This window comes from Mauremys mutica, chromosome 2 (genome assembly GCF_020497125.1).
Source record: "Mauremys mutica isolate MM-2020 ecotype Southern chromosome 2, ASM2049712v1, whole genome shotgun sequence".
Lineage (NCBI taxonomy): Eukaryota > Metazoa > Chordata > Testudines > Geoemydidae > Mauremys > Mauremys mutica.
In genome coordinates, this window is record NC_059073.1 from 51,015,245 (window position 1) to 51,303,602 (window position 288,358).

At 43.1% G+C, this 288,358-nt stretch overlaps 7 protein-coding genes and 12 non-coding genes across 26 annotated transcripts; 11 read left to right on the forward strand and 8 right to left on the reverse strand.

Annotated features, from left to right (window-relative positions):
• Positions 1–3,263: 3,263 nt before the first annotated feature.
• Positions 3,264–32,376, reverse strand: LOC123364512 (carbonic anhydrase 3-like). The gene is made up of 7 exons (XM_045006716.1): positions 32,149–32,376; positions 31,389–31,586; positions 15,628–15,746; positions 13,403–13,495; positions 11,680–11,745; positions 9,491–9,646; positions 3,264–4,396 (listed from the first exon to the last, which is right to left on the reverse strand). The coding sequence occupies exons 1-7, from the start codon at positions 32,189–32,191 to the stop codon at positions 4,277–4,279; spliced, it is 795 nt and encodes a 264-aa protein (XP_044862651.1). The 5' UTR covers positions 32,192–32,376; the 3' UTR covers positions 3,264–4,276.
• A 49,308-nt stretch (positions 32,377–81,684) lies between these two features.
• Positions 81,685–95,957, forward strand: LOC123364738 (carbonic anhydrase 1-like). Of its 3 annotated transcripts, none has more exons than XM_045007094.1 (8): positions 81,685–81,845; positions 82,099–82,296; positions 83,427–83,545; positions 85,547–85,642; positions 87,042–87,104; positions 87,975–88,130; positions 89,055–89,138; positions 94,013–95,957. In XM_045007094.1, the coding sequence occupies exons 1-7, from the start codon at positions 81,809–81,811 to the stop codon at positions 89,130–89,132; spliced, it is 747 nt and encodes a 248-aa protein (XP_044863029.1). In that variant the 5' UTR covers positions 81,685–81,808; the 3' UTR covers positions 89,133–89,138; positions 94,013–95,957. The 3 variants fall into 3 exon arrangements, with proteins under 3 accessions (XP_044863029.1, XP_044863027.1, XP_044863028.1); XM_045007092.1 differs by having other exon boundaries at positions 94,016–95,956; XM_045007093.1 differs by lacking the exon at positions 94,013–95,957 and adding an exon at positions 93,045–93,412.
• A 14,608-nt stretch (positions 95,958–110,565) lies between these two features.
• LOC123365321 (carbonic anhydrase 13-like) lies at positions 110,566–148,467 on the reverse strand. 2 transcript variants are annotated; one of them, XM_045008064.1, is made up of 8 exons: positions 148,368–148,467; positions 136,089–136,286; positions 124,483–124,601; positions 120,442–120,537; positions 119,626–119,688; positions 118,333–118,488; positions 113,737–113,938; positions 110,566–111,656 (listed from the first exon to the last, which is right to left on the reverse strand). In XM_045008064.1, exons 1-7 carry the CDS (start codon positions 148,396–148,398, stop codon positions 113,825–113,827), a joined length of 777 nt encoding a protein of 258 aa, XP_044863999.1. In that variant the 5' UTR covers positions 148,399–148,467; the 3' UTR covers positions 110,566–111,656; positions 113,737–113,824. The 2 variants fall into 2 exon arrangements, with proteins under 2 accessions (XP_044863999.1, XP_044863998.1); XM_045008063.1 differs by having other exon boundaries at positions 148,326–148,432.
• A 4,180-nt stretch (positions 148,468–152,647) lies between these two features.
• On the forward strand, positions 152,648–157,647 carry RBIS (ribosomal biogenesis factor). Its single transcript, XM_045005871.1, has 4 exons — positions 152,648–152,796; positions 153,362–153,478; positions 156,430–156,546; positions 157,535–157,647. The coding sequence occupies exons 2-4, from the start codon at positions 153,365–153,367 to the stop codon at positions 157,601–157,603; spliced, it is 300 nt and encodes a 99-aa protein (XP_044861806.1). The 5' UTR covers positions 152,648–152,796; positions 153,362–153,364; the 3' UTR covers positions 157,604–157,647.
• Positions 157,648–157,677: 30 nt separating this feature from the next.
• On the reverse strand, positions 157,678–184,806 carry E2F5 (E2F transcription factor 5). 2 transcript variants are annotated; one of them, XM_045005869.1, is made up of 9 exons: positions 184,553–184,806; positions 170,192–170,301; positions 168,768–168,929; positions 165,376–165,419; positions 162,462–162,526; positions 160,674–160,941; positions 159,797–159,997; positions 159,317–159,361; positions 157,678–158,436 (listed from the first exon to the last, which is right to left on the reverse strand). In XM_045005869.1, exons 1-9 carry the CDS (start codon positions 184,721–184,723, stop codon positions 158,327–158,329), a joined length of 1,176 nt encoding a protein of 391 aa, XP_044861804.1. In that variant the 5' UTR covers positions 184,724–184,806; the 3' UTR covers positions 157,678–158,326. The 2 variants fall into 2 exon arrangements, with proteins under 2 accessions (XP_044861804.1, XP_044861805.1); XM_045005870.1 differs by lacking the exon at positions 184,553–184,806 and adding an exon at positions 172,712–172,777.
• Positions 184,807–195,828: 11,022 nt separating this feature from the next.
• LRRCC1 (leucine rich repeat and coiled-coil centrosomal protein 1) lies at positions 195,829–241,338 on the reverse strand. 4 transcript variants are annotated; one of them, XM_045006135.1, is made up of 19 exons: positions 241,126–241,331; positions 239,189–239,394; positions 238,687–238,752; positions 234,847–235,014; positions 228,350–228,519; positions 228,042–228,251; positions 226,338–226,540; positions 221,672–221,867; positions 220,932–221,080; positions 219,881–220,085; positions 215,640–215,779; positions 208,952–209,153; positions 208,395–208,580; positions 206,892–207,066; positions 204,568–204,731; positions 203,309–203,517; positions 202,930–203,067; positions 200,186–200,321; positions 195,829–196,457 (listed from the first exon to the last, which is right to left on the reverse strand). In XM_045006135.1, exons 1-19 carry the CDS (start codon positions 241,185–241,187, stop codon positions 196,335–196,337), a joined length of 3,108 nt encoding a protein of 1,035 aa, XP_044862070.1. In that variant the 5' UTR covers positions 241,188–241,331; the 3' UTR covers positions 195,829–196,334. The 4 variants fall into 4 exon arrangements, 2 of the variants coding, with proteins under 2 accessions (XP_044862070.1, XP_044862072.1); XM_045006137.1 differs by lacking the exon at positions 208,395–208,580 and having other exon boundaries at positions 241,126–241,332; XR_006577036.1 differs by lacking the exon at positions 195,829–196,457 and having other exon boundaries at positions 200,185–200,321; positions 202,864–203,067; positions 241,126–241,335.
• A 4,706-nt stretch (positions 241,339–246,044) lies between these two features.
• TRNAL-CAA lies at positions 246,045–246,127 on the forward strand. Its single transcript has one exon. It is a non-coding gene; the product is annotated as a tRNA-Leu (tRNA).
• Positions 246,128–254,304: 8,177 nt separating this feature from the next.
• On the reverse strand, positions 254,305–254,377 carry TRNAT-UGU. The gene has a single exon. It is a non-coding gene; the product is annotated as a tRNA-Thr (tRNA).
• A 139-nt stretch (positions 254,378–254,516) lies between these two features.
• TRNAL-UAA lies at positions 254,517–254,599 on the forward strand. Its single transcript has one exon. It is a non-coding gene; the product is annotated as a tRNA-Leu (tRNA).
• A 1,966-nt stretch (positions 254,600–256,565) lies between these two features.
• On the forward strand, positions 256,566–256,648 carry TRNAL-CAA. Its single transcript has one exon. It is a non-coding gene; the product is annotated as a tRNA-Leu (tRNA).
• Positions 256,649–258,008: 1,360 nt separating this feature from the next.
• TRNAT-UGU lies at positions 258,009–258,081 on the reverse strand. Its single transcript has one exon. It is a non-coding gene; the product is annotated as a tRNA-Thr (tRNA).
• A 139-nt stretch (positions 258,082–258,220) lies between these two features.
• Positions 258,221–258,303, forward strand: TRNAL-UAA. The gene has a single exon. It is a non-coding gene; the product is annotated as a tRNA-Leu (tRNA).
• A 1,964-nt stretch (positions 258,304–260,267) lies between these two features.
• On the forward strand, positions 260,268–260,350 carry TRNAL-CAA. The gene has a single exon. It is a non-coding gene; the product is annotated as a tRNA-Leu (tRNA).
• Positions 260,351–261,710: 1,360 nt separating this feature from the next.
• Positions 261,711–261,783, reverse strand: TRNAT-UGU. Its single transcript has one exon. It is a non-coding gene; the product is annotated as a tRNA-Thr (tRNA).
• A 139-nt stretch (positions 261,784–261,922) lies between these two features.
• TRNAL-UAA lies at positions 261,923–262,005 on the forward strand. Its single transcript has one exon. It is a non-coding gene; the product is annotated as a tRNA-Leu (tRNA).
• Positions 262,006–263,968: 1,963 nt separating this feature from the next.
• On the forward strand, positions 263,969–264,051 carry TRNAL-CAA. Its single transcript has one exon. It is a non-coding gene; the product is annotated as a tRNA-Leu (tRNA).
• A 1,360-nt stretch (positions 264,052–265,411) lies between these two features.
• Positions 265,412–265,484, reverse strand: TRNAT-UGU. The gene has a single exon. It is a non-coding gene; the product is annotated as a tRNA-Thr (tRNA).
• Positions 265,485–265,623: 139 nt separating this feature from the next.
• On the forward strand, positions 265,624–265,706 carry TRNAL-UAA. The gene has a single exon. It is a non-coding gene; the product is annotated as a tRNA-Leu (tRNA).
• A 4,230-nt stretch (positions 265,707–269,936) lies between these two features.
• Positions 269,937–275,518, forward strand: SLC7A13 (solute carrier family 7 member 13). Its single transcript, XM_045003210.1, has 4 exons — positions 269,937–270,749; positions 272,857–272,988; positions 274,227–274,591; positions 274,886–275,518. The coding sequence occupies exons 1-4, from the start codon at positions 270,023–270,025 to the stop codon at positions 275,129–275,131; spliced, it is 1,470 nt and encodes a 489-aa protein (XP_044859145.1). The 5' UTR covers positions 269,937–270,022; the 3' UTR covers positions 275,132–275,518.
• Positions 275,519–288,358: the final 12,840 nt, after the last annotated feature.

Genomic DNA, 288,358 nt, shown 5'->3' on the forward strand with positions numbered 1-288,358 from the left:
GGATGAGTGCACAGCCAGTTGTTCCGTTTTTAATTTCTGCATTTGATTTTCCTGCCTAAGCATGGTACCTTGCACTTGTCTTTATTGAATTTCATCTTACTGAATTCAGACCAATTCTGTTTTATCAATTTTATCATGTTTTCAGATTAAGTTACCAATTTATCACCGTCATTTTGAATTCTAATTCTGCCCTTGAAATCCCTCCCAGCTTGGTGTCATCCACACATTTTACAAGTGTACTCTCTACTCCATCATCCAAGCCATTAATAAAAATACTGAGTAGCATCAGATCCAGAGTACACCCTGGCAGGACCCCATAAGTTACATCCTCCCAGTTTGACGGCAAACCATTGATAACTACTCTTTGAATATAATTTTTAATGTCCATGAACTTCAAAATTCAATAAGATCAGACATTGCTAATATCAAAACTAGTGATCAACTCTGCTATGTTCCCTGAATGCTGAAAAACACAGGCACTGAGGGTGAAATTCAACCAAATGGCACATAAAAGTGGCTTCCCACAGTTCATTTCTTTATAGGGCCAACTGTATGTTAGTTGTATTTAATCCCAGTGCTGAGGCTCTGAGGGTTTGGAGTGCAGATGAAGAGGGTGCATGGGAGGGATCTAAACTAGAGTTGAGCTAATAATTTATTTTTTTGGTTTGGTGGCTGAACTGAACACTCTGAAAAAAAATTGCTTCATTTGAACTGAAACTGAATATCCTCAGTCTTTTCTTACCAAAATGCAAGTGAACTTGACAAGGGTACAGCTGTTCCTCTACATTTGAGTGTCAAAATACAAGAGAATGCACTGTGTACCACAGATCCATCTTTTAATGGAAGATCAGCATAGCTGGCTATACGCCGTCCTTGTATAGACCACTGAAAACGTATGTTTATTTGGCATTTCTGCCTTTGCAACAGAAAACATAGTGGCCTTATACAGTGATGGGTTAAGACTTTTTATTGATAGGGGTTAAGAGTTTCAGTTTTGATCCCCTTCCCCACGAGGCCACTGCATGTAAAGGCAGGAAGTACAATCTTACTAAGTCATGGGTGTTACTTTCAGCAAATGAATAAACATTAAGTGTATTCAGAGATCCATTGAACACTGTGTACAAGTTATGTGACAGCATTCATAAAGCCACAGAGAAATGCATGACTGAGCCAAATTCAGTTGAATCAAAATGTTAGAATTGTCAAAGTGGTCGAGTGCTCAGATACAAGAAAGGAAGGAGGGTCACACGGCTCATTTGAGATATTATATGGTCATGAATTATAAGATGAATGTTGCTCATAATATAGCAATACATGCCCACTGCAGAGCTGAAATGGAAGCCAAAGCCATCATACTTGAGGAAGCTTCTCCCAGGAATGACATACTCTACTTATATAAACATTCACGCAACCTCACTGCCGATGAGAAAGGTCATTCACTTAGGCCTGGTCTACACTAAGAAGGGGGGTTGAACTAGGGTACGCAAATTCAGCTACATGAATAGCGTAGCTGAATTCAAAGTACCCTAGTTCGACCTACTCACCCATCCAGACGCGGCGGGGTCGAACTCTGCGGCTCCCCCGTCGACTCCGCCACCGCCGTTTGCAGTGGTGGAGTACCGGAGTCGACCGCAGCGCTTCCGGAGTTTGAACTATCGCGTCTAGATCAGACGCGATAGTTCGAACTCCGAGAAGTTGAACTCACCGCGTCGACCCAGAAGGTAAGTGTAAACCTACCCTTAGAATGGTCTACTCCAGTTCTGGTCAGATAATCAATACAGAAGCAAAGTGCATGGTGCACTGGAGTGAACATTTCAGCCAACTGCTAATGGTACCCCAACTTTCTTTGGACCCTGACATTAAGGTCACTGCCAAATTGACCTATTCTGCCCCAAATGATCCTTTCTTCACAATATCACTAATTAAATAAAGACAGATTCATGTTCTTCCGATGAGACTTTCTTGGCTCATGCTGGCTTGTTCCACCCTAACCTTGTTGAATGTTTGCTTGTTATATTGAATTGCACAACTACACAGATGTATAATAGTGCATCTAAATAGATGTTAACAATGTGAAACTATATCCTGCATTATTCTATTACCCCTGCAGGTATGGGGTATGAGGACAGAAAAAAGTATTTTGCATTAGCACTAACGATGGAAGTTCTGGACCTATTGGTTCCAAGAGACTTAATTAGCACAAAACAACCAGCTTTTCTTCAGGCTCATTGGAATCTATTACCTGACTTGACTTTCACCTCACAGGACTACTGAACATCATTCTATGTCCTCAGGGCAATGAAGCTGCTAATTCCATTCTTAAACTTTCAGGTTTGTGTGTTGCAAAGTACAGAGGCGAAGTAATGGTTAAGAGGAAATTTCAAAGTGACCCAACTGTGTTTCCTTGCAGGAAGCTAGAGTTCATGTACAATGGCATTATTAGAAATGATCCAGATCAGTTCAGAAAAGTTCAAGCAGAATACTTCTGAATGTATGGTTAGGTAGGATCAAGTATAGTACATGTTCAAACGAGAAGTAAATGTTATTAGGAATGAGGATATTCTTGGAAGCAGAGGCCCCCAAATGATAACAGTGAAGGGCAAGTGCCAATTGGTGATGCCCTGATGAAGTATCACATCTTTGAGATGCTATCAGGAGTCACAAAAAACCATGACTGTATCTTCCAGGTCAAGCAAATAGCTAAGTGGGTTGGGTATTACATTCTTCATCCATTTCTAAGGGCTTTTGCTACCTTCTGCTGGAGGCCCTGCCCAAAGGAGAAAGTATCCTTTTGGGGAAAATAATGGCAGAGAAGTTAGACCTCCAGGAACTGCTTAGGGAGGCCTTACAGCATCAGCCATGGAGGGAACCAATGAGAACTGATCTTCCATCAGCTGGAAGGACTGGAAGAGGACAAAAGCCAATCAGGCCTGATGGCACTGTAAAGTGGCCTGGCTATTTCATCCAATTCTGTCTGAAGCTGGAGGAAATATCTTTCCTATCTTAACTCCAAAAGCCAGCTTGTTCAGCCAAAGGCTGTTTTTGTTTACTTTGTGGAATGTAAAGCCCAAGTGGCCACCTTGAATTGAATATCAGTTTGACTGCTGTAAAATTACAAGGAGTTTGTTTGTGAGATGCTCCACTGGCTCAGGTGAACCCATAACCTGGATGTATTATGGAAGACATTGACAAGTATTCCTGTTACATTTGTGTCTGTTATTTCCCTGTCACCCAACATTAGAAATAAAACCAAAACCAGCATCTCTTATTTAAGAGTATTTATTAGTGTTGGTTGTCCTAAGACAGAAGTGGTGCTGTTACTTCAAGTGCAGTCATGCAGTCCTGTTTCATTGCTTTTGCTACCATAAGATAAGTCCAACAGCAAAGTAAAAGAACATAGCAGTCAATTGCTTTTAGATATTGAATTAAATTCTGGTCTTGGATACTTGCACACAAATGTCAGTGACCTCAGGATCAAATACATATGTGCATGAGGGCAAAATTTGGCCTTGAGACATGTAAGGAAAATGTTATTAAAAATGGAAGTGAAATAACTCTTAGGATGCTAAAGGGATTTCTACAGAATCTATCCACCTTCATCCATCAAGAAGGCCTATAATTCTATACTCTTAGTTTGATCTAACATCTTGATTTCAATTTTCAAAATAAAACTGTACAATATTAACCTTTCAGTTTGTTAAAATCTTAACTTGCTTTAATTATCTATGGGAATTTAGTGAGTCTCTGTACTCTCCACAGTTCTATATGAATACAAAGGCCAAAACTCTGCCCTCAGTTACACACAGGAGTTCCCACTGGATTACATTAGTACAATCGAAAATAGAATTTGACCCATATTGCCTATTTTAAATTCAGATGACATTGTTTCTGTTAGTTGGAAACCTCTATGGTCTTGAAAAAGGTGAGCACTGAAGAACATAAGGATAGTGGGAAAATGCCTTTTCTAGCCATTAGTAATTATACATTTTTTCTTCCTTAGAAATATCCATAAAAATAGTACTGCTAAAGCTAACAGAGTTGTTATTGAGATCCAGACACAGATTCCACATTTTCATGTTAAGGTTAGAGTTTGCCTCAAGTCATTTTTGACCTCTCAACATTAGATTAATTGATCCACGACATTTCATTACTCAGCATTTCAGAATCAGAAACACAGATCTGCCTCCAAAGGAAGAGCAGTAGAGAGCACAAAGCTAACTAGGCTTTGGGATGTAGGAATTTCCTCACTTGAAGACACCCAATTTTAGTACAGATTTTATTGGAAAGAGGCTTTCACCACCCTTCCCTTCAGAGGCTGAGGAGGGCGCCAGTTATCCACCATGGGGCGAGCAGGTTCTGTCTCAGCATTGATGGAAAGGCTACGGAGCTTTGCCATCTGCAAGGAAGCAAAATTAAAATGTCAATATGGAATTCACTTAGGGGCAAATCCAGGACATAATGCCTAGACCAACTAGCTGGGCCAACCACTGGGTGTTGGGGGGGAAATCTCCCTACAAAGTAACAGGAGCAACTGCATGGAGACTACTGCAGCCTAATGGCTGGAATAGCCTCTGGGGATCCTTACACAGTAAATCTCTATGGCAGTGGATCCTCTGAACATGCCTGGCTTCTTCATGACCCATCGCCTCACATCCTTTCCTTGAGGAGCTCTATGATGCGCAAGGGATAGGCAGCCCATGTGTGCCCCTTGTGCTGTGGAACTGCAATGGAAATTACCCTTCATGATCAGAGAGGCAGGGTCAGAGTATAAGGGATGACAGAAATCATGGTGACAGCTTGCCTGCAGAGTACTTAGTTAATATTTTCAAAAGGCAGTGAAAAGTTCATCAGCTGGATTTTTAATCTGAAACATAAATCCATCATGGACCTCATGGCTCACTGTATCCTATGTTCAGAATGTACGGCTTTCTTATTAGGTTGGTGAAAAAGCAAGAGTGGTTTACCACGGTTTTGTTCCAATGAAGGAATGTAATTCTATTTTAGAGAACAGAGGCATGTGTTTTCCATTCCATGAGAAATCTGCCTGCTACAGTATAAAAGGGAAATACACAGTGAGTAGCTGTACCAAAATGAAAAGCTCAGTTTGAAATTGCGCTGGTGAATTCTGACCTTTGATGACAGTGCTTTAGCCAGAATGTCGCTGGAGTGACTGGGTTATGCACTGAGGCTCTCACTAGGGCTGGGGGAGAAGAAATGTTTCCCCTAAACCCACAGAGCCACAGTGGCTGCAGTAACCCTCGTGGCCAGTGTGCTACCATCTATGGGATAAAATGGCCTGGGGATCCATTGCCTAGATAACACAGCAACACTCTATAAATATCGACAGGAGATAGATGGACAGACAGACAGATACAGTGGATAGATCCAGTTCCACGCCTGTATTCTCCAGCTCAGTCTCGCCCCCAGGCTCAATGTGATGGGGTGCAGGGAGCACTGATTTGCAGAGTTCTGTGACATGCAAGGGGTGTGGACCACTTATGCAGGGGCCCCAAATCCTGTCCCCTCCCTTTTAGCACAAGAACTGCACCATTTGGTCCCAGCAATTGAGTCCTCAGAGGTTGCAGGGGAGGTGCCAGGATTTGGTCCTTTGTGAGAAGCCCTTAGGGCTGGATTTTCCAACAAATCCTTTGCTTCAGTAGCAAGCTGAGGCACAGACTATATCCTGCTGTGGTATAGTAGGAAGACCCAGTACTAGTGACAGCAATATTATTAAGTAGGATGCTGCCTCCTGCAATGCTTTGGATGGGTTAGAAGCAGGATCTTCAGTTTGTTTCTTTTTTGCTGAAAAAATTAAAAATCCAGGGTTAACCTCTCTTTTTGTGATGCCACAAGCAGCATTTTCCAAGTACTCTTCAGGACTTGATAACGTTCTCTGGCTCTGCACCCAAAGAGCCCTACTTTCAAAGGAACCCTCTCCTGCTGCATCCCCCGCACACTGGAGTGCACCAATGGGTGTTTGTATATGCATTTGCTGTAAAGTTGCATGCACACCAAGGATGTTGTAGAAATAAGACACTAACAAAGAGTGGATTGGGTAATGGCTCAGAGCCTAATGCATATGGGGTGAGCACATCTTTCCAGGTGCACCAGTTGCACACTGGACAATTCAGCCCTCAGTGTTCCAGCCATACAGAAGGAGAACAATCTTGGCCTCTTTGGCAAAGGAATTAGCACTTACAACAATTACTGTCAGCAAGTCTGAATGTTAGCAGGTTTCTAGGATTAGAGATCTTTACGGGTCTGATCCTGTGAACTTCTCTCAGGTGATGGTCACTTACACTGTCAGCCCTTTGGGGCAGGGACTGTCATTTTGTTCAGTGTTCATGCTGCTCCCAGCACAGTGGGGCCTTGATCCATGACTGGGGCTCCTTGGCACTACTACAAATATCACTACTAATAATTCTGTCTGTAAAGCAGCATAACCCCAAATAAACAACAAAGCACCAGCTACAAGTACTGATTATCCACTTTTTGAAATGGTCAGGCTCTCCAGAGGCGCTCCCTTGCAGGTTACACACAGGCCCTGCTGGCTACTGGGAGAACAATTAATGCCTTGTCTAAAACCTGCTACTGGCAGCATTTAGAAGGAAGAGCATTGTCTGAATATAGCAGTGATCAGAAACCCATCAGATGGAGTTGGATCAATGATTCAGCATGTAGCTGTTACATTCTAAATGAATTTCACACTAAGCTCAACCCTTAAAGTGGGGGAAGAAGAGGAAGTTGATATTTTTATTGCTGATGCAATACAGAGCTGTTCACTAATAGCTATGCCTTCATCGGAGTTCCAAATAAACCCGAACATGATCCCCTGTAATGTAATAGCAGAGTTAGTAATGAGGCTCTAACTAGACTTGCGTTGTTGAGCCAGGAAAGCTGACCAGAGCCAATTTGCATTTTGCATGCAAGGAGAAGCTTTCAAATATCTAATAACTTTATATTTTGGTATAAATAGGGAAAAATAGGGAAGTGACCTCCAGACCAACTCTGTATTTGAATGAGCTATGTAAATATAGTCATGCAGGAGCTTGTGTTAGCTTTAACCTTTGAGAGTAAGGTTCAAGTCAGCCCTCAGTACTAGTGATCTCACTGTACTCCGCTTAGTCCATTTTTCATATAATAAGCAGCCACAAAAATATCAGGTCAGAATTTAGAAATTAAATTGTTGTGTGATATACTAATGCCAACCAGAATCTATATGTAGTGTCAAAGATGCCTGCTCTGGCTTATTTGTACCATATAACAAAAGCACCTTGAGATTCTAGGATGAGAAGTTTTACATATGTAAATACATATGTATAATCTAATACATACCTGTGTAATATGTCACTCACTGACTCCTAATTTTCATTTTCCTATTGAGCTAGAGTCTTGAAATTTGGGACACTCATAAATTGTGGACTGCTGAATATAGGAACAATCCTAGATTAGAAAACTGATCTTTACACATGAGATCACCAAAAGGATCATGGTAATTTTTATAAGATTTCTACCATTTAAGTGGGGGTGGAAATGTACAAATATATTTATTTCTCCTCAAAGACCATCATTGTGGGTATGAAGCCTTCAGCTCAGAGAAATGAAGGTCACCTGAAGTTACCACTTCTGTCTACTAGAATTTAGCCAAGAAAATTTCCAGAAATGTACCTTTTACATAGAAATTAATGCAAGTTTTTGAAATTTGGTTTAGTTTGGAAATGAAAACCAAACATTTAAAAATTCTCTGAGAAAGGAAATGGAGCACGGGCTTGGGGCAGTCTCTTTGGGATGCTGCCCCGGGGCCACAGATCTTGAGGTGATATATTTGTTGGGCTGTCCTGGAGCAGGGGACCATGGGCTTTTGAGGAACTGTGAGCCTGCAAGCCAGGTCTCCCATTATCCCAGGATCTCAGTTCCCAGTCAGCCCTCTAGGCAGGCTTCTGAGGAACTGGGTCTCCAGCACGTGACCAGGCAGGTTGCCAAGAAGCCAGGCAGGCAATCTGGCTGAAAACCAAGCAGGGTTTGAAACCTGTGAGACAGGCAGGATTCCATTGGAACCCTGCCTGGGTTCTGTCAAAACTGCATCAAAATTAAACCGTCTCTGCCATTTGTTTAGATTTCAACAAAATGGCAAATTCCAATAAAAAGTTTCATTGCATTTTTTCCAACCAGCTTTAACTGAAGAACCCTTTAGAATTTAAATGGTGTAAACATACGTAACTATAACTTTTGTTACATGCATCAAAATGTTCTACTGATTTATCACACTGCAGAAGTATCTAGATTAGTTGCTTAAATTTTGATAAGCTTGTTGTATGAGCAGTGCAGGCTTTAGGTTTTGCAATTTCCTATGTGAAATAACATGTGTGTAGGGTGACCAGATGTCCCGATTTTATAGGGACAGTCCTGATATTTGGGGCTTTTTCTTATATAGGCTCCTATTACCCCCCTCCCCATCCCGATTTTTCACACTTGCTGTCTAGTCACCCTATGTGTGTGAGTCACATCCAGCTCCATCTACTACAATCAGGGATTAAAGTAAGGAAAGAGCAGACAGAGAGGAAAGGGAGAACTACCACTCCTCCTTGGCCGATGTGGTGAGAACTCCCTTTTCTCTTTCAATCCACTGTACCCTGCCTACAATCAGTCCCCTCCATATAGCCCAAAACTCTCACATTCAGTTCCTAGTCACCCCCTCCTCCTCCGTGAGCACTCCCAGGCCCCAGCCTGTTACAACTTCACTGATTTATGAAACTCCAAGTCTGGTGACTTGTCTCCTCCCACGGACATGGCATAGGAAGCCAAGAGGAGGAACCAACAATTTTCCAAATGAAGAAGATAGCTAGGGATTTCAATCTCTGCTGCCACCTGCTGGCACTAGAATTATATAGAGACTGGGAAAGGGGTCTCCAACACGGTGCCCACGGGCGCCATGGTGCCCGCCGGGGCTTCTGAGTGCACCCGCGTACTGGCCAGCGGACGAGCATCTGCTGAAATGCTGCCGACAAGCATCATCAGCCAGAGGCGTCACCGCTGAAATGCCGCCAAATGGGGTGCTTGTCAGCAGCAACGCCTGTTGATGTTGCTGCTTGTTGGCGGCATTTCGGCGGATGCTCATCCGCTGCCATGGTCCTCCGTGGCTCGTCAACTGGCGCCCACCAGATGAAAAAGGTTGGGGACCACTGGACTGGGAAGTGGGGCTCATGGGTTGGGTGGCTATATGTGGTGGCAGGCCCAGGGAAAGACGGAGTTCTATGCAGCTCTTTTCAGAGTCCCAATGGTGTTCCTAATGAAGCCTAATAGAAGGGCCCAATCCTGAAATTCAGCTTTCACTCTGTTTTAATTCAGTCTTTATTCATGAAATTTCCCACTGACTCCAATGGGAGTTTTCTTTATTGAAAGCGTAAGGTCAGAATGGTGTGTAAATAAATAATCTCAAATTATGAAAGAACCATGACAATAGGGAAGTTAATGTCCGGCTGAAGTTTACCTGGTCTGGGCTGACTTCAATAGGCTCCCTCAGAAGAATCCAGGTAATGCACTCTTCACAAGGAGGTGTAGTGAAGGAGCCATGGTAGGTCCAATAGTCCCGAGATTTAGGGAAAAGAATTGATGGATCAAAGTTTTGAAAAGGAGCCTCTTTCCCCTTAAATAAATGAAAGAGAAGTCTCTTTAATAACAATAGTGGAGACACAAATCTTTCTTAAAGAGAGACCCAAGTTTCCATGGCATAATTAATGGACCATCCAGCATGATGTAACAGATTAACTTTCCCCTCCTTTCTAACATTTGCCCTACAATTTACTTTTCTAGAAATGACCACTAGCCCAAGGCTGAGATTTTCCATGTAAGTAAAATAAGATGCGCTTTATTAAGGTGTCTACAGCTATAAATAAAGGATGAAACATCTGACAAACTCTTATCACCATAATGTATGTTCACCTAGCAATTATAATTGTGCATGAAATATTTATGCCCAAAATATTTTGCACTAACTTGTCCTATACATAAATAAGTAGCCTTGTTGAGATTTATACTTTGCCAAGAAAAAATAAGTGTAACAAATGTAATTCAAGGTACCATGTATTTATTTGTATTTAATTCCCTAGCCCATGCTCTTATCTTTCTCTGCTTTTCCTGAACTATTTAAATAGCTACACCCCACTTCTGCATTGCTTTGATGTATGCACGGTGACTAGATTTCACTAGCCAAAACTGAACATCTATGCATCCATTGTTACTAAAACAAGGTGTAAAATCTGACAAAGTTAGGGAATCTCAGATGCCATGTAACGGGGCTAGCTTCACTTCTGTCTTTTTACCATATTAGCTCACTGTGTTCAATCATTTGTTAACTTTCTCAAGAACTTTTAGTTGCAGTAGTGAGGTGTCCCACACAGAGGTGTGTATGGGAGAAAGAAATGAATGGAGTGTTAAGGCTGTTGTCTTTGGCAGAGCAGGGAGGGAAAGAGAGGGTAATAAAGGACTCAGGATTGGTTAATTAGGAAGAGGTAGAACACGGGTCCCCAACGTCGGCGGCAAGTGGCGTCATCGAGAGGCGGCGCCACTGAAACGCCGCAGAAATTCAGCGGCATTTCGGTGGATGCTCCACCGCCGCCACAGTCCTTAGTGTAGAATTATGGTAGGGATTAGAGGAGAAGAGAAAGAACTTTAAAGTTGAGGTGATGGAGATGGGGAGCCAGTGGAGGGATTCAGGACTTCACGCCGCAAGTGAATTGCGCTACTCATGCATTTAAAGTTAAGCACAGACTTAAGTGCTTTGCTGAATTGCAGAGCACTCAGCAACTTGCAGAACTGAGCTCTCTCAAATAGGTGGGTGACATGCCAATGTCGGATGTACAGTGAAGAGTGAATTTACTTTTAACAGAATTAGAATGGACCCCAATGTTGGTCACAGACTAATATTTTTAGGAAACATCTAGTGGTTGCATTTACTTCCAGTGTTAAGTAAGTGGCCTGATACTGTAATTCTTATGCAACTGAGGGTAGGTCCATACTTACCGCGCGGGTCGACGCGGTGAGTTCGACTTCTTGGAGTTCAAACTATCGCGTCTAATCAAGATGCAATAGTTCGAACTCCCCACGTGCTCCGGTCGACTCCGGAACTCCACCACCGCAAACGGCGGTGGCGGAGTCGACCTTGGAGCCGCGGAGTTCGACCCCACCGCGTCTGGACGGGTAAGTCAGTCGAACTAAGGTAGTTCGACTTCAGCTACGCTATTTGCGTTGCTGAAGACGCGTACCTTAGTTCGACACCCCCCCCCCTCCCCGTAGTGTAGACCAGACCTGAGATCTCTTCTGTGGGAGTTCTGCCTATATAAGGCCCTTAGGTAATTAATTAATTTGAAAAACAGTTTCTGATAGAATTTTCAATGATATTTGTGCTGATATCAGTGAGGGCTGCCTGGCAACTGTGCATTTAAGGGTTGATCGAAAGCCCATTGAAGTCAATGAGGGACCTTAGAGAAGTGAGAGGAGGAATTACATTTCTCCTTAAAGAAGAGACGATATTCTGGACCTTAGTCACCAGAATGCTCTGGCTGCTATGTGTTGCTGGAACAATGCAAAGCAGCTAGAGCAGACTAGCAAATCTGGCCTTCTGGTTCTTGCTATTGAAGCTACTCAGTTAACCTAATAAAATAAAAACTATTTTGTTACCTTTGTCTTAATATTATCTATTTCTTCAAGAATTCTCTTCATCTCTGGTTTGGGAGTTTTTCCTACCTGTAATGCAGAAAGCATAAATTGAACAGTAGATATGCCAGCTGAATTTGTTCTCCTTCATATCTCACGACTGCATGAAAAATGTTACTTGACCCATCCCTCTGTCAATTAACATTCTCTAACCATTTTGTACTGAAAAACAACAAAACATTACTCCTGATGGAGGGAAAAAACACCCAGAATAATACAAGAATAAATTTATTGATTTTTCATTACAGTAGTGTTTGCCAAAACTACCTACAAAGCTCAGTCATGCTCCAATTGAAGTGGCCAGTATAATTCCCACTGATTTGAGTGGGGACAGGGTGGGATGCAAAAGAAGAAATTCTGATGATTAGAAGTAAATTAGTTTCACATCTCACACAATTTTTTACTTATAACAAATAGAAAATGTATCATTTCTTTAGCATATAATATACAATTTGGTGATAATTTTCTTACCAAATGCATGCTTTAGCTCTTATGCAGTAGCCTGACATTATTAAAGAATAAAACTACATGCTAAACTGAGTACGCAGGGAAAATATAAGTGGAAAGCTGATATCTTTGCAAAGGATCTGATCTCACGTAAATTGTAAAGAAATACTATATTATGCCTTTTGATACTTCAGGAGAGGATAGCAGCACAGTCTAACACTAATGTAGCTTCTCATCTCTGGAAGAATGGGTTACAACATGGTTCATGTCACCAGTAATGTAAATTTGCCCTTCTTAAACTACCTCCTCTTGGCCCTCGTTCTGCAGGCGTCACATAAACCAAACATCCATTGAAGTATGGCATCAGAGAAGACACCATGACTCAGTCTAGGATCGCTAGAACTGGATGAAATATCTTCAGTGAATAATTTATTTGCTGAAAATGCAGTTTTGGTGACCCACAAGTACTTGTGAATTTTTTTTCTAAAATATATGTTCTCGTTCAAACAGGAATTATTTCAGGGAAGTTCTCTGGCCTGTGTTACAAAGGAGGTGAGACTACATGATCACGGTGGTCCCTTCTGGGCTTAGAATCTATGAATAAAACTTTGGACCTGAACAGTGAGAAGGTTTTTATCATGATCCCTATACACACTTAATGAGAAATCATTGCATATATTGCTGAGGTCAGATGAAAAACTCTGTTGATGGGGGTGGCTGTGGGACAGGTTGCAATGAGCAGTGGAAGAAGTGTCCCTGGTTTTTAGCATGTTTTTGTCAGGGTAAGATTAAGGCAGATTCTTTAAGAGAAATCTTTGTCATTCAGTGTGTAACGCTGCACAGCTGATTGCTACTGAGCAGATACCTGCTATTGATACTGCACCCAGAGAGGAGGAGAAAATGCACCCTGGGTTCCCTCACTCCCCATCAAAACATAGTCTCAGTGTTGTGGATGTAGCAAACGGATACAGACTGCAGATAAAATTACTCTTATTCAGGTACATGTATGACACACACTACTGAACGTTAGGGATGGTGCTAAAAGTCTGTTTTATGGGTGTGAGTGCACTAAATTTCTATGGATCCAGGCCCAATATAATCCCAATGTATGCATCATTCTGAATACTATCCTCTAATGATATATTGCTGAGAAGTAAGTACAACAGGAACTTTTTTTCCTGCAATTAGCAGAAGAATACAGGTATGCAACAGTATAAAGAACGAACACTTCCAAACTTACTTTCAGAAAAATGCCCACAACAGCCACGCCATCAGATTGTTTCAAAGCTTCAGCAAAATTGCTATATTTCGGATTCCAGTGTACCAAGTGAAGCTTGAATCAAAGAAATGTAAATGTTATAAATACTGTTATGCAATCAAAAGCCGTCACAGGGCAAGTCCTGCATTCCTTGTGCATCCTGCTGAGTTTTGAATGCACAGGGAATGCAGAATTGGGCCCCCAAAAGAAAATATGTATAAATATGTCCTATTGCTTCTACTGCTCTTCCACACGCTTGTGTTTTATGCAACAATTGCTTGTCAACTGCTTTGGTTTTAAATGACGCATAAAAATTAGAATAGAGAGACTGCACAAAATAATATAAAACTTGCTTGAAATTCATCAAATAATGTAATAGAGGAGATGCTTACAAATGCATGTAACATGCACACATGCAATGCAGGCGTTATCCATTGATGTGTTTAATCTCAATTGTATTTTCGGGTTAAAGAAATTCTTTAAAAAAAATTAAAATGTATTTGTGCTTTATAAACCATGGTTCTGCAGTTCCTGCTCTACTTTCCATCCCACCCCCTACACTGGTAATGAATGGACCAAGTGACCCTGTAGTTCTTTCTCATCTCTACTGTCTACAATATTAAATGTTAAGGAAATTTTGCATAATGTTTTATTTATTCTTCCAGAGGACTGCTATCTATTTATTTAGCTTCTAATAACATGGCCATCACCAGGGTATCTGAATATATGCAGCATCTGGACATATCTTCATATTATACAAATATGATATGACTTCATTCACAATGAGGTTATCCAGCAGTTTCATTAAATTTAGCTAATGTACACTCATATTTTAAAGATTTCAGAGTAGCAGCCGTGTTAGTCTGTATACGTAAAAAGAACAGGAGTACTTGTGGCACCTTAGAGACTAACAAATTTATTTCAGCATAAGCTTTTGTGGGCTACAGCCCACTTCAAAAATAGCACTCTCCCTGACTGTGGCATATAATACATTGCTCTTTATTTACTCCTCTGTTGGTACTCGCATCATTGTTTAGGATAAAAGCAACATGGCCTAAAGCCTCCACTTGTATTCAGCAAAGCATTGTTCACTCCATATATTGTTTCTCCTCTGTGTAAAGGCCTAGGGGTTAAGTCCGCAAACAAAGGCAAAGTAAAATGCTTTTCCTGATGGAACTAAAACCAGAAGTTTGGGGGGACAGAATGCTCCCACTCAATCCACTAGTAGTAACTGGGATACCCATGGAGCTGGACCATGGCTGATGCTACTAGGCAAAGGGAGGAAAGAGGAAAATCACCCACAGCTCCCACACAAAGTTTTGGGCCAGGGGATCTATGATATGCATCTCATCTGCCACCATTTCTTCTTGATGGGAGCTGGTGCAGAGCCATGGTATATCTCTGCACAATATATACATGTGACATGTACGGGCTTTCAGAGTTGGAAAGAACACTAGCAGGCTGCTGCATGGCTCCTCAGAGAGAAAACATGGTGTTTCCATGGTAGTTTGAGACTTACCCTTCCTCCCATGTAGGATGTGAAAAGAAGGCAGAGTTTGTTATTAATTTATTGCTATCAGAGCTTAAGCCCACACCGAACACACACTGGGTCAAACTCAGCCATTAACTACAGTGAGTTTAGCCCTTAGTGGTTTGTGTGTTCACACCAAAATAGCAGCAAATATTTATTTAAAACAATTCTTGACAATAGACTGATAGTTAAAATCTAGAGGATATTCTCCACCACACCAGTTTTAAACTAATTGACATATCCTTGTAATAAAAGACATGTCCTTGCATCTGAAAAAATAAATCCTGGAACTTTATTTTTATAAATAATTAAATGTATCCCAAAACCTCCTAATGACCAATAAAGCCAGCAAAAAATGATATAATAAGTTTGAGTAAAAATAAAATATGGCCACCAAAGTTATGTTTGCTGCAAAAAGATCACTGAAAATGGTGAATTTAAGAATGGGGCATATTTACAAAAATTGACAGTTTTGGTAGGGGGCAGGCAGGGAGTGGGGTGTATTTTTGTTATGAAAAGCTGTGTTTGTTGGCAGAAATGATTCACCCCAGGGCACATTTATGAATAGTCACAGCAATAACATTTAATACAAAATCAATAAATACAAATAAATACTTGAAAAGGAAAGTGGTTAGTATTGCCCAATATGCTAGTGTATAGAAAAAACAGATCCCACCTCTGCTGCATATTTCACTCCATCTACAATGTGCTCAGAGCCATGGTCATCAGAGGAACCCCAATGAAAGTGAAACTGACGCAGCCTGTAGGTTCCTGGGAGTGGTCCACCTCGCACCACTGAAATTGACAATCCACATTAACATGTTAGGTACAGACCTTTTCAAAGAAGCTTTGATTCAAAATAGAGGTGTATACAATTACCACAGAGGAGTCCAAAATTTTGAAGGTGTTGAGCACCTACAGCAATTCCAGCTGATTTCAGTGGGAGTTCAGGGCACTCAGCACCTTGCAGGCTTGGGTCTGTATCTACCTCTCACTGGGCTATATAGCACTATTTGATTTCAGAGCTATAGAAATGACCATGAGTCAGGGTAAAACCACAGAATGGGATGCCAGTTGTAGAACAGATCCCATTCCCCTCATGGCAGAATGTATTACAGTTTGGGGAGGATGGGTGCTTAGGATGGCTCACCATTCGCCAGTGAATGTCCTGTTATGGAATTCACAATTTTATGCTGAGGATTTGATGGGAATCTCTGTGAAACTGACCTAGAGGAGCCACCTAGTACTGCTGCTGGCCTAGAGGTGCCATACAAGCCCTGCCTATGATCCAGACCAGTAATGGCTTTTTAACCTATGTTGCAAGCAATGTTTACAGCGTAGTTTGTTATCTCTAAGGAAAGGTCTATTTCCTGAAGAAAAAGCAGAAGAAAAAAGGTAAAAATGGATGAGCTAAAAAGTGGTTACTGAGCATTCAGACAAACCTTATTCTCTGAAAAAGTTCAGTATGTGTAATAACCATGGCAACATTATCACCAGCGGAGCCATAATAATGAGTCATTATTTCAAGCAATAGGAAGGTTTTACTTTGTAGACCACAAAGAACAAGGTACGTGTATTTTATGATATCATCATGAATTACATACTTTCCAACTATTAGCTTAGGTCTGATCCTTGCAGGCTCTGAGCATCCTCAATACCCATTGACTTTCATGGAAGTTAAAGGTGCTCAAACAGCTTCTACAAGGGATCTGCAGATCACAGGATTGGGTCCGTATGGTAAAGGCATACCAGGTAAAGACAATTACATCCCTGGATCTGACAAGGAGTAAGTCCATGCCCGCTCTTTTCTGAAATGTCCTAGAAAGAAAGTATCTGAAGGATACAGAAGGAGGCCATCTGCCTTTCAGGTGGTCTCTCAGACATGTAATACTGCAGGCAGTTTGTCAGTGGGATCAGTAGCAGCTGTCAAGGTTATCAATTCTCCAATAAAACAGATTTATAAAACCAGTTATCCTGTTTGAAGGTCAATGGGGTGCAACCTTGATTTTTTAAGTGCAGGTACCCCACTTCCACCAGTGTATCCTGCCCCACCAGTATCAACCCCCCATCTCAGCAAGTTTCTGTATAAAATGATGTCCTCCATGTGGTGGGACTTCGCATATACAGTGTGTGTGAGGTCAAAAGTGCAGGAACACTGTTCACACACTTTTCTGCCCCACTACCTTACGTTGTTGTCACTTGGAGTGATCACCAGTCATTGTTAATCCTTGCACCAGGTGAGGCTGTAAAACCTCGTGCCAAAAAACTCATTGCTTCTCTCAACTGTAAATATGGCTTAACTTAAGTGTAACTGATTTTGAACCTAAAAGACTATACTCTCAATGGGGGGAAAATCTTTTTTTTTTCTTTGTTTAGAAAATAAACTGTATTTATAGACAGTCTCTGATGTAAATACCTATCAGATATACCTTTCCCAAAAACTTGGTCCAAATTCCAATGGCTAAAAAATAAAGATGAAGTCCACAGAGGAGATATGGCTCAAAAGTAATAAAAAAAAAATCTTTATTTTGTTTCAGTGTATGGACTGGTACCAAATTCTTTGAAGCTGCCCTCTTCTTGAAGAGGGAGAAATGAAAGGGATGAGGCTTACTTTCAGTCAGAAAGGCTGAAAGGATTAAGTACAATGCATGTGACCTAAGGTTGGGAAAGAAGCATATACACATCTCCCTTGATATAGTATTTGGGGATGAGAGGGAAACGATATGCTACTATTCCCCTCAAACAGAATTACCTGTTGTTAAAATCGAAGGCAACTTGTTTTTAGACATCATGGAATAATACCACATTATTTTCACTTGTGGAAAGTACCATCTTCTAGTACTCGAGATTCAAAACTGCCAAGCTGAACATTTCACATATGAAGATCATTTTATAAAGGTCCTGTCATCAAGCCAGCGAGCTATGGACAATTTTCTGGAGATGTCACATCCCCCCTGCTGCTGCTGTTTCTCTCTGTGAGTGGGCCCAAAAGGAGACACAGCTAAGTCTGTGGTTTTCTTGACTAGCTTTGATTGCATTAGACCAAACTGGCTTTCAGGGTCCTGCAACTATAACAAAAAAAGATGTCTACTCAATCTCTTCTATCCAGAGACTTTCCAATATACTTCTTTAAGCAGGACGGGACACAGACTTCTGAATTTTATCATCCATGATCAGATGAAGCAAGACAGGAGGACAAGCTTTTTGGGTCATAGTTCTCCAACACTGAAGAAATTCACAACCTTTGAGATATTTCTTCTTCCATGGTTCCTTCATTTTTAGGAAATGCAATTCTACCCCTCTGATGCACAAATACAACAGTAGGAGATATGCCAGTTTTGCAGATGCGTTTCTGATATTCCATTAGAATTTGTCCATAGAGGCTAAGTGATTTAGTAAAACATTCACATCCCCACAATATTTATATTTAAGCTGTATTGAGTCAGCTTGGGTGGTCAGCATTCCGAATTCTCTGATCCTACTTACTTCAGGGAAAACAGAGGCAACAGTACATATTTTGACAATGCTAGTAAAGGTCCCTTTTGACTATTTCTAGCTAAAGAGACAATATCACAAGGGTGTTTTTACCTTCTGTGTTTGATTTTGCCCACAAAACAAAATCCCTATTGTAGGATATGTTGGTTGCACTTTTCCCACCTGAAAGCAAGAATGTGATGGCATGCACCTGAAATCCTCCAGAATGCAAAGATTCCCCGGCAGCAGGTATATGATCATGGAGAATCCTTAACTTTGTGGAGTACTGGAGTGGGGAGAAACAGGTGGAGAAGTTCTGTGCCTGCCCAAGGAATGGAGAATGCATCCTTCCCATATTTTTGCACGGGAATCTTCAGAATCTCAAAGTTTTGTGTATCCCATAGATGAGGAATGTTTCAGGGTCCAACAGCACTTCCTTCCAAAGAGAGGATTTACCACCACATTCTCTTACCCTGGAATATGTCGAGCAGATAAAATTTCCAAATTTTATGTCCAGATTTTATGGATAGTGGTCATCCATGCTGATCTGGTTTCTACTAGTTCTAAGTAATAGACCAATCATAATGTCTCCAATATTACTTTCCAAACAGTTCGTGTTGCATTCTCATATTTTGCATGCTGATTTTGCCTGATGCTACATACTGAACAGAGGTTTTCATTGAGCTGTCCACAATGATGCCTAGGTTTTAATTTAGAACCCAATGATATGCATCAATAGACTCATAGACTTTAAAGTCAGAAAGAACCATCATGATCATCTAGTCATATTGCTCTTTCCAAGTAAATTTCAAATGCCATCATGCTCTTTATTCTACTAGCTGTGTTAAGTCTCTCTGAAGTTTCTCACAGTCTTCTCTAGTCTCTGCTAATTGAAATAGTTTTCTGCAAATTTTGTCACCTCACTGTTCACTCCCTCTTTTGGATTAAACAACCCTGGTCCTAGTACAGAGCCTTGGGGCACCCCACTAGTAACCTTTTGCCATTTTGAAAAATTGACCATTTGTTCCCATAGTTGTTTTCCATCTCTTAGCTAGAAAGACCCTTAAGGGGCCTTAACAGATATAGTGTGGGCAAATATGCCATATTAAGAACTCCTCTGACTTGCCACATTCAACATATTGTCTAAGGACCAGACCTTGAATGGACCCTATGATATCAATGGGACTATTTGTGTGGAGAAAATTATTCCTGAATAAGGTTTGCACAATCTAGCCATATAAATATGTGTGTATATATATACACACACATATATACATACATATATATATATATATATATACACACACATATCTATATCTATATCTATATATATACACACACACATACATATATATTTCTTCACTCCCAGAGGCTCTGAAAGATGAATAACTAATCCTGACCCCATGATAAACATGCTCATAGCAACACGTAGACCAAACACCATTACCTTCACTGATACAAATTGCCAGCAGAGCCTTGAAATTTCCCAGTAGTTTGGATGCATAGGAATGAAGACAAGGATTGTGTTTAAATCTCTTATTTCATCAAAAGTACCCCATTTTTAAACCATGAATTTAAAGTCTTTCCAGTTGACCATGAGAAATGGATGGGCACTCATAAAAAACTGCAAGGACTTTGAATGTAAGATTGAATTATATCTCCTAGCTGACATAGGAACCATGAAAATAGAGTTTCCCCAGCCACCATGAGAGTTTTCCTTTGGCAGTACTTCAAAGCCATGAGACACTGGGCCTTCTATTATTTTTTCTACTAAGACTAGGTGTCACAGGGCACGTATGCCCTGTCCCTCTTTGGGGCAGGGCAAGGGTGTCACAGCTCTGCAGTTAAGTTCGCCTGCCTGCCCTTAGCCTCAGGGCAGAACGTCCCAATGGCCAGAATCAATGTGGTTGCCCTTGTCATCGGGGCAGTGTGGCCTAATGTTCCAGAGTCAATATGATCACCCTTGCTGTCAGGGCAGTGCGGCTTAATGGCCGGAGTCAATATAATCGCCCTCTCACTCGGGCCATATAGCCTAGTGGCCACAGCCAGTATGGCTGACCTCCTCGGCATGGTTGTGCAGCCTCATAGCAAGAGTCAATACAATCACCCTCTTGCTCAGGCTGTATGGCCTACTGGCTAGAGTCAATACAATTTTCCTCTCACTCAGGCAGGATGGATGACTTTCTCAGCACAGTTGTGTGGCCTAGTGGTCAGAGTCAATAAGGTTGCCCTCCTTAGCAGGGCTATGTGGCCTAATGGGCAGAGTTGGGAAAGTGGACTGCCACCTGGGGTGGGGAGGGGGGGTTGGCAGCCACGGTAGGGGGACCTGGGCCCTCCCTCTCCACCGGTTCCTGGCCCAGGGCCTTGGTAGTGGCAAGTGTGCATGCCACTGAGTCAGATGGGATTTGGCTGAAACACACTGACTCAAAATCCAGTTCACCGTCCACGGTCAAGTTCCCCAGGCTACTTCCTACCATTCTCCCCAGTTCTGTGGTCTGGATGTCTTCAAGATCTTTGTGTTCCTCAGCCTGCACTGCTCCTGGCAGCTCCAGCTTCCCATGGGTATCCACAGGTATCTGAGCATCTGCCTGGGTCTCAGCACCTCTGGCTCCCACAGTCTGGGGTTCCATCTGCTCCTGGGCTGGAGCCTGTGAGGTGTGTCCTTCCTCTCTGGCAGTCAGCCTACAATGAGCTGGGCTGCTCCCTTTTATACTGAAGCAGCAATTGGAGCATGCCCAGCAGGTTAACCCCTTCTTGTCCAGAGCAGAGCAAGTACGCCCCACCACACTAGAATAATAGCTCCAAGTTTATATATAAAATGGTCCCCCTGCACTGGATTAGAGCTGAACTATAATTTTAGCCTGTCTGGTGTCTATCACATCATTAATAGGAGAAGATTGAACCTTTTCCAAGTTCAAACACAAAACCCTAGCATTCCTGCTTTTGAAAATGTCTGCTTTGGCTGTTGAAAAGAATCTCTGCAAGTGAATGTTGAGCGGCTGCATTTAAAGGACTCTGCCAGTTTCAACCTCTTATTCTGTAAGTCAGTAAGAAAAATGTGCTTATCTTTCCCAGATATCACATCTCCTAGTTGGTGAATAGTCTTGCCTTGAGATGGAGCAGATAAGTGAAGGTTGAAAATTCTTTTACAGGTTGGATACTGCATCCTCTTGGTCTTCTTTCTGCTTGGCTTGAGGTTGGCTATCCCTGCCAAAGAGCTGAAGATGTCTCCTCTGTTCTTAAACTTCACTATTACTGTGCCTTAGAAACACTGAATTGTCCAATTAGGGACCACAAGTGGTTTGGGCAGGACTTTTCCTACCCATGAGTTCTCTAATATTTGCTCTACATGGGCACTATTAACCCAGCAGTGAGTCTGGCCTGCTAGTTGGTCTAACGTATTAGGAAAAACTTTTTCACTAGGAGGGTGGTGAAGCACTGGAATGGGTTACCTAGGGAGGTGGTGGAATCTACTTCCTTAGAGGTTTTTAAGGTCAGGCTTGACAAAGCCCTGGCTGGGATGATTTAGTTGGGAACTGGTCCTGCTTTGAGCAGGGGGTTGGACTAGATGACCTCCTGAGGTCCCTTCCAACCCTGATATTCTATGATTCTATGATTCTCTAATGGAGCCTCCTGTTCCAAGAGAATGTCCCACTTTCCCATCTTCTGGACTAGCTCTGGGCAATGTCATATTCAGTACAAGGACAGCTGGGAACCCACAATGTTCCTCTGCACCTCAGTGCACATAATCCACACAATTCCTTTGTCCCTAAGATTTGGATTTATTTTGTCCTAATGAGAAACACTTTTCTGGAAAATTAAAATTGGACAAACACCTCAGCTAAACTGAGGGTCTCCAAACAGTCTAGATTGAAATACCAACAATATCTCTCAGCTTCTTTTAATGGTCTCCAAGCTGGGATTGCAGAAAATAGCAAGCAAAGGCTTAATAATATAGCTCACAGACTTTCTCACGGTGTTTGGGCATCCAGCATTTTTGTTGGCGGAGATGTCCACTTCAGGAGTGCCTTACTCTCTTTAAGCATTTAGCTGAGTGTTTGGCCTGATGTATCAGTTCTGGATTCTGGGAATTTCCCACACTCCATTCTTCAGGAAGTAACATTGTAGCCACATTGAGGGATCTACAGCAGTCAAAATGTGACTCCCTCAGGTTTGCTGATGCTTGGCTCAAGCAACATGAACTATGCCATTTGGATGCATTTCTCTAGGAGTGAAACAGCCCAGGAGGGTTCAATGGAGAAAGTACTTGCAGCATTTTGGTCAGTGACTGGTTCGTATTCTGTGTATTTGTACATTGCCTAGCACAGTAGGACCCTGATCTTGGATATGGCCTTTGGGCTCCACGATAATAAATATTCAATGAATAAGACAGTCCAAGATGCTTCCTGAAATTTAGTGTTCCCAGCACCTATTTAAAAGAGGTCTCTGCCACAATGCAAGGCCTCTAACTGAGTGTGCAGAGACAGATGCCTGATAGAGTGGAGACTCTCCATTTCCTGTGCTCCTCGTGGTTATCCATCATGGAGCTGTTTTCTGACTAGCAAGAGGCAGAGTTTGGATCAAAACAGTGTAGTTTTTCAGTCTTCAGTGAAGTCAGTGAGGCAGGCTTAGGCAGTGAAGGTCAATGCTGTGCAGGTGGATGCAACTAAGGTGAGTAGAGACTCCTCTGTGTGGTTTGTCTCACTGAGGGTCAGGTGACAAAAATCAGTTTGGCACAGAAGGTCAGCCCTGTTTATTATAGACATGAGGAGGTTTGTCTTCGCAAACATATTTTAAAACACTCGCCTGTTGCCTGATCTACAAGGCCAGGTGAAAACCCACAAGGGAACATAATGGGGCATTATTCCCCGAAACAGAAAATGTTGCTTTACAAGAAAACAAAGACACAATATTGTGAGCAAATGTTACAGCTCATTGTGTCAATGATACATTATAAAATCCATAAATAAATAAGCAATTGAGCAACAGAAGATATCAGTACACCCACAGTCATTGTGGCTAATTAAGTCAGGTAAGCACTTTTCTGAAAGGTTTTCAATACATAGTTACATCATTGACATTTTTAAATGGAATTCTCTAAGTAACTGTTAAAAAGGGAAGATAACACTCAAAAGAAATAAGGGGTTTATTTATATGTGAATTTGGTGTTCTTTAGGAACAAATGGCACTGTCTATGCAGAAGAATAAAGAGTGGGATTCTCACACCATTTTCCAGCACACATCAATCCTGACTTACTACACAAAACACCTAGTCTTTCAATTCTGGGCCTGTTTTGAGCAGACACTGGTATAAAATAAGCTCCCAAATTCATTTTCATGTTTGACCTAAAGCAAGAATGCAGCCCATGACTCCGGAGGCAGAAAGCTGATAACCGAAACATCTATTGCAGTTCCAGAAGACCGGGTCAGAAAAGCACTGAAGTTCTGACCTCCAACAATATCATGGAGGTTCAAAGTTAACATTAATACAATTCTTAAATCCTCTTGTGCATAAGCACTGCTGATCTCAAATTAATGCTAAATACCAGACATGCTGGAATATCAAGAGATAAAAGATGTGCTAAACACAAAGTGAAAGGCTTAACTTTGCCATTTGTCTTTAGTTGACATGTGCCATATCCACTGGCATATATAAGGAAAGCATTGTATTGGGCTTTAGCTGTGTAATTCTTGTAAGTCTTATTGACTTCAGTAATACATAAATAAATCATCATAAATAATTTGCAGTTATATAAAGCCTTTTATAAAAGAACCTTGAAGTGCTATGCAAAGATAAATAAGTATTTACCTGTAATTACTAGGAGCCCTAGTCATGGACCTGGCTAAGCACTGTACAAACACAGAACAAAAAGACAGTCCCTGCCCCAAGGAGTTTTCAATCCAAGTATGACAAGAGACAATAGATATATGCAGACAGAAGAGGGAATACAAGGAAATCATGAGACAATATTGGTGATAGGCAGTGGTGTCAGCATACCAGCAGACTAACCGTTGTCAAGTTTTTGGTAGTCATCACATAAAAGAAGAGTTTGGAGAAGTGTTTTGAAGGCAGATAATGAATTAGCTTTGTGAATGTTTATGGGGAGCACCTCTTAAGCATGAGGGGCAGCATGGGAGAAAGTATGAAGGTGCTTGTTTAAAAACTAAACAAGCGGGCAATGGAGGCTGGTGTCTCAGCCATTTGGTAGCAGGTATCGACAGCTTGATGATGAAAGAGAGATCATAAATGTTTGGCTGCATGTATGTGTTACCTCTGTGTGCCGCCCCAGCCCTGCATAGACAGCTGGCATGGCAGAACTTGAGTGAACCGCCCAATGACCACAAGATCCGTTAAGGGATGAAGGCACCTGGCCACATTTATTGTCAATGAAGCATGGTACTAGTATCCCACAGATTCTACCAGACCACTAATATGGGTATGCCCATAACAATGGACCAACTCAGTGAATGGTGGGACTTTCCATTTCTCCTTAGGACAGACAAAGATACTCCCTCTGAGATACATCTTTATACCCCAATACAAACAAGTTAGTACTGCCTCTCTGACATAGTTATTCTAGTTACTGCCCCCTGACATGGCTAGTTACCACTTATCACATTATACCTGTTGGTTTGATCAAAACATCTCTATTACATACTGTCATCCTGACCTTATCAGTGTGTTCCTGTTATCCTTGGGGAATGTTTTTGAACCATATCAGGATGTTCTGGTACCACTTGATATTGGGATGTGTTTGCACTAGCACTTCTTAGCAATGTGTATTTCTGCAGTATCAGCCCTGTTCTTGCTAGATTCTGTGAACAAGTCCTGCCTCATACCAGGCTTCTGATACAACGGTTTATGTCTCAGGCTCTCTTCCTACTACAATGGGTATGGTGGGATTAGGTCATAAAAGGCCTTGAAAGTTAAGACAACAAGATTTAATGAGATAGAGAAGGGGGAGCCAGTGAAAGGATGCAAAGAGAGGGGAGACACCATTAAAGCAACAGACTAGGAAAACAATCTTTTCTGCAGCATTCTGAATGGATATGAACAGGGCAAGAATGCATTTGTAAAAGCCAGAGAGAAGGATGTTGCAGTAATCGAGACATGACATGATGAGAACTTGGACAAGTGTTTTAACTGTGTGGATGGATAAGAAAGACTGCATGTTAGAGATGTTATGCAGGAAGAACTAGCAAGAGATTATATGAGCCTGGATATGAGGACCTAGACAGAGGTCTGAATCAAAGATGGAGCTCAGGTTACGTGTCTGAATGACTGGTATGTTGTCCACACTGATTAAGAAATGAGGTAATAGGGAGGATGGCAGATGAAGATTAGTAGCTCTGTTTTAGCCATGTTGAGTTTTTGCTAATGGCTATGAATCCATGAGATGTTAGAGAGACAGGCCAAGATTTTAGTCTGGTCAGGAGAAGAGAAGAAGATCTGTGAATCATCAGCACAGAGGTGGTAGTTGAATTGGTGTTTATGGATGAGATTAACTATGGATAAGATGTAGCGGGAGAAGAGACGAGGACCAAGGACATAGCCCAGTGGAACACCCACAGAAAATTGGAAAGCAGATGAGAAGGATCCTCTGAAGAACTTCTATTTCACTTTTACCTGTGGTGAAACTGAGACAAAGGCTAAGTGACTTATCTAAAGTCAGACAGCAAATCAGTGGCAGAGCTGGAAAGTCTTCTAGCAGTTTCCTAGTTAGCAGCTAGACAATGCTGTCTTCCTGTAATGTGAGGTGTGGGTCTAGAATAGATTGCAGCGCTTAAAAAGAATATCTTTGGATTTTTGGTACTCTCTAACTTACAGATGGCTTTGTTTAACACACTAAATTTAAGTAGGATTACACCAAAATAAAAGCCATGCTTAGGCTAGATTTTTCAGTTAAAAACAGAGTTTTTAATTATTATTTGTCCTCATTGTTTCTATCTCAGAAGCCAACAAATGAACATTCATTCATCAAAAGTTGATAAATAAAATGTTCTTTGTGAAATGTCTGCATATACAATTTTTACTTTAAAATTCAGTTATCAGGTTTATGCATGGACTACTTCCAAAGAGAAACATGCCTACAAAAGGCCTGCATGAATACAGAGTGTCTGAACTGGGCAGCTCCATGCTCCTCTCCTGAAGCTGACAGAAAGTCAACAGCAGGAGGATGGGAGTGCAGATGGCCAGAGAATTTGCACATGAGGAGAGACACTGGTGCCTTCCTGGGGATGCTCCAACCTTGGAAGAATCAGGAAAGAAAATATATATAACCACTGCTGGAATACCATGTCCAGTTCTGGTGTCCACAGTTCAAGAAGGATATTGTTAAATTGGAGCGGGTTCAGAGAAAAGGACTCAGAGAATGGTTAAAGGATTAACAAACATGCCTTACAGTGATAGACTCCAGGAGCTAAATTTATTAAGATTAACAAACAGAAGGTTAAAGGGTGACTTGTCACAGTCTGTATGTACCTACATGGGAGACAAATACTTGATAATGGGCTCTTCAATCTAGCAGAGAAAGATATAACATGATCCAATGGCTGGGAGTTGAAGCTAAACAAATTCAGATTGGAAATCAGGTGTAAATTGTAACAGTGAGGATGATTAACCATTGGAGCAATTTGCAAATGATCCTGGTGGATTCTCCCTCACTGATAATTTTTAAATCCAGATTGGATGTTTTTCTAAAAGAATTATTTTGGGGAATTATTTTGGGGGTGTTCTATAGCCTATGATAGACATGTTAGACTAGATGATCACAGTGGGCTCTTCTGGCCTAGGAATCTATGAACTTGTGAATCTATGAGTACTACTGGAGATACACCTTCCACAGCTGCCTTTCTCTAGAAGTCTGGGCTTTTAAGAAGCTGCTCAGAAACTGGAATGTTAGAAGTATTGCTGGGAGAGATGGCATAATGCAGGTGAGGTTCTAAAAGGTGCATAATAAATGTACTTTATTACATGTCTCAGCATGGTCCTGAAATGTATACCATAGTGAGCTCCATCACATACCATTTATGTGTGGCTATAAATGGTCACAGATATGGGCCTGGCCATATTTGCTGGAAACTTTAAGAAAATGGAACAATAGCTAAATGTTGTGATTTGAACTTATTTATAGTGTAAATATTACATTATTATTTTGGGTAAAAATCCTGAAGTCTTCATTTATTATTATTGTTATTTAACATTTATATATTGTGCCATAGGTGTGTGTGGTAATTTACAGAGAGAATGAAGACCCAGCTCCTGCTCTAAGGCACTCAGAATAGAGGCTGAAGTCAATGGGAATAAGGACATCAGGATCTGTCCCATTATTCACATTATTATACTCGGAATCCCATCCACAGCTGCATCTGCATCTGCATGTGCAAACACAGAACTGATAAGAAGAGACAGAGCAGTATGAAATGAACATTTTTCTGCCTCTACAGTGTTATAAAGTTCACCTTCTTTCACCAGTCACTTTTTCTGTCTCAGATCAGAATCAACCACTTAGTGAGCAATTAATCTGAGAAAATTCAGACTGTCCCAAACATTTCTGCACTTCATGGCACCAAACATGGCATCAATACTATATATTGATTGTGGCTAGGCATTTCATATTTACCTAAGGTTATTGTTAATTATTATCAATAATATTTATTTGTACGACAGCATTGCCTATGGGCTTCAGTAATAGATCAAGGCCTGGCAGTACCAGACACTGTACAAATACATAAATCAAGAGCCCTGAAGAGTTTATAATCCAAATATAAGATGAGAGACAATAACAAGTGGATGCAATATACAGATGGGGAGCAAAAGGAAAAATGAGACAAACATGATCAGGATGGTCAGCAGTGGTTATGGAGATCTTTCAATATACTCCAGCTACATTTCTTTAATGATGTAACTTGATGTGGTTTATCAAGAAAAGAATTCCAATGCAAATGCCAATAAAATTAATCTAATGCAAATAAATAACATATTAGAAAGAACTGCTAAGTGATCTTAGGGAAGTAGATTTGTTTTTTATTTTGCTAGAGAACTAATCAAAATCCTGCAACTATTCCCAGTCTTTTGTGTGTTTCTGTTTTTTTATTTTATTGGATAACTCAGCTTGTACATATTTTGACTTTGGATTTATTTTCATTAATCAATCAAAAAATGAAAGAAAACCAAAATTAAGATGCACACACACTTCAATATTTAAGAACACTGAGTCTATTATCAAAATTCTTCTTACACATTATGACTATCTCTACTAACAATGCAGCAATAGTAGTGGAAGTTTACTCTGTAGTTTAGAAATAACACCATATGTTGTGTTTTTTGGGTGGTCTGTCACTACATAAAATGTACATATTTGTTTTTCCTTGCTGTAGCTTGGCACTGCACATATTACAAATATATGGCAAAATCCTGCAGACCTTACACACAAGTGCAAAGATTGTAGCCTTGGGTCCAAATATTGTATAACTTTTCAAAAGCTGCTTGAAGCGTCTTGGCAATTATTGCTAGTCTGCATTCAGGATTATGCACTAAAAGCTTTGCAAAGATGGAAGCAAGTTTAGAAACATTTGATTTCTAGAGATGCAAGAATTAGAGTTACAATATTATTCATCTGATTTCCTTTTTAATGCAGTAGGGAAGAAATTTCACAGCTTCTCGACAGTTACTTTTTTCTACGAAGTGCAGCCAACAGTATCAATATGAAATGTCAGTGGTTAAATCAACAGATTATAAATACTTCTAGCACTTGCTAAGCAGCATCGGTATATCTAGTAAAAATTTATGGCCACTCTAACCCTTAAGAGCCACATAGTAAATATGCAGCATATTGCACGCAGTTGTAAAGTATTTGTGGGTGGACAGGTTAATAAGAGTAATGATAACAGTGTTAATGTTTGCTTTAAAGAAGCTCATTTTAAGCTGAAATTTCTCAGACTTTTGTACCTGAGTTCTCATTTAACAGAAATTTTATAGGCCTAATCCTGCAGTCCTAACAGGCAAAAATCTAATTATTGTCATTGTTTGAGCAAGGAGAGCAGGATTTGGGGTTTATCTATATAGCTACATTGCTTTATCGATTTCCCCAATTTCCCAGAATCAGGCCCCATGCCAAAGAGGGCCCCACGCCCACACCTAAGGGGGCCCCGCTCTGATGGTCTTCAGCAGCATTTCGGCAGCAGGGGTCCACTCCGGGGCTCTTCGGCGGCATTTCGGCAGCAGGTGTTCTGCTCCCGGGGTCTTTGGTGGTATTTTGGCACCGGGGGGTCCTTTGGTGCTGCGGAAGAACCAGAGCGGACCCCCTGCCGTCAAAGTGCTGCCGAAGCCCCAGACCACCGCCTAATATTCCAATTGAGCCCTGCGGGTCATAAAGCCAGCCCTGGCTGCCAGCCTGGGGTTCCTTGGGGGTCCCCAGGCCAGCAGCGGGTGCTGAGTGGGGCCAGTGGCCGGGACCCCGGCTAGGAACGGGGCAGCAGCCAGAACCCCAGAGCAGTGGTGAGCTGAGCCGCTCAGCCCGCCACCGCGTGCCATCAAAGATCGGCTTGCATGCCACCTTTGGCATGTGTGCAGTAGGTTGCCAACCCCTGGTTTAGCCTTATGTACAAATGAACTAAGGCTTTGACTAGAAAATCATCAGAAGCAATGATAAACAGTCTAAACCATTTAAAGGTGAAAAGAGAGACACAGTGGGTGAGGCGTCTTCTATTGGTGAGAGAGACGAGCTTTTGAGCTTACACGGAGTTCTTCTGCTAAAGGTCAAATGAAACTCTGCAAGAAGACAGGGGTTCACCCTACCCATGAATCGAAACAAAAGACTGTTCTCAGTATATCAGAGTGAGAGGCAGGGCACTCTACAGCCAGTCACTGAGGAAAGCCCCTGAGGAGCAGGGGGTGTCCATGAATATTTGGATCCTGGTTTGTCTGAAATCAGCCAGCTCTGGAAAGACAGATTTTTTTGCGGTGGGGAGGGAGGGGAAGAAATCTACCTTATTAGCTAGGAAAGGTGAACCAGGTTCACGTTTTATGTTTTGTTTTGTATTGTAACCACTTGTTTTCACCACTCTCTCTTGTTTCCAGTTAAATTTTTATTCCTTCTTAAATAAGCCCACTTTTGTTTTATCATAAGCGCTCACAAGTGCTGTGAATGATACAGAAATGGTGGTTTATGGTAAAACTGGTAACCAGGGGTACACTGTAACTTTGGGTGTAGAGGCTCTGGAATGTCTATGAGTAGCCAGTGCGAGGGGCTGGATATCACAGGGGAATGATTCAAGGGACTTGGAGATTGGGGGCGCCTATTGTTAACCTGCAAGGCGAAGTTAGGGCTGGCATGGCCCAGAGAACAGTGCTTGGGGGCTGATAGGCTGATGGTATTAAGGAAGTAACCCCCCAGCATGCACAAGAAAGGCTCCCTCTTGCTGGAGGCAGGGGGTAACGAGGTGACTTACAGTACATTGCTTTATCAAAAATAGTATGATTACACTTTTCAGAAATGATGCTTTGCTTTTATATAGGCATTCCAGCTGTGTACCTCACATCCTTTTGGGTAAAATTCACTCCTCTCAAAGAAAGCCTGAGGATCTGGGCTCCATGTAGATGGAGTGCAGTGTGGCTGGGGGGTGTGTGAAATCCAGCCTCCAGGGCCAAGATTCCATGTCTGCTGCAGCCCCCTCCCTCCATCACCCCACCACAACCTGAGACTGCACCTAGGGGCTGCTATAGCAGTTACAGTCTCCCTGCCCCAGTTGTGTTGAGAATTGGGGCAACTGGACCCTCTCAAATGCAGATCATGGTCTATCCCCGTTCCATCCCTAATATGGCCTTATGTGTGGTCTGTTCAGGGCCAGTACAGAGATCCTTCAGCAGTAATGAATAAAGCAGAGCATAGGTTGTCTTCCAAGCACTTTGCAACCATTAACTAATTCAGAAGAACTTCTTAAGATAAAACTCAGACTAACCTGATCTATCAAAAGTGTCATCAAACACAACTCTGCAGGTTCTCCCATTGTTCAGTATGGTCTTCGCTGCACCGGGATCATAACCAACAAACCAAGGCGGTAAAGAGGTGTCATGCTGGATCTCTTTGGAATTGATTTCAATAGGTGACTGATGGTCTCCTTTGGCAATAGGGTAATATTTGTGCCAGTGCTCAGGTCCTAGGAAGAAATGCAAAGAAATGTCATGAAAATCTCTTCCGCTTGGGCATAAAAAGTTGACATCTGTTTAATACAAATACAAGAAATGATACACATCATTCATACATCGCCTCGCAGCTGTGCCATTCACTGCGGACATTTTCCTCCTTTTGGTTTTCAGACGGAGGCATCTGAAGCATTAGCCGTGACTCCTTCTAAGAAACTGTTTTTAGAGATGAACATGTTGCTTAGCCATAGGACTGCACCGCCCCTTACAGCCGGGGAGCTGCAGCCACCTGGATTGCAGCGCCCCAGGAGCTGTCCAGTATCCACTTCCCGGGTGAGGGTGGAGATCGGACTGGGAACGCGGGCTGATCGGGCTGCAAAGTTGTGCCCAGATTTATTATCATGGAAGCAGAAGATGCAGGAGCCAGGAGCCAGCCCCCACCCAGCCCCACTCCTTACAGCGCCTGCCAGACAAGCGGTGCCGGACAGATGCTGAGAGCGGAGACCCGAGCGCTGCAGGCTCCCGCCCCAGGGGACGCTGCGGGGCGCAGCGGGGCTCGCCCTGCCCCTCACTCACCGTTGTCACTGTCATAGCCCCACTGACAGGATTGCTGGGCCATGCTCTCGGCGCGGGGTCTCAGCGCTTTGTGCCTGGGCTGCTCTGGCCGCTCCTGCAGGACGGTGGCGCCGGCTCCGCCAGGGGCTTTTATAGGCTCCCGCCAACTCCGTGCCCCCGTTGAGGCCGGTCGGGGTGGAGAGGGACAGAGGGGGGGTGTGTCTGGCCGGTGCACAGGGGGCGGAGAGAGCGATCCCCTCCCCCGCCGGCCCCCACCCGCCGCCTCTTCCCCGGGGACTCCCGGGGCCGGTCCAGGCAGCAGCGAGCAGGCTCCCACCTGGCAGGCTCGTCCCCCGCAAAGCTAGTTCCCTGCCAGCGCCGCTCGCTGCAGCCCCGCGATCGTTGGTCTGTAGTTGTAATTGAACGAGGGGTTTGTTTGATCCTTTTCCCACTCGGGAGGTGGGTCTGAGCGGGGGGGGGGGCGGCAGGTACAACCGATGCTGAGCGGTTCACACATTAACCAGACACTCTCCGCGCTGCCCTGCGCCGAGACACCAAAGGCCCCCGCTGACCATACTGACCCCGCGGATCGATTTTTCACTTGGCATTGTCCATGTGCCCTACAAAGAGTGGGGGTGAGAACCCTGGTCATGAATGGCGGCTCAGCCCGCTGGCGGTGACGTGCATCGCCCCCCTGGCTGGGTTACTGCCCGGGACAAGATTTATCTTCCTGGCTTGTTACCAGGGGCGTTACACAAATCATTGCACAGAGCCGTGTGTGGGAAGAGCAGTGGCGGCTCCAGGCACCAGCGCTCCAAGCGCGTGCCTGGGGGGGCAGCAAGCCCCGGGGGGCGGCCTGCGGTCCCTGCAAGGGCTGCAGTCAGGCTGCCTTCCACGGCTTGCCTGCGGAAAGTCCGCGGGTCCCGCGTGCTTGGGGCGGCAAAAACAGCTAGAGCTGCCCCTGGGGAGGAGAGATTGACTTATACTTAACCACATGTCTTATACCACTCCCTTGCAGCAGAAGGTGTTCACAAAAATGTCCATAGTGGCGAGTTTTGTTTTTCCAAGTTATTTAAATGTGATGTGCATTGCAAACAGGGGACCGGGCTGGAATCTCTGTGGCATATTTAAATTTAAATTTCAAAAGTACAGCTCTCCTCCCTTGTACTCTAGTGACTCCAATCAATTTAAACCAGTACTACAAATAAATTAAAATCTCAGTAAATGCATCAGTGGCAGTGCAGAGATCACATAATTCATTAGATGAGTTATGCCATTAAGATGCTGCCCTTGGTTGACTGGTTTTAACTGATACCGTCTATTTCATGGTTCTTAGTCAATGTTTCACGTTTCACCATTAATTATTAAATGTTGTGCTCATTTTTTAAAAAAGCAATCCATTTCCAGCTGAGAATAGTCTGTTAGAGTCAGGGACAATCTAAATTTGTTCCTTATAGTGAACTTGTGGAAAAAATTCTGGATGGAATTTGAGAAAGGAAACAGACTTCTTAACAAAGCTACGGTCTCCTCCTGCTGCTGTCTCTGCATGCATATGACATGGTAGAAATCATTTTCATTACGGAAGGATTTAAAAATATAGATGGGAAGCATAAACTGATGGGGTTCCATTCTTGAAAAAAAAATCTTGCTTCCCACCCCTACCCCTGCTGTCAATGTGAATTGGTCAAATTCTTTGGCCAGGTTGAAAAAATGCAGAGTATTGATATGTCACATTGAGTAGCCACTGTCACATCACTGCAGCTGTCTGACTGTGCAGGCTGACATGAAGAAGCTGCTCCATGCTAATAACTTCTCCATAGCATAAAATTTATGGTGCCACTGCTCATGTTTTATCATGTTTGACAGCTGCTCCCATTCCTCTCTGGGTGCTGGTAGCAGGAGAAAAATGGCTATATACGATATGGAGATGGCTCCTGGAGAGCCAGTTTGCAACAGTAGGAGGGCCCAGATGGGAATAGTACCTCAAGGAGACACAATTTTTTCCCCATGTTGTGTTGAACTTAATTCTGGGGTTAGAATTCCACCAGGGATGAGTTTGCTTTAATCCCGGCATGAACGCTATAGTGTCCGATTTGCTTCACAGCCTAACTGCACCAAGGCAACATTGGGAGTAAATATCCACTTTCCTATCCTTTTTAAAGGAGCTACTTTCTATAAAGAGGAATCCTATTAAGCTGCAAAATCATTACGCTATATGAAGGTAGTCTCCAAGAACTTCCTTCCTTCCATTCTGATTTCACTAAGTAGGGAGTTACACACCAAATTGCATGCAAAACCCTAATCATACTTGTTGACTTGCATGCAGCCTGCAGGTGAGTTACATATGTGGGGAACACACAGCCTGATCCAGAGCTCCCAGTCGGGAGTTGATTTTCAAGGCTCCACTACAAGAATAACCAATTAACTCTTCGCCAGCATAGTACTGAAGTGGGGCATGAGTGAGGGCTGACAGGTTGAAGGTCAATCCATATGAGACATTATATTGATAGGTAGAGGAATCAACTGGACACAATGGCAGTGATTATGTCATCTCCCTTGATTAAAGGTGTGCATTTGATATTTGATAATCCAGTTTGCAATTTTGCCATCCATGATCTGCACTGGTTACTTACTGGCTTCAAGGTGAAGTTCAAGGTATTATTTTTGACCTATAAAGCTCAAATGGTCTGATATCTGCCTACCAGGGAGACCCTGGTTTCCTCCTGCAATACTACTACAGCTATGATCAGCAGAGATGCCTAAGTTCAGAGTCTCTCCAATTTAAATTGGGGGGAGGGGGGTTGCTGGCAGGTCATTCTTGCATCCAAGAATTTTAATCTCTAGACTGTTAATTTAGTCTCTAGACTGTTAATGTTGATTTCCCATAACTCTTAGAACACAATGGAAGTTCCAGAAGACTGAAGGAAAACAAATGTTGTGCCAATATTTAAAAAGGGTAAACAACATGACTTGGCTAATGATGGATCTGTCAGCATGAAATTGATCCTGGGAAAAATATTGGAATGGCTGAATGAGAGACTTAATTAATAAAGAATTAAAGGATGGTAATATAATTAATGTCAATTTACCTGGGTTTATAGAAAATAGATCTTGTCAAATTAACTTGATATCATTTTTATGAGATTACAAGTTTGATTACAATTAGTGTTGATGTGATGTACATAGACTTCTGTAAGGCATTTGATTTGGCATTGCACAACATTTTGATTAAGCAACTGGAACAATATAAAAATCACTATGGTAAGCATTAGACGGATTAAAAACTGGTCATGGTGGATAATCAGCTGAACATGAGCTCTCAGTGTGACACTGTGGCCAAAAAGACTAATGCAATCTTTGGATGTGTAAACAGGGAAATATTGAATAGGAGTAGGGAGGTTATATGAACTCTGTATTTGGCACTGGTCTGACCGCTACCAGAATACTATGTCCAGTACTGTTGTCCACAGTTCAAGGAAGATGTTGATAAATTGGAAAGGGTTCAGAGAAGAGTCATGAGAATGATGAAAGCACTGGAAAGGACAGGGATGGGGCACATGACTTACAAGGAGAGGCTGAGGGAACTGGGCTGTTTAGTCTGCAGAAGAGAAGAGTGAGGTGGGATTTGATAGCAGACTGCAGCTACCTGAAGGGGGGTTTCAAAGGGGATGGAGCTAGGTTGTTCTCAGTGGTGTCAGATGACAGAACAAGGAACAATGGTCTCAAGTTGCAGTGGGGGAGGTTTAGGTTGGATATTAGGAAACGCTATTTCACTAGGAGGGTGGTGAAGCACTGGAATGTGTTACCTAGGGAGGTGGTGGAATCTCCATCCTTAGAGGTTTTTAAAGTCCGGCTTGACAAAACCCTGGATGGGGTAATTTAGTTGGTTTTGGTCCTGCTTTGAGCAGATGACTAGATGACCTCCTGAGGTCCCTTCCAAACCTAATAGTCTATGATTCTATGAACATGCCTTATAGTGAGAGATTCAAGGAACTCAGTCTGTTTAGTTTAACCAAAGGAAGATTAAGGGGCTATCTGATCACAATCTATAAGTGTTTATATGGGGAGAAGAAATTTAATAATAGAGGGATCTTTAGTCTAGCAGGCAAAGGAATAACAAGACCCAGTGGCTGGAAGTTGAAGCTACACAAATTCAGACTAGAAATAAGATGTAAATTTTTAAGAATCAGAGTAATTTACTATTGGAACAATTTACCAGGAATTGTGGTGGATTCTCCATCTCTGAAAATTTTTAAATCAAGATTGGATGTTTGAATTTAAACAGGAATTAATTCATGAAAGCCTGTGATATACAGGAGGTCAGACTACATAAGCACAATAATCCCTTCTGTCTTTAATTAAGATATTAATTTATTCTCCTAGAGGGGCCCTTGACTTTGGAATTAATTTCCTCCACCATTGACAGCCTAAAAGAGCCCCAATCTGTTGGCCTTGAGGGCACATTGCAAAACCTATCTGTTTTCTCAGGCATTTGGAGAATGGGCGGACAAACGAAGAAGAGACTCTAATGTGGGATGAGTGGATTTGTTTGTTCAGTTGCTTCAACTGGCTGATTTATTTCTTACTGAGGCTTTGCTGATTGTACTGGCTTCTTGTATGTTTTGCATTTGAAATATGTTTTATATGGTGTGATACCTACTGCTATTTGGCAGGTGTCCTTTATTGGTACTGACAATTAAAAATAAATACTTTTAAAAAAAACCCAGATAGCATTACAGCAGATGCTGTTTATTCATATGTGTCCTTTTGAAAACCCTACTAAGCTATTTGGCTCAATAACATTGTGTAGAAGCAAATTTCACAATTTATATATATCTTATATTTAAAAGGGTTCCCTTTTGGTTTCAATGTGTTGCCTCTTACTTTCAAGGGCCATATTGTTTTTATATAATGAAGTCATTAGCAGTGGATCACCATAAAAGGTAATATGTCCTGGTAGTGGGGATTGGAAAGGTGTCTCAAAAATGGTACTGCACATATGCTCTTCATTTATGCATGATTTTTCTCCGTGTACCTCTCAGAATTAGTAAGATTAAGCTTTTTTTTTTCAAAAAGAAAACATGCCTAATAGAGAATTTATTAATTGTACATATACAGCAGTGTGTATGTCCACAATGCTTTACAGCTACTTAATGATGCTACACAATGACAAAACCTTTCCCCAAAGATTTTCCAGTCTAAAGGTACAAACACAACAGTGGAAAAACAGAAAGAGGCGGATGGTCTTTACTGCCACAATGCTTCACAGTACAGATTCATTTTCCCAAATTTGTTGAAGGAGAGGCAGAGAACTTGACATGCACTACTTGGAAAGCTGCCCCAAGTGTAAGAGTAGTAAGAAATAATATAAAGAATTAGGAATAACAAAAAAGAGACAAAGGCTATATTTTCAAAAGCATTAAAGTGGCTTAGAAGCTTAAGTCCCATTTTTAAAAGTGATTTGGGCACTCCGGCTCTAAGGGTACATCTACACTGGCTGGTGTGGGTCAGCTGACTCGGGGTCACTGAGCTCAGGTGGTGGGGCTAAAAAATCACTGTTTAGATGTTCAGGCTTGGGCTGGATCCTGACCTCTGGTACCCTCCACTCATGCAGAGTCTCAGAGCTCGGGCTTCAGGCAAGTCTGAATGTCTACATAGTGATTTTTCAGCCCTGGAGCCTGAGCCCTGTGAGCCCAAGTCAGCTGACTTTGGACAACCACAGATTGTTTACCTGTGTGTAGACATACCGTAAGTCATGGGTGGCATGTATAAGAGGCTTGGGGAGGCTTAGCCTCCCCATAAAAGGCTGGCCATGCAGGGGGCAATAAATGCCAGATGCATAAATGACTCAGAAGAAAGACAGATGAGAGACAACATGAACCTGGAGAATGTAGTGGTTGAGGCAGGATGTTATAGTGATGGCACATACCTAGGCAAATGTTCATAAAAGCTGACCCTTTAACTATTGCTTGGGATAATTGGATATTAGGAAAAACTTTTTCACTAGTAGGGTGGTGAAGAACTGGAATGGGTTACCTAGGGAGGTAGTGGAATCTCCTTCCTTAGAGGTTTTTAAGGTCAGGCTTGACAAAGCCCTGGCTGGGATGATTTAGTTGGGTTGGGTCCTGCTTTGAGCAGGGGGTTGGACTAGATGACCTCCTGAGGTCCCTTCCAACCCTGAGATTCTATGATTCTATGATAATACTAAGGTATCAATAGTGTTAAAAAGCCCACGGAGAGTCAGTTACACCTGTTCATTGCTATATATTAAACAATGTTTGAAAAGGGTTATTTAAAAAAAAAAGTACGAAGGTAAAAAAGAAAAACAAACTGGAAAGAAACACACATCAGAAAAGAAAACCCCAGTATTTTATGGATATCAATAGTTACTAAGGCCCAAATTCTGCCACATGTAACACCTAGGTCACGATACAATGCCCATTGAAGTCAATAGAAAGATTCCCTTTGATTTCAGTGAGTTTTGGATTAAGCCCATAAATAATATGGCAATAGAGGCTTTATAAATATCGACAGACTTTAAGGCCAGAAGGGATGCAGCCATCTAATCTAATCTATCAGTCTAGGTACACATAATGAAGTTTCTTGCATTGGGCTCAACACAAGTTGCTACATAGATATTTTCCCCTGAGTGCTGCAATTTTGTTGCAATTTCAGTGAGACAAATGTTCAGCTGTGTATCTGTTCTGTGGAGTCTGGATCCCTATATCAAAGGTGAAGTTCAAAAAAAAGTTACAGGTCAATTTCTGCCCTTAAAACAAGAGCATAGGAATTCAACACATAGCACCCCATAATTTCTCTAACTAGTTAACTACTATATTTTTGCAACAGGCATTCACTTATATGGCACGCACATTGAAATCCAAGTCTCAATACAAGAATGAAAATGTGAGTTGAGCTCTCTGCTTTTATACACTCTGGCACAGTCTGACTCAGGGTAATCCAGGAATGAAAATCTGATCTAAGCTGTTTGCTTTTATAAACTTCAGATGTGTCTGCTCTTAAATTCCAGCAGATTGGCGGCTCTTCTCTGCAAAGGTAGAGCTTTTTGTCTCATGTTGATCTTCAATTGTACAGTTTAGGGTGAATATTCAGTCAACTGGGAACAGATAAAACTGAAGGGTATCAGAACAGTTTGGAAAAAAGTGCAGACGACTACAGGGAAAGCCAGTATTTTTCCCTAGCTATCAACCCTAATTGCCTTGCCAGAAATATTAAGGTGAGTACCAAAATACACATACACAAAAGCTGAAACTAATCCCTACATAATCCGTAACAATGGTCCCAACTCCCAATCTATTGTATCTCTTACAATGTTCACATTTCCTTTTGAGGTGAGCTCACTTGATCATATTAGGCATGATCTTTATGAGAAGGCACTTTGGGGATAGATGCTTACGTGCAAATATATTGTTAATCTGTGTGCTTTCAGAACTGTAAGACATATCCTGCTCCTATCTTGTGCAGCTGTACAAGGACCACAAAGCATTAGAACTGACTGCCATGGGGAGTGACGACGGGGCAGTCTGTGAAGAGGTTTCACAGAAGGAATTTACAGCTCTTACATGTCCATGAAAAGTGCTCAACAGAGGCACCCTCCATGGCAGTTCACAGGACAGTCTGAGTGTGGGGGAATGGCAGGAGACTGGATCGGCAGCTATGAGGATCCACTGACCAAAGCTCCTGTCGTGTTAGTGGTGATGAGGTCAGTGGGTACAGAGACTGCTATAAGCTATAGAGCCTGGAGCGGGTGTGCTTATGTTTCACAGACCACCACCAGACAGCAGAGGAGGATTCCATTCATATCAGCCCTTACATAGCTCCTCTGCAAAAGTCCTTTTACTTGCACTTTGCTCAGGGGACCCAAAATTAGCACTGTCATTGATTGATTAGCAGAATATCACTTCTATATTTTACCTCTCTTCTTCATTATTTAAAGTACACCATAAATATACACCTCCCTGTACAGACACATGAAAGACAAGATCCCTAATCCAGGAGCCAGCAGTCTAATTTGGACAAGTACACTAAGAATTTCAATGCAAGTGACCAAGTGATATTGCTGGCTAAGAGATCAAAGTTGGAAGGGTGTATTTCCTTCTCACACATATGCTGTTTAGACTCTGCAGTGGTGGATAGATATTTTTCTCAGTAATGTTAATCACTGTTAGAATGAGGACTGTGACAGAACAGTGAAAAAGAGCCAGAAAGCTCATACCAGATTGGCCAGTGTGAAAAAGACACAAATGGCTAGAGTCACAAAGGCTGAGTTAGGTGCCTTGGTTCCCTGTGCAATGAATGGGGAGAGACTCACAAAAACCAGCAAGCCAAGTGGCTTCCTGCCTAAGTTAGCCAGTGGGTTGTGCCCTAAAACCTGCCCATCTCAGGCACTTCGGTGCCCAAGTCTGGGCTGCAGGGAGGCACCTCTCTCTGCTTGAGATTCCCAGCTGCAAACCCTCTCTTGGCATTAGGTAACTACACTGTTTCTGAAAGAAGCTGGGGAAATGAGGAGGAGGCCAGAGTGAGCAAGGCATCCGGATGACTATTCATTAGAACATGCATGTGGGAGACCTGGGATCCAGTCCTCCTGCGCCAGACTCGTTCATTATTTGGTCACAGGGGAAGAGCTTTAACAGAAAACCTTGCTATCAGACTATCCCATAGCCTACTGGTTAGGGCATGCTCCTGAGTGATAGCAGATCACTGTTCAAATCCCTTCTCCCCTTCAGGTAGAGGGGTGATTTAAACCAATGATCTCCCACATCCCAGGTGGCTACCAAAACTCCTGGGCTAAAAGTTATGATGGGGGGCCCCCTCCCCAGCTGTTTTGTATGAGCTTGCCTATGGGGGCCTTGCAGGGTGAGTTAGGAATGCCTATCTTCCCCTGGTTTGCACATCGCCTTGGGGTTCTGGCTTCCAGACATGTAGACTAAGGCTAAAGCGTGCATGAGCGGAAGCAGAAACATAAGTGCCTAGGGAACTTTTATTGCAAAAATGTAGGCACTGAATTTAAGCATCAAAAGGTATGGCAACAGCTAAGCGGGAGTCTTGTGAATCCCAGTGGGGCCTGATTTCTGGGATTTAGGCACATAAAGTATCAATTAGGCACCTAAGTCCTTTAGTGAAGCAAGCCCAAAAATGCCTATGTAGAAGGCCATCTATTTTCCTAGGTATATGAGGGTTATATTTGGCAGTAGCAAAGACATGGAAAGCCTGTTCACAGCCAGAGCTGCACCCACACGCCTGCCAAAACAAACAAAGGAGTATGTATAAGTTATGTTGCCCTTATAGAGTACAAAGATATGCTTAATAGTCCAAGTTACTCACTTTTTTTTCAAGAGAGATCAGAAATGAGCCCAACAAAACAGCTGCTCAGACCCTTTCATCTCTGGCCTCAGAATTTTCCCACTACTGTTTGATTGAGAACATGAGCAAGAGGTGTTAAAGCATTGTTCAGCCAGGTTAGAGGGTCAAATTGCAGCCTGTAAAGATTTTTAACATGGGATCATGTGGCTCTATAAATCCATCCCAATACCTCACTCAGACAATGCGTGAACATTAACTTAGGAGTCCTCATATTACTTTTATGAATTAGGAAAGAATAGTTGTCCTTCTGATATAAATGTATTATTACCCTCACTTCATACATTTCACATTGCTGGGATTTGGTCCTCTGCTGACAATTTATACTGCTTTGGTGATTCCTATTATGAAAATGTCACAGGAGAAGCATCAACTCCTGGTACTATTGAGCTAGAAAGATCAGGTCATTTGTAGGAGTGGCCTGTAAAGAATCTCATTCCTTGTGTGTTCCTTTAACGGCACTAGATTCAGCAAAATATATGGCAATGATTTGAAAACTTAGTACTGAAAAAGAGAAATACATGTTTTCAGTTTCACAAAGGAATTGCTGGTATAATCTTACCCTTTATTACATGCCATCAGTTAATGTATTATCTCACTTTTGTTTTTAGCACATGCATATAAAACTGACCCCTACTGCAATTTTAATTCATAAATCTTAGCACAGGTGTTAATCCCTCAGAAATGGTTTCTTCCTCACCTACTGAGAGACAGAAACATTTATGAGATCATCAAATTCCATTTGGAGCAGCTCATAGTTGTTTGGTCATGTTAAACAGGTGGCTTTAGCAGTCTTGCTGGGAGGCACATTTAATCTACTTCACACAGAAAAAGAACACATAATAGAGCCATTTATGGAAATAAGGGATACATTTTTACTACAAAAAGAAGAGTCACACCAACTCTTTTTCTGAATTGTTTTCTTCCCTTTTATTTTATTTTTTTTTAAAAAGAGCAATCAGTTCCATTAAGAATTCCTACAAACCACAGGAAAACCTTTATGATTATAGCTTTCCAGTGAACTTTACCTGATTCCATTGTACAAACAAAATAAGTTCACTGTGAACAACAGAAAACTGTAATCTTTCAGCACAGGTTCACAGGTAAGTGACAACTGTAGAATCAGTACAACAAGTGATGTGGAATCAGTCACAATCGGTGAGCTACCTCACATTGTATGGTTTTGACTTATATTTGTCACTCTTTTGCCTTTGCATTTCATCATGAAATGAATTGGGCAAAATAGAGAATGTGATACCTTTAGTTGGCTCAACAAATAGTCATAGTTTTTGGCCCTCTCCTCAAATATCCCTTCTTCGGATATTGGCAACAAAGGACCTTTTTGGTTCATAAGCTTGTTGTGGATTATTTGTCAACCCAAGATCCATCTTGTCCCCTTCCCCTTTTTCTTGCAGGCAAATATTTTCTGCAGGTCATGAAATTAAGATATTCCAGCAGCCATCATTGTTTGGTTAAGAAATGACCAGCCTTGAAAGCTTAAGCAGAAGATAAATACCTAATGAATTTACAACTGTGTGCAGCAAATATTTATTCTGTTAAATCTCTCCAGTGCTTACGGTCAATGCACTATCCAACAGAGCAGTTTCCAGAAGAAATAAAATATCAAAGGTCAGCAAAACAAGCTCAGTTTAAATCACTGCCAAATGACTTAAGAATTTGTAAGTATGTAGGTATATAAAAACCACCTCACACTCCTAAATCACTGAAGTATCTGGGTATATCACAACCATTAGTAAAGGGACCATTTTACAGTTGGGGAAATGAGACACAGAAAGTTTAAAGGTGGGATTTTAAAAAATGCCTAATGAGATTTGTGCTCCTAAATCACTTAGGTGCTTTTGAAAATACCAATTTGCCCACCATTCCACAGGAAGTCTGTGGAAGAACAGGATATCAAACGCAGATCTCCTGAGTCCCAGTCCAGTGCCTGAATTAGAAGGCCATGTTTACTCCCAGAGAACATATCTGCATACAGTAATACTGAATGATAGCACTGTAACAGATAGACTTTGGTCACAGATAAACTTCTGTTTCACCAGAAAGATCAAATTTGCTACAATGACAAAATGGGATAGGAAGCAGGAAAGTGGAAGTAGGAGAGGAAAACTGTGGAAGTAATTAAATAGAGCCAAGACTACCACCTATTTCAGCAGTATTACTACTGATTAGGTTTAAAGAATGTTGGCAAGGTTGTTATCTGTGATTTTACTTGCAGAGAGGAGAATGCTCTACTTATTCCTATTTTGTTTTTAAAACAAGAAACAAAACAGGGTACCAGATAAACTGTAGTTTGAATAAATGCTAAATATAGAATATATAGCTTCTTATAACCCACTTTTGCATAATTACTGCAAAACACAGTCAGTACAATGATGATAAAATGTAAATATGAGTTAACAAGTCGATAAATCTGCTCTCCATTTTTAGTTGAAAGACTTAATTCAATAAAATATTCCAAATACAGGTGACATGACATGGAAACTGATTTTTTTTAAAAAAGAATGCTAATTATGTACTGTCTCCGAGAAGATTATTGACAGATGGCTCAGTTCTGCTCTCATCTCTGTACATGTAAAGCATAAACAGGGAGAATAATCCAGGTACATTATTAGATCCTAACACAAGCCTTCATGATAAACTGCTTCTCTACTACAATACTACAGTCACCCATAAAGTATGTTACAGTAGGTCAGATGAATACACACATCATCCACTCCTGTGTTTCAGGAAAAACAAGATGGGGTGTAGCTTGGCCAAAGAGGAGAGGTTTTAGCTACATTCCAATTATATTTACACTTATGTCTGAATATGAGGAATCTATTTCAGGACTGCAATATATTTCAAGAGATTATTGGAATAAATAACACCTGGTAGCCTCCTCTCACTGCTAGTCAATAAGGAGCTGTCCATCCAAAGGGGATTTTGCACAGCTGTCATCTAAGTTAAAAATCCAAACAGAAGATCCAGGACTAGTTAACAGTGCATGGATGTGAAACACTTGCTGGTGGATTTTAAATCAATATGCAACTTTCTCCTCTGGAAGAGATGCAATAGGCAAAATCCAGCTCAGCTTTCTTATGCAAGTAGCCCAACTGAGGACAGTGGGGCTTTTCACTTGAGTAAGGTGAACAGTATTTGAAACAATATGGATACTGGCCCTGATTCTTGGCTGCACCCATAGAACACAGTGCAACTAGAGGGGAGGGGATGTGCAAAGGTGGCCTTAGCACTCCACTAATCATGGGTCAATTGTATGCTGAGCTGGGACAGTCCTTGGGCATAAATTAAAACAGAGGAAAGGCTGCTCTGATCAAATTTATGTCAATTGCCAACAGCTTCCAAGGGCCAACATGGCAGCTGAGGATGGTTGATTTACAGAGAAGTCCTGGCTACACCCCTTGTAGCAGCAAGAAGAGGGGAGGCATAAGAGTTACTACACTATCTGTATACCATTTGATACTGGTGTGAGCTTGCCTTACATGATCAGCTATACTTGTTTTAAGGCTATTTTGCACCACAAAGTGGTGCAAAGTGACTGTACTGCAGTGCAGAAGATAGCCCAATATTCTTATAAAATAATCCAGGCATAATTATCCAAAACACTGCAAATATAAAATATCCTTTTTATGTAACAACTTTTGTGAGAGAAAAGAATACAACAGAATGGAAAATGATTACGCAAAATAGGAGTGGGACTGCGACAGTTCGTGGCATGGTGCACATGGCATGCCTGGCAGTTTGAGAAAGGCATGTCACACTGTGTTTTTGATTGAGGAATGCCATAGTTAGGAGGCATGTCACAGCCAAAGAGCCAGATTGTCACTGTCTTTCACTTCACTGAGCTGCATGCCTGGATATGGAAAGTATGGTAGGCGTGAATGGAAATCCCATTAACAGTCAGATCTTTGTAGGAAGAGCTGCCAAACCAAAAAGGGCAGTATATGGGGATAGGTTCTGCTGCCTTCATAACATACGGAGGTTTGCCAGTTTATTCACATTTTCTTTTTTGACAAACAGCAGAATCTACCACATGTAGACAAAGATTAGACAGACCTTTTCTATCCCTTTTTATTTCAGTCGGCATATAGTGATATATTGTCAACACAGTACATAGCAGTGGACATGCCAAATCCCATCACAGTTATGCTACAGTTCAGTAACCAGTCCATCACCTACATTAATTTTTACTCAATAAAAGGTAAACTAGCAAGAAAAAAATAAACAGCAGAGTTTATTTAGCATCAGCAACTAAGAGGCAGAATAAGAGAATTTTCCCTGTGAAATCTGATCAAGTGAGCATATAATAAGGAGATCAGAATAAATGTATGCATCTAATCAATGAATCAATACATACATATGGGACTTCTACAGCATAACATTTTTATCCATTTAAGGTACAGCTTCCAGATTTGATTCAGTGAACATCATAATCACTGTAAGTAGGTGACTATTATACATTTGTCATTGGAATTTGCTTACATGACATGTAGACTGAAATCCAAATCTCTATTCAAGAATGAAAATCCGAGCTGAGCTATCTACTTTTATATGCTCTGGCACAGTTTGACTCCAAATAATCCAAGAATGAAAATCTGACCTTTTATAAGCTCCAGGCGTCTGCTCTGAAATTCCAGCAGACTGGCAACTCTTCTCTAGCAAGGTACAGCTTTATGTGTCTTATTGACCTTGAACACTACAGTCTGACAAGAACGTTTAAATAGGTGAGAACAGTTCAAATCAAACCACAGAAACATTCAACTAAGGCGAGAAAGACTAATAAAATATGGAGACAGAGCTGTCAAACCACACTGATGACATTATCCATGTGGAAATATAGAAAAAAAATCATAGTTTGCAGTATATCTACTGATACAGCAGATTAGAAACTTTTGCCTTTGCCAACCACCTCAGTAAGGGCATGTTGAATGAAAAAGGAGTACCTCAATAAAGAGAAGGTTGTACAAAGTGTATCACAACAAAATCCAAACGAGATACATGTGAGGTGAAGCAAACCAGCTTCTGCTCTAGGTAAAATATATATATGAGGAGGCGGCTGGTGGCTGGCTGACCCATGGTCTCTAGAGAGAACAATATTATGGTGGGAAGGTCAGTTGTGGTCCTCTAAACTCTTGTTCTAGGAGACACACTTCCTGTACATTCTCCCTGGGAGACAAATGGTCCTCAATGAGTAACCTTTAAGAAATTCACACTCCATACAGGCTCCCAGTTTATGGGACACCCCTTTCCCATGAAATGCCTGACACCCCACATATGCACATAAGATATTTGCCTTAACCGATATCCACAAACATCTGTCTCCAGATTCAGCAGGAGACCAGGGCAACTCTAATCACTTCTTCACCATGTCCTTTAGAAGATACTCCTCATTCCCCTCTAACTTTCTGTGGGGGCTGCACATGGCTCTGTCCTTGGTCACATTTTCTTCCCCTTCTACACTCTATCTATGGGTAATCTCATCCACAAACACAAATTCAACTCTATGCTGACAACTCACATCTCCCTCTCTCTCTCTCTCTCTCCTCCAGACGTGTCTCTTTCTGTCCAGACTAAAATCTCTGCTTATCTCTGACACATTCCCATGGATGATCTATGGATGTCTCAAGATAAACATGGCTAACACCGAGTTCTTAATCTCCCTCATCTCCCCCAAAAGCATCCTCCCAGCCTCCTTTCTTGATTAGTGTGGATAAAATCTCCAATCTTGCTGCTCACCCAGCCCCATAATCTGGGCATCGTCTTTGCTTCATACTTTTCTCTAGATCCTCACATTCAGGCTATGTCTAAATGCAGTCTTGCTCCTCTGATATCCATTCATAATGGTGTTGCAAAGATCATTCTCCTAGTTTCTCCAGAGTTTACATTTGTGTAAATACACTGATGTCAAAGGAGTTACTACCAATTTATTCCTATGTAACTGAGAGCAGGATTAGGTTTTGGATTTTAGGGCATATCTGCACTATATATGTAACCATGTTTAATGCAACTGAATTATTACATGCCATTGGAATAACAATTAACATGGTTTGACATGTCTAGCACAGCCCATGTTACTGTCTGTTCTCTCCCTCATCTCTATCCTCCTATTTTTTTTCTTCTATCTACATTTCATCAGCTTCCTTCTCCTTTCTGCACATTTGTTCCTCTTGCTCTGTGAAGGACATCATTTGGTCATCTTCCCAGCCCCTCATTTTATATAGATTATCCTGGAAAAACTCCTTCCATCTAAAGTTTTTCTTTCCCTAGAGATTATTTAGAGCATTATACACACAAACACACAAAGGATTGGGACTCGGCACTTGCTTCTGGCTGCTGGCTGCCAAAGCAGGTTTGTCTTAGATACCTACCAGCCTATCAGTGCATTTCTCTTTCTGTGAAGGTTGCAGAGCTTTGAGTGGAGCAAGATAATAATATGCAACACATGTTCAATGTATGTTTGCAACACACCAAAAACCGGCAGCCCTACAAATTTGGCTGAGAAGGGGAAACGTCTATCAACGTTGTCTTTGAACTTTATCTAATCTCAGATGCAGGGCCAGTGCTACCATTAAAGCGAACTAGGAGGTTGCCTAGGGTGCCAAGATTTGGGGGCGCCAAAAAGCGGTGCCCCCAATTTTTTTTACAGCAGTTCCTCCCCAAGTGTGCAGTCACTGCTCCACTTTGCCCGCCTTCCAGGCTTGCAGCGCCAATCAGCTGTTTGGCGCCGCAAGTCTGGGAGGAGATTTAGAGCGGGGGCGGCGTGCTCGGGGATGATGCGGAGCAGAGGTGAGCTGGAGTGGGGAGGTGCTGCATGGCTCTCCGGGGGTGGAGCTGCCACGGGAGAGGGGGGGCACCTCAGGGCAGATGGAGGATGGGGAGCTGTCGCAGGGCTGAGTGGGGGGGGGGGGCGCCTAGAGCACGAAACTTCCTTGCACCGGCCCTGCTCAGATGTGATCCTGATATATCAGACCCAAGAGGCAGACACCTACATTCAATTATTTTCATATATACTTATTTTCCTGTGACCTCTCTGAGCAGCAAGTTTCAGTGGACACCTGTCATTCAAACACAGTCTGTCATCATAAATATTGAAATTTCAATGGGACTACCCACATGCTTAAAGTGAAGCGTGTGAAGTACTTTGGAGAGTGGACCAAAGTACTCAGAACCTTACAGGATTGAGCCCAGAAAGCATAAGCATACTGATTAACTTTTTGACACTTTAGTGGTTTTAAATGTGTCGGATTTGGATGCCATCATGGTTGTTCCAGACAGAAAGATCAGCTACACTGTTATAGATGGGAGATGTACAGTTTTGAGGACATGAGCCATGCATTGAGTTGAGTTTTAAAATGTTGTAATCTAGACAAGACCTTACTGATTCTTGTTTCACTACTCTAAAAATATGCTAAATTGGAATGGAGAAATAAAAAAACACATCAAAATAAATTAAGAATCCCTAAGGAGGAAAAACCTGTAAAAAATCTTAAAGCAATCAAAGCTAAAGCCTTTAGACTACTGCAGTATATATTACTCACACTTCAGTAACACCTCATGCAGATGTCTGTGATTTTCCCCCAGTACATCATAATTATACAGAAAGGAACAAGTTCGTCATTTGGGCATGAACAGAAAACCAGCACCCCTCACTTCTAATCCCAGTTCCAACACTGACATCCTCTGAGGATTTGGGCAAATCACTCAGTCTCTTTATGCCTCATATCCTCTGTCTGTAGAAGGAAGATAATAATGTTTCACCTATTTCACAGGGCCATTGTGAATTAATTAGATAACAGCTGTAAACTGCTTTACACATGACAGGAGATACGTAAGTGCTAAGTATCAATTATTTAGTACTGGAACACTCATATTGCAGGATTTAAAATTGATCCACTATAAAAATCAACAAGGTTCAGTAGCTCTCAAATATCTCATTGTTTTCTTGTGCTGCAATGGTCTAAAGATCATGTGCTGGGTTGCAGCTAAAGGTAGATATTTCATTACACTGGCAGCAACCTGAAATATATACTGGTACTTCTGTGTTGAAAAGTATCAGTCTTTGATTTTGCATAGTTATCTTCACTAATAATTTTTCATCTGTGCTCTTCTAACTGGCTATTTTCTAAACCCTCAATTTCATATACAATAGGCTTTAGCTGCATGTCTTTTTTTTATAGCGACTTAGCAGAAAGTACAGAAAAGTGCTCTATGACTTTAGGCATAGAAGGAATTCTTTCTAGTCTTACACCACTGTACCTTTTACTACAGCTGCCATGAAATCAGTGTTTCAATTATAGATCTTACACACATTGTTGGGCACCAAGTCAGCAACTTTCCTTTGTTTTTTCCAGGGCCAGAAGCATTTGTTTAGCTATAAATTTAGAGATGCTGTAGATCCTAATAGCCACGCTGAGCTCCACTGAGACTGAGGAAAATATGTGCTTTGTTGATACTCTCTCATTCAAGAGATAGGAAACTTCACAGAATGAAAGCTCATAACATTTGGGATTTACATGTGGAAGCCAGGACCATTAAAAAGACAAAACACTTGGGCTATGAAAGATGAGAGGTACATGGTACTTTAATATCTTTCCTTGTCTACAAATTGCACAGGAGCATTAACTTCAGTCTTATGATGCTAACCAAAAAAATGCCACCTGAATGGAGAAGAGGGATATATAGGAATAAAATGGTGGTCAAGTAATGTGTGTCCCTTCTCCCTTTGATCATTTAATGTTAGGCTGAACAAAGCACTAGTAGAAATACAAAAGAGAATAATCCTGCATTGGCAGAGAGATGAACTAGACGACTTTTCTATTTCTAGCTTCTATCACTTTATACTATGATTCTATGAATCTGTAAGAACAGCACCCAGGACCCCAGCTGGACCATCCTCCAGGCTCTAGCAACATAAATTTGCACACAAACTTTGCAGACAAGTGTGTGAGGAAAATATAGGTTCTTTCTGCATACAAATGGATATGAGACTTCTGATCAAACAAAACATTAAATCTGAGGGTACGTCTACACTACGGGATTATTCCGATTTTACATAAACCAGTTTAGTAAAACAGATTGTATAAAGTCGAGTGCACGCGGCCACACCAAGCACATTAATTTGATGGTGTGCGTTCACGGTCCGAGGCTAGCATCGATTTCTGGAGCGTTGCACTGTGGGTAGCTATTCCGTAGCTATCCCATAGTTCCCGCAGTCTCCCCCGCCCCTTGGAATTCTGGGTTGAGATCCCAGTGCCTGATGGGGCAAAAATCATTGTCGCGGGTGGTTCTGGGTAAATGTCGTCAGTCACTCCTTCCTCTGAGAAAGCAACGGCAGACAATCATTTCGCGCCCTTTTTCCCTGGATTGCCCTGGCAGACGCCATAGCAGGCAACCATGGAGTCTGTTTTGCCTTTTGTCACTGTCACCGTATGTGTACTAGATGCCGCTGACAGAGGCGATTCAGCAGCGCTACACAATAGCATTCATTTACTTTTTCATGATAGCAGAGATGGTTATCAGCCATTCTGTACCATCTGCTGCCATTGTAAATTGGCAATGAGATGACGGTTACCAGTCCTTCTGTATTGCACTGTCTGCTGCTGTCATGGGTGCCCCTGGCTGAGGTCGGCCGGGGGCGCAAAAGACAAAAATGGGAATGACTCCCTGAGTCAATCCCTCCTTTATGGTATCTAAAAATAGAATCAGTCCTGCCTAGAATATGGGGCAAGTGTACTAGAGAACCAGTGTATCAGAGAACCAGAGAGCACAGCCGCTCCGTGTCAGATCCCGCAGAAATGATGAGCTGCATGCCATTCACAGGGGGTGCCCCTGCAACAACCCCACCTGTTGCTTCCCTCCTCCCCCAGCTTTCCTGGGCTATCGTTGCAGTGTCCCCCCATTTGTGTGATGAAGTAATAAAGAATGCAGGAATAAGAAACAGTGACTTGTTAGTGAGATAAAATGAGGGGAAGGCAGCCTCCAGCTGCTATGATAGTCCAGACAGGACATTAAGCAGTGTGGGGGAGAGGAGCCCAGCATCCCGCTGCTATGATAGTCCAGGCACTACAGAATCTTTTCTTTACACATGAAGGGCGGGGGCTGATGGAGCTCAGCCCCTGTTGCTATGATGAAGACGGTTACCAGCCGTTCTGTACCATCTAGTGGGAATGACCGGGAGGCCAGCCAGGAGCACTCATGGGCTGATGATGAGGACAGATACCAGTCCTTCTGCACTGTACCATTTGCCACAAGGCTGATGATGACGATGGATATCAGTCATATTGTACCATCAGCCACCCATGAAGGGGGGGCAAGGATGCTGCAGTTCACTGCCGCAGAATCGCGTCTACCAGCAGCATTCAGTAGACATAGGGTGACATTTAAAAGAGTCAAGATACATTTTTTTCCCCTTTTCCTTCTGGGGGTGGGTGGTGGGGGTAAATTGACGAGCTATGCCCTGAACCACCCCGGACAATGTGTTTGACACTACAGGCATTGGGAGCTCAGCCAAGAATGCAAAATGCTTTTCGGAGACTGCAGGAACTGTGGGATAGCTTGAGTCCTCAGTCCCCCCTCCCTCCCTCCATAAGCGTCCATTTGATTCTTTGGCTTTCCGTTACGCTTGTCACGCAGCAGTGTGCTGAGTCCCTGCTGTGGCCTCTGTCTGGAGATTTTTTTAAAATGCTTTGGAATTTCGTCTTCTGTAACGGAGCTCTGATAGAACAGATTTGCCTGCCCATACAGCGATCACATCCGTACGGTCCATGTTGGAGCTCTTTTTGGATTTTGATTTCGGACTGCATCGCCACCCGTGCTGATCGGAGCTCCACGCTGGGCAAACAGGAAATGATATTCAAAAGTTCGCGGGGCTTTTCCTGTCTACCTGGCCACTGCATCCGAGTTCAGATTGCTGTCCAGAGTGGTCACAGTGGTGCACTGTGGGATACCGCCCGGAGGCCAATACCGCCTATTTGCGGCCACACTAACCCTAATCCGATATGGTAATACCAATATTAGCGCTACTCCTCTCGTTGGGGAGGAGTACAGAAACCGGTTTAAAGAGCCCTTTATATCGATATAAAGGGCCTCAGTGTGGACGGGTGCGGCGTTAAATCGGTTTAATGCTCCTAAAATCGGTTTAAACGCGTAGTGTAGACCAGGCCTGAGAGTCTTAGATCTCAAATGTAAAATTAGATACAACCCCTACAAACAAATGTTGCATTACAGTTGAGCTTTTCTGGTAGCAAGGGAAGCCGAGGCCACTTTTAGTCTGGCCCCACGTGGCTTCTGGTGGCTAGGAGAAGTTGGTGCAGCTGCCTACTCACAGTTCTGCTTAATGCAAGTGCTTGCAGCTGGGATGTGGGCAGGTGCGACAGGGCTGCTAAATGTCTGAGTCTCACACCAGATGCACAATACTTGCCAGCCCTGCAGACAATTTCACCACTGCTGATGAGTTTTCTTCTCTGCAGTTTTGGGCATCTGAATAACATTTGTGTATATCTCTGCCTCAAAGCTCCATATTTCAAATGTGAAGGCTATTTGTTCACTATGAAATATACTCAAGAGACCAAATAACCAATGTCAATCAGGTTTGTTAATATGATATGGGGAAAAGGTGCTACATGATAACAGTCTCTGAAGAGCTATCCCGTGGAATGATGTTACAAGCACCTTATGTGGGTGTGCTTCCCGAAGTTACACTGCTAAAGCCATCTTTTTATGCCCTACTTGTTTACTAGTAAAAGATGCTACAGTATATACACATCACCTGAAATTGGATTCAATGTATCAGCTTTTTACCTTGTTTGTTTCTGGCACTGTGGTATACCCGGTTATCTTTTGCTCTGAACCTATGCATTCCTGGTCAGGCTGCACCCTTATATGTGTTCTGAGCACACACATTCCAGGTACTAAGAGGCATGAAGACACTTTCTAGGTTTGTGTGAGTAACTCTTTTCCTGTTGCCATGAAGAAATAATTATACGTCCTGATACTGACAGTTTTCCTCTCTATTCAAGCCAAGTCTTACTTCATCTAATGCAAGGTATTATGGGAAACTTTAGCATAAGCATATAGGATTATAACAAAGGTACAGATACTTAAATGTTTGGAATATATATTGCAGGTAGCATTATCAGCATAATATATATGTTTGCTAGCCAGTGTATATTAGTCAACAATAGTGTACCTAGCCCAGTCAGGGACTCCGGAGTTCCTTCAGTTAGGTTCCTGTGGGTGGTACCTTCAATGGAGCATAAGGCCTTAGGGCACCCAGTTCTCCAGTCACTAGCAGAGCCATCAGGTGGAGTTGTGGATGCAGGAGCGTCCTGGATTCAGGCCCTGTAGATCCTCACACCTTACAGAAACTGAGACAAATGTAAAAACTAAATGAAGATCATAAGTAGTGAACGGTAAATGGGATATTTGAAATTCTTTCATTTTTAACAACATATAGTTAGTAGTAATGTGAAGAACTTTTTTATTTCCAACATTTTGAGATGAACAATATCTCTTTATCATGTTGGGATGCAGCTTGTATAAAAGAGCATATACAAAATAAAACTATATTGCAATACCTGCATAAGACTACTACAGTTTGGCATCATACAGTCACAGAGAAGGATAACTCTGTGGCCTGCTGTACAACTTCTGAATTCAAGTTGATTTTATAAAATTGCCCTATCAATGAATTCCTCAGGGATGTGGAGTCAGCCATACCTCATCAAGATTGGTATCATATCTCTCCCCCAGTCAAGGGACAATGGAGGGTCATTAACTCGAATGGCTCCCATTCAGATAGGAACACCTTAGGACAATGGGATGACTGAAGCCTAGAGAAACCAGTTTACCAAATTTGTCTGCAGGGAAGGAGTTTGAAGCAATGGGATTTACCCAGAAAGGGGGAAAAAAAGAACCAAGTGTTATTGCTGGGATTTAAAAACTCACAGAGAGCAGAAGGAAGCTCCCAGAGAAGATAGCAGAGGGAAACTCCATGATTTGAAGGAGAAGCCATGTGCAGGAGAGGGATCCTGAATACCCTAGAGGACTCTGACCAAATCCCAAAGAACATGGATGACTGTAAACCAGAGTGCCTATAGGATTAAAGTTCTGGGAAAGGGTATGCTTAAGCTATTGAGGCATCTTGGAAGATAGCACTGATCCTGGGGGCAGGGCTGGCCTTACCATGAGGTAAACTGAGGTGGCCGCCGCAGGTGCCAGACTGGGGCGGGGGGCGCCACTAGGACCCAGAATGTAGAAAATTGTGTCTGCTGCTGGTGCATATGTATTCTTTCTGCTCTAGATGCACAGAGATGGTGAAGTGCTGTGCTGGAGAAAGGAGGGCACAAGAGACATAACAGGCAGGCAGGAGAAAAGGTGAGAGGGAATAACAGAAAACAGCAGGAGCTGCAGGGGAGAGAGGAGGAGGAGCCTCTTATGTACCTCTCTAGCATCCCCAGGAGCCTGGACTGATTAACACCAGCTTCTCAGGGAGCTTCCTGTTTCCTGATGCTTCCCTGAACCCACTTGAGGAGAACAGGCAGTCAACTGAAGTAGTAGAAGCCAGTTAGGCCCTTAAGATGCTGATATCTTCCCTCACTCAAGCCCTGCTACCTGCTTATTTGTCCCCTTCAACTGAGTGTTGAGAGCCACTATAGCTGGCCCAGAACAGCAATCATGAGTGAAAGAAGAAAACGCCCCTCTGGGGCAGCATTCAGAAAAAGAAAGAAAACAAAGGAAGCTTTTCTATCTAAGCAGGAAGGAGCTCTCCTGAGATACAAAGGCACAAACATTCACAGTGAGCATTCCGGCCCCAGTGAGGATGTGAGTGGTGAGGAGATGCCTGATTTTCCAGTTAGTCAGAATGCAGGTGACTTGGCAGCTACTGCAGCCTCCATATCTCCATCTCAAATGAATGTAACCATGCACATTCCTGAAGAAAAGTGTAGATCAGAGAAGAGTGTGGTGGAGGCACAAGAAACAGCTGCTGCTGAGTTTAGTTCCTTAAGTCTAGATGATCCAGGACTATGGACCCACTTGAGCAGTAGCCTGCGGGACTTCCTTGTACTGCGTGGGCCACAGCAAGTGAAAAACTTCATGTTCCCCAAAGACAATGAAAATAGAAGTTTCCTTCCAACACATTACTGGTGTGAAATCCCCAATGGTGACAAAGTGGAGAGGCCATGGCTTATGTACTCAAAAACCCAGAATGCTGCATACTGTTTTTGTTGAAAACTCTTCCAGTCTAATGTTCCAGCCACATTGGGTTCTACAGGAACAAAGGATTGGAAAAATCTGGCTAGAAATCTTGCATGCCATGAGAAGGGGGCAAATCACCAGAGAACATTCCATAGATGGGAAGAGCTTGAGATGAGACTAAGGTTAAAAGCCACCATAGATGATCAGCATTAAGAGATGATTGCATCAGAGTCTCTTTACTGGAAAAATGTTCTGAAAAGACTCATTGCCATTGTGAGAATGCTTGCTACCCAAAACCTAGCACTGTGTGACACTTCAGATCAGCTGTATGTGCCAAACAATGGAAACTTCCTTAAAATTGTGACGCTGATGGCTGAGTTTGATGCTGTACGCCAGGTGCATCTAAGAAGAGTCACCACCCAAGAAATGTACACACACCAGTTCCTTGGAAAAACAATTAAAAAATGAGATCATACTGTTACTGGCAACAAAAGTCAAACAGAAGATTGTGGCAGATCTGAAGGCAGCAAGATGTTGTTCTGGACTGGACACTTGACATCAGCCATATGGAACAAATGCCTTTAATGGTACATTTTGTAACAACAACAGAACCTAGTGAAAATGTCCCTGCAATGGTGACATTGGTGACAGAGAGCATTTTCTAGAATTTATTGACATTGATGATACTACACGAACTGGTTTGACAAATGTGCTTCTTAAAAAGCTGGAAGAATTGCGATAGCTGACATGAGAGGTCAGGGCTACGATAATGGTGCCAACATGAGAAGAAAGAACAGAGGAGTGCAGACACGGATCCGAGAGCTAGACCCGCAAGGTTTTTTTGTCCCATGCAGTTCTCATTCACTGAACTTGGTGGTCAGTGATGCAGCTTCAGCTTCTAGTGAGGCTGCTGAATTTTTTAATATAATTCAAAGCATCTATGTATTTTTCTCCGCATCAACTCATTGATGGCAAATTTTGAAGCAACATCTGGGAACATCCTCTCTTATACTGAAACCACTGAGTGCCACACGATGGGAAAGTTGAGTGGAGGTGATAAAGCCTATCAAACACCAAATTGGGAAGATAGATGATTCCATAGTTGCCATTATGGAGAATAATGCTATATGACAGGAATTGTTTGTAGGAGAACTGTGGCAGAGGGAAATGGAATCACCAGAAACATACATAACTTCAAATTTCTGTGTGGCTTAGTGTTGTGGCATGACATACTGTTTGAAATAAAAGTTGTAAGCGAGAGACTCCAAGGTGTTGACCTTGATATATCTGGAGCAATGGAACAACTGGACAAAGCAAAGTCATATCTACAGTCTTACCGGTCAGATGAGGGATTTCAAAATGTTCTGAAGAGTGCACAGAAGTTGGCAGAAGAACTTCACACTGAAGCTATTTCCCCACCCATTCAAGAATACAAGCGTCACCGAAGAAGACGACATTTTGATTACAAGGCACGGGATAATCCCATAAGAGACCCCAAACAACAATTCAAAGCTGAATTCTTTAACCAGGTGCTAGATTGTGCAATACAGTCAGCTGAAGAACATTTCATGCAGCTCAAGGAGCACAGCAGTATATTTGAGATGTTGTACGATATTCCAAAACGCCTCACTATACCTGAAGAAGACCTAGACTAGCTATGCAGGGCACTAGAGACAGTGTTGACACACGATGACATGCGCGATATTGATGTGAGTGATTTAGGTGATGAACTGAAAGCACTTTCAAGATACATTTCAACAGTATCAACTCCAAAGGCTGTTCTGGAATATATGTGCACAAATAAGATGACCACCCTCTTTCCAAATGCTTTTGTTGCTCTGCACATACTTCTAACACTTCCTGTAACAGTTGCCAGTGGAGAACGCAGCTTCTTCAAGCTGAAGTTAATAAAAACACATCTATGCTCCACAATGACACAGGAGAGGCTGGTCGGCCTTGCAACCATCTCAATAGAGCATGAGCTGGCCCAGACTGTGGACCTTCAGGAAGCAGTTCAAATCTTTGTAACCAAGAAGGCATGGAAAGCACCACTTTGATTATTCAAACTGCTAGTGTTTACTATTCAGACAAGAAAAGTTACATTTGAAAGTTAAGTGTTACTTAAAATTTTTGAACAAGGCATTTTAAGTTGTTAGTTCTCCTTTATTGGGGTAGGTAGCAGAGCAGTACCATGCAAGGAGTAGAACAGGAAGAAGGCAGAACTGAGACCTTTCAAAGTTTTGCCCCAAGTGAGGGGGCATGGGGGCATCATTTGAGCTCCCTGCCTCAGGTGCCAAAATATTGAAGGCCGGCCCTGCCTGGGGGCCTGAGATAGTGGGACTGTGAGGTCTCATTTCCCCAGAGGGGTAACAGACAGACCTTGCACGCAGGAAATTGGTGGGATCCAAATACAGCAGCTTGGTGAGTGTGTAGCAGGAGGAACTTTACCAGGGGTGTGAATGATCTTCCTCAGTTGGTGCAGTCCTTGGCAACTGCTCAGCACTGATGGTGAACTCTTCCCAAGATTAGTAGTTTTCTTGCCTCACTGCCAAAAGAATATTCTCAAAGTCTCTACAACATAATACACAAGGGTACTCCCCTAAGTTACTCTGGCTGAGTGCCTTTAGTGAGTTAATATGCAAATAAGTTCAAACTACGCTTTCTTCCTTGAACCCCCACGCAGGATATTTAGAAAGGTTCCAGTGTATTTAAAGCCCCAAATTCCTCTTCTAGCTCTATACCAGTAATACTAGTCTCCATGTCCTTTTCTGTGCTATTACTCTAAAGGAAGTCTCCTGCCTTGAGTTGATTAGCTTACCCCATCCACCTGACTAATACTTTCTCCAAGCTAAAGGCATCCAGCACTACAGATACTAATGAATACAAAAGCAGTATGAATAACATAATTATGGAACTCTATTCTGGAAAATGAAATTTGGGATATAAAATTGTCAGTTACCTAAGTACATAGAAAAGGATTAATCTGAGTGAAGACAAATGAAGATGTGGTGGAAAGAAAGTCCATGATGGCTAAGATTTAATAGGCTTGAACTAAGGTGATTATGCACAGTCAGAGGAAGGAAGCAAAGGAGTCTGAATTGACAGGGGCAAATCCTGAAGTCCTTACTCAGCTTTCATTCAGCGCTAATGCAAGCAGACTGTTGTTGAAGTCAATGCAGGTACGTCTACACTGCAGCAGGGAGCATATCTCCCAGGCTTGGTAGACAGACATGAGATAGCTCTGTTAGAGCTAGTGAGATAAAAATAACAGTGTGGATCATGCAGCATGGGCAGTGGCGCCAAGCAGCCCTACATGCAGGGTCTGAGCTTGGGTGGCTAGCCCAAGCTACCACCTGTGCCGCAACATCCACCTGCTGTTTTTAGCTTGCTAGTTTAAGTGGAACTAGCACAAGTCTATCTACCCAAGCTGGGAGGCATGCTCCCAGCTGCAGTGTAGGCATGGCCTGGAAGTCTGCCTGAATTAGGACTAAACAAAAGCTGGCAGCGTGATGGGGTCTAAATTAGCTGTTACCACTCAAAGAGATCTTGGGGTCATTGTGGATAGTTCTCTGAAAACATCCATTCGATGTTCAGTGGCAATCCAAAAAGCGAACAGAATGTTGGGCATCATTTAAGAAAGGATAGATAATAAGACAGAAAATATCATATTGCTTCTATATAAATCTATGGTATGACCACATCTTGGATACTGCGTGCAGATGTGGTCACCCCATCTCAAAAAAGATATATTGGAATTGGAAAAAGGCAACAAAAATGATTAGGGGTGTGACGTTATTGACATAAACTGTAACCGTATAGGCCATTGTTGCGAGTACTGTTACCTATTTGCAGCAAATATTGTACAAAGGTTGTCATGTGAGGTGTCTATAAAGAGGTTATGATTTGCTGGTTATGATTATGCTATCTGTATGTATGTATCATTTTGTAGCTGAAGTTATGAATATTGGCTATGTACTTGTATCTCAATGTGTTTTAATGCTAAGTAGCCTTAGGGTATGTCTACACTACCAGAGTAGTTCGATTCTACTTAAATCAAATTTTTGGAATCGACCTTACAAAGTCGAATTTGTGTGTCCACACTAAGGACAGTAATTCGACTTTGTGAGTCCACACTAACGGGGCAAGTGTTGACATTGGAAGCGGTGCACTGTGGGCAGCTATCCCACAGTTCCCGCAGTCCCCGCTGCCCATTGGAATTCTGGGTAGAGCCCCCAATGCCTGCTGGGGGAAAAAATGTGTCGAGGGTGGTTTTGGGTAACTGTCGTCATTCAACCGTCACTCCCGCTGGCGGGCAATCAGTTCGCGCACTTTTCTGGTGAGTGACAGTGCGGACGCCACAGCACTGCGAGCATGGAGCCCGCTACGATCATCACTGCAGTTATGGCTGTTGTCAACTCCTTGCACCTTATCGTCCACCTTTTTCACAGTCAGATGCTGAGAAATCGGGCGAGGAGGCTACGGCAGCGCGGTGAGGACATGAAGTCGGAGAGTGGCACAGACCTCTCACACAGCACGGTACCACGCGCCGTGGAGATCATGGTGGCAATGGGTCATGTTCATGCTGTGGAACGGCGATTCTGGGCCCGGGAAACAAGCACGGACTGGTGGGACCGCATAGTGCTGCAGGTCTGGGATGAATCACAGTGGCTGCGAAACTTTAGGATGCGTAAGGGAACTTTCCTTGAACTGTGTGACTTGCTGTCCCCTGCCCTGAAGCACAAGGACACCCGGATGCGAGCAGCCCTGACTGTGCAGAAGCGAGTGGCCATAGCCCTCTGGAAACTTGCAACGCCAGACAGCTACCGGTCAGTAGCGAACCACTTTGGCGTGGGCAAATCTACCGTGGGGGTTGCTGTGATGCAAGTAGCCAACGCAATCGTCGAGCTACTGCTCTCAAAGGTAGTGACCCTGGGAAACGTTCAGGTCATCATAGATGGCTTCGCCGCGATGGGATTCCCAGACTGCGGTGGGGCTATAGATGGAACTCACATCCCTATCCTGGGACCGGACCACCAGGCCAGCCAGTATATTAACCGAAAGGGCTACTTTTCAATGGTGCTGCAAGCACTGGTGGACCATAGGGGATGTTTTACCAACATCATCGTCGGATGGCCGGGCAAGGTTCATGACGCCCGTGTTTTCAGGAACTCTGGTCTGTTTACACGCCTGCAGGAAGGTATTTTCTTCCCGGACCACAAAATAACTGTTGGGGATGTGGAGATGCCTACAGTGATCCTCGGGGACCCAGCCTACCCGCTAATGCCCTGGCTCATGAAGCCCTATACAGGCGCCCTGGACAGTGACAAAGAACTCTTCAACTACCGGCTGAGCAAGTGCAGAATAGTGGTGGAGTGTGCTTTTGGACGTCTCAAGGGGAGATGGAGAAGCTTACTGACTCGCTCAGATCTCAGCGAAACCAATAACCCCATTGTTATTGCAGCTTGCTGTGTGCTCCACAATCTCTGTGAGAGCAAGGGGAAGACCTTTATGGCGGGATGGGAGGTTGAGGCAAATAGCCTGGCTGCTGATTACGCCCAGCCAGACAGCTGTGCGATTAGAAGAGACCAGCGGGAAGCGCTGTGCATCTGGGAGGCTTTGAAAGCTAGGTTCCTCAGGGAGCAGGGTAACTTGTGACTATTAAGTTTGTTTACAGAGAAGCGGAACCTGCCCCTGTTTCTTTACCCAGCTAATGTTGACTATCCTCTGCAGTTACATACCCCGTTCACCCCGTTCCCCCCCTTCCAACGCACGCTTAAAAATAAAATACATGGAACTTTGTTAATTAACACCGTTTTCTTTATTACTGATTTCGCGGTAAAGGGTTGAAACCGGGGCCTGGTCTACACTAGGGTGGGGGGTCGAACTAAGGTACGCGACTTCAGCTACGCGAATAGCGTAGCTGAAGTCGAACTACCTTAGTTCGAAGTACTCACCCATCCAGACGCCGCGGGATCAAAGTCCGCGGTTCCCCCGTCGACTCCGCCACCGCCGTTCGCGGTGGTGGAGTTCCGGAGTCGACGGGAGCGCGTTCGGAGTTCGAACTATCGCGTCTAGATGTGATAGTTCGAACTCCGAGAAGTCGAACGCTACGCGTCGACCCGCCAGGTAAGTATAGACCTACCCTTTGATGCAGACTGTGGTGGGTAGGGTGTGTAGTGATGTAAAGACCACTTCTAAACTCGAGGAATGACAGGCTCCTGCTCCTAGAGCGGTCCGCAGTGGCGGACTGGTTGTTTCAACGGAGCCTGCCACCCCTCCTTTTCAGGACTCTGTGTGTGGGGGCTATGTGACTTTGTGGCGGGGGAGGACGGTTACAGATCCCCTGCTGCGTGGCTTTGTGATCCAGGATAAGGACCGCTGCATAAGATCTCTAACCGCCCTACCCCGCCACAAAGTCACATAGCCCCCCCCACACAGATCATGAAAACCACCTCCCAGACTGACCAGGGTGCCTAGTGACTGCACTGTGTGTGTGACCTGCTGCTGAACCTGCCCCCATGTCTGTACCCTGGTAAAGGTGACTGTCCTGTCCAATTACCAACCCCCTTCCCCCCCTTCAAACACAGTCTCCTCTAAAAGAACATGACGGAAACAGTAATTAACAGAAAAGTATTTTTTATTATCAACTAGACAGTTAGGGGATGAAACTGGGACGGGGGTTTGGGTGAGGCGGGAAGGAAAGGACTTATCAAAATTTTGCGAATGAGAGCCTTCCTGTAATTGAGCACTGTGCAGGGGTGGAGTGACAGTTTTCACGGCCCCTGCCGCCCCTCCTTCTTGGTACTTTGGGTGACGGGGGTATGGGACTTTGTGGTGGGGGAGGGCGGTTAGACATAGACTGCAGTGGGGCTCTGTCCTCCTGCCTCCAGTCCTGCAGAACATCCACAAGGCGCCGGAGCATGTCTGTTTGCTCCCTCATTAGTCCAAGCAGTGTTTGAGTCGCCTGCTGGTCTTCCTGCCGCCACCTGTCCTTCCGTTCGCTGTGTGAGCGCTGGTACTGCGACATGTTCTCCCTCCACTGGGTCTGCTGGGCCGCCTCGGCTCGGGAGCAGCCCATAAGTTCTGAGAACATCTCGTCCCGTGTCCTTTTCTTTCGCCGCCTAATCTGCGCCAGCCTCTGTGAGGGGGATGCCGGGGTAGGTCGGGAGACAGTTGCAGCTGTGTGATGGGAAAAAGGGAGTGAATTCCTTACAAAGATACATTTTTGCGAACAATGAACATAGTCTAGTCTGTCTCTGTGAACAAGACCATGCACAGCACCTATCTCATGCGCACTCAGGACAAGTTCGAATTTTCGGCCTTCACATTCAGTGCCTGGGGTCTTGCAGTGGAGATCAGACAAGCGGGGCAGGACAGCAGAATTCGTGTAGCAGGCAGACATGGTAAGCCGTAGACTTTTGGCTGCTTAAAACTTAATTTATAGCAGTGCCCTCCTTTCACGGTCAAAGCAATGCTCCTAGCGTTGGCCAGTTCCTGCTGCCGGGAAAGCATGAACTCTGCCCCTGTCCCACCCCCTCGCAGCTGTCCCCGGGAAAGATCCCAGTATGCTGCCCCTGTCCCGCCTCCACCACGTGGCTGTAAACCGCCGGTTACAGTTATGTAAAGGAACAGGCAAGCAGTCCCAATACTAACATTCCCCTAATTCAAAGCAGGTCACCATGAGTGAGATCAGCCTGCTGAGGATCAGTGACACAGATAAACACCGCATGCTGCGTGAAAGCCAGCAAAAACCAGGGCCCTATGCCACCATGCTCTCCGAGGCAATGATACCAGAGTACCTGAGGATAGCCTGGCGCGGAAAAGTGTGCTACCACGGAGGATGCAATAAGGCCGCTCTCCCCAGGAACCTCGTGCGGAGGCTTTTCGATTACCTCCAGGAGACCTTCGTGGAGATCTCCCAAGAGGATTTCTGTTCTATCCCCGTTCATATTGACCGTCTTTTCAGATAGTTAATATTCCTGTTCTGTTAAAAATAAATGTTTCCATGTTTAAAGCACTTACCGACTGATCCTTCCCCTGATTCAAGGTCTGGGTTAACGGCTGGGGAGGGTTGGTAGGGGATCTCCGTAAGGGTGATGAAGAGATCCTGGCTGTCGGGGAAATCAGCGTTGTAAGCGCTGTCGACTGCCTCGTCCTCCTCATCTCCTTCCTCATCTTCCCCGTCTACGCACATCTCCGAGGAACCGGCCGTCGACACTATCCCATCCTCAGAGTCCACAGTCAGTGGTGGGGTAGTGGTGGCGGCCGCACCTAGACTGGAATGCAGTGCCTCGTAGAAGCGGCATGTCTGGGGCTGGGCTCTGGAACGTCCGTTTGGCGCTTTGGTCTTCTGGTAGCCTTGTCTCAGCTCCTTGATTTTCACGTGGCACTGCGTTGCATCCCGGCTGTATCCTCTCTCTGTCATGGCTTTGGAGATCTTCTCGTAGATCTTTGCATTCCGTTTTTTGGAGCGCAGCTCTGAAAGCACAGACTCATCGCCCCACACAGCGATCAGATCCAAGACTTCCCGATCAGTCCATGCTGGGGCCCTCTTTCTATTCTGAGATTGCATGGACACCTCTGCTGGAGAGCTCTGCATTGCTGCCAGTGCTGCTGACCTCACCACGATGTCCAAACAGGAAATGAGATTCAAACTGGCCAGACAGGAAAAGGAATTCAAATTTTCCCGGGGCTTTTCCTGTGTGGCTGGTCAGAGCATCCGAGCTCGGACTGCTGTCCAGAGCGTCAACAGAGTGGTGCACTGTGGGATAGCTCCCGGAGCTATTAGCGTCGAATTCCATCCACACCTACCCTAATTCGACATGGCCATGTCGAATTTAGCGCTACTCCCCTCGTCGGGGAGGAGTACAGAAATCGAACTAAAGAGACCTGTATGTCGAACTAAATAGCTTCGTTGTGTGGACGCATGCATGGTTAATTCGATTTAACGCTGCTAAATTCGACATAACCTCCTAGTGTAGACCAGGCCTTAGTGAAGCATTTGGTCAGCTTCTTAAGGACTATTGTCAGTAAGTGCCCAGTCAGGAAACACTTAACTGACAATTTTCAGAGTAGCAGCTGTACTCCTGTTCTTTTAACTGACAATGAACTTTGGGAGATGCCAATCCACATCTGAGCTTTCCTGGGAACGTTGAAACTAACATGTAAACAATGGCATTGGTTTGCAAACTGAGTCATGCATGGACATGTGACGTGCCCATGTGACTCCAAGCTCCATCTTGCTGCTGTGATTTTCCACAGTAAGAACAAAGAGGGGTCCTTCCACTGGCAGAGAATATAAAAGGCCCTGAAAACCCCTCCATCTTGTCTTCAGTCCTGCTTCTGAGCTCAGGAGAAACCTTGCTACAAACTAAAGCTCTAAACAAAGGACTGATGACCCATCCCAGCTGTGGATGTACTCCAAAGACTTGATTTGAACCTGCAGTTTATTCGACCACTACTACAAGCCTGAACCAAGAACTTTGCCATTACTGTATGTTATTGATTCCGTTTAATCAATTTTAGCTTTCATCTATATCTTTTTCCTTTTCTGAATAACCCTTTTAATTTTAGATTCTGAAGGATTGGCAACAGGTGATTTGTGGGTAAGATCTGATTTGTATATTGACCTGGGTGAGGCTTGGTCCTTTGGGATCGGGAGAATTGTTTTTCTTTTACTGGGGTATTGGTTTTCACAACCATTCATCCCCATAATGAGTGGCACTGGTGGTGATATTGGAAAACTGGAGCATCTAAGGAAATTGCTTGCATGACTTATGGTTAGCCAGTGGGGTAAAACCAAAGTCCTCTCTGTCTGGTTGGTTTGGTGTGCTTTAGAAGTGGAGAACCCCAGCATTGGGCTGTAAATACCCTGCTCTAAGAAATTTGTCCTGAATTGGTACTCTCATTTGTGTCCCACCAGAGACAGCATTGTTACAAGGGGTATGGAATGGCTTACATATGAAGAGAGACTAATAAGACTGGGACTTTTCAGCTTGGAAAAGAGACGACTAAGGGAGGATATGATTGAGGTCTATAAAATCATGACTAGTGTGGAGAAAGCAAATAAGGAAGTGTTATTTACTCCTTCTCATAACACAAGAAGTAGGGGGCTACCAAATGAAATTAATAGGCAGCAGGTTTAAAACAAACAAAAGGAAGTATTTCTTCACACAACGCACAGTCAACCTGTGGAACTTTTTGCCAGAGGATGTTGGGAAGGCCTAGACTATAACAGGATTCAAAAAAGAACTAAATAAATTAATGGAGGATAAGTCCATCAATGGCTATTAGACACCATGGGCAGGGATGGTGTTCCTAGCCTTTGTCTGCCAGAAGCTGGGAATGAGTGACAGGGAATGGATCACTTGATGATTACCTGTTCTGTTCATTCCCTCTGAAGCACCTGGCATTGGCCACTGTCGGAGACAAGGATACTGAGCTAGATGGACCTTTGGTCTGACCCAGTTTGGCCCTTCTTATGATCCTGCAAGGTGCTGACTGCTTCCCGTGACATTCTGAGCATCCTTTACTCTTACTGAAGTCAACAGGAATAGTGGTTGCTCAGCACCTTGCAGGATCAGCTCCTCCAAAAGGAGTTCAGGACTTGGCCTACTGGGCTGATACTGAGCAATCACAGACAGCTAGTTAGAGATGGAATAGAACCCAAAGGCTTGAAGTCCATGCTGCCATTTTCTTGTTTTGTGGCATGTATGTATAACAAAAAGCCATGTGGAGAGAGAAATCTGCAGGGAATTTCCTTCAAAAAACTGTTTATTTGTTCTTAATAAAGTCCTCAGGGTACTTTATTTTGGTACTTGGAGACTCCTGGAGCACTGGTCTTTCACAGTTGCTGAAGATGGAAATAGAAACAAAGTAAATAGGGGCTGAACCATGGAGTATTGGGAGATTGACACCAAAACATCTCTAATAATGGTTCTAATGTATACCATTGGGAGTGTTTATGACATTTGCTTAGTAGACGATAGGCTCTTGTACTGGTCTGCTACAGTATTGGTGATCAACAAATGAACATACACCAGGCAACAGATACTAGAGACTGAGTTTAATTTATTCATTACTCAGAGAACCAAGCTCATAAACTATCAAACCAAATTCCTTTAAAACATCTTTATTAGTGAAGGGCTACAATTAAAACCCCAGCTCTGAATATTTCTCATTTGTGCTTCTCAGGTCCTTTTCTTTTATTTACAAGTAACATAAAATATTTGCATATTGAAGAATTGGCTCCCTCCTGTGGTACGTGGGCATTAAACACTGCAGCCCATAAGTTAATTTATGGGCTGGAAACGTTAGCAGGCAACCTTCAAGGAGAATTAGAAAACTAACTACATTAAATACATTTCCTCCTAATAAATCAACTTAGATTGTAACCCTCTAACTACTTTGTTCCTCTTCTAATGTGAACAGTAAAATGTGCTTTAAAATAGTTATCCTCAGTGAAGATATTGGAAATTGAGATTATAATGGAACATTGCATAGTTACTTGAGTGGCCACTTGCCGTAGCATACTTAATGTTGGAGCTAAAGCACAGTATGTAAATACTTCAGTGAAATCATACTGTTCTAGCATATTTATTGACATTTATCCAAACAAAGAATTCATGCTGACTTGGCAATGAAGGGCTAAGATTGCTGTCAGCAGAAATCCACTCTCTGAGCAATTTCATCTTCATCCCAAATAATTACAGCCTTCAATAAATTAACTTGCTCACAGTTGCATGGCAGAACTGACATACTGAGAAAAAGGGTGTGCAGGGTGCTCTAGGATCATCCGCAGAACAGCCCTGCCATCAGTGTTTTCCTTAGAGGCAGAAGGAAAGTCTCTAGGCTCTTCTCACCTGGATCATATACGCCAATGCAGTAAAGCACTTAAATATATGTGTAACTTTAAGCATATGAGTAGTCCCTGTGACTCCAACGGGACTATTCACATACTTAACGTTACATGCATGCTGAAGTGCTTTGCTGGGCTATAGATGTAGTTCTGGACCAACTGTAATACAAGAATTTATAGCAATCGAGATTTGGAATTTCATTATTAATATCTAAATTCTCCAACCATGCAGAAATGTCTAGTTTGGGAGAGAACTCTGAATGTTGTTTCCCAAACTTATCCCAAAGTGAGCATATTAAGGAAGTAGTCTATCTGATTTTGGGAAAATGAGCCCCATCCAAACACATACACAGGAATCAGAAATGAGATTCCACAGCTCTAGAAAAGGCCACTTGGCTTCTGTTGTAGAAGTGAGTAGCCATCAAATGGAAAGGAAAGGGTGAAATGTGTGTAAATATAAAGCACATATAAACACAGGAGAAAATTCCAATGCTGCCTAATCACAGGATGCCTGGAAAGCTACTTCTAGGGCAAGTCAGTTATTGTACTAATTTCAAGTCATGTCAGTTCAAAGCTTCAGCCTTTTTACGAAACACAGTTAAGGTGCAGTCTACACTACAAATAAGAATCATGTCTGTAATCAGGTTAGAGGGCAACTGAGTTCTAGACAAATCCCTGGCCATTATTGTATTTGCAGCTTAGGACAGGGCCTCAAAATACACTGTTAGCCAAAAAAAAGTCCAATAATCCTTTATAACATTTGAAACAGTGTATCTCTCACAAATACAGTACTGAGGCCCTTTATTCATCTACTTGTGCCCCAGGATAAAGAACAACTCACCCAGACCCTCTAGACAGTCCTTGTAGCTGTACTCAACCTCCCATAAGGCAAAATCTCCTCTCCGAACTACAAAGGAGATCCTGACTCTGATAGATGCTGTTCTGCACGTTGGAGTTCATATCAGCCATCAGAATCTGAAAGGAGAATTATATCCTTAGTTCTTATTGTCATACTCAGTGGTCTACAAATACTATATAATTTTCTCTCTCATCAAAGTCCTGCTTTTTCAGCTCCCCTTTTCAGTTCTATGTAATATTTCCCAGCTTCTTCTTTAAAAGAAGAAAGATTGAAAATATTTAAGCTAGTTGTAAATGGCTGGATCAATCACTGTGTTAATGATTCCTATGTAATCATGTCCCGCAATATACTGTACCATATTTTTGCTTTGTTTACTGAATAGAAGGTTAAATTACAAGATTATGAAGAAAATCATTTGGTGCAAAAAATTATTTCCTGAGAACCCATCCTGGTCCATCCTAAGCTAACACTCTTCACTCCATACATACCTCATGACCAGTGATCCTAGTTTTCTGTGATAAAAAACCCAAATTCTCAGGAAAAAAAGGATAAAAATCTGCATTTTTCTGTGATTAAAATGAAACACTGAACTTTAGTTTCCCTAGCCATAATATATATATTGTAATCAGTTGAACACAATGTTTTATTGATAGATTTACAGTTTTTAAGCAAGTTCAAAGCCTACCAGCATTTAGCGCTTTTCATGTATTCTACGAATGTCTGTCTTTAAACGTAATCGACAGCCTTGCTGGATACAGTTCAGAACAGTACATTGCCGTCAATGTGAAATTTGTCCTTGCCAAAATCAGTGGCACAGTCTTAAGGGATGATTTTTAAAGTTGTCGGCATCTTTTCATAACTTGAATTGCTCATGTCTGGAGGCTGAAGTAAAATTTGAGATGCATTAAAACACAAATCCCTATATGCCATTTAGTAACCTTTATATGCCAGAAACAGTTTATAGGAGTATGTTTAGCTATGTAAATTTAAAGTGCATTCAAAAATTAACCACAAGAGGGGGAGGTTGCATTGAATAAGTGACATTGTTACTTACAGTAAAATTTAGCTAATAACTAATATGTGGTTTTTTTTCACAAAATGTAAACACTAAAGATTCTCTGTAAAAACGTAAATTCCACTTTTTTCCATTGCAAAAGGATTTCTAGGATCCCTGCTCATAGCTAATTGCTCCCTCTGTATTCTTCTCCCACTTTCATATAGGTGAATTCTTTCCTGCTGTCCTTGACAGCTGGAACAAGCTCCCTATCCTTGTTTGGCAGGCATTTATCTGATCTTCTGTAATACTTTGTTATTAATATCAGTACTTCTTCTGTGAGGCCTCTCAGGGTTAATCCACCATTCAAAGAAATGCCTGTCAGATGCCACGACACAAGCCTGCTGGACCTTTATGTGATGAATCCAACCCACCCTTTGTTCACAATGGCAGTTGTTTGTCTGTTTAGATTGGAAGATCCTTGTGGGCAGGGAAGATGTCTCTCCAATGATGTCTGCAGCGCCAAGTACACTGCTGGCCTCCATCAAATAGAAAATAATAATTATGATAAATAATAAATAGTAAACAATGAAACAGAAAGAGACCATCTCTGAGAGGAGTGAGAAATATTTTTTTTAAAATAAAAGAATCAGAGGACTGTCTTCTTGAGCAATCACTCTACTTTCAGATTAAGCTTTTTTTAGTAACTCATCATACAGGCTGAAACTTTTAATAGAAAATTATCATCTGCAAACATGTATATAAAAATAATATAAACAGATAAACATTTCAGAGCCAAGTCATTATTCTATTCCAAGTGCAGAGGTAAACAATCCTGAATAAATCAAGGCATCATTAAAAGAAGATTCTCTTAAAAAGCAAAGACATAAATTCTGGACCACTTGCTGTTTTATTTTATCAATGGATAGTTGTTCAGAGAGCAGCCTTAGAAAATGTATCCATCCTCACAATCTGTGCATGTATGCTTTAATTAAAATCTTGCAAAATCTGCTAGCTATCCTGCAACAATGTTCAAAGCTCCACAGATGGTGCCTATGGCTTTGAATCATGTATCTGAATTTGTCAATTTTTATGCCTGGTTATAGAAAACAAATGCAAATTAGGGAAATAAGCAACTAAGGGATATAAGTGCATTGAAATCTAGATACTTTTGGGATCCCGATATAATTCTTACCTAGAATTAATTTTTTCTTGATGACAAAGAAAGGAATAGTAAAATTTTAGACAAAACTTCCAATCTATGGACCAGATCTATAACATGACTCACACAATAAAGGGAGCTGAATTAATGACAAATGGGAAGAGCAAAGGGGAAAAGTGAGAGATTCTTTTCTTAGAAGCTGTTCCCAAAATATAATTCTTAGCGCTGAGTGCTAGAGAGTCAGAGATAAGGGAAGTGATGTAATCAGTGTCTTCAAGATGGGGCTGAAAATCTTGCTTCTGTCTGGGAATCATCTTTCTGTTCTTAGCCTAACTTGTGTGTCTGGTGAAATTTCTCCTCTTCCTTTCAAAGGAGTTGTGGTTCACTGATGCTGAAGCAGATATTAGAGGTGTGAGAACAAGACACATCTCACTTCAGTCCTTCCAAATTAACTTGGGTTTTAGATTCATGTACCTTAGTTCATGCCCATGAAATGTCAATGAACAAAGGTGGATGTTATTATTATAGGCCCCAATTCAGGAAAGCACATAAGTACATGTTTAAGTCCATCCCAATTTAGGACAACATTTAAGTACACGCTTAAGTCCCATTGAAGTCCATGAATGCTGAGCATGTAATTTAGTGTTATATGCAATAGAGATAATTTCCTACATCAGGGAACTAGCCAAGAAGCCAGCCGATCTCCCTCCTCATACCTGATCTTCCTCAATCTCTTCATCTTCATTGGGCTCATCCTCAAAACAGGCCCTTGGATGCCCCCATGAGGGCAGTTGAGGTCATATTTTCAAAGTCATTTCAATCCAGCTTCTATTTCTCTGTGATTAGCACATAAAAATGGTTTTATGTCTGTAAATTGTATTGAACACAAGCACAAACTAAATTGAAGTGTTCAGTTAGCAAGGTCTTCATGAATGAATCCATTCTGGTTTCTCCCCAGTTTTGGTACACATTTTGGGAGAATCAGAGGAGTTGTGACTTGAGGAGCACTTGTTGGAATAAATAAATTCATTCTCTATATATTTGGCCACTTAAAGAAAGAATAGACAGGCTAAATAGACTATTCCTGCAGATTCTGAAGATGAAATGCCTACTGTCCATAGGGCAATGACAATATAGAAAGCCTTCCAATATACTGAAGTCCAGGAAGTGACCAGCTCCAGTTCATGACCTTAAAACAAAATCAACCTGATGTAACAGAGAAAAGGTTGGGGGAAAAGAAAACCTCTGAAACTGGGAGCACCAGGCTGGACAAAACCAGCATCTCTGACAGGAATTCACAAAGCCAGATCAGGCTTTAGCACAAATGCAAGAGCTGAACACCTCAGTCCTTCAGACTCCTAAATAGTCCATCCTGTGCAGAAAAGGTAGAGCAGAAACTTGCAGACTGCTGTGGTGAGCTGAGAGGTAGCAGGCAGTGCTGGATAAGTACAGAGATAAGGAAGAACTAGGGCCCCGCACTCTCTCCATTAGTATTTGATTTCTAGCAATTATTCTGTTACTACAAATTACCTACAAACAGGCGTGTTCATTTACTACTACTAAGAAATTAAATTGCTAATTGCAAACAATAATAAACAATTATTTCTATGTATATCTATAACTGAGATACATAAACTGTGCAACACTGAGGGCCATGTCAAGACCCTGAGGCCTGTACATAATTTGCACATTTTTTTAAAAAAGGACTTCTATCCCAGTACATTCACTTGCCCTCATGAATCCCTCCACTTGCTGGAAGGTGAACGAATCCCCTTGGGTTCTGAAAGTGGGGAGGTCTCCCTAGCTGGCAGAGGAGGTTGGGCAAGGGCAAGGGATCTCCCCGGGGTGATAGGATAAGGGTAGAAACTAGGCTTCAATCCCCTCCCATAAAAGCTCTTCAGCTTCTAGCTGGGGCTGGGCAGGGAGAGAGGCAAGCACAGCAGGAGCAACTGCCGGGCTTCTCCTCAGTGCAACAGCAGCTTGGCAGCACCTCTGTGCCCCACTGGCGCGGTGGTCAGATGCAGCGAGAGACTGCCCACTGCATTCCTGTTGTGTTATCAGTGGTGGCTACAGGTGGGCAATGCAGGAAGGATAGTGGGTATAAACCTGCAGCTTAGTAGCTGTGTGAGTGTGAGGCAGCTGGCTCAGGCCCAGCCTTAGAGAGGTCTCAAAATGTTAACTCTAGCAGAGCTGGCATTTTGGAGTTGGCCTTCAAAATAATCCCACCCTACCACAAACAGCACTGATTCCTGTCCAGCATCATTACCCTGTTAGGCACAAGGGTAGTCTGAGGTTTTGGGGGAGGCCTAGAGAGATGATATTTCCAGACACACCTCAAAGTTAACAGACTTATTTTACACTAATAGGGAGAGGGGGTAGAATCTTTCATCTCTCTCCTTGCCAATACATACACCGTGGCTCCTGCTGCTGAAGTGGAGACCAACTCAGTAGTTTGCTCCTTTCATCCCTTTACATCATTTCAAGGCTATCTACACAAGGCAAAGGGCTGAAAACTTACTTTTTTTAAATGACAATTGAGATGAGACCGGCAGTCTGCCCTCTTAACAAGGGATTCATGCAAGATTCTGTGACCCCCTGCCAGCTCATCTGAGTTGATTTCTTGTAAGTCTGTGAGCAAAGCAGTGTAACTTGGTGGCACAAAATGTGATTTCAAGATGGGAAGGCTCCATACCATTTTCAATTTCTGGTAACTGCAACACTCTGGGGAAGACAAGTAGTCTTCATTTCTGGCATGATCTGGCTGACATGATCAGATTGTCAGAACTCCACCAGGCCCAAAGTTGCCAGGAGAAAGGAAGAGATGTAGTGATTTAAAATATTAAAAATTGCTGTATCTCTTATATGCAATGTGTAGCCCTTGGTTTGCTATGCATTAATTACAGGGCCTTCCATTATCTACCTCCAATGGTGGAGATTCTTCTTAAACTGAGAGAGAACCAATGAATGCCTTCATTTGCTTCCAATTATTTGTATTGCATTAATTCCTAATAGCTCATCACATTCCTGTATATTGGTATGCACAGTAGTAAGCTGTCTATCAGTGCAATATTTGCAAAAACAATAAATAGAACTACTACAAGTTTTGGTCAGACGCAAATAGATCTGGATGGGGTATCATCTTCAAGTGGCAGAGGTGATTTAGTGCTGGTGCTGTCCTCATGAATTGCTTTGGATTCCAGCAGCTATTTTTGTGTTTAACTAATGGTGATTCTTGGATTACTGTTGCCATGTTCCAAATTAATAGATTTTGAATGAGCCCCAGCGAAAGAAGAACAGTACTGACAGACCGCCTGGTTTGTGCCCTCCGCCAACACATCCTTCATACATACAATCAGATGTGCACACTGGATGCACTTTAATAGTTCATTATGTCTGTAGAGATATTACAAGTTTCAGAGAGTCCCGTATTTGAAACGGAGATCATCACTAGGATTGATAATCTCTCTACAGCTGGTATGAATTTAATCTGCCCAATGCACACACATATGTTCGTGTGTACATGCAGACACTTGCACTGTGTAGTTGTAACACAAAACATACACATTCTGTTTTATTTTTTCAGTACCACACAAAAAAAGAAAAATTGACCCCTAACATAGCAATGCTATAGTTAAGGTTGAAATAACACTCTTGTTCTAAACCTCATTTTCAATAGATCTTTCTGGAGGGAAATACTTTGGGGGGCTTTTTTGTAGAAGTTTGAAACATTTAAGACAGTTTGCAATAGGAATCTCTATTGCTCTGTCTCTAACACACAAACAGACACTGTACTTGGTGGATGAAACTGATATGGGCAATGTAATTAAAAGTTGGAGCAAATAAATATTAAAGGCAGAGTGGCCTGAGTGAAATGGTATTTCTAGGTCTAGCTTGAAACAAGGCTTAAGCAGGCATTCATGAAATAATGGCCCAGAACAGCGCACACACACAGAGATTTCCCTTTAAATACTATAGATATATATTTTGGTTCCCACCGTAGTTTGATGCAATGGATTAGCTTTTGGGGATTATCTCACAGACAGCACACAATTTCCAGTCTTCTCACTGCCAAAAAAACTTTCAAAATTGCTTCTACGGATCTTTCTGACTACATGGAGTAGGCACCAGCAAAAAGGATCCCCTCCTCCCACCCCCATCCCCTGACAAAAAGTCATATGACTTCGGTGACCAATTACAACAAACAGATATAGCTTAAAATGTGAAAACGAAACATGAAACTGTGCTGTGAAATTTTTGCAGACATCATATCAATCTTTTTCCATGCAAAATTATAACCAAAAAACAATATTATAAATGTCATAGGATTGCTTCCATTTTCAGATGTTTTAGGGACTTGAAAACAGATGCATACCAATGAAACAACATTTTATTGCCAATATTTCACCTAATTCAAGTAAGCACCAGGGGGCAGAGTTTGCTGCAAAAAAAACCTTTAAGCACCAATTTTCAGAATCTGCCTCATAATCCGGCAAACTAACATAGGATTTGTCATTCTGGATATTTCCATTTCTCCTTCAAGACTGATGTCCTGCCTCCAGCTGTGGCCAATGCCCGAGGCTTCCGAAGACGATTAAAACACCTGTGACCTGATTAATTATCTGGCACTGTATATAAGGGACAATATCCTTCTTGGCACATGCAGCAATCTGCTTACACATTAAAGCTTCCATAACTACAAGTGTTATCCTTAGTCATAAAAGTAATTATTTATGTAAACTCCTTTAGCACTGAGTTTCATATAAGTTGTATATATTCCTTTGGCCAAATTATGCTCAGCTTACCACATGTTACCCCTCACTGAAGACTCATGAAGAAGTGCAAATAATATTTGGCCTCATGTGAGTCAGTATTTCCTTTTTACTTGTTATAAATTTAACACTCATTAATTCTATAGAAAGATGCCATGCTCTCATATTAAGGGACACTGAAAAGGAAGAATTAACCTATGCATTCTAATGTGCATGCTTTAATGTCACATCAGTGTAGTTACTTGCACTGAATGAAATAAAACATATGTATTAACTCCTATGCCATGTGTTCCATATTAGGTTGTTTTCTTATATACAAAACCTGCTGTAGCATTTAAATATGTTTAGGTTAAATTCAATAAATTCGATGAAATAGATAAGAGGTGCACAATAACATTAGATATATCATGTTGCTGTTTGCTAGAAAATAAATGGAATACCATGTGGCCAGTAAAAGATCTAGTCAGACGAACGAATGCTTACCATTTTTTACATGATTTATTTTTCTTTGCTTCAAATTCTGGCTGTCCAGTGAGGGACATACCAACAGAAAAGGGAACCATTGGTTGTTCAATAGTCTCTATGTGTCTCACTAAATAAAAATGAAGAGATTCAATAACTTGCTGAGCTCTTGCAGTTAAATGGCCAGATAATAAGGGTCTAATGCTGCTGTCCTGACACAAGCAAATCTCCCTAGTGAAGTCAGTAGGTTTCCTTTCAGAAAGAGGTGCAGGATTTGACTCTGTACATATTTTCATTGCAGCTTGATTTATTATTCATAGACATTTTATTTTTTTAAGAGGATGCCTCTCTTTCCCCACAGCATTGGATTCAACACTGAATATGCTAAGTTCCCTTAACTCCCACTGAAGTCCGGCCTGGAGAGTCAGTGAAAGGTGAGGATACGCAGCACTTTGCAGGGGGCACTTAGTGCTTTGCAGGATCAGGTAGTGTCAGATGCTTTAACAGGGCCTGATCCTGCTTCAGTGAAAGTTAACTTCCATTGACAGTAATGGGGCAGGAGCATGTGCCCCATTATAGAAGGGGATCTACAGTTTCTGCCACCTTGTCATTCTAGAGTTGCTCTAAAGGAAGGATCATCTGACGTCACCTATGTATTTTGATCAGAACACTACAAATAATAATAAAGTTTGTAATTTTGATGAAGATTTTTGTGGCAATTTCTCACAAAAATATTTTGTGTTTTTTTTTTTACCAGTACATGAAGGGGCCACTCTACTTAGTACGATGCTATTTTAAACTAATTTTGATGCTACTATGTTCCAGCCGTACAAGAACATATGCACATGTCTAATTTTATGCATGTGAATGTCCCGTCAAAGTCAATAGGTGTACTCATACAGATATAGTTAAACACGTACATACAGTAATTGTTTGCAGGATCAAGGTCTTAACCATTAAGACCTTGTCCACACTGGACTGGGTAGCATGGGTCTGCTTCTGCTGTTGTCAATGGGTTTTTTGCCAAGATGTCATGTTTCTTAAATCATAGTTTGCTGGAAAAGTGCTAGGTTCCCTGGACAGAAGAAATAGGCCTAAATGTTGAGGTATTAATTTCTGTGGAGGGAATCTAAGCTTGTGTTCTAGAAAGCTCCCTAGGAATAGTGGTTCTTATCTTTTTGTGCCCCAGACCTTTTTCAAAGATTGCCTTTAAACACCTGATGTCTTATCTGCATTAAAAGAGAGAACCATTTTCATAAATGCTATTTTTTCTATTATTTTTTCTTCTTGCCCTACTGCTGGCTATTTTTCCTAGTGGAAAGTATGTGGCTTTCATTTGCTCCATAAATTATCATTAGTATCAGGTTATAAGAACAATGGAAAAAATCCTGCAGATCTGACCCAGTCCTCATTTAAGTTGCCATAGATTCTATACTTTGAAAGAAGTTTCAAAACTGAATGCACTTTTCACTATTTATTTTGCTTGTACTCTGTATTTCTTGGTTTATTTGTAGCCAGTTTCGTCTCAATTGCTTTTCCTGATTTTCATGTAATAGTACAATACTGCAATGTTTGGACAGTGAACACTGCAGGATAACATGTGAAAACACAAAACAGCCTCTTTAAAAAAATATGCTTAAAGGTATATTGTTTAAATTATGTAATTTTTACAAAATTATTATTTCAATCAATATTAAGTTTTGTAAAACCTTTTAATGTAGGGTAAAGTATACGGCACTGTCCCTTTAATTCAAACCTCGTTACTCACATCACTGTCATCATTATTATAAATAGCCTTTGGCTTAGATTGTGAGTTAAACTGTGCACCTACTCAGGGCTTCACAGAGAATAAGAACTGCCCTTGTACTCCTGTGCAAGTTAAATGGACCATAGGTCCACATGCGCAGGGGTAAGAAGAAACTGTGTCTGCTACTTTCTCTCCCTGGAGCAGGTGGGTGAAAAGCACAAGGGAAAGAGAAGAACTTTGTTTCTGTCTCCTTGACATATGGGCTAACACAGGCTGTGTTGGGATAGTGTCATTAAATGCTTGTATAGGCCAGGAGAAAATTACTACCCTCTGCCCAGAGCAACATGGAAGCAGGGAGGGAAATGTGCCTTTCAGGCAGTTCTTTCCCTGCACTGTTCCTGGTGCATCACTTACACATGGCTTGTGGCAGATCCGCACTCTAGCCCTTAGTTATCTGTGTTCCGAGATGGTGCATCTGTCTGCAAAAAAGCTTCATTTGTCATTACTTTTTGTAGATCCTTTGCCATAGATTTTCCTAAGGGAACATGGTGGTGTGAATAACCTATCAGAAAGTATCCTCCATTGTTTGTTATCAGGCATTTTTATGTGGACTTTAGCTACCTAAAAATCACCAACAAATACACAAACAGGAAAACATGATAAAATTAAAAGCAACAATTTGTTACCAGTCACTGTCTTTAAACTATTCTTTAACAACATCTCCACAATTACCGTGGCTTTGATTTAAATCAAATACAGTTTGTAGACATTTTGGCTGCAGGTCAGTATCGCCAACCTCAAGAGTTCAAAAATCATAAATGAGATCTCCCCAAAATCATGAGGTTGGCTTAAAAATCATGAGTTTCTTTTAAAATAATAAAGGGAGGGGAGGATTGTTCGCTTTCTGGTTTCTGAGACTTTAGTGTGCACTTGCTTCAAATTTTAAAGGTTTTTTCTGTAGCCATAAGGGCTAGAAACTTACTTTTTTAAAAATTTTCCCAGCAACTAGGTGATTGGGAGGAGGTTAATAAGAACACCAAATATCACAAGATTCGTGATAAAATCTCAAGGGTTGACAACACTGCTAGAGTTAGAGTTAAGTTTTGAAGTTCACTGAGAGAGTGTAAAAGGGCATGAACCAATTGGGGGAATATGAACCAGTTGTTTTGGATTTCAACAGACAAACCAGTTGTCCTGTCAGTCATGAATGGCCCATGGCATTAAATGGGTGTTCTAGGATTACTTCAAAGGTTGGCAGATGAGACACGGAAAGATCATACCTCTGAAAATTGGCTGCTCCACTAAGGAGATCTTTTTACTGAGTCTCTGCCATGCTCACCTCGCACAGAAAGAATATTTTTCATAGCCAGAAAATTGTCGTTAATTATCTGATATAGTAAAAGATACCTTAACATGCTTTTCCAGGTTGTATTTCCCCTGTATCTGTCAATTAGGGTAAGATTTATGTTTCTGTTTGCCCTTATTCCTAATAATTTTTTTCTTTATCTATTAAAGAATTACAAATAATTTCACCCAAATCTCGTCTGTTCTTAATTATTTCATTTCTTACTGTCTTATATTCTTATCCTGATGTCCTGTTGGAGCAGAGGAACTATTTCATTGATACATCCATAGAAACTGATAGATCAAAATGGGTTTCAGAACTCCCTATGGGAGAATACTATACAATTGGTTGTCTGCTTTTTCAATGGCCTAGCAGGTTATTAGCGAGGCTCTTGTTTTCAGCCTTTGGTTACAGTGGCTTTGCTATATGCACTGCTACAGGTTGGGGACCAACTGGCTAAATGGCAGTTCTGCAGACAAGAATCTGGGGATTACAGTGGACAAGAAGCTGGATATGAGTCAATAGTGTGCCCTTGTTGCCAAGAAGGCTAACGGCATAGTGGGCTGCATTAGTAGGAGCATAGCCAGCAGATCAAGGGAAGTGATTATTCCCCTCTATTCAGCACTGGTGAGGCCACATCTGAAGTACTGTGTCCAGTTTTGGGCCCCACACTACAGAAAGGATGTGGACAAATTGGAGAATGTCCAGTGGAGGGCAACGAAAATTATTAGGTGGCTGGGGCACATGACTTATGAGGAGAGGCTGATAGAATGGGGCTTATTTAGGCTGCAGATGAGAAGAGTGAGGGGGGATTTGATAGCAGCCTTCAACTACCTGAAGAGGGGTCCAAGGAGGATGGAGCTTGGCTGTTCTCAGTGGTGGCAGATGACAAAACAAGGAGCAATGGTCTCAAGTTGCAGTGGGGGAGGTCTAGGTTGGAAATTAGGAAAAATTATTTCACTAGGAGGGTGCTGAAGCACTGGAACGGGTTACAGAGCTGTCTCTTGGGTAGGGCGAATAGGGGCGACCACTCTGGGCCCCATGGGCCAGTGCGATTGGCCAGCACGGTTGGTCCCAGAAGAGACGAATGCGTCACTTCCGCCCCGGGCCCCGCATCCCCCTAGGGATGGCCCTGCCTAGGGAAATGGTGGAATCTCCATTTTCAGAGGTTTTTAAGGTCTGGCTTGACAAAGCCCTGGCTGTGATGATTTAGTTGGAGTTGGTCCTACTTTGAGCCGGAGGTTGGTCTAGATGACCTCCTGAGGTCTCTTCCAACCCTAATCTTCTATGATTCTACAGATCTCTCCATATACCTAATTCTCATTGGCATACAGCTGATAGGCAACAGAGGAACAGTGAGTTTGAAATGGAAGTCATTGCCCCCTGAATCTGACTGACTGTGGTATACAGTTTTCAAGATCATATGCTATGGCTATCGTGCAACTGAATTTTTTTCATTTCTTCCATTATTCTCAAAGTATATTGATTTTCACATTAGAATATACAACATAGTCAATCTTGGAATCAATGTGACAAGTTCTGCAGGCTATGAAATGAAAACAACACAGCAGTATCTTATATGCCTGACCTCAGCTGTGGACATCTGCATGATTCTGATATCAGCAGTTTACTACCAAGAACGGTTTGCAGCAGTAACAGAAAAATGTAAACAGGTTCATATTTTTGCAACTCAGGATGACAGGGCAATGCTTAAATATGTTATGTTGAACCTTATTTTATGTAGAAATAGTTACCTTGGTTTTCTATGCTTAATAAAAGCTGGCAAAAAAACTGCACAACTATTTAATTATATTGTGGTATTACGAAATTCAAGTTTTTAATACATGAAATTCTACTGCTAAGCATTTAAGAGCCAGACCCTGCAAATTTTATTCAAGCAAAATTCAACTGCTTTAGCCTGAGTAAGGAAAGCAGGATCAGGCCCAAATATTTAATGATTGAAAAAAGGGTGTCACTCTTATTGGATCTGAAACCACTTGATAAATGATGGATTGACACTATAGGCCCCTATTCAGGAAAGCACTTAAAATCCATCCTGATTCAAGTCAACATTTGATTAAGTGCTGTCCTGAATAGGGATATGATGCTGAATTGTGACCATAATGACTAGATTAAAGCTTCAGAGAAATATCTCGGTTGTTATTATTAAACATTTATGGCACAGATTTTCTTTCAGAAAATCCCTGCAAAAGTGGCTCTAGGGAAGGATACCTCTGGACCTGAATAATTATTAAGAAGAATATTGTTGTGAATAATATTAAGCCAGTATTTAACATTATAATTAACACATCAAAATATTAGAACTGCTTGTATTATTTATTTTACATAACCCAAAAGTACCAAGACCAACCTTTTAAAACTGAATGCCTGAAGTTGGGTTCCTAATCCATATTTAGGCACCTGAAAAGTGGCCTGGATTTACAAAAGTGAGCAGCACCCCACTGCTCCCACTGAATTCAAAGGCAGAGTTTGGCTGGGGAGGTTTAATGTGGCAGACACCTTTTGCCAACATTTTTACAAATAAAAAGGTCTGGCTTTTAAAATCTTATCTGACTCTTACAGTACATAAACTTAACATATTCACTGAATCAAAATGGTAAGGGTAAATAGACTGAAAACCTCTTTTCTTTTTCTTCCAACCTTCTCTTTCTCTTTCTCTCTTTTAACCATTTCTCGTGTCATGCGATCAGGTGACTCACTAAAATCTGATTATAAAGTATTACGAAATCTCTTACTTGATGATGTATATAAACTCCCTAGTGTAAGGCAGAAATTCGGTGGTGAAGTAAAGTGCAGACTTCATCCCAGAATTAGCTACTACAGGCACCACCAATTTCTTTTTGAAGACAAGATCCTGCAGTTAGAAGAACATGGCAAGTCTGAACTGGAGTTATCAAGGCAACAATGGTAAGAATAACTTGCCTTAGCAGCAAACTAATTTAACTGACCAGGATGGGATCTTTCTTTTCTTTTTTTGATAAAAGGTGACATAAATCAGTGATTAAACCATATAGAATGATATATTTCTTGCTATTTTAAAGAGGTCTAATCTATTATTTTTATAGCTATACAAGAAGAAAACACCACAATTCAATATTAAAATATAAAACCTAAAGTAGCAATTAAGAATGAAATGAGACATAAATTTATGTCTGTCTAGGACCCGACGAGTGGCACAAATTATACCCTATTGCCAATGGAAACCATCAGTCCCCTATTAACATTAAAACCAAGGAAGTCAAAAAAGATCCATCTCTGGAGCATCTCAAGATCACCTGGAATTTGAGCACCTGCAAAGAGATTGTCAATGTTGGACACTCCTTCCATATGAACTTTGAGGACAAGGATAACCGATCAAGTTAGTGAGCAGAGATTTTTGTTTGATTTTAAACATTCTTTTTTTTCTGACCCTTGACTAGAAACAAAAGGCAAATGGACTTTCAGCAGCATAAATACCAATTCAAATGTGCTCACTGATTTAGCATGCTATATCATGTGATGATATAACTTTACACTCCATGCAAGATCTGAAATACATCCTTTTAAAATTAGGATTTGTTGGCAAGTGTTCCATTGTTACAAGCAAATTTAAAATTGGCCATATTTACTGGACATTTCCAGGTAGTAAAATATCCACAATCATGACTGTTTTCTTGTGGGTTTCCTACCAACAATTCTCTACTCAGATATTAGTTACGGATTAAGCTTTGCTTTAAAAAGGGAGGGTGAGGCACTGTTTGCTTGTTCTGATTCGCAAATACTACTACCATCCCCTAAATGACTCTTCAGACAAGTAATTCTTAGTGTGATGGTTAAGCAAATGCAGACCCTATCTGCCAGTAGGAGTGAATACACCTTTCAATGTCAGAAATTTGTGTACCATTGATGGTGACCTACAACATCACTAACAAGAACATCTAAGCTTAGCTGTAAAATATTATGGGAAAACTAATATAATACACTCAGAATATCTTGTACATATTACTTGTTTTTCTTCTTGCACAGAAAGGCAATTTTAAGATCTAGTATTGTGAACTCTAGTGGTGGATTCTCTTCTACCCCAGGAAGGGAATGAACTCAGTGATCTAACAGGTAGTTTCCATCTGTCACTCTTGGAATCCTAATCCTGTATCTAATAAGCTGCTGCTACTGTATGTTTCCCTGTCTTTTGTTTCCTCGTTTAAGTAATTAATAGTCTCTGTTCATGTTGAGTTGACATAAATTTTAGGGCTGAATTTGACAGACATGCTGATTTACTGTAACTAAGACATAATATGTACATATCAAGATTTTTATTTCTAAGAGCTTATATTAATATATGCACAATCTTATTTTTTTAATTTACAAATGAAAATTACATGTTAAAATAGACTAATAATAGATCTAATATTTTAATTGTCTACATGTAGGTAGGGAAGTTTGGGGATGTTATGATGCCTGTGCTGGTCTCCAAACTTGATTTTAATAAGTTATTTCATTTCTGTGCAGTGGTGACCGGTGGACCTCTGACTGGAAACTACAGGCTGCATCAGTTTCACTTTCACTGGGGCCAGACTGATGATCATGGTTCTGAGCACACTGTGGACGGAGAAAAATATGCCTCAGAGGTAGTCAATGAAACAAAAGTAAAGGTCCCATTTTCAAAGCTTGAGTCATAAATATCACCCTAAAAAATGGATATGCACATGTAAATTCTCATGCAACATCTGTATCTGTGTTTACTGCTTGGGTAGTTACATCTGTTTGCACAAGGAACAACCTGCTCTGCATGTGCAAAGGGGATTTTGCAGGAGAAAGTTAAGACCTGAAGCCAACATTTTCAAACTTGGTTGCCTGAATTACCTCCACCTAGATCCATATTTAAGCACCAAAAGAGGGCCCAATGCTTCAAACACATGTGTGTGCACTCTTGGCATTAATGGAGCTAAGTACTCATATGCGTAACCCTTTATAGAATCAGACTCTGGCCTGATCACCTCTAGCCACCACTGAAGACAGTGGAAGTTGAAGAGGCTCAGCACCTTGTAGCATCAAGCCTAATGCTTGTTGCTGGAATGTAGCTTTCTGTTGCTTCTTAAGGAGAACAGCAATGACAGGGCAAAGCTGGAAGAAAATAATGGCAGGAAAGGTTGTTAACTGAGACCTGCCCAGGGGGGAGGGATAGCTCAGTGGTTTGAGCATTGGTCTGCTAAACCCAGGGTTGTGAGTTCAATCCTTGAGGAGGCCACTTAAGGATCTGGGGCAAAAATTGGTCCTGCTAGTGAAGGCAGGGGGCTGGACTTGATGACCTTTCAAGGTCCCTTCCAGCTCTAGGAGATTGGTATATCTCCAATTATTACCCTTTATTACTTTTCAAGAAATGAAAGCCACTCCTGAGCTGACTGCTTTTGTTTGCTTTTCATTATCAACATACCAAGAACAATTTAGTCAATGTTATCTTTGGCTAATCTTTAGATTTTAGACCATTATTGCATGTGAATCTAATGAGATGGACTGGCGTATTTGTCTGTAATTTAGGCAGTGCCTCTCACAACCAACAGGCTCTTCCTGCTAGGAAATTTTCCACCATTGATCATGCTAGAGCTATCTAATTTATGCAGCCAAGATATGAAAGGGGCCTCCCTTTAGAACTGCTTCCTGCTATAATTAGATAGTGAACTTGGGCTGCGTTTGAACAACACTTAAATAAAAATATGTATTACAGAGCAGTTTGCATCAGCCACTTAAAAGAGTTTTAAAAAATAAAGCTGTTGCAGTTGAAAAAAGACTCCAGTTTAGCTTAAAAAACATAGCTGGGAAAATCTTTCCTGTTTTTACTTCTTTAAACCACCGTCATTAAAAACTGTGTGCATTGCATGATAATTTCTGCAATGTGTCCCTGCTTTTAGTGATTTTCCATTGCCATTTTAATAAGCTGTACCACTTTTGGTGATCTATTGATGGAATATGCTATACCAATAAAACTACATAGTTGCTAACTTGAGGAACTTCTAATGTTTCTAAATATTAATAACTTCTAAAATAATTTCAGGTGAATTAAGAACCGCAGCATATGATTTCCAGGACTTCCAGATTTCTAAATATATTGCATCATGTGTAAGATATAATAGGCAAAAACATTAGTGTTGAACAAAAGATACCATGCCCTTTTACAGCTGATATGTAAAGGAAAAGCCACTAACATAGCTACTTCTAGTATGTACTGTCCTCTAGATATGCCTGCTCATCTCACAGGCATAAGGCCTGTAACTGTTAATCACACCACTAGCTCTATTGCAATCAATAGCATACTCCTCTGAGTAAGAACCTCCTGTATGACTAAGGGTTGCATCCCAGAAAGTAGTATTTCCAATAATAAAAATATATATATTTACATACCCCTATATTTTACAGGAAAAGCCTGTGGCTCTGCAGTCTACAATATAAGGTCCCAAGCCTTTAGTTAAAAGCACATGAACAAACTGCAAAGTGAAGTCAGTGGCGCTCCATGATGGCACAGTAGTTCATGTGCACACTGCCAATCCAGGATCAAGCCCTAAGAATGTAGCTTTGGTTTGTCTCTAATGTTGTTGGCTTTAGTAACTGTTTCTCTGTCAATTGCTTTTTAGCTTCACCTGGTTCACTGGAATTCAGACAAATATTCAAGTTTTGCTGAGGCTTCAGATAAGCCTGATGGTTTGTCAATCATTGCTGTTTTTCTGAAGGTCAGTTACACAACATAGTGAAACCCCCTTTTTACCTCTTTTGTTTCCCCTTTTAAAAACTGTTTTATTTATTATCCTATCCACAAACCAGAATCCATTCAATAAAGGAGACTAGACAAAGCAATATTATCTGTATTTAGAGATGCCCATCTCTGTTGACTTGTCTTAGATTTCAGTAGTCTGATTATTTTTTCAACCTCAAATAGTGAAATGGTCAAGTCATTATTAAACTATTTTTATCATGCTACCTCTGTAGGATACAAAACAATTTTATATTGCTGAATTTTTGAATGGATTGTCTCTGGTTTTACATGTTGGAATGTTTGGCCTACTCCCAATTAATTACTATTGTTTTACTTTAGTTATAAATATCTGGCAATAGTTTTTATTGTAAAGTTACACAAGACACACCTAAATTATTGCAGTATATGTTGTTGTTGTTTTCCAAAATATTCTCTTCCACGGCATAGGAAGATATTCTTGTATTGAAGTGTGTGGCTCAAATTGAACTGAACTAATTCACACAGTTAATCTAAAAAAATAACTGAGCCAAAGTTGTATTCAGCTTATACGGGAGGGGGCATCAGAAAACCAAGGTTCTGTTCCCAGCTCTACCACTGACTTTTTATGTCACCTTGAAAAAAAAAATCTCTTAATTATGCTCTGCCTCAGTTTCCTTGTCTGTGAAAAGGGATACAATCTTACTTAGTAGAGCTAACAGGATTTACTTTGGTCAAATTCTTGCCCTTTTGTGTTTCCTTTCCACACAGACTTGTGTGATCAACTTTTACTGACGTGAACTTTCATGGAAAATAACTTTCAAAGTCACAAGTGCAAGTATTACCGGAAAACAAACATTAAACTCACATGCATAGGCATCTATGCCTGAAGTGCAGAAGCAATACCATGTGACTTATCTGGCCACTCGCAACCAATTAACACAGCTTAAATACTGAATACCCAATAAAGAACAGTTCACAAAAAAAAAAAAATTAGCAAAAACATTTTATGGAATACTTTCAAAGAAAGAATAAATTTGAGGTAATCACAACAACAAGAGGTTATGCTGGTCAGATAAATTATTAATTACAGTCTAGATTCTGACACCGTTACTCATGTTGAGTAGTAGCTTATTCTACCAAGTAGCTCCACTCATTTCAGTGGCACTGCCTGGGGAGAAAAGTATTACTTACTCCACACAAATAAAAGTGTCAATCTGATTTTATGAATGATTTGCTTAGCTCTAAATCTTAGCTAATTTATAGTGGGGTTGTGAGGCCAAACTAATTTATATTTCTAAACCATATTCAGATCTTGGAGTAGAAGGTTCAATGTTAATATAAATTAATAGTTATATGTTTATGATTCAACAGTTTTCTGACTATGTTTATATTTGCAGGTTGGTCCCCCCAATGAACATGTGCAGGACATTGTGAAGGCAGTAGGTTCGATAAAGACTAAGGTAAACATCACTGCCTGGTCACGGTACTTTAGAGCAGGGTATTGATTTAGAAGCTAGTGAGTTCACTCTTGAAATTCTCAGTTGTGCTCCTTACCTTATGCCAGTTTGAAATGTGATGAGCTGCACTGCATAGCAGTTCCATCTGTATACTTGTTATAGAAATCCAGGGTTCAAGCTGCTCATGTAGGGGCAATATTGAACATCCAGCTTAAATTGCCTTTCTGAGTCTAGAAGTAGATATACACACATGACCTTTATAAAAGTGCAAGCAAATAATTTATAGTCTTAATGCTCAGCACTTAAGCTGCCAAGGGCCTCCTGTAAAATGATAAGAGCTCTCAATTCCATTAATTTATTTTAAGTATCTAACCATCCATCTACAGTTTATCTTTAGCACTTTTCACCATATATCCAACTACTGACTGGACTTAGTTTTGCCTCATCTCTACAGCCTATCACATATATATATATGCTGTCCAAATGTTCAAGTAAAACAGGTTATGAATTTCATGTTATGTATTTAAGATATAGAATGTCTTTCCCACACAGTATTTACAAAGAGCTATGGGTTTGATCCTGGGAGGAATTCAGCAGTCAGGTCCCAAGCAAAGCACTTAAGCATACAAGCAGTCCTGTTAAATTCAGCAAGAATATTCATGCTTAAATATGTGCTTAAGTGCTGGATCAGGATCACAGTGTTCAGCACCTTGCAGGTCTGAGCCCATAGGAAAACACCTGTATTTTAAAATGAACCCTATTTCATTCCAGTGCATAAAATCGCCACTCTTATTCTCATCTTTTATATAAACAATATCTGACTGATGTATACTCTCACTGTCAGTCTTATTAAACGAAACACATTTTCCACAGGGTAAAAAAGCTCCATTTACTAATTTTGACCCATCAACTTTACTTCCTGGATCCTTGGATTACTGGACCTATTCTGGCTCTCTGACTCATCCTCCCCTTTTTGAGAGCGTCACCTGGATTATCTATAAGGAGCCCATTACTATCAGTTCAGAGCAGGTATAGTACCACAAAAAACCCGAGACTTTTCTTCACAGAGAAACTGGAGAATTGTATAATCTTGTTGTGCACTATGATTTATTGATTTTATGTTTGTTTTTATTTTTCTCATTTTCAACATATAAGACAAGAAAAAACCTTGTAAGGTATTTTTTAATAATTTTATGCCATTAAACTGTTGCCACCTATCAGTCTAGAGGTGGCTGCATTTAATAAATGCAGTATGAATGAAGTCCTTTCTGTGTAAGTTTCACATATGAATTTGTAAAGAGCTTTTGGATCTTTTGAGATAAAAAGCACTGTGGGATCATTTATTAATAATCCCTTAATAAATGGTAAGGGATCTTGACACCTAGGCCATTTTAGTGTACACTTGATAGAAGCTTGGTACAAACCATTTTAGCTAAAAAGCAGTTTTGTAAACCAAATTTGAATTAAACAAGGAAGTTGATCTTAAAGGCACTCTTCTGTGTTTTAACTAATAATTACCAACATTTTAAAACTAAAACTTTAACTAACACACACATTGGGGTGGGGTGGAGGGTAGGGGAACTCACCGAAAGTTGTTTTCTTTGTCAAACTGATTTATTACACAGATGCATCAATGTCATCACTGAATATTTGATAGATTTTTGTACTTGCCAGTGACAAAGGTGATAAAATGCAATAAGTGGTCAGATCATTCAAATAATCATCTAAAAGTATAGCTCCTGATTCATCACTGTGTTACTCCAATTCAATGCTGTCACAAGCAGCGGACTCTTTATTTCCATTTGTCGAGGATTGTTTTAATGATGAGATTTTGGATTAAGCGCATGAACAAAAACTACTAACTATAGAACCAGCCTAAGAAAGATTGCTTCTGCTTTTTAATATATGGTATTTAAGTTGGACATTAACTGTGTCCCTTTTCCCCTCATTTAGCTGGCCCAATTCCGCAGCCTCACATTGACCAATCATCGGCTTCCCCAGCCATTGAAGGGCAGACAAGTGAGAACCTAATTCCAGGTAATTAAGAATTAGTCAGAAGTGAACATATTTTCTCAAAACCAATATATCTAAACAAAAGGCCATGTAACAATGCACACAAATTATTTTAAAAAGTGAATCTCTGGTTAAGATACAATGCTCATATCCTGCCATATGCTATTGCTGTTGATTGTACTGTATTTACTGAAATGAATCTATGTTTCTTGTGCATTGTAAAGCAAATCATAATGATCATAATGGTCCCTTCTGATCTTGAATTCTATGATTCTATGAAATGCATTTTAATGTGTGGCTTTTACCTTAAGTATTTTAAAATATTTTTGGAATAATCTTCACATTTTTATTAAATTTATTAAATAACCTAGATATCGTGATGATAAATAGGAAAATAAATCCTTTGAATAAAATAATAAAATAAGTCAGTGTTCATTCTTAGCTAACTAATCAAAGATTTCATTTAACTATGGTAAATATATGTGTTAATTTTTGCAAAGGAATCACTTCTGTTAATGCTAACTTTAGCTGTTATCAGTTGTTTGCACAATAAAAAATAATATATTTGTCCTTTTTGCCTGGTAGATACTTTACTTTATTAATTGATATTATAAAAGTATTTTGAAACTGAACAGTACCATAAAAGTGCTAAATATTGCTATTTTCAAGGGAAAATATGTCATTTGTTTATTTCATTGATTTTCACTTGTCTTATTTAGCACAACACTGAAACAGAAAAGTAGTCAGTGAGATAAAGAGCTCTCCTTCACACAGTAAATATCTAAGTTTAAGTGTAGATTTAAGTCACATGCTTCTCAGGCTAGTTGAGACTAAATTCATCACAAAGGCCAGATTTTGCTACTTTTACTCAAGTACTTTACCCTGCAAACAGCCCCAGTGAAGTCAGTAAAACTATGGCAGTAAGATACTGCTCCGCAATAGGAAAGGTAGCAACATAGGCCCAAACAGGACAGGATGGGACTGTAGAAGGAACAAGGCGATGCTTAGGAACAGATGCCAGATATCCAGCTGGTGTGAATAGGCATAGCTTCATTCAATTCAGTGGAGTTTTGTCAACTTACACCAACTGTGAATCTTGCTTGCCATAATATTCATAAATGGCCAATCTAGACAAATATGTACTAAAGAAAACCTTGCCCCGCTCCCGGCCCTCAAGGCCACACCCCTGCCCTGCCCCTTTTCAAAGGCCACGTCCCCAACTCACTCAATCCCCCCTCCCTCCATTGCTCAGGCTGGGGGGGGGAAGGGTGCGGGCTCTGGGAGGGAGTTTGAGTGGAGGAGGGGGTTCAGGGTGTGGATTCTGACAGGGAGTTTGGGAGCCAGCTCTGGGCTCAGGCATGGGGGGATTCTGGGAGGGAGTTTGAGTGAGGGGTCTGGGGGCTGGGGCAGAGGCTGGGGTGTGGGAGTGGTTGAGGGGTGCAGGCTCTGGAAGGGAGTTTGGATGCCGGGTGCAGGCTCTGGGCTGGGGTAAGAGGTTGGGGTGTGGGAGGGGGTGTGGGCTCTGCAAGGGAGTTTGGGTGCAGGAGGGGGTTCGGGGTGTGTAGGCTCTGGAAGGGAGTTTGGTTGTGGGGTGCGGGCTCTAGGCTGGGGCAGGGGGTTGGGGTGTGTAGGCTCTGGAAGGGAGTTTGGTTGCGGGGTGTGGGCTCTAGGCTGGGGCAGGGTGTTGCAGTGTAGAAGGAGGTGCGGGATGAGGGCTCTGGGAGGGAGTTTGGGTGCGGGCTCTAGACTGGGGCTTGGGGTGAGGGGTGCAGGCTCAGGCCAGGTGGCGCTTACCTCGGGCAGCTCCTGAAAGCAACCAGCACATCCCTCTGACAGCGCCTCCTAGGTGGGGGGACCAGAGGGGTCTCTGCATGCTGCCCCGCCCACAGGCACAGCCCCCACAGTTCTCATTGGCTGCAGTTCCCGGCCAATGGGGAGGGCAGTCCACGGAGACCCCCTGCCCCCCCAAGAGCCGCAGGGAGCAGCACAGGGCCAGGGCAGGCAGAGAGCCTGCCTTAGCCCTGCAGCACTGCCAGACTTTTAGCGGTTTGAAATCTCCCAGATTGGCTACAGCAGCCTCCAAGATATAGAGCCCGATCCAGGAGACTCCTGGCGAAACTGGGAGGGTTGGCAACCCTAGCCCCACTGCACCAGGCACACCAGGCGTGGACTGGCAGGATCCAAGTGTGGGGTGAGAGGGTTCTATGTGGGACTAGCGGGCGGCTCAGTGGGGGGTCCGGGTCCAGGGGGGATTTGGATGCACAGGGACTTGTTGTGGGGTTCTGGGTGCAGGGCAATGGGACTCTTCAGGGGGTCCAGGTGAATATGGTTGGGGATCAGCAGGGGGCCAGGGTCTTGGTGAGGTGGGGGTCCAGGTGCAGCTGGTTAGGGCTCAGAGGAGTGGAGGTCTAGGTGCAGCATTTCATCAGGGTAGTTCAAGTGCAGGAGGGATGGGGCTCATTGTGGTGGGGGCTCAGCAGGGGGTGGTCTGGGTGCAGGGGTGGGGGGTCCAGATGCTGGGATGTGGGATTTGGCAGGGGCATCTGGGTGCAGGGGGTTTTGGATGCACAGGGGTTGGGCAGATGTGGAAGCAGCTCCCCATACAGTGACCCCTCCCCCCTTGGCTAAGGAGCAATGGAGGAAGGAAGTGGGGGCCTGGGGGTGCAGAGTTTCCTGCAGCTGGGGAAGGTTTCTAGGGATGAATCTGACCCAGCCCCTCCTTGCAGGAGAAGAGGAAATTATGTCCTCCTTCCCCCAGCCCAGCCAGGACTAGCAGCTGAGCCCCGTGCAGGGTAGGAGCCACCAGCCAGAGTGTCCCCAGCTCTGCCCCCCACCCAAGTGAATTACCTCTCCGTCGGCTGCTCCAGGTGCCCAAAATGGTGTTCCTGTGCTGCTGGGGAGGGTATGTGGTTGCTTTTGCCGCCCCTTTGCTTCCCCATCAGAAAGTCATTTTTTGCGGGGAAGCAAAGAAATCTGCAGGGGACATGAATTCTGCATATGCACAGTAATGCAGAATTCATCCAGGAGTATATATTGGACAAAATGATGAAGTTAGCAAACTGTCCACAGTCCTTTGTCCATCTGTTCTCATTTGGTTAGCAAGTGTGTATCTTAACCACTGGACAATCTGATACCAATGGCTGGTAGAGTGAGGTCCAGGTCTATGATGGGGTTCTAAGCACTACTTCAATACTGCTCCTAAGATTTTAGAGCTTGTCCGGCAGGAGGCAGGATTCCCATCTCAATTCCTGGAAGTGCAATAACCATGCCAAGGCACTTTGTTATTCCATCCAACAGCGGCTCCACATTCCTGGCTAGAAAGTCTTTTCAGCCCTTAGCTTCTTAACTTAAATCTAGTGAAACATGGAGCTCACCTTGCTGCTCAAAACAACAAGGAGCACTGCCTGTGGATAGGCACCTAGCTACAAAAATGTTACCCTTCAACTTAGACCTTAGGAGATAAGAACTGCCCTTTTCCAACAGTCATAAAACAAAAAGCATGTCTGCCTCCCCATAACAATCCCTTTTCCACTAAACCTAATAATATCAGTTGCCTGATACAGAAAACATATCTAAAATCAATAATCTTCTTGAGATATAGATGTTTATGCTCATCAGCAACATTCTTCATGTTTTTGTCCTGCAAGAAAACACATGAAAAACTGGCATGCAGTCAGATTGTTCTATGACCTTCATTAGCAGCACCAAATCCTACAAACTTTGCACTAACTGCTGTAAATGAAACAAAGAGATTATGGATCTTAGGTTTCTGGCTACAAACCTGAATAAACAACAACAAAGTGGCTTAGTGAGTGTTACTGAAACCACACTATGTGTCACTGCCTCAGAGAAATAACTATTTAATTCAATAAACAGCTGTGAACTGCACATAGATCAGAGATGAAGGTAAATTTCTTATTTTATTTTCAGCATGGGTGCTGCAGTAAGAGATCTTCCATTGACTGCTCCTGTCTGAACTAAGGCAGTAGCTCTGCTGTTCGGTTACTAAGTCATTCACCAACAACTTCAGCATCACACTAGCTAGACCTGACCTCCAAGAACAGTGTTCACTTGGCCTTAAGATCAGAAAGGCTCTTCCTCTAAGCTTTCTTCTGTCATATGAATTATACGTCTTCTGAGAAAAAGAAAGCACTGCTAGCTCTGTTCTCAACCTGCATGTCAAACACTATAACACATAATGCCCTCCATTTCTACTTTTTTTTTTTTTTGCCAGTCAAAGGTCATTTTAGTTTACCCCTCTTCAATTCTCCCGAAATAAATCTGCTTTTTTAACAGAATAGATCAGACTGGAAAGGCCATTATATTAACTGTATTACCTATGTGATCCTTTTGGGAAGGGATTGTACTCATGATCATAAAACAACTTTGTGGTGTTCATTATATTTTATAAATGCACACAGGGATTGTGCTGGGTGTACATTTTAGAAATGCAAAAATCCAGTAACTAACCCTAATTCCCATCCATTTTCCTGAAATAAACATGACTACCTTCTTAGAAACTCAATGTGGATCAGAGCCATGGCGTTTGGACCTGGATTTCCCAAAATGTGGGTGTATTTGGACTTGTAATTCTGGCTCATGGAAGAGATATGCCCAAACTGTAAAGTTTGGATATCGATCCAGATCCTAAAGTTTGGCTCTGATCCTGCAACTGGATCCCTGTGGGTGAACCTTTACATCAATATAGAGTTCTATGGAAGTCACAGATGCTCTACATAAGTGCAAAAGTCCACTCAGAGGGATCCAGTTACAGTCTGGGGACCTGTGTGTGTCTGTACGTGGTGATAAGCAGGGGAGAAATTCAAGCCACTGTTCAGTTCAGGCCCATTTCTAACATAAATTGCATTATCCTGTTTTTTCTTGTTTTTATTCCTCTGGAGGGGGACATGAAGAAGTGTTCGTATCACACTCCAGTCAGTAGCTGGCCTGAGCCAGGAAAGCTAATGATCCAACCAGTGGACCAAATTCAGTGATGAATCCTGGTCACGTGCTGCCTGAGGCACACTGTGAATACACTAAGAAGATTCTTCCGATGAATTCTTCCAAAAGAAAACTGATGGAAAATACCAAATGGGACTACATATGAAAACCAAAGGAACTAGTGATGACAACCAAAAATGACACAGAAAAATTCATATAGCACATGGTCTCATAAAATGTAAAGCAGATTAAATCAGCTTGATAATGTAATCCACCTGGCAAATGGCAAACCACTCTGTCTCAATACCTCAATCACCAGTGACATAGCAATTTGTTATCTTTACAGTAAAGGAAGAAAGCAATGTACAGAAACCAGGGATCATATTCTGAGACATAAAATTAACATAGTAAGATGTATAAAGATACACCTCTACCCCGATATAACGCGATCCGATATAACACAAATTCGGATATAATGCAGTAAAGCAGTGCTCCGGGGGGGGGGGGGGGAGGAGCTGCGCACTCCGGCAGATCAAAGCACGTTCGATATAACACGGTTTCACCTATAACACGGTAAGATTTTTTGGCTCCCGAGGACAGTGTTATAATCAGGGTAGAGGTGTATATTTTACAAACATAAAATATACAACCCCAAGGCTGCTGATACTTGAAGGAGAGTTAAAACACATTAAGCATGGATTACAAGGTAGGTATCATTATTCAACCTCTCCTTATTTGAATCCCAACATAAGATTTACTTCTACTGTGATGTCTACACAGTATTAGCTAATCAAGATGAGGTAAAGAGGTGGTTGGGGACAGTACACATAAACAACATGTATTATTACATAAGAATAGGCCATACTGGGTCAGACCAAAGGTCCATCTAGCCCAATAGCCTGTTTTCCAACAGTGGCCAATGCCAGGTGCCCCAGAGGTGAACAGATAGGTAATCACTCAGTGATCCATCCCCTGTATTAAAAGACATGAAAATGATCAAGACATATGCCAGTCATACCCTTCACCATTTTGCTCGTATGTTGCACCCTTTTCCTGACACAATCTCTTTGTCTGTCTTTTTGCCCCAAAGATCTTACAATCCAAAGACTGTTTCTTCTAATACATCTGTACTGTGCCTCACACACTGTGGATGTTAATGTGATATAAGTAATAATAATTCATAAAATGCATATTTTTACTCAGCACCTCTGTTTGGATCAAATTAAATTTAATAAAATTATGTGATTTCTGAGGTTAGACATCTTGGATGCAGGATACAGTCGGCATTTTGATGTGAAGCAAAAATCATGAGGCAGGGCTAATTATTATTATTCCTAGATTTTTAAACCAGAAGAGACCATTAGATCATCTAGTCTGATCTCCTGTATAACATAGGACTTAGAATTTCATCCAGATATTCTTGTACTGAGCCCAGTAACTAGTGTTTGACTAAGGATATCTTCCTGAAAGGCACCAGTCTTGATCTGAAGACTTTAACAGATGGAGATTCCACCACTTCCCTTGGTAGTTTTTTTCCAATGGTTAAATCAAAACCAGTGAGGTTTGAACTCACAACCCCAGGTTACAAGACCAGTATTCTAACCCCCTGTATTTATTATTTTTGCACATTAAGAACCTAGATAACACTGATGCAAGAGAGACTCAGTGAGCCATGTTTGGACCCTGCAGAGAAGAGCTCCTAACACAGAACTGTGTGGCATGGTACAGTTGATCTTACGGAGAATGATTCAGAAAGAGGTGTCACTTTACACATTATTCAATTCTTTCTGCCTATTACCACTCAAAAACTAGTATCATTCACTGCTTTGTGACCAGCCTCTCTGCACCCCTGGTCCTTTTGCAGTCCTTTAAATGAGTGCCAGATAATGGCAAACACTTTAAAGCACAAACTAGATAGTACCACAAGGTTCACTGGAGTAACTGTAGTCAAATGTCTTAAAAGAATAAATCCACTGGACAAATAAATCTACATGCTTTAGTTTATGTCACCACAATATACGATGACTCTCTTTTTTAGAGACTATCAGTTACAACACTCAATCTGCCAAAGGAATACGGTTCCTGTTCAGCAAAGTGTTAAAGAGATCATCCCGCTGGCAACAAAAAGCCTGATCCTTCAAGGTGCTCGGTGCCCTGAGTTCCCACTGACTCCAGTGAAAGTTGAGGATACACAGTACCTGGCAGGATTGGGCCTAAAGAGAACAAGCTCCCAACCCAGCGACTGGGGCTCACATTGCAAGCATGTCTAGACAATCCATAACCTAACAAAATTTCAGAATGCTAATGACGGCTGGAGATCAGTGACAGCAGCAGCACTTTCTGGTCTTGTATCCTGAAACAAAAGCTTTCATCACTGCTAAACTATCTACAGCTGACTCTCTTTTGACGCCTATTAGATTCACTTCCTATTCTGTCTGGAAAGCATTGCGGTATTCACTAATAGTATAACAAGTATAAAATAAATACAAAAATACTACAAAATGCACAATGACAGGCTGCCAATATTTTAACAAACAACACCTACAAAAATGTCCTCCCTTGGCTTGTGAAAAGACCCTTTCACTACAGTCAAGTTTGCTTCCCGAGGAGAGGGCAGCAGGGCTGGAGAATCTATTCATTTGATTTCCCAATAATGCTTTCTTATAATCAAAAGGAGGCAACACAACATGGCAAACAAGACTTTGTTCAGTGTCCTAGGCTGGAACTTTTTAGAGTTGATTCCTGAAAAATCTATGGGGTAAGTTTCACTAGCAGCAGCACCTCTGTGGGCCTGCAAAGCCGCTTGCACCTTAAGGAGGGATTCATCCTGAGAAAGAGCAGACAGTGTGACCACTGCTGTCCTTCCTCTGAATTTTCAGCTGAAAGAGAGAAAAGCTTTCCATAATAATCAGACTCCACTGGTATCCTTCTCATGGAAAATGAATCAGCTCATTCCTCAACTGCCCTGGCCAGACTTATTGATGGGAGCATGCTCTCTGTCTCTGATTCTATTTGCTTTGACAAGTAGCCTAACTTTACACCATCAGGCAGGGAATAGAGTTTTATTTCCTAATTATCTTAAGGAGCCATATTGGGCTGAATTATCTACTTCTTCTGCAAGAGGATCAGATTTGATTATACAATGGCTCAATTATATCTTCTATTTGAAGGAAAAGCATGCAGGAGAAATTCCATCACACCTGGAACAGAGTCACTCTCCTTATATTATTAAGGGTGATGGCTTCCCCTCTGTGGTTACTATTACCTTATGATCTTTACAAGGTTGCCAAATAATGTCAAATTGGGTCAGTTTCCATTACATCACCCAGGGCAAAGCTTGCAACTTGGATTCCTGTGTCACTTGGTCTAGGGAAAGCAAGACTAAGGGGAGGGGCTCCAGCCGGCTTTAGATATTTATTGTGACAGAAAGGCTTGCCAACTCGCACAAATTGTTTCCTATTTCTCTCATTGTATCCTGCCTGGCCTCCTAGTTTTACTGGTAGGACAGCTGCCGGACCTATCCTCCCATCCCTTTGTGATGGTCCTGCCCCCATGCATCTGCTACATGCACATTCTCTCTTCAGGTGACATTTTAAGTCATTTGGGCATATCTGATTTATAAAAGGAGATGGGAGATCAGATGTCTGGCTCAGGAAGTCACAATCCTGAAGATCTAGACAGTTCCCTGGAACTCCAGTCCCAAGAGCCTGCAGCAGGCAGGGCCAGTTGCAAAGCAATATAGCTTAGATTGGAAGAGATGGGTCAACATAGTTATATTATATAATACAGATTATTATTTATATTGTGGCCACAGGCCTTGCACACTTAGCATCTATATAGCCCTTAATTTGTAGGTCTTAAAGCACAAAGGTGGGTATGTATTGTTATTCTAACTTTACAGATAGGAAAACTAAGGCATGAGAGGCTAAGCTAACATTCGCAAACCTGGGTGCCTAGCAGTAGGCTCCTAAATCTATATTTAGTCATTTATAGAGAAATGGCCTTGATCCCAGAAGTGGTGAGCATCTGCAGCTACCAGTGATTTCAGTGAGAAATGTAGGGCTGAGCTCTTATGGAAATCAGGCTCTTCTGTTTAAATGCCTAAATACAGATTCAGGAGCTTAACTTTGGGCACCTGGGTTTGAAAATGTTGGCTCTAAGTGACTTGGCCAAGGCCACAAAGTCAGTTGCAAAGCTCAGAAGAGAGCCTAGTCTCCCGGCTCTGTGTTCATTTCGCTCAGACCATTGGCATCAGCTATCACACTGCCCTGGGCCAACTTATAAAATCATACTCGTTAGAGATGGACTTCTTCCTATCTACCTGTTAATGCAGACTTGTTCATAGCAGTATATGGTGAAATCCACACTAAGGGCCGCACCTTTGTTATTTCTTGTTAAAGACAGATTTAAATAACGAATTCAATATTTAGCATCGCTTTGTGTCATTTTTTACTCCCAATGAGTAATATCTTACTCCTCAATAGCCCCACTGATTCCAATTTAACTGAATTCAGGTACTATTAAGGTTGGCAGTGTCACAGTTTCAGGATAACTGCACTTACATTCTCCACCTCCCTGATCTGCTCGAGGAACTCACAGTCAGGTCTTCAGCCATCACCTGTCTCTGGGCAGGGACCCTTGTCCCACTCCCTACTGACCAGGTGGTCTTAAATCTGCACAGCCCCCTGCCACACACTCTGATACCCCCAACAAGCCAGTCTGCCTAATGGCCAGCACCTGCACTTTGCTTTCCCACTGAAGGCTATGAACAATGTATTGCCAGAAGTTACGTGTTACCCCACAGCTCTTTCTAAGCAAGCACATTTATTCTTAAGCATTACAGAGAACACACATTAAAAAACAATAAACAGATTTAAAACATACCTGAAGTCACCCATTAGTCTTATGGGAACTTAGCTGGCCAAAGTTCTTCCAACTTTTCTGCAAGGGTTGAAGCCCCCCAGGGACAGAAGTTACAAGTGTCACTCTGAAGTAATTCCCCTGAAGTCCATGGAACTGCTGTGATTTTACATCATTGTAACTGTATGCAGAATTTGGCCCTAGATTTCTAATTTCTCCCAATTTTTCTTTCTTGAATTCTAACTTTGTGTTATTATGAATACAATCACTTTCTAGGGGCTATACTGGACCATCGGTTTTTAACAAGAACTCTCCACTAGTTTCTCTGGGCACTTCCACTAAAAAATGGATGGTAGGCTGTGGCTTCGGGTAACCTCTGAAAATGGCACCAACAAGGATATAAAACTAAGGAATTTTTTTAATCATGTAAAATTTTATTTTATTTTAAAAGCTTTTGTGTTTTGGCTGAATAGGTTTGGCAGGTGCCTACCTTGCCCCTGCCAAAGGAGAAAGGCATATTTCTCTGTTGATAAGTATTATTTAGTTAATGTTTGGACAGTGCTTTATAAACTAGAACACTATAAGAGTGTTAAGTACTTGTAATGAGTACAGAAGAACTTCCTGACACTCACAGGGCCGCCCAGAGGGGGGGGCAAAGGGGGCAATTTGCCCCGGGCTCCGCAGGGACCCCCAAGAGAACAGCGGAGGCTCCCGCCTCCGCCCCTCTCCTGGAGCCTCAGCGCATCAAGCGCCGAGTCTCCGCCGGGGCCCCTGAGTCCCGCCCCGCTCGGAGCCGCGTGGTCAGGGGGCGGGGCTGGGAGCTCCGGGCTGGGCTCAGCTGCCTCCGCTCGGCGTGGAGCTCACAGCCCCGCCCCCTCCCCACGCGGCTCTGAGCGGGGCGGAGCTCAGGCCCCGCCGGCCACACGCTGCGGCTGTTCCAGCGAGGCGCTGAGACTCCGGGTGAGGAGGGAGCCGGGGGTAAGAGGCTGGGGCTGGGGCTGGGGCCGGGGCGGGGGGGGAAGCGGGACCCGCCGCCGCCGCCGAAGTTCAGCCCGGTCTTCGGCAGCGGGGGGCCCTTCCGTTCCGGGACCCGCCGCCGAAGTGCCCCGAAGACCCGCGGCGGGGACCCCCCCCCGCCGAATTACCGCCGAAGACCGGGCTGCACTTCAGCGGCGGGTCCCGCTTCGGCGGTAATTCGGCGGCGGGGGGGCTCCCGCCGCGGGTCTTCGGGGCACTTCGGCAGCGGGTCCCGGAACGGAAGGGCCCCCCGCCGCCGAAGACCCCGGGCCCCCGGAATCCTCTGGGCGGCCCTGGACACTCAAACAGCTGTGCATTAAAGACCTGATCCAATGCCCACTGAAAGTGATGGAAAGATTACCACTGACTCTAAAAAGCACTGAATAAGTTATAACAAAGAGACCAAATCCAGTACACATGTATAAATAAATAGGAGCGTTAGCCATCACTATTTCACTCAAAAGAATTTGAGGCAATTACATTTTCCTTGTTCCATAAGCCCATCCATAAATAACATTGGAGAGAAAGATTCTGTTTTTAACAGCAGTCAGTTTAGCAGAGATTTAATATTGATGCATTTTTCAGCCTTTGGGGAGTTTGTTCATGTGCTATAGATATCCCTGCAATAGAAGCCATCGCAATGCATACATCATTCTGATGCAACACCCTCCCATCAGGCAACAGAGAACATTGAGGCACGCTCATGAGACTTCTGTATTTTTTTAAACAATATCAGATATGTGGAGTGCACATACTGGAGTGAAATATGCATACTAGAGTGCTTCTCATTCCTGATATCACAATTGGTTCTGCCCTGCAATTAGATGTCCATGTTGCAAAGCCAGATTGGTTCCTAATTAGTCTAGTGTAGAGCTTTGTTGAATGTAGGCTACTGGCCATGTTATGCCCTCAATACTCATATGCAGCTGACACAAAGAGTGAAATTCTGGCCCCACTAAAGTCAATGGTAAAACTCCCACTGATTTCAGCTGAGTCTGAATTTTACCCTAAGAGTCTAATAGACATTCAGGTCTCAAACTTAGCTCTTTACTATTCAGACAAACGGGTGCTTATATAATCAGCCATATCAGGTCCACTGTTGAGAGGAAAAACCTTCACCAGTTCAGATTTGACTACTGGTTTAAAAGTGAGCTGCAGTTTATTAATTGTAATGAGAGTGTAATGCTCTGAAAAGATCCCAGGCTTAAATGCCTGTATTTCTCTATTTACCCAGAAAAAAATAAATAAAAGCATGACAAATAGAGTGAGGTGCTATGCTGTGTACAAATACATTTGCCTATCTTTCATAAGCATTCTGTTCACATTTCAGTTAATAGAGGTGGACAGTTTGCTTTCCAAAAAAAGGAGTTGTGTGAACCAGTGAAGATTTTTCCTTTCAGCAATTTACATCTGACAGTCCCACTTACACAGAACATCCTGTTTGGATCAAGAGTTGGAGACCTGAATATCTCCATCAGATTCTTTGGGCCAGATCCTGAGTCAGTGTACATGGATGTTCTGTTGACATCAGTGGAGCTACATGAATTAACAGCAGCTGAAGATATGGTCCCTTGTGTCCGTTGCATGTGGGTATTGGAGGCACAATATGGCCCATCGCCTACTTTTCAAAAATTTCTACACTACATTAACCAGGAAATAATCCAGCTTTGCAACATGGACATCTAATTACAGGGCGGGAGCACTCATGATATCAGGACTGAGCAGTGCTCCAGGATGTACACCACACATATTTGATACCGTAAACAGTACTGAGAAAAGTCTCAGTGTTCTCTACTGATTGCAAATGTGTTGTATCATGCTTCTGCTAACATGGATAAATTTTTAACAAAATCTTCTCCTCCTTCTCAATTAACTTCTGAAAGATCCTCATCTTGGCACTTATAACTGTGAAACCTGATTGAAGAGGTATGCACAGATGTAAGTGTAACCCACACACCTCCTAGGTGTGGTGTTCTGTACCATTTAGTGGCACCAAGACCACTTAGAGAGAGCGCGTAAATGAGTTGGCTTTTAGCTCATGCAGTAGAGGCTCATGCACTAAACTCCAAATATCCCAGGTTTGATCCCGCCCGATGATCACCAGAGACTGCCAGTGTTACATAAGCAAGGTGTTGGGGCATGAAGTCGCATGGTTAAATGTGGAGAACCTGGCTCACTTGGGTCTAAGAAAACAACACATTTTGAGCACAATAAACAAGTTTTACATCATTTGAAATTCATGGATATCCATTGAGTTATTTCTGACTTACACTGATGTAACTGAGAGGAGAATGAGGTTCTTTGTATGTTTTCAAAGGGCCTGATTCTGCCACCCTTCCTTATTTTGAACATTACCTTACTCCATGAGAAGTCCCACTGTAGCCAATGGAGCTACACTTTTGTAAGAGGAGAACCAGATCCAGAATCTGAAAACATTTCTTTCACTTACTTGTCAATTTTGAAGTTCAGGATTTTATGTCTCCTTTTGTGCTCTGATTTTGTTGTTTGAGGTTTTGCAACTGCTGCAGAGGAAACATGAAACCCTGAGTTCAGGATTGCAGTTAATGCTGTCAAACCTGCACCTGCAAGTCAAGAACACACACAAATGTTATTGTTAAGTTTACTAATCATATTCCAGTGTTTTATGGTGTTGGATATACACTGCTTCCTGCTGGCTGAGATGATAACTTGTGACTCCTAATGAAGTAGGATTGCACTGCTTTTATCATGAGGCAGAGACAGATGGTAGGTTTATTTAAATGAAACCTCCATCCTCAATTTCGCTAATTCTCTCCACAAACACATGCATCACCCTGGATGCATTACTTACTCTCTTCCACCTTCAGCTGCAACAATATCCAAGCTCAAGCAAAATGAGTGGCATAAGCATGTGGCAGGTGGAGGAGACGTGTGCACGCTGAATCTAGGGTCTTGCAGATGTGCAACCCAACTGAATGACTTTGTAGGGCCCCCCAGATGTGTCTGAATCATTTATCTAGGGTTTGTCAGGAAATATATTGGAATGTCAGTCAAATTCTGTGAATGAGAGGTTGGAGGTTCATTTACACAAAAGTGTGTGCAATTGTTTGCCTAACTTTGTGGGTTTGTGTGCATTTATTGCAACTGCAAATTGGGAATTTGCACTTGCAAAAGGCTAGTCAGGGGTCTAAATGGGCAATTATGTGGGGAAACATTTGATACTAATTGCTCAATCAAAGTAAGTGAGCAGTTGCATGTGCATTCTGCACAAAGAATCACCCAGAATGCAGCCCGTCAAACCTGCACATACACCTCTACCCCGATATAACGCGACCTGATAGAATGCGGGTTCGCATACAACGTGGTAAAGCTCTGACACGCTGTTCTGAGCAGCGTGTTAAGGGTGCCAGGCCAGGCCGGGGCCGAGGGGTTCGATAAGGGGCACAGGGTCTCAGGGGCAGTCAGGGGCTCCCCCCCCAGGGTCTGGGGGGCAGGAGCTGTGGGAGGGCACTTTTGGGGGCCCTGCAGTCCCAGAGTGGCCCGAGGGATTAGCGGGGGGCCGGGAGCAGCCTGCTCTGCTTCCCTCGCCCTAGCCCCAGCTGTGTCGCTCGGGGGAGGGGGCTTGGGGAAGGGATCCCCCCCCCGCACTCACCAGCAGCGGTGGAAGCGGAGCAGCCTGGTCCCAGCCCGCTCTACTCCTCCAGCTCCCAGCCGTGGTGCTCCACTTCCCGCCACAGGTGAGTGCAGGACCTTTCCCCAGCTGCCCCCCAGCAACATGGCTGGGGCTGGGGCAAGGAAAGCAGAGCAGGCTGGGGTCGCGTTGCTCAGCTTCCCTCTGCAGGTGAGTGCGGGGGGGGGCATCTTTTCCCCAACCTCCCTGCACTCAACGGCAGCGGGAAGCGGAGCGCCACAGCTGGGAGCTGGCGGAGTGGAGCAGACTGGGGCCGGGCTGCTCCGCTTCCCGCCACTGCCGGTGAGTGCCTGTCACGGGGGAAGATATAGGGTGACCAGATGTCCCGATTTTATAGGGACAGTCCCGATTTTTGGGTCTTTTTCTTATATAGGGTCCTATTACCCCCCACCCCCTGTCCCGAGTTTTCCCATTTGCTGTCTGGTCACCCTAGGGGGACAGGGGTCTGAATAGTCAGGGGACAGGGGGGATGGGTAGGGGATGGAGTCCTGGGGATGATTAGGGACAGGGGTCTCTGGAGGGGGCAGTCAGGGAACAAGGAACAGGGGGGCAAAGCAAGTTTGATATAATGCAATCTCATCTATAAAGCGGTGAGATTTTTTGTCTCCCGAGGACCGCGTTATATCGGGGTAGAGGTGTATATTCTTCTAACAATCTGAGATCTCATTCATTCCTTTCTTTTTACTTGCAGTTTACTTTTAAGAAAGGAAATAAGCCATAAGCACTGGTACATCCTTAGATCATTTTACACTCTTTTCCCCCCCATGGGCTTAAACTTAAATGTAGTACATATGTTTTCCAGCTACTAAGTTAAGAGTCTGACACACTGACCACTGCTTGTTTGCAGTGACACCTACTGGTAGAAACAGGCTGCAAAGACTAAGAGCTGCAGGTTATATTCACCACATTACCTATTGTTTTTCTTCCTTCTCCATGGCAACTCCTGTCAAGCATTTGTGCCCAGTTGAAGTCTCTCATTCACTGAGTTAATATAAAGCTATTTATTATGCTTTTTTCAGATTCATTACCCTCCTTATCATGGAAAAGCATGATGATCCCTGCCACTACAAGAATATGCATGGAGTGATCACAAAATCTTGTTCTATTGGTAATAATAATTTTGAATATCTGAAAGTACGCTAGGCACTTCCCACAAACAAGTAGACATGAATTTACAATCTCCATTGTCATAACCTTGAGTTTCCTACAAGACAGTCTCGGATACCTGCAGCCACCACCAAGCTTCTCACTTGGAAATTTTACCTCAGGGCCCTTTTCCCTCTGTTCCCTCTTACAAGGACCCTGGCCTTAGGAGCAGAGCTCCCTGATCGGTATGGTCAGTATTTTCAAAGGCCGCTGCAGAAAGCACCCTTCACAACAGCTCCATTGCAGATTGAATTAACAAACTTGTGATTTGTTATTTTCCATTAAAATCTATGAATTAATTCCAGTACTGATCTGAAAGTGCCCACTGTCCTTTTCAAGCCCCCAAAAGTCTTATTTCATATCCCAGTTCAGGCTTCCTTTCCATAAGCCACAGAGTCCAGTGTTCTCTTAATCTGGTCTCCATACCGCCCTCTCAGCAGCCCAGACCATCATCATCCCTGATGGACCAGTCTCAGGAGTCTGAGAGACCTTTCTTGACAACTTCCATAAGGCCAGACCAAACCACCTACAGCTGGCAATTCTCCACACGCTTCCCACTGCTGGCTTTTGAACCAAAATTCCAGAGTGGCTCATAGCAACCCAATGGGCCTCACAGAGTCTATAGGTTTCAAGCCACTATCTGACATCTACTCATATATTTTACCTCCCACATAGCTCACACCTAAAATAATATAAAACACATCATATACTGCAACATTCTCCACACTGCCTGGCTAATAAACCTTATGAATTCTAACACAACCATCATTATAGTACCCAGGAACCAAAACCTACCCTGGGACTGATGCCTATGCCATTAGAGGTCAGGCAATAGGATACAATTTCAGTTCAATTTTATAGTACTTTATTGGCCTGACAAACTATACAAATGTTGTCAGTGTATGAATACCAAACAGAAAAGTTCAATTATTTGCCTTGCCTTGCTAATGAGAATACTGTGTATTATTACTATCTACTATTCAAAGAGTAACAATAATTATTAAGTATCAATTACACAATATGCAACCATTGCCTACTAATCAAATCAAAATAACTGGACAACCAGAAATGAGCCTTTTGGTCAAAGTACAGCAATTTAAAACAGTATCATTTTGATAAATAAGGTGTTTTCTGACTGGCTTAACCACAAAACAAATTTGTTCCACAATCCAACCAATCCCAGTAAAATGAGTAGTTGTGACTGTAGTGTATTAATGCAGGTCAGAAAAACAAACATGTTCTTGAATTATCTGTTTCTTCTATTGGTATTTTAATCAACAGGTAAAGTGGAAAGGAAGTCACAGGTATATAATGCTATCAGGGAATAAATATCTCTCACTTTGAAAACAAATGCCTCTGCTTCACCAATCAGCGTTACCAGTAAGTTGGCTGCCTCCTCTTTGCATTGGCTTTGATCCAACAGTAAGAGAGGATGACTTTGATCCCATATCCTAGTGCACCTACATCATTTCAGCCTAAAGGTTTATTCATTCATTTATCCATTCAGTCTAATTGCAATAGAGTAGTATTCAAACAAGGAATCAATATCCGACAGCAGGCATCCATGCAGACTACCCTAGCCTTTGGTTCTGTTCTTACCAAGGTCCCATGTATTCTGTGGCAAGCTGGACCTAAATTAATCAGGAAGATCCTGGGTTTCTGCAGGGCCCTGGTGCAATATACTGGAAATTCTGCAGTAGCTTTATTTAAATATTTTTAATGGAGAGTTTTGATTAATTAAATATGATCCTGAATAATCAACTTACTTCAATAACCCTGGTATTACTTTGACATTTAACTATCCAATTGAGGAGGCAGTTTAGTATCGTGGGATGCAACAGTATATTTGTTGGCTATTTCTGCTAAAATGATCAGCAGTGAAATAGTTAATTGAGTTGTCATTTACAATAGCATCGTTAGGTTTCAGAGTCAACACCCACTGAGAGGAACAAAGCAGTTCACATCTCCCAGAGCTATTGTCTCAATCTGTCTGCAGAGTCAAGAACACAGCACTCCATTGGTTTTCATGTGTTTCCTGTTTTTAAGGTTTTCTTCACAGTCATGAGGCCTAGAAGAATTTTTTTAAATGAACGCTTACATACCAAGGCAAGGGATGGATCCAGAGCAGATTATGTGGTCATGTAATCATAGAATACATAGACACTTCTCTGTGCTAGGTGCTGTACAAACACAGAACAAAAAGATGGTCTCTGCCCCCAAACAGCTTACAATCGAAGTATAAGGAAACAGACAACAGATGGATACAGACAGACAGAGAATTACAAGGAAACAATGAGACAATATTGGACAGCCTGATAGGCAGTGGTATCAGTGCACCAGTAGCCCAACCGTTGTCAAGGTTTTTTTGTAGGGATCAGAGCAAAGGTGAGTTTTGAGGAGCATTTTGCAGGGGGATAATGATTTAGTTTCATGGATGTTTGTGGTGGCAGCAGGAGGGCAGCATCAAAGAAATCACAAAGGTGCTTGTTTTAAAATTAACAAGTAGACAACAGAGGCTGGCATTGAGCCAATTGGAGCAAATGAGAGATGATAGGCAGGGTGGGAATAGGGGCCATGAAAGGGTAGTTTGTTTGATGAGCTGAAGAAGGGGAAGACAATGGAAGCATACAAAGGCAGAGGTGACATGGCCAAAGTGATGGCTAAGAACATGATCTTTGCAGCAGCATTGTGAATGGATATGAATGGGACAAGACTGCATTTGTCAAGGCCAGAGAGAAGGATTTTACCACAATAGAGACACAAGATGATCAGAGCTTGGACAAGTGTTTTAGCTCAGTGGATGGATAAGGAAAGCTGTATCTTGGAGACATTATGCAGAAAGAATCGACAAGATTTAGACCTAGCCTGGAGGTGAGGATCTAGAGAGACATCCAAGTTGAAGATGGTGCTCAGGGTATGGGCCTGATTTACAGACAGGATGGTGGTGTTGTCTACAGTGATAGAGAAAGGAGATGTGGGGGAGGAGCTTGGGGGGATGGACTGGGGCTGCAGAGGTTGTTGGGTCCTGGTGACAGACCCCATGGTATAGGAACAGTCCAACACACAGGCACTGGCAGGGACAGCTCCTAGCGTGTGGGGCCCCAGTTAATGGAAAGCACAGAACCCCTGCCCTGCATAAAGCCACCTGGGTTGGGACCGCTGATCCCCCTCACACAGGGGGCAGTGGGTTCCTTTCCACCGGACAGAATGGGAGTCTCCATACCTTGGCCCCTGAACCCCCAGCCTGGCTCTGCCTCACACCTTGCCCACCCCGCACTGCCAGTTCCTAGCATGGCTTCCTGTATTCCACATCCCCAGTCCATCCCAGACTGCACACTCTGCCCAGCCACTCACACCCCCAATCCCTCCCAGCCTGTACCACTTGCCCAGCCACCCACACTCCACACCCCCAGCTCCGCCTGTATCCTCCCACCAGCCCCCACACACACTCTGCACCCCCGGTGTGCACCCCTCACCCACTGCCCAGCCCACATCCCCACATTCCACATCTCCAGCCTGCACCCCCCAGCAGGCCCTCTGTAACCCCTGCACCTTTCTGGATGCATTCTTCACTGTCGGACTTGCAGCATTTGCAGTGGTAGCACCTTCAGAACCTGGGCATAGTGGAGTTGAAGTGGCAGCCAGGGCCGACATGGAGCTGGGTGGGTTGCTGCAGGGGCCAAAGCCCCTGCAGCAGTTGCAGTGCCACTAGGAGTAGCTCTGAGTTGCTCAGCGATGAGTCATGGCCATGGCAGTGAACTTACCTGTGCTGGGGGTGGGGAGTAGTAGCGTTTCCCCAGCAGCCCAGGTGAGGGCTGCTTCTTGCTCCTTGGAGCCCTGGCTGGTGGCTGATCTCTCCCCAAGGCAGTACTGCCAGCATCATCCCTTGCCACTGCCACTGCCGGCAACTGCCTAGTCTGCCTATAGCTAGAGCAGCCTATGCTCATCCCTCTGCCCCTTTACCAAAGTATGGTTCTATTTTAGAACTTCATCCTGCACTTTTCATAGATTCATAGTTTCCAAGGCCAGAAGGGACCATTTTGATCATCTAGCCTGTCCTCCTCTACAGCACAGGACACAGAACTTCTCCAAAATAATTCATAGAGCAGATCTATTAGAAAAACATCTATTCTTTCATACATTGTTCCATTGGTTAATGCCTGCTTTCTCTGTGGGTAAAAGCTGCAGGATCTGACCCAGAGAAAGTGATCTGCTTGATTGGGTCATTTAGGCAGAGCCTCTTAAAGGGCTGTGGGAAGATGCATCACCCCTGGAGGAGCACCGAGAAACATTCTGCTGGAGAGAGCATGCTCCTGGGCTGCCATCTAATAGGGTGCAGCTTTCTTTCCCCCCTGTTCCTGCACAGCTGGGCAGCTCTACTGGCTGCTGCATTGGGGGTGGAACCATGGCCATGCCTCCTTCCCACCCTCAGTGGGGCACCAGGCACCCATGAGAAGAGAAGGAATTAGAACCTGTATTGCCATGGTCCATACAAAAGGAGAGAGATGTTGTGACTCTACCCTCTCCCTCGCCTCCACACATCCACAGAAAAGCAACGGCCCTACAAAAACATGAGATGTAAAGGCCAGGTTCTGCCTGGCATTGTTGCAGCTGCAGAGCCTGAGGAAGGGAAGGTTCTAGGGGTCTTCACTACTTTGTGCAGCCCACAAAGGTACCAAACCAAACTGCAGACCCTACACTCTCCAGAGCAAAGGAACTGCTCCCCCACCTTCCTCCCCTGCAGGAGCACAGTGCCTCAAAGGGTCTGGGAGGCAGTGGAACTCCCCTGCCCCCACATCAGCAGGCAGCAGAGATGACTGGATGCAAGATGGGTAACAGGACACAACTCACAAAAGGATGCAGTAGTGGCACAGTTGAGCTCCAAGTGCTATTTTACCATTCTGTTAAATAAAAAAAGTGGGCTAGATTCTGGCCCCAACTATGCACCACCAGTGTGGTGAAGAAAGGTTAAAGGGGCTTTAAAGCCTGTTTAATCAGCTTCTGGGGATTCCCTCAGTATAATGAAATTCCCAACCGCTGAAGCATTGGCACAGCTAACTCCACACCAACACTCTCAAAGGCCCCAACATGAAGGCATGTTAGGGGAAGGACTGGTGGAAAAGGAAGGTGGCTGGACTGCATTCTTGATCCAGCATCTCCAGATGCTGAAACAGCTCCTTGGAGGTTGGGGCCACCAGGCCCAAGTAACAACAGTCTTGAGGCTGTTCTAAATTGTGTCGGCATTGGAAATGGCCTTTGACAGCCCTGAGAATCATAAAGCTCCCCTGCCTCACTCAGGTCCTGGAGCCAAGGGTCTGTTTAATTCTGAAAATAAAAGTCTTGTGGCAACCAGCCACCCAGCTACATGTCGTTCCTAACAGCTCCAGTTCTCAGCAAATGCTCTTCATCTTTTGGGTGACTGCACATTTTATACTTCTTGGTATCAAGTCCCAAACACAGAAGGAGGCCAACACAATCAATATAACTAACAAAGCCACTGCTAAGAGGCAGAGGAGGTCCATGTTTTAGCATTGCCTGCTCAGTTGCAGTATGTCTCAGCAACTAATAGGGCACCACAATATTTTAGACACATTGTACCAAAATAAAGAGTGCCAACTATTGGATGACCTAATACTGCCCAAGACATTTCACTCAGATCCAGTTAACAATATCTACTCCAGACTTATTTTCAACTAGTTTGTCTTCAGATTGATCACAAACTAGAGTTGAGAAGCAAATGCTGAAACTGAACCACAAGCTTGGCTGTAGGCATCTAGGCAAATCTGTAGGCTGTCGACAAACTCCAGTTTATTCAGTGGGAAGTACAAGACACGTTGACAACATCTGTTTTTATTTGATAAAATCCTTACAAATATCAAACCACTGTATCCGCTCCACTATTTATTTTCAATGCAGGAAAAACAGCTAAAACTTATTTTATTTCTAATATGAACACACACAGTAGTAGCCTCATTATTCCTGTCCTCAGGCAAATCAGTTCTTTAGCGCCCTTTACATAATGTGTAAACTTCATTCATCATGTTCTGCAGCTACTCACACGACAGGGAAACATACCAGATGCAACATCAGATCAAAAAAGAAAGTGAAAAAACACACATGCCAGCAATTATACTCTATATATATACTTGTCATTTGAATGAGACCACACTCAAATCTTTTTATATCTACCTGGGTCCTCCTGCCTATCCTGGTTAGTGGGGACTGAAAAAAAGTGCCTGCAGGTTTTACATTTGGCCATTCTTGTCCACAGCTCCTGCTGCTGCATTGGCTCTATTGCTTCTCCCATAGCCAGTTTTCTTTTTCTCACTGCTCAAAATACTGTATTGCAGTGAGAGGACCTGCAGTAACAGAAGCAACTTAAGCTCCCCTTTAAAGGAGGCACTCTACTGGAGTGGAGGAGAGAACAATAAGACTTACTTATCTATCTATCTAAACAACCTATTTATTTATAGAGGAATACAAGGGACTTGGGAATCTCTGCAAGGTTGGCCTTGCTTGTATGGTATCCCCTCAATTTTCCCCTCCTGGAGGATGGGTCACAGTACCAATGGAGGAGGCAAGAGGTACAACCTACAAAACCTACAGTCCTAGGCATCTTGGAGAAAGAAATAATCACATGGAAGGGTGGCTTTTCCCTCCATGTGGCTGCTCTGACACTTCCTCCCAATCCTGCGGGAGTTGTGTGGCCACTGTCTGATAGTCAGGGGGAGTTACCACCACTTCACGCGGCATTAAATCCTGATTGGATTTTTGAGCAGAAATCCACAGGCTCAACAGGGAAGTTGCTGCAGAGAGTGGCTGGTCCTTTGCTTCACTCCCATCAACATCCAGCTCTGTTTTCAAAACAAGGCATGGCACCAACTCCGCAGAAGACCAGTGGAGAAGTGCTGAAGGAAAAGGATTGAGAGGAAAGAGCTACTGAGATTTCAGTTCCCTTTGCTTATAGAAGCAGAAGGGACAGTTTAGGCCATAATTTTCCTATTTTGAGGGCTACAGCTAGTTCACTAAAAACAAAAGAAGAAAATTGCCTTAATAAAAATTACATTCCAACAATGAAAAGCATCTGAGAGAAACACAAGCTCAAAGGCGATTCATAGGTAAAGCCTAAGCTTCCAATCCATGGGCATTGTGGGACATCACCCTAATATGCCCTGTTAACTGGGAATTGTGAATGTGTCAGATCCTTAACTTTATCTAAATGTAGGGGGAAACAATGAGGAGTCTGGTGGCACCTTAAAGACTAACAGATTTATTTGGGCATAAGCTTTTGGGGGTAAAAACCCCACTTCTTGTATCTGAAGAAGTGGGGGTTTTGCCCATGAAAGCTTATGCCCAAATAAATCTGTTAGTCTTTAACGTGTCACCAGACTCCTTGTTGTTTTTGTGGATACAGACTAACACGGCTACCCCTCTGATAAACGTAGGGGGGTTTTGTCATGTGAATTAAATGTAACTCTATCGGGCTCAGCTGTGTCTGACAGAGAGCGCTGAGCATGGGGCAGTGCTCCAGCAGGTACATGGAAGCATTACACATCAGAGAAGCACAGTATCTTCAGCATGGGGTGTTCTCTTTTCTGGCAATGGTATACAGCATGCTCTGTGTCCCTGGCCAGGAGAGCTGGCTGGTAGGAAGCATGATGGGACAAGAGGAGGCAGAGCCATCTTCTGAAGTGGCTAGTGCACGTTTGAGTGTTAGGAACGCACGTTAAGCAATATGGGATCATGTCAAATACATTCTAAAGACATGTTCCAGACCATGCTCACCTGCTGGGTGAGAGATGCAAGGGAGGGAGGCTTCATGCGTCCTTCCCCCTTGCATGCCCCTATAGGTGCCAGGAACTGTCTGGCTTACATGAGGTGGAATTTGGGCATACAGAATCCATCTGATATGATCGCATATTGCTTACTAGCATCGTATTGCTAAACCATGGTACAATATACCAGCACTCCTATGATGCAGTCAAAACAAAGGGATTGTAATACATTCATAGGCACTGACTCCGTGATTACTCCAGGGCTGGAACACCCATGGAAAAAAAATAGCGGGTGCACTGCACCCACCGGCAGCCAGCTCCCTCCCTTCCCCTCAGCGCCTACCATCTGCTGGTGCCCCACTGATCAACTTCTCCCCCTTCCTCCCAGCGCCTCCCACCTGCTGCAGTCAGCTGTTCCGCAGCATGCAAGAGGCCCTGGGGAGAAGCGGGGATGGGGCACGCTCGAGGGAGGTGGCAGGACAGAGCGGGAAGTGGTGGGGCAGAGGTGGAGTGGGGGCGGGAAGAGGCAGGACAGAGTTTGGGGGAAGGGGTGAGATGCGGGCAGTGCCTGGGGTGTAGGTGGGAAGAGGCAGAGCAGGGGTTTGGGTGAAAGGGTCGTGTGGGAGCGGGGCCTGGGGCAGAGCGGGGGGTTGAGCACCCCAGGGCCCGGAGGAAGTCAATGCCTGTGAATCCATTTGTATACTTTATGGGTTAAATGTCATTAGTGGATACTATATTTTTTGGTAAATCTATCATGGCGTCCCAGCTTAAACAGGATCACTTTGCTTATGATCAGTAATGAAATCCTACCAGCTTTGAAATAACTAAGTTCTCCTTGAAAATTAAAGGAAGAGCCCAGTCTAGTCCCTAAAGAAAGATTTATGGTGTTAAAAAAATGGGCTTAGCCCTTCAGTGGGCTATGTATGCTCAACTGCAACTGACATGAAAGAAAGAGAGTTGAGAGTATCCAATACCTTGCAGGAGTTGCTCAGCACTCTGTAGGATCAGACTCAATATGTATGATTGCATTCACATGCACAGACTGAAACGAAGTTGTTCAGTAAGCTCTGCTGCAAACACTAACACCACAATGCACACGTACCAATAGGGGCAAAACCCATTCAAACCAGTTAAAATCAGCCCAAATGCTACAAGTCAGGACATCTTTATCTTGCTGAAATGACTGCATTGTAACTGAATAATAAAATAATACCTATTCATTAGGCACAAAGCATATCATTATTAAAAACTAATTCAGCCTCCTAAGTGGTCTCAGCAGTGGCTGATTCTTGCTTTACTCCTTAATTCCTTCTGACTTCCCGTCCCTTTAAAGGCTGTGGTGGCCGATAGTTTCTCAGCATGCAGCAGGCTACCTCTCCCTCAGCAGTACACAGAAGGCTGCGGAATTTGGCTATCTGCAGATGAAAAGAGATATAGAGTTCAGCAGAGAATTGTCATGCTAAGGCTAAATGAAGAATTCTAAGTAAAAAACATGAACATACTTGTCACCTTATTTCGCCAAGACTGTACATGGGAATTGTACATGTGAAATGGCCATTTCAGCCCTTATTCCTGTTAGCTATTGTTTTTCATTTACATTTTGTGAGTGTTGTTTCAGGCATTGTCTGGGTATAGCATGGTATTCACACTTGATCTTTCCTAACCTGAAGCCTAAAAAGAATTCTCTTTTAAGATTTCTGCACCCTATTTTCAGTCCAAAGGCCAGCATCGTTCCCACTAAGTTTTTTCCCCTGCATACAGATTGCCTGGGCGCCAACATGAGCAGGCAAACAAAATCAGACTGTATGCCCTCATGGTGCAGAAATATCACCATCAGTGAAGAATGATGGATGCTGTGCTACAAAACACTTCTCTAGTTACCATTTTTACATCATCCACCTGGCACACAATACAAAGCAAATAATAATTACTAGAGATGAGCCCAAACCAAAATATCTGATCCAAACTTTCTCTCACACACACTTACAATTAGGAAATGTTTAAATCTCTATCCAAACTTCACAATTTGGATTTATCTCAGCAATACGGCAAACTGGAACACCCAGCGCAAATAATTATGAACTGTGAGGGCATTTAGATCTGGATTTGATTCTAGATCTGAACCTTGCTAATCTGACCTATTATGAATAGTTATTAGTTTTATACACTAGCTTGCTTCAGACTAATTTCCTTTATTTAGTTACCATTAGCAGGGCAGCACAAAAGTCATGATTGTGATAGTGGACATATAGTATGTTATGGCAGGGTCACTGTCTGGGAGGAGCAGGGACAAACTTCCTTCAGAAAACGAGCATCCAAAATAAAGTGGTTATTAAGGTAGTTATCTGGGAGAGGCAGCAGAGGGTAGAAAATCGCTGATGACCAGATTCTGTCACTTCCTCACATTGAGTAGAACCTTACTCCTAGTACTCCCATTGATTTCAGTAAGTCACTGCCTTTTGCTTTGGACTGTGCCTCAGAAGTACAATTTAGCCATAAGAGGGTAGAGAATCAAGCCCACAGTCACCGCCCATAAGGCTTCAGGACTGGCCAGGAGAGTCCCATTCTTAGGGCATTTCTACACTTCAGAGACTATACCAGCATAGCCATGTTTTCAAAGCTATGTTGGCATAATCCTTTAACTTAGACGCACCCTACACCAAAGGAAGAGATTTTTCCATTGCTGTAGGAACTCCACCTTCTCGAATGATGGGAGCAAGGTTGACGGAAATATTCTTCTGTCAACACAGATATGTCTACACTGGAGGAGGGGGGTAGGACGGTATAGCTAAGGTTTTATTTCCAAACCCATGAACATCATAGCTATGTCCACCTAACTTTTTAAGTGTGGACCAGGCCTTATTGTCCCCTCTTAGGCTCCTGAGCAACACGCTCCCAAGTAGGAAAGAGAGAGAGGCACACTAGGCTGCTTCTCTATACTTACAGTCTGGATTCTAAGCATAAAGATCCAGCTGCAGGTGCGCCCTCACCACAGAGCTCCCTAGAATTAGACACCCTGTCTGTGAGCCTAGAAGTATGGCTAGAACAGCAGCACTGGGAGGGGATACAGAGTTAGGGTCACTCTACCCACACCTTTAGGCCACAGATTGGGCACAGACCATACTCTGGGGAGGCGGGGGAAGCTCCAGGTACAGGGGAGAACCAGAGGGTTACATTGGGGATACTCAAAATGGGGTTAGGGGCAGACGGGGAACTTGGGAGGGGGAAGGAAGAGAAGGTGGAGGAACTCAAGGGGGAAGCTTGCTCAGGAGGTGGGGGTGGGGATGGAAAGCTAGGGAAAAACTTGAACCGGAGTAGATGGAAATGATGGATTGACAGTGGCAAGGGAGGGAAAAGTATGTAAACGGGGTGGTGATGCTTATGTACTACTTATGTAAAACAGTACAAGTTGCGTAATACATCCAGATTTCCAAACTCACAGCCTTACCATGTATGTCAGTGTTTCAGTCCACAGAATAAAAACAGAAACTACTGACTCATACTTCTTTAATCAAGGTTTAATCAGCAGGACACTTCACTGACAAAACCCAAAGTTAAGAACCTGCACCACTATGTTAATTAAAGTGTTTAAGTAACTAATAACATGGCACGCTCAATTAAGAAAACGTATCTGAGAATAAATTAATTTTCATTAAGCAATTAATTAACAAAAAATGTAAAAAATAAAATAACTCTCCCTTTGAAGTTACTATTAAAAAAATTAAGGCATTTTTTCCATACTGATGTTTCTTGTAACTCACTGGAAGCTTGAAACTGACATTTATTTCTTTATTTTTAAAACATTTCCTGAGTGGAAAAGTATAAAATCAATAGAGGAAGAAATTGTATTTTAAGCTTCTAAGAAAAAAATATAAAAATGAAGAGTTAACAATCAAATTGCAAAGTAGTACCAGTCGAGGCATGAACTGTGACTTCCTTTATGTTTGTACAGCACATGGCACATTGTGGGCACTACTGGAAACAAATAATAGGTAAACAAACAATTTTTTGTATTTAATTATAGAACATATAAAATATCACACACTGAACAGGATAGATCGAATTTGAAATAATACATAGTAAGAAATGAAGTAATGTGTTGCATCAGATATTGATATTTCATTCCCTAAAAATGGTATACACGTTCCCTGTTCCATGCAACATTTCACTTTTAAGGTATTTTAACTAGAGATTATGCCAAATCAAAACTTTGGATTTGGGAAGTCCAGGTCTGGATCTGAACTTTGGACAGCAGTAATAATCATCATACTGAATACATATATAGCACCTTTTCATCTTAAAGAGCTTTACCAAGCCCAGTACGCATTATGCCTATTTTACAGATGGGGAAGGTGAGCACTGAGTGGGTCAGTGACTTGTTCAAGGCCAACTGTTCCCAGAGCTCAATGTCTCTTGATTCCCTCATAGGTGTCCTATCCACTGAAATACCTGGTTTGCATTTTGGTCAAAGATTAAGGTCAGTTCTTATTTCTTCTGAACTGGTTCTTTCATTCTTAGTAAAATGCTACTCAAAGAAAAAACGCTAAACATAAAAAGAAGTCTACCCTTCACGTGACCTTTAAACTTCCCAGCTCTTCTTTTGAGTACTTGAACTCTCTTGAGAGATAATGATTCTAGGTTGAGATCCTAGCCCACTGAAGTCAATGGGAGTTTTGTTTCTGATTTCAGCGGGGCCAGGATTTCACCTTTAGAATTCACCAGCAAAGAGATACCGATCAAACCACACCATTTAAAACTTAGCAGCTAGTGGGCCATGCCACATTCTACCCATCTTAATCACACTGAGTAGCATCACTCAGTGAGACAATCTTACTCCCCTTAATTATAGTCCTGCCAAGGGATTAGTCTGAGCTACAGGATGGCTCAGCAAGGCTATTCATTGGCAAGGTTGGAAGGGTGGCATTATTTGGCCCAGAACAATTAATTTTACTGAGCAAATTATCTATAACATGGAACAGGTAAATACCGAGGTGTGATAAGCCACAAGTTTTTAATATGCCAACTGGAGTAATGATACCCACTAACAGCAGCACTGGTTACCAATTTCTAATAGTAGAAACTGGAAAATCATATTCCCTTTAGCATCTCCACTGCCTCAGAGTATTAACCTCAGTAACCATTGGATGTCACTGTTGATCCACAAATATACAGCCAGAAGGTCAATTTTACAGCTGTAAGTAACATGAGAAATATAAAGGGCAGTTCCAACTGGTGTGCTCATCCCTCTCCTACATTCATTTAGCCTGATTGTTAAGAACTAGTTATTAGTAGTAACTACAATATTTAGATTGACCAAATTTCATACTCTTGGTATCTAGTAGGAAACGTTCTGTATTTATTTGGCTATTTGCTGAATTGGAATTCTATAATGAATGAGTTAAATACAAAGAAATAAATGAATAGCGGCATTTTGGAGATGGTAAAATCTATGGAAGGAAACTCAAGTGGTTCTTATCACCAGAACCCTCAAATGAAATTAACTATCAGTTTCTTTCTTGCATTTTTCCCAATTTGTAGCTCCCAAACCATTTTTTTTTAATTTCAAAACATTTTAATAATAATACTTGATCATTCTGATGCCCAACGGAAGTCAACAAAAATTCATGTTAATTTCAAATTTCTCTAGAAACTCAAGACAAAAATGTAAAGCACAAAATTTGGTAGGGTAAGAAATGTCATAATTAAATATCTAAAGCTATAAATAAAATAGTCTTTGGAGTATCATTTTAAACCATAATTCAGTTTTAAAAACAATATATTTGAAGGGTTGGGGGGGATCAAAGTGTACCTGCTCAGAGGAAACAGTTATAGGCTCTCTGAGAATTATCCAGATGACACTTTCAAGAAGAGGTGGAACAGTAAGAGAGCCAAGATAAGTCCAGTAGTCCAGAGAGTGAGGAAGCAAACAGGAAGGGTCAAAGTTTGTGAACAGTGCTTGTTTACCCTGGAAAAAGAAGCATGTACATTCTAACCCAGAACCACCACATTTAGCAATCACTTATTTTGCAGTCTAGTTAATTTCTTTATAGTGTCAGAACATTTTGTTTATTTAAAAAAGTGTCAAGCAGGATCTCGCCCCACTAATCATGCCAAAGGAGAATTATGGAGAGAAAAACTGTTAGAGATTGTTCCATTGGTGGGGGCAAGGTTTGCATGGCTCTGGAGGATCACAGAGGTATATCTACACAGCTCACGGCAGTGAGCCTCCCAACCTGGGTCCACAGACTTGTGCTTGAGCTACCATGCTAAAAATAGATGTTGCAGCTTAGGCTCTGAAACCTAGGGAGGGGAGTAGGCCAAAGCCATCCATGTGGAGGTCCTGTGCCTCTACAGCAGATCTGCCCCTAGTGTTCCTTCTGGTGAAAGCAGGGTTCCACTGAAGCCATATTACCAGGCACTCCTGTTGACTACGAACAGCCTAGTGATGGGGGCTCTGATGTAAAAATAATACAACATCTGGATGTATTCTCCTTTGCTTGGAATGTCTGGAGAGCTGGTGGGATGGCAATCTGTGTCTTCTCCACCTGACACCAGCCCACTCACACCTCCCTGGCCCACCCATCCATGCCCTCCCTCCCCATGTGGATTTTTGGACCAAGAAAGAGGCCTCTGCAGGGTTTGGTGTCACAGAGATAACTGGCCCCCCTCACATATGGAGGGCCAATTAATGCATGCAAGGCCACTCCATGTGCTAATCGAAGGGGACATGATCCTCTTCTCCCCCCATAAAACAAGTGAGAAAATATGTCTCAACTCTCCATATTCTTGGGGGGGGGGAACTCCACAAAAATAAAATGTGCAATTATCCAATGTCAGTGATCTTGATGATAATGTTATTTGTCAGGGATTAAATATTACAGCTAATTAATGATCTTCTCCCCTCCCCCTGCATTGTACAACAAAATAATTACAATGTGCTGGTTTGCGCCTGACTTTATCCAGCAAAAGTGCCCCTAAACTGCCCCAAATCAGAGCTAATCCTTGTTTACCGGCTGTAAATGCCTAAGGAATGTGAATGTGAAGCATGGAAGAAAAAGAACAGCAGCAGAAGTACTGGAGAATTTTAGGAGAATTACTTTACCTTGGCTCTAATGGCATCCAAACGGTCAGTAATTTTCTTCAGCTGAGAGTTACATTCACCAATCTGTAAAGGCAAAGAGTCAAAGATCATACTCTCGAGGGAAGAATATGCATTCACTTCTCACTTATTAATGTTTAATTTTAAAGTTTTTCACATAGGCCTGATCCTTCACCCAATGAAGTTAATGGTAAATCTCTGATAAACATCAGTGGATGTAGTGTCAGGCCATTATTAATTAAAACAACCTGGAACTCTATATGGCTCCTTGCACAAAGTCAGTGAGGCCGTGGGAAGGGGTGATTTTTTTTATTCTAGAATGAGCAGGTTATCAAGTGTATGAGGCACAATCTTGTTCAGAGATTTTAAGGAAATCCTCTAATGTTTGTTTTCCTCTCTAGACAGAAAAGAAGCAATTCACCATTGGAACAAACAGCTACGGAAAGTGGTGAATTCTCCATCTCTTGATATCTTCAAATCAAGACTAGTGCTTTCTGGAAGATTTGCTTTAGAAAAAACACACATTATTGGGTCATACAGAAGTGCCTGGGCGAATTTAATGGCCTGCAATATACAGGAGGTCAGGCTAGATGATCCAATGGTCCCTTCTGGTCTTAAATGCTATGAATTTTGGTGTCTTCCAGGTGGTGCAGCAATCTACTATTACAAACACATTAAAAATTAGGCATGTGGTTTTTGCCTTCATATTTTTGCTGCTGCAGAATTATGGGTAAAGGGATATTTGCTACAGAATAACAGTTTTGTTGTTTAAGCTTATAACACAGATTTATTAAAAGGGATAAAGCAATCGTTGCTTGCCTTTAGAAATACTGCCATGACAGCTAATCCATCCCGCTGCCGAGCAGCCTCAACAAAAGTGGAATATTTGTCTGAGTTCCAGTGAACCACATGAAGCTGAAAGGCAAAAGTACAAATAGTGTCAATTCCCACTGAACTAATGCAATTACAATTAACATGCAATTTTACTAGTGTTGAGGTTTCTACTTCACCTGTTTATATTCAGACGCATTCAATTTTCCAGCTGCAAATATTTATGTTTATTGAAATCTGGAAATATATAATCATACAAAGGGCAACAACAAGCACTGATGTGGCTGGGATTTGAACAGATATGAGAATGGCACAATTAACAGCATTTTTACATTCCAGGTACAACAGTTACTATTAAAAGTCAAAATTTAGCAACAGTTACCACCACCACAGTATCTGAAATACTGTGGATACTCACTGTTCTAAATATTGGGAAATACTGAAATTTCATAGGCCAAAATTTTCAAACATTGAAGGCTAAAGTTAGGCTCTTAAATCCACATTTAGTAGAGCTGGTAAAAATAAGTGGTGGAATAAAATTTTGAAAATTTCATCAGCATTTTCCCCTCCCCTGCCCCATTTCCTCAGCCAAAATTTCAGCAAAACATTGATCAACTATACAGCTGATCATGAAATGAGGAGGGGGATGGGAAATGAAATTTTTACAAAAAAAAAAATCTCCCTCCTCTCCTCTTTTTTCTCAAATTTAATTTTTTTATGAAAATTTTTCAAAGAAAACTTGAAGTTTGGAGAAAAAATTACCAGCTTTTGTATTTAGGCATCTAAATGAAAGTGGCCTGATCTTCAGAAGTGCTGAGCACCTGTTTTTCCAATTGATTTCTGACTGGGAATGTTTTGTGGTAGATTTGTAATGAGCAACGCCTCGCTTGTTTGATGTGTAATTGCTTGGATGCTCCACGCAGACTGGTCCAAAGTTTGGAAGATCCACTCTGGCCAGTCCTAGGATTCCCATGATTTGGCCAGACAAACAACAAAGTGATCTTTGCCCCAATGCCCTCCAACCCCTCCCACAAAGCCATGCTCCCTAAAGTCATGTTTGTATTCCCCTGTCAGGAGTCCTCAAGTCTCTACGGAAGGAGCCAAGTCACAGAGTCAGATGTCTCTCCTCCCTTGTGCAGAGTACTGCTGTTCTCTGCACTACCATGCTGTTGAGTGTACACCAAGTAATTCTTATATAGCACTTATTATTTTTGAAGTACTGTACAAACTTTATCTAATTAATCTCATAAGATTTACTAACTCACCCAGAGTCTATAAACTCAAGAGTAGTTGAAGATCAAATTTTTCAAAAGAGGCTTTTAATTTTGGGTCCATCTTTAGGTTTTCAGAACCGCTGAGAATCTGTTGCTCCCAGTGACTTCATTTGGAGCCATGCTTGTTGAGCTCCGAGAGCAAACAGACAAAAACTGGGGACACCAGAAGTAAAGGCCTCCTTAGAAAACATGGTCTTAATGGCTTGCTTGAAGGAACTGCATGGGAGGCTGTGTGGTCTTGCGGATAAAACAGAAGTCTCAGAGATCTTGGTTCTAGATCCTGCCTCAGGCATGGACTTGGCCTTTGGTAAGCTGCTTAATCTCTAAGGCCTTAAAGTTTCCCTATCTGTAAAATGGGTATAATAATACTTGGTGTTGTGAGGCATAATTAATGTTTTTTAAGCTCTTAGGCCCCAAACCAGCAAAGTACATAAGCATATGTTTACCTTTAAGCATGTGAAAAGTCCAATTCAAGTCAATGGAAATAGCTTCATGCTTACAGTTAAACACATGCTTATGTGTGTCACTGGATTGTGGCCTTATGACTTGTCTACATGGGGAAATAGCCCAGAATAGCTAGCACAGAATAGCTCCTGTGTGGACAATCTTATTCCACACAAAGAGTGTCTGAGTGTGGAGTAGCTTAATACATTTTGGAAGTGAAGCTAAATTGCACCCAGGGGCTCTCAGTGCAGAATAAGAGTGTCCAGTTGGGGAGTTAGTACAGAATAGCTATTAATCTTTAAATTCATACCCTAGCTTATTTAACAATAGCTTCCCTGCATAGACAAGCCCTTAGATATCCTTGTAGGAAAGCTATCACAGAAGTCCAAAGTAGTAGTATTAAGACCAGAAATAGAATATAGGAATTCATACCTCACTTCTCAGTCCAATAGACCATTCTGTGTGCACATGTACGCATGTTAGTATTCTGGAGCTTACAATGTCACCATCGGACCATTCACGATTTTAGATTCACAAAAGCTAGATTGAATAACTTTTAAAATGTTATATTTTGCATATACAAAGAGGAAACAGATACTTTCAGTCGGAATGACTTTTATTGTGAATTAAAAAACAACAAACAAGAAAGGACAAAAAGTAAAATCCCCACAGCTAAATAAACCACACTACTCCCTATAGTTTTGCAAAAAAACAAAACAAACAAAAAACAAACAAACAAACAAGAACTGTGAAACATTTTGGGGTAGAGCCCCATTCTCAATGGCTTGTGACTTCTCTTTTAAGGGATGTATCTCATCTTACCACCGCTCTTGCACTGCAGCTTGTTGAAGAGAACTTGGTCTGGCCAATGCGATGTCACAACGCAACAGGACCAGGGAGCCCTCCTATTTCCTGATGTCCTCTGACATGAGGCAAGCCACGTAGTCTTCTTTGCTTGTGAACTCTTTCTTCTAGCATGTGCCAATTTGGCAGAGGTGCTTTCTTGATTTGTTAGAGCATTTTCTTCAGGAAGTTCAGCACTGATACTGCATTCTCATCTCCTGGGGCATTTGTTCTGCATGACCAGTGCTCGGCAGCCTCGATCTTAATTCTGGTTTCCTTATCCCAAAACCAAAACGATGTCTAAAGTGCTTCTTGCAGAAAGTTACCAAAATAACAAGTAGTGGGAAGCTTTTTAGACTGGCTAGAAATTCAGAGATATTTTCTCCTTCCATTTGGTTTCTGAGATGGAACTTATTTTTTTTTCAGCTAGAAATTTGGTTTTGGTACATAATGTTTTTAAGCACCTCTATTAATTCTTTATACTCCATCTCACCTGGTTCCTGTGGAAAACATAAGCCTTTAAACACTGCAAATGTCACTTTCCCCACCAGTGGTAGAAAAATTGTTTGTTTGTTTTTCTTACCACTGTCCTCTATAGCATTTCCAATAAAATACTGATCAGGACTTTGTACATATATTTCAAATTGTTCCTCTTTTGCATTATAGTGAAAATCTTCCATATTTCCATAAAAATTGATTTTTACCTTTTCTATTTTCCTTTTTTACCCAGGAAAATTCTCACTTTCTCTGAGCTATTTGTTGTTTGAGCTCCCATTTTCCTAACTAAAATACTTGTTTTATTTTTCCCATACACAAAGAGGAAACAGATACTTTCAGTCTGAATTACTTTTATTGTAGAATAATCAAAAGCAAGGAACAAGCAAGAGCAAAAGTAAAGACTCCACGAGAGAGCACACTGTGCGTTTCTCCTCTGTGACATTCTGCACTAAATGGAACACTCATAATGGCTGCCTGTCTCTGTAAGCAGCATAGGCGTTAGAGAGATTTAAAGGTGCAGTACACAGAAAACAAAGGCATAACTGTCACATTGCTACATACACCACAAAAATAACCACCCAACTCTTCTGCAAATAGTAAAATGCACATATCCTCAGTAAGGATGATCAAAAAAACAAATCTGCAGTTTCTATGTCAGGTTTATTTTGAGATATAACGATCCCAAAGGAAAAGTTAAAAAATAAAAACAAAAAAGATTAAAACAAATTCTCAAACAATAAAATCCTCTAAATTTTCCACTTATAATATCTCATGTACTTCTTGTCTTATCCTTTGCCAAGGTGTCCAAATATATTCTCCTTTGGCATAGGATCACACATGAAAAATGTCAGGCATATTGTTTATGTTTTGAAAAGTTAGGGAGCCAAAATCTGTCTTACAATGGAATGCTAGTCACAGCCTTAACTACAGAGAGACTATGGCCTCTATATAATACAATGCAATGCCTTACCTCAGCTGCATACTTCTTTCCATCCACTGCATGCTCAGAGCCAATGTCATCGCTGGCCCCCCAATGAAAGTGAATTTGGCGCAGCCTATAGCTTCCACTGAGTGGTCCCCCTCTCAGCACTATAAATCAGATAATAAGAGATTTTTAGCCAAGGGGACATGCATTATAATAAAAGCTTCTGACCGACACTTTCATGCATACAGCACCATTTCAGGATCCAGGCTCTCATATAGATTCTCAAAGCATATGTATTAATAGGATGCCACTACTGCACAACAACAAGAGAAAGAAGAGACTATGCCCTTCAAAATTTAAGTTATATAAGTAAATTAGCTAATAACTGCTACTCGGGGATGAACTGAGATCACCCAATGTGTCTTACTATAGGCAGGAAGCAGGACTTTTTTTTTTTTTAATTCTTCTAAGAAATTGAATTATTATTATGCTACCTATTTGGCAGCTACATTCTTATCAACACATTTCAAAGTGACACTGACAACCAAATTAGGCCTAAAGATTAGGTGCCATAAAAAGGTAGATTCTTTAATAAAATTGGAAGAAAATAGGTCAGTTGATTTAAAATGTATTTCAACATTCCTTGGCACTGTTTGAAACCCAGATGAAACCGTCCTGTACCAAAGATGAAAACCAAGCAGTGAAAATGACTATAAACAAAGTGAAGCTAATAATGCATCTGTTTTGTCCAAGTTCAAAATTAGTGACATGTAAAATGTAAATAAATGGCACATTAACAACACGTGTAAGGCATGTGTGTGTGTGTGTGTGTGCGCGCGCGCGTTTATTATTTGTCTAAATATTTCTCTCTTTAAAAAAAACAAACCAACTAGAGATGGATCCAAACCAAAATCCAAGATCAGAACTTTAGATCCGATCTCATCTGCAGTCTCTGTAATGCCCTGACACTGAAGCTCCTGCCTCTTAGAAAAGCTACATCTTGATTTCAGCTCTCCCTTCCCCCCCTCCCCACACACCATAAAAAAGGACTGTTGTGCTCTGGGGCTCTAGCTAGACCCATTACAGAGATATAGAAAAGGGGATCCAGTCATCTAAGGCGCAAGCTGGTAGGGCATACACCAACAACAAAAGTAGGGGGGTGAAAAGGAGGAACAAATGAGCACTCATTTAGCACAAAATGAAGATATCAAGAACAAAAATCCATCAAAGGATGCTAGGAGTCTGGGTAACAAACAAACAAACAAACAAGAGGATCTGAAATTGCACATTTATGAGCATACATTCAACCTAGTTGGTATTGCTGAAACCTGGTGGGAAAATTTGCATTACTGGAATGTTAAAAATCACTGGCTATAACCTATTTAGAAAGGATTGAGTGGACAAAGAAGGAGTGGGAGTGGCACTGTCAAAAATGACATTACTTGTTTCCGAGCAGGGTGACCAGACAGCAAGTATGAAAAATCGGGACGGGGGGGGGGTGGTGGTAAATAGGAGCCTATATAAGAAAAAGACCCCAAAAATCAGGACTGTCCCTATAAAACCGGGACATCTGGTCACCCTATTTCCAAGTCACTGACAACTCAGAAGTAAATGACTTTAAATGCTTATGGATAGATGTTATAACAGATAAAGTACACGATAGGATACTAGTTGGTGTAATCTAAAACACCCACACCAAATCAGAGTGGAGAACAGGATGACTGGCTTCTTAAATAGGAAAAAAATATAGAAGATAATTTCTTAACTAAAGAAGTGTTGCATCCAATACAGTGGAATTTTTAGACCTCATCTTGATATATAAAGAGGAAATGATCAAAAAGTTACTTAGATGCAACTGATCATGATTTGATTACATTAACTGGTATGTTCAAAGAGAATAAAATTACACACACACACACACACACAGCTTTAAAAGAGCCAGTGTCACAAAGTTTAAAACAATCAATGACCTGAAAGAAAACATAAAATCATCACTGATAAATTTGCAGACGACACAAAGATTGAGGAAGGGTAAATAATGAAGAGGACAAATCACTGTTACAGAGCAATCTGGACTGCTTGGTAAGCTGGTTGTAATCAAACAATATGCATTTCAATACAGTGAAATGTAAGGTCATACATCTAGAAACAGGGAATGTAAACCATTCTTACGGAATGGGGGACTCTATCCTGGGAGCAGGAAAAAGTTTTGGAGACTGTGATGAATAATCAGCTGAACATGAGCTCCCAGTGCAGCATGGCTAAAAGGGCTAATCCTTGGACTCATAAACAGGAATGTCAAGTCCAGTCCCCTGCACTTATGGTAGGACTAAGTCCTACCTGACAGGTGTTTGTCTAACCTGCTCATAAAAATCTCCAGTGATGGAGATTGCACAACCACCCTAGGCAATTTATTCCAGTGCTTAACCACCCTGACAGTTAGGAAGTTTTTCCTAATGTCCAACCTAAACCTCCTTTGCTGAAATGTAAGTGCATTGCTTCTTAGCCTATCTTCAGAGGTTAAGAAGAACAACTTTTCTCCCTCACCTTTGTGACAATCTTTTATGTACTTTAAAACTGTTATCATGTCCCTTCTCAGTCTTCTCTTTTCCAGACTAAACAAATCCAATCTTTTCAATCTTTTCTCTTGGATCATGTTTTCTAGAATCATAGAATCATAGAATCTCAGGGTTGGAAGGGACCTCAGGAGGTCATCTAGTCCAACCCCCTGCTCAAAGCAGGACCAAACCCAACTAAATCATCCCAGCCAGGGCTTTGTCAAGCCTGACCTTAAAAACCTCTAAGGAAGGAGATTCCACTACCTCCCTAGGTAACCCATTCCAGTTCTTCACCACCCTACTAGTGAAAAAGTTTTTCCTAATATCCAACCTAAACCTCCCCCTCTGCAACTTGAGACCATTACTCCTTGTTCTGTCATCTTCTACCACTGAGAACAGTCTAGATCCATCCTCTTTGGAACCCCCTTTCAGGTAGTTGAAAGCAGCTATCAAATCCCCCCTCATTCTTCTCTTCTGCAGACTAAACAATCCCAGTTCCCTCAGCCTCTCCTCATAAGTCATGTGCTCCAGCCCCCTAATCATTTTTGTTGCCCTCCGCTGGACTCTCTCCAATTTATCCACATCCTTCTTGTAGTGTGGGGCCCAAAACTGGACACAGTACTCCAAATGAGGCCTCACCAGTGCTGAGTAGAGGGGGATGATCACATCCCTTGATCTGCTGGAAATGCCCCTACTTATACAACCCAAAATGCCATTAGCCTTCTTGGCAACAAGGGCACACTGTTGACTCATATTCAGCTTTTTGTCCACCGTAACCCCTAGGTCCTTTTCTGCAGAACTGCTACCCAGCCATTCGGTCCCTAGTCTGTAGCAGTGCATGAGATTCTTCCGTCCTAAGTGCAGGACTCTGCACTTGTCCTTGTTGAACCTCATCATATTTCTTTTGGCCCAATCCTCTAATTTGTCTAGGTCCCTCTGTATCCTATCCCCACCCTCCAGCGTATCAACCACTCCTCCCAGTTTAGTGTCATCTGCAAACTTGCTAAGGGTGCAGTCCACACCATCCTCCAGATCGTTAATGAAGATATTGAACAAAACCGGCCCCAGCACCGACCCTTTAATAATTTTTCTTGCTCTTTCTCTGGACTTTTTACAATTTGTCCACATCTTTCCTGAAATGTAACTCCCAGAACTGGACACAATACTCCAGTTGAGGCCTAATCAGCAAGGAGTAGAGCTGAGGAATTACTTCCCATGTCTTGCTTACAACACTCCTGCTAATACATCCCAAAATGATGTTCACTTTTTTTGCAACAGTATTACACTGTTGACTCATATTTAGTTTGTGGTTCACTATGATCTCCACATCCCTCTTCACAGTACTCCTTCCTAGGCAGTTATTTCCCATTTTATACGTGTGCAACTGATTGTTCCTTCCTACATGGAGTACTTTGCATTGGTCCTTATTGAATTTCATCCTATTTACTTCAGACCATTTCTCCAGTTTGTCCAGATCATTTTGAATTATAATCCTATTCTCCAAAGCACTTGCAACCCCTCCCAGCTTGGTATCATCCACAAACATTATAAGTGTACTCTCTATGCCATCATCTAAATCATTGATGAAGATATTGAACAGAACTGGACCCAGAATTGATCCCTGCAGTACCCCACTCATTATGCCCTTCCACCATGACTGTGAACCACTGATAATTACACTCTGGGAACAGTTTTCCAACCAGTTGTGCACCCACCTCCATCTAGGTTGTATTTCCCTAGTTTGTTTATGAGGTCATGCGAGACAGTATCAAAAGCCATACTAAAGTCAAGATATACCACATCTACTGCTTCCACCACAAGGTTTGTTACCCTATCAAAGAAAGCTATGCACATCAGAAAAAGGCAGGCTAATAAACAGGGACAAGTTTTTAAAGTGCTTGTACACAAATGCCAGAAGTCTAAATAATAAGATGGGTGAACTAGAGTGCCTTGTGATAAAGGAGGCTATAGATATAATAGGCATCACAGAAACCTGGTGGACTGAGACCAATCAATGGGACACAATCATTCCGGGGTACAAAATATATCGGAAGGACAGAACAGGTCGTGCAGGGGGAGGAGTGGCACTATATGTGAAAGAAAGTGTAGATTCAAATGAAGTAAAAATCTTAAGCGAATCCACATGTTCCATAGAGTCTCTATGGATAGAAATTTCATGCTCTAGTAAAAATATAACAGTAGGGATCTATTATCGACCACCTGACCAGGACAGTAATAGTGATGATGAAATGCTAAGGGAAATTAGAGAGGCTATCAAAATTAAGAACCCAATAATAGTGGGGGATTTCAATTATCCCCATATTGACTGGGAACATTTCACTTCAGGACGAAATGCAGAGATAAAATTTCTCGATACTTTAAATGACTGCTTCATGGAGCAGCTGGTACGGGAACACACAAGGGGAGAGGCAACTCTAGATTTAATCCTGAGTGGAGCACAGGAGGTGGTCCAAGAGGTAACTATAGCAGGACCGCTTGGAAATAGTGACCATAATACAATAGCATTCAACATCCCTGTGGTGGGAAGAACACCTCAACTGCCCAACACTGTGGCATTTAATTTCAAAAGGGGGAACTATACAAAAATGAGGGGGTTAGTTAGACAAAAGTTAAAAGGTACAGTGACTAAAGTGAAATCCCTGCAAGTTGCATGGGCCCTTTTTAAAGACACCATAATAGAGGCCCAACTTCAATGTATACCCCAAATTAAGAAAAACAGTAAAAGAACTAAAAAAGAGCCACCGTGGCTTAACAACCATGTAAAAGAAGCAGTGAGAGATAAAAAGACTTCCTTTAAGAAGTGGAAGTCAAATCCTAGTGAGGCAAATAGAAAGGAGCACAAACACTGCCAATTTAAGTGCAAGAGTGTAATAAGAAAAGCCAAAGAGGAGTTTGAAGAACGGCTAGCCAAAAACTCCAAAGGTAATAACAAAATGTTTTTTAAGTACATCAGAAGCAGGAAGCCTGCTAAACAACCAGTGGGGCCCCTTGATGATCAAAATACAAAAGGAGCGCTTAAAGACGATAAAGTCATTGCGGAGCAACTAAATGGATTCTTTGCTTCAGTCTTCACGGCTGAGGATGTTAGGGAGATTCCCAAACCTGAGCTGGCTTTTGTAGGTGACAAATCTGAGGAACTGTCACAGATTGAAGTATCACTAGAGGAGGTTTTGGAATTAATTGATAAACTCAACATTAACAAGTCACCGGGACCAGATGGCATTCACCCAAGAGTTCTGAAAGAACTCAAATGTGAAGTTGCGGAACTATTCACTAAGGTTTGTAACCTGTCCTTTAAATTGGCTTCGGTACCCAATGACTGGAAGTTAGCTAATGTAACGCCAATATTTAAAAAGGGCTCTAGGGGTGATCCTGGCAATTACAGACCGGTAAGCTAACGACGGTACCGGGCAAATTAGTTGAAACAATAGTAAAGAATAAAATTGTCAGACACATAGAAAAACATAAACTCTTGAGCAATAGTCAACATGGTTTCTGTAAAGGGAAATCATATCTTACTAATCTATTAGAATTCTTTGAAGGGGTCAACAAACATGTGGACAAGGGGGATCCGGTGGACATAGTGTACTTAGATTTCCAGAAAGCCTTTGACAAGGTCCCTCACCAAAGGCTCTTACGTAAATTAAGCTGTCATGGGATAAAAGGGAAGGTCCTTTCATGGATTGAGAACTGGTTAAAGGACAGGGAACAAAGAGTAGGAATTAATGGTAAATTCTCAGAATGGAGAGGGGTAACTAGTGGTGTTCCCCAAGGGTCAGTCCTCGGACCAATCCTATTCAATTTATTCATAAATGATCTGGAGAAACAGTGAGGTGGCAAAGTTTGCAGATGATACTAAACTGCTCAAGATAGTTAAGACCAAAGCAGATTGTGAAGAACTTCAAAAAGATTTCACAAAACTAAGTGATTGGGCAACAAAATGGCAAATGAAAATTTAATGTGGATAAATGTAAAGTAATGCACATTGGAAAAAATAACCCCAACTATACATACAACATGATGGGGGCTAATTTAGCTACAACAAGGTCAGGAAAAAGATCTTGGCGTCATCGTGGATAGTTCTCTGAAGATGTCCAAGCAGTGTGCAGAGGCGGTCAAAAAAGCAAACAGGATGTTAGGAATCATTAAAAAGGGGATAGAGAATAAGACTGAGAATATATTATTGCACTTATATAAATCCATGGTACGCCCACATCTCGAATACTGTGTACAGATGTGGTCTCCTCACCTCAAAAAAGATATTCTAGCACTAGAAAAGGTTCAGAAAAGGGCAACTAAAATGATTAGGGGTTTAGAGAGGGTCCCATACGAGGAAAGATTAAAGAGGCTAGGACTCTTCAGCTTGGAAAAGAGGAGACTAAGGGGGGACATGATAGAGGTATATAAAATCATGAGTGATGTTGAGAAAGTGGATAAGGAAAAGTTATTTATTTATTCCCATAATACAAGAACTAGGGGTCACCAAATGAAATTAATAGGCAGCAGGTTTAAAACAAATAAAAGGAAGTTCTTCTTCACGCAGCGCACAGTCAATTTGTGGAACTCCTTACCTGAGGAGGTTGTGAAGGCTAGGACTATAACAATGTTTAAAAGGGGACTGGATAAATTCATGGTGGCTAAGTCCATAAATGGCTATTAGCCAGGATGGGTAAGAATGGTGTCCCTAGCCTCTGTTCGTCAGAGGATGGAGATGGATGGCAGGAGAGAGATCACTTGATCATTGCCTGTTAGGTTCACTCCCTCTGGGGCACCTGGCATTGGCCACTGTCGGTAGACAGATACTGGGCTAGATGGACCTTTGGTCTGACCCGGTACGGCCTCTCTTATGTTCTTATGTTCTATCAGGTTGGTTTGACACAATTTGTTCTTGACAAATCCATGCTGACTGTTAATAATCACTTTATGATGTTCTAGATGTTTGCAAATTGATTGCTTAATTATTGGCTCCATTATCTTTCCGGTTACAGAAGTTAAGCAGACTGATCTGTAATTCCCCTGGTTGTCCTTATTTCCTATTTTATAGACGGGCACTATATCTGCCCTACTCCAGTCCTCCATGACTTTTCAAAGATAATCGCTAATGGCTCAGATATCTTCTCAGTCAGCTCCTTGAATATTCTAGGATAGATTTCATCAGGCTCTGGTGACCTGAAGACATCTAACTTGTCTACGTAATTTTTAATTTGTTCTTTCCCCCCTCATTGAGCAACAGGCCTACCCTGTCCTTGGTCTTCCTCTTGCTTCTAATGCATTTGTAGAATGTTTTCTTGTTATCCTTTATGTCTCTAGCTAGTTTGATCTCATTTTGTGCCTTGGCCTTTCTAATTTTGTCCCTACTTACTTGTAGTATTTGCTTATATTCATCCTTTGTAATTTGACCTAGTTTCCACTTTTCGTAGGACTCTTCTTTAATTTTCAGATCACTGAAGATCTCCTGGTTAAGCCAGGGTGGTCTCTTGCCATACTTCCTATCTTTCCTATGCAATGGGAAGTTTGCTCTTGTGCCCTTCATAATTTCTCTTTGAAAAACTGCCAACTGTCTTCAACTGTTTTTCCCCTTAGACTTGCTTCTCATGGGATCTTACCTACCAATTCCCTGAGTTTGCTAAAGTCTGCCTTCTGGAAATCCATAGTCTTTATTTTGCTGTTCTCCCTTCTGCCATTCCTTAGAAACATACTCTTATTTCATGATCACTTTCACCCAAGTTGCCTTCCACTTTCAAATTCTCAACCAGTTCCTCCCTATTTGTCAACATCAAATCTAGAACAGCCTCTCCCCTAGTAGCTTTCTCCACCTTCTGAAATAAAAAAAATATATCTCCAATACATTCCAAGAACTTGTTGCATAATCTGTGCCCTGCTGTGTTATTTTCCCAACAGATGTCTGAGTAATTGAAGTCCCCCATCACCACCAAGTCCTGTGTTTTGGATGATTTTTATATCTCTGAACACACACTTGTTTGAGTATGGTTGAACACATACTTGTAAGCTACAAAAACACAGTTTTTAAACCAAATAAGTAGGGCTGTCAAGTGATTAAAAAAATTAATCGTGATTAATTGTGCATTTAATTGCACTGTTAAACCATAATAGAATACCATTTATTTAAATATTTTTGGATGTTTTCTACATTTTCAAACATATTGATTTACAACACAGAATACAAAGTGTACAGTGCTCTCTTTATATTTATTTTTTATTACAAATATTTGCAATGTGAAAATGATAAAAGAAATAGTATTTTTAAAGTCCCCTATTACATGTACTGTAGTGCAATCTCTTTATCATGAAAGTTGAACTTCAAAATGTAGAATTATGTACAAAAATAATTACATTAAAAAACAAAATAATGTAAAACTGTAGAGCCTGCAAAGCCACTCAGTCCTACTTCTTGTTCAGCCAACCACTCAGACTAACAAGTGTGTTTGCACTAGTGGGAGATAATGCTGCCTGCTTCTTGTTTACAATGTCACCTGAAAGTCAGAACAGGCATTTGCATGGCATTGTTGTAGCCGGCATCACAAGATATTTATGTGCCAGGTGCGCTAAAGATTCATATATCCCTTCATGCTTCGGCCACCATTCCAGAGGACATGTGTCCATGCTGATGATGGGTTCTGCTTGATAACGGTCCAAAGCAGATCATTTTTATCATCTGAGTCAGATGCCACCAGCAGACGGTTGATTTTCTTTTTTGGTCATTCGGGTTCTGTAGTTTCTGCATCAGAGTGATGCTCTTTTAAGACTTCTGAAAGCATGCTCTACACCTTGTCCCTCTCAGATTTTGGAAGGCACTTTAGATTCTTGGGTCAAGTGCTGTAGCTATTTTTATAAATTTCACATTTGTAACTTTGTCACTGCAGATTTGACAAAACACAAATGTTCTTAAATGAGCAACATGCGCTGGGGTCATCATCTGAGAGTGCTATAACATTAAATATATGGCAGAATGCGGGTAAAACAGAGCAGGAGACATACAATTCTCCCTCAAGGAGTTCAGTCACAAATTTAATTAACACTTTTTTTTTAAATGAGCATCATCAGCATGGAAGTATGTCCTCTGGAATGGTGGCCGAAGCGTGAAAGGAAATACAAATGTTTAGCATATCTGGCATGTAAATACTTTGCAATGCCTGCTACAAAAGTTCTACAAAAGTATGCCTGTTTTCACTTTCAGGTGACATTTTAAATAAGAAGTGGGCAGCATTATCTTCCATAAATGTAAACAAATTTGTTTGTCTTAGTGATTGGCTGAACAAGAAATAGGACTCAATGGACTTGTAGACTCTAAAGTTTTACATTGTTTGGTTTTGAGTGCAGTAATGTAACAAAAAACATTTGTAAGTTGCACTTTCATGATAAAGAGACTGCACTACAGTACTTGTATGAGGTGAATTGAAAAATACTATTTCTTTTATCATTTTTACAGGGCAAATATTTGTAATATAAATAATACAAAGAGAGCACTGTGCACCTTGTGTTATATGTTGTAATTGAAATCAATATATTTGAAAATGTAGAAAATAAAAATATTTAATAAATTTTACTTGATATTCTATTGTTTAACAGTGTGATTAAAGCTGGGATTAATCATGATTAATTTATTTTAGTTAGTTGCATGAGTTAAGTGTGATTAATCGACAGCCCTACAAATAAGCAAACTGAAAAATATGCTTTGTTCAAGGAAATATTCAATAATTCATCAAAACGTTCCCAATAAAATTATCTGTAACCCTTTTTCATAGCATATCACTGTTCCATTTTCTGTTTACAAACAATTTAATTCAAAATAATGTCTACTGTGCTGGAATCTTCATATGATTACAGCTACTGCATAAGTAATGTGGCACGTACTGCCTTGTGAATATATTGCACAATAGGGTAAAGTGTAACAACGTTACCGGAAGTTTACAAGTTTCAACAATTGGGAAGATATAGTAAATGCAAGGAAATGAAACTGTTGCCTAAAGCAGTTCCTCTTTCCTCTGTAACATAGGAAGACAGGATTCTCCGGCTCAGCTTTCTTTGTAAATCTTATTTTGTCCATGCTCACTTTCCTAACTATCCTAAACTTGGTAATACATACAAACAAACAATCTTTGATCTTACAGTACCTGCTAATGAAACTGAGTTACAAAGAAGGGTTTGAGAATATTTACTCATACATCCTGGCATCCAGCAAAACAGTTCCTTACTAAATTGGGTTTATTTTCTCACTTGCCTTTATAACAAAGGCTTCTCTCACCAACCTTCTCCAAGTAGTGAGGCAGTATCTGAAATTAACAGATCAACCACAAGAGGCTTCTCTCGCTTCTGAAGGGCTACACTTTTATTGTTTGAAAAAGACCTTTCTGTAGATGCAAGCTTGCCTCTCTGCTATGCAAAGGAAGCATTCTGAAAACCCATATGAAGTCAGTAAATATAACAGAATGTTTTTTGGACACGACAATCTCCGAGCCTCCATAGTTGTTTGCAAAAGGAGAATCAATAGGTGTTTTAAAAAATAAAATAAAAAAGAAAATGGCACAATGACATTTCTTAGAAAGAAAAAGGATCCTTTGACATTTAATTTCTTTGTTCTTCATTGATCAGCTCTTGACATGAGTTCAGAGCTAGAACATAAATCATGCAATACCTGCATTTAAATGCAGATTAGAGACTTGAGTGGACCTTATTCACTTGACTGGACCTGCAATAAGACACAAAGGCTCCATCTATGCTGTGGAGAGCAGTGTTTGAAAAATGTGTTATAAAACAATTCAAACTGGGGGTTGGACATTGTATGGATGAGACCATACCATGAGGGAAAAAATTAACAGAATGTGATCCTAGGCATTTTCTGAGAACTGTGATTTTGAATTTCTTTAAGAAATCATCTCAAAATTGCAGCATACGGAAAAGCAGGAAAAAATATTGCTTTTGGACTCAGAGAACTAGAGTATTACTGTTCATATGACATGATATAATCTCCAGTGCAACATACCCAGACTGTACTCCATTCATGAGACATGGAATGAAATAAAATACAATTAAATGTAAACAGAAACAAACCTGATTTATTTTCTGTGTCATCAAATTCTACACTTGTGGAGTGTCCATTGTTGAGGATGACTTTAGCAGAAGTTGGATCATAGTTAGGGCTAATAGGAGGTAGAGCGGGGTCATATTTGGCTTCTTCAGTTTTGATGTCAATGGGGGACTGACGGTCTCCATTAGCAACAGGGAAAACCTCTTTCCAGTGAGAAGGCCCTAAAATGCATTGAAAGGAAGTGAGGAAGAAGGCGAGAGAAGGTGTTTTTAATTAATTAATTACACTGTGTTTGCTATTTTCATAGAAAAAAAAGGAATTGACTAATGAGAAAATCAATCACAAGAACTCACCTGGGTTATCTTAATTAATTGTATCTATTTATTTTAAATTAAAAACAGAAAGATTCACCAAAGAATGGAATTCAATATATCATACAGCTGTCTCTGCTGGGTCATCAGACAGCTCTTTGGTCTCATCACAGAACCTTCTCCAGTCTAATTGATCAAACACAAATTAGAACTTTAGTTTGGTACTTTTTGCCTCTTCCCAAATACTTCTAGCCAAAAGGAATGCAGCAGGCACCTGTACATTCAGTAAGTTCAGAGATACTTAACTCTTCATCTGAGCAACACCAATATCTAACAAGTTTTCCTTCCAGTCCAGTGTCCTGCCTCCGGTGTACTGGGAGCCTCAACTAAATTCTCAGGCCATCAAAGACCTTGCTTTAATCCAACACAGCATCTCATCTAGACCTCACTCCATTATCTTTCCCCAAGGCCCCCCCTTTAAGGGGTTCCTTCATGATATCCTGGGAGGCAGAAGCTCTGACAGTGTGGCCCCAATGGATCTACACTGTAATAAAATAGGGGGATGCCAAGAGAGGCATAGAGCTTCTGCACAGAATTTTCATGTGGGGGTTGTGACATTGCACTCCATATAATTTTATAAAAATATGCTACAGAGTATGAATATAATGTAACTGGAATATGCTTCATGCAAAGGGTCTCTTGTAAGGTATCATTACAAAGCTTATAATCTACTGAGTGTGGTCATCCTAGTTGTATGAATGTATCATTCTTGTACCTGAAACTGGAAATATGAAATATAACTCTGAAGTCCTACTGTAATTATGCGAAGTGTGGGCATTAATGGTGGTTTGGAATCTTGATGGCTCCCATTGACCAGGACAATTGACTGCAGATGGCTCGGTTTACTTGCAAACCTTCCTGTGAGTCAGGCCAGGAAGAATGAAGGCTTGAGGTCTCACAGAACATGTGACCATGTCACCTGGCACTGGAATCCATCTTAAACCTGGTGCTTTTCCATTTAGAAGGAGGGCTGGGGACCCAGAGAGATAAAAGATTCCCACTTTGTGCCAAATCTATAAAAGAGGGTGGAACAGAACAAATGGGAAATCCCATAGCTACCACCTGAGCTAACAAGAACTGTACCATGGGAAAGGATTGGGCCCAGACTAGGAAGGAGTCAAGTCTGTGAAAGAAGCTTATTGGAACATCTCAGAGGGTGATATTTTATCTGTATTCAGTTTCCTACTGTATTAGGCTTAGACTTGCATGTTTTATTTTATCTTGATTGGTAACTTACTTTGTTCTGTCTGTTATTACTTGAAACCACTTAAATCCTACTTTTTATACTTAATAACGTCACTTTTCTTTATTATTAAACCCAGAGTAAGTGATTGATAGGCGGGGGAGCAAACAGCTGCGCATATCTCTCTATCAGTATTAGAGAGGGCAGACCCCCTGTGAGTTTACCCTGCATAAGCTCTAGACAGAGTAAAACAGATTTATTTGAGATTTGGATCCCATTGGGAGCTGGGTGCTACAGACAGGAGCACTTCTTAAGCCATTTTCAGTTAAGTCTGCAGCTTTGGGGGCGTGGTTCATACCCTGGGTCTGTATTGCAGCCAAGTAGCATGTCTGGCTCAACAAGACAGGGTTCTGGGGTCCTCAGCTGGCAGGGGAAACGGGCTCAGAGGTAGTCTCAGCACATCAGGTGGCAGTCCCAAGGGGGTCTCTGTGACCCAACCCATCACAGGGATGCTGGGGTTTGTGCATGGACAAGTGAAGTACTTCCATTCTCATCCTGCAGGACCCTTCTCCAGCATTTGTTACCACTGATCAAATTCTCCTGTCCCACTAGCCGCAGAGGTGGATGGAGGTTCCTTGAAATGGCTCAACTCATACTTCTGTGTTCAGGGGCATTCTGGACAACTGTATCTCCATCTTTAGAGCCCACACCAGAGGAGTTCCATAAGGATCAGTCCTTTCCCCTTTCTCCCCCCGGCCTCCATTTTATTCAGTAAGGAGCCAATTGATGAGATGGCAGGGCTATATAGGTTGAGGTGTCAACAGTATACAGATGACACCTCGCTCTATATCTCCTTTATAACAAATGTAAACAGCACCATCTCTCAGCAGGATCAGTGTTTAGCCAAAATCCGCATATGGAAGGAGTGCAAATGGCTAAAAATGAATCCAGGCAAGACTAAGGTGATGCTACTAAGAGGAGGAAATAATTTTGAGGAACTTGTTTCCTCTATAACCTCATCTTCCTCCCATTATTAAGGGCATCTGCTTTCAAAATTGTTAAGTCTGTCTGTTGCTTGGGGTCCTTTAGGTCTCCTCAGTGCTACCATAAACCCAAACAGAGATTGAGGGGTGGCCAGGGGGTTGGGGGGAGCCTGCACAAACAAAGGATAAGGACCAAAAGTTTATATCCCATCCTGTCACTCTCAAAATTAGGGCACAATAATCCAGTCATTTATAACCTTTTGATTATTACAATTTGTTATATATAGGCTTAACAGAATTTGATGTTATGTAATTTTGATGGATACTATCAATGTTTATTTATAAGCTTTTTTCCATTTTTATTTATTTAAATTTTCACAGTTGCATAAAACTGTGGGGTGAGGAAGGGGTTAACATCACATGTAAAAATATACAAAGTAAACATCCTTAAATCAAATAAATTCTCAATCAGCATTTTTCTTATTGTGCCTATCTGTAAATTTCAATTATTATGGATAAAAATATTTTTTCATCAGTTTGTGTGTGTGACATTTACTGACAGTCAGTGATAAAAATATAATTCTTCCCAAACTAGTTACAATCAGGAATAAAGCCACACACACTGAACCAGCTCCACCTGGTATAAAATGCAGGAGCCCATCTATTTAATAACACAGGTTACGATACGCTCTCTGCACTGATTGCCTATTGAATACAGAGTTCAATACGAGATCTCTGTCCCAATAATCAACGTTCTCTTCGAGACTGGCCCTAGCTACTAGAAACACCCTCCTTCCTTCATCCTTCTCTTGCATCCGACGAAGTGGGTATTCACCCACGAAAGCTCATGCTGCAAAATGTCTGTTAGTCTATAAGGTGCCACAGGATTCTTTCCTCCTTCCTTCAGTCATCAAGACCTGCCATGGCAGCAACATTCCATTAAGACAATAAAAATGGTTTATTAGTAGGGGCAGATTCATGTGTGCAGGAGACAGTATGTTCCCAGGAGCTGGAGCTGGACCACGGAGTGCATTCCTGCATATAATAAGACTAACCATGGATCACACATCATTCATAACTAAATATCAAGCTCATCATTCTGAATGGTCTTTCCTTTAGTAACATCTTCATGCATCCCTATAAAAAAAAACCAAACTATTTCTCTTATAGAATAGAAACAAATGCTGCTTTGAATGATTCTTCTAGCTCTTGTTGATCTGGTGGACTCAGGTATGGGCATCTGACTTTTGATGTATTTAAACAAGTTCGACTGATTTGTCTCAATAACCTTGGCCATCTGGTCTACATATTCCCTGGCTTTCCATATGTATAATAATAGTAACAGCAATAATTTGTGCTTTCTTTGTAAGACTGAATGAATTTCCATTTTATTTTGTTCATACAAGGTTAGAAAATAATGCCAGGCAAAATAAAGAATTTTGGTATAAATCTGTGATAAATCAGGAAACAATAGTACAAGAGAGATACTGAACTGAGTGTAGGATTATCATTTTAAAGGAGCAAAATTTATTGGTGACGAGTTAGCTATGTAGGGCCAGATTCTGATATTTGTTTTTTTGAGTATCCCCACTAGTACTTAATATGAGTAAGAGTATCAGAATCTGGCTATATAGATTTCAGGGTATAAATTAAAAGCAGGAACAATATCAGAAGCAATGGTAAATCAGATGCTGAGTAATGTCTCACTGTGCAAGTAGTCCCATTGAAATCAATGGGATTACTCAAGGAGTAAGGAAGTATGAGAACCTAGCCCATGGTAACTTGTGTTGGCACTACTATTACCCTCTGATAAAAGTGCAATTGACTTGTCTTCTCAGTACTAGAAATGTACCAGTATCACAGTGTTAACCCACTATTACACTGCTAAATGCATGCTAGGGATGCTATTAAATACTGTTGAAATGTAAGCTTCATTCACAATGGGCTTGCTTGTCTCCATCATTCAAACTAGCTGTGCCTTTTCCTCATCCATTTTGGCTCCATCTTCCCCCTAGCACATTCAGTGCTTTACAACTAACAGCCTAAATCTGCGAGGTGTTGAGTACCTTTCACACTCATTGATTTCAAATGGAGTGCTTGGCACTCAGCACCTCACAGGCCCTAAAATAGCATCAATGTGTCATGTCAGGGCTAGTCTACACTGGCAACACTAAAGCACTGCCATGGCAGCACTTTAACATGCCTTGTGAGGTCGTGGCTGGGGCACTGTTTACATTGGTGCTTTACAATGCTGCAGCTTGCTGCGCTTAGGGAGGTGTTTTTTCACACTCCTGAGCAAGAAAGTTGCAGCGCTGTTAATTGCCAGGGTAGACAAGCCCTCAGTGTGTCCAAGAAAGCTTACCTGAGTTTTAGGAAAGCAGTTCTCTTAGAAAGCTCTTTCTCCTCTAATCACTTTCATAAAGAGAGTACAGCTCTCCTAAACAACAGAGGGAAAATGCACAGAATAGGTCTCAAAGAAGAGCAATAATTTACGTCAGATAAGAGGCTGACTGCATGCAGCATAGCGGTAGAAGCTTTCGATCTGGGATTTGTCCAAGTGTAATTTTTAGTCACTAAAATGGAATCTCAAAATCTATTAACTAAATAGCAGAATTTACAATACACATCTCACTAGCTTGAAATGGCAGATCAATAAGTCATCATAGCTTTTTACTTCAAACTCAACTATTTTAAAGTCATAAATTGACAGCCAAAAAAACCTAATGTTACCAATCTAATGTTAACAATTTGTAACCACCACTAAATAATTTGTAATCGAATGCCTAAAACACAACAAAACCAGATTAATAATTTATTTTGAAATTCTTACTGACAACTACTTCATCCTTAAGTGGGAAAGAATTTTCTTGTGAATTATTGTAACAAAGACAATTTTATCTTCTCTGGACTTGTGACAGATAAAGACAGTGAAGGGAGGTCATGTTACCTCTGTATTTGGCACTGTGCAAGCACTACTGGAAAACTGTGTCCAGTTCTGGTGTCCACCATTCAAGAACGATGTTGATAAATTAGAGAGGATTCAAAGAAGAGCCATGAAAATGTTTGAGAGATTGGAAAACCATGTCCTGTAGTGACAAGAGCTCAACCTATTTAGTTTAACAAAGAAAGGTTAAGGGGTGACTATTTCACAATCTGTAGGTACATTATGGGGAACAGAAATTTGATAACTGACTCTTTAATCTAGCAGACAAATATAAAACAAAATCCAATGGCTGAAAGTTGAAGATAGACAAATTCAGATTGGAAATAAGACATACATTTTTGGAACAACTCACCAGAGATTGTGGTGGACTCTCCATCACTGGAAATCAAGATTGCATGCTTTTCTAAAAGATAGGCTGTAGTTCAAAAAATAATTATTTCAGGTAAATCCTATGGCCTGGACTTTGCACAAGGCCCGAATAGATGTCACAGTGGTCCCTTTGGGCGTTAGAATATATGAAAAGGCCTGATTCTGCAAGTCTGGTTGGAAACTGTTTTGGTACATAAAATACATGGACCAGTACAAGGCATTAGCTAGTTGTGCACCCAAAAGTTTACTTTGGTTTAAAAAAGAAATTGCAGAAATATGTAACAGATGTGCATCTACTTTTCTACTTTTCATAAGTCAAGAGGGTCTTATTCACTTGTTTGCTTTAGCTGCTTTGCATCACTCTAGTGACACAAAGCAACCATAAACTTTGGCTCTTCAGTGACTCTGGCCAGAAGGTCAAAATGTTTTAGTCTTTAACTTTTCTTATTTATACAATTTTGTAAAACATACGATTTTAACAATCAATATATTTAGACTGATGCTATTCCCACTCTGGAACCTCTGCTACATAACTGGTTATTACAGTTCACATACCAAGCACAGATATTGTGTCTGATTGGCCTACAACTGAATCATTCTAATTGGTGGAATATATACATTATGGCCAAATTCAGTGCTGACCTACATTCTGTGAAACTCTATTTAAAATTAATGGGATTTAATGGATTGTTAATCACTGCAGAATTTGATCCGTGACCTATATGCCTCAATTGTGCCAGGAAGATATTGCTTGCTTCCCCCATTCTAATGTTGAATGCACTTCCTTAAAGGAAAGTTGATATACACTTTCACAATATGCCCAAATGGCTTGCCTAAGAAACTCAAAGTAATCTGTAACTGATATACTAATTTATTTCCTTAAATTTCTGGATATACTGAGAGAACTTTGCTCCAAAACCTGTTTTTTGGACTCATGCCTTTTCTTTCTGGTGAAGGTTATCAGGAAAATACTGTATCCTTTGCTAGTGGAAATCGTCTATACTTAAGGAACGGCCAAATGTTGAGTGCTCTAAAGGAAAAATATGTAACAGTGGCTCAAGAAACTATCACTTGACACTGGCCAGATATTGCATAGTATCTAATTTTTCCATTTTTGGTTAAGATTATGGATAAGGTTGTAATGAGACAATTCTCAGAGTACAGGAGGAGGACTCAGATCTCCTTGCCTCTTGTCAATCTGACTTCAGACCTTGTTACTGTAATGGGACTGCATTACTAGCATTGATCACTGATCTCTTACCGATGTAAAAAAATATGAGATGATATCCTGTCTCTATTGAAGTAAGTGTCAAACTCCCATTGACTTCACTAGGGCCAGGAATTCATCACAGGTGTCCATGATGATGTTACTGGATCTATCAGATACCTTCAAAACCATGCAGACCTGAGTGCAAGTAGATGGGTCTGCCTTGCAGTTATTTCATTCTTTTCTGAGGCTTGGTCTTGGTTTACACAAGTAACTTATGTTGGTATAACTATGTCGCTCAGGGGTGTGGAAAATCTGCACCCCAAGTGACACAGTTATGCCAACCTAATCCCCAGTGTAGACAGTGCTATATCGACGGGTGGGCTTCTCCCATCCACATAGCTATTGCCTCTTGGGGAGGTGGATTAACTACAGCAATGGGAGAAGCTCTCATGCTGGCATAGCTAGCATCTTCTCTAAGTGCTACAGCAGTGCAGCTGCACTGGTACAGCGCTGTAAGTGTAGATAAGCCCTGCCAGAGAGATCCCAGAAAGTATTTTGTTAAGAATCCCAAGGACTGTTAAATGATTATATAGCAACAGTGACCAGGATGTTTTCCCTCCATCTGAAGATTGCATTCCTTTATCTTGCATGCAAAGCTCACTTTACGTCACCCATGTGTTTGTCACTTCAAGATTAGGCTATTGCAATCCACTCCACATAGGGCTACACCCTGTATCAACGTGGAAACTGAAGCTCGTGAAGAGGGCAGCCACGCCTATATTAAGAGATGCAGCTTTTCATGATGAGCACATGATACCAGTGCTTCAAAATCTCCTCTGGCTGCCTGCTGATTTTCAGGTGGTATTAAAAGTAGTGGCTTTCACCTATAAAACCCTAAATATCTTGGGACCTGACTATCAGAGATACTATAAGCATTTGGGGGGCAGGATTCAGGTGAGGGTGTAGATTTATATTTGTAGACATGAATTAGTGTTTTGCAGGAGCTGAGTTGAGGATATTCAGTTTGTGGATTGGCTTCTTTTATACAGAGTAAGGTTGTTGGTTTGTTGTTGGATTAGATCTTTGATTATTTGTAAAGAGCAACTATAGCATGTATTTATCCCACACAAAAAACTTAAATTGAAGTTAAGGTCACTAGCACATCACAGTGCTCTAAGAAAATAGTTTCACAAGAATGCTAGCGCTAATAAAATAAAAGTTAGAAAGGCAGGAAATGCAGAGTTCAGCGTGTACTTCTCAAACAAGACAGACACTGAAATTAACCTACCTATGGGGGCAGAGGTATGCCCCGAGAAACTCACTCTTATTACTTTATCCATAACAGTTTAATTTTTATCAGTGACCACAAAAAGACTTTAATCCTAAAGCAGCTGCAACAGCTTTATAACTTTCTTTACAGTCATACACAGTACACATACAAACATTTTTCAAATTCCTTATTAAAGAAATAGCATGGTAAAGGTAAGCATTCCCCATTTGTCATTAAGGAGCCAATCCTGTCCATTGCTGAGAGCACCCATCTCTTCATAGGAGGTGCTAAGCACCTTACAGGACTGAGCCCTATTCCACATGGCAGCCAGTTCTCCAAGTGCCACTACTGTGCCTCCCTATATTAATATCAGACGCCTACATCATGTGAAATAGGAGCACTTACAAGAACAAAGCAAAGATTAGTGTGGTGACAAAGTAACACTCTTAGTATTGGTGACATAAACGTATTGGACAATCTGCACTGACCATTTCATCCAGTTGGAACCAGTGAATATAGTGTATATCTGTAGCTATATAGCATACCAGTGCATCTCTACATCTATCTATCTATTTATACACAGGGACATACACATACAAATGCAGTGTAATGCTTGAAAAAATTCACTTGCTCTCTTACCAGTGATAAGCAGAAAGCTTTCCCTAGCAGGTGGCACCTAAACCATCAATTTGTGCAATCAAACTTTAATTTAAAGAGAAAAAAAAAGCTTTCATCTTTATGGTCACAAAGATAACATTCAAAATGTGAACTGAATGTAAAGCATTGCAGTTTTACCTTCCTGAATCTGCAGGGAAACAGCTTTAGTATCTTTGCTCTCTTCAGATAGTAGCTTTGCCAAGCAGCAGCACACTGCTATTTGAAGAGCAGCAAAGACACTAAAAAGTTGTCTCCCTGCAGAATCAGGAAGACACAACTGCATTGGAAGAATGAAATTAAAACTAGTCAGTTTCTAGAACATACTTGGAATCATGTAGAGCAGTGAAACTGTCAAGAATCACATCAATTTCATACTTCTGCTGCTGGGCAAAGCTCTGAGCAAGAGCAGAGACAGACAATAGAGAATCAAAAAGATGAGGAACTAAACAGAAATGTTGCTAGGGAGGAGTAGAGAGCAGATACCACTTCCACCGAGGCTAAATGGATTGACTACTGAAGATCTGCCTGTCTAGCAACTGCTGGGGGCTCTCAAGGGGGAGAAGAGAAAGAATATTGGTGGGGTTAAGGGGTGTGTGGAGTTCCAAGTTTATCGGTCACCAAGCAGAGCCTGATATGAGAGATTGGGGCCTCCACAGGGTCCAGGGACAGAAAACTGATAGACATCCAATACCCTCCCCTTTCCCAGAAACTGGGAGGGTGGAGAAGAAGGATATCTTATCTGGACCTTGTAGGTTGGGCCCAGAATCCTTGTTTTTCAGGTTTCGTGCTCCATCAAGGAGGTGTTGTCATATATTATTCAGTCTGGGGGAGGGGAAAGGGACAGGATAGAGTATAAAGTATAACAATAGAGAAAAAAATCTAATCATTTCAGCATTGCCACATTTCAACATCACCCAACCATTCTGAAAAGTATATTGCCACAAGTACAGTGAAAACAGAGAGAAGTAGAGAAAGAAGGCAGAGACTTGCATAGCTATTCCTCCTGACTCCCAATCTATAAAAGACAGTCACCATATAGCTACACGTTTACATTTCTCATTTGGTTACCTGTGTAGCAATGAAACAATTTCAGGTGTTTTAAGTTTTATTTATTTTATTAGGGCTGCCTTTCTTCATGAACTCACTGAAAACAAAATCTTGAATTCTCCTTTCACTCACACTTGTGTCAATCAGGAGCAACTCCACTGAAGTCATTTGCCATTATAGATGAGAAAAAAAATCATCCCCCAACACTAAGAACAAATAAATCAATCCTGAGAGTTCAAAACAGAATGAGAAGATTGAAGGAAATCTGAAAATGTTTGAAAAAAAATCACTTGCCAACTCACCAGTGGGGAGCAGAAATAGGTCAAATTCTGCTCTTACTTACAAAGGTGTAAATCCTGAGTAACTCTGACTTCAGTGGAAGTATTTGGGATTTACATCTGTGTAACAGAGCAGAATTTAGCTGAAGTCAGTAAGAAATTCCTTAATACAATAGCTACAATTAACTCAACCATTTAAAAATACAGCTGATGTTGACTGTCCATATGCAAATTAAATAAGCATCATTCTAACACAGGGGTAGGCAACCTATGGTATGTGTGCCAAAGACAGCACGCAAACTGATTTTCAGTGGCACTCACACTGCCCGGGTCCTGGCCACCAGTCCGGGGGGCTCTGCATTTTAATTTAATTTTAAATGAAGCTTCTTAAATATTTTTAAAACGTTATATATTTTACATACAACAATAGTTTAGTTATATATTATAGACTTATAGAAAGAGACCTTCTAAAAACATTAAAATGTATTACTGGCACGCGAAACCTTAAATTAGAGTGAATAAATGAAGACTCGGCACACCACTTCTGAAAGGTTGCTGACCCCTGTTCTAACAGGAACATGCTTGAATACTTTTGTAGGAACAATTATATTACTTAGCCATTAACCAATACAACGTTCTCATGAATCACAGCATACAGTAAAACACAGCTCTCCAACTTTCAATGTTCTGTAATTTATCTACAGATGCAGCTCAGCCTGCTGCATATTCCTTTGAGTTATACTCCATCCAGCTAAACTCTCTTACAAACACAGTAGCTGCCAAAGTCATTTTTAAAGTTTTAAGTCCTCTAAGAGCACAAGTACATTTTCACTGTCCCTGTATCTACTTTTAACAACCAGCAGCCACTCACAATCTGGCAGTGCATCATCTGGATAACTCTTCTCATATGAAAGAATCAGTTAATGTCACTGAATCGGTGTACAAGGTAGTTTTTTCTTTTTATAATATAGGGCCATATTCTGCTATGCCTCCTCCACAAGTAGTCCCATTGATTTTAGTGGAGATATTCAGAGAGTAAGGCATCACTTAACTCCAGTAAAGATGGCAGATTCTGGCTTTTAGAATTTTGGTGCTCTGATACCACGCTCGTTACAAATATGATTGATGGACTGGTAGATAGATATATGTAGAAGAAAAAAGCAGGCTGTGGGGAGCTAACATTTCTTTTACAAACACTCTCTTAGCAGCGCTAAACAGGAGAAAACAAAATACTGCAAAAATAAAAGGCGGGGGAATCAAATTCCTATAGAATAGTTATTAAATTGTTTACCATTTAGCTGATAAATATATACTTCCTAGTGCAAACACATTGCCATTAGCATGAAGAATTATTCTAATTAAAGCTGGTTGGTCTATTTCCACGAACAGCTATTACAGAGCTTGATAATAGGACAATATTTCTTATCCGAGGATAAAACTCCTCTCTCTCAAGAGCAAAAATGTTCTAATGGTGAACTATCTGGCTCTGCTAAGACAAAAAATAACCTGCCTAAGTCCCACTTTAAAACCTAATCTTTGACCCAAAGGTTCTGCTGCAGTGTTGACACTGCCTGGCACCAGGATGCCCCCTCTGGGGAAATGGGCAGGATCCACCTCACTCATCACCTGGCATGAAAGAAACTCTCCCATGTTGAGTTGCCTCCTGCAGGGGCTCCCTAGCGTGACACCTGCTTACTCAGGTCGGTGCTAGTAACCAGAAGAGAGAAGGACTCAAGGACCATTATTGGGGCAGTACCAGCTGCAGCGGGGAAAAGCTGTTCAACCTGGTAACTCAGCTCAGGCACCAAATTTCCCCTGCTCTCAACAGCAGCTCCCAGCGCCCGCCCTCAACCTCCTGCGGGCAGCCCCCTCACTGGAGAGGGCGAAAAGTTGGAGCAAACTCTGGGGCAACCCCTGCTGCTGCCGAGCCAAGGTTGGCTCCTCTCACCTGGGCTCGCCCCCCTGCCCCCCGGGAGCTGTCCTCCCTCACCGTTGTGCTCGTCGTATCCCCAGTGCAGCATGGCCACCCACGTCCCTGCTTGCCGGCGAGAGGAGCAGAACGTCTGGCTGGCCGGAGCAAGACACGGGGCGCTCTGAAGGAGACAGGCGGCGCCCAGAGGCTTATAAAGTCCGGCTGAGTGCGGGAGCGACACGGCGTCGCTTGTAATTCCCACCTTCCGCCAGCTGGGGGGCCCGGCCCCTCCAGCGCGGAGTCACCTAGAGCAGGTAACATTGCTCCAGTAGCAACAGCAGCCGCTGATGGGATCATTTGTGTTCCTATTCACCAGGGATGGGCCTCAACACAAACCTTGGACCTGAAAAGTTCAGGTCTGGATCCAAACTTTGCGGCTCCCATCTGAGTTGTTTATTAATAGTGACATTTTTAACAGAGGACGTTTGCTTGCTGTCCAATGTTGCACGGGGGTAAGTGGCAACCGATGGTGCTCAGCATCCTGCAGGATTAGGCTCCTCACCCATGCATCTAGATAAGCCCCAGTCCTGCTACTGGATCCAGGCAGGTGCAGGGGTCTGCCCGCACAGCTCCAATTGTAGGACTGGGCTTTAAACAGTACAGGATGTGCAGCAAACTGACTTCATGTCAGTTAAAGGATTCAAAGCCTCTCCCTTCAAAAGCAAGAGAAAGAATCAAGAAAACACCTAAGTTATACCATCCAGGAAAAGGCCTTGTAAACGTCTATGCATTTTATGGCCCTCATCACCAGAGTAGCTGAGCATGTCCCAAGTATTTAACAATAGAAATAATCTCTCTCCCTTTCTTCCTTTCCAGGCCTGTAGGGGGGAAAACTGATTGTATTACGGGGGAGGGGGGGAGGTTAAGGGATTTGTTTGCTTTTAACACATTATCTATTTTGTGTGTGTGAATCTGTGTCTGTCTTGATATTCCCAAACAAAGCATTAAAAATCATGAGTTAGGTTTAAATATAATGAACTTGACTTAAAAAGCCTGAGCTGTGGTTTTGTTTGTTTTTAAATAGGGGTTATTTTTCTTTGTTTTCTGAGGGTACACTTGGCTGTGCACACACATACGAGCATATAACTGTGGTAATGATGTGCACGAATTACCAATTCAGTGGCTAAATGTCATTTGCACAAACAATTCCTGCAACAGTACATGTACAGTACTGAAAATCTGGCCCTAAAAGTAAGCTTTTTTATATTTTGTTTCCTGTCTTCATTGTAATAATTTAAAAAACAAAATACAATTATTGTCTAGACAAAGTTTTATGGGAACATTTCACATATAATACAAAAAATTAGAAAACAAAATGAAGCCTAAACCTACTCCTGAAGATTAAATGACTTTTTTCCAATGTACAACAAAATGCACGTATTTTGCTAATGACTCTGAATTCTACATTTGCTCTAGTTAGTTAATGGATTATGCATACCATTTATTTATATGCTACTCCAGTTCCTTTCTGTTGCTGGTTTTGCTTGTTTACCTGGTTTACTGCAAAGAGATGAAGATGATCTTGGAAGGATAAGTACTAAAGATGAATATTTTTAACTCGATTCAAGAAGGAATGTGGTTCCAAACAAACAACCCAAAGGAAACCAAGGAAGTATTTTTATAAATTAGTTTTAACCTCATAGTTAAGCACATTACATAGCTAGCCATGATTCAAGTAGAAAGCTGAATTTTCCAATATTTATATAAGTATAGACTGAAAAATAAGAGCCACAGATTATATGCAATTTTAAAGAACCACTTGATTCTCTGATGTGTAGCATAACCAGAAAACCCTCAGGCTGATGTCCTGAGTAAAACAAAGTGCTGCCAAATGCAAATGGAAGAGAGAAAATGTTTTGTGGGGTTTTTTTATATATCTTTCCGTTATAGTAACTCCAGGGATTATTTGTAACAATGAGAGGTACAAAATTTTCAGATGGAAGTGAGATTTCCAAGTTTATGGCATCCCTTTAAGTTACTCATTTGGGCTTGTATCCTGCAAAAATTTTCATGTGTGCTGGTAAACTTTACTCACCGTTTGACCATTTGACTGCTCATAGTGTACAAAGTTAAGCATGCGGGTCTTTGCAGGATTGCCTTGTGTTTGAAAAGCAACCTTCTACTGCTTTCTACGGTAGGAAAAGCTGTAGTTCTTTTCTAATGAACAAAGAGTTGATGACACTGAAAAAGACTTTCTTTCTGTACCTATGGCAAGCAGAACAAAACACTATTTGATATTACACTTTTTTTAATTAAATGCATCTATAATGCTATCATTTTGTTTACCCTGTAAAATATTTGTTCATCATTTTATTTGGTGTTTCTAAATGATTTGTGAAGTCTCTGTTTTTCCACAGTGATGGTGAACAAATACATTCTCTCCAAGCAATATGTACTTTGAACCCCAGCTAGTCTCACATAAAATTCCCATTAATAGAAGTCAGTTGGAGTTTTGAGTGAGTGAGGATTGCAGAATCAAGCCCAGGACCATTAGCAGAGGCATTAGCCTGAGCTCTGGCCCCATTATCAGCACAGTAGGACTACTATTATGATATGAAGACTGAGAGAGGCTTCACCAGCAATGGTAGTGGACATCCAGTATGGTTTGTAACAGCACGGATGTGCCTGTGCTAAGCTGTTTTTTCCAGAGATCATCTGTTTTACAGCACCTAAAAGTGTGCTAGGAACTTTACAGCAACATAAAAATTAGAAGATCTCAGTCCTGAAGAGCTTACATTACAACAGAAATCCTATTGCTGTATTGCACCTCTCTGCCAAATGGTATCTGTGAAGGAGGTGACACTCTGTGGTAGGTGTCATTGTAGAACATTCTGCTTCCTTTACCACAAACCTTTTCAAGGACCTGCTAGAGTAACTGCTCAGTTGCTAAGCACAGATACAGGTGGAGAATAAGGAGGGAAGAGCACAGATATGCCCACTCTCTACCCAGGTCCTGCCATTTTGTAGCTTGTCCAACCCTCACCACTCCCTTTATTAAGTGCAAAAAGAACAGGAGTACTTGTAGCACCTTAGAGACTAACAAATTTATTTGAGCATAAGCTTTTGTGGGTTACAACCCACTTCTTTGGATGCATAGAATGGAACATATAGTGAGGAGAGATATATACACATACAGAGAGCATGAAAAGGTGGCCTCTCAGAGTTGAGCTCAGCATCCCACAATCTCAGCCTCTTTTTTAGCCCTGTGTGAGGTTTCATTTCAAAACAGACATGTACCTTTGTAAAACACCCAAAAGCCTTTTTTTCCTTTGGTTAATAACATTAAATATAAAACCTTTCATCTAGGAAGTAGCAAAAGGCATGAGAATTGCACAAGTTAGGCAAGGAGGTGTCCTACATTTCCATTCAAATGTTGTTGGAGTGGGCAGGAAGGCAGATGTCATCATAGAAATAACATTTATCACCTGGATGCTGCATTGAGTCAATAGGCAAGCACTGTCTGTTACCCTGTGCTTGCCAAGTGCCTGGCACAGCCAGGTGACTGATTGATCTCAGGGGGTTCTTCTAGGCCAGGGGTCGGCAACCTTTCAGACATGGTGTGCTGAGTCTTCATTTATTCACTCTAATTTAAGGTTTCGAGTGCCAGTAATACATTTTAATGTTTTTAGAAGGTCTCTTTCTATAACTCTTTAATATATAACTAAATGATTGTTTATGTAAAGTAAATAAGGTTTTTAAAATGTTTAAGAAGCTTCATTTAAAATTAAATTAAAATGCAGAGCCCCTGGGACCGGGGGCCAGGACCCAGGCAGTGTGAGTGGCACTGAAAATCCGATCACGTGTCGCCTTTGGCACACGTACCATGGGCTGCCTACCCCTGCTCCAGGCTCTTGGTGTGTAATTCAAGGAAGGCATTAACAGCAGGGCAAGAGCACGCCCAAGTTCAAACACATGCGGGCGAACGCCACCCCCTAGTGCTTGCTCCCGGTATGTCGGGTGGGAGCGTTGTTAATGATCTCGGGACAGGCCCCTAGGGAGCCATTGATTTCCTTCCTCCGCGTTGTCCAGCCTCCATTAGCCCTCACTAGCTTGTCCTGCCTCCTGCCCCACGCCCGCCTTAGTGGCCGGTGGGCACCGTGCTGCTGTTGGCAGAGCAGCCTCATTGTTTTCTTTCCCAGCCCCCGGGGGAGCGGAACAGCGGGGCCCGCCCGGGGGAAGGAGCGGGGCGCGTCCCAGGCCGGTGGGGCCGCCCCGGGCGGGCCCGTGGAACTGCGCAGCGCGCAGTGGCGGAGTCCCCGCCTGAGCCCCAGGCTCCCCGCCCCCATCGCCCAGCCGCGGCACGCGACCGCCAGGGCGGCTCCGGGGGCGGGGCCTCAGGATCGGGGTTTCCCTCTTCCGGGGCGGGGGAAATCCCCAGGAGCGCGCCTGTGATGACGCAGGGCGCTCGCGCAGCCGCCGCCTGTGAGACCGGACGGCAGCCGCTGCGGTGAGTGCGCTGCGGGTGGGCACGGGCACGTGGCGGGGGGAGCCCCTCGTGCGCCTGCCGGGGCCCGGCCCGGGGGAGCGCGTGTCCGTGGGGCCGGGCCGGGCGGTTTGACTGTGGAAGCGGGGAGCCGCCGTGAGGCAGCCCGCGCCCGGCCGCGCACTCTGGCTGCGGGGGGGCTGCTGGCTCGACCCCGCTCGTTACTCACGTCTCGGGGCGGGGGCGGGGGAAACGAAGCCTCCGCCGCCCTTTCCCGAGCGTTACCGGGGCGGGACCTGCACGGGGCCGGGCCCAGCGACCTGGCAGCCGGGCTCGCCGCGCCGCTCAGCCGTCGCCAGGCTACCCCGCCGCTTGGCCTGGGGACCCGCAGCCTCCTTTAGTCTGAGCCGCCCCCCTCCCGCCTCCTTATGGCCGAAGTTACTCCATTTTAAACAACCCCCAGCCCTGCTCTTACCTAGTGGGGGAGCAGGCCCAGAGACCGATGTTACTGGTGGAAAAGCTGGCGCGGCCCCCAGCCCACACCACCACCTACTTACAAGGCGAACCTCGTTGTCTTACCACCTTCTAGGCCATGGGCAAGAACAAAGCCAAAGGGTCAAAGCCGAAGAGCGTCTTCCACGTGGCCAACACCAGATCCCTGAAGGCCAAGAATAAAGCTAAACCGGTCACAACAAGTCTGAAGAAGGTTAGTAGGGCCACAGTAATAACCCCATGCAAACATTTTTTTCTTCGTTGTTTTTGAGATCTCCACCAAGCGTCTTTAGTTTAAAAAAAACAAACAAACCCCACACTGGACCAGTATGATGGGTAGTGCCCTATCAAATTCACAGCCACAACAAATGCTCCATGGATTGTGAAATCTGGTCTTTTGTGTCCTTTTGCCCTAGACTATACAGATTTCACGGGTGAGACCAGTGTTTTTCAAATTGGGGGTCCTGATCCAAAAGGGAGTTGCAGGGGAATCTCAAGGTTATTTTAAGGATGTCACACTATTGCCACACTTGTGAGGTGCGTTCAGAGCTGGGTGGCCAGAGAGTGGCAGCTACTGAGGGCCTAGCTCTGAAGGCAGCACGCAGAACGAAGGGTGGCAATACCATATCATGCCATCCTTACTTCTGTGCTGCTGGTGGTGACTTCACCTTCACAGCTGGGCTCCTGGCCGGCAGCTGCTGCTCTTCAGCTGCCCAGCTCTGAAGGCAGTGTCACTGCCAGCAGCAGTGCAGAAGTAAACATAGCAGTACTGCTAACCCCCTTACAATAATCTTGCGACATCTTCCCCCCACACACACAACTCCGTTTTGGGTCAGGACTGCTACAATTACACCACCATGAAATTGGAGATTTAAATAGCTGAAATCATGAAATTTACAATTTTTAAAACCATATAAGAACATAAGAAAGGCCGTACTGGGTCAGACCAAAGGTCCATCTAGCCCAGTATCTGTCTACCGACAGTGGCCAATGCCAGGTGCCCCAGAGGGAGTGAACCTAACAGGCAATGATCAAGTGATCTCTCCTGCCATCCATCTCCATCCTCTGACGAACAGAGGCTAGGGACACCATTCTTACCCATCCTAGCTAATAGCCATTTATGGACTTAGCCACCATGAATTTATCCAGTCCCCTTTTAAACATTGTTATAGTCCTAGCCTTCACAACCTCCTCAGGTAAGGAGTTTCATAAGTTGACTGTGCGCTGCGTGAAGAAGAACTTCCTTTTGTTTTAAACCTGCTGACCCATGAAATTGACCGAAATGGACAGTGCATTTGTAGGGCCCATCACCCATAGAACAGGGGCAAAAAGCCTTCAGTTTCCCACTATATAAAACATTAATGAGCATGGAGAGAGATGACTAAAAGCAAACACTATCCCTTTCTTGATTCACCTATTGGGCTAGAACAGAAGACAGGATTATATGTGGATATCCTGAACTAATACTGGTTGATAGGAACTCCATTGACACAGCTATTTGAAACAAACAAGAAGAAAACATCACAAGAAGTAGATGTTTACACTAGAACAATCAACTTGAAATCTAGGGTGAGTTGTTGGGTTTTTAAGAACTTTGGGGACTACCCTTTGCCTCTAAGTCTTACTGCCCATTTTTGTGGTTTTCCCCATTTTGTTTTCTTAAAAACAAACAAAAAATCTTGCCTTTATTGCTGCAAGACCTACAAAACCAAAAAGGGGAAAAGTTACTGGGTAAACAGTAAAACTGATTACATACAAAGCACTGTCAGAAACAGAAAACCCAACAGAAATAATCTAGGTTACTGGAATCTTTGTTACTAAAACTGGTTGGAAATTTATTTAAAAACTAGAAAATTGGATCTGAGTAAATGACAATTTTTTTTAACAACCCTTTTTTTTTAAACCAGCTCTTGCTGAAGTTTGTAGGTGGGAATATGATTTCTAAATTTAATGGTATTATCTTAATGAGTGCTGAAAGCTTGAAGGTTAGTCCACAAAACTGTTCTATATACGTCCAATACAAGGATTTCATGCTGTTTTATCTTGGAGATGGTTATTCTGAAAGTGGTTTTGCAGCATATTATTGATTACTAGGAAACATGACACTGAGCAAGACTTAAGATGTGATCTCTGGCTTAATGAGCTTTCATTCTAAAATGAGACAAAACTGTACTGTTCAGATGATTTACTAGACTTGTTAGCCACCAAGACTTGGCTTTGTTTTCCCAAAGCTTGTGTCACTCCTGAACTGCATAATCTGACACAGAATTAAACGGTTAAGAATCTAATAAAGGAACAGCGAAGACATTTTTTCCAGTACATATATTCAAACTGTTGGAAAAAATGTATAGCTAAGCCAATGGTAATCACATTTTTTCTGAGGAAGGTGTTTTAAGGAAAGACGTCTTAACTTTCCTGCTGCAAGTTAGACAAAACAGAATAAATCACTTAGTAGAAAGTTGGAATGTTACCAAAGCTATGGACTTAAACAGTGACTCAAAGGGGAAATGTTTTGTGTCACTGGCACCTGAGTATGTTATTCAGATACAAAGATAACTTTCAGTGACAAATAGCAGCAAGCTTATATTCAGGAATATCTATAGGTGGAGCCAAATCTCCATTTTATATAGTATTTTGTATTTAACAGTAAAACAGATTTGAGAATGCTGTTGTTACTGAAAAGTGGCCCATTAGATCAAGTTAAGATGAGATGAGCAGTTACAAATTACAGGTACCTACCTTCCTACCTGCTGATAGAAATAAAGAACCTGCCTGGACTGGGTGCCTCTTCATATTGGCTAAAATAAACCGAAGGTGTGACAGTTTGTCTCAACTAGTTTTCTGTTACGTGTTCCATTTCCAGAAGGAAATCTTTCTTCCCCTTTTATCTCCAATATAAACAAGTTAGCTTTGACCTATTTGTTAGATTTCTTTGCTAGTGATCCATTTATATGAAAGTTCTATTAAAAATTCACTATCTTCAATATTTACACATTCAAACAGTAGTACAATTAAAATATAATTTAAAGAATGTGCCCCACTCCGAGCAATTTTAAAGATAGAAACATTGTAAATATGTATAATAAATAGGCTATGAATAAGCCTTATCATATTAAGATCTCTTACTGCCTTTGACTAACTTGTACAATTTTTTCTCCTCTAAAGATAAACATTGTGAATGATGAAAAAGTTAGAACGGTAAATAAAGCATTTACTGAAGTACAGAAAGAAGTCAAACAACTATCAAAAGGCATTTCATCAAAATCTCAAAAGAGGCCTCGGGTAATAATTGAGTCCTATTAAATGCATCTTTGGTTGGGAGGGTAGCTGCAACCTCAGGTTAGAAAGATTCCAAAATTAAGGTTTAATTTTAATAACTTTTTAGGTCTTGACTGAAAAAATACAGTTGTGACCCCATCATGAAGAGATGTCGAGTCTGCAAGCAACCTTAGCAGTTCTTCTTAGAGCACAAACTCCCTTCTCAGTCAGAAGAGAGGAAATAGTTGAGCATCATTAGATTGTTGCCAGAATGGATTTTTCATTTAATATCTGGATGTTTTAGTTGATTTTTTTTACTCGTGAGCTTTAAAAATTAATAAAATAGATTTTCAACTGGACACCTTGATTCATCGAATAGGCATAGAAAATAGGCATAACCCTTAACATGAATAGGCATAGAAAATAAAGGTGGTTGCTTTTGCAAGACATCCTGGATCTCCTGGCTAACCATTTGATGACAGTGTCAATATGAAAAAATTAATTCCCCCCCCCCTTTTTTTTTTGGTAAAAACATCAGCCTCCTTCTGCTCCAATTGAAGCGTCCTCATAAAAATATAACATTTTCAAACAATTTCTCTCTTTCTGGAGCACTAGTGAGGCCCTATTAATAATTCAAGCAATCTCCCTGGAACAAGTTAGACAGTGTGTTAGTCTCTGTGCAGTAATAATCTCCTTCACAATTTTAGATTTTGTTGACTAGAGCATTCAAGTTTATCTCAATTTTGGCAATGTATGTTACGGGCACAGATTTTATTGGCTTTCCTCTGAAGCATTAAGTATTGACCACTGGGTCCATCTAGTCTAGCAAATTATATATTCCCCTAAAGTGAATAAGTTATAAGAAATGTAGGCAGTCTTGCAGTCCAATACACCAAGCTTATCAATCCCAGACAGCTAGTATTTGTTAGCTTTATATCTTCCATCAATCACATTTTTTATATAACCTCAGCTTCCTACTTTATTTAATTTATTTATTTTTAATTATTTTCAGGTTTCCAAGCACCTGGAAGGTGAACCAGCTGATGTGGATGCAGCTGCAAGCTTATTATCTCAGTTGTAATGCATAATGAAATATCTATGAATTTCAAAAGCAAAATTTACTGGCAAAAAAATCAGTGGATGGCACACACTGAATACTCTGTTTGTACAGTTTTATTAAAAAAATCTTGTTAATATACAAGCATTGGCACACTTTAATACAAACTACAAACAGATCTTTCCTATAATCTAGGAAAGTGGAATGTCAGAAGTCAAAATGTGAGAAACTTAAAGTGCTAAAACAGAAGGCACTTCACAAAATTGGTTCACTGAAACAATTTAACATAACCCATTTAATGTCCTTCACTTCAAAATTTGGCAGTGAAAGCTTTTTAAAAATTGTAGCGGAAGGTTAAAAACAGAGAGCTTCTTGGCAGTAAAGCTTCAGAAAGAAAATTCTGTTAAGTGACAAGCCTTGGGGTTTTTTTTTTTTTTTTTTTTAGTTAACCAGAAGGCTGCAAGAAAAAAAAAGGGGGGGGGGGGGGGGCTTGAGACTTGGGATTTCAAAGCTGAGTTACATTAATGTAACTTGTGAAAAAATACCAGAGAACATTGATAAAAGCCCTTTCTTCTGGTTTTGAATTTAAGGTGTTTTGTGAAGCAAGTAAGGAAGCAAAAGGAAATGCACTCCCAGAGTCAGTGAACTAAGAGGTTATACATTCATTATTTAAAATACTTAGGTTATGAAGAAGTCTAGAATGTTATAAAGTTAGAGGTAGATATGACAGTCTGGTTCCCACCGAATCTAATAATTTAGTATCTGCACATCAAAAAGATCACAGACTCCTTCATTATCATCCAGGTTAAAGTTGTAGTCATCTCCGGGAGTAGGAGAGAGTCGTAAGAGAGGAAAAACTGTAAAACAAGAACAGTTTAATCAATCACAGAATCACAGAAATCTATTATAATTAAAATTCTGCCTTGCAACATCCAGTAAATTTCAAATCATTTCCATCAGAAGGTAAATAAAAACTTTGGTGGCCAGTGTCAGTAGTCCAAAATGTTACAATTTGCTTTGGCAATATTTGTCTGCAAGCACTGGACTGTGCATTGGGGATCCTGGTGCAACTCCACCAAAATAAGGTTTAAAATAATTTAAATGTGTAGACGCAATTTATTTACTATGCTTTAAATGAATTTCCTTTGCTATCTTACCTGCAGCAAAGCCAGTACAGTGTAACAGAGATTAGTCTCCTCTGCTGCAGGAAAGCAACACTTAAGCAGCCTTTGTGGTTGGTACTTAGCAGTGGATCTATTGTATTATATAGCCTCCATTATTGTAGTATCTGTGTGCCTCACGGTCTTCAAATGTATTTTTCCTGTGAGGTAGTGTCATGCTATTATCCCCCTTTACAGACTGGAAACTAAGGCATGAAAAGACTGAGGCCATGTCTACACTGTATGAAAGTCGATCTAAGCTACACAATTTGAGTTACATAAATAGCGTAGCTTAATAGTAACTTAGATCTACTTACTGCAGGGTCCACACTATGCAATGTCGACTGTGTAGCAGCTGTTTTAATATGAGATATTTGTAATGAATTTTGGAATCAGATTTGAACAAAAACCTAGGGAAGTGATGAATTCAGATATGAATGACATTTGCCTGCAATAACAGAGGACTAGACTCAATGCGTCAGGAGATCCCTTCCAGTCCTATATTCCTATGAATGAATCACATTCTTAAAATATAACTCTGCTTATTAAAAAAAAAATAGGAATGCTAAATGCTTACCATCTGAAGACATCAATTCATCAATGATATCACTACTAATAGTTCCTGTTAAACACAAAAGTACTTATTTGTGAAAGTCAACCCAGGTTCTGTGCATTAAACAGCTACTGAAATGGAGAGTGTTAGCTGGTAGGCTACTACATTTATAACGTAATGCTTTCAAGAGCAGTAGAGTCAACCAGACCAGTATCCTACTGGGCTTAAAATAATAAAACCCCTTGACTTTTCCTTTTGGACAGTTTCTGGTGCTATTCTTAGGTTACAAATACTTATAACTACAAAGGGAATGTAAGCAATGTACCAGAATGGAGCACTTTACCCAAAACCAGACAGCAACCACAGCCAAAATGATGAAAAGAAAAGAGCTCCAGGAGGGACAAGGGAAAGGCTGCAGACAAGACAAACTGCTGGCCTCTTCTCCCCTGGGAAATCTGCTGCTAGCTTTGTCAGTAAGGGTTAAACTAAAGAGAGTCTGCTTACCTGTGGGCTCATCCATCTTTGCTATATCAAATGAGTTTGGCTTGAGAATACAATTAACATCCAAGGGAAGCAAGGCCTGATAGGCATTTGAGCTAGCAGTATTTTGTGTTGCATCTGTTGCAAGGCTCGTATACAGCAAGGAGTCCGGAAGGCTAGAGTAAGGAGTTGCTGGAGTTGTATTGTTCTCTTGCACACTGTTGTCTACAATAGCAGAAAAATACATATTACAGAGTCTGTTATGGTAAACTATATGCAGACACACCTGTATCTGGCTAAGTCTTACTGGTAGAATATGGCCAGTATTTGAGATGTCATCTCCTTTCAAAAAGCAGGCACAGGTCTCAAGGCCCTTCAGAGATTTGGTTCACAATTTCTGTAGTATGCTGCTAAACGGCATTTGATTATCTATTAGTGATAAAAACAAGTTCAGATAATCTCCCTCACCGAGCCTGCTTTTCACATAAAACTGCCTTTTGCAACAACAGTAGGGACTGTCCTAGTACAAGCTTGTCAAAGGTAAATGTTCAAGCTTTACATTCCAGTAGAAGTTTGAAGCCTTTTTCATACACCACATGTAATCACCTTGAGGAACAGCCAAGAACCCTGTTGTGGGCTGGTTCCTGTATCACTTCTGAGGTGTTTCAGGTATAGGATGATAAACTGCAAGTGGAACAATCCACTTCAACAGAAGTCTGAACATAGAACAGGAAGAGAATGGTGACCACCCCCTACAACCTCCAGCCAGCTGATAGTAACTCCACTGGTGTCAGGTCTCAGGCCAGCAGCTGCTACATTATGCTAACAGTTGATTCCCTTTCTCTACCCCATCTCTAAACAAATCTCTTTTGGGGGTTGGGTGAACAAACCATGGACCCACCTGATGGTGTATCTGTTACTGGGGTATGTGGTAAATGCTGCTCCTGGTTAATGTCATGCTGCTCTGATGGATTCTCAGTAGATGCCGTAGGTTTTGAGGGAGTCACTGGAATTGCAGGTTGAGATGGGGGCTGTGCAAGGTCATCAGGTGGAGGAACTGGAAACACCACAGGCGTGGGGGAACTTGAGTCTTTATTAATAAGCAGCACATGGATTGGTCCTGAACTACTCTTTAGACTGATCTGGTATTTCTTTTGTCCATTTTGTCCCTTTAAAGGTAGCACATTGAAATAACAGTTACAATTCTTTGTGACTGACAATTAAGCCAAATAACTACATGCAGAGACTGCCATAGAAAGTAATGGAAATGCATAATTGCCTAGGTAGAAAACTTTTATTTAAGAATAAAATTCTCAAGGTGCCATTGCAAGGTGACATACAATTTTCTAGTCATAAGACCACATTAAGACAGTTTTATGCTAAGTTAACTAACATCACATATCAGACAGAAAAAGAGACTTAAAACCAATACAACACACCCTGTAACCAATAAGATTCCAACTCTTCTACATTCTCACATAATTAACAACTGACACATGGCACTCAAGTACAGAATTCTGTGCAATGTTCATGTAATTGAATTCAAGCTTAGCTGCGAGTCACAGCAGGGTTCCCACTAAAACCTGACCCCTGGGACATACAGTAGCCTCTCTAAAATAATTTTCTCATCTGCAAAATTGACTTAATTGGAACTAACTGTCCCACCATAGCCAAATCCTTTTCTCCCTGATTCAGTGAACACAGGACAATTAGTGTTGATGGGGACAATTTCCCTGCAGAATAGTCAACATGAAGCCTTCATGTTAAAGAGCTAGTTCTTGTGATTCAATCTGGCATGTGCAGTGCTGCTACCATTGGCCAGTTCATGGGATTAAGTCATTATCTTTCTATTTTGGGAACAGGTGAGATATTTCAGTCATGAAGACAACTAATACAAGTTATCTGTGTCCAGCAGCACAAAGGACAGTCTCATTAGATTAGCATTGCAGTTCACCTTGTGGCATTTTTTAAAACCTCCTTGTTTAGTTACTGTGATTTTACTCATTCCTTGCTCAAGTTAAAATATGAAATGCATTAAATGGAATCACTATCCTCCCACAACTGCACAAAAAATGTTTGCCACCTTTTCTCCACCTGTGTAGGCAACATGAAAAACTGAAAACCACTGTATCACAGAAACAAGATGGCAGAAAGTAAAAACATGAAGCAAAGTAGATTGTCTTGCCCATCCATCTTTCTTGGCCAAAGCAAGATTGTGCTCTCTATTATTCTCTGATGCGCTATCTGGTCTAGTTCTTAATGACAATCAGTTTTTCTACTGCTTACTCTGTTGTTCTATGGGGAATCTGATTTTGGTTTCCAAATTCCTTGGGCCAGCAGGGGTTGGGAGGAGAGGAGCTTGCCACTGAAAGACCAGCATTGACAGACTCTGAAGGAAGCACCACTGCTTTTTGCCTGAAGGGAAACGGCAGCTATTGGGCTTTTGCAAGCGGAAGAGAGAAGGAGGAAGGGGAAAACCCAATGTATCTTGTTTTAACTGAAAGGTCTAATCACTTTTAGTCTGTCTAGATGTGCAAAAATGCCATTTATCCAATATCAGTCCACATCCAATTAGGTGAATCCTATTTTTTTCTCCCACACAGATGAAGAAACAAACCTTGCTAGCTGCAACACAGGCATCCTTACACCTCCCTCACCACACATATGTAAGCAAACTGTTTGTACGTACCATTTCAGGTATAGGTACTTCTAATTGTGTACCACAAGGTGCTTGAATTGCTAGAAGTGTGTCTCCTAGTGAAGTAGTAATTTAAGAAAATGTTAACCATATGTAATTTTACACATTTTTGGGTTGCATACACTCAAATGAAATATAGTTCTTCTCTAATGCCACTTCAGCCTTAGTTTGATACAAATCCTGCATGTTTTGATGTGCTTCAGGAACAAATTCTAACATGAATGAGAGCAAAGCTTGAAGAAAACCTGTCCATCTATGTATTCATAACCATAATATCCAAGGACAGGAGCCATCTGTGCAGATGTTTTGTGCTTATCCCCTAGTTCTTGGCTTCAGCTATCCCCAGTAGGATGGCTCCACTGGAACTGTACTGTCAGGTATTCCCCCTGGCTGCAGCTGTCCCCAGAAAATATATGGAAGCCTGGGCCTAAGTTGTCTTTTCTGGGGAACCTCTGGTGGGTCAGACCAACATGTCCTGTCCTGCCCTGCCCTGCCTCCTCCTTTCCCTCCCCCCACCCCACAGAACTTGGACAGGTCCTGCAGAGCCTGCATTAGGAAAAACAATGCCCTGGGGGCAACCAAGCCCCCCTTCCATACATCCATGACTGCAGATGGAAAATACATCTAATAGTTCATGTAGCTTCTGTCAAAGTATGTAGTTTCAAAGTATCAAGTACCTATGTATTGTAAGTTCCATTTCTTATAAACATAATTACACTTGCAAACATTTTCTAAATTCAAAGTAACTATGGGGGAAAAAATGGGGGTCTAATGTTATAATGAGGTGTATGTAACAATATAATAAATACAAATAATAATCCTCATGTTGTAAGAACTTTGCTCAATAGTGGGAATATGGAATCCCTGGCTCTAGATCTTCATTAAATAGCCATTTTGTATTGTAGGATATGTGTTTTTGGGGAGGGGCTGGGGTGAGGGAGAGGTATTTGAAAAGATCCCATTTCTAGAGGTTTCAAACAGCAAATAGAGAACAGCTTTCTTTCAAGTCTGATGGTTAATGCACAAGAACATAAGAATGGCCATACTGGGTCAGACCACTATCCTGTCTTCCAACAGTGGCTGGTGGCAGATGCTTGAGAGAATGAACAGAACAGTGCAATTATTGAGTGCTTCATCCCGTCGTCCAGTCCCAGCTTCTGGCAGTCTGAGGTATAGGGACAGTCAGAGCATGGGGTTGCGTCTCTGATCATCTTGGCTAATAACCATTGAGGGACCTATCCTCCATGAATTTACCCAATTGTTTTTTTTTTTAACCCATTTATAATTTTCACCTTCACAACATCCCCTGGCAATGAGTTCCAGAGGTTGTTTGTCAGTGGTGTAAAGAAGTACTTCCTTATGTTTCTTTCAAACATGCTGTCTATTAATTTCATTTGGAGACTTCCGATTATTGTGTTACTTCTGATTAGTCTGTTATGTGAAGGAGTAAATAACACTTCTTTCTTCACTTTTTCCATACCATTCATGATTTTATAGCCCTCTATCACATCCCCGCTTAGTCACCACTTTTCTAAACTGATCAGTCCCAGACTTTTTAATCTCTCCTCCGATGGAAGCTATTCCATACCCTTAATTGTTTTTGTTACCCTTCTCTGTACTTTTTCCAATTCTAATATATCTTTTTTAGAGATAGGGCAACCGGAACTGCACACAATATTCACAGTGTGGGCATACCATGGATTTATATAGCAGCATTATGATATTTTCTATCCCTTTCCTGATATTCAGTCAGTTTTTTTTTTTTTGACTGCCACTGCACATTGAGTGGAGGTTTTCAGAGAACTACCCACAGTGACTCCAAGATCTTTTTCTTGAGTGGTAACAGCTAATTTACACCCTATCATTTTGTATGTATAGTTGGGATTATGTTTTCCAATGTGCATTACTTTGAATTTCATTTGCCATTTTGTTGCCAAGTCACCTACTTTTAGTGAGATCCCTTTGTAACATTTTGCAGTTAGCTTTGGACTTAACTATCTTGAATTTTTTTTTTAAATCATCTGCAAACTTTGCTGCCTCATTATTTACCCCTTTTTCCAGATCATTTATGAATATGTTGAACAGTGCCGGTAGCAGGACAGATCCTGGAGACCCAGCTGTTTATCTTTCTTCACTGTGATAACTGACTATTTATTCCTACCCTATCTGTTAACCAGTTACTGATCCACAAAAGGACCTTTCCTCTTATCCCATGACTTCTTGCTTTGCCTTTGGTGAAGGACATTGTCAAAAACTTTCTGAAAGTCCAAGTATGCTATATTCACTGGATCACCCTTGTCCATGTGCTTGTTTACCTCCTCAAAGAATTCTAATAGGTCGACGAGGCATGATTTCCCTTTACAAAAAATCATGTTGACTCTTGCCCAACATATCATATCATGTTCATCCTATGTGTCTGATAATCCTGTTCTTTACTATAGTTTCAACCAATTTGCCTAGTACTCACGTTAGGTTTACTGGCCTGTAATTGCCAGGATCACCTCTGGAGCCTTTTTTAAAAATTGGTGTTACATTAGATATCCACCAGTCATCTGATACAGAAGTTGATTTAAGCGACAGGTTACATACCACAGTTAGCAGTTCTGCAATTTCATTTCTGAGTTCCTTCAGAACTCTGGGGTGAATACCATCTGGTCCTGGTGACTTATTACTGCTTAATGTATCACTTTGTTCCAAAACCTCCTCTACTGACACCTCAATCTGGGACAGTTACTCAGATCTGTCACCTAAAAAGAATGGCTCAAATATCAAAATCTCCCTCACATCCTTTGCAGTGAAGACAAATGCAAAGAATTCATTTAGCTTCTCTACTATTATCTTGTCTTCCCTGGTTAAACCACCTGCTCCAAACATCTTACAAAAATACAGTCTAGCAGCAACTTACCATTGAAGCAATTACAGATGTCTTCATGAGTGACATATGAAAATGTGATTTGTGTCAAGGAAATTTTCAAGAAGTAAGAAGCTAAGATTTTTGCCTAAGCAATGTGAAGTTGATATTTAGTGCAGTTTACAAAAGAAGTTTGTGTTCCTACAGTGTGTTGTTTAGGGCAGGTCTACTCTTTAAATTTTTACTGTTATAGCGAATGTTGGTCAAGAGTGGGATCTGTGACTGACATAACAGTGGCAAAAGCCCTTAAGATGGATGCAGCTATAGAAATGCAGAATTTTGTCAATATTAGCTATGTCTACATTATAAATGCTTTGTCAATATAGCATACCAGTATAACTAGACCAGAAAAGCCTTTCAAGCATAGCCTTGGCCTTAGGCTACCATTAGAAAGTTTCCAAAATGTTATTTAAATGTATTTCACACATACTACCACCATCTCCTTTTTACTGATAAGTCTGGTTAATATCATATCACTATGATACAGTATGTCCAAAGCCATCATGGATCAGCATGAATTCTGGATGAATCCAGGATGAATTCTGCCAATGACGACATATCCCATCAAAGAACTAGATGCAGCCTACAGAATAGGCGAGGGAAGCCGCTTTGAAAGGAAACAACATCCTGTGTTTGTCTTGGGTTTAATTCATAGTCTATGGGAATTTCTCTATTAAAAATCCTTAAATTCAAAGTTTTACCTGTCAACTATAAAAATACACAGGTCGGCACTGGAGCTTGGAAAAAGAATTGTTTGCTTTACTGAAAAAAATAAAACGGCTGCTGTAAGTATAGTTATCGATAAGTCAACAGAACAGAAAGCTATGAGATGTTTTACTGTTTCTGTGCAAAAACTACAGCAAAATCAAGACACTGTCATTATCAAGAGAGGAAAAAACTGGTTCCCAGATCCATGTTCTGTAAGTTTTTCTTCCAAATAATTTAGAACCAAAATGATTTAGTTTTAATGATTTTGTCTGACGGAATTTGCTGCAGTCAAATGATATTTGCTAACTCTGCCACCATTAACACAAATGATTTTGTAATAATTGCAAGCCACTAAAATGTAATTTAAAAAACCACCATCAAATAGGAACCTGTTGATGTTGAGAAGTAGAACAGAGAGCTCTGAATATATCTTAATGCAAGCGCATGGCAGAGCTTCCATAGGTGTAAAACAAGTTCTATTTTAAAAATTTGTGTGTACACCCATATCCTCATACACTTACAACAACTTTGAAAAAACCTGCTTTCCCTTTCAAATTGGTCCTAGCCAAAACTCCTGAAAAACAACATTTTAGGTTTAATCCTGTAATCCCACCACACACAATTAATAAGTATTTCAAACTGAGTACTGCACGTGGCTGTTTTTTAGGACTGGACTTCCCTGAGAAACCATTTGCAGCTAGAGAGACAGTGCCATATATTTGTATAAACTATTTTGAAGTTTCATGCAATATGTTCTTAGTCAATGTTTCAACTGGGCTATAACTAATTACTGTAGTTTCCACTTCAAATCTACCCTTTTTCAAAAGTAAAAGCTGATTTCTGAAAGTCATTTTATCTGTAGTGTTTAGAAGTAGAGGCCAGGCACTCAGGGTTTTGTTTTGCTTATTAGGTATTCAGCTTGCAGTATCACACAAGACAAAACGTAGCCCTACATTGCTTAGATATTTAATTACATTCCAATTACTAAATTATTTTGTTAACAAGGTTTGGTACACTATTCACTATTAGACCTTCTCTGGTGGCTTGGGGTGTCAAATCCCACTCCATTCCCAGCACTCTCAGCAAACTGACTCCACTCAGAGCTTTGTGAAACTGGACCAAACTGTGCCTTCACAATCAATAATTCATTTAAAAATGGATTGTTGCACATGCAGAGTAATCTCTTTATTCAATGGGAAATTTAAAATTTCACAGCTCATTTGAGCCTCAATTCAGCATAGCACTTAAACACATTTAATTGCTTTGCTGATTAGAGACCTTACCTATTATGTTATCTGTATTGACTGGATTCACTTCAGAAGAGCTGCAGTCTATCAGGTTAATGATCTGTGAATTTAAGCAGCCCCTGCCCTGATAAAAATCACTGATTTGACTGGAGCAGTTTGTATTGAACAATCATAATATAGTGTTAAGTGCTTTAGAACTACTTATAGATAAGAGTGCACTTTTCCCTCTCCAAAATCTCAAATAACCTATTTTGTTCAATAGCCTCTAAGAGCTTGTCTACACTGGCACTTTACAGCACTGCAACTTTCTCACTCAGGGGTATGAAAAAACACCCCCTTGAATGCAGCAAGTTTCAGTGCTGCAAAGCGCCAGTGTAGGCAGTGCACCAGCGCTGGGAGCTACGCACCTCGCGGAGGTGGGTTATTTTAAAGCGCTGAGAGAGCTCTCTCCCAGTGCTCTGCCGCGACTGCACAAGCCACGTTAAAGCGCTGCCACATTAAAGCGCTTTACCATTGCCAGTGTAGACTAGCCCTAAGAATGCTAAACATGTGGTTACAAAATAATGAGCAAACATAGTTTAAACAATATACTTATTACCTGTTTACACACACGATAATTTCAGTTCAAGTTTCAACAAGCCTCAGGAGTTTGTCAACTCATATCTTTTCAAAAGATTTAGATAACCTATCCTATGAACAACCAAATAAGAGTATCCTGGAGTATCCTAAATCTATTTTAAACCACAAAAGCAATTAATTTCAGTTAATGCTAAAAGTCTGGATTTTCTGCATTAAAAAATTACCACTGTAAATTTTGGATGGATTATTTCCAGATTACCATTGATACAATCACAGAGGTTAAAACTTGAAAAGACCTATTAAACCAGTGGTTTTCCACCCTTTTTTCATTTGCAGACCCCTAAAATTTTTTGAATGGAGGTGGGATTCCTTTGGAAATCCTAGACATAGTCTGCGGACACCAAGGGTCCATGGACCACAAATTGAAAACCACTGTTATTGGATCATCCAGTGCCTCTTTCTGCCAATATAAGATTGTTCCCTCCAGTATATCTTCCCGCGCTTTGTCTAGCTTGGTTTTAAAATGCCACAAGCAAAGTTTCTTCTACTCCTTTAGATCTCACTGTGTATTCCACAGCCTAATGGATCTTGCTATTGTCTCATAGCACTAACTCGCCTTGTGAAACTAATTTCACTACCAGTGCAAAAGAAAACTGAAATCACATTTTAACAGAAAAATGCTTGATACCAATTCTATTTCTTCTAGAGTTAGTAAACCCCCCTTGGTCACCTAGTTCAAGTATCTTCTCACTTCTAGAGCAGGTCATATTATGTGATCAACCTTTTAACATATGACTGATGCTTCTTGAATTCTATTTCATGAATGGACACAATGTACGTCCCAAAGGATATTGGTTGTTTGTGGAGTCATCCATAACATTTTTGATGCTTTGCTGCAGCCACAATTTTTGCTGATCCAGCTCTTTCTCTTTTAGTTCCAAATCTTCAATTTCTGCTTCAAGATACCTCAGTCTGTCTATGACTTCTTTTGTATTGCAGCCAGCACCTACACCTCTTTTAAAAAGGTACAATATTTTATGCAGTCACAATATGTGTAATGATAATGTAAAAAACTACAGAGAGAGAGAGAGAGTTTGAAGCATAGGTCTTGCTTTTTTTTTTTTAAACCTACTATATTAATTAGATTATGAAATACTAAGTAGTAGTAAAATTCCTGCTTTTCTTTTTTAAGTAGAAAAATATTGAAAAATGTCTTAAATGTGGGGCCAACGTTGGGATTCCAGTCATGGTTTTCCATTTTCATGGCAGGTGGCGTTTTCTGTGTCAGGGCTGTGTACCCAGCTCAATTCCCCCTAGTTAGCTCCTCACTGGGGCGACAGGAGAATGGAACATGTTTTCTCATAGACCAGGCAGGCCGGGCCAGTTTGTTTACCTGTCGCGTCGGCAGGTTTTGGCGGACCACAGCTCCTACTGGCTGTGGTTCGCTGTCCCAGGCCAATGGAGGCGATGGGAAGCGGCACGGGCGAGGGATGTGCTGGCCGCGGCTTCCCCCCACCCCCATTGGCCTGGGACGGTGAACCGCAGCCAGTGGGAGCCACAATCAGCCGAACCTGCGGACGCGGCAGGTAAACTAACTGGCCCAGAGGTTGCCGACCCCTGTCATAGACAGAATCTTAGGCTAGCACATTGCCTGCCTGGTCCTTGGCACTGCTCTGTTCAACTCCACCACACACATCAGAGCCACATCCCCAATCCCTGCCCAAACTCATCTTGAAGTTCAAAGATTTATGTATTTTAAGTATCAAGTTATAAAGTTGTTATATAAATTTTAGTGTCCATAAAAATTGCCATATTGACAGTCCTGAAAAGTGAAATTTTAATCTAGACATGGTACAGTATGAAAAACACAATGCTAAATTACCCCTCAAATATGTTGAAAACCTCAGACTTCATGGCTCAGAATACTTCAGTCTCCAGCACCATTCAGTTTTTGGCCTCTCTGAAAACAAGGATGCCAATTGCAGTGAGGATACGTGGTCATTAGGAACTGGGCTGAGACCACTGACATATTCTACATAGGCTACCACTGATTACAAAATGAATTTTAATTATTGTTAATTACCATATTAATTAGCCAAGGTTAATTAATTTCAATATTTTTCTACTTAAAAAAGAAAAGCAGGAATTTTACTACTTCTTAGTATTTCATAATCTAATTAACATGGTAGGTTAATATAGTAGCCAAGGAAAAAGGAACAAGGCCAACTTTTCCCTCCCTTGAGAATGTGAAAATATGCAGAATTGACACTTCTTACTTCCATTGGATGCTGTTTTTTGACTTTTTCTCAATTAAATCTATGCCTTCCAAAACATTGGTGATGTCATAGATTCTTCTTTTTTGTCTCACAGCAAGAGTATCAGCAGCCTGTTAAAAGAACAGAGATAAGTGTCAGCAATCTGCACACCAAAGGCAAAAAACTGGCCCATTAGGCTGGTCACTTGAAGCTCAGCAAGCTTCCTGGGTGCTACAGATTCCAGGTCCATGGTTTCTCAAACTGCAGGTCACAACCCAAAACTGGGTCACCAGAACATGTCAAAGAGTTGCAGGGCTGGTTAGGCTTGGCTCCTTGCTCCATGTGTTGCGATAGGGTTGCAGTGCTGCCTAGGTTTGGCCTAGCAACCCCTCCATCATGATGACGGGGGGCAAGCTGGGCCAAATTTGAGTGAGGGGGTGCTACAACCCCATGCGCCAGGTCACAATGTTACTAACACAAATTCCTCCCCTCCCCCCAAGCAGGGTAGCCAGGCTAAACCAGAGCAGTACTATGACGCTGGTGTATGTAACACCCAGAGTGGGGAGCCAAGCCCAGCCAGCTACAAGGACAGGAGCCGAGAGGGAAACGGTGTCATGTTCTCCAGTAAGTACTGGCCTCCCAAAGTGCATCCAGCCCTGCAACTGAGCAGCACCCCATCTTCCACTCCTGTCCTCCCCACCAAGCTTGCCCCTACTCAATGTACCCCTCTCACTCAGCCTGGTGACTTCCCCTCTGTCATGCTACCTATACCCCAACTAATTATTTTCTCTATTCCCCCCACTTTACCTCCAGGACCTCAAATTCCCCACACCCCTCTACTGCCTATGGGCAGTGCGTGGGGCTATATACTTGGGGGCACTATAGGCTCATCGCCCCCCCCCCCAGACTGCTCTGCTCTCATATCCTTCCCCCTTCAGTCCCCCACATCCCTCTGCCTACCCCCAATTCCTTCCCCAGGTTCCCCTCCACCTCTGACATGGGTCATTGGGGGGGAGGGTGTGTTTTGGAGGGATTATCTTGGCTCACCTCCCCCCTCCCAGTTGCTTGTTGGGGGAGGGGGTTTCCAGCTATTCACATCTGGCTGGAGCACCTGGAATCTTAGCTCTGAGCCCCCCTGTCTCCCCCCCCCCCCCGAACCATGGAGGGGAGGCCTTTGGGTTGCAACGTATCATCAAGGTTTATAAATGGTCCTGAACTCAAGAAGATTGAGAAACACTGCTCTAGTCATAATTCTGAAGGGAAAGGGTTCACTATTCAACAGTCACACATTTTAAGCCCTTAGTTTTCAGTTTTTACCAATTTTTAATAAAAAACAATAATTCCCAGTTTTTACAAAAGCTATTATTCAGTTTTTATGGATTTTAACCCATTTTGGACCACTTAAGTACGTGAAAAGTACTGATTATGTTAAACAAATCTACTTAATGGACTGGATTTTCTTATGTTAATAACAAATTAGTCTGAGTGTAAATGCAAGGCTGTCTGCTAAAGTAAGGCAATATAGTGGAAGATACACACATGTACATGCATGTATGTACAGTTAACGTACAGCTAATCAAATGAACCAGCATTAAACTGCTTTTACTTTCAACACTCTTACCTTTCTATTTGTTGCTTTTTTGTTCCTTCCATTCCCCAATATTAACTGCTAATATTTACCCAAAAAAACTGTGACACTGATTTTTTTTTGTATCAGTTTTCACCTATTTTTTTAAGTTTTGTAACAAACACTAAAATTTCTCAGGAAGTTATCAAAAAAATACAAACCACAAACAAAAGGCCTTGCACATTCCGCAGCACTCTCCTTCAAGATCAGAGTCCCTGGCTAGGTCCAACCAAACTCCATATAAAAATGGCATGCAGGGCTCTACAATCCGTGCTCAGAGAATCCGCCCATTACCTCAACATAGGGGCCAGTTCTTCCACAGACAGCTGGGTATATGCCAGGCAGGAAAGAGTACAAAGGTGCTGTGCATGTCCCAAATATGAAATAACCAATCCCTCTCCTTCCTCCCACCCCCCTAAAAAAAAGTCTGAAATTTTCTTTTTGGAAGGTGGAGAATGAGAATATGGAAGGAGGGCAGTATCTCTCTGCAACAACAAACAAATAAACCCTCAGAGTAGAGGAGGCTAGAAGAGAATTTACCTCTTCTGTCAAGTATCAGAGGGGTAGCCGTGTTAGTCTGGATCTGTAAAAGCAGCAAAGAGTCCTGTGGCACCTTATAGACTAACAGACGTCTTGGAGCATGAGCTTTCGTGGGTGAATACCCACTTCGTCGGATGCATGCATATTCACCCACGAAAGCTCATGCTCTAAGACGTCTGTTAGTCTATAAGGTCCCACAAGACTCTTTGCTACCTCTTCTGGTGACTCTGAAAAGCTAATCCAGTTCTATGCTGGATTAACTCATGTTCACCTTAGAACCACACATCACGGAATAGTTAAAGCCTCAATAACCGGGGGTAGTCTAGCCAAAAAATTTTCAGTGCATCTTGTGTGATATAAAACGGAGCAGCTACCTTTGTTAATATATTTCTGGATCCCACCATTGGACCTTCTCTCCAAATCATTGAGGAAACTTATAGAGTGACAAAGCAGATTGATTCTTCATGTGTTCCATTAGAAATGTAGAAATCATATGACATAACAGAGTGTAGCAACTTTATAATTAGGAAAGCCTTTAATACAGACCCTTGTATTAAGACATAATACACAATTAGAATTGGGAGTAGAACTGATTTTGCTTTTATATAGCGTGTTCCATACTAAAGCTATCGAAACACATAAAAAGAAATGAGACAGAAACATAGCATAGCAATTTAATGGACAAATGTGGAAGTCATTACACACTTAGCAATAGCTCACAGCTTTGGACAACTGAAATGTTTCACTAGAGAACAGAAATGTTGATTAAGTCTCCAGAATTATCTCCTACCTTTTGAAAAAGGCTTAGTAAGTGTAACTTCTACCTGGAAATCCAGCAAAGATTGGTAGGAAGAATCTCATTTTAAAGCCATCTCTCATAATTAAACCCAACAACATCCAGCACTTGATTAAAGCTCCACTATTTCTGCTCCAGAAGACATAACTGCCAACTAAGATTCAAACCAACATACGACTCTTCTCCTATGAGACTGAGGAATTAATACATACAGGTGGATTAATATGTGAATCAAGGTAATAACCTATGACCCAACAGATAAACACAGATTAGTTTATCCCTAAAAAGGAATGAAGTAGTGGACAAAAGCAAAGGGCACCCATTCTACTATTGTTTTACTTCAAGTGATACTGCAAGTATTGCATGTCCCACTTTTTAAGTCATCTCTAAAACTAGGGAAAGATACTAAACTGGAACAAGTGTGTGGAAAGTTTTATTTTTAAATAAAGTACTCAGTCTTCAAACTATTTAGTAATAGTGTAGAAGACATGAAACTATTTAAATAAATAAAATACATGTGAGATTAAAAACAAGGATTGTGGAAAGCAGGAGAGAGAGATAATAATGCAAAGGAGTCATTTTATTGAAGAATAATGTGATAGTAACTCTTTGCATTTCTAATAATGAAACTCACTTGTACATTATGGTAAAAATCTACTAATGAATACACTCCGTACATCAGTCTGTGCAATCATACATTAAAAATGCCAAAAAAACAGAATAAAAAATAAACCTATTATACAGCAAAGGCCATACACTTCCATCTTTTCTAAAACATAACCAACTCACTGACCTGCCAAAGCAATTATGTCCTCCCAGGAGAAAACAAGTTGTAAGGAATTTCAATAGACCAAACCGCACTGATTGGCGTTTTAATTAACAAGATAAAGATACAGTATAAAAGGAAAATGGGGAAGACAATTTTCACAGTCTTGCATTGTAAGTGAAGGAATGCTACTTCCACTTCACATGCAATACCTATCAAACGAGGTTATTAATGATAAGAAGGAATTACTACAGCCCATATCAAAAAGATATTAAATTAGTAACAGCATGTTGTGCTTTCCTGGTTTATTAAACAAATATACAACCTTAATTTTGTCACCCTATGCATATGGATTTTGTTACAATCCTTACTTATATGATCATACACTATTTTTTCATAGGACTCCTGCCTCATTCAGTGCAAAGGATGGACTGTGCTCACTTAATGAGCAGCTATTCAATATTCTGTTTTCTCCTCGTTGTTCAATGTGTGCCCTATGCAGTGGTGGATTATCAAATTTGCCGCCCCTAGGCCCTCAAAAAATTGCCCCCCCCCGCGCCAGCTCACGTCCGCTCCCCCGCAGCAAGCCTGCGAGGGAGGAGGGAGAAGGGGAGTTATGGTGCGCTCGGGGAATGGCAGAGGTGGAGTGATGGTGAGCTGGGGCAGGGAGCTGTTCGCTGCCCCCCACCCCCCAAGAGTTACTCCCCGCGCCCGCCGGCCCCAGCTCACCTCCGCTATCCCCCGAGCACGCCACTACTCGCTTCTCCTCCCTCCCTCCCAGTGCTTTCGCGCGGCAAGCCAGCGAGGCAGGTGGAAGGAGGGAAGCGCAGCACTCCTGGAGGAGGCGGCGGGCTGGGGATTTGGGGAAAGGGCGGAGTTGGGGAGGGGACAGGAGCAAATTTGCCGCCCTAGGCGATAATACGCCACTGGCCCTATGCTTTATTTACTGCACAATAGTCAAACCCTGCTCTAAAGCCAGAATTAATTTCCTCACAGGTTTTTCTATGGCATTCGTCATACTCTGAAACCTATAATATCTGACTGCTTCACAGATTCCAAGGCCAGAAGGGACCATTGTGACCATCTAGTCTGAACTCCTGTGTAACAGAGGCCACAGAACTTCCCAACAACATTCCTAGAGCAGATCTTTTAGAAAAACCCACTCTTGATTTAAAAGTTGTCAGCGACGGAGGATCCACCACAACTCTTTGATAAGTTGTCCCAATGGTTAATCACTCTCAATGTTAAAGATTTCAGATTTATTTCCAGTCTGAATTTGTTGAGCTTCAGCTTCCAGCCATTGGATCCTGTTACACCTTTCTGTGCTAAACCGAAGAGCCCAAAATTAAATGTCTTCCCCATGTAGGTACTTCTAGACTGTAATCACGTCACCCCTTAAGATTCTTTCTCCATTAAGCTAAACTGATTGAGCTCCTTGAGTCTATCACTGTAAGACATTTTTTAATCCTTCAAGCATCTCACGGCTCTTCTCTGAACCCTCTCCAATTTATCAATATTAAAGAAAGAAATAAAGAAATAATTGGAGATATACCTATCTCCTAGAACTGGAAGGGAGCTTGAAAGGTCATCGAGTCCAGCCCCCTGCCTTCACTAGCAGGGCCAAGTACTGATTTTGCCCCAGATCCCTAAGTGGCCCCCTCAAGGATTGAACTCACAACCCTGGGTTTAGCAGGCCAATGCTCAAACCACTGAGCTACCCCTCCCCCCATATTATTTAATTAATGTTTACAACCCCTTGTAAAGTGAGGCTGTTGGTGCATGGGGGAATGGAGTATTATCTCTATTTACAGATGAAGAGCTGAGGTACAGAAGGTATGTCTACACTGCAATCAGCAGGTGTGATTGCAGCACCTGCAGACATATGAAAGCACAGCCAGCTGCACCCACTGGATCTGCCCAGCCAGGACCCTGGCTACATACTCAAGTGATCACTGCTGAGTCTCCACTGCTATAATTACTCAAGCTAGCTTCGATGTAGCTAAATGAAAGTTAGCTCAGGTAAGTACACATATCCTGCAATTATACCTCTCAATTGCAGTGTAGTCAGACCTAATGAGATTAAGGTCAAAAGTAGCCACTAATTTTGGGTGCCAAATTTAATACATCTAAGACTGATTTTTCAGTCTTAGATGTATTATACATTATAGAGCACTTTCTAGGTTCAAAGCACAGTTCCATTGACTTCAGCTGCAGTTGTGTGTGATCAGCACTTCTGCAAATCAGACCCCAGGGTCTCATATCAGGCACCCAGAAAATGAGGAACACACAATTAGTAACCACCTGTGAAAAGAATGGTTTAGGTGACTCAGCTAGCACCACATATGAACTCAGTGGCAGAGGCAGGGCTAGAATCCAATTCTCCAAGGCAGTGTTCAGCTGCCCTAACCATGAGACCATCCTATCTCTCCTGAAATCCCCTGCCTCAATCGCCTCATTCACAATACACCTTCCAACTTCCACAACAAATAAAGCAGGGGTCTCCGGACAACAGCTTCCTTCACTACACAGCTCTGAGTGATCCCCAGAGGAGGTCCAGCCTGTGCACTGATGGAGGCAGAGGTCCCTGTGGACAAAACAGCACATGATCACATAATCAAAGACTTTTTCACAATGCATAGCCACAAGAGGGTGAGTTAAGGTTAAACAGGCAAACTCAATAATATTCCTTTAATTTAGTTTTTGTGTAATTTCCTAAGACTTTTAAATAAGCAAACTGAAAAGAAAAAAAAACAGTTCTAGCATGTGGCATCTTACTGATACCCACATAGGTCATCAGCTGGGTTGGAACCTTTAGACCTTTGCCCCTTGAGCTGACAGAAGTAGCAGGTTGTCATCTTCTATGCTAGAGGGGGAGGAGATACTTTGCCAGTGTGTTTCACTCCTATTTGCTGACAGCAGAGGAATGATGAACTCAGGAAACCTAGATTTTGTTCCAGCCTCTGGAGGGGAATGCAAGCATGGACTCTTTTGCCCATTCCTCCCCACGTGTGAGCCCTTCTACTCTGCCCCTTTAACCTATCCTTGTCCTAGTTCTGTCTCTTCCCTACCCTAGGCTCCTTATCCCAGTCCCATTCTTCTAGCCTACCCAAAGTCAATCTCCATTCCTCAGGATTCTCATTCCAGTTCCAATCTCCTTGCCCAGTCAGTCCTACTCTAACCCCTCTGTACTCTCCACCTCAGTCTCCTTCTCCATCCAATACCACTTCTACTCCGCACATCTCCTTAGCCAATGTTTCTCTCCCCTCTCCTGGCTTCCAGTCACCAAGACCCCAAAACCACCCATGTTCTCTGTCCCCACTGGCTCCTAGTCCTAGTGTCATCCTCCTGGCTTCTTGCCCCCATTTCTTTACCCAATCAGTACCAGTTTTACCTTACACCCTGTCTCTCTCTCCACTCGGCCTTGATTCTTAATCCCTGTCTCTTCCCACACACACACACCTACTGGCTTCAGACCCAATCTCTTTTCCCAGCCAGTTCCAATGTCCTTCCCACCCTTGCTCACAGGCCCAGTTCCCACCTCTATCTCCCAGACTCCTTGTCCCAGTATATCCCTTCAAGCCCAGCTCCTCTCTTTATGTTTGCATCAGATAGATTCCTCCTGCTCACTGTCTGGGCAGGAGACAGATTTCTTGCTTTTAGTTCCAGTGCCCAGACCTGGCCCACAGCAGCCCAGATCTGTAACTGCAGGGAAAGTCCTATTCAGGCCCTGGCTGGAGGATGCCCTGTGTGGACACAATCTTCAGGGAATTTAGCTGCTAAAATGTAAGATCTCTCTACTGGCCATGCGTGAGCTGCAATTTTTCAAAGGCTTATAGCATGGTCAAATTTGGGTGGATTTTCAGGGGGACATCAAAAGACATTCCTGATGTAAAGGCTAACCCCTGCCAAATTTCAAGTCCCTATTCCAAAGCATGGGGGGTACTAGGACACCAGAGTTCTATAACATGGACAAAAAAATTTCTTTTTCTAGTTTGTTCTTGGAAATAGATGAACAGTTATGGCTGAAATTTTCAAAAAGAAATTAATCCTGAGCCAGACACCCAGTATTGTAACCAGCCCAAATGGTTACAATTGTAAACAGGACCTTTCAGTGGGAAGTGCTATGAAAATCACACAGGGCATATTTTTTAATATAACAGCTGTGCTGGAACAGTCTATTCCAGATTTACACTTAATCATTTATATATTTATGCATCACACAATTTCATTTTTATGTAACAAAGAATTCTGCTTCATAGCTAAATTAAAACGCATCCCCGTACTTGCAGAAGAATGGAGTTAATGGTTGTCTTTATTACCACCTCTGGTAAAAAAACAAATAAACAAAACAAAACAAAAAAACCTATCAATTTTATACTGCCCCATTCCCCATCCAAAAATACACCCTTCTAAAATAAAAGGGGTTTGAAAATTGTATATGGCAGATGATATGGAAAGGGCCCAGCTACAAGAGGAAAGTGACCCATTTCTGACAAAAGTTTTCAACAATGGGTTGATGCTGTCTCCAACATATTCCAACCCATAAATGTGTGGAAACCCTTTAGTTGCTACTACAGACAGGACAAAACTGGTTTCAACAGAATTACAGAACTCATGAAAAATGCCATGTTCGGCTAAGTTTTAATGACTGGGAGGTAAAACTTTCAAAAGCACCTTAAGAGTCTAAGTCCTATTAACTTTCAATAAGACTTAGGCTGTTAAACACCTAGGTCACTTTCAAAATTGGTCTTTTTGAACATTTTACCTAAGACGTCTCAACAATTCTCTCACTGTTGGTAGCACCGCTGCAGATAGAACTCTTATTGGAAACAAGTCCCTTTACAAGATGTGCCAAGGTGGCTCACAACAGGCCTGGTCTACAAGAGAAAAGGCCATTTCACTTCAGTTGGGATCACCTCTCCTTTCTCCCCCTCCAAATTTCTCATATTTGGAATTGCTCAATAAAATACACCTCTACCCTGATATAACACTGTCCTTGGGAGCCAAAAAATCTTACCACGTTATAGGTGAAACCGCATTATATCCAACTTGCTTTGATCCGCCAGAGCACGCAGCCCCCCGGAGTACTGCTTTACCGCGTTATATCCAAATTCGTGTTATATCGGGTCGCGTTATACTGGGGTAGAGGTGTATTTTTAGTGGAAAATAGTTGCACAGTAGTCACCATTTCTAGTAATTCTTCCCATTTGAAATAAGTATGTAACCCAGGCAAATATTACTTGAGACTTTCCCTTAAGAAGGCTCATGACTGGCAGACAAATACACAGCATGATGCACATATTCTGTGAATATTTAGACTGTGACCCATTTTATGCTTCCAAGGAAGTTTTAAAAGTAGTTCATTGGTATTTGGTTGAAATTAGAATCCAGGCACATTTATCAAAGCAGGGGCAGCATCAGCATGCCACTAGTTACGAGAAGTAAGGAGTATGCTGCTTCCCCATCCCTTAAAAAAATATAAACCTTGTCTTAGACAACTCAGCTCTGCTCTTCTTGCTTGCTGTAGCACACAATGTGTGCGCTTGCATTTCTACAAGCACTGCTTTTTACCTAACTGACATGTGGCACCATTTCTGATGTGATTAATTTAGTCTCTCTTTTCTTGTTTCTACTTTTCCAGTAGGATTTTTTTGTTTTGGAGCCTCCTTTCCCTCCTCATCTTTCTCACTTTTTCACTGATAATTTTATTTCATCTCCTTGACCAGGCTTGTCTACCCACACAGTTATTCCAGAATAACTTCACAGATGGGGATGGACATTATTCTGAAATAAGAGTGTCCACACATGTGACAACTGAAAAATAACTGTAGCATTTTAAATTCAGACCCTCCTTTAATCGAAATTAATTTTGAAGTGTAGACAAGCTCCCAGTTCTCCTCCCACAGTCCATCTACCTCTAAATGTTAACAAGATATGTGTCTAATGTTAGAACCATTGCCAATGACAGGCATCCAGAGCCATCTAAAGAGAGAACTGCTACTAGTGATCACTTATGGGACAGTGCACCAGAACCTAATGGGGCTGGAAGAAGGAAAAAGAATGACAAGACAACCACTGTGCAGTATCACATGCCCAAATCATAATCCCACAGCCTGTTTTAACAGTGGTTTTCAAGCTTTAGTCCGTGAACCACAAGGGCACTTGCTAGTGGACTACAGGTAGATGGCCAGCTCCTCCTCCTCTTCATATTCTACTGCTAAATCGGGAAGCTAAAACCACATTTATTTAATGCCTTCTAAGTATTATTTTCCATGTAAACAACTGCTGTAGTTGTCACAGAAGTGTTACAGAAATGGTAAGTGATTTTGAATGGGAGGATAGGTGGTTCACAAGGCAATGTCTCTCTAAGATGTGGAACCCCTGGCCTTATAAAGATGCCTGGTACTGGAACTAAAACTGATGAGCCACCTGCCTACAGAAATTCTGTAACTCCCTGACAATGTAGCTATGGTATGCAACTTGGTTTCTACCTTTCTTAATTGAGACATGTGTAACTGCTTTACAGTAGATATTGGACTAAACAGTTGTTCAGTTTGATTGGTCATGAAAGTACTAAACATTTATTCAGTACAGACAGTGCTTTAATAAAGTTTACCACCATCTTCTACTCATACTTAACAGCTCAGCAAACAAAATGTGTATGAAAACAGTTTCTGATTTAAACCTAGAGAACCCGCCAGGATGGAGTAAAGGAAGTAGTAAGATTTAAACCTGAGCCTTAATTTTCATTCTTCACTCAAATTTTCTTTGCTTTTCTGGGTAAAAACAGACAAAGCTTTAAATATCAATCATCACTACTACTATACTACCATGCCATTGAGAGATCCTACATACCCATGAAAAAGTGGACAACAAACAGACAACTCAGGACTTGTCTACACCTGGAGTTATTCAGGATATCTACTGTGGAAGAACTCCATGTGTGGACACACTTATTCAGGAATAAGAGTGTCCACATGTGGAGTTATGCCAAAATAGTTATTCTGCTTCTACTTTATTCTAGAATAACTTTAATATGTAGACAAACCCTTAGATACTACGGTGATGAGAATCATAAATACTAAATAAATTAACCCTAATAGTTTTGGGGAGCCATTATGGGCCATAATGTAAATATACTGCAGTGTTCAAAACAAATCTCCATTTGCTCCATCATCTCTGGAACCATCATTACTGACTGTAATTTCCATTTCTCAAACTGTCTCAGAGGATACCAAAGTTCATGACAGATAATAAAGTAAACTTCACAGCAGCCCTTCAGGCAGGGATGTTCTATGCTCATTTTACAGATGAAAAAGTTAAAGCACAAAAAGGCTTACTGACTTATCCAGGATCACACAGGAAGTCTATGTATGATACAATCTGGGACAGTCCTAATATATTCTGGCTTCCCTCGAAAAGTTTCATTTTCTTGTCAGACCCACCACTTTAGTCATTAGCATTTCTAATCTATACCAATGCTGATGCACAATACTAAACACTAAGAAAAAGTACATTTTCTCCTCCAATAAGAACAGTTGGTTTTATTATTAATTATATGGGAGCACAAAATTTTCAAGCTAACTGCTATTGCATTTTGCACTAAAAACAGTACATGAGATCTCAGTCAATTGGTCAAAATTCATTGTCATTGTACATGTTATTTCCTAATTAGAGAAAAAGTGGGTAAGGTAATATTTTTTCATTGGACCAATTTCTGCTGGTGAAAGATCCTGAAGGAGAGCTCTGCATAGCTCGAAAGCTCGTCTCTTTCACCAACAGAAGTTGGTCCAATAAAAGATATTACCTCACTGAACTTGTCTCTCTAATATCCCGGAGCCAACATGGCTACAACAACATTGCAAATAACTTATGCAATTAGGGCAGTTTGGGCAAAATTATTCATCCTTTTTCAAGAGATTCATCTGTAGGTAATATGAATTTTCTATCATCAATAGTCCTTGGGTGCCCACCTGGCTGTAGGGATAAATCCTGCTTCCACTAAAATTCTGTTACTGATTTCAGTGGAATCAAGATTTGATGTCTGAACACTCTGCTTCTTCCTTCTGTGAACATTTTCTTCAGGCTACTTCAAACACTAAACAGTTTAAAAGATCTGAGCAAACACAACCTCTTGGCCATCAAAGCATCACACAAGAGACAACTTCTCTGTGGTACAGTTAAATAAAGGATCTCTGACAAACTCCAAATATCAGATCTCTGTCACTAGTTGGATCCATCTGATTGGGTATCAAGACAACTACTTTATGTCACATCGTTTCAAAATCACTTCAATTTGGGATTCTCATAATTTATAGCCTGAACAAGTGCTGAAATGAGTTAAAGGGATACAATCAACTTTGCAACTAAATATCTTTACGTTTCTGATTGAGCTCCATTGAAATAGTATGTCCTGAAAAGTTTTGTTTTGTACTGTTGAAAAGTCCTTTTGTTTATTAAAATTACCTGTTTTTCTGCTCCCCTATAGACATTTAAGGGTCTTTCCAACAAGGGAAAAACTGTTTATATAGGGAGATAGTGAAAGTGACAATACACATTGCTGTCAAATGCACAATGTGAGCAAACCAAAAGAAAAAAATGTTCACTAAACTGTTTCAGTTAAGATGATCTTGGATATTACTTTTAAAAAGTTAATACATTTTTAAGTGAATTAGCTGGAAGCCATCTTTCTTCTGTGCAAATGCAAAAAAAAAGATAGTCATTTTTATCAGCAAAATCAGAGTTTCAAGTACAACATAATATTAAAATGTATCACACTACATTCCCCAATTTCCAATGGAGGATGTAATGTACAGAATAGGCTCTTCCTTTTACACACAACTTTCCAGCGTCTCTGTCAGTCATAGGTAGAAAACAGGCAAAGAAACCTTAGTCCTTCTTCAGTTCCTGAAGAAAGGATGCCAATAACTGCTTTTCTGAGTTTTCTGTGAACATATGTTTAAGTCACACACGTTCTGAATGCTATATCTGCACTTTTTTCAGAGTAGCAGCCGTGTTAGTCTGTATCAGCAAAAAGAACAGGAGTACTTGTGGCACCTTAGAGACTAATGAATCTATTTGAGCATAAGCTTTTGCAGCCAAGTGCTTCCATTAAAATAACTCCAAAACAAATGAGATACACAAACTGCCTTTTTTCTAAAAATAGAAGTTAGAAGTACTAGTAATGCATAAACATAAACCCAGAGTGACCAGAGCTCTACAACATGACCCAAACTATGGAGACTAGAGATCCAGTTCATCGTGATCTGGCAGGAGGCCTCACCATGCCCTCTTGAGCTAAGTTGGGGCTACACCTTATGCAGAGATCTGTCTCTGAGTGCTCACCCAAGGGTAAGGTGCCTACAATCTGTTCCATTCTGTACCTATTAAGAGAAGCCTTTTGGTCTCTTGGAAAGTTGAAACCTCTTGGCTAGTCAAAAAATGACCATCCAATCCCTGAAATAAACAGTGCAACAGAGAGAGCCTTACAAGTACAGACCAGTACAAGCCTTATACCAGTGGTCCCCAAACTGTGGGGCACGGCCACACCCCTAGCAGGGCACTGAGGAATGTACCGGGGGGGGGGCAGGAGGGCCCAGCCCCCATTGGGGTCAGGGAGGGAACACCATGCTTCCAGCCCCGTCCGCCCCCAGACCACCTCCGCTCCTAGCCTCTCTCCTCTCCCAACCCCATTCAGCCCCCAGTTTTCTCTGCCTCCAGACACAGATACACTATTATAGGTGCTTTTACTCTCTGCTTGGTTCTCAGGCAGAAAAGGTTCTCTTTTGCAACCTGTGCTGGCCTCAAGTGATTCATGACACTGGTTGGGGCTCCACAGACATTGACAATTTACAAGTCAGCCCCATTACATTGCAGGGGAACTGGAAAGGAAGAAAACTCATGCTCTGACAGGACTCCACTCTCTCGGGAGAGGATCCTACTCATGTTCCAGGCCCTGCCAACTGCAACCCTTTCCCACTAAGCCTCCTTTCTCAGTCATAATACACATTTTAGTTTCTCTCTGGAAAGTGAAGGGGGGGGTAGTAGTTATTGTTTGTATAGGACTATGAGAAATGGAGCATGAGAAAGAGAAAGAAGCCTGTCTATTCTCTCTCACACACATACACACACGCACCACTTTCAGCTCCAGATCCCCCCATGTCTTTTCCCATGTTCAGCCCCCTACACAGAGACTCCCCACCCCAAAACATATTATGCCCTCCAATGATGTTCAGCTCCACATCCACCCCAACCCTGGGCCACCTCCACTGCAGACCACCCAGATCCACCACACACAGGGTGACCCCTCCCACAAAGCGGGTCCTCCCCCAAAGACACTGCAACTCACAGGTGTGCCCACCCACGCAGGGACAAGCAACCATTCCTTCACATTCACAGCCACACACAGCCCGCACGCTACCCAGGTCCGCCCACCCCCTCCTCGGCCCCTTTACCACCCCGCCACCCTCCTCACGGCCCCCGGGCAGGTCAGCCCCTCACAGTCACATGGAGGAACTCCCCCCCCCCCTCCACTCCACTCCACTCCATCAGCCCCTTCCAGATGCCAGCCTAGCCCAGGCAGCCCCCAGCCCCTCAGGGGCTTTCCTCCGACCCGCGCGCCCGCCCCAGGCCGGCCCCGCCCCGCGCACGCACCGCTTTCAGGTCCAGCACGCCGTCCTTGGCCTCCTGCAGCAGCGACACGAACTTGGTGGTGAGGAGCCCCAGGCTCTTCTCGTGCCGGCTGCTGCCGCCGCCGCCTGCCGCCGGGCCCCCCGCGCTGCTGCTGCTGCTGCTGCTGCTCACCGCCTCGGCCAGAGCGGCCATGCTGCTGCCCGCACTCCAGCGAGCGGGGCTTCCCCGGCGGCAGCGGCGGCGGCGGCACCACGTGTCACGGGCGGCCCCGGCCACAACAATCCGAGCCCCGCAGGAGCCCCAGGGGAGGCCGTGCGAGGAAGCAGGAAGTGACGCTACCCACCGCTGTTGCCTGGAGACGGGCTGTTGGGGGCGGGACTTGGGCGGGGAGGGGAGGCAGCCGCCGGGAGCGCGCTGTCCGCGCCGGTCGCGGAGCGCGAGCGAGCAGCCCCTGGCCCCGCCCACCAGCGCGCAGCGAGGGAAGGGCTGTGCTGCTGCCGCGGGCAGGGCTCCGGGCGGGCGCGCGCGCGCGCGCCTGTCACGCGGGGCTCACCAGGGCGGCTGCTGCTGCTGCCGCCGGAACAGGTTTTACGGTGCGGGTGCTGCTGACGGAAACCCTGTATTTGGTGTTTGTTATTCCTACTGCAGGGCTCAAGCCGCTCCGCTGGTGGGGAGCGAGAGTGTGAATGTCTCGTTTGAACTCACCCAGCAAGTGCTGCCCCCCCTTCCTCTGCCAGGGGTTGTGCCTCAGCGCCCCCCCCGCCCCCCCCCGCCAGTGGGGGGAGCCCGGTGACCTGCCCCAGGTGTCCCTCTGTTGGGTGTGATCTTTTTCATCGCAGTCAGTGAGTGAAAGCCCTGGGGCAGGAGCAGGGACACCGGCACTGTCCCCAACGGGAAAGCTACACTCTGAGACAGCAACTTCATACTGCTAGCCCGGCCTCCACCCTGGAGCTAGGCTCCGGCAGTGGCTCTCAAACTTTTTTACTGGTGACTCTTTTCATGTAGCAAGTCTCTGAGTACCCCCCCCTTATAATTTAAAAACACTTTTTTATACATTTAACACCATTATAAATGCTGGAGGCAAAGCGGGGTTTGGGGGTGGAGGTTGACAGCTCACGGCCCCCCCCATGTAATAACCTCATGAGACCAACAACCCAAAAGTCTCTGGTCAGTGCCACCCCAGAGTTCAAAAACTTATCTGCAGTTTTACCCCCCACCCCCCCCAGCATGGGTGGAAATGGGGGGGGGCACCTTACGTGGGCTAGGGCCTACTGCTCCGCCTCTCTGTGGAGTTCTGCTGCAGCCTTCCTCACGACCAGCTCCACTACACCAGCTATGCTGCTCCTCCTGCCAACCCGTGCGCCACTCCAGCCATCCCCACAAACCGCTCCACTCCACTCACTGTTCCATGGGCTGCTCCAACACACTGCAAACTGCTCCGCTCTGCCAGCTGCTTGGCGATAGATCTTCAGGCTCCCCCACTAGTTAACTCAACATTTAGTGATCTCAGCTCAGTAAGCTTAGCTCTTTTAGTGATTTCAGCTCTTAGTGATTTCAGCTTGTAGTAGGGGAGCCCCAGTGCTGGTGCACTACTGGCCCAATGTGAATTCAGCTCAGCAGTTTCTAGATGGACTCCTAATAGAATCAAAATTAGCTCTGCTGTTTAACAGTGGAGAGAGGAGAATGTGCAATGAGTGTTCCAGGCCCTCAGAAGGGCCCATACCATAAGGTACACACACCACTCTCCAACCTCTTTCCCCTCACTGGGTTTTGGCACCCATGTCCCTTGTCTAGCAAGTGCTACTTAATTGATGGTAAGACTCTTTGTCATAAAGCAGTCTCATAGTTCCTCATTCACCTAATCAGGGTGACACCACTTTATTCCTCCTGCCCCAATAACAAAGAAATTGGGGATCCCAAAGCTGTCAAAATAACCATCCCAGGCTGCTGTGGACTATGCTAAGTGGGGTGGGCATGCCAATGCAAATAACTGAAATGCCAATGTAAATACCTGAAATTCCTTTCCACACTCCCTATAATTTACCACCAGATGTCAGGGTAGAGCTCATCCTGACTCTGCTTACATCTATATGATGGAATCTTCCCCATTCCATTTCCTTAATAAGCAAGCTGATTTTAGGTCAATAGGTAGGTCGGGGTCAGCTGATGGGTGATCAGACGTTAAACAAAGAAAATTCTCCAAGAGAAGACAAAGTAAACCTGCCTTTCACAGAAAACACTTTACCCATAACTAGCACGAGATGTATAGAACCTTTTCTTCTAAGCCAGGGTTTCCCAAAACTTTGCCCAACCAAAGGGTAAATTAAGGGGAGGGAGGGCATGGAGACCACAGCAAATTAGCTTTAAATGAAGCAGATTTTATGTACAGCAGGTCCCCTCCAATAGGATCAAGATACAGCATTGCTCATTGGGAACTGGAATCTTCACAGCTGCATCCCTGCATAAAAAATAAAGGCAGCTACAGACTGTGTTATGGAATGCTGTGGGGTTCACTTTGGCCACCCCTTTTTCTGTCCACTTTTTCCTTAGGACCGCCAATCCTGCCAGAACTTAAGCACATGTGTATCTTTACTCATGTGAATAGCCTCACTGAACACTATGTATGTTATTAAGTGTTTGCAGGATCTGGGTCAAAGTTTCCAGTAGGCTAAGAAGCCAGATACAAAGACATGTATTTAGCATTAATATAAAATATTGCACCACACTATTTAAAAAAAAATGAAGAGGAAATACAGACTCCCTCTCAAGGTTGTTCACAGCAACCACTTTTCTTTCCGTTACAAAGTTTAAAGTCCAAATCAAAAGGAGGCGTGGACTATGTCTCCAACAAATCAGGTCACTGTTACCATGCTTTTAGTCCTCTGATCTGACCATTGCTGTTTTGCTTGGGAGAGAGTGTAACTTTTAAAAAAAAGTAGAGCCTTTTCTTGTGGATTTAAAAGGGATATGAAATACTTCTTAATCAGAGACAAACTCTTTTAATTATCCTAAATCTTTGAGAGTTAGATTTATTGAATTAAACACCTAAATATATTTATAATAGTGTGAAAAATCAAATTCTCTTTAACCCTACTTGCCAAGACCAAGTTTTGGGAGTGAAATTTGTGCTTTCTTTTCAACTTCTTCAATTGGCTCAGTGTAATTTGGTAATGATAGTGCTCACCCCCTTTTGTAAAGCACTGAGATCCGTGGATCAAACATGCTAATTATTAGCCTACAGTTACTTACTGGTAAGATCAGAATTAAGGTTGTGCTTGAGTAACATTATGAGGAATTAGATAGGAAAATTGTCATGGGTTTGGGTCTGTCCCATACAGCACTTCTACCTTTATTACCTCATCACACCAGGAGCAATGCCTTGGGAGTACAGTCAGAGACCAGGTTCCCCGCTGCACTGCTGTCTGGTACACTACGGCAACAACACTGTAGAGGGCAGACCCATCATAATGTACATATCCAGTTCCTCTCAATTACACTCTGGGGTTTCCCACCTCTCAGGTGGGTGCCCTAACCACTGGACTTCTGAATCATTCTCACTCTCTGGCTTCAGCACTTATCCACGGTGGAATAGCTTTAACAGTAGAGATTGAGAAAGATCCTACCACCACACGCACATCAGAATATCCCATTGCTCAGTGGTGACAACATGCTCCTGAGAGGTGGGAGATCCCTGTTCAAATCCTTTCTTTGCTAGGGGTGGAATTATATTTTGGTCGCCCACGTCCCACGCAAGCACACTAACCACAGGCCTAAAAGTTATAAGGTAGGTAGGTCGTGGCACCTCCTCCTCAGTTTTGAATGGGACCTGATCTGGTAGATGTGCTCACAGGCCACCTACCAGACTTGTCCCCATGTGTGATTTAGGCAGCTCAATGCCTATATTCCTGCAGTTTGTGAATCACTCTGGAGCTGAGGCAGAAGGTCCAAACACCTAGAGTGGACAGCAGTGAATGTGCCCCAGGGTCTAAAACTTAGGCACCTAGCATGGGTGGTGCATCTAATAGACAGGGGAAGGCTCTGCCTCCCCAAACAGCCCTGCTTGGCCCTGCCCATGCTCAGACCAGGAGGCCCCATGCTGCTGCTAGTTGGCCCCAGCCCAGGCAGGCTGCTCCTCTTCTGGGAAGGGAAGCCTGCTGGGGCTGGGGCAGCTGGGACTTGAGGTAGCTGGGGTGCTGCGCTGCCCAGAACTCTGGGGTGAGCGGGGGGGCTGGCGGCTTTGAGAGAGGGGATCTGGGGTTGGAGGGAAAAGGGCCAGACCTCAGGCGGATGGGGTGGGCCAGGCCAGGGGGGCTAGATTCCCTTAGCTGGTGGTTCACCCACTGCCCATGGCGTCTAGGGAATTTTGCTCCAGAAGGTTAAGCTCCAAGTGAGTGTAGATACCTACAGAATTAGGCAGTAGCCATGCTCGGGGACTTTGACACCTAAATGAAGTTTAGGCACCTACGTTGCTTTGGGGATTGCACTGTCCAAGTAATGACCTTAGATGGCCTTTGACTTGTTGCTGCAATCTAAACCGCAAATCTCTATCATAAACGTATTTCAGAATGAATTGAGAAAGCCTTCTTCACTCTTGGACCTTCCATCTCCCTACAGTCTCAATCAGTATCCTTAACCTAAAAATCCTCTAACTCCAGAACTCCAACTTTCCACTGGTCTCACCTGCTGATGTGGGAGGTTGCTATATCCAATCCCCCAGCCCTCCTGCTACTGATTTAAAATAGAAGTGCTTGCTGTTTGAAACAAAAACTGAGAACGGAGAAATCTAGTGCTGAGTCCATCTAACAGAAGTGATCTTTTGGGAGGGGATACAGATGCAGTAGTAAAATGTACTTACCTTGCATCTGTGAAGACCGGAGTTCAAATTTGGCTTACGTTCTCAGTGAAGTGTTCTTTATGGTTTCCAGTTGTGACGATGTATAATAAAGATGACCATTTATATCACTGTTGTTATTACTGTTATTACCACTGTTACATAATTTCCATAAGTCTTGTACAAAGTATGTCATGTAAGGTATGGATAGAAAAGTTATGAATTGCTAAGTATGATTATCCTGTTTACATTCAGGTATCATCTGTGTATCTGAAGTTATGAATATTGACTATGTATCTGAATCACAAACATGTTTTGTTCTTAGGTGACACCCCCCTTCGCCAGATAGATTTATATCAGGGCTAAACAGCTATCTGTTAATGGTCCATTAAGGACACTCCACTCTCACAATGGGCCACTGAAGAATCTCATCCCACCTAGTAGGCCTTTCCTGTGGAATCTCAGACAGCGAGGAGCCAGTGGCCAACTCCTGTGATTCAGCAAAACAAGTAGGGGGATGTGTTATGCTCATGTAACCCTGGACTCCATCTTGGGCCAGTAACTTTCCATACACAGGGACTGTGGGCTTCCTTTGAGACAAATTTCTATGCACATGGCAGAGGCTATAAAGGATACCTGAGGCCTGGTCTACACTACGCGTTTAAACCGGTTTCAGGAGCGTTACACCGATTTAACGCCACACCTGTCCACACTAAGAGGCCCTTTATATCGATATAAAGGGCTCTTTAAACCGGTTTCTGTACTCCTCCCCAACGAGAGGAATAACACTAATATCGGTATTACCATATCGGATTAGGGTTAGTGTGGCCGCAAATCGATGGTATTGGCCTCCGGGCGGTATCCCACAGTGCACCACTGACCGCTCTGGACAGCAATCAGAACTCGGATGCAGTGGCCAGGTAGACAGGAAAAGCCCCGCGAACTTTTGAATATCATTTCCTGTTTGCCCAGCGTGGAGCTCCGATCAGCACGGGTGGCGATGCAGTCCGAAATCAAAATCCAAAAAGAGCTCCAGCATGGACCGTACGGATGTGATCGCTGTATGGGTAGGCAAATCTGTTCTATCAGAGCTCCGTTACAGAAGACGAAATTCCAAAGCATTTTAAAAAAATCTCCAGACAGAGGCCACAGCAGGGACTCAGCACGCTGCTGCGTGACAAACGTAACGGAAAGCCAAAGAATCAAATGGACGCTCATGGAGGGAGGGAGCGGGGACTGAGGACTCAAGCTATCCCACAGTTCCTGCAGTCTCCGAAAAGCATTTGCATTCTTGGCTGAGCTCCCGATGCCTGTAGTGTCAAACACATTGTCCGCAGTGGTTCAGGGCATAGCTCGTCAATTTACCCCCCTCACACACCCCCAGAAGTAAAAGGGAAAAAAATCCTCTCTTGACTCTTTTAAATGTCACCCTATGTCTACTGAATGCTGCTGATAGACGCGATGCTGCAGCAGTCAATGGCAGCATCCTCCCCCCCCCGCCCCCCGCCATGAGTGGCTGATGGTACAATATGGCTGATATCCATTGTCATCATCAGCCTTGTGGCAGATAGTACAGTACAAAAGGACTGGTATCCGTCCTCATCATCAGCCCGTGAGTGCTCCTGGCTGGCCTCTGGTGAGGTCAGCTGGGGGTGCCTGGGTAAAAAACTCCTGATCATTCCCAGTAGATGGTACAGAATGGCTGGTAACCATCTTCATCATAGCAACAGGGGGCTGAGCCAGTAGATGGTACAGAATGGCTGGTAACCATCTTCACCATAGCAACAGGGGGCTGAGCCCCCGCCCTTCATGTGTAAAGAAAAGATTCTGTTCTGCCTGGACTATCATAGCAGCGGGATGCTGGGCTCCTCTCCCCCACACTGCCTAATGTCCTGTCTGGACTATCATAGCAGCTGGAGGCTGCCTTCCCCTCATTTTATCTCACTAACAAGTCACTGTTTCTTATTCCTGCATTCTTTATTACTTCATCACACAAATGGGGGGACACTGCAACGGTAGCCCAGGAAGGCTGGGGGAGGAGGGAATCAACAGGTGGGGTTGTTGCAGGGGCACCCCCTGTGAATGGCATACAGCTCATCATTTCTGTGGGATCTGACACGGAGCGGCTGTGCTCTCTGGTTCTCTGATACACTGGTTCTCTAGTACACTTGCCCCATATTCTAGGCAGGACTGATTCTATTTTTAGATACCATAAAGGAGGGATTGACTTGGGCAGTCATTCCCATTTTTTGTCTTTTGCGCCCCCGGCCGATCTCGGCCAGGGGCACCTATGACAGCAGCAGATGGTGCAGCACAAAAGGACTGGTAACCATCATCTTATTGCCAAATTAAAAATGGCATGGTAGATGGTACAGAACGGCTAATAACCATCTCTGCTATCATGCAAAAGCAAATGAATGCTGCTGTGTAGCGCTGCTGAATCGCCTCTGTCAGCAGCATCTAGTACACATACGGTGACAGTGACAAGAGGCAAAACAGGCTCCATGGTTGCCATGCTATGGCGTCTGCCAGGGCAATCCAGGGAAAAAGGGCGCAAAATGATTGTCTGCCGTTGCTTTCCCGGAGGAAGGAATGACTGACTCCATTTACCCAGAACCACCCGCGACAATGATTTTTGCCCCATCAGGCACTGGGATCTCAACCCAGAATTCCAACAGGCAGGGGAGACTGCGGGAACTATAGGATAGCTACAGAATAGCTACCCACAGTGCAACGCTCCAGAAATCGATGCTAGCCTCGGACCGTGGACGCACACCACCGATTTAATGTGCTTAGTGTGCACTCGATTTTATACAATGTTTTACTAAACCAGTTTATGTAAAATCGGAATAATCCGATAGTGTAGACGTACCCTGAGACATCTCCATTTTGCCTCATCCCTGCTCCAATTCCCTGGACTGTGGATTTACAACTAAAAGGAGTGTTTTGAACTATGGACTGAGTACCTTCCAATCTTTTGGAAATTACCACAGAGGGATGGGAATACAGAAAAAGCAGCTATTAAAGAAAAGTAAATGTAATTTAATGTTATGGCTTATTTCATTGTACATAACCATACATACACACCCACCCACACACACCTTCCATTAGATTACTTAAACAGACAACCTTGCATTTACACTAACTTATTAACAAACTCATCTACCTAATGGAATGCATCAGATTTTCTTAACATTAGTATTTTCAGGTACTTGAGTAGTCCAATGTTGAGGTAAAAAACAAATCAGTAAAAAGTGAACAGTTTTTGTAAAACCCAAGATTTTTTCATTAAAAAAAAAACAGTAAAAACTGAAAATGAAATGCCTTAGAAATATGCCAAGAGAAATAGAATTGGCTAGAGACTTTAAACACCAAATTTGGTGTGCACGCGTTACAGGGCTCAGAGTGCAATCCAGACCAATAAGGGATTGGACCACTACTTTCCCCGCAACCCTGGGTGCCTCACAATGCTTCTTGGCTCCTATCTTGGGACAATCAGAACCAGTCTACAAGCATGCACATCACATCCTGAGTGTCTGTGTGCTAGACCGCTCTGGTTCAGCAGCTCTGACGCCTGCATCCTGTCTGCACTCAGCCCTACTCTGGCTTCCGCCAGCCTTGATTACTATTTGCAAGGTAAACCCAATATTCCCAATCCTAAATTTTCCCATACCACATGATCTTTAATATCCAGCCCTGTCCTAGACAGTTCAGAAAAATAATGTTCATTTGTTCCTCTAAAATACAAAAGCACATCACAGATTATCAACTTAATTGGGATAAATACACCCTTCCATTTAAACACAGCTTTTAGTTGGTTTAAAATAAAACAAATGTATTAACAATAGGACTAAGTAAGGGATGCCAAGTAAAAGGAATAAAATTAGAAACAATTACAAGCAAATAAAATTGAAAACATGCATCTAAAAGTCTAAAACTTAATCTAGCAACGTGCAGGCTTTGATCAAGGTGGTTTCTCTCAATCTTCTTACCACCCATGACTGACTTCCCCTCATTCTGGTCCTTCCACAGAAGTACAAGATACTGGATTCCATTGTCTTCCTAAGTGAAAGATCTTTGCCTAAGCTGGTTTCTCACTTATTTTTAGTTCCCAGAGCCTTAACTCCACCCAACACTTGGTTGCAAGGCCCATCTTTCTCAGCTTGCAAGAGCTCTGTTCCCTTGTGCATTGTCCAGTGACAAATGCTAAAGATGGCTTCTGTCTTTGCTTTATCTTCCAAAGTTAAAAGTTTTGTTTCAAGAGGTAGGATGACCCAACGCTGTTCTTCCCTTCCTATGCCTCTAGGCAAAACTTTAAAAAGTTACAAAAAAACAGGAATAAACCTCCCTCTTAGCACAGGGAAAATTTACCAAGCTAAAACAAAAATAAACTAATGCATTTTCTTGCTATTACTTACTATTTTTGTAATATTAGATGTATTATTTTTGTAGGAGCTGGATTACTTGCTTGGTCTCTCCTTTTGTTTCCCTGAGAGAACACCCACAGAGCACAAAACAAAGCCTCCCCTTCCTCCCCCAGATTTAAAAGTATACTCTTTCCCCATTGGTCCTTCTGGTCAGGTGCCAACCAGGTTATCTAAGCCTTTTAACCCTTTACAAGTAAAGGAGTGATTTTATGCTACCCATAGTTGTATGTTTATGACACTATGTTAATTGGGCTTCTATTGTTTTTGGTCACATCTTACTTAATCTCACTGGAGACAGGTAAATAGCTGCCTTTGCTCATCTGGGAGAGAACCTGTTTCTCCTGGTTTGGCCAGACTTAACACAATATCATTAACTATCCATATTTCCTCATATAGTTAACATATTTCACAATGATAGTAATTAGCTTGTCATTAGCTTTTAGAAAAGAGCTCTCCATACACTTTTATAATACAGTAATATTGAATACAATCAGCAGCCCTTATCTTTATAGACCAATACATCTTTCTAATGTATTCTTTTGAATGCTGCTCAAAAGTTTATTCAAGCTGTGAGGAAGGCAACAAGGAGTCTGGTGGTGAAGGAAGCTCCAGAATGCCCCCGCCCCCCACATACACAGGTATTTGCTAAAATACAAATTGTTCTGTTTCCTGCAGTCTCCTGCCCCTGCTGTCTTGATGATCATGTTTACTGCTTATATTTAAATTAAGGCAACCCCCCATTCCTTTGTTTCGGATTGAACCATTTAACACTTTTACCTAGGCAAGACCACCTCGTCTTGAACATGCTCTAGTAACATCATACAGGGGGAATTCATAACTTTACATATAATATTGCTACATATTTCACCATGGTAGTGTTGACCTGCAAGTTATTAGTTTTTAAAGGCACATTTGGTACAAAGAAGGGTGCAAATACCTGGGTGCTTCAGGTCCCAGCATGCATGTGTGCTTAGTCACATTTTCAGAATGCTCAAGCCTTAAGTCAGTGTCACTAGTCTGCTTGAGAGTTGAGAACTACAGAAAGTTTTATAGAAAAAAGTGTTTCCTCAAACAGTGAGGCTCAAGCACTGCAGAGGAAATGAAAAGGTAAGAGTAGGAAAAGAAACATTTTTTTTTTTATTATTAGGAGAGAGATGACAATGTTTGCAAGGTCCTCCATTAGGAGGACAGCTCCAACTCCAAATCTGTTGAATATTTTATTCATGCACAACTGAAAATTTCAGATCATTTTATAGCACAGCACTGTTCAGCATTTTAAGTAACTAAATGGAGGAAATGTAGCAATACAATGGAGACCTTAAAAACTGCCATCTGGATAAAACTATTTTAAAGGAGATGGAAGTTATTTCCGTATAAAGATTTAAAGTCTGTCAAAAGTTACCATTTCCTTCTCCAGGAAACAGATTTAGAGGCCCTTTCAGATAGAGAAATGGAATCATCTGAGCATGCAGGAATGGTAGTCAAGAACAGATTTATTACTAAAAGATTGTGTAATGACCAGAACACCAAACCCCCAACTCTCACTGGGATTTTAGGGAGCAAGGGCACAGCTAATAAAAAAATTAAAACAGGGGATTTTTAAAGAAATGCAACGGTATAAATCAAGTCATAACTGAAGCATGTCATTCAGAAAGAAGTATGTTTTCAGTACCACTTGTTTGTTAAGCCTCTGTGTAATCGACCTCACATTTACACCAGTAAATTCCTGAGATCAGGAATTTTCTTATTTAGACCTTGATCCTGCAAGCTGTTCCACGTAGGTGGACCCCTGCATGGGAACAGGAGTGCATCCTTTAAAACAAAGCGTATTGTATGAAAGACATCAAGGAACAGCATCAGGTTTGAATGGTAATGTCTAGAACAGATTATTGAAAACATTCAGCAATTGCTGAAGTCAACAGGATCTTTTTTCTCTGGGATAACAGTATTAACTCTGAAAAGTCACTGAATGCTATCTCAAAACAGTGTTAATTCCAGATATGCAAAACGGTCATGTACAATTAAAAAAGTCTCTCCACTAATTATAGGTGCAATTTATTTTTCATTAATATGACATGAACTCCATCATTTCTTAACTGAAAGCGCACAACAGACATGCCCAATCCTTTTTGTGTCCTTACTTCATACCTGGCTCCATCTGCCATGCCTCCACCTTCTCTTCTTTTACAGATAATTCTTAACTCATACAGTGATTTTCATCTGTTGATTTGTTTTGATCTATTTCTTAGACAGCTCGGACACAAATATTACCAGACACATACATCAGATAGCTAGTATGAAAATACTGTACATAGTTTTAATACATATTTGATTCTTGAACTCTCAAAATAATATCTCACAAATAAAAATTACTCTGGAAATAAGTGTTTTAAAGGAAACTAAAAATCACAGCAACAAGTATAACAAATTATATAAACAAATATACAGTATCTTTGTTAATGTATATATATTTTACATTTCTTCACCAAGTCCTTTTATTAAAAAGAAGAGGAGGATGGTCAGATTTAATGCATTACATATTTCGTCAGAGATCTTGCTGAATGTCACTTAATGCACTTGTAAGTCGCCTTATTTTCTCTTCCATGGCCTTTTTACTGTTTGCTGTTTCTTGCAGAAGCTGACGCATTTCTTCTTCAACCCGGTAAACCTGAAATTATAAAAAGATACATTAAAAAATTCAACCTGTATGTTAGTATATTATAGGAAGAGTAAACTTGCTTATTTTTTTATTACTGATTGAGAAACCCAGAGTAATTACACAATATATTGCTATTCTTAAAGAGTACATTTGAGTACAACTTGCTTCATACTCCTGTTGCCATATCTGTCATACAAAGTAAAAACTTTCATGAATAATTGTGCAATGTGAAACAGGCGATAAAGGAAGACAAGATGGGATGAACGAAGTTGTTAGGAGAACAGCAATACTAGATAGTCTTTCACATCAAATGTTTGTAAAAGGGACACTAGATGTGTCAGTATTAGAGTCATAGGGTGACTGCCTCTTTAAAGGGAGATGAAGTCTCAGCCCAACTTGTGACACAGCCAACTCATCTGCCCTGGGGGGAAAATGGGTTGTGTGATTCAATCCTTTACCTAACCCAGAGGCCTGAGAGATCTGGGCAGTGTGGAAAGGAGAGAGACTTCAGCAGAAGCCTTGACAAGACTGCTGAGGACTAGAGAGAGGAGAAGGAGGGCTCCTGCAGCAGACCTTGAGATACCAGAGGAGAAAACACCCCAGCTAGGAAGGACTGGGCTTGGCTTGCAAAAGAAGGGAAAGACTCCAGGTACAAAGGTGTGGGAGAGCTGCTTGGGATGGAGCAAGTGAACAACCCAGGAGGCTAATGGGAAAGGGTGAAATTCAAATTAAATTATAATTGCACAATAACATTTCAATTTTTTCATTAAAAAGGCAAAAGAGTGTCTAAGTTATTAAACACAGATGAGATGTGGCCCTCAGAAAGGAGGGGCTACGTCCAGTTTGAAACTGGTATGTGAATTCTGTGTTGTGTATACCTTGGAAGGGGTGGACTTTTTATTAATGGCTTAGCTAGAGGGCCAAGTCACTGAGGGGAAACTGAGGCAGGAATGCTGCATGGCCACACTATGCAATTAGGGTGAAATCTGGAGGCAGTGACCCTGTTACAATCTGTAATTGCAGCAAGTTTTGCTAAACAGTAATGATTCTACAGCTAGTTATTTAATTCTTTGGAGGAAAAGAGGATTCCAAAATTAAGAACAGTATTGATAGAAAGCATGGAGTTTCTATAGCTCAGAAGAATATTGCTGGGAATTGTCACAGTTCCATGGTTACCTGCACCTCTATCCCCCTCTGTAGTCTCCTCCAGCTATCACCTCTCTACGGGAGGGGACCTAGTGTCTCTCTCCCCTCAGACTGGGGATTTAGGCTTGCAGTCCCCTTGCAATTCACTGTGATTTTCCCAGCAGGTCTGACCTTAGTCCAGCCCCTGTGGTTCACTCTCTTTCAGGGACAATGACATGGTTACCAGTGACCAGCCAGCTTTCACAAAGCCCAACACATTTATTTTAGGACAAAAAGCATTAGAGAAAACATCAAAAAAAAAACAAAACACAAACAATTCAGAGTCCTGATAAGTTTACTAGGTGTCACCCATCTTACACAAAGAGACCCTTGCAGGTTCTAGTCCTTCAAACCCTTACAGCTAGGTTCTGCCCTCTTAGTTACAATCTCATGTCAGTTTTTGGATCCAAACGAACCAGGTGGTTCAGTTCATCCTAACCCTTCATTCCCAAAACTCTTTCTAGGTCTCCTATTCCTCTTGAACCCTGTCTGACTCAGTATATGCAATTCACCCAAAACGGTGGTACTTCTCTGGAGTTGTTCACCTGTCCCAGGATAGATAACAACTAACTAACTAACTTTTTTATTTAAATAGATTTTTTTAAAATAAACCAATTTAGTATTACATTTGAAATTAAAGTCTATGTTAAGAAATGTATAATCTAGTAAATCTACTTACACATTATAATCTATTACTATAAATACAATATAAAAAAATTGAGTACATTTACTGCCCAGTTTAAAAAACAAAACAAAAACAAACAAACAAACAAACAACCAAAAACACCACACCCAAACCACTGGTCAAAGTCACTGGATAAGTACTTGAATCCAGAGTTCATTGAGGTGCTAAATCAGCTTTTGACAAAACTAGCCTCTTCTGAGGTAAAAGAATAGTTTCTTCATTTCAGTTTATTCAACTAGTTCAGTTCAATTACTAGTTAATTCAAAGTTACAATACCAATTGGGAGTTGAAAAAGCACAAAAGCATTTTTCCTTTTCCAATCTAGGAGATTTACTAGTTCTAAAAACTTGAAGAACACAGTGACCAGGAACAATAAGCTCAGTTCATTAACTTGAGATAGAATCATAGATTATTAGGGTTGGAAGGGACCTCAGGAGATCATCTAGTCCAACCCCCTGCTCAAAGCAGGACCAATCCCCAAATGGCCCCCTCAAGGATTAAGCTCACAACCCTGGGTTTAGCAGGCCAATGCTCAAACCACTGAGCTATCCCTCCCCTAAATACTTCTTTATTTAACAAATCAGTTAATTTTAAATGCAAAAAGTTTAAAATCTGAAGACGTTTGTCTATACAGCACTTTAAGGTAGTTTTATTTCATAAAAAACAAAGTGCTATTTTTGTGCAGTTGTAATTGAATTTGGATTTCCATCCAAAATGACACCTACATACCTCAATGAGTGGGGGAAACATGATGGGGCTGGTGGTGAAAAGGGGACAGCCCCAGTGGTGAGGGAAGGAGACACTTGCTGAGGGACATCAGATGTCTCCTGCCCCCTCTTATTCCCCCCCGGAGTCTCTGGCATGCAGTTGGGGTTGTGGGAGGGGGAAAGGAGTGCAGACTGGTGAGCATTCCCTAGCTCCCAGGATTTAACCTGGTGCAGGTGCCAAAAGAGGGGCTCCAAATGGCTTGACACAAATCACAAGTAAAAAAACCCAAAAACTAACTAATAAGCATGTACTGCATCAGTCACCATTTTAATATAAAAATGTAAATAAAGACTCTGAATAAATGTAAGTTAAACTATAAAACTGCTTAAATGTGTGTCGATATAGCATATCATCCTCCTCCTGTTTAGCAAAAAGAAGCACCAAATTTAGTGTAAAGGCTACATTTAGTTGCAAGTTAACATGTTTTAATGGTTACCAACCATGAAAATCAACTCATCTTTAGGAAAATAACTAAAAAGTACAAATGCAAAACAAGATGAAAATGAATGATTTGCACCAAGATTTCCTGCTTCCTGATTTAAATCATTATCAAAGTCAGAGATTTAAATCAATCCATGCAGCTCTCAAATGACTTTTGTTCTTGGGAGAAACTCAGTAACCCTCCACAATGGAGCCAGTATGCAATCCCTAGCTCATGATGATACATGTAACATTTGTAGAAAACAAAGTTTACAACTAATCCATGGGCACATCTCAACGGAACAGTCTTTGAAGTTTGCATGCTTCCAAGGTCTCACATCTGCTACAGAAATTATAAAAGCCAACAGGGTGACCCCCTAGCTACATAAAATACTTTATCACCATTTTTCTTGCCTCTTTAATAATTAAGGGATGTTCATGAACTGGCAAGTGACTGCATGTTCCTTGAACAAAGAATATTCTGAGTCTACCCACTGTCTACGCACTTTTAGTGAATCCATTATTGGGCAAAGATTAAAAAAGTTCAATGTCATTAATGCTTTCATTCATGGTGATTAGCCAACACAGACACCAAAAAGACTACAGCTGTCTGCATATAACAATGTTGGGACTGAAAATGCATATTTTAAAGGTCTGATATTGTATTAAAATACATTACCTTTTCATTTGCTGCTTCAATCTGTTTTTGTTTTTCATTTGCCAGCTGCAGTAATTCTGCCTGATGAGCTGCTAGTGTTGACTCAAGCTGTCTTCTAAAAGCATCATCCATTGAATGAAGTTTTTCCATTGCAACCCTAAAATAGGATAAATCTTAATCTTAAGAAAGCCAGAAAATAACTGTAATAGCATCATTACTTCAAGACTGTATGTCAGTGGTGTGCAACCTGCAGCCCATGGACCGCACACAGCCCCTCAGGCTAATCTGTTGGTGGGCTGCCAGTTTGCTTACATTTGCACAGCTCCCGCAGCTCCCAGAGGCCGCGGTTCACCATTCCTGCATCCCTGGAGATTGTGATTGACTGGGACATCCTCTAGGATTAACTAGTCAATTGAGATCGACTTGTTGGTGAACACGGAGCTAGAAGATTCAAACTTGCTCTTGTTAAAAAAGGTGCTAATGACCCCTAAGGCTTTCAACCATCTGCTTATACTAGCAAAAGATAGACCATTTAAGCGAGAATAATATGTATAAGTATTATTTCCACCATTTCTTCAAAACAGGCTGGCCGAGTATGGGTCTAGTATAACACATTTTCTGAGAATTAAAAGGGTAAATCTTGTATGCGGACTCAGGAGCTCCTGAGAGGATGTTTCAATATAAAACTAGAATATGCAGCTACATAGAGCAACACTATGAACACTGCAATACAGACCCATTTACACGCGAATCCGCTTAATGCACGGTAGCGCCATGCCTCCCAGTGTTACCTATTTAACACACGAGACACGTTAACACGCGGTACAGGAACTTGCTATGTAGCGCTACAGATTTGCTCACTAACTCACTGACATAGAAATCAACAGGGTGATCCCCTAGGCTGACCCCCTAGCTCCGCACACTCCGGTGTGCCCCGAGGGCCCCCGCTCCATACCAGTAAGTGTCCTGAGTTACTTTCACCCCTGTGTAGTAATAATAATGTTTTTATTAGATTACACATTTGAATTTATATTTTTGCAAAGTGCCATTAACAGATAGGCCTGCAGTATTTGGGACGCTGTGACTATGTATGTAATCCTAGATTATACTTACTATATCATTAAGATTAAGATTAAGATTCGATAGAGAGCACGCGCAAGATATTTCTCAGCATGGCCCTCTTAACCCGCGGGCGTGATGGCTTGACTCCCGACATCCGTGCGTAAACAGGTCTGTACTGTATTCAGACACTGAATACACAGCCTTATGAAATTTCACACACAACATTCTTTTTCTATGAAACATTTCAGTAGCATTGAGCTTCCAGCACTGCTCCCAATACTTAGTCCTAACAACTATTTAATTTTGTTCTGGAGAAACTAAATTTAGATTATTAAGATATTCCTTTGCCCTGCTGACCAGATGACCATTATGTCCCACTTCTCTTAAAATAACAGAGGAAATCCTCAAAGGAAAAACATTTTATAGTGGGGGATATGTACACTAAATCCTAAGCAGAAAGAGGTACTTCATCAGCAGTTATATTTTAGTGAGGCACACTAACAGAATAGTTGTGGCAATGAGCAGTCCTTTTCTCAAGGAAGTTTCATGGAAAAAAAATCAAAATAATGTCTTTGACTACCTAATCTCATTAGTCATTGATTCTTTTGCATTGTTGGGTCTAGCATAACTTGCCACGTCTCTGCTTATTGCCGTCGTGTGTGTGGCCTAACTACACAAGGTCCACTGTTAATTAGACTACCTATGCTTAAAGAGAAAAGAACAGTGCTTAAAAATGGTTGTGATAGCCACAGCATCGTTAACAATAGTAGGAAGTCTTTAAAAAAAGTTTTCCTAGCATAGACAAGATTTATGAGACTACAGTTATATTGACATGTCATTCAGTATTTATTTGGCTGACATTTGTACATGAGTTTACTGGAGATTGCCTTCATCTTCAGAATATGTCTACATGATTTTTTTTTTTTGAAAGTCTCATTTCCTCAGGCTTTTTGTTTACTATCAACTCCTAATCCACTGTTAATTGCTTCAACTTAACACTTCCCATGAAAGCACTGATGACAGAGAAATAAAGTCATATTAAAACATGCAATGGATCCAAATGCAAAAACAACACAAAAAAACCCCTCCAACAGTTCAGTAATAATGTGGGGGTAAGAGGAAGGAGAGAAGGGAGAAGGAAATTCAGATACTTTCTTACTTATTCTTTTTCCCCTCAACGACATTAAATGAAAACCTAAGTACTCACTATTATAGCCATTTGTTTGTTGCTGCAGCAACACAAATGCAAAGTCGCACAAACAGGAGTACACATTTACCCTCTCAATAAATTTATGCCAAATGGGCCTCCTCTCTGTGGATTACAAATTTAATGTTTTATATAAATTTTATTAACCCTTGTTTAATCTCAGTGTGGCCACAGAACTAGGATCTCCAATAGGAAGTACCTTCAACCAAGTACTAAATATTTGGGAATCTAAAAATCTTCAAATACGTGCAAAGTGCAGTTAAAAAACTGAGGGGAAGATCCTGCAGATACCTACTTCACAGACGTAGTCCTTACGCACTCTTATACACACAAGTATTTCTTATGTGACTATAAGAGTGTGTGTGATTGGACCTATAGAAAGTACTTGCAACTTCATTATGAACTCTAATATTATGGACCAAAATTTCACCTGTCTTGCATGGTGGACCACGTACAAGTTTAACAAGACAACCATTATTAGTATTTTTGTTTTTACTTCTGAGTTTGAAGACTTTTGTTTCTCTCTTCGATCAGCTTCTTTTCCTTGATGTCAAAGTTTTCTTTCATTTGTTTAACTTGTGTCTCAAGGTGGCTTAGTAGTTCTCCTTTATCTTGCCACTTCTTATTCATTGCACTGAAAATAAAACACAAATGTTTAGAGTGCATACAGATTCTATCATCTTTTAAAACTGGGGGTGGGGTGGGGAGTGAGGGAGTGATACTTCTACATTTCCCCATTTTCAAGTTCTAACCATCAAAAGTGACACTCTGGCCTACCCACGTACTCTTCTCCCAACCAATCTGAACACAAGATCTCACTTGAAATTTCAGTGTGGGTCATAACGTTTCATTATGCTTATAATAGCATACATCACCTGTATGCTTTCCTAATATCTTCCAGTTCTGCTTCTTTTTCTTCTAGCAGTTGTTTTAATTCCTCTTTTCTTTCATTTTGCCTTTCTAACTTTTCCATTAGCTCTTCCAATTGTGCAGTTTTTTCATCCAATTGTACCTGAAAAGTCTTTTGGAGTTCATCATTTTCTTCACGCTGTTTTCTCATCTGCTCATCTCTCTCCTGTAAACCCTATAAACACAACATTTGTTTTGGTATAAACCGGCCATAAATAAATTTAGGTTCAAAATTAGATGAAAGTCTCTAGCCATCAGAGCAGTGAAGTTCTGGAACAGACTTCAAATACAAGTAATAGGGGCAAACCACTCAACTCATTTTAAGATGAAGCCTGATACGTTTATGAGCAGGATGTGACAGAGTTACCTGTGACAACAGGGTACTAGACTCAAGCACCCACAAGGTTCCTTATAGTCCTATTGCTGTTTAGACCGCCTTTGGTCCTTGTTTTTATTAACATAAAACTTTCTTGCAATTATGGCATGCATCCGACGAAGTGGGTATTCACCCACGAAAGCTCATGCTCCAAAACGTCTATTAGTCTATAAGGTGCCACAGGACTCTTTGCTGCTTTTACAGATACAGACTAACACAGCTACCCCTCTGATTCTTGCAATTAATGTTAACTTACAAGATATACTGGTTGCAAAACAAAACAAAAGCAATAATTTCTGATGGAAAAACTGTAATAAAAGAACACTGAAGAGTTCAAACTCTGAAAAGTTCAAAATCTGCTACTTTTAAAAATATACCGTATACAACTAGCGGATAATTTGTCTATTAATCTACTTGGAGTTTTGCTATGATAAATGAGGCAAAGGTTTGAGCCCCACTGGAATTTATAATGCTAATTTACCTGTAAGTATGTTACCCTATTGCTCCCTGAATGCAAAAGGAACAGAATAAGAGAAAATATTTTATACTTGAATATAAAATTTCAAATTCAACTGATTATTTTAATGAAGCAAAACACTAAATTAAGTGAGACCTGTCCTACATTTTTCTTCTGCATTTCTGATGATTTTTATCTGGGAGTAAGTCTGTACATAAATACAATCATATATGGCCTGGTCCTGCACCCAATGAAGTCAATGGGAGCACACTCTCAGACAGCCATGGCACTGCTTTTCTAATTTTATTCAAGTCACTGCTAAAATTTTCACTCCAACTCCATTTAATTTAAGCACCGTACATGCACACGCACACACACACACACACACTTACTTCTTTTAATTTCCTAATTGTTTCTGTTTGATCTTCCACTATTTTGGTCTTAATTCTTAGCGCATCATTGTCACGTTCATTTTGTTTTTTTAGAATCTCACTTTCATTGGTCAGAACCTCAATTTTTGCTTCTAGTTTTCCACGGTCTTGAGCAAGAGAAGCTCCTGGATAAATACAACATTACAGCACTGCAGATCTTCAAGGCATTTTCCAAGCACATTTCAGAAAAGTGAACATTTTATGCAAGTGTGGACATGCTTATATCTCCTGCATGGAGCAAACTGCTGGACTGGAACCTTAGTTTGTAACTACACAATTTTTTTTTTAAATGTTCAACAGTGGCAACTTAATGGCATTAAACACTTGTTGTTTAGACCTCCTTTGGGCACTTCTATTAAAAATGATCAGTAATAATGCTTACAGATCTAAGCTAAGCAATCTCAAAGAGACCACCAGATGGTGCTAAATCTGTACTGCTAGTTACAGTGCAGAAGAACAAGGAAGAGGATAAAAGCCACATCACTTATTGCTCCAACATTTAAATTAGTCATCTTCAAGGACACCTGCAATTTGAGTCTCGTTTTGGAGAATGAAGGTGAACAAGTGATGCAGCTATCAATATCTCTATGAAATGCCGAGTAAGTAACGCTATTTAGTACTGAGGGAATTCTCTCAAATTTGAACCTCCTTGCAATACTTTATGTAGCATTTTATGTGCTATCCTCTTCCCTGAATGAGCAATAAGAGTCAATGAAAGTAGATGATTGCACGTTTGTTCTCTATAATTTGACTTAAGGACCATGCAAGGAGAGATGTATACAGTACTAGAGGACCAATTTTGGTTCACTTCACCAGTTCCACAACAATGCTTCTGGCCCTTGTGTTTAAAACTCAAGTAAGTTTTAAAAAGCCTCAATTTTAAATATGGCAAGCATAACATTTTGCCAAAATATATAAAAAACACCTGAATGAAAAAAAAAGGAGTGTGAACAGGGTACGTACAGAACATTCTTTGAGATTACCACCTTTGAATATACTTAAAAAGAACAGGAGTACCTGTGGCACCTTAGAGACTAACATATTTATTTGAACATAAGCTCTCGTGCATCTGAAGAAGTGGGCTGTAGCCCACAAAAGCTTATGCTCAAATACATTTGTTAGTCTCTAAGGTGCCACAAGTACTCCTGTTCTTTTTGTGGATACAAATTAACACGGCTGCTACTCTGAAACCTTTGAATATACTGTGATACTACTATTTGTAGTATGAATAGCTTTACACCATTTTTCTAGACACTATTCACTATGACTCCAAGTAGTTGCTTGCACAAAATAATGGCCACATCCAAGCAAATCCTATCCACCACCGGGTAAAGCAAAGTGACACCATTTTTTTTTTTTTTTGCAATTCATATCAATATGTATGGAAAAACTGTATAAAAGGGGATGACAGTAAACAGTGGTGTCCTTCTTTACCAGTTATGTGTAAGTAAAAATGAAAATAAAAATCACAAGACCAGGTGTTCTGAAGTGTCTCTTATTGAGCCCACACACTAAGAAATATTTTCCTCCCATAAATAATCAAATGAAGTTTAAAAAAATAAGTCAATTCACTGAGTTAACAGAATACCACACAAAATTATAATGAGTAAACTTTTTTTTTTTTTTTTTATTATTCCTGATCTTCCGCTCTTTCAAATTCTGATTAATTTTAACATTTAACTTTGGTATTCCGAAAGAAGAAGCCTATTTTTCACTTAATTAAACAGAATAAGCAACATTGTGTTTTAGTGAAAATTATGAGCTCAAAAAGTTAAAAGTGTATGGCTTTTCTAAAGGATTTTTCTCCTTGGGATTTTATTACTCATTTTTGTAGATCTTCAACCTATCCCTCTTAACAAAAATATAGTAAATATTTATTCCTTTATGACAGGATGACAATACTTTTTAAGTGGGGTTTGGACAGAAATATTTTAGCTTTAATGTGAGTTTCCATCCACTGGATAACTGCTCATTGACATGACACTCTCTCTCTCGCTCAAAAAACAAAGGTGCTATGAAGAGGGACATGTACCAGAACACTACTCTTTCCAACTACTTAAATGTATAGCAGGTAGTGCAGGCTAATCGTTTTTAATAATGCCACTCCTATGAAAAGTAGTCCTTCCTGTATCAAATAAAATAAACTAGAGTTGGAGATTATTTGTCTCAGGTGGTGCTCCAGTGCATTGTGGCAATATAACTGGCCAGGGAAGAAATGCAAGTGAAATATCTATTTAAATTTATGCTATCTATCATAGTCTACCACAAAACAGTTGTATTTTTACCCTGTTGTGCCAACTCTTGTCCCCATATTTTTCTTTCCACTTTTAATCCATCAATTACAGATTCTTGGGCTGTCAGCTGAGAAATAAGTTTTGATTTTTCCTGTTTCAGGAGTTCAATTTGAATAGTCTTTTGTTTGTCGTCCTCAATCAAAGTTTCAAGTGCTCTGATTCGACTCTGTATACATGAATGAACAGTAGGGGGAAAAAAAAAACCCCAGTAAGATTTTGTAAGACAAATATTCAAGAATTCAATATAATTAACACCACTTTAACTATAACAGTTAATACTAACTAACTATTTAAGCAGATATTCTGCTTACATACACGGTTTTCTCTGATAAAAATTGGCATCTTACCTGTAAAAAAAGCACAGGCATTTGTTTCATCAATCAACACAGTTTATGCATTTTATTCACGGATAAACCTAATTTAATAAAGTTTGCTTGAAAATATAAATGAATAAATTAAAGAGGAAATAACTTTTAATTAAAGAAGTGCAAAAAAGTCTGAAAAGAGGAAATGGAGAATTTAGGTTGCATGGCAGAAGTTAATCCAAAGGAAACAAATGGAGGCTATATTGGGATGGGCTTCTACCCCACAAGACATATCTAACCTGAAACATGCAAAATTCATTTTTCCATACCTTATAAATAGGCTTTTTAAAAAAAGGATAGATTTACTTTTAAAAATAGTTTCAAGGAATAATCAACATTTCCAATAGTTATTCTCTGACAGAGATTCCATTTGGCATAATACATTAAAATGTTCTGCTCTTAAGAAATTATTTTCTTTTTGAAAACTGACCTGACATTAAAAATGTAACTTGAAATCTCTAAATGCTACATATACACCTTTCCCCTGGCCTCTTGGAAAAAGCTACAAGTCCATGATAGCTGGACTTATATTTAATAGCTAGAAAATTTGTTAAATGTGATGATGTTCCTAATATTTTAAGGCCATTTGTGAATATTATTATAATGTAGATATCTTCAGAAAGTGTGCTGCATAACAACTAATGCAAATTAGAGGTAGTCACTATTATATCATTATCTACATCACTGTAATAATGATAATTATATAAATCCCAGTAACACTTTGTACAGTACTTGCTAACTTAATTCATGTACAATCATTTGAAAATAATTCTGCAGCTAAAATATTGTCATTTCTGAGTTTACAAAAGTTCATAGTATTAAATACTCTCTGAATCTCAGTTTCAAGTAGTTACTATTATGTACAACTTGCTATCACCACAAAATAGGAGTGCAATCGTGAGGAATTGTAGGCGTGTGTATTTGGCTATATTGTGCATCTATGTCTGAATGTGTGAGTGGTAAGACATGAAAGTTGAGATTACTGTGAATATTAACATGGTGTATTTCCTTATCCCATTTTTAGCCAATGATGACTTTAAGATAAAATATACTAAGTATTGTTAATGCTGCAACTTCTTGTCTAAAGTACTGTATAATTTAAAAAAAAAAAAGGCTTCAAAACATATACCTTTAGATTTGCTGCTGTTTCTTGTTTTGACTTTACTACCTCTGTAATCCTTGCTTTCTGTTCTTTCACCATGGATGTCAGCTCTTGAATCAGAGCTGCTGACTGCTTTTGCTTTTGCTGAGATTGAAAAAGGGCACACTTATGTTCTGCTAACTCAGCAGTAACATTTTCAAAACCATCCTTAACCTGTACAATAAAGACAGGTTAATAAAAAGATTAGTTCTCCAAATGTGTGTGTAGGGTAGCGTGAAAATACAATATGGTAATTTGAAATAATGGAAGCGAGATTAGTTCCATCCATTCCAAAGGAATTTTATATCACCTGAAGTTATTTGTTAAATTATGAATGCACGTAACCTACTCAGTCAAACCAAATGAAAAATGTTTCAAATAGTATCATCTCAAAAAATTAAAGAACTGTTACTTTAACACTTATAATTGTCATTTTTGATTAACGAACAAGGAGAGAGAAAAAAGGTCTTTAAAAAAACAAAACAAAACAGAATTTGACAACCTCCTTGACTCCACACTTTTGCAAGATACTGTCTTAATCTTACCTCTTTAAACCTTTTGGCTTCAATAGTTAAAGCAATACGAAATTCATTTTCTAACTCCATATACTGCTGGTTTAACATACTAATTTTCTCCTGAAATTCTTTAATGCGTTCTTCATGCCGCTGTTGTTCTTTAGCAATTTCTTTTGACAAGGCATCTTGGAATTCAGATCCATTCAAAGCAACTCGGGTTTCAAGTTCTCTCCTGGAGTTACCAATCACGTACATTAAATTCAGAATTGCATCATCTTTCAATACTATATCACTAGGTTTATTTAAAAACAATGTAATAAAAGCAAGATGGGAACCATGTATTTACATCATTGCCCTTCAAGGAGATATTTTTGTGAGGGTCAAGGAGACCAGTGGGTAGATAATCCATGTTTTATACTTCAGTATAACTGTATAATTCCAACAACGAAGGAAAAGACACCTCTACCTCGATATAACGCTGTCCTCGGGAGCCAAAAAAAAAAAAAAAAAATCATACTGCGTTATAGGTGAAACTTGCTCTGCGTTATATTGAACTTGCTCTGATCCACCGGAGTGCGCAGTTCACCCCCTCCACCGAGCACTGCTTTACCGTGTTATATCCGAATTCGTGTTATATCAGGTTGCGTAATATTGGGGTAGAGGTGAACAAAAAGACGGTTACTCACTGTAGTAACTGTTGTTCTTCGAGATGTGTTGCTCCTATCCATTCCAGTTAGGTGTGCGCGCCGCGCGTGCACGGCTCTCCGGAAGATTTTTACCCTAGCAACTCCGGCGGGCCGGCTGGGCGCCCCCTGGAGTGGCGCCGCTATAGCGCAGGATATATACCCCAGCCGGCCCGTCCGCTCCTCAGTTCCTTCTTGCCGGCGACTCCGACAGTGGGGAAGGAGGGCGGGTCTGGAATGGATAGGAGCAACACATCTCGAAGAACAACAGTTACTACGGTGAGTAACCGTCTTTTCTTCTTCGAGTGATTGCTCCTATGCATTCCAGTTAGGTGATTCCCAAGCCTTACATAGGCGGTGGGGTCGGAGCTAGATGTTGCAGAACGCAACCGCTAAGCCAGAGGCTGCAACAGCTCTGGACTCCGGGACCAATGAGGCAAAGGTGTGGACCGAGGACCAGGTAGGTGTACAACACATCCCCCGAAAGGGTATGCGAGCCAGGAAGGCAGCTGAGAAGCGTGAGCCCTGGCGGAACGTGCAGCAATGTGGCTCTATGGAACATGGGCCAAAACAGAGGAGGTGCAGATGCACAACGTCATTGAAGATGAAATCCTCTAGGAGGAGACAGGTATGCCCTTCGTCCGGTATGCTGGTACAATGAAGGTTCTGGGGGCGTTACGAGAGGGCTCTGTCCGCTAGGTATAGATTGCGGACGCCCTACAGATGTCGAAGGAGGGCAACCGTTGCTCTCCTTGCAAAGAGAGTGGCTTCGGAAAGAAGATCGGAAGGAAGATATCCTGGTAGATATAAAAGGCCGACACCTCCTTAGGGAGGCAGGTCGGACGTGGTAATAACTGCCCTTGTCCTTGAGTAACACAGTATACCTTGGGCCTATTGTGAGAGTCTGAAGCTCGGAGACTCGTGTGGCCGCAGGAAAGACTACAGGAAACTGTCTTGCAGGACAGTTATGTCAACGAGCATGTAGACATTGGCTCGAATAGGGCAGTCATAAAACTGGTTAGAACCAGATTGAAGAGCCAGGTTTATGGCGGGGCCCCACTGGGGGGGGGCGCGCATAAACGCTCCAAGCCCTGAGGAAGCAGATGGAATGGAGCGGGATCTCGGCGGGAGAAACCTTGCGCATTTCGGAGCAGCATGAGAAACGCTTCCACTCGGCCAGACACTTCAACTGAATGGATGATTTTATACCACCCCGGAGAATCCCGTAGAGCCAAGGTCGAACAACGTAGCTCAGATCGGTTTAGCCACGCAGGAGTCCTGCTGTGAGGTGCAGGGATTACAAGAGCGGGTGGTGAAGGTTGCCGTGATTCCATGTCATGGGGTCTGTGCCAACAGGGTTGCTACTGACAGGTGTAGCAACATGGTGTGCCAGTGCTGCCCAGGTTACACTGGAGCGATCCCGATCAGGGGCGCTCTGTCCCTGCGGAGTTTGAGCAGGACCTTGTGAACCAGCGGGGACAGTGGAAAGCGTATGGTAGATGGCTGATCCACGGCCTCAGGAAAATCCTCCAAGACCGAGCCTGGGGAGAGGCCTTGGAACGAGGAGAATTTCTCTCTCTCTTTCCGTTCTCGCGAGAGCGAGGAGGGCTATGCGGGGAAAGACCCACTTTTGGAAAACGGAATAGATAAAGACGGGAGGAAACCACCACTTGTGAGACAGGAAGGATCTGCTGAAGCGATCCGCCCGCTGAATCGCCTTTACACAAGGCAGACTGCTCTCAGCTCTCGGACATTAATGTGTAAGGCCAGCTCTTGCGCTGACCGAAGGCCGTGAGTGCGAAACTACGCCAGGTGCGCACCCAGCCGAGAGATGGGCTGTCTGTCATGAGGGACCCCGAGGGGTGAATGAAACAGCATCCCCGGATGAACCGGGGAGGACGCCGACTCCCGGTGGAGGGAGCCTAGGCTGCTCGGGGGGAACGAGCCGACCACGAGTATGGCATCTCTGCCCGGGTGGCACACCCAGGTGAGCCACGATTGAAGTGAACAGAGGCGAAGCCTGGCATGTTTGGTTGCAAACGTGTAAACAGCCACGTGACTCAGGAAACGTAGGCAAGTGCGAGTCCAAGTTGGCGGGAAGGTCCATAGACCTTATACAACTGTTACCCTCGCCTGAAACCAAGGCTGAGGTAAGCAGGCTCCGGCGAGTCTGGAGTCCAGGACGGCCCCAATGAATTCCCGTCCCTGAATGGGAATCAGAGTGGATTTTACTATTGATCATCAGGCCCAGACACAGGAATAGCTTCGTGTCGATGCCCACATGACTGGTACTTTGGGCCTGGTGGTTCTCTGAATGAGCCCCTCGTCTAGATACAGAGAACGTGTATGCGACGGTGGCGAAGAAAGGCGGCGACTACAGCCATGCACTATGAACACCCCTGGGCTGTATAGAGGCCAACCGGGAGGGCCGTATACTGGGAATAACGATGGTAGGCCCCAAACCGAGGGTACCTTCTGTGTGGAAGAGAAATGGCGACGTGAAAATACGCGCCCTTCATATCGAGGGTGGCGTACCAGTCTCCGGGATCCCAGGATGGGATGACGGTTGCCCTGGGTACCATGCGGAACTCTGCATTGGGACTTGTTGAGTTCCCGCAGGTCTAGGGTAGGTCTGAGACCTCCCTTCGCCTAGGGGATTAGGTTTCGCCCTTAGGTACCTCCTGTATAGCTCCGATAAAGAGGAGCGTCCGCACCTCTTGCCAGAGGAATCGCTCGTGAGAGGGGTCCCCAGGAGGGGCGAGGATGGGTAGGCTTTTGCCCCATTGGTTGTTAGAAGGACCCTAATTCCGGCTCCTTTGGGGTGCGGATTGATGGCCACGACCGTGTAAGCCATACCCGCTGGCCAAGTCCTGACTCTGTCAAGGCGCAGGGAAAGAGCGGAGGTTGGGGACGGAAACGTCGGCGCTGAATCACCGGCGTGTGCATGCCGAGAGAGAGAGAGCAAAGAGACCCTGCTGCCCTTTAGGTTCTGCAGCCTAGGGCCAGTGGTTTCAGAGAACAGGCCTGTGCCATTGAAGGGCAAGACCTGTATAGCGTGCCGCAGCCGCGAGGGAAGGCTCGACAACTGGAGCCATGAAACGCGCCGCGTGGCAACACCCGAGGCCAGAGTCATGGCAGCGGAGTCAGCTGCGTCCAACAAGGCCTGGAGGGAAGCTCTCTCCAGCTCCGTCCTTTGCCGCAGGAGGGCATCCAACTCTTGACAGGAGTTCCGAAGAACCGACTCTGTAAATTTGTCCACTGCCACCCACAGTAGCGGATAAGCAGGGCTTGCTGGTTCGCTACACGAAGTTGCAGGGCCCCCTCCGGGTACATCTTACGGCCCAATAAGACCACACGCCCAGCCTCTTTGGATTTAGGGGCTGGTTGCATTTCAATTAGAGGAGGGCCGGAGGGGTATGTTCCTGCCCCCGCCTCATCTGGGGAGGAGGAAGAAGAAAGGCAAGGGACAAGCGGGTTCTGTGTGGGCTCGAGCTCCTGGACGAACGCTGATCCGGTGGGATCTGGGAGCCGAACCGGGGGTTGCTCTGTACCGGTCGGACGGGGACGACTAATTGTCACCTCTGGCACCCGGAGCTCCGAGGGAACGGAGCGAGATGGGGTCCCCGGTACGCCTCTGGCGTGGGAGTACACTCAAGGCATCCAGAATGACCACTGATAGGTCTCCTGGAAGACTCTGGAGGGCACATCGGAAAACAGAGTGCTACGCATATGAAGTGTCCGCACGGGACGACACTGATGCGTGGCTGGATGGCCCTGGAGGAGCTGAAAAGCTCTTGGTAGAGTCTCCATCTGTAACTGACGTCGCTCGATGCGGCACCGGGAATCGGTACCGGTAGACAGACCGGTACCGAGAACGGGACCTGCCACCGAAGCTGTGCCGGGCGGTCGACCGAGGGTGCGAGGCTCGATGATCAGGAGTGGCTACGAGTGTCCCGGTGCCTGGGGCTTGATCGGTACTGCGTGTCCCGGACCGGGGATCAGAATGCTGACCGGTGCCGCGAGCACTACTGGTACCAACATGGAGAACGGTGCCGAGACCTAGATCGGTGACGGGACCGAGAACATCTGCGGGACCGTGACCCTGAACGGTGCCGCTCTGCGGTGCCGAGGTAGGGTGGTTTGATCAAGGCAGGCTTGCCCATCGACTATGTAACCCCTACCGGCGGTGCCGGGGGTTGAGGCAGCGTAGATGCTGTCGTTGCAATCAGCCCCCTCGCCGTGGACACTGTCTCCGGCGTGGAGGGAATAGTGAGCTCGACCCTAACTGGCACCACGGATGCAGCTTCATAGCGAGCTCGACCACGGCCCGTACCGGGGAGCGTTCCAGCACCGGACTCGACGGCTTTTGCCTGGCCAGAGTTAATGGTGCGGACATTGACGGTGCCGCGGCAGACATCGGTGCTGGGCGATCCGACGGAGCAGAGCGCTCGGCTGCGGAGCAGGCGGCTCGGACGCAGCTTTAGGGCGAGCTCGACCACGGTCCGTACCGGGGAGCTTTCCGGCACCGGACTCGGCGGCTCTTGCCTGGCCGGAGTTAACGGTGCGGACATTGACGGTGCCGCGGCAGACATCGGTGCCGGGCGGTCCCACTGAACATAGCGCTCGGCTGCGGAGCAGGCGGCTCGGACGCAGCATCCTAGCGAGCTCGACCACGGTCCGTACCGGGGAGCTTACCAGCACCGGACTTGACGGCTCTTACCTGGCCGGAGCTAACGGTGTGGATACTGTCGGTGCCGCGGCAGACATCGGTGCCGGGCGATCCGACTGAGCATAGCGCTCGGCTGCGGAGCAGGCGGCTCGGACGCAGCTTCAGAGCGAGCTCCACCACGGTCCGTACCGGGGAGCTATCCAGCACCGGACTCGACGGCTCTTGCCTGGCCGGAGTGAAAGGTGCGGATATTGTCGGTGCCGCGGCAGACATCGGTGCCGGGCGATCCGACTGAGCATAGCGCTCAGCTGCGGAGCAGGCGGCTCGGACGCAGCTTCCGGGCGAGCTCAACCACGGTGCGAACCGGGGAGCTTTCCAGCACCGGACTCGACGGCTCTTGCCTGGCCGGAGTAACTCTTCATCCTCCAGGAGAGGGGTCCATGCCAAGGGTACGTCGGTAGCGACGGTAGTGCCAGGAGGCCTTGGCGGTACCGGCGGTCCGGTGCCGAGGGAGCGCGCCGTGAAAACTAACTAGCGCTCGGCGCCGAGAGCGGAGGAGCAAGAGCTGCCTCCCTCAGGAGCTGTTTAAAACGAAAGCCCCGCTCCCCTTTGTTCACTGATTAAGGGCCTCACAAATGCGGCACTTATCTGTGAGGTAAGATCCCTCGAGGCACTGAGGAGAAGATCCCTTGTCGGCAGCGGCTTGTGGCCGGCCGAGCATTAGAAAACGCTGTGGACCGGGCATCGGACCCGGCACCGGGTGAGGGGAAGGGGATAAACCCCGACCCCTGCAAAATAAATACACTATACTATTCTACAAACAAACAGAGTTAACTACAACTATAAACAGAACGAGAGAAAACTTCGAGTAGCTAGGGAAGTGGAGGTCAGCTAAGCTGTGCTCCACTGTTCCAACGGCCGTCACGGGCGGAAAGAAGGAACTGAGGAGCGGACGGGCCGGCTGGGGTATATATCCTGCGCTATAGCGGCGCCACTCCAGGGGGCGCCCAGCCGGCCCGCCGGAGTTGCTAGGGTAAAAATCTTCCGGAGAGCCGTGCACGCACGGCACGCACACCTAACTGGAATGCATAGGAGCAATCACTCGAAGAAGAACTGATATGTCCTTCTCAGCACCTACTATGGAGCTGATGAGAGAATGGAAGTAACCTCCTCTGCTATCCTCCCAAAATCTAAATCCGCCATTTTAACAAAAGAGCAGACTAACAGGATAGGACTTCTCAAAATATATATTTTCAAATAAATTGGCTTAGATTCTAACCATAGCAGAACATCCTCAAACAAGCAAACCTGTTCTAGGTTCTGCAGTATTAACATATCCTCTCTGGATTGTGGTAAAGAAACAAACCTGTGCTCTTGCTCTTTTAACATGAGAAGCTCATGGAGTTGATGAACCTTCTCTTTCTGTTGTCGAAGAGATACTCGAAGTAACTGTACTTCTCTCTCAGTCGCTGAAGCTTTAAGTTCTGCCTCTTGAATCTGCTTCATCTGTATAAAATTTATAAAATCAGAGGAACAAGTCTTAAAATTGCTGCTTCTTCCTAAAGCTTTCAATAAAAATAACAGTCTTATTAAAGCAGTGTGTTTATCAAGGGCTATTATTTCTGTGGCAAACACAGTGACTGTTAAGGTATGTTCATAAAAGGCCACGTTTTTTATCACCCCACCAATCTAATACAGAGCAAGACTTGCCCATGAAATATTGAATATAGAGCCAAATTTGCAACAACATAGTGTACCCCATATCAAATGTAAGTGTGTTAACTGAAAATCTTCAAAGGGTTTTTGGCACTTTATAAAAGCCAAGTGATATTTATTTACCAATTTACAGAGCAAGGATTCAGAAGGATTAAAAAAAAAAAAAAAAAGTACCTTGAAAGATTTATTTACTTCAATTATAAAGTCACAATTTCAGACAGAACTTTGGAGAAGCAATGCCACTTAATTTTTAGAATACCTGGTGAAGTCTACACTGTGGACCAATAATGTCTGTAGCTTACTGATTTTGAGTTAAAGTTATTGTCACCCAAAAGCAACTATATTCCACTGTGGATGAGTAAGTCAAGAGAGTCATTAGGCCAGAGAGAGAACAAGCATGAGAATAACTGTTCTCTGATGGTTAGACCACTTACTCAGGACTTAGGAGATGCAGGATCCACTAGGCTAGAAGTTATGAGCTCCCACCCACAAAGACAAAGTATGTGCCTAACTCTAAGTGAAGGTTTGCAGCTGAAAATTTGAAGCAGAGAGATGCTTTCCTGCAGCCTGGATTTCGGGACTTATTTTGGTGAGGGGGCAAGTCTTAGGACCATCTGCCCCCATAGCATTTCCTATTGGATAGTTTAGGTAGGGAGCCACCTCAACTGGCTGGCTTTTGTGAATCCCTTTCTGAGGCACCTATCTCCCTGCATTTGTTGTATGGGGAGCCTGAGCACTTAACTCAGGCTTTGGGAATCCCAGTGATTCCAAATTCTATGGTTAGAATCCCAGTACATGCATCTGACAAAGTGGGTATTCACCCACAACAGTTTATGTTCCAATACATCTGTTAGTCTGTAAGGTGCCACAGGACTCTGTTGCTTTTCAGTGATTTTCTAGGCACCGAGAAGTTAGTGCTCCTGGCTCAGCTTTTCTACATCTAAAACTAAAGGTTCTGGGGGCTGCAGCTCTCAGAACTGCTCTCTAGTTTGCTGTTTTCTCTGGAGTTATTTCGCCATCTTCCCAATTGATATTGGATTATCATATCAATCAGAAGGTCAAAAGACATTTGTGATATTACAATTAGGCAATCTGAGATGGTATAGTTTTGGGGAAGGTAATCTCAATACCTGATGCCCTGTGTCTACATATGTGCCCTGAAGCCCTGCATTTTCAATGGCACAATTTCCTGCATGAACACTGAGGGGAGGGAAAGTGGAGAAGGTACAGAAGCATCTCAGTCAAGGTTTAAATTTTAATTGGCAATGAGTTCCAAATTTACCTAGGAGGGTGTCTAAAGACCAAGTTGCTCAGGCTAATCAAATTCTGTGGATCCATTTATTCTCCACAATAAAAGCATTATTTCTAGTTCTTCATTTTAGAAAGGACATGCTTCCCCATGAGTCACATCTAACGATCTATTCATTCCCATTGTTACTGGAGATGAAATGAGGCACAATCAAGTTTTGTTGTTGTTTTTGAATTTTCATTAAACTTGGTGACTTCTTTCTCAGAAAGAGCCTTGATAAAGGAATCTATAATCTCAATGGGGATATACACTTTGAGATGAAAATTAGCGAGACAATGAAAGAACAAAATTAGATTTATAATATGTCACAAATATATTGTGTTCATATTAATAGAAAAAACAAGTCACTATTCAGGAACTAATACCAAAGTAATACCCTTTACCAGTGATAGTTAACATGATGGTTGAGAGCTTAACCTCAGAGATCGAGCCAACTCCGCACTGCATTAAGGAAAAGAACTCTATAAATATGCTAGAACAGGGATAGGCAACCTATGGCACGTGTGCCGAAGGCGGCACACGAGTTGATTTTGAGTGGCACTCACACTGCCCGTGTCCTGGCCACCAGTCCAGGGAGCTCTGCATTTTAATGTAATTTTAAATGAAGCTTCTTAAACATTTTTAAAACCTTATTTACTTTACATACAACAACAGTTTAGTTATATATTATAGACTTATAGAAAGAGACCTTCTAAAAATGTTAAAATGTATGACTGGCACGTGAAATCTTAAATTAGAGTGAATAAATGAAGACTCAGCACACCACTTCTGAAAGGTTGCCGATCCCTGTGCTAGAAAATGTCTATTATTTGAACTGAAAGACAAGGCAGAATAATAATACAGCTGAGCTGTTGAGAAGAAAATTTAGTTTCAAAGTAATCCTGTCCATTATTTGAAAAATCTATAATTTTTCAACAATGCAGGTCTATAAAACTCTAAAGAACCAAACAGTAGATAGGAGGTAGGTATTCACCTAATAAACTGTTCTTTTTGTAGGTAATAAGATGTCACTGCTACCAGATGGTAAGTATTTATTCCAGGATCTTCCCACCACTAAAGAAATCAGGGGCTTTATGCACCACTAAATAATTACCTTTCTAAAACAAGAACCACCCCCAAACCTGTACATATGGAAGAGCAGGCCTGGATTTAGTTTTCCCTTCCTAAATGAAAGGCAGGATACATGCTTTGGATTTGGAGGTCAATTCCAGACACTCAGTAATCCTAGACTACTTGCAAAATAATTTGATGAACAATACAAGTCTAGTATCTGCTCTTTGTGCCATAGAAAAGCCAAAAAGATCCAATGCCTCTTTTGGTCATAGTATCACCATGCTTTTCCACTTTAACAATCAAAAAGCATCTAATACACTATTTCCTATTTTTTGTTCTGTATAAACTTACAGGCATACAGATCATTTTTTCTGTCAAACAATTTTTGCAGTTATCCTGTATCTAAGTTCTGCAGTATGACTGTTAAGGCCTGTTTTATCAATTTAAAGAATTCATATTTTTAGATTAGTTACAAGCCTCTTTTCATTAATATATACGCTGTTGGGGGAAAACAAAACAAAACACTGAGTCAAGAAGTGATTGACCCTTACCCATGTATCTTATAATACAAGTTTAATACAGTAACTCCTCACTTAACGTTGTAGTTACGACTTTAAGTGAAACAATGTTAAGCGAATCCAATTTCCTCATAAGAATTAATGTAAATTGGGGATGGAGGGGTGTTAGGTTCCAGGGGAGCTTCCCCTACTCTGCAAGCACCAGGGGTGGGGGGCTCAACCCTCAGCCCGCCCACTCCACCCCTTCCCCCAAGTCCCCACCCTTGACCCACCTCTTCTCCCCCCTTCCTCCTCCTTTATTTCACCCACTGCATTCTGTCTCCTCCCCCATCCCTCCCCTCTAAACGCCGCAAGCCAGCTGATAGCCCCGGGTAAGAGCGAGGACTTGGCGCGCCTTCCCCCTGCCTCCCAAACATGGCAATCAGCTGGTTTGTGGCATTTAAGAGGCAGGAGGGAGGAGCAAGGATTTGGCACAGGCTCCCCCTCCCTCCGCCTCCTGCCCGGGGCAATCAGCTGGCTTGCCACGTGGAGGCAGGGGGAGCCTGTCCTCGCTCCTCCCCCTCCCTCCAAAACGCCGCAAGCCAGCTGATTGCCACAGGCAGGGGGAGGTGCTGATCCACAGGGTCTGCTGGCAGGCAGGAGGCGCTGCGGGGAGGCAGGCGTAGGGAGGCTGCCAGCTGTGAAGAAAGCAGGCAGCCAAACAACATAACAGTGGAGCATTGCACAACTTTAAATGAGTATGTTCCCTAACTGATCAGCAACGAAACAATGTTAAGCAGGACGACTTTAAGTGAGGAGTTACTGTACTTTATTGCCTGCCCATTCTTTAAATTTGAAAGAACAGTAATGTAATTAAAATTGCATATTTAATCAAAAATTTATTTTCATAGTAAAGACTAAAATTAAAAAACAGAAATTGAGGCTTGTGACATTTTTAAGGGCTCTTTAGTATTTGTATGTGCTCATTAGATGCCATTCCATTATTGTAGGCAACCAATGCTAAATATATACCCCTGTTGCTTGTTGCTGTACTCTTTGTGTCTCCATCTTGGATAATGTTTCTTCTAAAGTTTGTAGAGCCTTTTGTTGATCCTCCTCTTTATTTCTTGCTTGATTTAACTCATTGCTAAGCCTTTCAGTTTCATCCTTCAATTGCTGGATATCAGCTTGCAGTCCTGTTTTTGTATTTCTCTCTCTCAAAATCAGTTCCTTTAACCTAAACATTAATGTAATAACATAATTAAGAGGGGAATGTACTTATATTTACTAAAAACAATGGTCTCCAACCTTTTTATGCCCAGGATCACCTTTTGAAACTAAGGGCAACCCAGGATCTATCCCGCCCCTTTCCCCAAAGCCCCACTCACTCCCATTCTCCCCCCCCGCCGCTTCGGTCACTCGCTCCCCTCCACCCTCACTCACTTTCACCAGGCTGGGGCAGAGGGTTGGGGTATGTGAGGGGTTCGCAGTGTGGGAGGGGGCTCTGGGATGAGCCTGGGGCAGGGGGAAGGGGTGCAGAAGGGGGTAAGAGGTTCAAGCTCTAGGAGGGAGTTTGGGTGCAGGAGGGAACCCCGGGCTGGCTCAGTGTTGGGGTGCAGGAGGGGGTATGGGGTGCTGGCTCCTGGAGGGGGCACTTACCTCCGGTGGCTCCCAGTCGGTGGCAGGTGCAGCGAGGCTAAAGGCAGGCTCCCTGCCTACCCCGGCACCACACCGCTCCCGGAAGGGGCCAACATGCGCCTGTGGCCCCCTGAGGCTTTTGGATCAGATAACCTCTGCTAGTCTAGATGTTAAAAACTATTTACTTTGAAATGGCTGGGTGTTATCTTTCATTCAGGACTGGCACAGGGAGGAAAGAACTGAACGTATATAACTCATTAGAGAGCCACTTTGTCCATTTGGAGGACAAAAGAAGACCGAGGAACACACTTTCAAAGAGGGGATTTCACTGTAAACCAATCAACTGAAGTCCTGGTATTATTCCCAGTTTACTGCTTAACTCTTTCCTCATTTCTCTATGCCACATAAGCAGTGTGCCTTGGATTAAACATCTTTTTCCCTTTACCTCTCTGTAGTGTACATAGCCATACTCTGAATATCCTTTTCTTCTTTTGACTGTTTCTGCAGTTCTTTGATATAGTCTCTCAGTTTCTTTTCAGCTTGTTCAGCTTTCCACCTCTTCTCTTTCTCCTGATCCAGTTCTTGAACTAATGCCTGAACAAAAAACCCACATTCTGAAACCTTCAAGGTTTAACAAAATGATTGGCTCTTCTGCTTAATTATGTTACTACTGCTTATAAAAATTGTTTGTACTTTCAAGAGGCTGATGGAAGACCAGAGTAAGCAAAAGAATATTGAGTAAATAGAACACAGTAAAACATCTAGTCCAGTCATCCAGAAGAGTTGCATTCATCTGCTTGAGGTGGGAAAGCAGAACAGAATCACCGGCCCAGCCAGGTGACTTCTATAGGAGGATTATATATCATTATGGCTTTGCTTTTTATGGTCTTCTACTTATTAGAAGGATTTATGCTGGCAGAGCATAAATTTGTAGAAGTCTTTTCTGGCAGAGGTGACCATTAAAAATTTATTACAACACAAAATGCGTAGTAATGTGTTGTTAAAAAGTCTGTTTAATTTTTATTATTATTAAAAAACTTCCCTATTTTACAAAACAGTTTAGCAAAATGATCCTACTCACAACTCATTTTAGAGTTTTCCTTGGGCAACATTTTTATTCACACTTGCTCTACTGCAGGTGAAGATTACATTTTTCTATTTACTTTATTGCAAGTAAAAACATACCCTGTAAGTGGATTCCTCTGCAGTACTTGAATTCACGTCTTCTGTTTCTCTTATTTGACTCTTTGGTCTTCCCATCAATTTCTTGGCTGATTTTCCCACCACTTCCAAGTCTGGTGTTTCTGAAGCTGAATTTACACAGTTCTCTTTCATTTGAGAATGCAGACACTTCAGCTTTAAAGAATTCTGCTCCTCTCCCCTGAAGTGGTAGAAAAGTTAATGTACTTAAGAAGTGTACAAAGTTAAATGTCTCTTTACACACTAATGACATTAAATGTCATTATCCTATATCAGAAGACAACAACAGCCGATATTAGAAGCTGGAAGAGTCAACTATACTGAACTGCACATCTAAATTTAGGAGAACAAGTTCTAAACAGAATGGGAATTGACAGTTATAATTACAAGTTTAACTGTAAAAATATGCAGTATTTATGGATATGTTATTTTGAAAGCCATTTAATGGTTGTCTACAGAAACTCTGTCAATCTAAATGAAGTAAGAGAATTTCAAGGGTTTGATTTTAAGGTCAGATCATTGGTATTAACTACATTCTAAATTTCACTTTTTATACGTCACAGTTAGCATGTAAATGACACTAAGACATAATTAAAAAGCTGGCAAGTACAACCATCAAGTATAGTGATCATCAGACATGAAAGGTAGTTATTATTCAAGATGACAGGCATATACTCAGGGCAGCTGCCCCCCCTCCGCTGCTCCTACTACATTCTAGTTTTAGTGTGTTAGCTCGATCAGAGCTAGCATGAGCGAGTCTCCTCAAGCTCGGGATGCAATTCCCAGCCTGAAGTGTGGACATACTCTCAGACAGGTGCTTCAATACAGCCACTAAAAGCGGAAGGAACATTCACTCATGGTTGAAGATCGAACAACTGGGCAAGGACCATTGCAGCAGCACAGTAGCCTTCCATTCCATAAAGGTGTAGAGGAGGATGTTTGGGTCAAATCCAGTTCAAATAGTGGATACAAGTATCTTTTGGGATTCACAGTGGTCCTGGTCATAAATGGGATGCTCAATAGGCAAGGAAGAGAAAGACAAGTAATTGGCAAGGCCAGAGACAGAAAAAGTGAATGGTGTCCTACATAAAAGAATCACATGAATGAGTCTAATCATTTGTTTCTTCATTCACAAAAATAAGGAGGAGGAGGTTAAGTTGGGAAAAAAAATAAAATCCACATTTTTAGTTTGTACAGTGACCCAAGGAAAGGTTTTGACATAGCAGCAGTGTGGGTTTCTTTGGTTTGTTTAAAAAAGAACTAAAACACACACATTCCCTTCCTCGGGCAGGAGAGAAAAAGCAAGAACATAGGATTTAAGTGTGTGATGATAAAGAAAAACTAAGGACCACAAAGTATAAATAAATGGAAGTACACATATATTAAGGTATATAAGCAGTCTACCTGGATGCTTGGTACATAGATAAAACGCCAGCAATTGAGTTATTGCAGAATATTGATTAGGTTTTCTGTGACCTTTTGATTATTTCAAAACTGTTTCCAGAATCTTGACTAATCTATTCTTGGGCTCCAAAATCAAAATTTTACGCATCCTTAGTGAAATCCAAAGAATTACTAATTGTGGAACTTCTATTATTCACAAGCCACAGATGGATATGAAATTAGTTACTGATTCAAGATGTGGGTTACAAATACCTTAACATAAGAAAAGAATACTCTCATATATAATTTTTTTTTTTAATAAAGAGAATGAATTATAGAAAGGGATAAATACAAGAGAAACAAATACTAACAGCCAACTATTTCCATGTGAAGTCATAAACTAGTGCTATTTAATCTTTTACTGTAAGTGGAGTTACTACAGAAAATGGTTAACTGTCCTCAACTTGCAGTCCTTAGCAAAGTCTCCGCTTTCCAGAATCAAGTCCCAAAAGTTTGACCTACATTCTTTGTTTCTAAATGCACAACCTTACAATTGGTTAAGTTAAAACATGTTGTCCAAATGAACCAGCTTACCAGGCTATATAGGTAGCTCTGTATAACTAATTAGTGAGTAGTAAATTATAAGGACCAAGTTTTGTATCATCTGCAAATTTAACCAGCAGTGATTTTATATTTTCTTTCATATAATTGAAAAAGATAATAAATAACATGGGGCCAAGAAACAAATCTATGGGGGACCTCACTAGAAACACATTCACTGGATGATTTCACACTCCCTCTCCCCCACTTAGGCTATACCGTGCTGTGTCGGCAGGAGACATGCTCCTGCCGACTTAACTTAGTCTTTTAGGGGAGGTGGAATACAGAAATTGATGGGAGAGTGTTCTCCCGTCAATTTAATGTGTTCACCAGACCGGCTAAATTGATGCCACTGCATCAACTGCTGCAGTGCTGATTTAGCTCCATAGTGAAGACATGGCCTTAGTTCCTTTTTGAGCTTTCAGTTAGGCCAGTTTGATTTTTGCATAGTACTAATTCCCCCCCAAATCAGAACGTTGCACAATTCTATGTTAAATCTTTCACATAGTTTGTCAGCAGTTACCTTTATCAAACTTGTAAACTCATCAAAAATGCTGTCAAGTTAGACAAAGACCTATTCTCCATAAGGACATGTCAACTAACATTAATTGCGATGTTTTGCTTTTTTTAAAATTGACTGCAACCTATACCAATCTTTCTCTGATTTTGTATAGGATCAGCATCAGACTAACAGACCTAAAGTTATATGGGTCACTCCGTTTAACCTTTCTAAATATATGTACATAAGCACTAGAAAAAGGCTAACGTAAGAACACCTGCGATGTTTGGTTCTTTTTCTACAAGCCTACTTCCTAGGAAGTTGGTATGCCATAGGATCTTTAACAGCAGCCCCAGTAAGCAGAACATTTTGACTAATTATGCCCATCTGCAGCTCCTAGTTTCAACTGGATAAAACAGTCTTGTTTCCTTTGCTAAAATGATTTTCTGAAATGTTGTATTTTACCCCAGATGCAGCACTTAAGTTGTCGGTGAAACAATACTGGGGTTGAATCTACAACTGCATCCACATGGAGACCCAGTCATTTCAATGAGGCTCTGAGGACACAGTTGCAGGATCAGGACCTAGTTTGTAAAATGCTTTGAGATCCTTCGATGAAACACACTACACACATGTAAGACCTATCACACCATTACAATATTTGAGTAATGAATATTTATGCTCTTGAACAGTGGTTCTCAACCTATTTACCATAGTGGGCCACATATGCAGCTCTCTCTGTGTTATGCAAGCTGCAACCACAAAATATATATACTACCTGTATGACCCTGAGGCTGTCATGGGCTGCAGCTATGTGCTGACTGGGCTGCAAGCAGCCCATAGGCTGAGAACCACTGCTCTTGAACCTTCCAAGTGTTCTGTATCTGTTTATTAAATGTATCATTTTCACTTTGTGATTTTCAAGTACACCTCTACCCCGATATAACGCGACCCGATATAACACAAATTCGGCTATAACACGGTAAAGCACTGCTCGGGGTGGGGGGGACCGGTGGATCAAAAGTTCGATGTAACGCAGTTTTACCTATAACACGATTTTTGGCTCCTGAGGACAGCGTTATAATCAAGGTAGAGGTGTATCTTGAGAATGTCCTAGCATACTTAGAAATTGCCCTCCTGTAAAAAATCAAGTAGGTTCTGAAGTATGATGTCGGACCTACACTGACATTTTCTTACAAGCGTAACTGAAAGTTCCAATGATCAAAGGCAGCACTGAAAGGAAGATTCTTTGCCTTCATGTGGGGTCACTGTAGAAGTTATAGTATTTTGGTTCATCAGTACATTTGTTATAGCAATTAAGTACCACTCTGTCCACAGGGTTTTACTTTTAAAGGGAAGTACTGCATATATTGAAGGAAAAACAGAGTTCAAATACAATCTGTCATCAAAGCCATCTACTAATTCAACACTTCCCACAGAGGGTCATGTCCAATACTGTGGGAAGCACAAAGGACTACCCAGGGATGTATGGACAGACTACATTCATTTTGTCAGAGTCTGAGCTTTCATTTAAAAAAAATAAATAAAAAAAAATCTTTGGTTGTCATGGTTATGGAGAGAACCTTCAAAAACATGACAAGTACATCAGTGCAGCAATGTCTGCTTGAGTTTTCATGGAGTCTAAAGCAGTATGTGATATGAACTGTCCTGTTCATTTAAATGAGAGTTAACTCAGAAGCTAGTGAGGATATTTCAGGTGTCAACTTTATTAACCATTCACTATGCAAAGCATGTAAGAAAAAAAAAGTAAACCAATTAAAATCTGCACCAGTCTCCCCCATCATTTCTCAAAGTGGGGGGCATGAAAGACTAATATTAGGAAAAATGAGGCAGAATATGAAGTTTAAAAAACAACCAACCAACCATGATGGGGTTACAGGAAGAACACAACAGCTGGTTAATTGATTATATTTTCCTGAAGTGGAAAAGCTTTCAGAAGTTTAGGACACATTGCACTAATCAATGAAGAGGACATGAATGAAATATCTAAAAACTGGGAACTTCATTAGTGCTATAAAAATCACCACTACAGGCATCAAGCACTTTTATCACCTCAAATACAAGATTTCAAGTTAGAGCTAAATTAATTCAGGAAGTACTCGACCTTTTAAAACCTTTTGGATATTTTTGTGTCCAATCTGAAAGTACCTGTCAGTTATTTTGCCTTTCAGATGATTAGCATGCCGCTTAGTAGACAAGGTAGATTTACAATAATTAGGGATCTTGCTTCTTTTAGCCACCTTTCTGTTGTTCTCTTTTCCACTTCCACACTCACTCTCAGAAGTCAGATCAGTGTCCCTCTGTGCTTTGAGAACTTTCAAAGGAGTGCCTGTTCTTGAACAATTAGACACCTAAGAACAAAAACAAGTTACTTTATTATTTTAGACTAACAGTTACTTAAGCAGTTTCTAAAGTGATTTTTTTCAAGTCTACTTTGAAGGATTAGGGTTTATGAAATAGCTTTGATAGAAATAGATTAACTAATGAAAATTCCACAGACTGTAGCTAATTAGCTACATTTATCCCCCTTTGTCAGTCAACCATTTCAGCCTTTCCTTTCCCTGCAGGAAACTCAGCTATGCTGGCAGAACAGTGTGCCAGATCATGTGTAATTGCTTACTCATTACTCTTTGAAACTCTGCAGTTACCAAGGAAAGTTGTTAAAAAGTTGTTTCTCATAAGGAATAGTTAAAACTCTTAACTATTTTCAGTTAACATGGAAGGGAAAAAAATTCCCCAGTATAAAGTTATCTGACAACAAGGTTATAAACATAAATGTGGGAATAAAGTATACTAATAATTTGCTCCCACATCAGGTTGGAGGATCCACAAATTGAAGACCCTCTATTTTAGTTCATCCCATCTTCTGAGGATTAGGGCCCAGCATTGAACAAAGGTATGTGCCCCCAAAATCATGCCCCTTTCTGCCCTGTGAAATTATACTGGTTCAACTCTCTACAGATGTAGATGTCAGACAGCACCTTAAGTATTAATTTATCTTACCAAGTTTGTTCATAACCAGGAGATCATAGAAATGTAAGGCTGGAAGGAACCTCTAGAGGTAATCTACTCCATCCCCGCCGCACTGAGGCAGAATTAAATATACCTAGACAAACATTTTGTCTGGGATGGGCTAACTTATTCTTAAAGACCACCAATGACAGCCTGTTCCACTGCTAAATTATCCTTCTAGTTAGGACCGCTTTCCTAACATCTACTGGAAATCTCCTTGCTGCAAATTAGTTCTCGTCCTATCCTTGGTGGACATGGAAAACAACTGCGTCTATTGCTTGTGTGCATTTAGTCAAGATCTTATAAATATGCCAGGGACACCATGTACTACCATTATAAAAAACAAAAAACAACCACCACAATACACTGGAAAATATCCCCCACCCCCATAGGTAAATTCAAACTGATTGGGCCATTATTTTGTATCATTATTAACTTTCACGGTGCTAGGATTATATCACTTCTCATATTTCTGACTGGTTTGTGGCATGTGTCAAAGGATTAAAGAAAAATATTAAACTTCATAGCCAACATGATCAGATAACAGACAGCATAATGGACTAACTGGACCACACATTTGATCCAGTATGCCAATTCCTATGATCTGTTGTAAGTATTGTCTAGTTTTTCAAGTTTACGAATGTTCTTATATTGTCCCCTCACCACTCGTGGCATCTGATAACCCCCAAAATTAATGTGCACATATTAATATACACATTTCTCTCCTCACTCTGCCACACCGATATCAGCCAGCAAGGACTGGATTTTTGTCATCACAGATGCACATCTGAAACATAAAGGCCTTTTTGTGTAAATGTGATGTACCTTAAGACTAGTTACCTTCTTCAAGAGCTGTGAAATTTGATCCTCTAGTTTTTTGATCCTCATCTCACTGTATAAGTCATTATCAATTTTAGTCCTTTCTGGTTCTGAAGAGGAGACTGGTTCTGAAGAACTGAAGGTACTTTGTGTTGGTATACTTGCACGTTGTCGAAACTGAGCTAACACCTTATCAATATGAGGAGTGATCACTCGCAAGTTAACACAACTCTTCAATAAATACAAAAAAAGACATTCAATAATCATATCCAACATACCAATAATTAAGTTAGTACAGTTTTTACCCTTGAAAATAGCAGTGAGAGCACCTGTTCTTCATGGCAGGGGGGACTGGGTGAAACCAAATAATCCAAGAGACCTTCTAAACATTGCAAATCTGATGAATTCTCTTCTGTGAAGTTTACTGGTTCACCAAATACATTCCTTCCATCTAGGACTGTTAGCTGAGGCAAAGTCTGAAGGATGATCTCTCTGTAACCTTTAGGGATGAATTATTCATAAATTTATTTCGATTTAAATATAAAAGATGCTTGCCAGATTCTAGGCACCAAACCTATTAGAAGTAAAATATACAACATTAAAAGCAGGAAGAGCCACAAAGGCCTTCCTCCAATATAAAGCAGCCAGTCAACAGGAAACATTATAGAACAAAATCCTCCAGGAGGTTGATAATTGAAGCCTTAATCACATTGGGATTTTTTTTTTTTTGCCTTGTTGTAGCTACAGTGATGAAACTGCACCGGGCAAACCCCAGTGTACGCATGCTACACCAATGTTTGCATGAGGATTGAATAAAACTACCTTCTATGTCCTGGATATGCAAGAAAAAATACGAGACATGTTTTGATAACCCAACTGATTTATTAAGCAAAAGGAAGTATTATCTGTTGTTGGGGAACTGAAGTGATGGTGACTAGAAACAATCTCCTTTAAGATTTCAGACCTAGTAAATCTTCTCACATCTAGTTTTTAGTCACAGACTGGAAGAGGAAAACAAGCTTTCCTGATTTTTTTCTGCTCCCAATAAATTTCTTAACTTTCAATAAACTAGTCACTGACTTGAACTAGTTAAATAAATTGAAATGAAGAAAATATTCTCTGTGTGACAGATAATACAAAGATAATATATCTGGTTGCAGTAAGTTTATATTAAATTTATGACTATTTTGTGAATCATTGTGGGTTAGGAATTTTATTTCACTCCACAGGGGAGCATTACCACAGCTCTTCCAGGAACTAAAAACAGTGTGGGACAATCACTGCAGTCCCTGAGACTGTACACAGCTCCAGAGAAGAATTACCCTTGGGGAGATTGATTATATACCGTATTGTTCCGAGTATAGGCCGCTCCTGATTATAAGACGCACCCTTAAAGTTTGGTGCTATTTTAAAAAAATTAAATTTTTAACTTTTTTTAACGTAAAGAAAATATACACATTAGTAGAACAGTAAAACAGTATTTTATTTAATGAATAGGAAGACACGTACCAGTATTTTTAACACTTTTAACACTTTTGGTAGTCCTGCTTTTGACGGCATATGTTATATACTCAGAAATATTGAAAACTACCGGTATTTTGTAGTTATACTGTAAATAAAGAAGGGAAAAGGAATGGACAACAAGGAGACTGATGGGAACAGTTCTCACCCTCTCCCCTGCACAACAATCAACAACATTAGCAAATGTTCTTAAGTCATCCCTCTGAGAAATTTTAGTCACTTTCACTACCTGTCTCTCCATCAATACCGGTATCTGCTCAGGTTTTCATCACTACTTCCAATGCTTTCTACATCACTCCCACTGTTTTCTTCATCATTCTCCTGATCCACTTCTTTCTGATCTTCCCACAATACATCATCTTCACTACCATCCAATGCATTTGACAGGCAACATTTTTTGAATCCTTTGATGATTGATTCTGAAGATATCATTGCCCACGCAGAAATAATCCACTGACACAGCAAAGCCACTGATGGTTTCTTAATTTTGCCGCTTGGTGTGAGGGCATGATCTCCAGCCACAAGCCATTCAGAATACTGCTGCCGTAGATGGTCTTTAAATGGCTTGTTGACAACAACATCAAGCACTGGGAGTTGGGATGTCATACCCCCTGGTATTACTACCAGATCTGATTTCAAGGATGCGATCTTACTTTTTACATCAGGTGTTAAATGTCCTTTAAATGCATCCAATACCAGCATTGCTTTTTTTGCAAGAAGAGCACCAGGCCTACTCTTCCAAACAACTGATAGCCAATCATTCATCAGCTCCTTGCTCTTCCATCCCTTTTCGTGACATCTGACAATTAAGCCTCTTGGAAGACTTTCCTTCGGCATAGTTTTCCTTTTAAGTATCACATAAGGTGTCAGCTTATGACCATCAGCTGTAACAGCTAACATTGCTGTGATACGTAATTTTTCATTGCCTGTGGTTCTCATAAGAATGGATTTTGCTCCTTTCTGATCCAATTTGGCTCAATGGATAGTTGTGCTTTTTCCTGAGCTCTATGACATACCGTTGGAATGCAAGCAGCTTTTCACTGAAGTCAACAGGTAGTCTTTGTGCAAGTGTTGTCCTGCGTCTTAGAGAGAGGCCATTTCTGAGCATAAATCTACGGCACCATCCAAGGCTTGCTTTAAATGCATGCCTGGGAATTTTTAATTCACTGGCAATTTCCAATGCCTTCAATTGTATGATTTTTCGGGTGACAGGCATTCCATTTTTTCTTTGCTCTTGAATGAAGGGAAGCACTGCTGCATCAACTTCACAATACCTGCCTTTCTTAGGCCCTCTGAACGATTTCCTCGTAGAAGCCGAGTTTTCTAGTTTCTTCTGCAGCAGCTTCCATCTACGTACATTTTTCTCATCTAGGTCGTATTTTCTGACAGCTTCCCTATTGCTTGTTTGTTCAGTGTATTTTAAGACTTTTATCTTAAAGTTTGAATCGTAACTTCGCCTTTTCCTTTGGCTGGTTGAATTTCGAATCTCCACATGATCAACCATATTGGTATTTTAAGTTAGCCCCTGTACAAAAAAAACCCAACAACCTCATCCTCGACCCTCAGCCCTTCCTTTCCCTCTTAGCCACCTCCTTATTCTCTCAGCCTACCTCTCCCTCACACAGTGCCCACTACTCACCCTATTAACAACCTCCCCTCAGCCCCCTTCTTCATCACACAACCCCCTCCTCACCACTTATCTCACGTTGTGTCACAGCCGATAACCCGCTCTCAACTTAAGCCCCTCCCACTCCCTTTATTCACCCCCACAGTGAACTGCTCACAAGTATGGTAAATACCGGTACCGTAAATACAAGAATCATAAAAACCAAAGACTCATAGAATCATCTGATCTAATATTGACCGCTGGAAATACCGGTACCTGTATACCATATACCGTATCCTCCCGAGATAATACCGGTAAAAGTAAACAAACGCCCTCGGCTCCCAAGTCAGCGTGCAGAGCTATGGATACCTCACAGGGACGTAATGCTCCAAAGTCAGCATGGGGAGCTACGGATGCCTCACAGGGACGTCATACCGGTAACATGTGGGCTTCTCCAGCAGTGGTGTGTTGGCGTGGTGGCTCCTGTCCGGCTGTGTCCCAGATCTCCCGGTTGAACTCGCTGCTCCAGCTGGTGTTTTTTGAGTGGGGGGTCGTGGTCATCATCCCTGCAGGGGCTTCGGTTGTCGGCGGAGGCCGGCGGGGTCTCAAGAAATCCCGGTGTGTGCCTGAACCCCTCCCTCTAACACAGGCCTGCACAACTCGTAAAGCGGCGAGGGCCACATTCCTCCAAAGAAAACAGCTGAGGGCCGAAACCTCCCAGCCCAAGGAAACACCCCGCCCCAGGGCCGCCCAGCCCTGCGGAAACAAACCCTCCTTCCCCAGCGCCGCCCCACCAAAACAGCTGTGGGCCAAAAAGGAGGGTTGGGGGTGGGGAGGTGATACTTTATTTTAAATCAACCAGGAGCTCCCAGCTAAAGAGGTGGCTGGGAGCCCTCAGGGTCAAATTAAAGGGCCCAGGGCTCTGGCGGCTGGGGGAACCCGGCAGGACCGGCTCTAGGTTTTTTGCTGCCCCAAGCAAAAAAAAAAATTTGGCTGTCCCCCTTCCCAGCCCTGGGCTCCCCCAGTACCCTCCTGCTGCCCCAGTCCTGGGCTCTCCCCCCACCCACACCCCCTGCCACCCCAGCGCTGGGCTTCCTCCTTTCCTCCCCACCAGTGCCCTCCCTCCACCCTGCTGCTGCCCCAGCCCTGGGCTCCCCCCCACCAATGCCCCCCCCACGCCTCCTGCTGCCCCAGCCCTGGGTCACTGGTAACTCGCTCCCAGGGCGGGTCATTCAGCCGGAATTTTGGATGTGCACAAAACACAGACAGGATTGGTTCCCATATGGTTACAGAGCTGCAGTTAAGTGGAACAATTTTCAGCTTGTGTGATTGGAGGATATCTGGATGCATATTATAAACTGTCCTACATAAATGAGGAAAAGTTGAGGTGCCTTTATTATTCTTTTGTTCCACTCCTTCTTTCTATGGGGAATCTGCCAATGCAATATCACTGTCTTCCTTTCAAACAAACAAAAAGGCAATGGCTGTTGAAAATAGCAATTCCAGCCCTAATAAGCATTTCTTGCTCAATTTTATCCTACTTTTTCTACAGCAAGTTACAGTGGATCAGTATATTTGATTTGGGAGAAATGAAGTAAAAGCTGCCCAAACCGAGCTTGAGCACTCCTGAATTTTGAGGTGTTCAAATCTGGAAGGCAGGTGCTGGGGGTGGGAGAGGGCTGTGGGCTCCATGGGGGAGCATGGCAGCAACTGTCTGGAGCTGCACTGAGCCAGACACGCTGGTCTGAGTGGCACAGTAAGCGGTTTGGGGGTTGGAGAAGGGGTAGGGAGTTCCAGGGGGCAGTCAAGGGACAGGGAGCAGGGGGGGTTGGATGGGGCAGAGTTTCGGAGGGGCAGTCAGGGGACAGGCAGCAATTGGATAGGCATGGGAGTCCAGGAGGTTTATCAGGGGACAGGTAGGGGGTGGGGTCCTGGGGGGAAGTTGGGTGGGGTCTCAGGAGGGGGCAGTTGGGGACAAGGAGAAGGGAGGCTTAGATAGCGGCTGGGGTCCCAAGGGGCAGTTAGGGGCAGGGGTCTAGGGAGGGGGTAATCGGGGGACAAGGACCAGTGGTGCTTAGATAGGGGGTGGGGGTCCTGGGGGGCAGTGGGGCAGAGGTCTGGGGAGGGGGCAATCAGTGGCCAGGGGCTGAGATTTAAAGGGCTCTGGGCTCCCCGCCGCAGGGGGCAGTCCAGAGCCCTCTGATTCCCGGCCGCGGCTGGGATTTAGAGAGCTCTGGTCTCCCCGCCGCAGAGGGCAGCGCAGAGCCCTTTGAATCCCGGCCCCGGCTGAGATTTAAAGGGCTCTGGGCTCCCTGCTCCTGCGGGCAACCCAGAGCCCTCTGACTCCCGGCCGCGGCTGGGATTTAAAATGCTCTGGGCTCCCCGCGGCTGCCAGCAGCCCAGAGCCCTCTGACTCCTGGCCGCGGCTGGGATTTAAAGGGCTCTGGCCTCCCTGCCCCTGCGGGCAGCCCAGAGCCCTCTGATTCCCGGCCGCGGCTGGGATTTAAAATGCTCTGGGCTCCCCGCGGCTGCCAGCAGCCCAGAGCCCTCTGACTCCCGGCCGCGGCTGGGATTTAAAGGGCTCTGGTCTCCCTGCCCCTGCGGGCAGCCCAGAGCCCTCTGATTCCCGGCCGCGGCTGGGATTTAAAATGCTCTGGGCTCCCCGCGGCTGCCAGCAGCCCAGAGCCCTCTGACTCCCGGCCGCGGCTGAGATTTAAAGGGCTCTGGTCTCCCTGCCCCTGGCAACTGTTATAAACACCTTCATGCTAAAGATAATTGAAATGTGACTCAATTTTCAGCATAACATTTATCCAAGGCATTCTTTCTGTACTAATATTTTCAGTTTAAACATGTCTATTTAAAAATGCCTTTTCCTAATCAGTATACTACATATTAAGTTTAATTACTTCTTTTAATTCACAGTTTCAGTTCAGGCTCACCGTGACCTGGAATGGTACCACTGAATACATTGGGACAAACTTAGTTCTTGGAGGATCATAACTGATTTCTTATGAGATGTGCACAAACTGATAACTCAAGTATTATCACTCTCATCACCAGCATGCAGAACAGAGTCATATTTTAGTTATGTCGTGACACTTCTCTGAACATGTTGAGAGCACCCTGGTACAATTCTATTAAGGAGCTGAAGAGAAATTTTTTTTAGTTCTCAAATTTTGTCCACAGCGTGGTCCACATTTTAATACAGACTGTTTCACAGAACTCCTCTATGCCCATTTGCAACTGACTAAAATCCCTGCTACAGCAATTAATGTGTTTAGGTGTCTTAATGCTATTTACCAGCTGGAAACAAAAACAGGCAGCACCAGATGACCAGCCAGTTCTCAGCTGACCTTTGACAACTGCTGCTCTTGAAAATAAACAGTTTCTCTGATCAGGCCTTAATGTTTAAATGTAGCAAAAAATAATAGTAGACTACTTTCAGCATGCATGGTATATTGTACAGCTAGAAAGGAAGAAAAACTTTAATGGTTTTGACAGCATGAATCAGGGAGTAGAGAGATTTGATCACAAAGGTCACCACAGTATGACAGAATTTAGGTTTTTGATGGCTGGCCATAATTTATGAAGCAAGCTACTAGTTGCAGAAACTAGATCACAGGTTTACAAGGCACAGAAGCCACTGATGTTTGGACAGTAACTAGAGTTCAAAGTAATTATCTAGTATATTATTCATACCTGTTGTGTCACAGACTGGATTGCCCTTTCCATTTTTTTCTAAAGTAAGATTGGTCAAGTAGTGCAGTCCCATCATACATTGGAGTAAATGGTTAATACTACTTATGCAGTTGCTGTGGAGATCAATGTGACTAATTTTATGACTGGTTCCACGAAGGTCTAGAAATCCTGTAAAATTTAGAAAAATACAAAGCAGTGACTTCCATTACAAACAAGTATTTAAAGAACAAACATTTCCTAAGCTGGTATACGGCATTTTACAGGAAAGCTATCAACCCAAAACAAAAAACAAAACTTTAAAATATTTTACACCCTGAAATTATCCAACATTTGCCCCACTTCCCTCCCAAGATTTATCCATTATAAGACAATATTGCATTAATGTTAATTTTGAGAAGTAACTTTTAAAAGGGATTATATTGTCAGTTTAAAAAAAAAGTTCTTTAAAAATAGAGAATATTCTGCTTGAAGATCTATTTTAGTAAATGCAAAGTGCATTACTAAGATTGCAGTTTACACTCTATTCAGCTTAGTTAGGGCCAGCACTTAGAATAAAAGTTATATTTATTATGTAAGTGAATCCTTAAAGAGATCTGTAGGATTAAAAATGTGACCAAAAGTCAGTCTAATCATACTTCTTATTTTGGAAATAGTTCACTGAAAAGGTTTTAATTTTAAAAAGATTACTGTACTTCTATGGATATTGTAATAGTCTACTTTAGTGGATGTAATCCTTCATGGGAATTTACACAGCAGTAGATCCCCCTATTCCATCCCAACCGACTCCTCCTCCTCTCTCCCCCGCAAGCACTATCACACAGGAAACAAGGCTCAGCGCTTTGAAAAACAGTGCTCCCTCATGTCTAGTTGCCACTACCTCCAATTCTGCTGCACGTGTACTGTCTGAAGCCACTAAGGCGGGGAACAGGGAGACGAAGAGGGCGGGGGATGTGAGCCCACTAGGAGCCTGTGAGCCAGTTGGGCTCCCAGGAGGGAGCTACCAGCGGACTGAGAGACCAGGCTCTCAGCTCCCCACACTGCCCCTTGTAGGTCGGTGGAAGCACTCCTGGTGAGGACACCCACCACTGACCCAAAAAGGGTAGTATAGACATGCACCAACACAGTAATTACTGTGTGGTTGTAAATTAAGTTTCTAGTGTAGACATACCCTAAGAAGTAGTCTGTATTTGCCTCACAGTTGTGAAACTTAGGTCATGATCCTGCAAGTTGCTTGTAAGAGTAAGCCCTGTGTCACCTGACTACATATTAATTCATGGTTCCATCACTGGATTATATATTTTAGTATTCATGGCCAAATTAAGTGTGAGGATTACAAATCTACAGGTTTAATTAAAAAAAGACTGTAAAACACTGACAAGAAGTTCATTAAAAGAATGTTAAGCATCTGACAGAAGACCACAAAGCTATTTCTATAGTTATTTGCTATACCGGTAAATTTCACAATAATGTGAAATATTCTTCAGTGGGATATAGTATGTAAACATAATACAAGTGAAGGTAGCTAATGAAGTAAGCATTTTAAAATACTGCATTTATGTAAACTTTGTCTTTGGTTCTCAAGCTCTAAATACTGCCCATTAGTATAAGCACACATCACAGATAATCAGCTACTGTGCTTATGGTTCCTGCCTGGTAATACCTCAGTTGCTGCTGACCTGCTGAAAGAGGATGAAGTGAACTCCACTTGAACGTACATAACTCAGATTTTAAGGCCAGAAGGGACCATTGTGATCATCTAGTGAGTCTGACCTCCTGCATAACACAGGCCATGGAACTTTCCCACAGCAGATCTTTTAAATCTTGATTTAAAAATGGTCAGTTATGGAGCATCCACCAGGATTATTACTGAACATACATAAATCCTCTGGTGAGAACCCATCACTGTTCCCTTTACAAGGGAACCAACAGCAACACATCCTCACCCCCAACTCATCATCCCCAACCCATCTCCAAATACCAGCGACAATCCCCTAATGAGATCAGCCACATGACCCCAAAGAACAGCCATCAGCCCCAAATCAAAATAGCTTCAACACACACACCCCTCCTTCAGCCCCAGTGCTGTCACCGCAACACCCTCCCCTCCCCAGACCCACCCTGCCCTTCTCCTCCCTGGTGGACTCCAGACAAAGCCCGGCCGGTGCCCAGCGGGGGGCTACCAGTGCCTTTGCTGCAGATGTTGGACCAGTGGCTGCTGAATCCCAAGTCTGATCTTGAGTCTTCTCCCCCAGTGGTCCTGTGCCTGGCTTGGTTCCTTCCCTTCTCTGCTCCCCACCCGCCACCCCCAACCCTGCTCTGTCCCCCAGCAGTCCCATGCTCGCTCTGCCCACCCCACCCCCCGCGGCACTACCCAGCTTAGCTCCCCAGCCCAGCTTCCTCCCCCTCCCTCCAAGTCCAACTCTGCCCCCCTAGCAGTCTTATCGAAAATCACTATGGTACTGTGATGGGAAGGCCAGTTCAACTGACAGGGCTGCTGTGTCTGCAATTTCCATACACAATGGCATTGCACCAGCAAAGAGTGCATCACTGCAGACAAAATTAAGTGCAAAGATTTCATGATGGTGCTCTCACAATAGTAGTGGCAACACACATACCATGTGTAAATACATTTGTGTGTTGATGTCAGGCTTATATGTTTTGTAGATGATAAATACTGCAAGCACCACTGGGAACATTTTCTCTGTTTAGTGCAAGACAGCTTGATATGACTCATTATCATTGTATATTACTGTTAACAGCATATAATTTGAATTTGCTGTCTACATGCTGTGACCAAAAATAAGATATGATGTCTACTGCAGGAAGCTAGTCTAAAAATTCATTTTCAGAGAGGCTGTTCTCTTATAATAATAATAGGAGATATACCAATCTCCTAGAACTGGAAGGGACCTTGAAAGGTCATTGAGTCCAGCCCCCTGCCTTCACTAGCAGGACCAATTTTTGCCCCAGATCCCTAAGTGGCCTCCTCAAAGATTGAACTCACAACCCTGGGTTTAGCAGGCCAAAGCTCAAACCACTGCGCTATCCCTCCCCCACTGCTTCTGAGTTCAAAAAGTACCTATAATACACAAAATGTAGGCCACCTACCTCACAGGGGTATTGTGAGGGCAAGTGATTAAAACAGTTATTTGGGAACCTCAGATGAAAGGTTTTACATAACATTACCAGGAGAGTAATTATCGTAATAGTTCTAATACTCTGAATTGTGATACCCAGATACAGGATATCTTGAAGTGCTTTATCAAGTTGGGAAGAATTTGCATTTTACACATGAAGTTACCACAGCAAGACAGTGGCAAAAATGAAAATAAAACCCAGGCCTCCTTCATGCTGTATTATTTCTGAACTCTCCCTTGTTTAAACCATTTTGGATTTGTTTTTCTAAAAGTGAATATAGTGCTCATTGTACATGACAGACTGACAGCACAGTTACAGCACCAAGCAACTCAAGATTCCCACTCTGCTTCAGCAAAAGTATTTAAACATGTCTAAAATCTTTGGTCTCTCTGATTGTACTACCAACAAGAGGAACATAGGCCTATTGCAAATGGTGGTTCAAGTGACTGTGCACCTTTCTTTTAAAATTATTAACACGTTTCACATTAGCCACCTAACTGTTATATGGTAATTAATTTCAGCCAGTAGTGACCTGTTCAGGATTTGAACCTATAATCTAAAGATTAAAAGTTTCATATTCCAATGGTAGTAAATTCCTGAGACATCCAATTTCCTGCATTTCTTATCTTTTAGTTCTTTGCAACTACATTTGGTCAGACATTTTATATTAATTGTGAAAACATCACTGCCAGATCCACTTACCACTAAGATCATGTATGTGGTTGTATGACAAATTCAGTTTAGTTAAATTATGTAGCTTTTCCAGTCCTAAACAAAGTGGAGGAAAAAAGTTAGTGCAAGAGCTTTAAAAAAAAATACTCAGGAGATAAACATGTCTGACTGGTAAAATAAGGAAGACAGTCAGACTAGACACTATAAATGACAAATATAAACTATGTTTATTAAGATACAAACACTGAGGTTGGTATTATTTAAAAGGAATGAAGATCAAAGTTTTAAAATAAACTTTAACTTATTTTAAATAGTCAACTGGGAAATATTGCCTTGATGTCCTTTAGAATGATTTGTTTATTATTTCTTCAATTTAATTCAATATGTCATATGGGATTTTGACTTCCATGGGGATTAAGCACATGCTTAACTTCAATCACAGGCTTAAGATCTTTCTTGAATCAAACCTCAGCACAACTTTCAGAAGAGGCTCATAAAATATTAAAGGGAAAGAAAACAAAAATATACTAACCCTCTACTTTTCTTATCAAGTTACAGGATAAATTTAAAGTGCGAAGATTAGTTAGGGTACTTAGTCCTTCAATTTGATTTATTTGATTAGATGACAAGTCTAAATGCTGCAAATTCTGGATATGGCCAAGCCCTTCAATCTTCGAGATTTGGTTACAATGTAGGTTGATTGTGTGAAGTTCTGAACTTAGAGTTATGTCCAACAAGCTATAAATGAAAATACCCAGTATTAATTAAGATGTCTTAAGATAATTAACTTATAAAATATGTCTCAATCTCAAATTAACCAATATTTTAAGGGGTGAAAATCACATTTTTTTACACATTATTTTTAAAAAAATATTTTATTCAAGTAGAATAGTGTACTATAGCAAATCAAAATAATCTGCCTTACATTTAAGGTTCTCAATATTTAAACATGAAAATAATCCACCATACTTACCAGTATCTTTAGCCTTCCTTCCCACAAAAGGCTAAAAGTTAGATCTTTTTTGTATCTGAGGGCTAGTCTACACCAGCAACGCTAAAGCGCTGCTGTGTCAGTGCTTTAACATGGCTTGTGTGGTTGCAGCGCAGTGCTGGGAGAGCTCTCTCTCTCTCTCAAAAAAAACCAACCAACAAAAAACCAAACACAACCTGCACAAGGAGCGCAGCTCCCAGGGCTGGTGCACTGTCTACACTGCCACTTTACAACACTGAAACTTGCTGCGCTCAGGGGGGTGTTATTCCCCTCATGGAGGTGGATTACCAGGAGCACTGGGAGACCTCTCTCCTAGCGCTTGTGTGTGAGATCACACTCGCACTTCAAAGTGCTGCTGCGGAGTGCTCCCACAGCAGTGGTTTGAAGTTTCTAGTGTGGATGTAGCCTCAGATCAACTTAACTACTCTGCTATGAGGTGTGAATTTTTCCACAACCAACTCTTGTAGTTAAATCAACTTACTTTTTTCATGTAGGCCAAGCCTACTGCTCACACTCTCAAAAAAAACCAAACCACACGTTTAAAACAAAAATTCTGTTCTAACCACCTACATTAATTACAATGCTCTCAACTTAAATGTGGTGGACAATTAGGAAAAACCGTAGAGTTTAGTTAGGGTACTAAAGAATTGGCTGTCTTGGTTTTTGTCCTCAAAGAGCAAATTTCTGTCTCTGTTCAAACGTGTTTCTTTGACTACAGCCAGGTTATTGCCTATGCTCAAGAATAAGGTCTTAGGTCTTTTTATACTGAGGTTCTATTTCTAAAAGCTTTTAAAAAGACCATCAAGTCTGTGAAGCAAAGAAATGTGCTATTGTTTAAGCACTTTAATATTTAATATGCACTTGATACCCGTCTTTGTAGGCAAACTGATTTAAGATTTCCTACTCTGCTTACTTTTAGAAGTTGATTTACGTTAACTCCCCACTATAAAAAGATTATGAAGTAGCTCAAGTAACGTTGACAACAGTACCTAAGCGTGAGCACATATTAACTGGAGCGTAAGTGTTAAACAGAAAGTGCAGCATTTCTAATGCACTGCCTTAGTTTCTGGAGGTCACACAATTAGTACTATGGAAAATTCTTTAAAATACAGTCCAGGAAAATGGACCACATCATCGCTGTAAGTGACAGACCGCATGTAGCTAGAGTAAATGGCAAGGGGGTGTGAAATGGATGCACGAAGAACACAAAAGGCGGATCGAAATAGGGCTCATCCCAGCTCTGCCCCTTCCTGCGGTTCTGCCCGGGGGGTAAAGGCTTGCAGGCGAGCTCGGTTCAACATACTCACTGGTAACACCGGGGCCCAGGACGCCCGTCTCCTGCAGGCCCCGCTCCGGGGAGGGGGGGGGGGGACACACACCAAAGCTGGGCGCACCCCGCACATCACTAGCGACTACGTCCCTGCCTCCCCGCAGCACTCCCCCGCCCAGCCAGCGGGGGAAGCCCACAGCCCCCTCACCTCCCAACGCCTTGGTCCATGAGGCTGAGCTCCCCAAGCACGGCGCCAGCCCCCGCCATCATTCCAGCGGCTCCGCCGCGCTACGGGAAGCGGCCAGGCCGCCAGCGACAAATTCTGGCGCCTTTCGCTTTAAACCTCCCCAAATCCAACGACATCGCTGGGAGCGGGGCGGCGCCCGCGAGCTCCACGCTTTACGGCTGGGTCAGAGGCCGTTACGACATAGAGCCGTAAAGCAACCCCCCACTGCGGGCAGTCGCGATTTCTCCTCCCCTTCCAGAGAGAGGCCGGTTGGGCCGCCTCCGGCACAAGTTCCTTCCCAGACCTTGTAGTTTCTGAGCATGCGCATTAAGGAGTGGAACGCGGCTCTGTCTGCCCTTGTTGGTCGCGCTGCTGGGGCCGCTGACCTGTGGGCTGCGGCACGACGGGGAGCCTTAACCCCGAGCGCCCCTAGTGTAGACGTGGCTGCTGTAGCCCCTGGTTGCACCCCTGTAATCACGGAGTTCGTGCTAGGCAACGCTGCGGTGCTCAGGAGTCAGACTCCCAAACTCTGGAGATTTGCCATAATGACTGGGGATTTTTTCATTTGCCTTCAGTTTACCTAAACTATACCATGTTAATTCAATAAAGCCCTTTCACTCCCGAGAAATCAAGGTTCTCCAGTTTACAGCCCAGGAGAGAGTCAATGCTGAGTGGCCTGAAAGAGTCTACTATGATGGGAAAAGCAACGGTGGGGTAGAGGAAGAGGTGAGCCTCTCCATAACCCTAGAGCGTAAGCTGCAACAGCAAATCCAGAAGCTGGCCACCAATTTCATGCCAATGTTTTCAGCCACCCCAGGATGGACAGATAAAGCAAACAGAGAACAGCGACCAAGAGGGATTTTACACTTAACTGGCTTGCTGGGTATCCATCAAAAGAGCCTCCCACCCCCCACTTCATTCATCACACCTGCACTGAGGGTACATTGACCATTCCGCTGAAGGGCTGGCCAGAGCAGAGCTGTTAGGAAAGGGAGAGAGAGTCTCAGGTCAAAGGCCCACTTCCCATAGGTGGCAACGACAAGGATGCTATTCTCTTACGCACAAAACCCTGAGCCAGGTCTTAGAGCCAGCTTCCCCACAAACAGGAAGTGTGCTCTGGGTGACTGGTGGCTCCCTACCGGCCATGCTCTACTCCTGACAGGAAGGGCTCTCCACACACAACCCGGCCCTCTGACTAGCAGTACAGCACCAGCCTTCCACCATGGCAGTGGACTTGGAAGATGCTGGTCCTGACATAGGGAGCCTAAACAAATCATAACCCTGAGGGTATTCTGTACCAAAAAATTAAAAATTCTGCACACAATATTTTAAAATTTTGCACATTTTTTTTGTCAAATAAAAGTGGAGGTCCCAGCATGGCATTTGGGAGCACAGGCCGCTAGCTGCACAGACATGGGAAATCACTGTGCAGCTCCCCTCAGCCCCCGGATACGGGTGCAGAAAGAGGGGGAGGTATGTGTTGGTGGTGGAGAGGGTGTTTGCAGAGTTTCCTGCAGCTGGGGGAGAAATCTGGGAGTGGCTGTAACTCGGTACCAGATGCTGTGCAGGACTAGCAGCTGAGCCGAGTGCAGGGTAGGAGCCTCCACAAGCCGACTACAAGCTTAACTTGGTCTCCCGTCTCCCCTCACCGACCATGCCTACCTAAGAGGAGTGGAGTGGAGAAGCTTCTCCTCGCTGCTGGCCAGGGCGGCCGAGCGATTAACATAAGAACATAAGAAAGGCCGTACCGGGTCAGACCAAAGGTCCATCTAGCCCAGTATCTGTCTACCGACAGTGGCCAATGCCAGGTGCCCCTGAGGGAGTGAACCTAACAGGCAATGATCAAGTGATCTCTCTCCTGCCATCCATCTCCATCCTCTGACGAACAGAGGCTAGGGACACCATTCTTACCCATCCTGGCTAATAGCCATTTATGGACTTAGCCACCATGAATTTATCCAGTCCCCTTTTAAACATTGTTATAGTCCTAGCCTTCACAACCTCCTCAGGTAAGGAGTTCCACAAGTTGACTGTGCGCTGCGTGAAGAAGAACTTCCTTTTATTTGTTTTAAACCTGCTGCCTATTAATTTCATTTGGTGACCCCTAGTTCTTGTATTATGGGTATAAGTAAATAACTTTTCCTTATCCACTTTCTCAACATCACTCATGATTTTATATACCTCTATCATGTCCCCCCTTAGTCTTCTCTTTTCCAAACTGAAGAGTCCTAGCCTCTTTAATCTTTCCTCATATGGGACCCACTCTAAACCCCTAATCACTTTAGTTGCTCTTTTATGAACCTTTTCTAGTGCTAGAATATCTTTTTTGAGGTGAGGAGACCACATCTGTACACAGTATTCGAGATGTAGGCGTACCATGGATTTATATAAGGGCAATAATATATTCTCAGTCTTATTCTCTATCCCCTTTTTAATGATTCCTAACATCCTGTTTGCTTTTTTGACCGCCTCTGCACACTGCGTGGACATCTTCAGAGAACTATCCACGATAACTCCAAGATCTTTTTCCTGACTCGTTGTAGCTAAATTAGCCCCCATCATGTTGTATGTATAGTTGGGGTTATTTTTTCCAATGTGCATTACTTTACATTTATCCACATTAAATTTCATTTGCCATTTTGTTGCCCAATCACTTAGTTTTGTGAGATCTTTTTGAAGTTCTTCACAATCTGCTTTGGTCTTAACTATCTTGAGTAGTTTAGTATCATCTGCAAACTTTGCCACCTCACTGTTTACCCCTTTCTCCAGATCATTTATGAATAAATTGAATAGGATTGGTCCCAGGACTGACCCTGTGGGAACACCACTAGTTACCCCTCTCCATTCTGAGAATTTACCATTAATTCCTACCCTTTGTTCTCTGTCCTTCAACCAGTTCTCAATCCATGAAAGGACCTTTCCTTTTATCCCATGACAGCTTAATTTACGCAAGAGCCTTTGGTGAGGGACCTTGTCAAAGGCTTTCTGGAAATCTAAGTACACTATGTCCACCGGATCCCCCTTGTCCACATGTTTGCTGACCCCTTCAAAGAACTCTAATAGATTAGTAAGACATGATTTCCCTTTACAGAAACCATGTTGACTATTGCTCAAGAGTTTATGTTTTTCTATGTGTCTGACAATTTTATTCTTTACTATTGTTTCAACTAATTTGCCCGGTACCGACGGTAGACTTACCGGTCTGTAATTGCCAGGATCACCCCTAGAGCCCTTTTTAAATATTGGCGTTACATTAGCTAACTTCCAGTCATTGGGTACCGAAGCCGATTTAAAGGACAGGTTACAAACCTTAGTTAATAGTTCCGCAACTTCACATTTGAGTTCTTTCAGAACTCTTGGGTGAATGCCATCTGGTCCCGGTGACTTGTTAATGTTGAGTTTATCAATTAATTCCAAAACCTCCTCTAGTGATACTTCAATCTGTGACAGTTCCTCAGATTTGTCACCTACAAAAGCCAGCTCAGGTTTGGGAATCTCCCTAACATCCTCAGCCGTGAAGACTGAAGCAAAGAAAAGCATTTAGTTTCTCCGCAATGACTTTATCATCTTTAAGCGCTCCTTTTGAATTATGGTCTTGACCTCCACAGCCTAGAGGCCTGTCCGTCTACCCATTTGAATCCCCATTGCTTCTGGCTGGCCTTTGCTGCTTCCTTTTGACTAGTTGGTAGAAACCTTCAAGCTGCTGCTGCTTCCCTTTAACCTGCCCACCTCCCGCTTCTCCCCCCGCCCACCAACACACCAAACCGAAAACCCACCATCAAGCAAAGCCACCGTCACTCCATCTCGCCCCAGAAGATGCTGTTTTTACTCCTGGGAGAGTTCTGCGCCACTGCGCATGCGCAGAATTTAGGTTCCCTGCAGATGTCTTTACTTCCCCGCAGAAGAATGACTTAGTGACGGGGAAGCAAAGGGAAGCCAGAAGAGCGGTCATGCGACCCTCCCCATCAGTAGGTTTCGGGTGTCCAGGGCAGCTGGCAGAGAGGTGAATCACAGTGGTGGAGGGGGCGGGACTCGGGAAGACCCGGCTGGTGGATCCTACCCTGCGCTGGGCTCAGCTGCTAGTCCTGGCTGGGCTGGGGAGGACGGGACTTCCGATGGGCGTGAGCTTATCTAAAGCCTTCGTAGAAGACCTGGCTCAGGGTTTTGTGCGTAGCAGAGCAGCGGCCTCGCTGCCACGAATGGAAAGTGGGCCCTTGACCCAAGACTCTCTCCCTTTCCCCAACAGCTCTGCTCCGGGCGGCCCTTCAGCGGGATGCCCAAGGTACCCTCAGCGCAGGGCTGAGGTTGGGAGAACCGGGCCCATGCCGTCCAATGGGTTGACCTGGTGGCCCCAATTCTTTCCAGCCGGGCTGCCTCCCAAAGCGGGCGCCAGTGGGGATGCTGCTCCCTGCCAAGAGAAGCCATGGCGGAAGGCTTAATAGTCGAGCTGCGGGAGACCAAGAGAGGCTCGGTAGTCGGCCTCTGGAGGCTAACTTGTGGCCCTTGGAGCTGCAGGGCCCGGGACCCCATCCTCCCAACTAGTGGGTCATAGGCAATCCCCCAAGCCTGGAACGCTGCTGTGAGCACAGGAGCCGGAGCACTCTTCCACAGGACCAGCGGCACTCGACGTCTTTGCTTTGGATTTGGAGATTTTGCCCAAATTCTGACCCGGGGGGGGGTGGGGGAGTGGAAGGGGGACAGTTTCACCTCCCCTGGACTCCAAGCCGCCGGCCGGGCACTCCGCAGCTAGCCAAGCGCACCCAGAGAGACAACTTCCTAAGCAAGCGTAACATTTTCGGAACCCTGTTGAGACGCAGCTAGCTGGGTAGTTCTCCAAAGCAAGAGCGCCGGGCACGCCCAAGCCTTTTTGGGTGTAGCGGTCGGGCCAGGGCTACCCGCTCACCAGAATGGCCGAGTGGTTAAGGCGTTGGACTCAAGTTCCAATGGGCGTGAGCCTGCGTGGGTTCGACTCCCACTTCTGGTAGGCCCCTGTTGCTGCTCCCCTTTGACCCAGTGGTACACAAATTCAGGCTGCTGCTGCTTCTCTTTAACAAAACCCTCTGGCATCCTGCCCGCCTGTGCCCCCTCCCCAAAATTAACAAGTACCTAAGAAAAGCCAAGTGCCTTGCAATGGTTTCGGTCACAGAGACCCCCTGGGGACTGTCACCGGAGGTGCCGAAACTACCTCTGAGCCTGTTTCCCCTGCCAGCTTGGGACCCCAGAAGCCTGTCTTGTCGAGCCAGACACGCTACTCTGCTGCAACACAGACCCGAGGTCCGAACCACGCCCCCAAAGCTGCAGACTTTAACCAAACCTGCTCAGCCGGTTTCCTGTCTCCAGCACCCAGACACCCAGCTCCCCGTGGGATCCAAACCCCCAATCAATCTGTTTTACTCGGTCGAAAGCTTATGCAGGGTAAACTCACAGGGGGTCCGCCCTCTCTAATACCGATAGAGAGATATGCGCAGCTGTTTGCTCCCCCGCCTATCAATCACTTACTCTGGGTTTAATAATAAAGAAAAGTGACGTTATTAAGTATAAAAAGTAGGATTTAAGTGGTTTCAAGTAATAACAGACAGAGCAAAGTAAGTTACCGAGCAAAATAAAACAAAACATGCAAGTCTAAGCCTAATACATTTAAGAAACTGAATCCAGGTAAATCTCACCCTCAGAGATGTTCCAATAAGCTTCTTTCGCAGACAAGACTCCTTCTTAGTCTGGGCCCAATCCTTTCCCCTGCTACAGTTCTTGTTAGTTCCAGCTCAGGTGGTCACAAGGGGTTTTCTCATGACTGCCGCCCCCTTTGTTCTCTTCCACCCCCTTTTCTATCTTTGTGTCAGGAGTCTACCCTCACTTGAAACTGGGCGGTTTCAAAGTGAGGACCCGCATGTCTTCCCCCACCCCAAAATCCTAGGGTAGGTCTCCCCTTCGGCTGCCACCACCCGGTCAATTCCGTGGGCCGGGACACCCCTGTTTCCCCCCTTGGGAACACAGATCAATTCACAGAGGAGGAACCTTCCCCCTCCCCCCTCTCTCCAGCCTGCTCTGGAGACAGAGGTGCCTGGATTCAAACGCCTTGAATCTCACACACACAGGGAAGCAGCCCACTTCCCCCTCCCCTTCCCCTGAATTTCCCCAAGGGAAGGAATTAACCAAGTCCAAAGAAAAGAAAAGAATTTATTAAGAGAACAAAAGAAAATATAGAATCTCTATGAATCCAAGCTGGGCACTCATAGGGTATAACCTTGCTAAGTTCTGGAGAGAATCCTCTCTCTTTCTCAGTACAACCAGTACAAGCAGAATTAAGAATAATCAATGACAAACACACAGAATTGCAAACATAGGATTATTAGATAAGGACACAAAGTATCTTTCTAATACTCACTATCTTGACTAGAAGAAATTAGTTCAGAAAGGAGGAACTTGTAGGGACTTGATTAACTCGTCTGGTCTCTTGAACTCCAAACGGCCAAAAAACAAGACCCCCCCCAAACAGAGGGAAAAGTTCCCTCCTAGGAGTTTCAAATTCTCTTCCCTGATTGGTCCTCAGGTCAGATGCCCACCAGGTACTATGCTTTAACCCTTTACTAACTATTCATGACACGCCCCCCAAATCGTCACAGTGGGATCCACTGGCGGCGATTTCCTCCTAGAACTGTAAAACAACCAGAGTAAGAAAACACATGCACTATTACATCGACTACTAAGCATGAAAACATATTAAGAACAGTTTTTAGCCACTTGATTCTGGGAAACTTTCACGAGAGAGTGCATCAGCAACTTTGTTGGAAGCTCCTGAAATGTGTTGAATGTCAAAGTCAAAGTCTTGGAGAGCTAAGCTCCAGCGGAGAAGTTTCTTGTTGTTTCCCTTGTTGGTGTGAAGCCACTTTAGCGCAGCATGGTCAGTTTGTAGCTGGAACTGCCGGCCCCAAACGTATGGGCGTAGCTTTTCCAAGGCATACACAATGGCGTAACATTCTTTTTCACTGATGGACCAGTGGCTTTCCCTCTCAGACAGTTTCTTGCTGAGAAACACGACAGGATGGAAGTTGTGATCCGGTCCTTCCTGCATTAGTACCGCTCCTACCCCACGTTCAGATGCATCGGTGGTAACTAGGAAGGGTTTGTCAAAGTCTGGGGCCCTTAATACAGGGTCCGACATGAGCATTGCCTTAAGCTGGGTAAAGGCTTTCTGACACTCATCAGTCCACTTAACTGCATTTGGCTGGGTTTTCCTGGTCAGATCAGTTAGTGGGGCAGCGATTTGGCTGTAGTGTGGTACAAATCGCCTGTAATATCCGGCCAAACCTAAGAAGGATTGGACCTGTTTCTTTGACCTTGGGACAGGCCACTGTTGGATAGCCTCCACCTTGGCCTGTAGGGGGTTGATGGTTCCTTGACCCACCTGGTGTCCTAGGTAAGTCACTCTGTTGTGGCCTATTTGACACTTTTTGGCCTTAACAGTTAGTCCTGCCTGCCTGATGCGCTCTAAAACCATTTTCAAATGTTCTAGGTGTTCGGGCCATGAATCAGAAAAAATGGCCACATCATCGAGGTATGCAACTGCACAGTCTTCCAATCCTGCTAGTAGACCATCCACCAGCCTTTGGAAGGTGGCAGGTGCATTCCGCAGTCCGAACGGAAGCACAGTAAACTCATACACCCCTGCATGGGTGATGAAGGCAGATTTTTCCCTGGCGGGTTCATCTAGTGGTACCTGCCAGTATCCCTTGGTTAAATCAATGGTAGAGATGAACTGGGCACGTCCCAACTTTTCCAATAGCTCATCAGTGCGTGGCATTGGATAGTTGTCTGGACGAGTTACAGCATTTAGCTTACGGTAGTCCACACAAAAGCGTATTTCCCCATCTGGTTTGGGAACCAGAACCACTGGAGATGCCCATGTACTGGTAGAAGGGCGGATGATACCCATCTCCAACATGTTGTCAATCTCCTGTTTAATAGCAACTTTGGCATGAGGTGACACCCGGTAGGGTGGTGTTCTAATCGGGTGAGCATTACCTGTGTCAATGGAGTGGTAGGTTTGCTCAGTCCGTCCTGGGATGGCTGAGAACAAGGGGTCGAAGTCAGTGCACAGTCCCTTGATCTGTTGCCGCTGTAGACGTTGTAGGGTTGTGGAGAGGGTCACCTCTTCCACACCACCATTTCTTTTACCTTCGTAGTAGACACCTTCAGGCCACTCGGTGTCATCTCCTTCCTGAACTGTAAAGTGACAGACCTGTAATTCTCTGGGATAAAAGGGCTTTAGAGAGTTAACATGAAACACTTTAGGCTTTAAAGAGGAATCAGGGAATGTTATGAGGTAGTTAACAGCTCCCAGGCGCTCCTGGACCATGTATGGTCCTTCCCAGGACGCCTCCATCTTATGGGCCTGTTGCGCCTTCAAGACCATGACCTGGTCTCCTACCTTGAAGGACCGCTCCTTGGCATGTCGATCATACCAGACCTTTTGCTCCGCTTGAGCATCTCTTAAGTTCTCTCGAGCAAGGGCCCAAGAGTCTCGGAGGGTGTTTTGAAGGTTGCTTACAAAGTCCAGAATGTTAGTCCCTGGAGGAGGTGTAAACCCCTCCCATTGCTGCTTTACCAGCTGTAATGGCCCCTTAACCTCATGGCCATACACCAGCTCGAATGGTGAGAATCCTAAACTCGGATGTGGAACAGCCCTGTAGGCAAACAGCAACTGTTGTAACACTAGATCCCAATTATTGGAGTGTTCATTGACGAATTTGCGGATCATGGCCCCCAAAGTTCCATTGAACCTTTCCACTAGGCCATTAGTTTGGTGATGGTACGGGTGGCAACCAAGTGATGCACCCCATGAGTTTCCCACAGGTCTTTCATGGTCCCTGATAGGAAATTTGTTCCCGAATCTGTAAGAATTTCAGAGGGCCAACCCACCCTGGTAAAAATGTCAGTTAAGGCCTGGCACACAGTGTTAGCCCTGGTGTTGCCTAGAGCTACTGCTTCCGGCCATCTGGTAGCAAAGTCCACAAAAGTCAGTATGTACTGTTTTCCTCTGGGGGTCTTTTTTGGGAAAGGACCCATAATATCCACAGCTACTCGCTGAAATGGGACCTCCATTATGGGGAGTGGTTGGAGAGGGGCCTTGACCTGGTCTTGAGGTTTTCCTACCTTTTGGCATACCTCACAAGACCGGACATACTTGACAACGTCCTTGCCCATCCCCTCCCAGTCAAAGGACCTTCCCAACCTGTCTTTGCTTCGTTTCACCCCAGAATGGCCACTAGGGTGATCATGGGCTAAGCTTAAGAGCTTTTCCCGGTACTTGGTCGGAACGAGCAACCGTTTTTGAGGATGCCAGCCCTCCTGGTGTCCACCAGAAAGAAATTCCTTGTATAACAGTCCTTTCTCCACAACGAACCGGGATCGGGTAGTAGAGCTGAGAGGCGGTGGGTTGCTGCGTGCCGCCGCCCATGCTTTCTTGAGGCTGTCATCGGCTTCCTGCTCTGCTTGGAACTGTTCCCTTGAGGCGGGAGACACCAGTTCCTCTGGGAGCGATGTAGGTGATGAGGTTGTTTCCGTTGACTGTGAACCGCTCTCCGCTGGTGCACAAGGCGTCATTTCAGGCTCCGGCTGAGCCTCTTGGGTAGGGTTGTCTGCTGGTTTTTCCAGTTCAGGCCCGTTGTCGCCCTCTGGCGGTGGAGTTGTAATAGCTGGCGCCGGTGCTGGCGCTGGGTGCCCTTCCAGTTCCGGTTCTGGGACTGGATGAACTATGGCTGCTGTCGGTGTTGGCCTGGGATCCGGTTCCACCACCTCTGTCTGGGACTCTGGTAACACAGACGGGGTCCCGGTGGATGGCTCAGGAACAGGGATGGGTCCGGCAGCTCGTCTGGCTTGGCTGCGTGTAACCACTCCCTCTGTTTTTTGCTGTTCAATGTGTCGGGCCAAGTCGTTCCCCAGTAGCATGGGAATCGGATGGTTGTCATAGACAGCAAAAGTCCACTTCCCTGACCAGCCCTTGTACTGGACAGGTAAACGCACTGTAGGTAATGTTACAGGTTTTGACATGAAGGGTCGAATTGTCACTTTGGTTTTCTGGTTGATGAATTTGGGGTCCACGAAGGTTCGGTGGATAGCTGACACATGTGCTGCAGTGTCTCTCCATGCGATGATCTCCTTTTCGTCCACTCTCAAAGTTTCCCTATGTTCTAAGGGTATTTGAGATACATCTATGTCCGGCTTTCCTTGGTGTGAAGGTGCAAGGAGTTGCACTCGGTTTAGGTTCTTTGGGCATTTGGCTTTGATATGCCCCAATTCATTGCATTGAAAACATCGCCCAGTTGATGGGTCACCGGTTTGTGTTGGTCTACTGGAGACTGGTGAGGTAGAAGGAAAGGTAGAGTCTGACTGTCCGTGGGTTGTAGGTGTGGGTTTGATTGGTCCGCGACGGTAGGGTTTAGTGTCGGTGTGTACCCTGTTGGATTCGCTCCCCTTGGCAGTAGCTTTCGTGTTGTCTACCGATGCCATCCATCTGGCTCCAATCTCTCCTGCCTCAGTGAGAGTTTTTGGTTTACCATCTTGGATGTAGCGTCTAATGTTCTCAGGAACACCATCTAGGAACTGTTCCATCAATATCAGGAGGTGTAGGTCGTCTAGCTCCTTAACCTTGGATCCTGATATCCAGGAGAAATAGTGTTTTTCCAGGTAAGCAGCGTGCTCTGGAAATGACATCTCTGGTTTCCATTTCTGGGCTCTGAAACGCTGACGGGCGTGATCAGGGGTGATGCCCATTCTGAGTCTGGCCTTGGTTAGGAACAGTGGAAAGTCGTCCATCAGGTCTCTAGGCATTTCAGCTGCCACCAGGGATAATTGTCCGCTGAGCTGTGACCTCAGCTCCAGCATGTATTGATCTTTAGGAAGATGGTATCCAATACAGGCCCTCTCAAAGTTTTCTAAAAAGGCCTCAACATCATCCCCGGCCCTGTAGGCGGGAAATTTTCTCCGAGAAGGTTGATCAGTAGGTTGAAGAGGGATTGGATTGGGTGGAGTTTGCTGTTTAGCTTTTTCTAATTCCAAAGCCTGTGTCTGGATTCGTAGCTCTAACTCTTTGGTTTCCCGGTCAGCCTCTTTGGCTGCCATGGCCCTCCTGTGTTCTGCCTCTTTGGCTTTTTGGGTAGCTTCTAGTTTTTCCATCTCTCTCTGATGGGCAGCTTCCTCCTTCTCTTTTTGTGCCTGTAGGATTTTTAAATTTACTTGAGCAATTTCCAGTTCGGTCTTTGAGTCAGTCATGTCTGTGCCTTCAGGTGCTGGTCACACCCCTCTGCAGTCAGTGAACCGTATGTGTTGCTTGACAGTCCCTACCCCTGCCTATGATAACTTGAGTAAAGAAAGAGAAATCAATCCTTTGTATAGCAAATTGTGGTTTGTGTAATGTTACTGGTTTGTACTGAGAAAGAGGGAAAGAGTTAAAAAAAAAAATTCTCTGTCTCCCTCTGCTCTGAGTTGCTGTACTCAGCAGCCCAGCTGAAAGGCTGCTGCTAACAATACCCCTGAGAAAAATCTGGTCTATTCCTTAGGGATTTGTGTTCTCCTGTCTTCTAATCCTTTCAAAAGACACAGGGAGAAAAAAAAACCTGGCTGGAGGGTTTCTCTCTGCAACCCCCAAACCTGCTTTTCCTGTTGGATGGGAATGTACTTTGGCGAGCACTTCCCCCCACCTCAGGAATCCTGAGTGGTACCTTGTATCACAATGGACGCCAGTACCTCTCCACCGGAGGCTTTGTAACAGAAAGCCCTGCAAAAAACTGAAAATACTTGTAACCCTGAAACTGTCTCAGAGTGCCTCTGGTAGAAAAGCCTTGCCTCTCTCTCTGGGTCCGAAACACCACTGCCACCATGTCAGGAGTCTACCCTCACTTGAAACTGGGCGGTTTCAAAGTGAGGACCCGCATGTCTTCCCCCACCCCAAAATCCTAGGGTAGGTCTCCCCTTCGGCTGCCACCACCCGGTCAATTCCGTGGGCCGGGACACCCCTGTTTCCCCCCTTGGGAACACAGATCAATTCACAGAGGAGGAACCTTCCCCCTCCCCCCTCTCTCCAGCCTGCTCTGGAGACAGAGGTGCCTGGATTCAAACGCCTTGAATCTCACACACACAGGGAAGCAGCCCACTTCCCCCTCCCCTTCCCCTGAATTTCCCCAAGGGAAGGAATTAACCAAGTCCAAAGAAAAGAAAAGAATTTATTAAGAGAACAAAAGAAAATATAGAATCTCTATGAATCCAAGCTGGGCACTCATAGGGTATAACCTTGCTAAGTTCTGGAGAGAATCCTCTCTCTTTCTCAGTACAACCAGTACAAGCAGAATTAAGAATAATCAATGACAAACACACAGAATTGCAAACATAGGATTATTAGATAAGGACACAAAGTATCTTTCTAATACTCACTATCTTGACTAGAAGAAATTAGTTCAGAAAGGAGGAACTTGTAGGGACTTGATTAACTCGTCTGGTCTCTTGAACTCCAAACGGCCAAAAAACAAGACCCCCCCAAACAGAGGGAAAAGTTCCCTCCTAGGAGTTTCAAATTCTCTTCCCTGATTGGTCCTCAGGTCAGATGCCCACCAGGTACTATGCTTTAACCCTTTACTAACTATTCATGACACTTTGGCACAAGGCGGGAATCCTTTGTCTCTCTCGCCGGGTTTCCACCCTTCCTTCTAAATGGAAAAGCACCAGGTTTAAGATGGATTCCGGGATCATGTGACATGTTCACATGTCCTGTGAGACTTCATCACTCATTGGCTGGCACCCACGTATGCAGGAAGGCTTACAAGTAAACAGAGCCATTTACAACCAGTTGTCCTGGCCAATGGGAGCCATCAAGATTCTAAAGCACCATTAATGGCCCTCACTTTGCCTAATGACACTAGGACTTGGGAGTAATACTTCATATTTCTGGCTTCAGATACAAGAATGATAGATTCATACAAAGAAGATGAACACGCTCAGTAGCTTATAAGCTTTGTAATGCTACCTTCCAAGAGACCTTTTGCATGAAGCATATTTTGGTTACCTTATAGTTCCACTCATAAGCATATTTCCATAACCATGTGGAGTGCAAGGTCACACAGCTCACCACTAGGGGGGGACATCAGGCCCAGCCCAAAAGTGCTACCCAGGCCCCAGTGAGAGTTGAACTCATGATCCCTGGTTTACAAGACCAGTGCTCTAACCCCTGAGCTATAGAGCCAGGCCCCATGCTGTCTGCCTTCATCCACCAGGCCTACCTAAGTGATGCTGCGCCTGCCATGGTCACGCGCTCAAGGCAGCGGGCGCATTGACGACCTCTCAAGAAGTCCTTCTTCCGCTGGGCCAGGCCTTGGGCGCTCGCCAGAATGGCCGAGAGGTTAAGGCGTTGGATTTAAGTTCCAATGGACATGTGTCCGCGTGGGTTCGATCCCCACTTCTGGCAGGGTGCTGCTCTCCCCACCTGGGACCTCTGAGGGGCTGTCTTTTAATCCCCTGCTATAAGGGAAGCTCCCTCCAACTACTCACCGCTGGACAAGGCGAACGAGTCTGAAAATCTGCCCCTGCAGCCATGCTCCAGCAAGATTTAAACTCACCAACCCTGGTTTACGAAGCCAGTGCCCTAAACCCTGAGCTACGGAGCCAGGCCCAGCTCCACCCAGCTCGGCGAAACTGCACCTGCCAGGATCGTCTTGGGGAATGGATGCCAGCCCAAAGAGAGCTGGATCCTCGGAGACGTCCCAACGTCTTTCTGTTTCCATGCGAGAGCCTTCGGGGAGCCCCGCGGTGTCCGAGCAGTGAAGGCGGTGGGCTCGCGCTCCACTAGGCACGTGTCCGCGTGGCTCGGAATCTCACTGCGGCCAGCGTGCTGCTCTGTGAGCTCTAGCTGCGTGCCGTTTCTCCTTTTGGCTCTCGCGCCCCGCAGAAGTGCAAGCGGTCTGCCAGGAGCCTGTGGCATGACCTAACGCATCAGATGGTGGCCGCAGAGTCTGGGCCGGTGTGGAATCGCCCAGAGTCAGAGGGCCGCAGGACGTCCAAGGCTTTTCTCCTGGAGTGGAGAAGCTTCTCCTCGCTGCTGGCCAGGGCGGCCGAGCGATTACGGTCTTGACCTCCACAGCCTAGAGGCCTGTCCGTCTACCCATTTGAATCCCCATTGCTTCTGGCTGGCCTTTGCTGCTTCCTTTTGACTAGTTGGTAGAAACCTTCAAGCAGCTGCTGCTTCCCTTTAACCTGCCCACCTCCTGCTTCTCCCCCCGCCCACCAACACACCAAACCGAAAACCCACCATCAAGCAAAGCCACCGTCACTCCATCTCGCCCCAGAAGATGCTGATTTTACTCCTGGGAGAGTTCTGCGCCACTGCGCATGCGCAGAATTTAGGTTCCCTGCAGATGTCTTTACTTCCCCGCAGAAGAATGACTTAGTGACGGGGAAGCAAAGGGAAGCCAGAAGAGCGGTCATGCGACCCTCCCCATCAGTAGGTTTCGGGTGTCCAGGGCAGCTGGCAGAGAGGTGAATCACAGTGGTGGAGGGGGCGGGACTCGGGAAGACCCGGCTGGTGGATCCTACCCTGCGCTGGGCTCAGCTGCTAGTCCTGGCTGGGCTGGGGAGGACGGGACTTCCGATGGGCGTGAGCTTATCTAAAGCCTTCGTAGAAGACCTGGCTCAGGGTTTTGTGCGTAGCAGAGCAGCGGCCTCGCTGCCACGAATGGAAAGTGGGCCCTTGACCCAAGACTCTCTCCCTTTCCCCAACAGCTCTGCTCCGGGCGGCCCTTCAGCGGGATGCCCAAGGTACCCTCAGCGCAGGGCTGAGGTTGGGAGAACCGGGCCCATGCCGTCCAATGGGTTGACCTGGTGGCCCCAATTCTTTCCAGCCGGGCTGCCTCCCAAAGCGGGCGCCAGTGGGGATGCTGCTCCCTGCCAAGAGAAGCCATGGCGGAAGGCTTAATAGTCGAGCTGCGGGAGACCAAGAGAGGCTCGGTAGTCGGCCTCTGGAGGCTAACTTGTGGCCCTTGGAGCTGCAGGGCCCGGGACCCCATCCTCCCAACTAGTGGGTCATAGGCAGTCCCCCAAGCCTGGAACGCTGCTGTGAGCACAGGAGCCGGAGCACTCTTCCACAGGACCAGCGGCACTCGACGTCTTTGCTTTGGATTTGGAGATTTTGCCCAAATTCTGACCCGGGGGGGGGGTGGGGGAGTGGAAGGGGGACAGTTTCACCTCCCCTGGACTCCAAGCCGCCGGCCGGGCACTCCGCAGCTAGCCAAGCGCACCCAGAGAGACAACTTCCTAAGCAAGCGTAGCATTTTCGGAACCCTGTTGAGACGCAGCTAGCTGGGTAGTTCTCCAAAGCAAGAGCGCCGGGCACGCCCAAGCCTTTTTGGGTGTAGCGGTCGGGCCAGGGCTACCCGCTCACCAGAATGGCCGAGTGGTTAAGGCGTTGGACTCAAGTTCCAATGGGCGTGAGCCTGCGTGGGTTCGACTCCCACTTCTGGTAGGCCCCTGTTGCTGCTCCCCTTTGACCCAGTGGTACACAAATTCAGGCTGCTGCTGCTTCTCTTTAACAAAACCCTCTGGCATCCTGCCCGCCTGTGCCCCCTCCCCAAAATTAACAAGTACCTAAGAAAAGCCAAGTGCCTTGCAATGGTTTCGGTCACAGAGACCCCCTGGGGACTGTCACCGGAGGTGCCGAAACTACCTCTGAGCCTGTTTCCCCTGCCAGCTTGGGACCCCAGAAGCCTGTCTTGTCGAGCCAGACACGCTACTCTGCTGCAACACAGACCCGAGGTCCGAACCACGCCCCCAAAGCTGCAGACTTTAACCAAACCTGCTCAGACGGTTTCCTGTCTCCAGCACCCAGACACCCAGCTCCCCGTGGGATCCAAACCCCCAATCAATCTGTTTTACTCGGTCGAAAGCTTATGCAGGGTAAACTCACAGGGGGTCCGCCCTCTCTAATACCGATAGAGAGATATGCGCAGCTGTTTGCTCCCCCGCCTATCAATCACTTACTCTGGGTTTAATAATAAAGAAAAGTGACGTTATTAAGTATAAAAAGTAGGATTTAAGTGGTTTCAAGTAATAACAGACAGAGCAAAGTAAGTTACCGAGCAAAATAAAACAAAACACGCAAGTCTAAGCCTAATACATTTAAGAAACTGAATCCAGGTAAATCTCACCCTCAGAGATGTTCCAATAAGCTTCTTTCGCAGACAAGACTCCTTCTTAGTCTGGGCCCAATCCTTTCCCCTGCTACAGTTCTTGTTAGTTCCAGCTCAGGTGGTCACAAGGGGTTTTCTCATGACTGCCGCCCCCTTTGTTCTCTTCCACCCCCTTTTCTATCTTTGGCACAAGGCGGGAATCCTTTGTCTCTCTCGCCGGGTTTCCACCCTTCCTTCTAAATGGAAAAGCACCAGGTTTAAGATGGATTCCGGGATCATGTGACATGTTCACATGTCCTGTGAGACTTCATCACTCATTGGCTGGCACCCACGTATGCAGGAAGGCTTACAAGTAAACAGAGCCGTTTACAACCAGTTGTCCTGGCCAATGGGAGCCATCAAGATTCTAAAGCACCATTAATGGCCCTCACTTTGCCTAATGACACTAGGACTTGGGAGTAAGACTTCATATTTCTGGCTTCAGATACAAGAATGATAGATTCATACAAAGAAGATGAACACGCTCAGTAGCTTATAAGCTTTGTAATGCTACCTTCCAAGAGACCTTTTGCATGAAGCATATTTTGGTTACCTTATAGTCCCACTCATAAGCATATTTCCATAACCATGTGGAGTGCAAGGTCACACAGCTCACCACTAGGGGGGGACATCAGGCCCAGCCCAAAAGTGCTACCCAGGCCCCAGTGAGAGTTGAACTCACGACCCCTGGTTTACAAGACCAGTGCTCTAACCCCTGAGCTATGGAGCCAGGCCCCATGCTGTCTGCCTTCACCCACCAGGCCTACCTAAGTGATGCTGCGCCTGCCATGGTCACGCGCTCAAGGCAGCGGGCGCATTGACGACCTCTCAAGAAGTCCTTCTTCCGCTGGGCCAGGCCTTGGGCGCTCGCCAGAATGGCCGAGAGGTTAAGGCGTTGGATTTAAGTTCCAATGGACATGTGTCCGCGTGGGTTCGATCCCCACTTCTGGCAGGGTGCTGCTCTCCCCACCTGGGACCTCTGAGGGGCTGTCTTTTAATCCCCTGCTATAAGGGAAGCTCCCTCCAACTACTCACCGCTGGACAAGGCGAACGAGTCTGAAAATCTGCCCCTGCAGCCATGCTCCAGCAAGATTTAAACTCACCAACCCTGGTTTACGAAGCCAGTGCCCTAAACCCTGAGCTACGGAGCCAGGCCCAGCTCCACCCAGCTCGGCGAAACTGCACCTGCCAGGATCGTCTTGGGGAATGGATGCCAGCCCAAAGAGAGCTGGATCCTCGGAGACGTCCCAACGTCTTTCTGTTTCCATGCGAGAGCCTTCGGGGAGCCCCGCGGTGTCCGAGCAGTGAAGGCGGTGGGCTCGCGCTCCACTAGGCACGTGTCCGCGTGGCTCGGAATCTCACTGCGGCCAGCGTGCTGCTCTGTGAGCTCTAGCTGCGTGCCGTTTCTCCTTTTGGCTCTCGCGCCCCGCAGAAGTGCAAGCGGTCTGCCAGGAGCCTGTGGCATGACCTAACGCATCAGATGGTGGCCGCAGAGTCTGGGCCGGTGTGGAATCGCCCAGAGTCAGAGGGCCGCAGGACGTCCAAGGCTTTTCTCCTGGAGTGGAGAAGCTTCTCCTCGCTGCTGGCCAGGGCGGCCGAGCGATTACGGTCTTGACCTCCACAGCCTAGAGGCCTGTCCGTCTACCCATTTGAATCCCCATTGCTTCTGGCTGGCCTTTGCTGCTTCCTTTTGACTAGTTGGTAGAAACCTTCAAGCAGCTGCTGCTTCCCTTTAACCTGCCCACCTCCTGCTTCTCCCCCCGCCCACCAACACACCAAACCGAAAACCCACCATCAAGCAAAGCCACCGTCACTCCATCTCGCCCCAGAAGATGCTGATTTTACTCCTGGGAGAGTTCTGCGCCACTGCGCATGCGCAGAATTTAGGTTCCCTGCAGATGTCTTTACTTCCCCGCAGAAGAATGACTTAGTGACGGGGAAGCAAAGGGAAGCCAGAAGAGCGGTCATGCGACCCTCCCCATCAGTAGGTTTCGGGTGTCCAGGGCAGCTGGCAGAGAGGTGAATCACAGTGGTGGAGGGGGCGGGACTCGGGAAGACCCGGCTGGTGGATCCTACCCTGCGCTGGGCTCAGCTGCTAGTCCTGGCTGGGCTGGGGAGGACGGGACTTCCGATGGGCGTGAGCTTATCTAAAGCCTTCGTAGAAGACCTGGCTCAGGGTTTTGTGCGTAGCAGAGCAGCGGCCTCGCTGCCACGAATGGAAAGTGGGCCCTTGACCCAAGACTCTCTCCCTTTCCCCAACAGCTCTGCTCCGGGCGGCCCTTCAGCGGGATGCCCAAGGTACCCTCAGCGCAGGGCTGAGGTTGGGAGAACCGGGCCCATGCCGTCCAATGGGTTGACCTGGTGGCCCCAATTCTTTCCAGCCGGGCTGCCTCCCAAAGCGGGCGCCAGTGGGGATGCTGCTCCCTGCCAAGAGAAGCCATGGCGGAAGGCTTAATAGTCGAGCTGCGGGAGACCAAGAGAGGCTCGGTAGTCGGCCTCTGGAGGCTAACTTGTGGCCCTTGGAGCTGCAGGGCCCGGGACCCCATCCTCCCAACTAGTGGGTCATAGGCAGTCCCCCAAGCCTGGAACGCTGCTGTGAGCACAGGAGCCGGAGCACTCTTCCACAGGACCAGCGGCACTCGACGTCTTTGCTTTGGATTTGGAGATTTTGCCCAAATTCTGACCCGGGGGGGGTGGGGGAGTGGAAGGGGGACAGTTTCACCTCCCCTGGACTCCAAGCCGCCGGCCGGGCACTCCGCAGCTAGCCAAGCGCACCCAGAGAGACAACTTCCTAAGCAAGCGTAGCATTTTCGGAACCCTGTTGAGACGCAGCTAGCTGGGTAGTTCTCCAAAGCAAGAGCGCCGGGCACGCCCAAGCCTTTTTGGGTGTAGCGGTCGGGCCAGGGCTACCCGCTCACCAGAATGGCCGAGTGGTTAAGGCGTTGGACTCAAGTTCCAATGGGCGTGAGCCTGCGTGGGTTCGACTCCCACTTCTGGTAGGCCCCTGTTGCTGCTCCCCTTTGACCCAGTGGTACACAAATTCAGGCTGCTGCTGCTTCTCTTTAACAAAACCCTCTGGCATCCTGCCCGCCTGTGCCCCCTCCCCAAAATTAACAAGTACCTAAGAAAAGCCAAGTGCCTTGCAATGGTTTCGGTCACAGAGACCCCCTGGGGACTGTCACCGGAGGTGCCGAAACTACCTCTGAGCCTGTTTCCCCTGCCAGCTTGGGACCCCAGAAGCCTGTCTTGTCGAGCCAGACACGCTACTCTGCTGCAACACAGACCCGAGGTCCGAACCACGCCCCCAAAGCTGCAGACTTTAACCAAACCTGCTCAGACGGTTTCCTGTCTCCAGCACCCAGACACCCAGCTCCCCGTGGGATCCAAACCCCCAATCAATCTGTTTTACTCGGTCGAAAGCTTATGCAGGGTAAACTCACAGGGGGTCCGCCCTCTCTAATACCGATAGAGAGATATGCGCAGCTGTTTGCTCCCCCGCCTATCAATCACTTACTCTGGGTTTAATAATAAAGAAAAGTGACGTTATTAAGTATAAAAAGTAGGATTTAAGTGGTTTCAAGTAATAACAGACAGAGCAAAGTAAGTTACCGAGCAAAATAAAACAAAACACGCAAGTCTAAGCCTAATACATTTAAGAAACTGAATCCAGGTAAATCTCACCCTCAGAGATGTTCCAATAAGCTTCTTTCGCAGACAAGACTCCTTCTTAGTCTGGGCCCAATCCTTTCCCCTGCTACAGTTCTTGTTAGTTCCAGCTCAGGTGGTCACAAGGGGTTTTCTCATGACTGCCGCCCCCTTTGTTCTCTTCCACCCCCTTTTCTATCTTTGGCACAAGGCGGGAATCCTTTGTCTCTCTCGCCGGGTTTCCACCCTTCCTTCTAAATGGAAAAGCACCAGGTTTAAGATGGATTCCGGGATCATGTGACATGTTCACATGTCCTGTGAGACTTCATCACTCATTGGCTGGCACCCACGTATGCAGGAAGGCTTACAAGTAAACAGAGCCGTTTACAACCAGTTGTCCTGGCCAATGGGAGCCATCAAGATTCTAAAGCACCATTAATGGCCCTCACTTTGCCTAATGACACTAGGACTTGGGAGTAAGACTTCATATTTCTGGCTTCAGATACAAGAATGATAGATTCATACAAAGAAGATGAACACGCTCAGTAGCTTATAAGCTTTGTAATGCTACCTTCCAAGAGACCTTTTGCATGAAGCATATTTTGGTTACCTTATAGTCCCACTCATAAGCATATTTCCATAACCATGTGGATTGCAAGGTCACACAGCTCACCACTAGGGGGGGACATCAGGCCCAGCCCAAAAGTGCTACCCAGGCCCCAGTGAGAGTTGAACTCACGACCCCTGGTTTACAAGACCAGTGCTCTAACCCCTGAGCTATGGAGCCAGGCCCCATGCTGTCTGCCTTCACCCACCAGGCCTACCTAAGTGATGCTGCGCCTGCCATGGTCACGCGCTCAAGGCAGCGGGCGCATTGACGACCTCTCAAGAAGTCCTTCTTCCGCTGGGCCAGGCCTTGGGCGCTCGCCAGAATGGCCGAGAGGTTAAGGCGTTGGATTTAAGTTCCAATGGACATGTGTCCGCGTGGGTTCGATCCCCACTTCTGGCAGGGTGCTGCTCTCCCCACCTGGGACCTCTGAGGGGCTGTCTTTTAATCCCCTGCTATAAGGGAAGCTCCCTCCAACTACTCACCGCTGGACAAGGCGAACGAGTCTGAAAATCTGCCCCTGCAGCCATGCTCCAGCAAGATTTAAACTCACCAACCCTGGTTTACGAAGCCAGTGCCCTAAACCCTGAGCTACGGAGCCAGGCCCAGCTCCACCCAGCTCGGCGAAACTGCACCTGCCAGGATCGTCTTGGGGAATGGATGCCAGCCCAAAGAGAGCTGGATCCTCGGAGACGTCCCAACGTCTTTCTGTTTCCATGCGAGAGCCTTCGGGGAGCCCCGCGGTGTCCGAGCAGTGAAGGCGGTGGGCTCGCGCTCCACTAGGCACGTGTCCGCGTGGCTCGGAATCTCACTGCGGCCAGCGTGCTGCTCTGTGAGCTCTAGCTGCGTGCCGTTTCTCCTTTTGGCTCTCGCGCCCCGCAGAAGTGCAAGCGGTCTGCCAGGAGCCTGTGGCATGACCTAACGCATCAGATGGTGGCCGCAGAGTCTGGGCCGGTGTGGAATCGCCCAGAGTCAGAGGGCCGCAGGACGTCCAAGGCTTTTCTCCTGGAGTGGAGAAGCTTCTCCTCGCTGCTGGCCAGGGCGGCCGAGCGATTACGGTCTTGACCTCCACAGCCTAGAGGCCTGTCCGTCTACCCATTTGAATCCCCATTGCTTCTGGCTGGCCTTTGCTGCTTCCTTTTGACTAGTTGGTAGAAACCTTCAAGCAGCTGCTGCTTCCCTTTAACCTGCCCACCTCCTGCTTCTCCCCCCGCCCACCAACACACCAAACCGAAAACCCACCATCAAGCAAAGCCACCGTCACTCCATCTCGCCCCAGAAGATGCTGATTTTACTCCTGGGAGAGTTCTGCGCCACTGCGCATGCGCAGAATTTAGGTTCCCTGCAGATGTCTTTACTTCCCCGCAGAAGAATGACTTAGTGACGGGGAAGCAAAGGGAAGCCAGAAGAGCGGTCATGCGACCCTCCCCATCAGTAGGTTTCGGGTGTCCAGGGCAGCTGGCAGAGAGGTGAATCACAGTGGTGGAGGGGGCGGGACTCGGGAAGACCCGGCTGGTGGATCCTACCCTGCGCTGGGCTCAGCTGCTAGTCCTGGCTGGGCTGGGGAGGACGGGACTTCCGATGGGCGTGAGCTTATCTAAAGCCTTCGTAGAAGACCTGGCTCAGGGTTTTGTGCGTAGCAGAGCAGCGGCCTCGCTGCCACGAATGGAAAGTGGGCCCTTGACCCAAGACTCTCTCCCTTTCCCCAACAGCTCTGCTCCGGGCGGCCCTTCAGCGGGATGCCCAAGGTACCCTCAGCGCAGGGCTGAGGTTGGGAGAACCGGGCCCATGCCGTCCAATGGGTTGACCTGGTGGCCCCAATTCTTTCCAGCCGGGCTGCCTCCCAAAGCGGGCGCCAGTGGGGATGCTGCTCCCTGCCAAGAGAAGCCATGGCGGAAGGCTTAATAGTCGAGCTGCGGGAGACCAAGAGAGGCTCGGTAGTCGGCCTCTGGAGGCTAACTTGTGGCCCTTGGAGCTGCAGGGCCCGGGACCCCATCCTCCCAACTAGTGGGTCATAGGCAGTCCCCCAAGCCTGGAACGCTGCTGTGAGCACAGGAGCCGGAGCACTCTTCCACAGGACCAGCGGCACTCGACGTCTTTGCTTTGGATTTGGAGATTTTGCCCAAATTCTGACCCGGGGGGGTGGAGGAGTGGAAGGGGGACAGTTTCACCTCCCCTGGACTCCAAGCCGCCGGCCGGGCACTCCGCAGCTAGCCAAGCGCACCCAGAGAGACAACTTCCTAAGCAAGCGTAGCATTTTCGGAACCCTGTTGAGACGCAGCTAGCTGGGTAGTTCTCCAAAGCAAGAGCGCCGGGCACGCCCAAGCCTTTTTGGGTGTAGCGGTCGGGCCAGGGCTACCCGCTCACCAGAATGGCCGAGTGGTTAAGGCGTTGGACTCAAGTTCCAATGGGCGTGAGCCTGCGTGGGTTCGACTCCCACTTCTGGTAGGCCCCTGTTGCTGCTCCCCTTTGACCCAGTGGTACACAAATTCAGGCTGCTGCTGCTTCTCTTTAACAAAACCCTCTGGCATCCTGCCCGCCTGTGCCCCCTCCCCAAAATTAACAAGTACCTAAGAAAAGCCAAGTGCCTTGCAATGGTTTCGGTCACAGAGACCCCCTGGGGACTGTCACCGGAGGTGCCGAAACTACCTCTGAGCCTGTTTCCCCTGCCAGCTTGGGACCCCAGAAGCCTGTCTTGTCGAGCCAGACACGCTACTCTGCTGCAACACAGACCCGAGGTCCGAACCACGCCCCCAAAGCTGCAGACTTTAACCAAACCTGCTCAGACGGTTTCCTGTCTCCAGCACCCAGACACCCAGCTCCCCGTGGGATCCAAACCCCCAATCAATCTGTTTTACTCGGTCGAAAGCTTATGCAGGGTAAACTCACAGGGGGTCCGCCCTCTCTAATACCGATAGAGAGATATGCGCAGCTGTTTGCTCCCCCGCCTATCAATCACTTACTCTGGGTTTAATAATAAAGAAAAGTGACGTTATTAAGTATAAAAAGTAGGATTTAAGTGGTTTCAAGTAATAACAGACAGAGCAAAGTAAGTTACCGAGCAAAATAAAACAAAACACGCAAGTCTAAGCCTAATACATTTAAGAAACTGAATCCAGGTAAATCTCACCCTCAGAGATGTTCCAATAAGCTTCTTTCGCAGACAAGACTCCTTCTTAGTCTGGGCCCAATCCTTTCCCCTGCTACAGTTCTTGTTAGTTCCAGCTCAGGTGGTCACAAGGGGTTTTCTCATGACTGCCGCCCCCTTTGTTCTCTTCCACCCCCTTTTCTATCTTTGGCACAAGGCGGGAATCCTTTGTCTCTCTCGCCGGGTTTCCACCCTTCCTTCTAAATGGAAAAGCACCAGGTTTAAGATGGATTCCGGGATCATGTGACATGTTCACATGTCCTGTGAGACTTCATCACTCATTGGCTGGCACCCACGTATGCAGGAAGGCTTACAAGTAAACAGAGCCGTTTACAACCAGTTGTCCTGGCCAATGGGAGCCATCAAGATTCTAAAGCACCATTAATGGCCCTCACTTTGCCTAATGACACTAGGACTTGGGAGTAAGACTTCATATTTCTGGCTTCAGATACAAGAATGATAGATTCATACAAAGAAGATGAACACGCTCAGTAGCTTATAAGCTTTGTAATGCTACCTTCCAAGAGACCTTTTGCATGAAGCATATTTTGGTTACCTTATAGTCCCACTCATAAGCATATTTCCATAACCATGTGGAGTGCAAGGTCACACAGCTCACCACTAGGGGGGGACATCAGGCCCAGCCCAAAAGTGCTACCCAGGCCCCAGTGAGAGTTGAACTCACGACCCCTGGTTTACAAGACCAGTGCTCTAACCCCTGAGCTATGGAGCCAGGCCCCATGCTGTCTGCCTTCACCCACCAGGCCTACCTAAGTGATGCTGCGCCTGCCATGGTCACGCGCTCAAGGCAGCGGGCGCATTGACGACCTCTCAAGAAGTCCTTCTTCCGCTGGGCCAGGCCTTGGGCGCTCGCCAGAATGGCCGAGAGGTTAAGGCGTTGGATTTAAGTTCCAATGGACATGTGTCCGCGTGGGTTCGATCCCCACTTCTGGCAGGGTGCTGCTCTCCCCACCTGGGACCTCTGAGGGGCTGTCTTTTAATCCCCTGCTATAAGGGAAGCTCCCTCCAACTACTCACCGCTGGACAAGGCGAACGAGTCTGAAAATCTGCCCCTGCAGCCATGCTCCAGCAAGATTTAAACTCACCAACCCTGGTTTACGAAGCCAGTGCCCTAAACCCTGAGCTACGGAGCCAGGCCCAGCTCCACCCAGCTCGGCGAAACTGCACCTGCCAGGATCGTCTTGGGGGATGGATGCCAGCCCAAAGAGAGCTGGATCCTCGGAGACGTCCCAACGTCTTTCTGTTTCCATGCGAGAGCCTTCGGGGAGCCCTGCGGTTTCCGAGCAGTGAAGGCGGTGGGCTCGCGCTCCACTAGGCACGTGTCCGCGTGGCTCGGAATCTCACTGCGGCCAGCGTGCTGCTCTGTGAGCTCTAGCTGGGTGCCGTTTCTCCTTTTGGCTCTCGCGCCCCGCAGAAGTGCAAGCTGTCTGCCAGGAGCCTGTGGCATGACCTAACGCATCAGATGGTGGCCGCAGAGTCTGGGCCGGTGTGGAATCGCCCAGAGTCAGAGGGCCGCAGGACGTCCAAGGCTTTTCTCCTGGAGTGGAGAAGCTTCTCCTCGCTGCTGGCCAGGGCGGCCGAGCGATTACGGTCTTGACCTCCACAGCCTAGAGGCCTGTCCGTCTACCCATTTGAATCCCCATTGCTTCTGGCTGGCCTTTGCTGCTTCCTTTTGACTAGTTGGTAGAAACCTTCAAGCAGCTGCTGCTTCCCTTTAACCTGCCCACTTCCCGCTTCTCCCCCCGCCCACCAAAACACCAAACCGAAAACCCACCATCAAGCAAAGCCACCGTCACTCCATCTCGCCCCAGAAGATGCTGATTTTACTCCTGGGAGAGTTCTGCGCCACTGCGCATGCGCAGAATTTAGGTTCCCTGCCGATGTCTTAAAAATGCATGCAAAATATTACAGATAGAGGTCCGCTCGGGTTTGTAGCAGAAACTCAAGATAAGGAGAGAGAAAAATCATCACACTTTCTGCAGGGTAATAATTAGACAATTTTCAGTAAATACTGTAAAATAAATTGGATGATTTGAGAAATTTGAGATGGATTACAGCTATTCCTGGGAAGGCATGTCACGGAAAGGAAGGCAGCAAGAATCTCAGTCCTTGAGATTGCAGCATAATGAGACAGTGTCTAACGCTGACCCCTCTACTTGTTTGTTAATAGCCTCCAAACAGCTCTCTATGTCCTGTCCACTCTTACTGTACTGATTACAGGCCTGGTTCTATTCCTGGAGCCTGTCTCTATCATATTGCCACGAAAAGGCCACTGCCATCTCTATCTCCTGTTTCGTCTCTTGGTGTCACCCACTTATGAATTATTTGGATTACCCATCTTAACATCTGCAACGTATTTTACTGGGAGTGGATCCTTCTGTCCATGCCCTTTTGACCAAGATTACAGTGGGGTGTTTGGGTTTTAGATGTAGTCCTCTTGCTAAGAGGTTACCTGTGTATTTTCTCCTTAGAGATGGGACAGTGTGAAATTTAGACACACACGGCATCCTTTCCCTAAAATGAGATTTATTAAAAAGTAGACAGAAAATAATTTAACACAAAATAAACAGTTGTCTCAACATACCCAGATTTATCCTCGGTGAGAGCTAAACTAGGTAAGGTCATTTCTATACAGGGATACCCAGGCAAGCAAAGACGAATCAACAAAAGATGTGAAGTTAACATGACTAAATTAAAGGTATTAAACTACAGTGAACTAAGGCCCCTTTCGAATGAAAGCCCAGGGGTTTAACATGCTTTAAGATGTGAGTCTTTCTCAGCTTCCATTACAGAAAAAAACATAAAAAGTTTATATGATCCAGACAGCAAGCCCTAGGTTATGACCGTCTTATCATCATTCTCATTCCCCCTCCTGGGATAATGCCTATATATGGAGACCAGATTGTCCTGCTGTTACAGTGTCTCTCAGCTGTTAGTCTTAGGTCTTGTTTTCAAGAACAACTATACCACAAGCCATCCTAGTATAGACACAGCCTATATCAGGGGAATCTTGAGTAGGAGAAAGTAGATTATATTATCTCTGTATTTGGCACTGGTAAGACTGCTGCTGGAATACTGTGTCCAGTTTTGATGTCCATAATTCAAGAAGGATGTTGATAAATTGAAGAGAGTTCAGAGAAGAGCCACAAGAATGATGAAAGGATTGGAAAATATGCCTTCTAGTGTAAGACTCAAGGAGCGCCATCTATTCAGTCTAAAAAAGAGAAGGCTAACTGGTGACTTGATCACAGTGTATAAGTATCTACATGGGCAACAAATAATTGCTAATGGGCTCCTCAGTCTAGCAGATCCAATGGCTGGAAATTGAAGCTAGACAATTCAGACTGGAAACAAGCCATAATTTCTTAGCAGTCAGGGTGATTAACAATTGGAACAACTTATTAAGGGTTGCACTAGATCCTCCACCACTGGCAATTTTTAAATCAAGATTGGATGTTATTTTCAATACATATGCTCTAGTTCAAACAGGAATTATTTCAGGGGCCTGTGCTATGCAGGAGGTCAGATTAGATGATTACAGTGGTCCCTTGGAATCTGTGTGTAACCTACACACTTCCTGGGTGTGGTGTTCTGTCCCATTATTTGGCTCTTAGCTAAGGCTGTAGAACAAACTCATTAATCTCTCTCTCTCTCTCTGCCACTAGATGAACAGAACACCACACCCAGGAGGTGTGTGGGTTACATATGAAAAAATGTTTTTGCCAGTATGGTTTATACTGGTTCCCTGAATGAAATAAGCTATACCAGCACATTTTATGCTGGTATAAAGGTGTCTATTTTAGGGCTTTTGCCACTATAAAATGTCATTAAAGAATTCACACCCCTAACTGATATTACTATACAAGCAAATATTTCTTAACATACTCACAAAGGATTTATCTGTCTGTGGATACATATCCCAAGTGGATAGCTCCCTCCCATAAACCAGTCCAGTTCTATGGGCCTCACAACTGCAATTTCAAACACGGCTTGTAAAATTCAGGCTCAACTATGGATGTACTGGTTTTGATGATGACTGGGCCATTTCGTTTTAATGGCCCTATTCAGTGTGTTTGGGAAATGTGTTTACCCCATGGGGTCTAGTCTGTCTGGGTTTAGTTGCTTTCTAAAACAAACTTCCCTCCATTAACTATCATTTTGGTGGGGCTGGCAGCACTACCTATTATAAAGGTTGCCTGACACTTCCCATTATAAGACCCCATAACGTTGTTAAATTTAAACTGTTTGTGTTGAAATTTTCCATGCTGGGTGTCTGCCCCATGCTGAATCTTTTGGGAAAATATTACCTAAGATGTTTCAGCCATTTCTGAGAACCAGACTAGGGAAAAATATGTTGTTGTGTCCATGTTAAGATATTCCGATAATCTTTTCTTTGCCAAGCTTTCACTCCTCCCCCTGCTTTGGAGCAGGGACTTGAAATTGTCAGAGGGGTGGCTTTTGGGTCAGGGATGTGTCTTTTTGAAATCCCCTTGAAAAATCAGCCCAAATGTAGTCAAATTATAAAAATTGAAGTTTGCCCATCCTAAGTAGAGACGATACACTAAATGAGGCAGGGGTCCTGTGGGGGAAATAAGTAAGTGATGATGTAATTAAAGACTGGTGCATACGCACAAGATGACTGAATTAAGGTTCCACAGGTAACATTAATTCTAGAATTTCCTAGCTTTTGAGAGCTTGACTTTGCAACTGTGATACTGATTTTTAAATGTAGTTCATATCTAATAGATTTTATGAATGAAGGACAGACTTTAATATTCTGTCACAGAAACACTTTCACATTTGACGTTGGGTAATTTATTTAACCCCTCTATGTTTCAGTTTTCCCATCTGTAAAAAGCAGATATTTACCTACCACACAGGGTAGTTTTAATAACTGTTAAATGTTTTGAGCTCCTTTGATGGAAGGCACTATAAAAGTAGAAAGCATTTATTGTTAATGTATTATAATGCCTGTTTCTTTAAAAAAACTCTAATAATCTGTGAAGTACAGGTTATACTGACATTTGATACGAGTTGTTCTTGCAATACTTGGTTAATCATCTTCACGCATTAAACATCAAAAACCCAAAGAAGACCTTGTCTTCTGAATAACTAAACCAATATTTTTGAAGCGTTTCACTAGGGAGTAAGGTCAGGTCAACTTCATAACAACACAGCCATGGAATAAGGGAAACGAATGCTTCTGAAGCCCCTATAATCATTGACCTTATCTGAGAACAGACAGAGAAAATGGGAAAAGGAAAGCATGACTATCTCAAAGAAGAAGTGAGAGGTAATGAAAATGACAGGATGCAGCTCAAAAGAACTATAGGGTATTTTGATGGGGTAAATTTTATTATAGGCACCATAGTAGGTGCAGGGATCTTTGTGTCTCCCACAGGAGTGCTAAAATACTCCTTACTTAATGTGGGTGTTGCGCTAAGCATCTGGACTGCTTGTGGAGTAATATCACTGATGGGAGCCCTCTGTTATGCAGAGCTGGGGACTGCCCTACCATTATCTGGAGGAGAATACAGTCACATAAAAAGAGCGCTTGGATCCCTACCTGCTTTCATCTTTATCTGGACGGCGATGTTTACCAAACCAGCATCAAATGCTACTCGAGCCTTGTTGTTTGCTGAATACGCTACCCAACCTTTCTACGGTGTGTGCCCTGCACCGGAGCTGCTAAAGAAATGCTTGGCTTTGACAGTTCTTTGGTCTCTGGGGATTCTGAATGGCCGAAGTGTCAAAATGGCTACTTGGGTTCAAACTGTTTTCACAGTACTGAAGATGATGGCACTATCTGTAATTGGCATAGGAGGCATTGTTCTGCTGGTTAGAGGAAGAAAGGAGAATTTAGTAAGGTTTGAGAATGCATTCAGCTCAGAGATTCCTGATGCCTCACAGATTGCTGAAGCTTTTTTCCAGGGATTATATGCATATGGCGGTTGGTGGTCCCTCAATTACATGGCAGGTATATCTTGTTTTTTACATTTAATATTATGGCCAGTATTCTTACATTCCTCAGATAATGTTATTAGAGCTTGTCTCCCAGTGAGAACAATTTAGCCTGTAAAGACATTTATATTAAAACACTGGTTGTATTCAAGGTCTGTGTCTGGTTGTGTTGTAAAGGTGCATTGTCTTATTTCATGCAGCTTGTTTGCATAATGTGCATTTACTGTCTCCAGAACCAGCTGCATATTTAAAGAAGACTAATGTGTAAAACAAAAGGTTTAGTTTAAATCTATATGCAAATAGAATGTGCAGACCTAAAACAGTGATTTTCCCCTTTCTCAATGCTATTGCAATTATTTGCAAGAGGATATGCAGAGCAGAGTGTGGATATCAAGACTGAGTGCCTTCAGCCACCCAAGGCACATACCAGAAGCCTACTAATGCACAACCTTGAATTGCTTATTTTGACAAGTGCATGAACTATTTCATTTTGCATTGCAATCAGAAACAATACTTTTAACAATATCAATTTTGATTTGCATAAGAGGTAATCATTTCACTGGGGAAATAATTCTTAGTAGAGAATAAAGGAAAGAGTAAAGAAAAAGAGTAAGGAAAATGTTATAAACAACTTTTCTGTGCCCTTTTTAATATATTCATTTAAAAACATTAAAGAAGCCCTCCTAGTTTTTGGTTAGTCATTTGGTTATTCCACTTTGCATGTGATATTTAATAATATGAGCAATTATTGAAAGCTTCCATGATAGGTGTTCATGATAACATAGACTATCATGAACACTGGGACTACTCGTGTGAATAAGGGTTTTGCAGAATCGAACTGTGTACTTCAGTTTTTGTCCTTTAGTCTTTAACATTCCCTTCCAGTTTTATCCTTTCTTATGTGTCAAACATTAAACAAACTAAAAGTAACAAAAGTTAGTGGAAAGAAGAAGAACATGAAAAATGAGTTAATGTTTTAAAAAATGACAGTGTAGAAACACTTATTTCTATCTTGAGAATATGCTATAGGCAAAAGCCTTTTTTTCTCCCCTTTTGGTAAAAAAAAAGTTAGTAGAATTTTAATTTTTAAATCACATTCGGACATTTTTAGCATTACATAAAACTATACTTTTTAACACAATACAATGCAATTTTTTTCATACTGTTCTAATTTGTTTGGATTCAATTACTACTACTGCAGTACAACATATTAGCCAACAGTTAGAAGCTGCAAATGCCGTGGACCTACATCTCAATACTTTTTGACACCGAATTCTACTCTTTTTCAACAAAGATTTCTACCCTGTCTGCCAGGAGCCAATGATTCGATCTGAGATAAATGCCAGGCCTGTTGCTAATGCAACAAAAGTTGAGAGATAAAAATTAGAAGTGGGGGTTCTAGGCATCCTGCCTTTCAACAGTTTAAAATATCAAAGACAATTTTCTACATTTTAGAAGATTTTAAACAACAAACAGAGAAGATTTGAGGAAAATAAAAGACAGCTTACCCTTCTCCCGCCACTGTCAATAATAGGCCACCTCCACCTTTCTCACCCTGTTTGGTCCTTTAGAGTTGCCTGCTCATATGTGTTTTTGCAACTCACTTCAGTGGGAGTGGACCCTTCTGTCCATGCCCTTTTGACAGATGAGAATGAGCTGTCTGGAGGTTTCAGTAAGTCTTTACCCTTTAAGCCCCTCTTGACACAGATGCCTGGACAGTGGTTGTTTCAGAGATGGGACGGTGAAATTTGCACACAGAGAGCAGGTCTTCCAATAAAACAAGATTTAATAAAAATAAACGGTTGTCTCAACATGCCCAGATTTACACTTGGTTAGGGCTTGGTAAGGCTTTTCAGTTTGTTTACTTTGCACATTGGACAGCACTTTGTATATACTGTATTTCTGACCAGCTCTATTTAAAAGTAGTTACAGGTGTCACCAAGTACCTCCACCAATTTTCATGGTTTCACAGTCAATGTTTCTCTCTCCCCTGTTACCCTATGAAACATTGCCACAAATTTACTCCTTAGTCCTATCAAGTTTGTCAGGGAAGCACTCTTTCGAAAGCAATATTGTGAGTATATTTGTTTTATTAAATAATTTTCTAAATTATATTTTTTCAGAAGAGATGATAAATCCTAGTAGAAATATCCCCTTGACTGTGATGACTGCACTTCCTGCAGTGACTTTGTTTTATTTACTTGTAAACATCTCGTACCTGACAGTTCTGACACCTAAGGAAATTGTCTCCTCAGGTAAGGATATAAGGCTGATGAATCAAAAGGAGAGGTAATCATTACAACTATTTATCTGTGTCCACCCTGTTGGGGTCACTTGGGTCCAGCTGAATTCAGGGTTTACATATAGCAAGGCACTGGACTTTGAGTCAGGCGATTTGGCTTCTGTTCTGAGTTCTAAGGGTATGTCTACACTGTAGCTGGATGTGAACCTTCAGCCTGGGAAGATAGACTTGTGCTAGTGGGATTCAAGCTAGCATGCTAAAAATAGCAGTACAGATGTTGTGGCTTGGGCTCTCAAGCCTAGAGCCTTGGGTGGGCTTGAGACTCTGAGCTGCAATGTCCATACTGCTATTTTTAGTGCGCTAGCTCTAGTCACTTTAGTGTGAGTCTGTCTGCATGGGCTGAGAGACTTGCTTCCAGCTATTATTTAGATATACCTTAACAGAGACTTTGAGAAAACTCCTTGGGGGCTTGTGTACACATAGAAGTTGCCACAGTCAGGGGCGGCTCCAGATCCCAGCACGCCAAGCGCGCGCTTGGGGCGGCATGCCGCAGGGGGCGCTTTGCCGGTCGCCGGGAGGGCGGCAGGCGGCTCCGGTGGACCTCCCGCAGGCCGCTGGTCCCGCGGCTCTGGTGGACCTCCCACAGGCCGCTGGTCCCGCGGCTCCGGTGGCCACGCCTGCGGGAGGTCCACCGGAGCCGTGGGACCAGCGACCGGCAGAGCGCCTCCCGCGGCATGACGCCCTGCTTGGGGTGGCGAAATGTCTAGAGCCGCCCCTGGCCACAGTTTAATTTAAATCTGTTTAGTAAAACTGGAGTTGTAGCTATGTCGGTCCCAGGATATTAGGGAGTCAAGGTGGGAGAGAGAATATCTCTTATTGGACCAACTTCTGGTGGTGAGAGAGACAAGCTTTTGAGCTTACACAGAGCTCAAAGCTTGTCTCTCTCACCACCAGAAGTTGGTCTGCCCCCTGGCCTGCCCCCGCCCCCTGCATACTGCCACACAGGAAACTCCCATTTAGTGGCAGTCCATTTCATATAGGGGGTTAACACATTTGTTCTCCCTGCCATGCTCTGATCCCATCTCCTGCTTCTGCCTACTTGTAAATAGTGTGGTTTCACTATACACGGCTAGGAAACGCTCTGTACCCCCTAGTTCTTATTCACAAAGTGGTTGCACTGAGTTGACATCAGTTCAGTAAGACTGTCGGGACACCATACCCACTGTCTAATGACATTTTGTTTCCTTGCAGTTGCTGTGGCAGTCACTTGGGCTGACAGAGTGATCCCCTCCATTGCTTGGGTCATTCCTCTCGCCGTTGCTGCCTCAATATTTGGTGCCCTCAACAGCAGCATGTTTACATTAGGACGATTAAGTTATGCTGGAAGTCAGTCAGGACACTTGCCTGTTTTAATATCCATGCTTAACGTCCACTATTGGACTCCGGCACCGGCCATGATTTTTTCAACCATCATTGCATCCATTTTTATTATCCCAGCTGATCTAATTACTTTAACAAATTACTTTGGATTTTCTGTATGGCTTATGGTTGGACTGACTTGTGCCAGCCTGATTGTACTCCGATACCGGGAACCTACTCTACAGCGACCATACAAGGTAAATGGAAAAAGAGTTAAAAGTTGTAACATTTTATCTTGGGTTATGTTTAACACTGGGAAAAAATTCCTGAACATCTAGTTTGTGAATAGCAATTATAAATGGATAATTTGCAATTCATTTTTAGATTAAGCTTTGAGTTACTCTTTTTGCTGACATAACCCCAGGCAAAGGGGTGGCAGGGCAATTTATTGTGCTTGCAATATGGCAAAGAGTGCTTAGTTCTCTTACATTTAATGCATACAATGACAAATGTCTATTTTTGCTTCCTCTAACAGTTTGTTTCTTTTGCAGGTGTTTTTACCAGTTGCATTTGCGATGGTGGCAGTTTCTTTGTTCTTAGTATTGGCTCCTATAGTCTGGGCTCCCAAGATGCAGTATATCTATGCCCTTCTCTTTATGTTGGGGGGCCTTCTGGTGTACTTGCCCTTTGTACATTTTAAATTACATTTTGATTTTGTTGACAAAATTACATGTTACTTACAGCTACTGTTGGAAGTTTCTCCTGCTGATGTATCTGCTGAGGATAAATATGAGTAATAGCAAATGTTTAAACCCTATACTGTATTGCTAACAGCCAATAGAAATTCTTTTTTAACTCAAGTGGTCACAATCATGGAGTTAAGCATGTACTTAAGACTCTGATTCAGGAAAACACTTAGGCCCAGATTTTTAAAGGTATTTGGGCAATGCTGACTGACTATCAATAAGATTTAGGTTCCTAAGTGCCTAAATCCCTTTTGAAAATAAGTTTTAGGGTTTGTCTACATGGTGCATTAGTTCCCACTAGAGGGATGTAAATTCTAGGGTACGTCTTCACTACCCGCCATATCGGCGGGTAGCAATCGATTTCTCGGGGATCGATATATCGCGTCTCATCTAGACGCGATATATCGATCCCCGAATGCGCTCATGTCGACTCCATAACTCCACCAACGTGAACGGCGGTAGCGGAGTTGACATGGGGAGCCACGGACATCGATCCCGCGCTGTGAGGATGGTAGGTAATTCGATATCAGATACTTCGACTTCAGCTACGTTATTCACGTAGCTGAAGTTGCGTATCTTATATCGATTTTCCCCCATAGTGTAGACCTGCCCCTAGTGTGCACTAGTGCGTTGTGCGCTAACTGGCCCATGTGGACCTGCTAGCATGCATTAAAAGTTCCCTAGTGTTTGTTAACATAGTCCCCGTAGAAATTGAATGTACATCTCTCTATTGTGGGTTAATTCACAGTCTACTCAAGCACTTAGACTCTTAAATCAGTTTGGCATAATTTGCAATGCTGAGTGCAGCAACACCTAACTGCCTTAAAAATCTGAGCGTTAAGCATATGCTTACATTTAAGACTGTGAAGAGTCCCATTGGGATTAAAAATTATAATCTCAGGCAAGAAATAGTCTCTGTGGACTCTTCATAGTCTTAAACATGTGCCTAAGGGCTTTGCTAGTTTGGTGTCAGAGCATTCAGCACCTCACATGATAAAGTCTTTTATGTATAGAGAATCTCTTTCAAAGTGATAAAATCTGTAAAAGCAGAAAAAAGTATTTGTGTTTGCCCACTGTAACAGTACCAAATCTAAACTGTACTATTAACTGAATACATGTCAATATGATCATATATACATTAGGGATCCAGTGTAAAGTAAATTGTAGAGTAAATTGATGTTTTGATTATTTTTAGTATTATGTAGCTTGTATTCTAGGGCTTCTGGGTTTGAATACTTTGTAATTTTTTTTCATCTGTGCTTGCTTGAATTGATTAAAAACTTTGAAGAACTTAACCTTCTTGCCTGACACTGTTTTTAATCCCAGAAAGAACCTACAGGGAGTGCTTGGCTGTCTTAAAACAATACATACAAATATACAAACGATACCTTATTAAATATTAGATAAGACATAAGAGAATTGTTTGTACTGTTCAATTAATATGTTTTTGATGTATCATACCAAGTCATATTTCATGGGGAAAAAAGGAACAATTTTCCATGATTATTACTTAGGCCCCAAGCATAGGAGCCAATGAATTACTTTATTCTCATAAACAGGCCATGATGTACCACAGCAGGTTTCTCAAACAGGGGTTGCCGCTTGTGTAGGGAAAGCCCCTGGCAGGCCGGGTTGGTGTGTTTACCTGCCCCATCCGCAGATCTGTCTGATCGTGGCTCCCACTGGCTGCGGATCGCTGCTCTGGGCCAATGGGAGCTGCTGGAAGCAGCGCGGGCCAAGGGACTTACTGGCCGCCGCTTCCAGCATCTCCCATTGGCCCAGAGCAGCGATCCGCGGCCAGTGGGAGCTGCGATCACCTGGTCCTGCGGACGGAGCTGGTAAACACACCGGCCCGGCCCGCCAGGGGCTTTCCCTACGCAAGTGGCAATCCCTGTTTGAGAAACCCTGTACCACAGTCTCCCCTCCTGGTGCAGTGAGGTGTTTGCATCATGAGAGTCCCAGGCTCAGGGTGATGTGGATGAATCATCCTGGGTGATATAGTCCAGCTGGGGAATCTTTCCCATATGGGAGCATGGGGACATGAGGACCAAAATACAATTTCCATGAGTCACTGCAGGAGGATATCCAAATCAAAATATTTCAGGTTTTGGGAGTTTTGATGACACTCCCCTCCTCAATATTTTCCATCAAAAGCAGACCCTTCACAAAAAAATATTTTTTTGTCAAAAACCAAATCTTCTATTGAGAAAGAGTTTTGACAGAATTTTTTCAACTAGTGCTATGCAAAATACACACCACAGCATCTGTAAAACCCTGGTTTAACATCCAAAAAGAAGGAAAAATTCCAATAACATAGTATAAGACAGCTTAAATATTAATGTAACTACTGAGAAAGCAATACGAAAAAGAGACTATTGATCTTTGCTGAGTGGTAGCAGATTTGGGGTCCTTGTATGTCCGTTTCCCATTGGAGGAGAAATCAGTGGCACAGAATCAGGGTATTTTCTTAGTGTAGCTTGTTCATTTGCAGAATGTTCACGTCTCCTGTTTTCTGGAACAGAGGTGTTCACAAATGACACAGAGGCAATGCCTTCTTGCAGAAACCTCAGCTCAGGCACCACTGCCAATCACCAAGGAGCAGCTGCCTTGGGTTTCTGTCTTTCATGGACTTTATTGGAATCTGATTGCTTAAATACACTGTTCCCCTTTCCTGCCTCAGCTGCTTGTTTTACACCTAGAAAACTCCCCTAATCCAAGGCTCCTGACCTAGGGTGACATGGCTACAAATCTTCCTTTTGTGCAGCGCCTCTGCAACACAAGGGAACCTCAGAAAACATTTATTTGTCCATCCTGAGAGTGCTTTAAACCCACACAATCCCTATCATGACCATCTGGGTTTGATTACTGCACGGGGTTCCTTTAATTCTTTCTATGGAGAGTTTAATCCTCAGTGCTTATACATGAATGACTCATAACATGCATAACACTAGCACCTGTTGTCACAATATTTTTCTTTCTTACACTGAAAAGTCAATAAAAGTATTCCCATAGACTAGAGAAAGCAAAGTAAAATTTACTTTAATTATTCAAATTCAAGTCCCCACATTAAAGAGACACCTGTCAGCATTTTCTGAAAGAAGCTGAGATCACCGTTTTCTTTGGGCCTCTGTCCTGATACCCGATCTTGCTACGGATGTTCACTTTTTTCAAAGAGATAAAACGTGTGCCTAGAAAATCTAGCAGATCTAATAAGAAGCACACAAACAGCCATGTTATCCTTGTCCACCACTTTGTACAAAGACACAACTGCAGACCAGTAGGCTTCAGATGACGTTGCAGAGATGTCACATCTCCTCCTGAATGCTTCAGGTCCAGCTACTCCTCTAAATGACCAGGCCCTGTAATTAGACACTTAATTATTAAGCATTACTTCTACAGTATCATACATGTGCATGGAGATTTATATCTATATAAGAGACATGATTCTTGCCTCATAGAAATAAGTGAGCTTACTTTTCCATTTAAGCAAAATTCCATTTACTTGGACATGACAGGTCTGGTTGGACCTACTGCTTGAATCAATCAGGGTCTCAATATCAACCTTTCTATTAGAAGGGCTCTCACCATGTTCCTGAATAATTCAGGCAACTGGATTTTTCTTGTGTGTGTCAAGATACAATAGAGCATGATAAGAGTATATGATCTAAATGAGTTTTTGGTTCTTCCAGAATGGAGTGATTTGTATCTTTTAAGACAAAGTTTTTGTCTTCAATTAATTGGTTAATTAAGAGACCCAATTCTGGCACCCTAGTGGACCAATATAATGATAACAGCATATCATTTTAGTAGCTAAATCCACTGAAACAATGGGAACAAATGGGTGCTCGCAGTTTTGAAAATCAGGACATTCTTTTAGGCACCCAAATATGGATTTAGGAGTCTAAACTTCAGTATACATTTAAAAAAAATCTTGGCCATACTTTTTAATAGTGGCAGTAAATTTGTTGACTACTACATAGAAGCTAGATAATAAATTTACTCTCATTATTATAAACTCTTCCTTTGCAATGGCTTCCATTTTTCCTTGTTATAAAAAACAAAACAAAACAGGGAGCTTGACATGCATAGTCAGAATTCTCTTCCTAGTCAAACCAGTAAAACCAAAGACTTCTCTGGGAGTCTTTGCTGACTCATATGGCTGTAACTAACAACTTCTTTTGCAGTGTTCCTTATTTTGTGTCAGGTCACATCATCTTTTGCAAAGGAAATACTGAAGCCTGTACAGGGTCTGAATAGGGGGGAAAGGGTTATTTTCAACCATATTATACATGGTTTGTAATTAGGAATATTCAGTCCATACACATTCTAGTAATAATTTGGGATTTTAGACCTCTTGAAAAGCATTTCTGAACATACTTAAGTGAATACATTTTGCATGTGTGTGTGTGTGCGCACGCAATATAGCTGCGATTTTAATAAATTTTTATTTTATTCTTTCCTTAGACAGTGCTCACCAGTGCATCCACTAGATGGCTCCATGCTAACATATCTGTCATTACGGGAAGTGCTGGATTACAGAATGTTACATTACCTAAAATAAATAGTTTTACATAGTGTCCTATTACAGAATTTATACTGGTATAAGAAATTCAGTTCTCCAGCAGATAAAAAATTTTGAAGCTAGAATGAGATAGAATTGGCTGTGTGCAAAGCTACTTAAAATACAAGAAACTGTTTGCTTACTCTAGAAAGTGGTTTTTGAATAATTTAACTGCATATTGAGAGAGGTCAAAAATTAAAATATACACAGAAAAGCCTCCACTGCTTCCTTATGTAAAGCCCAAGGTGTACATAGGAAGGGGGCATGAGGCATGGGTAAAAGATTTTCAAACACTGTAGGAAGAAAAATCTAGTACAAATAAGGTGTGAGGTAAATCTGTTTGTGGATAGTGAAACCTGCTGCTTCTTAAAAATGAGATAGAAACAAACAATTTAATTTAGTGGAGCCATCAGAACAGTATTTTCTTTCTTATTATTTAATAAGAAAATGTATTTCACAGACTCAGCTAAATTTTAGTTGGGGTAATTTTTATTTTAAGGATTGAACACAGGTGAGTATTAAAGGAAAGCATGGATGGCCTTGTGGTCAAAGCACTGACTTGGCAGTTTAAAAAATGTGGATTTGGTGCTTGGCTGAGTTACAGATGTCCAGTGTGTCTTTGTGCATGTCACTTATTTAACTCTGTGCCTCAATTCCCAACCTGTAAATTGGGGTGTTGTAAGAGGAGAGAAAAATAATGTTAATGAGGTGCTTTGAGGCTATGTCAATGGAAGCCATATAAGTTCAAAAATAGAGGTTAAGACCACGGTTCATCAAGATACTCAAGCAAATAGGGCCGGCTTTAGGCTGATTCCCCAGAATCGGGCCCCGCGCCCACGCCTAAGAGATCCCCGCACCTTAGGCACCTTTTTAATTTTTTTACTCATCCGGCGGCGGTCCAGGTCTTCGGCGGCATTTCAGCAGCGGGGGGTCCTTCAGTGACGCGGAAGACCCGGAGCGAGTGAAGGACCCCCCCATCCGCAGAAGTGCCACCAAAGACCCGGATCGCCGCCGGGTATTCGAATTGGGCCCCTCAGTTCCTAAAGCCGGCCCTGCAAGCAAATGTATAATTTTAAGCATATAAACAGACCCTTCTTAGTCAATGAAGATATTCCTGTGTTTAGAACTTATATACAGGGGTGAAAGTAACTTAAAGGACTTACCAGTACGCAGGGTGGCTGGGGCCCTGTGTGTGGGTGTCTCTGGGCCTCTGGAAGGTGCAGGGTCTTGGGCAGAAGGGGCGGGGCTGGGGCCAGACTCCCACAGCCAGCCCTTCAGCGCTGCCCGGCCTGTGCTGCCCAGGGCTCTGGTGGTGATCTAAAGGGCCCAGGCCTCCGTCCGCTGGTGCAGTAGTGGCAGCGGCTGCTGGGAGCCCCGGACCCTTTAAATCACCGGGCCCCAGGACAGCTGCCCCTTTTGCCCCCCCCAGCCCATCCGCGACCCTGCCAGTACGGTCGGCTGTGTACCGGCGGCTACTTTCTTACCAGTACGCTGTACTGGACCGGCTTACTTTCAGTTCTGCTTATATACATATTAAAGTACCATGATGAATGGAGAACTAAGCAAGTAGATATGCTATCCAGTCCATTTCTGGGTGACAATATCATGTATCAATTAGCATTACAAAGCATGAGCTTGGAGGCTGAATTATTTCAACCACCTAGAAGTATAGCTCATTCTGAAATGCTGTGCCCGCAGTTCATTGTTGCTAGTATGAACTAGAAAGCAGACATAAATATAAAGACTGCACCATTCTGAATGTTATTTATTGATAGACCTGTGTGTGACACTCATCACTAACCTCAGCATCCACATAACTGTATTTGTAGTCACTGCACACCAGGTCCTCCTAATCCAATCTTTGTGTTTGTTACCATCCCTTATTCTATGTTGTCTTACATACTGATCTGGACACTGACTCTATGTAAGTGGATACCTATCACCCTAATGGGATCTGTTGTAGTTGCAAGGTCAGAGCCTTAAACTGTAAATTCTTTCCGAGATGGATGTTGTATTTAATTTCTCTTTAGAGCACCATTCACATTTATGGTACTGTAATACTAATAAAAATAGATTTTCATTCACATATGTCTAATGGGACCAGTAATACTTCTCCTCATTAAGACTGCAGCAAACTGCAGCCAACTGATCTGTCCCTGAAGGGTCTAACCAGAGACCTAAAAAGAAGGGCTGAGAAGAATTCCTGAGAAGAAGAGCTGAATTTATCACTCACACCTCTGCCTCTTCAAGATCTCCCATAAGATTGCTCAGCACTTCCCATTATAAGATCCTGGTGCCAATTGCTTATAACTTTGCCAAACTTGAATTGTTTGGGGGGAAAATTTCCATGCCAGCTGTCTGCCTCAGGCTGATTTTTTTTTAAACACGTCAGCCAAAATGGTCCAGTTGTTCCAGAGATGATGCTAGAGAAAAATACATTGCTTTGCCATGTTAAAAACATCTGGTGACCTTTTCTTTGAGATGCTCTAGCTTCCCCTTGTTTTGGAGCAGGAACTTGAAAATTGGCAGCTGGGTGTCCTTTGTGTCAAGGATGTGTCTAATGCTACTTCAGTAAAAATCCACCCAAATTTGGTCAAGTTATAAGGCTTTGAATAATCTCAATGTGCACATGCTGAGTAGAGACATCTTAGAATTCATTAGCTAAAATCTCAAAAGTCTCTGCTCACTGCGCACGCTCCAGCCCCTCACTACTGCTGACTAAAGCTGGGCAACACTTTTCAGCTGAAACATTCGCTTTGTCAAAAATGTAGATCCAGCGACACAAACATTTTGTGAATTCATGTCAGTTTTGCAGAAATGTTCATGTAAAAATTCAGAAAAAATTGAAATATTTCATTTAGACATTTTTGAAATGTAATGTTTCAATTTTTCAGTTCAAACTTTTTTTTCCTGAAATTGCCTTCAATTTTATTTTACAAAGTTCAGAAACATGTAAAAACACAGCAACAACATCCCCTCAACCTTTTGGAATTGTGAGTGAACTGAAAAATCAATTATCTTCACAGCTCTAGTGTTGACTAGACTCCACATGAACCATCCCTGTAGTGGGACCAGGTACTAGAACTGAGAGCAGGAAGACAGTATTTCCTATGTTCTCTGTGTTCCCCCATACCTCAAATACAGATGGGGAAAGAGCTGGCTCAAGAGGGAATTCTGCACCACTGCGCAACACAGAATTTTGCATAATTAATGTTCTGCACAGAATTTTTTCCCACAGAACGGATGCTGCAAAGATGCTGCCCACTACTAGGGGCTGCTGGACCCATCAGACCCTGTCTCCCTAGCTCATAGTGCACTTGTGCGGGAGGCCTGGGCTGGCTGCGGTTCCCGGAATGCCCTGAAAAAAGGAGGTGGTGTGGACCGCTGCCCTGCAGTGAGCAGAGTACCTGGCCTTGTGGGGACGGATTCTTTGTAGCTCTGCACGCTCTGGCTGCCAGGCCTGAACTTCATCTGTCCTGGGATGAGAGCGGGCAGGGGAGATCTGGCTTTCAAAAAGTGTGAGGAAGGGTGGGGCTGTAGCATGTTCTGCTGTGGCAGAGGAGATGCACGCGGGGGGGGGCATTTTGGAGTCACATGCCCCCCCAGATTTCTGCCAGGGTTTGCCAGCCCTGCTCAGTCACATAGTGCTGTCATGCCCCCTCCCTGTGCGGCAGCTGCTGGAGCCTGCAAACTGCGCCCTTTGGGGAGAGGCAGGAGCAACAGCCGGGAGCTGCAGGGAGGGACCGTTGCTTTCCAGGAGGGAGATGGAAGTTAAGGGCAGGGGCCTGCTGGAGGAGGCATGAATCAAATTGTTTCTGGGGTGGTTGCAGGGGCGGCTCCAGGCCCCAGCACACCAAGCGCGTGCTTGGGGCGGCATGCCGTGGGGGGGCACTCTGCCGCTCACACCTGCGGGAGGTCCACCAGAGCCGCCTGCCGCCCTCCCGGCGACCAACAGAGCGCCCCCCGTGGCATGCCGCTGTGCTTGGGGCGGCGAAATGTGTAGGGTTGCCCCTGGGTGGTTGAACCTTTAAATTGTTCCCCCACACTATGAGCAGGTATGGCTCATCTCTGCCTGGTGGGACACTAATGAAGCTGTGCGGAGCGGAGCCTGTGGCTGGGTTCTGGGAAGGAGCACGGGTGTCTGGGCTGTGTGGGGGAGCCTGTGCAACCCCCTCCAGCACTCCTGAAATACTTCCTCCCAGTACACACATGCCCCTTCAGCACCCCCAATACCCCCTCCCAGTACATCCCCTCAAATACCCCCCAAAGGCCCCCTCCAGCACCCCCAAATTCCCCTCCTAGTAGACACCCTCTCTAGCTCCTCCCAAATACTCTTTCCCAGTACACACACACCCCTCCAGCACCCCCCAAATACTCCCTCCAGAACCTCCCAACTGTTCCCCGCTCCAACTCTCTCTCCTCCCGGCAGTGGGAACTTGAAATATGGGAACCCAGTAGGGGCAAGGTGAAAAAACAGGAATCCACTAAAATAATGGAGGGGCAGAGTTTTCCCCCAAGATGTGACCAGGTGGCCCGTGTGTCACACCCAAACTGAGGTGCCTGACAAAAGCATAACAGAGAAACAGGAACCGGGTTGTTGCATAGGCGCCATCTCCGTGGGTGCTCCAGCTCTGGAGCACTCACTGGGAAAAATTAGTGGGTGCTCTGCACCCACCAGCAGCCAAGCTCCCCGCCCTGCCCCACTGCCTCACCTCCTCCTCCACTATTGCCTCGGCCTCCTCCCAGCGTGCTGCATCTCCACTCCTCCCTCCCTCCCAGTGCTTGCCGCCGCCAAACAGCTGTAGCAAGCACTGGGGGGAGAGGGGAGGAGCGGGAACGTGGTGTGCTCAGGGGAGGAGGTGGGGAAGAGGTGGGGCAAGGGCGGGGATTTGGGGAAGGACTCAAATAGGGGCAGGGAGGGGGCGGAGTTGGGATGGGGACTTTGGGGAAGGGGTTGGAATGGGGGCGAGAGTGGGCGGAGTTGGGGCAGGAACTTTTGGGGAAGGGGTTGGAATAGGGGTAGAAGAGGGCAGGGAAGGGATGGAGTCAGGGCTGGGCTGGGGGCAGACGGGGGTCGAGAGGAAGAGAGACATATTGGATGAGGAGCTGGGAGGGAGGGACTGGGACTGGCTGGGCAAGGAGACTGAGCACATGGAGTTGGGGCAGGTGGAGAACATAGGAACTCTATGGCAGACGGAGGGAGGGAATCCAATTCTCCAGGGCAGCATTCAATTGCCTTAACCACAAGACTATCCCAGAGGTGGAGATAGTCCATTGTGGGCCCTCAGCAAGAATATTTTTGCCCACCCCCAACACAGAATAAAAAACAAATAGGAGCCCCCCTTGAGCTGCTCAGGGCCCTAAGCAATTGCTTAGTCTGCTTATACCTAGTCCCAGCTCTGGACTATCCTTTATGTTCCTGCAATCCCCTGCTTCATTCATTGTACACCTTTCACCTCCTCCAACAAATGAAGCAGGGGTCCTATAGGCTACAGTCTCCTTTACAACACAGCCCCAATTCATTCCCCAGAGCATTGTCCCTTCTGTGTTCTGAACAAGGCAAGGATTCTGGGAGGAAAAATAGTGTGTGATCATGTAATTGAAGACTATCACATTGTACATGCACAAGGGAGTTGAATTAAGGTTGCACAGGCCACCTTAGTTCTGGCATTTCCTAACTTTTGAGTGCTTGACTTTGCACTCTTAATAATGTTCTTTTCATGTAGCTTTTGTGAGTAATATATATATATTGTGTGTACAGGGAAGTGTTCTATTATGCTAAAATACAAGGAAACAAATACTGTAGAAGTCTTATTCTCCTAGGCTCATTCCCAGTACTCAACAAAAAGAATAGAATTAAAATTGATAACTTTTTATTAACTACTGTGGCTATTAAATATTTCCTCTTTTTATATTATAGCATTTGTTCAATGACATTAACTGGGCTCAATGAATGCTTTCATACCTCAATTTACTCCCCAGACGTACAACTGGTTCAGCATTCTGGACACAGCCAGCCTAAACTAGCAAAACAGCTACTTGTACTTCCTTTTTGTCTGTTTACTTGTAGCCTGTACTGCATATCTATGGAACACAGCTTTGCAGTAATTACCTTTGCGAGAGCTCTGGCCATGAGCTTCCAGCAGTCCATTGAAACAGTTGTTCCCACATCAAGAAAGCATGATGATCACCACATAAGCGTTTGAGTTGCTTATTTAATACAATTCACACCTTTGTATTTAACTTTGACTTGGCAAACATTCTGAAACCCACACATGCTTCAGTAAAAAATCTTCAGCCAAATGGGCTTAAATGTTGGTGCTTGATTTCCAATCTTATACAAAGTCCCTTTTTGCTTTTGCAATATGCAATTTCCCCCCTTGTATTTGAATCTGTGGCTGCGTTGCTTATTTTCTGCAAACGTCACCATTAGCAAATAAAGGCTAACAAAGCTGTAAGCAAAGCTTTTCTTAAAAATAGCACCCAATCTGTGGTAGGTGCTATCCAAACAATAACATAGAATATAAGGCAGCAGTTTTGTGCGTTATCTATGGGACTGGTTCCTGGCTCTGACACAGACTCTGTGTGTGACCTTAGGGAAATCATACAGTCTTTCTGTACTTATATATAGCATGGGTGGCCAAACATAGTGACCTTCCGAGCCACATACAATAATCTTCAGAAGTTCAAGAGATGGGTGCACTTGCTGGGGCTTGGGGCTTCAGCCCTGCAGCAGGGTGATGAGGCTCAGGGCTTCTGCCCTGCGGGGAGAGAGGCTTCAGCCCAGTGCGTCCCATGGGGCTGAAGCCCCTAGACACTCCTCCCTGCTGGGCAGAAGCTCATAGCCTCTCTACCGGGCAGCAGGCCTGAGCTCCTCGCTCCAGTCTGGTAGGCGGAGAATGCGGGGGCTCCGCGAGGGGCTCTGTGAGCCGCACTTTAACTGTAAAAGAGCTGCATGCTGCTCATGATCCACACTCATGCTGCTCATGATCCACACTGCTTGCATCCGAAGAAGTGGGTATTCACCCACGAAAGCTCATGCTGCAAAACTTCTGTTAGTCTATAAGGTGCCACAGGATTCTTTGCTGCTTCCACATGATCCACAGTTTGGCACACACACACACACACACACACACCCTGCCTCCTGGCCCTGGCCCAGATGTAATCAGAATTACTTGGTCTTTTTGTATTAGATCTGTACTTCTGAAAGCTAATTGAGATTATCCTCTATTTTAAGTAGTAGGAACATCTAATTCAATTTTGAGAGGTGCTGAGTCCATAGGCCCAGAGCCTCAAAAGGTAGGTAGGCGTCTTACTCTCATTGAAATCATTAGGAGCTACGCGGCTACAAACCTTTGAGAATCTGGGACCCACAATTTCCATTGCCTTCATCTGGAGTTGCAAGTGGCCCAGCATCTCTGAAAGTCAAGTCTGCTGTACATTTGGAGTAGGAAGATTTGAATTCTAGTCTTGCTTCCTCAGAACATCAGAGTGATCACGACATGTATCATAGTAATTGACATGTCTTGGGTTGCTGTGGATTTATTTTACTAATTACCCACCTTGTAGACTGGTTGTGAGGCTTAATGTTCTCAAGCTCTTCAAGATCCTTGGGGAAAAAGGCACTATATATCAACACAATCACCATCTTCTCTGGGTTTGGAACTGCCCTCAGAAGGCTTGGGACCTAATTGATTTAATATGTATGAAGATTTCAATTTTCCTCCTTCACAAAAGAGGCTGAGATTCTCCTGAATATTTAGTTCTTGTATATGAAAAAATTGTGAGAGTGGCTGAATTTTTGGTAGGTTATTTTGCTAGACAAAACTTAAAAATTAATTGAACTACTTAATTTCAGCCTTTCTAATAAATATATTTCCCCTACCAAGTGAAGAATGCATAACTTCCATTCCTACTGCTTTGCTTCTGAAGACCTTTATGTAGTAACAAAGATGTGGTATTTTCCACACATTCTACCAGAGTTTGCTGTAAAATTAATTCCTATCAGTATCTCAGACGTTTCCCCTCTAGCTCTTTTTGTGAGTTCTCCCTTTTCAAAATCATCTAATCATTTCACACAGTAGTCTTGAGCTCTTTCTAAGCCCAAAATGGTTATGGGATCATTCTGAATTTACTTCTGAAAGCTACTGAAGATAAACAAGACATCTGCCAAAACATGTCAGTTAAATTTTATCATATTTGTTTCATGCCTTGTAAATTCTGCCTTCCTTATCTGCAGTTTATCCTTGTTGCAATGTCAATGGTTGGATTAGTTTGGCAGAACAGCCTACACTAGTGCTTGTGAATATTCATGGGAAACAATAACATGCAAAGAGGCATAATCAAATTGTGGTCTTGGGCTTTTTCTCAGAGTTCCTTATTCACAACACTAGAAGTTTCCATATAATCTGCATCTTGTGGTATGTACTAATTGACGCTCCTGTTTACTGTCATGTTTTCCAATTTGCTGCAGCTGGGCTACACACCATAACTTAAATGGTCCCCTCCACTTCAGAGAATGGAGAGGAGCACAGTTTTAGCAGCTAGGCTGAGATGGTGCAGGTTGGCTCCCCCAGAAGTTCCACCTTGGATGCTCTATAGGGACGGGGAAAGCTAGGAGTAGGAGCGCTCTCAGAAGAATTAATTCCCTCCCCATAGGTCCAAGAGCCATACTGATAGAAGTTAATGCCAATTGGGCCTCATTAACTTGTTCCAAT

What these genes read in the sequence shown, in the direction of transcription:
- LOC123364512 (XM_045006716.1), bottom strand. Translation starts at nt 32,191, where the DNA reads ATGGCCCAGCAATCCTGTCAGTGGGGCTATGACAGTGACAACG. An exon ending in TGACACTTTTGATAGATCAG is followed by an intron (nt 15,747 to 31,388) that starts GTTAGTCTGAGT and finishes TGTCAATTTCAG; the next exon opens with TGGTGCGAGGTGGACCACTC. An exon ending in TTGAAGTCAGCCCAGACCAG is followed by an intron (nt 4,397 to 9,490) that starts GTAAACTTCAGC and finishes GCTTCCTTGCAG; the next exon opens with ATGGCAAAGCTCCGTAGCCT.
- LOC123364738 (XM_045007094.1), top strand. Translation starts at nt 81,809, where the DNA reads ATGGCAAGTCTGAACTGGAGTTATCAAGGCAACAATG. An exon ending in GGACAAGGATAACCGATCAA is followed by an intron (nt 82,297 to 83,426) that starts GTTAGTGAGCAG and finishes ATTTCTGTGCAG; the next exon opens with TGGTGACCGGTGGACCTCTG. An exon ending in GAGAAAAATATGCCTCAGAG is followed by an intron (nt 83,546 to 85,546) that starts GTAGTCAATGAA and finishes ATTGCTTTTTAG; the next exon opens with CTTCACCTGGTTCACTGGAA.
- LOC123365321 (XM_045008063.1), bottom strand. Translation starts at nt 148,398, where the DNA reads ATGCTGCACTGGGGATACGACGAGCACAACGGTGAGGGAGGACAGCTC. An exon ending in GAAAGAAGTATGCAGCTGAG is followed by an intron (nt 120,538 to 124,482) that starts GTAAGGCATTGC and finishes TTTGCCTTTCAG; the next exon opens with CTTCATGTGGTTCACTGGAA. An exon ending in TAACTGTTTCCTCTGAGCAG is followed by an intron (nt 113,939 to 118,332) that starts GTACACTTTGAT and finishes TTTCATCTGCAG; the next exon opens with ATAGCCAAATTCCGCAGCCT.
- RBIS (XM_045005871.1), top strand. Translation starts at nt 153,365, where the DNA reads ATGGGCAAGAACAAAGCCAAAGGGTCAAAGCCGAAGAGCGTCTTCCAC. An exon ending in TCACAACAAGTCTGAAGAAG is followed by an intron (nt 153,479 to 156,429) that starts GTTAGTAGGGCC and finishes TCTCCTCTAAAG; the next exon opens with ATAAACATTGTGAATGATGA. An exon ending in AATCTCAAAAGAGGCCTCGG is followed by an intron (nt 156,547 to 157,534) that starts GTAATAATTGAG and finishes AATTATTTTCAG; the next exon opens with GTTTCCAAGCACCTGGAAGG.
- E2F5 (XM_045005869.1), bottom strand. Translation starts at nt 184,723, where the DNA reads ATGGCCGCTCTGGCCGAGGCGGTGAGCAGCAGCAGCAGCAGCAGCAGC. An exon ending in AAAAACAGCATCCAATGGAA is followed by an intron (nt 168,930 to 170,191) that starts GTAAGAAGTGTC and finishes CCTTTTTAAAAG; the next exon opens with AGGTGTAGGTGCTGGCTGCA. An exon ending in AAGTACCTATACCTGAAATG is followed by an intron (nt 160,942 to 162,461) that starts GTACGTACAAAC and finishes CTACCTTTAAAG; the next exon opens with GGACAAAATGGACAAAAGAA.
- LRRCC1 (XM_045006135.1), bottom strand. Translation starts at nt 241,187, where the DNA reads ATGATGGCGGGGGCTGGCGCCGTGCTTGGGGAGCTCAGCCTCATGGAC. An exon ending in AAAGGCAAAATAACTGACAG is followed by an intron (nt 221,868 to 226,337) that starts GTACTTTCAGAT and finishes CTACCACTTCAG; the next exon opens with GGGAGAGGAGCAGAATTCTT. An exon ending in AAGCCAAAAGGTTTAAAGAG is followed by an intron (nt 208,581 to 208,951) that starts GTAAGATTAAGA and finishes TTTATTGTACAG; the next exon opens with GTTAAGGATGGTTTTGAAAA.
- SLC7A13 (XM_045003210.1), top strand. Translation starts at nt 270,023, where the DNA reads ATGGGAAAAGGAAAGCATGACTATCTCAAAGAAGAAGTGAGAGGTAAT. An exon ending in TAAGGAAATTGTCTCCTCAG is followed by an intron (nt 272,989 to 274,226) that starts GTAAGGATATAA and finishes GTTTCCTTGCAG; the next exon opens with TTGCTGTGGCAGTCACTTGG. An exon ending in CTCTACAGCGACCATACAAG is followed by an intron (nt 274,592 to 274,885) that starts GTAAATGGAAAA and finishes TTTCTTTTGCAG; the next exon opens with GTGTTTTTACCAGTTGCATT.